This window comes from Numenius arquata, chromosome 6, assembly GCF_964106895.1.
Source record: "Numenius arquata chromosome 6, bNumArq3.hap1.1, whole genome shotgun sequence".
NCBI classification, from domain to species: Eukaryota; Metazoa; Chordata; class Aves; order Charadriiformes; family Scolopacidae; genus Numenius; species Numenius arquata.
Genome location: NC_133581.1, coordinates 52,983,725 through 53,272,082, shown reverse-complemented (window position 1 = coordinate 53,272,082; position 288,358 = coordinate 52,983,725). Strand labels below are relative to the sequence as shown.

The 288,358-nt window shown below is 37.1% G+C and overlaps 1 protein-coding gene across 2 annotated transcripts; it reads left to right on the top strand.

Annotated features, from left to right (window-relative positions):
• Positions 1-116,529: 116,529 nt before the first annotated feature.
• On the top strand, positions 116,530-247,677 carry PRKD1 (protein kinase D1). 2 transcript variants are annotated; one of them, XM_074148529.1, is made up of 18 exons: positions 116,530-116,718; positions 185,477-185,615; positions 202,976-203,107; positions 203,793-203,953; positions 217,067-217,277; positions 218,896-218,973; positions 222,438-222,624; positions 225,133-225,256; positions 226,060-226,137; positions 227,021-227,300; positions 229,568-229,620; positions 231,007-231,079; positions 232,053-232,159; positions 232,597-232,758; positions 234,128-234,226; positions 235,380-235,647; positions 244,473-244,558; positions 246,719-247,677. In XM_074148529.1, exons 1-18 carry the CDS (start codon positions 116,530-116,532, stop codon positions 246,935-246,937), a joined length of 2,646 nt encoding a protein of 881 aa, XP_074004630.1. In that variant the 3' UTR covers positions 246,938-247,677. The 2 variants fall into 2 exon arrangements, with proteins under 2 accessions (XP_074004630.1, XP_074004629.1); XM_074148528.1 differs by having other exon boundaries at positions 222,420-222,624.
• The last annotated feature ends 40,681 nt before the right edge of the window (positions 247,678-288,358 follow it).

Below are 288,358 nucleotides of genomic sequence, written 5' to 3'. Positions count from 1 at the left end.
GTTTTCTTCTGATATCTCCTTAAGTGATTTAAATAACTGGGCTATTTTCTAACAAAGTGTTTGAAGTGGCTAAAGCTCTATGACAGGTCATACTTTTTCTTTTCAGGATGTTTTGCTTTCATCTCTGTTTCATGAGGGTTTTTTTGTAGTCTTACACTGGCAATTTGAACACATTCAGATAGTTCTTGGGTAACTTGTGTCGATTCATGGGTGGGGAGTAAACCAGAAAATGTCAAGTGATAATTCTGGCTTAACAGTTATAGAAATTTATCTTTATTTTTTGACTTTTTATAGATTATACTAACTATAAAATAATAATATGTATTTTATAGCATGTATTAATTTTTCTTGAGTATGTGTCAAGCTGAAACTGTAGGATCTGTTTTCATATTCTTAAGCAGAAAGAATCTAAATCTAATTTTGTTCATCTTGTAATAGGGGCAACCCTTTTCTGTCTTCTATTTCAACTAATGCCTAAGCATTTTTTATGATTATATAAAACCTGAACTTCTCTTTTTAAGTCATGCACATAATTTTTAATCACTCACTGTAGCTCATGCAAAAAAAAGTAACAGCTTGATACTTGTATGAGTCAGAATCTAAACAGAGCTATTTAAAAATCATTTGGAAGATGTGTTATTAGCTAATTAGCATAATGTAGAGAAGATATACAATCTAACGTGTTTCACTGAATCAGTTCATAAACAAAAACTGTAATTAGCTACTATTTCCTATGCATTATTATTTTCCTTGAGATTCTATAATACAGCCAAGCCAACCTAAGAATGCTCTCAAATGGATTTCAGATCTGAAATGCTATGCTGCAATTGGGGCACACCTTTCATTTTTCATGTATTACATTCCAACACTGTTTGCTTAAACATTTGCACCAAATTTAAGTTGCGTGTCTTAGTAACTTTATAATTTCTTGGATGTATAAGAAAAGATAACTTATTCTAGCTTATTCTTACTCCTTCCACTTTAAATAAATTGTCTGAGCTTAAAATCTGAAGTAGTAAAACTGAGCAAGACAGAGCCATTTCATTTTCCCAGACTCAATGTTTGTATTGAATTAAAAAAAAATTAAACAGGAACATCAACTTACTTTTTATGGATACTTTAATTAGTCATAAGAATCTTGTTCCAAATTAGGTTAACTGCAACCAGTTGATCATCACTGGATTGCATGTGAATTAATAGCAGACAATGGTCCATAACTCAGGCCTGACTAATTTCAGAATTTTACATTCATATATTAGCATATCTTACAGTGCTTGGCCATATCCTTCTCGAAGTTAGTGGAGATTGCAATATATTTCCTTTCCTCTAGAATCCCTAAGCTCAACAGTAAAGCAGTAAGGCCTGAGAGATTTCAGGGATTCATAGACTATCTCTACATCATAGTTACATTAAGTTTTCCAGGATTATGGAGAAAAAGGATGAAAGGCCTTTAGCCATCTTCTAAACTTTCCTGATCTAAGCAGAGTTCTGAAAGAGTCACAGAAGAACCAGCACAGAAACCAGCATAGGGGAAAAAGAAAGAAAAGATAGTTACATTATAAATGTAAAATCATTTTGGATTTTGAAAATAAAGTTCATTATATTGTACAAAAGTGATACCATCTGCAATCAAGCTGAATATCACATTTATTTCCAAGAAAAAGGACAAATTATATTTAAAAATCTCAAGGGGACACTAACTGATGTGCCTGTGATACTCAATATGCTACTGATGAAGCCAAAGTCAAACTGATTTTAGACTACAGAAGCATCAGGAACATCGAACAACATTTGACTGAACTTCTGTAAAGCAAAAAACAGTATTTGTCAAAAAACGTAGTATAATTGGAAAGCTATTTTAGATCAGAATACTACCTGTCACTGGGCATCTGTGGATATTAAACTGTTCCCAACATGTCATCTTTTCTGACTATGGCTTAGGAAGATGGAAAATAATTAGTTTTTTATCAGAGTTCCTAAGTATTTCATCTTGCAAATATCTGGATTTCCTGGTCTTGTGCCTTGTGTTCAGTGACAGTGCTGCAGATGGTCTTGGTAACCTCACAGACAAAATTCTAACTGAGATCTTCCTCTGATTCTTCAGATTCCTTCCCAAGATACATGATAATTGTTTTTTATAAGTGCCTTTCAGTATCTCCCGGATGAAAGACAGCATCAGGTTGATTGCAATAAAAGTAAAATTGGAGATACATATTTTTTTAGATAATGTTTTAAGATGACATTTTGCAATCTTAGGTATTAGTAGAAATGGACATTACTGACAAGAAGAAAAATGCTGAATCTACATCCAATTAAAATAAAAAATGCATCTATTAAAAAAATCTTATGAAATTACTTACAACCAACACAGAAAATAGGCAAAGGAAATTTCCAACAGCTGTTGAGGAGGACTCATAACTGTAAACTGAACTGAGAGGAAAGTATTGAGAGAATATTAATGTAAACTCAAAGATTAGTGTTTAATGTTCATCATCACTAGGAATTTCTTCCTTGTGCAATACTGAAAGAAATGAGGTTCATTGTGAAGAAGGAAGATGTCATTTGTCAGTGACAGAAACGGGTATTTTAAGCTTGGCAGTACCTGGCCTTCAAATTTGGTCTGCATGATCATGCATTAGCTTAGAGTGTTGCACAGGATTTTTCGTTCCTGATATGAAAAACCAATAGAAAGTTCCTCAGTAAAGTCACTTTTTTTTTAAAGCTACAGTTCAGGAGAGCTGAAGTTGTAAAAAGAAAATTGATCAGAAGTGTGATTAAGCAATCAGGAATATATTCTAAACTGCTGTCATTTCTAGTTATATATTTAAATAACATGGCTTTGAGCTATTCTGGCCAAAGCTGTTTCAGCATATTCATGTTAGAGGAACTGGTTCATCAGTTCCAAGAAGAATCTCAAAATCTTATCCTGTTTTTGTCCACTCCCTTGATATTTTTTACATGCTCCCCTGAGAGCGCTCCCTCAAGGAGTCCTCTAGTATCCAGCCACAGAACTCTCACTGACAAGGTAGCAGGACTATCAAAACCATCCTCAAACTTACTGTCATCCAAAAAGCCATCTTCCTCCAAGACAAAAAAGACTGAGAATGCCACTATGTAAATCACCTCATTAGTAATATATGAGTTACAAGGATCATCCCCAAACTACATACAAGTAGTTCATACTAAAATGTAACCATAGTTTTTCTTGGATACTTGAGTTTCATCTTGGACAAGCTGTCAGTCTTACACCTGTCATCACACAGCAACTTTATCTCCAACAATGAACACCTTTTAGGTTTTGTCTGCCAACCTAGCCCCACAATGTAACTTTTTCACAGCCTCTTTTTCAGGAACAGATTTTAAATAATTTTATTAGTGAGCCTATCTTGTATAGATGACTGGGAACATAGATTCCCTCAGCAATTTCCATCAAAACTCAAAGAATTGTTGCTTTTCCTCCCACATTCCCACACCCATATTGCTTCCTTTGGCATTGTAATTATTATCATAGTAATTAAAAACCTATAATTTGTATGAAGACCACAGATCAATGCACCTACTACCATAAAATTACCAACAACCCAAATGAAACAAACTAGACGAACTAGTTTCTCAGGTAAAAGCGCATTTGTTTTGAAGAATCTCATGATACCACAGCAATCTAAAGTACATTCCCCAAGGGAAACAAATAGCCCTTTTTAAAGAGCCATTTGAATACAATGTAAGAACTTATATGAAAGAACCCCCAAACTATGCTGTCATATATCCTGGAAAAGCACTAAAAGTATTAAATCTACCCTGGAAGATGACTAGAAGGCCACACTTTGTACCTGGAGTCATCTAAATCAGGAAGCCAGTCTCCAGCAATCTCCTTGCATAGTCAATGGAGAGAGAATGGCCCCTCTGAGAATTCCTAACAGTCCTCTGAGTTATCACAGAATCACAGGATGGTAGGGGTTGGAAGGGACCTTTGGAGATCATCTGGTCCAACCCCTCTGCCAAAGCAGGTTCACCTAGAGCAGACTGGACAGGAACACACCCAGGTGGGTTTTGAATATCTTGAGAAGTAGACCCCACAGCCTCTCTGGGCAGCCAGTTCCAGTGCTCTGCACCCTTAAACTGAAGAAGTTTTTCCTCATGTGAAATTCCATGAGATAGAATTTCCTGTGTTCCAGTTTGTGCCCGTTGCCCCTTGACCTGTCGCTGGGCACCACTGAAAAGAGTCTGTCCCCATCCTCTTGACACCTGCCCTTTAGATATTTATAAGCATTGATGAGATCCCCTCCAGCCTTCTCTTCTCCAGGCTAAAAAGACCCAGGTCTGTCAGTCCTCCCTCATAAGAGAGGTTCTCTGTTCCCTGGATCATCTTTGTAGCCCTCTACTGGACTCTTTCCAGTAGTTCCTTGTCTTTTTTGCATTGGGGAGCCCAGAACTGGACAAAGGACTCCAGATGTGGCCTCACCAGGGCAGAGTAGCGGGGGCAGATGACCTCCCTTGACCTGCTGGCCATGCTCTTTTTAATGTACGCCAGGAGACCATTGGCCTTCTCGGCCACAAGGGCACATTGCTGGCTCATTGCTATCCTCTGAAAGACTCTACATTCATTATGCACAGAACATATGGAAACAGTTCTCCTAAAGCAGGAACTCTAAGTAGTAATTTTATCATCAGATAGTATAGCCCACTTGCCCTCTTCCAGATAAGTAAATCCCTTAGCAGTATGTTGTGAAGAAATCTTGGGCAGTGATGATTTCTAATAATTGGCTTGCTTTACTCTTATCTGCAACCACGTCTTGGAAGAGAGTGTTTGTCTCACAATTATATTTCACTGAGAGGGCATAGATGGGACACTACTACTACTATAACTGCTTTTCAAGGGCTCATTACCTCTGAGTGCAAGGAAAACCAATCTCAAGCCTAATTTGTGATCGGTGGCAGATTAGTATTATCTAGATCTAGGGCTGTGAGTCTGATTCAGAAAAAGGTTAATTTCAATGTGATCCCTGTAACCTTTCAGAACCTGTGTTCACTGGACTGGAGAATTAGGACTTTTATATCAAAGTGAATCTGTATTTGAAGAGGGAAAACTTTTTCAAGATCTTTCAAGGTAAGAACTCTTCATTCTTTGTTAATGTTTAAAAAAATAATTCAATATGACCTAAATTACTGTCTGTGTCAAGTTATTTTGCACAGAAGCTCTCTAGCTGTACATGGCTAATGCTTTTCAAATACAGCTGCTTTTGAAGCTATTGAATCATGTTCCTTTTCCAAGTTACACATTTCTAATGCTTCCTTTTTATTTAGAAAAGGAAATTGGAGACAATTATAGCAATAAAAGGAATTAATGGAAATTTTGACTAAAAATATCTATAACCTGGAAGAGATGCAGCCATTTTGAAATTAAGGCAAGCAGGAGACCTGACAAGATAATGGAGACAGATGATTCTCACCACCTACACAACAGGAGACAAGGATGGAGAGGCTGATAACAGTAATACCGAAGTATGTTTTGTAGCATGTTTGCTTTCCTTTCTAAGGTTGTAAAATCACCACAGAAATAGCAGAGTACTTAATTAATGAGTGGGCAAGTAAGACAGAAGGATAACAATGCTACAAAACAATAACCCGGTTCAGGCTGCCCTTTACGGGTCAGAAGTAGCACTTGGCAACTAAGTGGTTAGGAGTTTGTTTCTTCAGCCTGTATTTATACACTGTGGTAGGTGATTATTATATTAACTTTTCAGATTACTTTGAAGGGCTGTAAAGGAGAAGGAAAAAGTAAAAAAAATTGGTAGTTCCTTGGAAGATGTTTGTTGAGGGGGTGCTATGCAGAGATGCACATTCAGGAAGAAAGTTACACTTTGGAAGAAGTGGCTTAATTAGCTTGTAGTTTGAGTCATCTGAGAACCTTCTACCTAACTCATGAAATGCATATTGTCTTGCTGACCTATCTACAAACACTCCTTCTTACATTTAGTACACTAATACTTCTCTTAAGGACTGGGAAGAGGGTTTTTTTTTCAATTAACTAACATGAGGGGTCCCAAGTCTGTAATCCAGGTTTTTCAGGTGGAAAAGCCTCCCTGTGTTCCTCTGCCAGCATTGCTGATGAACCAGCTCATATACACTAACCAGGCCTGAGCGGGCCACGGGGAGAACTGTGTGTACTCTTTCCTCAATTATTCAAGAACCAACAGCACATCTTAGTTTCACTTCTGGCAGCTTCATAGAGGGTAACTCCTTCACACTCCCAGCCTGCAGCATTAGCAAGTGAAAAGGAAGAAGGAAGCTTAAAGGAGCTTTTTTTATTTTGGTGGAAGAGCACCAAGCCCTGACAGTTCTGAGAAGGTGGTGTTAGCTTTTCCCTGTGCTTGCAGATCTGTAGTGTTTGGGACTGTACCCAATGCTCTGGAATGAACAACTCGACCCCAGCCCACCCCTTCTATTCTCCCACGGTGATCCACGTGCATCAGAAGAGGTAATGAAGGACTTATCTGCAGGATATCGATATCAAAATAGGGTGAAATAAGGTATTCCCAAATACATAATGTCCCTGGCTAATAGTAAAGTCTCAGAAATACTATTCCATACATCTGAAAAAAAAAATATTGCAGAAAATCCTCCAAACATGGAAAACTGTGGGAATCATCACTTAAGTTTAGGTAAGACTTTTATGGCAAGGATTACACAGACACCAGTAAAGCCTCTATTGACCACACATTTCTGTCTGGAAAATGAATCTTAGTTTTCTTTTTACAATAGCACACATTCATTTTCTTTTCCTCTTTGCTCTTTCATATCTAGAGTTTGTTCTTGGATTTTTTTTCAAATTAAATGAATATTTTCCAAAATAAATTCCTGGTTCCTTAAGGATTCTTATTTCTAGATGAAGTCAGTTACACTGGACATGTTACATTATAAACAGCAGTGCTTTGACAAGAAGACGAAATCAGGGTCAAATAGTTATGTCTAAATTCACGCATGCACATATATGTATATATTAATAATATTTATTTAAATATATAAAAAAATGTACTTAGACACATTGAATCTGAACCTGCAACTGCAATGCAAACAATAGATCAAAACTCCCTATGAAAATATACAATGGAGGGTAAAAAAATAAGCACCACCTAAAAAAAATCCTGCTACTTTAATTATTATATAAAACATACACTGGGATTTAGATTATGCTCTACACATTGATGCAAGATAGCCTGAACCTAAAGTTTGTAAGATTTTAATTTTCTGTTGTTATTAATGAATATTACAACAGCAGCTGCCCCCTGTGGCTTGGTATAAAAAGCAGTGTATATACCTAGCACAACATTTGCAGACCTCCTCAGTTTTGTGTTTTTAATGTGATGAAAAATTGTACGAGTAACAAAGGAAAAATGTCATGGTAACTAAAACATTTCCTATACATGTATTTTAGAGGGAAGCTAAATCAAAGGTCTTCAAAGAATTACTAGGGTTCTTTCTAGGAGGTTATTGACAAATATGTAGTTTGTCTTCTGAGTTTGTGCCTCTTTCACAGATTGGTGTATTTGTGATCCCACAGGCAGGAATAAGTGTCTGTAATTCATTTCTCCTTGTTAACTAGTGTGCTTTTGTGTGTAGGATGATTGACAGCAAACTCGGCTTAGTCCCAACGGATGAGCTTGTTAGCAAAACCCTAGCATCCTATCTCTAATAAAGCATATCAGCAGTACATTTTGTCCTATCTATTAGCCTCTCTGTTTCTTTTTTGTGAAAAGCTGAGTGTCCCTTTGAAGCAATGACAAATAAACCCCTGAACTGAAGTGCTAGGCTGCCTTATGGACAGCTGGATAGTAAATGTCACACCGTGTATAGAATGCCTATTATCAGAGTGAGCCATTTGTTCCATTCCTTTCAGTATCTTAATGTAATACAAAATTGCTAAATCAAGCCCCATGTCTGTGACAGAACATAATTAATGAGAAAGCAGGAGCCAATTCAACACTCTTTATTGGGACCTAATTGGCTCAGGCAACAGAGTTGTCACTCAACAAGAGACTTCCTTTAAAGCAATTTTGTTCTTGGTTGTATTACAGAGCCTATTAAATTGTCCCCTCCTTGATCACACAAAGAAGTATCTGCATGCAATAATTAGCTTTTCCAAGGGGATTTTTTTTAACTCTTTCAATAATAGCACATTTTCAAGCACTGCTGGAGGAAACAGACAGCACAGGGAGATGTGCAGCCTCGGACTGAATAATTGTTAACACGTGTTTTGGGAAAGCCTATGAAGAGGGTATCAAAGCTACTGCTAGTATGTGTGTGGTGGTCTGACTTCAGAGAAGGTTGCAGGTCAAGCTGGGCATCTATTATTTGTACTCTGTGCAAACTGCTCAACTACAGGAGCAAGTGAAGGTGTAGAGGTACAGATTGTTTAACTGAGTGCTTCCTTTCTGATATAATATTAAGCCACCATGAGGAACAAGAGGTCCTATTTCCTAGTGCCAGTATCTGGAACTTCCGATACCAGGATAAGCAGCCATTCACTTTAAGTAGAAAACAAAATCGAGGAATCTTTTTCCTGTAAATGTCCATCAGTTTCATGTACTGTGTGTTTCTCTTAATCAGTAGATTTTTATGGCAGAATAAACTGGTGAGGGAACTCTGTAAGCATTAACAAATAATTTGTTTTGCCATCCAAAGAACAAACTTCACACTTCGGAGTTAAGCAGTACTTAAATCACAAGTAAGTAAGAAGGAAGTCTAGAACCTGCTTCTGTAGCCCCTGAAAGCATAAATCTCTACAACTAGGTAAAAGACAATTTATTCAAAACTAAGATACATCACTTCTTGAAGTCCAGTGATTCAACTACTGTCAAAAAGGTCCAGATGTGTTCACGTATATCTGTAGCTTGCAATATTTAACTTATTTTCCAGCACATATCAGTTGTAGCTATTGTGTCATGAGAACTTATATGAAAGCCAGAGAATCACAATGAGAGGATCCTGAACCAGTTGAATATCTCTGTGTTTAGAAAGGCTCATCGTAAGTTGAACTTTACTTTTTGTGATCAGTCTAGAATTAAAGCTAGTATTGCAACGGAGGACTTGGCCCATGTTTTTCTCAAAATTGTGACATATCATCCTCTCCGTTAGCATTTTCTAACAGAGAAAATGTCAGCAGATTTTAGTACTTTCCTCCTGTATCTCCCAAAGACTAGAAGGATGTGACTAATCATATGGATAATAGTGTGTTATCACTTATATTGTTATTTTTTTCAGGGTAAAAATTCCAGGGATTTCAAAGGGAATGATGAAAACAGAACTAAAATAATGCAGACCATTGGGGTTTTTTTTCAAAGAAAAACTTGTTTAATGGGTCTTGGCACATGCTATATCTGCAGTTATATTAAGTGGCTGTGATGAACACATTTTGATTTGCACATTTTATGTAGCTTTTTTAGTGGTACAAGTTCATTGACATTTGCTCTAATATGCATGCAAACTACGGCATTTCTAATATCCACTCCTTTGAAGGCTGAGCTAGAGCAGAATATATAAATATATTACAAAACCATTTTTTTTCAGATTTAAGTGCAAGACAAAATCCTAAATGAAAATGTCTTTTCCCAGGTGACACACGAAGACTATGAAAGCATATATTCTGAGCACAGTTCTATTAGCTTGTTCTAGTAACAAGTGAAAATGATTACAAAAACTGACATAATCTAATTTTTTTAATTATTTGCAATCAATATTATAAAACTAAAATTGTATGTTATGATCAACCCTGTATGGTCTAGAATACTAAAGGACACTGAAGAATTCTAAAGAATACATCATAGGCATCTACTGATATTTTTGACAAGTCAAATTAGAATGTAAAAAAATAAACATTTAAACTGAAGTATTGCACAGACTTTTACCAAACAAATACTACGTGGGAAAATAGCCGTGGAAAATATATGTGGGGAATATATTCAAAACAGTACTGATTTAAATGTTTTATCAAATAAAATAGTTCTCTGATATTCAAATTTCATCCAAAATGTACTTGAGTTCCTACGTGAATTGCCAGGCTTCTGTAGTTTTGGCCATCGTAACTGTATAACATGAGTTAGATGCCACGCTGTCTGAATCTAATACAAGACCAAAAGGCTGTTTCTCTTGTTTCAGAAAACCTCAGGCTCTAGATATTAGTAACATCCTCCTGACAACACATAGCCAGAAGTTACACATCCCTGCATGTCTATGCTTGAAAGGTCACTGTCACTAATGACATAAAAGTGAGGTCTAATCGAGAAAGAAATATGACATCATTTGGTTGTCACTGCAAACAGAACTAGGATGTGTGATACCAGGACTTGTGGTTATTAATATTTCAGTAACTGTAAAAAAGACAATCCATATTAGTTATGGATGGTGTCTCTATATTTAATGCATAAGGACAACACCTTGCATCTACATTAGCTGACAGTGGCTAGCAATAAGACAGGAAATAGACACCTGTTTTTATGTATTATACAAAGTTATTATGCTTCATAAAGAATGTTCTTTATGAAGCAGGTCTGCAAGTTTTTCCTTCTTACGTATGCAGGGACATCACAACAGATGTCTCAGTAAGGACTGGTTTACCTAATGGCTTTGAACTGTTTCCTTGTTTTGATAAACAAAGCCTTGTTATTATTAGTAAATCTGGCAAAAAAGTCTGAGTGAAGACAGAAAACCTTCCATCATTTTTTGTCTAGTATTAGCCGTAATACTCCACAATTTACCCTATGAAATTGATGACAAATTCTTCAGCATATAATTTTCCAGAATATCATGAAAATGTCATCTTTTTCATGTAAATACTGCCTGCTTTCTTCATCTCATAGACAAATGTAATAATATGTGCCCTAGTAGCTTGGTCCCCAGTGGCATAATTTTACACAGGTCATTATATTTCAGAAACAAAAATATTGAATACCCTAAGCAGTCTTGGATTTCTAGGCACTAACTCCGAGGGAGTCTGCAACCTCTGAATCTGTCATGTAACCAGACTTTTCTTCAGCACAAAGTATGATTAAAAGTAATAACACATGTCATACCACTGTGGCAATGCCAACACAGAGGATGCGTTTCTACAGAACAGATGGTACTTGCAATGCTAAGAAGTCTATTCTCTTCATTTTACCTCATTGTTGCTTGGCTTCTGTGCCTTCTCACACACGTCACACATTTGAAAGTGTGCACAATGTCCTCTTTCTAAAGGGCATGAGCATATGAACTCATATAAACAAGATCAGAATGCAGATTAATTTATCTAGAGCATAATTCAAAATAGATTTAAAAACGAATAATAATATCTTAGCAGAAGAACCCCATAGCTTTTATTTTAGAAACTAAGGAACTTATAATTTTGAAAAGCTGGGAAAGGTAGTATTCATATAAAAGACAACAAGGATCAGTTCACCTGCTACATTACAGATACTAGTGTGAAATATAGCAGTTTCAAGAAGTTCTGAGTAAACTACATGGTATTGTAAGACTGAACATTATGAAGAATAATTTAAAGTACAAAAGAAGTGTGAGATAGGCAAAATTCCAGCTGACCTTCATCCAAAATCGATGCTCTTGCAAAAAAAATCATGGGACACTTAATGACTGCAGGAGTTTTCTAAATACAATTTACAAGGTGGCATGTCTAGTATTTCAGTAACTGACAGCAGAACAAGGCAAGAAGTTAAACCTGTAAGGAACCAGAGGAAAGAGTACTATGTATTACATAAAAAAACCCATACATCAAAAAGTCTTGAATTTTCTTTACAGATCTGTAAAACCTCTAAATTCATGTTTACGCAGATTTTGCAGATCACAAACTGAGGGAGAAAGGCTTCAATGGGTACAGAAGGAAGAAACTTGTGACTGATACTGTTCTGGACTACAACAGGTCCCTGCCCTGCTCCAACAGATACTGTGCTGCATGTTTATTTCTCAGCTGCACAAGAAGTGAGGTTCAGTTCATGAGCGTAATACTCTCAGATACGGTACAACAAACAGGGAGAGTTACAAATATTTCAGTGAGCAAGAAGGAATGACCTGCTGTGAACACACCAAAACTAGCCTGTTAAGGAATGAGTCTATATATACTGTAATAATAAAATGTGATTTCATAGAATCATAGATTAATAGGATAGTTTAGGTTGGAAAAGACCTATAAGATCACTGAGTCCAACTGTAAACCCAACACTGCCAAGTCCACCACTAAACCATGTCCCTAAGTGCCACATCTACACATCTTTTAAGTACCTCTAGGCATGGTGACTCAACCACTTCTCTGGGCAGCCTGTTCCAATGCTTGACAACCCTTTCTGTGAAGAAATTTTTCCTAATACCCATCCTAAACCTCCTCTGGTCCAACTTGAGGCCATTTCCTCTTCTCTTATCACTTAGTACTTGGGAGAAGAGACCAACTCCCGCCTCACTACAACCTCCTTTCAGGTAGTTGTAGAGTGATAAGGTCTCCCCTCAGCCTCCTTTTCTCCAGGATAAACAACTGCTCAGCTGCTTCTCACAGGACTTGTTCTCTAGACCCTTCACCAGCTTTGTTGCCTTTCTTTGGGCATCCTCCAGCACCTCAATGTCTTTCTTGTAGTGAGGTGTCCAAAACTGGACACAGTACTCGAGGTGGGGCCTCACCAGCGCCGAGTACAGGGGGACAATCACTTCCCTAGTCCTGCTGGCCACATTATTTCTGACACAAGTCAGGATGCTGTTGGCCACCTTGGCCACCTGGGCACATTGTTGGCTCACATTCAGCCAGCTGTCGACCAACAACCCCAGGTCTTTTTCCACCAGCCAGCTTTCAAGCCACTCTTCCCCAAGGCTGTAACTCTGCATGGGGTTGCTGTGATAGAAGTGCAGTACCCTTGCTTCTTTCTTGATCAGCAAGCGGATAAATAATGGCACTTCAAGCCAGTATACACTTGCCCTTCAGCCCGAAAATGACATAAATGCCCCGAAATTTGGGCAAAATTAATTGCCATGGTCTACCCATGTGTTACCTGAAAAATCCTAACAGCCTGCTCAGTCCTCTTCTATGGCTGCCTGTCAGTCCCCTAGACTGAGAGATATGTAATATTCCACATGAATAAAGACTTGGAAAAATGCCAGCATATGTAGCATCTGTGTTTTAATGTCATCTGCAACATTCTCCATATTTTTTTCTGCAATCAGTCTTTTCCGCTATTACTATAGTCTAAAAAGACCTGTTATAATAAATTAGTTAAATTTGGTTTCAATAAAATCGCCTGTTACATGTCTGCCTATCTTGGTGGCTAGACAGAGAAAATTGGTAATTGTACGGTATGTGATATGGTTTCCACAATGGCTGGTACAGCATAGTGACTCACAAATTATACAAATAATTTCCTTCTTCTTTATTTCTGCTAATTAACTTTGTTTTCTTTCTCTCTGATTCATATTCTCAGGAAGAAAACTTCTTGTAAATCACTGGTCTTCACTGGATTATGTCTGAAATTTAGTTAAGATACAAAGAGTGAATGAAAAATAAATTATTCTGCCCTCTGTTACCTACTCAGTTATGAGATCTTCTTAACAGTTGTGAACTTCACTGCTCTAGATAAAAGATGGTAACAGAATACGTAGGAATTTGTATGAATATTTCAGGGAAAGAGAATAACTTTTCCTTGCTCATCAATGATTAATTGTTCAAAGCTAGAGATCTCAAGCCCTTGGAATCATTCAAAGTTTTTGTTAAAGCATCAGAAATTCTTCAGGCTTACTGCAGTCTATCTCAATGTTGAAACTGTGTATTATAGGTTATGATCCCTGTAAATAGCAGAGACGTTACGGCCACTCTCCATTGTCTTTCTTACTGTGACATTCTAAACAGACTCTGCTGGGATTTGTTGGCAAATACAATGTATTATTGGTGGTCCTTTTCTTTTAGACCCTTCCTGTCAGCCCAGGGAACATGAATAAAACTCCTTCAAAAGCTGACTAATAAGCCTTGACTATGGGTTAAAATTCTTCACACAGCTCATCAGTGGAGAAACAAAACAACTTAAGCACCGTACTTCTTTAAGAACTTTGGGTACACACTTAATTTTGGCTAGGAATTCTGTGAAATGTATTTTATTGTCTCAACAGTTTTTAAAATAACTATGTCTAGAGTTCATCCCCAGACAACACATAAGGCTTCATCTGGGGGAGAGAATTATTACGATAAATCTGACAGTCACTCTTTATTCAGGATAGATGTAGCAGGCTGTTACTACTTCTTTTTTGAACAAGAAACAGTTTAAGTTTCTTTGGTGCTAGTACATGGATGTGGATATATCTAATCACAAGATACAAATCACCCAGGAAAAGACAAATAAAGTCAGAGAAACAGTCAAAATGCCATAGAGACATAAAAGTAAAATGCCTCTGAAGCAAAAGAAAGAGCGGAAATGTCTCTGAGGAGAGGAATCCTGGGAAAATGCTGAGAAATGTGAGAAGACAAATTGTCTCCAGCTACTTGATTCCTGCTGTGTTCATAGAAAGAAGATTTTGTAAATTCTTTGTAAATGAACAAGCTCTATCAAATAATTTCTCTCCTCTAATGGAAATAGTTCAAAGCATTCTGACTGCTTATGACTTAATATTAAAATGAGGCAATTGCTATTAGATTCTGCATTGCTATTCCAGAAAAGCCATGTATGAAACTGTTTAGTGAAAACAGCTTGAGGACAGAGCCTCAGCTTATCTCACTTCTTTAAATATTTAAAAAAGAATTTATATGATAAGACTCTGAAATTTCAAGGCTCAGTATATGATATTTGTGCATACAGATTTAATAAAGCGTATGTAAAAGCCCAGGCCAAACTCCCAAATAGTTACTAGGCTTTGTGGATTTAGAATCCATTGTGAGAATGATTCGCACGCTGCAAAGGAAGGTGATAGAAAATAATATTTCCCATACTTTCTGATTAATAATTACAAAAAAGCTCTGATGATAGAGGTTTCAGCTGCCTTAGAATTTCCACGAAGTTTTCTCACTTCTTGAGTAAAGAGGAAGTCTACGAAATAAATACATTTGTAGAAACCAAATAAAAAAACTCTCCAGTCACACCAGTAATCTGATTTATATGGAAATGTGGTGCCTACAAAGCCACCATGCGATATACAGATATGCATTTCATTATTCTGAATATGTGAGATTATACTGAATACCACTGAGATTTATTGAGTGGTGGATCACCACCACCACTGAGAGGTGACATATTTTTATGTTACATTTGTTTTAATAAATGATGTTTTTTGATTAAAATTAACTAGATCTACTGTGCTATTAAACATGAAACACCGCTAATATCACAAAGCGGGAGTATTTTAGATTTATCTGCTGCAGATGGCAAGTAATATAGCCTGTGGCACTTAAAAAATAGAAAAACTGAACTGTACGTTTGTAACAGGGTCCTGTCCAACAACCTTTAGTCCCAATGTCTATTTTAGCTGTCAGAGAAAGAAAAATATGTTCAACATTTTGCCAATTCAGGCTTTATATTAAAACCTATTACGCTTATGTTTGAGTTCCCTTGCTTTTGAATACTATAAATCCTTAAAATCAAGGGACTTCAGCTGCAGGGGAAAACTGTAGAACTTTAGTCTAGAACTTGACACTGCTGTAATAACAGTATGAAGTATCCCAAAGACTGTTCTGTTCATTAGAGAGGGACTGAGAGATGTTTGTAGTTTAGATAAGATAGGATCATATAATTCATAGACCACTGAATCTAACGTAGATGTGATACTTGTATTTTCAATGTCAACGACATATAGTCTTACAAATATTTAAGTCATTTTAGTACTACATTTTGCTGATGCAAGGCTAAAACTTCCAAGTTCATTCAAGTAGCAGCCAAAAAAATTAATTTTTTTAAAAATTGTGTCCTCCCCATTTTTTCTACAGTAGCATTCATGACAAGTGGAATAGAAACATGCAGATTTCTTAGTATTTCGGAGTATCAGTACCAAAGAGAACATGACTGCATCATGATTAAGAAAAATTACTGATTGCTCAGGCAAACAGTAAAAGGATATAAAGGAATAGAAACATGCTTCAAAATTTTGTAATGATACTGGATAGGCTATTCGCAAATTTCTCAATATAAATCAGGTTGTTACAAATATTTATATAGTTTTGATATGCAGTTATACAATTATTATTTAAACAGGCATTAGAAAAAAAAGAATTCAGAAAATAAACAAAGAATGATAAGTATGTCCATATAAAATTGCTGCCCAAGGAATCCACAAAGCAACAGACTTAAGTTTCTCATTAATTTCTCACTCTGTTACCCTCAAATACTGTCTTTCTCATTTTATGCTGGCCACTTTTATATAGCACAATTTGTCTTTATCTTAATCTAAACTAAGTTTAGGAGTTTACAAATCTCACAGATGTGTAAAATTGTTACAAAGATGTACTTCCAAATACCATTTAGGGACCCTGACAGCAAACACTTTGGCCCAAATAACTATCGTTATGGCGATACAGTATTTGACATTCCAAACTGAATCAAGGCATGTAAGGAGTTTCCCATCTTTCTTAATATGCCACTAGAAAGAATTAAGGTTTGCTATAGTGTCTTCGTATATATTTCTAGACCTTAAATTAGAATTTTCAAAGTATTAAATTTTGCGTACTTTATCACTTGACTGCATTGCTTTCACAGGCATTTGAAAAAGGACAGCAGCCCTTTTCAATAACTGATGCCAAAGCCAGAGTATGGTCGCATAACTTTCAAACAAACCTTAGGAAAGACTCATTTGTCAAGGGCAACTCCTGAGACATTAGTCTTCCTCACACCGCTAATTTACACAGCCAATTTGACTTGAGACATGCAAATTAGCAGTGAAGAAAGAATGGAGATTAACTGCTGAGATCACAAATAATATCCTCTTAGAATTTATTAATATTTTGGCTTAACTTTGTTTTTAGGCCCAAAAAAGCCAAGATACAATTTTTTAATGGCTTTTTTCAAATGAAGGTTGATACTTATTATAATAGGCCAAATTTTCGGAAAATTCTGGTTTCCTCTGGAAATCCTCCTTTCCCTTTATTGTACTGCACCATAATCAGGTGCAGATTGAATGAGATGAACAGATAGAAGAACTAACAGAGCTGTAATCCATCTCCTGCTCAGTCACAGTACACTGAGATTAGTGCATTCTTTCACAAGCCATGAATTCTCTTACCTCGTCCTTTTTCCATTCACATTGTTGCTGCTTCTTCCTCTATTGGGAACCAGTATCTATTGTCTTATTGTTCCTACCAGTATTTATTGTCTTACTTATTACATTTCTAGGTATTTCCTACTACAGAACATTGTGGCATTTCAAAATTTTTTTTTCTAGAATAAGTATGAAATAGTAAGGACCACCTTTCAGTTTTTTAAATCATCAGCTAAATAGGCAAAATATAATGCAAAAATGCTTCAAACTTGTACCTGAAAAATCCAATTTTAAGTCCTCATTTCTAAAAATCTTTCAAATGTATCTATTAAAAATGTACAGTTTATGACCATCAATACGTAAACATTGAACAATTTTCTCAAACAAAGATATAAAGAACATTTTGAAGTGAACATGTGAGCCTTTAGGCTGCAATAATGCTCATCAGTTAACTATTATAATGACACAATAAGGTAAGTGATTTCATTACTATTTTCACAGTGCAAGACAGAGTATCCTTGAAACACTATCCTTTCTTCCAGACAGCTCTTTATGGGAAAACAGACTCAAAAGTGCAATATCCATGCTGCCTGAACTTTGAGAAAAGTATTTAATGCATTTCTGCCAGTCCATAATAGCAATATCACTTTCTAGAAAGCCTGCTGGGCTGAGTTGCTGGGCTGAAAATGTGCTGTTTCTTAGTCGGTTCTAGTCACCAGTACAGTCTTACATACATAATCACCTTTACCTGAAGATCTTTACTTCCAAGGATGTTTTTTATAGTTTAACTAATTTCTGAAGTCCCAAGCATTTCCTGAACCTATTTCATCTTTGAATCAGTCATGTTGCTTATTTACATCTATTTCAGACTTTGCAAAACTGTCCATTGAGGGCTACAATATCTGTTTACTTTTTAAAGATATTTATTATACAGTGTTTTAAATAAGTGGCCTTTACTTTTTGGTGGGAAATGTGAAAGCAAAAGCTATAATAAACAGTTTTATCTCAATGATTTTTTAACTTAATGTAAAAAGAAACAGCATAGATACTGAACTGGAATAATTATGTCAGGATCTTGCTCCTACAGTATTAGTACTCTGTTTTGTAACCAGACCTTACCGCTGGATCTGCAGGAATTACTGCAGTTCAGTAATTAGGAAACAGTAATGTAACTGCCTAAGCAGCTGTTAACACTTAGATCCTTACATAATTTTCATTTATCTGAGAACAATGCTGTGTAAACATGGGTAAAATGACATCAATAAAGTCTTCTGTGATGTACTTTGTGTTTAAAGAATGAACAGAAAAATAGCTAATGATAGTGGAAGAAGAAATCAGTGAAGAATCACAAAGTATTCAGAATAAAACTAGTAGTGTTATAGTCTGTTAAGTATTTAATTTATAGATTTATGTATTATGAAATATATTTGAATGACTGTGAGGTATAACACATTAGGTCAGCCTTTGAATAAGAAACATCCTTATAGTAGAGAGTAAGTGGAGGTAATAGAGTTTACCTTGTTTGTTCTTACTGACTGTCCTGGAATGGGTGACTTCAACCATCTTTTACTTATCACAATGATGTTGCTGAAAAATCGTGCCATCGATTGCATGGCATCACTGTGGAGAACAGAAAAATTATCATACAGATGAGTCAAAAAATAAAAAGCATGTGTAAAAATACTTTAATAAAATAACGATATTTTAATAACATATTCACTGTGTGTTATTCAGAAATGACTGATGAAAAAAATCCCATGAAGTAAACTGGTCACCAGTTGGCAAAAGCATTTTCTCCTTCTGATGGTGGAGGGGAATCAAAATTGCAGGAATGAACTGCCATAACATAACATAAACATATGATAAACAATTATTTTGTAATATGAAAAAATGGTAACTCATACTGATTTTCTAAGCACAACTCTCCAGTATTAACCGGTTAGAATTACTGAATGCTCCCAGAACTAGACGCCAACTTTCATGGAAAAAGTTTCAAATTGATTGATCTTTATTCCTTTTTTCCTTTACATGGTACTTTTATGCACCATGAAATTATTTATTGAAAGTTTCTTTCAATACATGATTAAATGCTCTTTTCTCTCTTCAGAGAAAGAAGCATTACCAGCATTATCAATGAATTCTGGAACAGTCCTGTAACAAATTTACTGAATCTACATGATGAAGAATAATAATATACTACAGAAAATGTCAGACTTTTTACAGACTTCCACTAAGTGGACAAAAACATTAAAATTACAGTAGCTTTCATATACTCAACTATTTCAGCAAATAAGACTGAAAAAAAGGAGTCTAGCTGTTTCCTAAAGACATTCCTACCACAACCCCACCTGAAAGATGCTGCACTGAAATAGACAGGCAAAAATTAAATTAAATCAGAAGATTATTTACTACAATACATAGTGGAAGAGGTCTTGCCACTGTTCCCATTCCTGCGACTATCAGGTTCTGAGACCTGTCATGCTTTATAATATGTCACTTTGGTTTAAAAAGAAACAAATACAAAACAAATTTTGTCCTTTCTGAAAGCTGATTGGTAGAAAACACTGACACACTGAGTTGAAAAGCTCTTTCAATAACATAGACTGAAGATTGCTCTATTAAGCGAGCTATATTTTCAAAGCATGTAATTTGTTGAAAAAGTTCATACTATTAAGATAGAGAAGAAGGTTAAATTCAAAATATTTCAAATTACAAAGAGGTTATTATGGAGCAGAAGACGACAGATCTTTCTCTGCCAAGAAAAATGTGCAGTTATCTCTGCATCAGCTGTCATAGACCTTCCATCCTCATAAGAAAAGTTTTACAGATTTCAAAGTAAATTTTGAGGGAACTGTATTGGACTCCACCATGGAGTACTTCTAGATTTCTAACTGTTTCGAAGAACAATACATGGCCACTGTGTACAGTATACAAATAGACTCTAGTTTCTCAGAAGTAGGAGGAGTGCTTCAGGAGAAACACCAAAGTGGCCTTTCAGACCACAACTGTGTTCCAGTAATGCTATATATTGTATATGTAATTTGAATGAGAAACTGTAATAAAATATATTTAAAATGTCTGCCTTAGCACTTGATATTCTGCAGCATCTCTCCACAAGCACTTTATAGAAAATATAGAATATTTTAAAATCACATTGTGCTAGTATTGTCAGTGATGTAAATTATCTTTGGCTTCAATTTAAAAGACTGTGATGGACTCCGAGTCATTTCTGTATCATCAGCGGAGGTAAAATTGAGGGGAATGAAGCACAGTCATGAACGTAAAATTTAGCACAAACTATAAAGAAATAGGAACTACTCTTAGATAGAATGCTATATTAGAATTTAAAATATCCTATTATGGCACAGGTAATTGAGTTAGATGAAATTGTAAGTTTATATCTATGGTCAAAACTTAGAATCAGGTGGAAATAATTCAAAGACTGGATCTGTGGTTACCATTAGAGTCCAAAGGAGTAACACAGTCCAATATATTTCAGATTATAATTTGTAAAATAGAAAATTATTAAAAAGCAAGCTGAAATTAACGTATTAGAGGAAAAGAAGATTCTTACTAACAAAAATTTCCAATAGAAAGCCATGAACAAAATTTTCCTCTAAATATCAATATTGGAAATACACAGACAAGATTAATCCAAAGCAGGTCTAACACATGAAGAAAACTATAAGCCTCCAACACATCTCTATAAACTTGCTCTAAAGTGGTCAAAGTCTTTAAAGATGATGTAATGGGTTTGCTTGGCAAGGTTTTGGTAGGGGAGAGGCTACAGGGGTGGCTTCTCTGAAGAGCTGCTAGAAGCTTCCCCTGTATCTGACAAGCCAATGCCAGCTGGCTCCAAGATGGACCCGCCACTGGCCAAGGCCGAGCCCATCAGCGATGGTGGTAGCACCTCTATGATAACATATTTATGAAGGCAAAAAAGACCCTACACGACAGCAATAAGGAGAGAGGAGTGAGAGCAGCAACTCTGCAGACACCAAGGTCAGTGAAGAAGGAGGGGGGGGAGGTGCTCCAGGCACAGGAGCAGAGGTCTTCCTTGCAGCCTGTGGTGAAGACCATGGTAAGGCAGGCTGTCCCCCTGCAGCCCATGATGGTTAACGGTGGAGCAGATACCCACCTGCAGATCATGGAGGACCCCACACCTGAGCAAGTAGATGCCTGAAGGAGGCTGTGACCCCATGGGAAGCCCATGCTGGAGCAGGTTCCTGGCAGGACCTGTGGCCCCGTGGAGAGAGGAGCCCACACTAGAGCAGGTTTGCTGGCAGGATTTGTGACAGGGGACCCACGCTGGAGCAGTCTGTTCCTGAAGGATTGTACCCTGCAGAAGAATTCACGCTGGAGAAGTTCATGGAGAATTGTCTCTTGGGGGAGGGACCCCATGCTGGAGCAGGGGAAGAGTGTAAGGAGTCCTCCTCTGAGGCAGAAGGAACAGCAGAGCCAACCTGTGATGAACTGACCACAACTGCTATCCCCTGTCTCCCTGTGTCACTGGCAGGGAGGAGCTAGAGAATTCAGGAGTGAAGTTGGGCTCAGGAAGAAGGGAGGGGTAAGAGGAAGGTGTTTTAAGATTTATTTTATATTTGTCATTACCCTACTCTGGATTGGTAATAAATTAAATTAATTTTCCCCAAGCTGAGTCTGTTTTGCCTGTGACTGTAATTGGTGAGTGATCTCTGCCTGTCCTTACCTCAACCCACGAGCCTTTCGCTGTATTTTCTCTCCCCTGTTCAGCTGAGGAAGGGGAGTGATAGAGTGGCTTTAGTGGGCACCTGGCATCCGGGCAGGATCAGCCCACCACAGATAAAGAAAAATTAGGATGATCATCAAACAGCGGCTGGAAACCCAACAGTGTTCTAACTTTTATTTTCAATATATGCTTGTAAAGCGCCAGTAAATTTTAGAGAAAAAGACAAAATGTGATTCTTGGTTAAATTAATTCATTGACTAAATACCCTATTCACATGTCAACATGATCACATTCATTGCTATAAGGTCAGGATTTAAAAATTACAAAAATATATTTTCACTACTTCAAAAGAATAGAGGTGAAAAACGCCTAGATTTTTGGTGGCAATGTCAGTAATCCTGTTCTTATTTTTCCCTGCAAATGAGAGGCTAAAAAAACCAAGTATTTTGTATTCACTTAAGGATTCTGTAGTATTTGAAAATTAACAGACTACAACTCACCCTGAATTGTGGTGATTCGGAATCAGGGCAATATACTGCTGTATTGGTTAAGTCAATATACCCAGGGACAGAATTACAGGAATTTAGCTTCTTCAGATTCTATTAACCATTGCTAGACAGTAGCTGAGTACAGTGCCTGCACAGCACTATACTAAAGACAGGGACTGGCTATATTTTACATAAGCCAAGAACTGGAAAGAAAGTATTAAAGGGAATCTGGCTACCAAAATGATTCCATCTGGTAACTATGAGGAAGGCATAACTCAAAAAGGGTGTGCTGAAGAGAAGCCATCTTCAGAGGGAAAAGACTAAGCATGATTAAGAACACAAAATGGTGGAGAAACTGAAACTAATTCATTAACAGAAGAGCTTCAGTGCTCATGTTTGTCATGATCTGGTGAAGGATATTACTACATTAGAAAGAGTAGGATGTTAAATGGGTTGGACTGAAAGGCCAAGTTCCAAATGCCTGGCTTTCCAGAGCAATGCCAGGAAAATGCATTTTCTAGAACAATTACCAGGCTTGTCCTAGAACAGTGAGTTTATTAGAGAATCATGCCTGAATGTGTGATCACAACGGAGATTTTGCAAGGATGCATGGGTGGTAATTCCAAAATGAGTAACATTACCAAAGAAATAATAGTAGCTGTTCTTTCTCCTGAAGAGTATCAGGATTAAGAAATGCAATTGGGCTTCAATAATGATGCCAGTTCAACAATGTAATCCAATTCATTGGATCAAGAAATGCAACTGGGCTTCAGTAACGTCCTTGCTTCTAATTTCAGACCACAGGATATCTACCAAGATATTTTCTCTCATCTGCAATGCTCCTAAAACATTTCTGGCAAAGTCAATAATTTGTCTTATCTTTCATGACTCTGAGATTAACATGCTTATAATGATCTTATTCTTGTGCTAACAAAAATAGAGTGCCACATGATACTGGGAATAATGAAGGTTATGGTAGAAGACCCTGACATTATTTCACAAAAGGGAAACGAGACAATGATGTAAGTACCAGCTTTTCACTTTTGAAACTAGATTCAAACTCTTTCTAGGGTGAAAATGATCTTATACTCATTTCCAACTGTTCTTATCATAAAACCACTACTCAGCTGGCATGATTTCTTGTTGACAAACCCAGGACTGACTAAAAGGGATAGCACAACTAGGACTGAGAAGTACTGGCAGGATTGAGGGAGCCTGCCTGCAACTGGCTTGAGACACTGCTTTTCTTCATTTTAATATCACAAAACCTAGTGTGATTATCTAACCTAAAGGAAATTCCATATAACTTTGTATTAGTACAACACAAATGAATGAAACTGAAAATATGCCAATCTACTATTAATAACTGCCAGACTTGGATAATAACCATTGTTAATAGTTTCTCAGATTGTTTTGGGAAGGAGACAGCATGTCACCAAACTTCTAGGTAAGGCTAGTTTACAAGCTAAGCTAAATGGGAGGTTTATTCTGTGGAAGCAATACACAATACTGTCATAACAAAAGCTTCGTGTTTGGCAGAACAATCATTCTCCCCCTTGATCCTTCATTCTGGGATCTATAAGACCCTGCAATTTTCAGATAGCAATGGCACAAGATCAAGGTTATTACTATTTTTTTAAGATAGCACTTTTTAACAAAAGGAGAGAAGCACAGAAACAGCCAGGCAGCAGTTGCACATGTGGCATTCATGTTTTGTAATAATTTCAGTCTGAATCCTGCCAATATCACTTCATCTCAAGCCACTTGCTGGGACGCTGAGCACATCCATCCTCTCCTGTAGGCTTTATTTCTGCTCAACAAAGAGACTATGCTTGGCTCCAGACACTGTTAGTCTTCAGTTTCATGGGCACAAAAACAACTCAAAATCTACTATGAATAGTGAATAGGAAAAAAACAACCCCTTAGCAGTCAGTAGCAGGCACAGCATCATGGAGGGGTTCTCCATTAGCAGAGAGCTGCTGTGTAAAAATAATCCTTGGCAGAAACAGGACTTGCAGCATGTTTGAGAAAGGCAACTTTCTAGAAAGATTTCATTATTTTCCATAGTTTATTCCAAGATTTTTTGACTAATCTATCTTTTTTATGCACTGACCACACTCTCAGGTATCACTTGCATCTTACAAAATTCCATAGGATGTCCACCAGCAGCTTTGGCAGTACAATAGTTACTGTCATTAAACATTTATAAAATGCAAGATATTATTGCTGAATGGGAAAGCACACTGCTTCAGATAAAGAGTGCTACTGTTCCTAAAAAAGCCAGTATATATATAAAGAAATACCAAGTTGTAAAAATTATTCTGTGACCAAAGTGCAGTTACTGTGAATAAAAGTATGAAAATAAAATATTTTGGAAGACATCATAAATATACTTTTTACTTTACACTTTGTATAGCACAGAGTTCATGCCTAATACTGCTGTGACTGGTATTCCTGTAATACTATTGCTGGGGTGGCAAGACATTATGTGACATGGAAGACGTGGGGTTTCATATACATAGGCCATTCAAATGTTCGATCTTACCCTGAGTGCACCACATTTCCTTTTTTCTACTGAGATCATGCATAATTTGAAGGTTGTTTTTAGCCTATCCTAAAGACAACAGTCTGAATTCCTACTGCACATAGGGACCAACTTATGACACAATACCCTTCTGAATGCTCACACAGCGCAGACAAGAGGAGAAGCCTCTGTCAGGGCCCTAAGCACGCTCTAACAGGCCTTAATGGCCCTGAATGGACTCACCTGTCAACTCCACCCGCACCCTCTGCCCGTGGGCTCCGTTTAAACACAGGCCTGTGCTTCCACTCCTCACCTGAGCTGGGTTGTAGGGCTGCTGGAGGCCAGGGCCTGCCCCGGCGACACTAGGCCGTGCCTCACCCAAGTCACCCTCACCAGCCCTGATCCTGACCTGTGGGTTGGCTTCCCAGCTTGACCTTGGGCCTGCCTGGTCAGCACACATTTCACATTTACCTCATGATCTGGACTCCAGCTGCCCTCTATGGTTTGGCCCCACTCTGGTGCTGAGGAGCTGGGCCCTGGCCTGTGAGGCACCAGCCCTGCCTGCCGTCTGACTGACTCCCACAGGGAGCAGCAGCCCCTCCATCATGGCCTCCGGTGTGGTGCTACCTTAGAGACACCTCTGAAAACATAGAAAACAACAACAAAGAAGGCCTGGTTTTCAATCAAAGCGCTTATAAAGTGCAGCTTCAGCAGTCTGGGGATTCTTTGATCTTTAGGAACCCCCACATACCACCTGCTCCTCTAATAAGTGTAATGAACTGGAGCAGCTGGTTGATCTTCCCAGAGACAAAAACTTCATTTGTCTGAAGCTTTAATATAAATTCTCAAGAATGATTGCTGTTTCTCCAAAGAGCAGGAGGAAGCAACATTCTTCAATTTTAACAGAAGCTTGTTTTCAGTTTAATTACACTTAAAGTTCCACTGTATTCCCAGGAAAAACACCTTAAAATATAAGAGTCACGTTGTGGCCTGTGGTAGGCTATGTCTACAGAACTTGTCTATCATTTTAAGGTCAGGCAGTGCTTTGAGACATAAAAAAAAAAAAAAAAAAAAATCACTTCAGGACTTAACATTGCACTCTTGCCTGTACTCAACATTTTGCAAGTTAAGAGTGGCAACCTGGACACTCTATGAACTACTGCAGCAACAGATATCCCAAGAATGGCAGCACTCTCACTACTGTCTGGATGCAAAGGACTAAAATAACTTCCAACACTGTAGAAATGAAAAGGTTACACGCTTGTTTAAATTTATTCTCAGGTTCCCAAACAATATATTGTCAGTATATGCTTCATCCTTCAATATACATATCCTTCTATAGAGGAAATCCTTGCAGGGACATTTTTACAACACGCCTCTTGCTGAAGGATTTCTCAGGCAAAAACCCAGTGCAGTATGCTCAATACAATCATGGACCATTATTTCTTGTTTTCTAAGATCCTTTGAACTGCAGATAGAAACTTACAACTCATTACAGCACTTGCTACATTATATATAAAAAAACCAGAACAGTGCCTCTGCTGGAAGGTGGATTTTTCATTTTAGGTTTGTGCACTTCTTAAAGCACTCTTAAAAGCCAAACCTCTTTCTTTTAAAGTAACTTTAGTGACATGGCTGACAGATTATGGTTAAGCTTCTACCAATGAAAGTGTGCATATCTTATATGCAAATACAACACACTTGAGTCCCAGTTACATTACATTTACTCCTAGATTTTAAGTTTCTTCCCATGCCTCTCATTATTCAAGTTATTGAGTAGTTAAAAGTGAACTGAACTGTTTTAGCAATAATGGAGCATTATAAGTCTAGTTCAAGATACAACTTGTGGAGAGGGCTTATTATAAAACAAGAGGATCTTTGAATGAAGAGGTTAATGAGGAATATCTGTCAAATACAAAATCACTCAGCCAATAATCCTGTGAAGTACAGTTTGTTTTGGGTATTTATTCTATGCTGTTTAGTCAGTTCCTTTAGTATGCAAAACAAGAAATCAAAATTACATGCATTCTTACAGTATCAGGGTGTAATTCATGAAGATCTGGCTTTCTACAGCATGTAGGAAGTGAGCTTTCTTCTCTTGCAGGTATAATCATTAAGAGGCATTCTTACTCCATTTTTGTTAGAAATTAGAAGGTGTAGTTATCAGGTAAGATTTACATAAAAAACCCATTAATACGTTAGTCCGTCTTTTAAATTGGCATATACCACTGCTGTGGCTTAAGATGCCATACTGATGCATAAATTATAAGGAAGAAGACTTATATATAGCCAATCCTCTCTGTAAGTACTGAATTTGATTCCTCTGTTTAGAATTTCTGAGAATTTTAGAAATAAGTAGACATATTTGATAGGAATGTGATATAATTGTTTTACTGCTAAACCTGAAACAGTTGCTATTAGGAGCAAATTAGCAAGAGACCTTTGGATAATTCTACCACTCAAATCAAAGTCTCAGTCAATTAGCCATCTTAATAAATAACAGTTCCCTAAAAAGAGACAGGAAAAAGAGACTAAACAAATATGCAAAAAAAACCCCTGTAAGATGAAAAATTTAACAATTTCCCAAAGGTCAGGAAGGAAGCCAGGATCTAAATTAGATTAAAGGTTTGATTTTTCTACTATTTTGTCTTTATTCAGGCATATTAAAACCAAAATAAAATCAGGTTAACATACTGATTTTTTCATTGTGGTCACACACCGTATCTGTGTAAAGAATTCAGTTCAGCTGCATGTAATGAGAGTCTGGAGGGTACCTTAGAGCAAACAGTTTGGTCAGAAGCAATCACCAAGTAACCAGAAGCTTTTGGCTTTTTGTGTCCCTTTAGCTGTCTTGACTATGTCATGGAAGGGAGAATGGATGTCCTGTACAGGGATGGTTGAATTCTTCATGGCATTAGTGCTTCCCTACACAGAGCACACACATTACTCCATGCATTTATAGTTGATCTGTCTGTCCCCTGCTTTTATTTTGCCTAAGTTGGTCCAGCCACTTACTTCATGTATTTTGCTGTAGGTCTTGAATTTAGCCCAACTAACAGGTTGGTAATGGAGCAAACTGACTGTACATTCCATTGCTCTAGAGCATGTCTGTATTCTAAGCATGACTTTTGGGAGACACGATGCTGTATGTACATTTACTTCTACTGTTTTTGTAGAGAAAGATATGTAGAATGAATAACTTGAAATAACACACCAACCTGTAAAAAACCCCAAGAAATTAGAGGTAAGGAAAAATACACCTTGCAATCATGCAACAGTGATGGAGTTGATGGTACAGGTTCTTATGATTTGGAATTCAATCCATAAGAAGCTCCCTCATATGCAGAGAAGAAACAACCCCTAGCCCAGCGTTCCTAAACTGTGTTGTTGCTGAATACTGTATTTTATACTTGCATTTTAAAAATCTACATTTAAAATACTGACTTGGCTGACAAAAATTGCCCAGCACAGAGTGGCTATCTTTCAGCAAAAAAGAGCTTTGTAAGTAACACTAAAGAGGGAAATAATGTCATAAATCACTGCACATATGGTTAATGGAAGTGGTAATATATAGGGAATTAACTCACCTGATAACCTAATTCCGCTTCTGTTAAAGACAACAGCAAACTCGTACTGTCTAACATAGAACCGAACTCTTTAATATGCTAAGGAATTGATAGCACTGTGGTCTACAGATTATAATGCTGTACCCATTTCTTCTTTCTACCCATTTCTTCTGATAATAATTCATACTTTAACACTGTGATTAAATAAATTCAAATAAATCCAAATATTTTTAACAAAATAGTCTCTGACTTAAGAGTGGTCTTTGCATCTGAATGTATTATTGTTTACCCTCATTTATCACACATAAGTGCCCAGTCTTTGGTCATAACAGTTTTTCTACATATGTAGGATATTATTCATAATGTAAGTTTCATTCACACTACAATATAAACAAGATATATCAAAATATTTTAAATTAATTTAAAGTTTCAGTTTTATATACCTTTATTACAGCTGTTTTAAATCTATAGAGCTACTTATTAGTCTTGAATAGATTCTATGAAAAGAAGTTAAATTTATGATGTTTAGTATTACACATTATACAGTTTCTCTATTTTTTTGCTCACTTGATCATGCTGTGAAAAATTCATGAATATTTAGCTATTAAATGAAATGCAAAATTTTCATTACCATTTTATTGAAAACTTGACATCTTAAAATACCATACATACCATTAGTATTCTAGTGCATTGTCACCTTATTGAAAAATGCTGCTAAAAAACAATACCACCATTCAGAGAAAAAAAAATTGTCCGCCCAAGGCTATTAACTATAGTTCTACACATACATTAGTGACAAATAAGTGAAGCAGCCAATGCTCACAAAAGATGTCACTAAAATGCTAGGAAACAACTGTAACCATAGAAACCATCTCACACTGCAATCTGAACATCTTTTGTCAGTGTTTGACTAGAAATGAGATGCTTAAAATCATTAGGCTATCAAAAAATCTGAAGTCTCTTCATTGAAATTTACATATTTAAATATTTTGAAACCTGCAAAAACTTCAACATGATACTTTCATAAAATATTGTTTCAGCTCCTAGCCCTCAACTATCACTTTACATATAATAACAAGGATTATACAGATGATTACTCCCTCCCCCAAAGTCTCCCCGACCAGACCCTGTCTTTAGTATACATACACTAGAAGAAGAACCTGGGCATTAAAAAAAAACCACCACAATAAAACTGGGGCTGAAAAGTAAGGAAAATTTACCAAACTCTCCTTAATCCAAAATATTCACAGACATGGCACTCACTATCTTTACTTACTGCTTTGGGTTTTTTAAAACTCTAGCAGCATCCACCCTACTGACAGGATTAGTGATATTGAATAACCTTCATGACATTAGGTACAAAATTGTCTACAAAACTGACAACGAAATACCTGAATGAGAAAATTTCTCAACTGACTTTAAAAAGTTTGAGAACTTTTGAAGATTAAGTATCTCTCCATTAGGCTAATGGCTTATTATTAACAGTACCTAATAAAAATGGCCTATACAAATTCTGGCCTGTAGAATACTAGTACATCCCAGCCTTTTTGTACAGTGACTGATCCTGTTTGGTAGGGCTGGAGGAACATGTAGGAAGGCAGCCTTACTTCTTTTTGCAGTAGGACTCTGTGTTACAGTAAATCTGTGTTAGTCTGAAAATCTACTGTAGAAAGGCAAACCAGGGTAATTAATTCTTTAATACAACAAATTTCAATGGTAGAAAGGACAGGTAAAGACAGACGTGCTGTTGTTTGCAGGAAAGGCTTGCTGATATTTAATAGAAAAAACATTTCCAATTCTGTATGAGCTCTAATTTACCAATAACAAACTGAAATTTTTGAGGTACAAATTAAAGACATTTTTAATGGAAAAGCCAAGGATTGAAATAACCTGTACAGTTTCTTTCCATTATCTTTTCCACAGGTCCTGAACTTTCAGGCACATATAGGCAGTACTACCAAGACTCTGTTATGCAATACAGTGCTCGATTTCTCTATTTCATTTTTCGTGGCTTTAAGTAAAATTCAACAGTCTTGTAAAGAACGGATTGCCAAGAATCAAAGGCTGTAAGCTTGTCCTTGAAAGCACTGTTTGCCAATGCACTGTGCTTTAACATTTGTAAGAGAATGTCGAGAATTTCAAATTCCCCCTCTTCTCACCACCCCCATCCTTTGGTGGTGGAAAAGGTCAGATTTCAAGGCCATCAATCTGATGCTTTCACAAATAGTGATACATTAGAACTGGTAAGAATGTCTTTCTTATGATTGGCAAACAAGCTATTACAATTTACAAACTTGGAATCTGCTATTTTTATCAGCAAACTAGATTGCAAAGGCAAAAGAGGAAGAAACGAATAAATATGTCAACAATTACAAAATGTTTCTAGAATGTGTGTTTTACCAATGAGCTTCAGAAAATTAAACAGAAGAGAACTGATATATTTTAAATACCATCAAACTCATTCTGTAATTAGTAATTGACTGATTTAATATAGACTTCAGGGAGGTTTTGTCTATGTAGAGATTGTGCTGCAGAAGTTAAAAGAAATTACAGGAACAGAAAATGCAAGACTGTAAGACTATTGTTTCAGAGGGAGTAAAATAAACATAAGCACAAAGGTTAAAAGAGTAATTTTTTTTCTTAATTCATTCTCTGAAAATGAATGGCTCACAGTATTTTAAAGATGATGAAGCAATACTTTTCAAGTAATGGGATGAAATATTCTATGCAAGCACCCAATCGTTTTTGTCTAAAGTCATAATGAGTGTTAATTTCCGAATCCATCCTTGTCCTACATCATATCCACACCTATGTTTGAAGTGTATGTTACTACTAATTTGTTGCCTGTAGTTCATTGTCTTCTTATTGCATAAAGCTGTTGTGAGTAAGATTAATCTCTTACAGAAGGCAAAGAAATGGAAAAAAATTATGAACTAGGATCACAAGTTTTCTTATCATTTGGTGTTCTTATAGTTTTTACTGTGTTTGGTATTCTGATGGTGAAATAGCAAGTCTCTCAGTTTCACCAAATCACTTATACAAAATCGCTCCCGTGGACACCTGATGCATTCGTTGAACGTGCTTTTCTACTTCACATGTTTTACAGAAAGATCATAGAAGTAGGAACCATTTTCCTTATCCTCATTAGTAAGTCTCATTTTGGTATTATCTTATACAAATATATAGTACACACTGTAATAAAATAACACATATAATTATATAAATAGTTAGATATATCTAATATTAATAAAGACATCAACTTAAGCAATGTTGACAAAAACATGACAACTTCCCACCTTCAAAACCTTTAGCATTACAGGCATACCAACACCCCCAAAATTGGAATTTAGCTAGTCCTACATCTACGTGATTCTGCTGATGGCAGAATCTACATTAATTCTGCTATTTTGACCTAATACAACAGTTTTCCTTTCCTGAAAATAGTTGATACAAAATTATGGAGAGCAGGTCTGTTCCAACAGCAGAAAAGGATCTTAGTCTCATTCACACGCATATGATCTTGCTAAAAGTCATATCTGATAGGTATCCCAGGGAAAATAAAAACATATTCTGAAAACTCTACATTCATGAGCACTTTCCTACAGCTAACTGGAAGGTATTTATTGATTATATCAGTTTGTTTTACTAAGCAGCAGAATTTTCAAAACTGAAACTGTGAGATGTGTAATAAATTGGGCTTCTTGCTCTTTTGACCTACCTTGAATCATACTTTGTTGTCTGTACTAATATTTTTCATCAAACTGAATTCCACATTCAGTAAGTTCACTCAAGAAGGAGATAATAGTTGGTTTGGTGGGGTTTTTTTTTGCTTTTTTTTGTTGTTGTTGTTTTTTATTAATTTATGTGCATCAGCACATAGGTATTTTTCTGTGAGTATTTAGTATAAGGTTGTATATAATCCTCAGTGTCTGGATGTTCCTACAACTTCTTTTGGCGACTGCCAAGTGCAACAGTATAGCATCCTCTGACAGTTCTGGATCATTATATAACTTTTTACCTAGTAATGTAGTAACACACACCTTTGCTGATGGGTTAAGTGCACTGGTTTTCTATTTGGTTTTGGGTACAGTCTAATAACTTATTTTCTAAGTTACTCAATAATTGGTCTTGGCTATGTTGGGAGACTGCTTTTCTCTTTGTTCTTTCTACTGGCAGAAATTAATAACAGATGAGCAACTTAGTATAAACCTGAAGTGGCTCAATGAGGATAACGGATCTTTCCTAAGTACAAAAGTCTAATCCAAAAAAGAATTAAGTAAATTGACAGACAAAGGTCCATAAACAAATACTAATGAAAACAGGCAGGGATGTACCTTCTAGCACCCCCTGAAAAAGCTGTGGATGCTGAGGAGCAGGAAGAGAACGGATTGCAGGAAGTGGCCACTTTCTTTCAGTAAATATCATCTCCTATTGCTGTTGCTGGAGACAGCATACTGCTCCGGATCACCAAGCTTATGTGTCCGACCCCAGCTGGGCATGTCTTGGGTGTGTGTCTTAATGAACTGGAGGCCTCCTGTCTTGGCTTATAAGGCCCAATTCAAAGTCCATTTATGTATTTATTTACTCAAGTTTGGCTAAGACAGATTGAACATTAGCAAGAATGTAATAGGCTTATTGGATTCAGTTATACATTTGTAATGCATTATTTACTTCGTTTATACACTTGAATATTCAGTAATCTAAATGATAATTTAGTTCTTTCAGCAAACTGATAAATGGCGTCATCTCATAGTGGCAAATTCTACATATCTGTAACTGTCAAACAATATGTGGATTTCTATTCATATAAATATTTCATGTTTCAAAAATCTTCAGCAAAATGTAACAATAGTTTTTTCAGTAAAATTGTTGTTACTGTACCTAATATTTTAACATAAGGGAGTACTATTCAGAGGTCAGCTTCTTAAATTTCTTGTTTCTTTTGTAATTTTGATTTGTAGAAAAATCTTTAGATCATAAATTTGCACTATCTCAATGCTTTAATGTTTATATTTGCAAGAAATTGATATTTCACATATTTCTTTCCATATGAATTATGTAATGAAACACTTTACGTAAAGATTAATGCCATCTTGAGAGTTAGATTATGTATACAGTAGCATGTCAGATCTTTTGTGTATACTCATAACGCTTTGATGTTTTGGACTTCAAACTTCATATGCTCTTGTATCATTAAATGACAACATTATGATATATCTGACAACTACATCGACTTGAAGCAATGTTTTGCAACCTTTGTTAGTGGGCGTGTCTTCACATTCCCAATCACGAGCCACACTTGTAGACACAGTTGTTAGGAAACCAGAAGAACACATACACCCCTCATTTTCTGTGATAGGAAACTTGTAGGAATGCTCCCTGATGTATGATAAAGGTTGCTGCAATTTCTCCGCATGTCAATCTTTTTAATTGCTGTTACTGTTCCACTCTATTCTACCACAGTCACACTTCAAAAAAAATTTTTGCTTGATTAGGATAGAATGTCATTATCCAGACACCAAAAATTTCAGACATGTACTGTTATCTCCAAAGTAGAGAGAGAAGATTTTGGGTAAAATTCCAATCCAATTGAGATTATTATAAAAATGCCATATTTGCCTTCAGCGGATATACATCTGACCATATTGAGCAGTGTGTTTCATCTATGTTTCTTGTATTCTGTTAAGCAGGCTCCTGATATTTGAGTCATTAACTGTATTTCCACCTCATCCTTTGCTTTGGTCATCATAAATGCAGAAAAAATAGTTACGGGATGTGACTAGCCAATGTAATGTTTTATCTATAACCAAACTTTATGAGGATGCAATTGACTAAGATATAAAATGGCTATATAGTAATGTATTTGCAACATACATTCATTTAGAATTTTATCATCAGCCTAATTTATTACGCAATATGTTTTGTTCAGCAAGTTAAGACAAAAAAAAACAACAACAAACAAAACCAAGGAAAATAAATGATTTTGTTCCCATAATTAGTGAGTAAGTGATGCTCCTTTTTACGCAGAACAACAACAGTGTTACTGCCAAGTCAGTCCTGAAGATGTGTAGGGCTCTGATTTTGCATCCATAACTGTGAAGTACTACACCTAAATGAAGTATTATCATTAGACACAGTTTAGCATAATGTCTCTGCAAAGACAAAACTGATCTTTAGAAAATGAAAACCAACAGAAGTGAAAGCACATCTTCTTCTGAACTTTAATGACACATGATGAACTAATGCAATTAAAGATATGCATAAGCATATCATATCATTCACATAGCTAGACATTACTCTGTGTAGAAATAACATATTTTACAAGTAAACAAACTCAACACAGTGCATGGAATAAGAAAATTACCATTTTTACCAAGCAGCTCCTGAAACATACAGAAATTGCAGAAAAGGGACTGATAGTAGATATGAACTAGGCAGCTTGGCTACACTGAATATCCAGCTTTCATGCCTTCTTGCTTTCAGTATTTTTTATTTAGACACCCAACTTCCCACAGCTGAGTTAAGCAAACGCCAAAATCATACTCTTACTTTTCATTTACAAAATTGATCTAGTAATTATGGTGATGGAAAATGTAAGATTTACAATTTGTCCAAGCTTTCATATGCCACCGTTAGTGCAGTAACTCCCCTAGCATGGAATTAAAAAAAAAAAAAAAAAGGCCTTGCTTAATGATTTCATGTAACCAAAGGTGTATCCTGACTATCTTAATAGCAGCAATTTCTGATTTGAAGGCCAGAGTGTTTTAAATATCCATTATTTATGTTTTCACAGTCTATCAAATAACTTTACACGCAGCATTTGTACTCCTTGAGTACAAATACTAGTGCTAATGCTAAATAGGTTAAAATATTTATATAATACTTCATTATTAAAAATCCTTTGTCAAGCCAATTATATCAGCAGAATTCTGATACTCATGCTTGTAAAGAGACCGAACTTCCACAGTGGATCACCAGACTGCCTGCCAGGTCACCCCAGCTGCTAACAACAGTACAATCAAACTAGAGCACATGAAGATGGCATTCCACAGCTCAGCAATCCCATTTATTCCTTACAAATGGAAAATATTCATCATTTTATTCTTAATGACATAGGATTGCTTGCTGATATTGAAATTACATTCAGTATACCACTGGGTAGGCAAAGATATTTTATAGCATTTATAAATATTAATCTTTTTATTTCAGTCTCAGCTGTTGTTTATTGTCAAGCTCACAATAATGGAGTCAAAGCTTGACTACAAATATAAGCAAAAGTACTGAAAAACAGGGGTTTTATCTCATTTTTTCACTGAAAATTATTGTCACTGAATTTTTTTGATCACATACAGAGATCAAAAGATTCAATCTGGAATGAGTTTGATGTTGCAGCAGCTGATTGCAATCTCTTCCAAACATCATAAAAAGCAACCTGTTCCACATTAGGTATCAATATGCTTTCGTTTCTGTAGTAAATCAGGAGCAGCCCTATCTATAATCTCTTACGTAAGTGATGGCTAAATCTATACTAATTAACTAAACCATTCAGGGCTTGAGTTCTGGCACTCTCATGTGACCATCCACATCACTGAGCTGTTGGGCGTATTTTTGGCCTGGATCTGCTGGCGTTCTCCTTGCCAAGAGCAGGCACAGTGCACGGCGTGGGGCGGGCGGGGAACTGTTCTCAAGAGACCTCTGTAGGGGCAGCAGAAGGAATCGGCCCTTGCTGTGCAGCGGGAGAAGGAGGGCTTCCCTAGCTCTGCGGGCATTAGCCACACTTGCATCCCGCCACTAACGATGATGAAGAATCACTACCAGCAGATATGGTCAAACTGAACCAGACCGTCAAGAAGAGAGGCATTTCTAACTGAACCTTTTTACTGTTTCATACAATTACTTCATCTAGAACATAAGAAATAAAGTGCCGCTAGGCTTCTTCCCTCAGACTTGATCTGTGCTCTTCCAGTACTGCATGCTATGCACCTACAGATAATGCACTACGATGTAGCAATTCTCTCTGCTGTTATTTTATGTGTAAACAGCCCGACCACCTCAGAATCCCTTCCCCATCAGTTCTAATTTCCTCCAGGTGCCTGAGAATAGTTTTTCCATTAGGATATGCCAACCTTTGAGATTGCCATCAGTCTTAGGAAAGTGGCAAGTGGAAAGTGACAGTCCCACAACCCCGGAGTTAATAGCTTCATGAAAATTCTGGAGAAGGGAGGGAAGGACAGAGGACAGAAAGAAAATGGTATTATTCCCTAAGGCTGCAATACCTTCTAGATCTATCATTTCCATCATTTCCAAGAGTTCCTAGCGGACAAATTCATACATAAATGACCCTTCTCACTGGCAAACGTGTAGTCATTCATTTTTACTTCAGCCTTACAGTCTTATAAATAGATAAACCAGAGGGGTTTATAAAATAAAGATCAGAATCTTTTTAATTTGAGTCTTTCACCAACTTTAGGGATTTATGGACCGTTTCTTAAACCACTTCATAAATGGATCTACTTCAAAGCTGCTCATTTACTGCCATGCAGCTGCCTTCTTCTATGAGCCATTCTCTCTTTTTTTATTATATTAAGAATGGTTCCATAGAAGGTAGATCTGTGTTGAAATTGTCTCCTAAACAGGGAGAACTGAAATTAGATTCTCAATTTCTCATACATTTGGTGAAGCCTGTAACCAGTAACCTGCTAGAAAAAAATAATGCTCTTTTCTGCTGTCTTTGGTGTGGTGTGCTCTAAGTAGCTAAAAAAAGGTCCATAACAAAAGAAAAATGCCCGACTGATTAATCTATTGGCAAAGCTTTAGGTGTTAAACTAATTGGGGACCTCAAGATTTAAGTGATCTTATGTATGCTCGGCAGAATTTATGAAATTTAGATTATTCAAGGAGAATGAAGCAATGAGTAGGGTTTCCGAAGCTTTCAGTGGTGCTTAAATGTTGTACCTGCTGTTTAAATACATTTGGGAAATCTCATCCTAAATGTTTTTAGTATAAGTGTAATTCAAAGGACCTAGTGACTGGATGCCAGGAAGTTCTCAGAATGGCATTTTCAAAACCTGTAAGGCATAATGACAAATGGAGCCCTGCAAATGTAGTTTCAGAATCTGAGACCCTCAAATTGCAACACAAAGTGTTTTTAGAATGTGCTTAATTCATTATTTTGTTATCGATGCTCTGAATAAGACCCTCCTGCCACCGGTTTAAAAAGCAGTTTCTCAAAGTGAAATCTAATTCCATCATTAGGGGACAGATTGTTCTAAGAAGCTGATTAGAGCAGCATCAGCATGAATTTCAAAAACTTGCATGGAGCTATAAATATAATATGCAATATTTTGCAATATCTAATGTGTTTTGGTCTAATGTTGAACATGCCCCATTGTTAAAACCAGCTGTGTTCTTTCACTTTTCATTTCTATAAAGCTATGATAAAGGCTGTCAAAGCAAACCCCGCAGCACCAGCCTTTCTTGATAAAAGTTCTGTGTACACAGTACATAGTAATCTCAAGATGGAACTTTGTTTCAAACCAGAACAAAATCTTCAGCTAATTATAAGTGAACTATATTAAGCACAAAAGGCAATTTCAATTTATACTGAACAAAGTTGCATTTTACTCTTTTCTTTCAAACTGCATTTGTCGTGGTTTCTGAAACTAATTGAAAATTCATTTTGCTTAATTTTCTAAGGTTATTTCTTTTATTGCTTTGAAGTAGTCTGTGTAATACTGTAACATCTAAATCCCCCCAAAAGAAGATTAGTGGGGCTTTTTTTTTTTTGGTGTTAATTTGTATTTAAAGCTTTAGAATAAGAAATGAATCATTCTTTTCATTCCTTACATCACATTAGTGCAGCAATCACTAAACTAACACTCTTATTATGAACACATTCAAAGCACTTGGAGGAAAATTGCCAACAGAAGTACTACATAAAAATAGGTCTGCTGTTTAAACAGAAGAGAATTAAAAATAAAATTGTAGTTTATAGGTGACAGGTTAAAGGAAAAAAAAATTGCACACTTTTATTTGTTTTGACTTTTCTGTATATGATATAAAGAAAACCTGAGGAACATTAATTTTTTCTTTTTTATTCTCCTAGCTATTTTTTCCGCTATGTTTTATGGAAAAACTATGGAACTGTCTCTTCTCCTTTTCCTGAAAGCTTTATGACCAATGGACAATTCTCACCTCCTTTTATAGTTAGTTACAGGATTTGGCTGGATCCAGGCAAAGACATAAAGGTTAAAATGTCCTAGATGTATTACCTTGGCTCTACCTCCTTGAGAACCTTTGAGAGGCCATTTTCTGTTTCAAAGAAGGCAACAGTAAAGTTTATGAGCCAGAATTCAGTCCAGATTTAGATCTGGTAAGAGTGATCACGTCAACAAGAAGACAGGTATTAAGGTATGTAACTAACCACATGGGAAGGGTACTCGGCTGACTCAGCGCAGCAGCTGGCTCGGAGCAGGACCCCACTACGGATTCTGGGACTGGATCAGATGACGTGCTGAAAGAGCAAGTTAAGTCCTTCTAGAAGCTGCTGGGCTGGCATGTGGCTTTCTCCTGGGATGCAGGAACTCACTTGCTGGTAACCCAGCATTGCATGATGTGGCACCAACCCAGGATGTGAGTAGAGTTTTCTACTAGTCCCTTGAGACTAGGATTGAGTTCCGTATATTCCCTGGTTTGTTTACTGTGGGTAGGAGCAGCTGTAATCCAGCAGCAACCTTCCCGCAGCCCAGGTACTGGTGGCAGTGCTGATGAGCAATTCAAAGTTCCAGGCATTTCCCCTTGCCTCTCAGATCAAAGGAAAAATTGGGAAGAAACAGTTTGAACCCAAGTTAAGAAAGAAGCAAAAAGACTGGAGGAGCAAAAGAAGTTTATTTTAAATGCATCACATCATCATTGCAGTTTCATCTTCCTACTCTGGGGTCTGTAATGCTTCTAAAAAAATAGGCTTACTGTCAGTGGGGACTTGCTGAACAGAATTCAGAGAGGTTGGCAGAAGTGACTCAGAGTCAGCTCAAGACTTCTCAGTGGTGTTAAATGATTTTGGTTCCCTAAAGCTAAAGATAAAACTATACATCTGAGGCTATGAGAGAGGATGAGAGATAGAGAGAGCAGTGATTTCTTTTTCTACTATTAAAGGACTAGAAGAGATGTTTGTTTTTGATGATTACTTCAGCTTCAAGGGCTGAGGAACAGCCATATTGATATTATCTGAATGTGCAGGTAGGAGGCAGAGATTAATAGGCTGTTTTGCTACTTTTATCAAAGCAGCAGAGTCTGAAACCTGTTATTTGAGCCAACCTGATGTTCTAGGAAAATCTTAAATACCTAAACCTGGCTCCGGTTTGACATCCCCAGGACATTGTTAAAAGGAGAGGAATCAATTGTGTGAGAGAAGAAAGGAAAGGAGTAAGAATCAAACAGAACCCAGGGCACGTAGGGACCAGCTGTCCCTCAAAAAATGGTTATCAGTCTTCTTTATCAGTTGTTTAGTGCTTATTTGCCTTTATTTAATTCATATGATGTATTTAGTTAGAAACCAGATGTAATCTTTATCAAGATATATTGAGAGAAAACTCTAGGTCTGCTATGCATGGAATTTGGAACCAGAATGCAAAACAAACACATGAACCTGTGGTTAACCTTATTACAGTCTACTGTGCACCTGTAATAGGTGGCTGTTTGTGTGTCCAGCAGGTTGTGTAGGAAGTGATGTCCTACCAGACAGGACCTTCAATACATATTATAAAGCCATAAGGTGCTAGGATCCCTAAGCTACTCTCCCCTGTTCTAGAAGATTAGGACCACAAGAAGGTTCTTGGTGTGTTCGAAGTTACCAGCCCAAGATGCGTAAGTCCTCTCTATCGGTTTGATGGTTAAAAAGAGTCAGCTGAATGTATGCTGATTTATCATTTTTGTTCCCCCAGTAATTTACTATTTGGTAAATGACAGAAGTGGTGCACAGCTGTGGTACATTATTAATTTGATTTGGTCATGACCAAGATCTGGGACGTGTCTTACAAAGTGTCACATTTAGTCCTGTTCCTGCCAGCTCATTCCTTCAATTTCAATGTGTTAACTTACAGGTTTATGGGTCAATGCTTTTCTGATCAGGTTATCCTTTTCCATTTTCATTTAAATGCTGAAAGAGGCTGAGTCTGGCAAGCTGCGAGTCACAGGTAATTCATGATCTTGACAGCTAACTGTTTGCAGGCAAGCTTGAGACTAGCAAATAGGATAGTTTTCAGCTGTATTTCTGCCTATCAAAGGTGCACTAGGAAAAGGAGGGGTTTTCGTCTTCTTCCAGAAGAAGGAAAAAAGTAAAAGCCTGGTACCTGTTTGTGTATTTGAAATCAGAGACTAGCTTGGGTGAATCCTGTCTCTGATAGAATAAGATATAATCTTAGAGCCATGACCTTGGGAGCAGAATTGTATAGAAAAATATTAATTGGGTGTTTAAAGGTTCTTCTGTAACCGTGTACCTGGCAATGGTACTGCTAGGGCATTTTGTGACAGATTATTGGTGACCATTGCTTTTGAAAGATGTCTTTACTGTGTCAGAATGATGAAGGTGATGAGTTGAAGTGATGAGCCTGAAGAGTAGCTCTCCTTCCTGTGTTAATTTAATGGGATTTTACTTTGGCATTTAGGCTTAAGCAAGCAGGAAAACCAGAAAGTGCTCTCAGATACATCAGAAAGGGCATTTTTCATTTCTATAAGCATTTCCCAGTAGAGCAGTGTGTCCAGACACGCCCAAGACAATACCAAGCGTGAATGTTACTGAGAAGGAAAGTTTGCTAAGAACCAGATTCCATCTTCTATGTGAGAACAGTCAGACAACCTTGTTGGTCCTTCAGTCAGCTAGAGCTTTTGTGGTTCACTGTCTAATCTTACACATTCTTTTCTCGGGTGGCATGACAGCGCAGGAGGGACTCTGTGCCACTTAGAGGATGACAGATTCAGTAAATTCTTGCACAGGCAGTGAAGACCCCATCTAGGGAGGTAAAAGTTAATGAAGGGGCATCAGCATTTGTGCCAAAGATGTTGAAGGTATGGAAGTCTGACCTTTGGGTGTTCCAGAATGTGGTACAGGTATATCTCTCCCATCTTAGGGACAGCATGCCATGTCACACACCTCAGGGGAACGGCTTCATTCATCTTGTTGAGCGGGTTAGCTCCCCTAAGCTTTGGTTGGGATGAACAGGAATCTAGGACAGGTACCAGGACAATAATGCAAAAATTTTTAGTTGAAGTTGTCAAACTGAGTACAGGAATGTAGCAGTAGACTTTTTAAAGACCCTTACTATTTAGTTCAACTTTGTTAGCATTTATCATAAATATCTAACAAATAGTTGAAAGAAAAACCTTTATTTGTTGCATTCTTCACATTCTCTGATCCTGAAGGAAGGGATGATACTTTGGTTCTATTGAGAGAATGCTATAGTGTCTTCCTTATTCAGCACAACAATTTAAACAAAAAACTGTTATCAATGTTACTACTTACATACTCAGTTTCATGCAGGTGTAAGTGCAGATTGGGTTAGAATTTGCAGCAGCAACTGTTGGTATTTAAAACACAACTCTGGTACCTCCATCGCCCTATAAGTAATATAATCCAGAAAAAGAAACTTAATATTAATCAACTGAACAAGCAAGGATAGTTTTAAAAAACAAAACATGCATGCTAAATGTTTCAGGCCTTAAATTTTTTGCTTTTTACTCTTGGCAAATTCCTGGCATAGTACACTGATAGAAGACATGGTTCTGTGCCTTTGTATTTTGAAGACACTTTCTGGAGTTTGCCCTCAGTGAAGGCAGCTAAGATCTGCATTTTATTTCTGGTTGATTTCTTAGAGAGTAGGACACTGTAATGTGTCTAATCGAAGTTTGTATGTGTTCTCTCAATGACTGTGTGCAACACTTGAGACAGACAAGAATGGTCTTGTGCACCAATCCGATACCATTTATCTGTATAGTCCTTGTGTATTTGTTAACTGTATACTACTTTGTGATTGACTTATTTTATATCTTTCAAGTAATTTATTTTGTTTACTTACTTTTAAAAATAATTCAACTAAGTAAGATGTTCCTGCCGTATTATTTTGAAAGGAAAAACATACAGATACTTTAACAAAATATTGTGTAAGATTTGTGAAATCTTTGAATGCCATTTCTCTTTCCTTAGCTACTGAGAAGAAAGGCTCTCTCCCTGCAGCTGTGCAGAAAAGGACAAACCAAAAAATTGTAATGCCATAGGAGAACCCTAACAAAAATGAGAGAGGAGACGCACATATAGACACACACAGAGGAAATTACTGTTGTGATGCTCTTAACAGTGAAATTGTTATTGCTACAAATTTATTGTTGTTTTAAAGTACACATTAACATCAACAATATTGCTTCTTAATATAGTACTGGTGTATTTTCCTGTCTCCTAAATCAAAAAGAATACTGAATTGCCTGTGGCCATAGATGCTATTGAAAGTGAACTTAAAAAGAGCATCAGAATGGATACCCTTCTATGGACGCTGCATTTTTTAAATGTTTGGAGATACATTTGATTATAGGTCAAGACGCATGACTCATTGGTATATGCTTAATTTTAAACACATGAATAGTTTAACTGATTATAATGGGATTATTCAGATGTTTATAACAGTTTTGCTGGATTGGAAAAATTAATAGATTGAACTATACATGTGAAATAAAAGCCCCTTTGCAAATTTCCTTTTCTACCTTGTTCAGTTCTGACTCTAGTCTCAAAATGTTCCAAACCCAAAATATTACTGTGTTTCTTGTGGTTCTTAAGTCTACTGAAAATGGGATATTATATTCCAAGTTCTTTACATGCTTTTTGAAAATTTAAATCTGAGTAATATTTCCACATCTTTCTAAGGAAGTTCTATCTATGAGGATGAAAATATATTCCTTTCTCCCAGGAAAGAAGCTTCATGTTTACCTCTGGAGGCACTAATATTGGTGTGTGATAGATGGACAGATAGATAAATGGAAACCTCTTATATATTCCTTCACTTGAGAGAAAATACACATTTCATTTTCCTCTCCAGCTGTTTCACTTCTGTTCATGTCTTCTTTGGATATATAAGGAAAATATCATAACTGTAGCTTCCCATTATACGTAATCTAATTTGAGCCTCATGACACATTTTATTAAGACTCCTAAATGATTGCTTAGATCTTAAAAGACATTTAGATTTTTATTTAATCTGTGGAAGTCAGAAATGCTAATCGTCAATTCATATACCTAGTCTTTAGCCTTCCTATGTAAAAACCATCTTCTTTATATAAAACTTACTTCGTCAAATATTCCATTGCATCTTTCCAAATAGTTATAAAAGGGATGGTATGCTTAGCAGTAAAACCAACAAATATTATTGAAAATATATTTAAAACACCTGGGTCATTTGTACGACTTTTAAATATAGAAAGTATCGCTTTGCTATGGGAGACATAACAAGACAAATAACTACTAGTAAAATTATGTTTCATGATTCAGTAAGATGCATCTTAAAGCTGGAGATGCAGTCATCCATCCAGGTGAGAGAGCTCAAGTTAAGAGTCACTTCACGGAACTAATATGCACAGATGAATCTTTGACAAGAGAAGAAGCATGCAAAACCAATTGGGTCCATGAAGAGTAAATATAAAAGAAGGTAAAAAATCTGCCAGTCATACCAATTTTGGCAACAGACTTCTGCTTTTAACCTTTCTGTTTACCCATTTAGATGGTGATCTACTGGGTTTACAAGTATATAATGAATGGCCAGTGCATATATGCATAAAGACCATACTGTTTCCACAGTGAGTTGAATATATCGTGAATAGATCAGATCTACAGCACATACACAGTAAACTCATCTATGTTTGTGCCAAATTTTTCCCAGGATGCCTCAAACAGGCTGTGCAATTACACAGCAAGTTCACATGTGTGCATATATATGCCTCCAGAGCTAATAACCCACCAATTTTGGAGAACAGACAAATAGTTTGAGCAGTCTGGTACAACGGCCCCAAGTAGGAACACAGCATTGTCACCCAGTAGTAACCCAGGTATACTCTGTCTCTTCAGCATCTTCTCTGGGGCACCACTGAATTCCTGCACAGAAGAACGGAGGTTTCCTCTGTCCTTTCTTCACTTTGATCTCTGTCAACGCTAACACTTGGCACGACAAGAGTCACACCTTCGGCCTGTGGCCTCCATGAGTGATGCAGGGACACAAACACAAGCAGATTCATCATAGCTCGAGGCCCTATATGCCTGATGGAGCCCTCCTCAAACATTACATTCATAACCTAGAAACTTGGAGAGAGGTTGTGGCAGCAGAGGCTGTGGCACAGCAGCAGAACCGAGTATGTGGAAACCAGTGTTCTCCCCAGTTTCACCCCAGACCCTTCAGACAGTTTTCTGTATCGCAGGTGGGGCAGGTGCTCTTTCTCCAGATACAGAGTATGGCACCTTACTACCGAGAAACACAAAATTTAAGAAGTTTGTCCTTCTCAAAAGTTCTAACTTCTGGAAGGAGAAGATACAAAGGGTTTTCCCGACTCTGATCCTTCTTATGAGCTGACAGTTGCATGGTGTCTAGTCAAGAGAAATATATTAACTTGAACAACCATAGTATATAGGCCACAATACTGCCAGCTGAGTGATAAAATCCATGGAAAGTTAGGTAAAGCTCATCAGCCAAAGGAAGAGAGAAAATATTTAGGTTGATCATAAGGGGAGCTCCCTGACAAAATGATACACCACCCAGTGGAGTGATTTCCTGAGGGAAATGATGGAAATGCCATCAAATGAGAATTTTTAAACTGAACTTGACAAAAACAAATGTGCTTCAGGAAAAATCCTGTATGTATCCTATGCCAAAGAAATGTGCTGAGGACATTCTATTTCTTAGATTTCTCTGATTCTGCATCAGTTTATGCTATGTGTTAGAAAAACAAATGCTTTAAATATATAAGCTGACTATGCAAACCCAAGCAAAATTATTTTCATCATTCTTAGATAACCTTTCTAGATCGTCCCTGATGGCAAGAAAGAATCAGAGAATGTGTTCAAATTACTGACAAGTATTTTCTAGAGGTTTTATCTTAATTATATAGATTTAGTATACATACTTGACCCTTAAATTAATCTGGTTTTCTATTCTCTTCCAAATTAGAGTTCATTATTCCTGGCTTTCCTGATTTAACTTTTTCCAAATAGCAAAAAAACTTCATTCCACATGCATCATTATTACATGATTCCAATACTCTGAAATCTATCATAATGAATAACAGCAACTTGGTGTAAAGTTCATTTTCTCAGACAATATTCAGAGCCAAATTACTGGTGACCCATCACTACTGAGAGCAAATTTTCTGTGGTTTCAGATTGCGTTGAAAGTTCTCACCACAGAGAAGCAGAACCAGAATTCTTCTTGAGTGATTGTATTGCTCCTCTCCTCTCTCTGCTGTTTTCCATATATTTTCTTGTTCATTTGTGATTTAAAAATTATCTGTGCTCTAATGGAATTAAAGTTTCTGTGTGATTAGATTGTCAAATTATTGGAAGATTTCTGAGACTCTGCTTAAGACTCCACAACTCATAACTATTCTGTGAATTGGAATCACATTTCACGGGTTTTGGTGATGAAAGTAATTTGGGTTTTAAGAAAATTCCCATGGTTTCCAAATGGTAGACACTGGAAAAGATTAATACAAACCTAAACTATTTTTCAGGCATGTTATTCATCTCTGCTCAACCAGTTCCGCTGCAGTCTCAACAGAATGTCTGTCACAGAAAAATATCTGTTACAGAACTGTTCATGAAAATTAAAACCTTTTCATTTTGCAATGCATTATTACAGAAGCAAAATGGTATTTTCTTCATATTTAACAGACACTGTTTTACAAGTATGCTGAATAACAAACAAATCTCCAGAGAACCAAGTACAAAACTCAGGAATACATTAGAGAGGAGGCTGAGATATGTATTTTTAGAAAATTGCTTTGTAGGTAACCGGCTACAATAGTTTTTACAGACATGGTGATGCCTGACACTAACGGGCTTTCTTTTGTTAAGCAAAGGAAAAGCTTATGTGTTCATGTTCCTCTGAGCCTGCTCTGCATTACAGTAGCTTGTGTGTTTTAAAGAGATGTTCTCCAAGGAATCAGCTTACTGTGTTAAGAGTGGAGAGAGGGTGAAAGGAAAATGGAGCAAAATAAAGGCTCTTCCCCACATGTATAATCTTCTTAGTGTGAGGTGGAATTGTGTTTACCTTGTTGGATTTTAAAAGCATTTTCATTTTACATCTTGTGCTGGGGGGCGTGTAACAAAGTATGGGGCCCAAAGCCAGAGTCATAGGTTATGGACAAAGTATTAAACGCAGCTGAACTAGCTTGGGCTGCTGGTTAAAAATGCAAATGACTTAAATCTGATTTAAGTAATTTAGATTGCAATTTGATTTTAAATTTATTGATAGAGTTAGACCTAAACAATGTTTATATAAAGCAAAAGAGATTTATGTAAATAACCTATAAAAATAATTATTTATTGACAAAATAGAACAGTAACAATGTTTTATTTCTAAGGATTATTTTTAGAGATAGTATTAAGCAGAGAAAACAGGGGAAGTGACACAGAAAAGAAACATCTTAAATAAGGGGTGAGTGACCATCTATCCATTAAACCTGGCCTAAATAACCTTTTAGTTATTTTTCTGTGATGACACCTGAGATCTCAAGGATAACAAGTATAAACTTCATCCACTCACACATCTGCTTAAGATATAGATTTGGTAGAATGCATGTAAAACCTTTTTTATTTTAAAGAAAAATATACCAAATGTCGATTTTGGGTGTTCACAGCTTCATCATTTTGGAAGCCAAGGCTACGATTACTTAAACCGGTGAGCATTGCGATTTCCAGCTCCCACTAGATGTCACTACAGGACATCAGTTCAACTCTGCGTCGCCGCAGGCCCCTGGAATTTTGACAGCTAGAAATGACACCTGTGGGTTTGTGTACAAAACTACTACAACTGTTTGCACATTTAAAAAAAAAAAAAAGTAACAATAAGTTAAACTTAGAGAATTAGGTTCTTAACAAATAGTGTCAGGCTGCTTTTTGAATACCACATGAGAAGAGTGTGCACTAACTAGAAGTAACTTGTTCATCTTTCAGAGCTTCAGGCCAAGCACCACAATATTTATTATAGCATAGGCATCTAGATGCCTTTTAATTTAGAGCTACTTTGCAAATATTAAACATGACAAAAGTTCACACAAATTGTTATTGAAATATCGGCAGGTGTGTGGGTAACCAGTGGTAGTGGAAATATGAATTTTTTGCTCTGTGAAGCAGTCTCACTTTTAAAGATTAATTTAATCAGGAATTAATAAATGGAGGACTATGAATATTCAAAAGTACTTTATTTTGTATGTGGTATTCAAGCTTCCAAACTGGACATTCAAATGGCATAATTTGTCTCAGTGGTCTGCAAATATGATCAAAATAGTTTTGTATTCATATGTTGTTCATGAATATATGAATTCATTATTTAACCAGCTGTAATGTTCTTTCAGAACTTATTTAAATAATTATTTGGGTAGCACTCTGCACTTTTACTACAAATACAACATTTATTGAATAGTGTTTCCATAAAAACAGTCAAATTTAGAATTTTTCCTGTTCACACAATTATCTCTGTTGTACTCTTTCACCAAGTGATGGTGCATTTGTGGAATGTGTGTATGTGCGGGAAGGGGCAGCACAAGGGGTAAACAACCACAAGCACTCCCTATATGTACAGAAAGGAACCAAATAGAAGCCACCGGTATGGCATGGGATAGAAAGAAAAATTGAAGATTTTTCCTTCTGAATATCTTGGGAACACTTAATCCCTACTTACACATTTCTGTGCCCAAAACCACCGCTGGAGTAAAAGTAACCAGAAATTCTACAGGGCACGTGTACCCATTAGGAGAGAGAGGGATACATAAAATGTATTGGCAGCGTGACAGCAAATGTCTATGAAGGAAGGATGCAGTGGAGTAAGGGAAAGAGCAGGCTATTTAATATTATTGTATATGTACCTGAAAAAGACTGAGATAAGTATATCTTGGAAGAATCATGGAATCATTTAGGTTGGAAAAGACCTTTGAGATCACTGAGTCCAACCGTTGACCTAGTACTGCCAAGTTCACCAAAAAACAATGTCCTTAAGAACCATGTCTACCTGTCTTTTAAATACCGCCAAAGATGGTGACTCAGCCACTTCCAGTGGCTCAGTCACCCACTCAGCCTGTTCCAGTGTTTGATAACCCTTTCAGTGAAGAAATTTTTCCTAATATCCATCCTAAACCTCCCCTGGAGCACCTTGAGGCTGTTTCCTCTTGTCCTATCACTTATTACTTGGGAGAAGAGACCAACTCGCCCCTCATTACAACCTCATTTTAGGTAGTTGTGGAGAGTGGTAAGGTCTCCCCTCAGCCTCTTTTTCTCCAGGCTAAACAACCCCAGCTCCCTCAGCTGCTCATCAGACCTGTGCTCCAGACCTCTCACCAGCTTCATTGCCTGTCTCTGGACACGCTCCAGCACCTCAATGTCCTTCCTGCAGTGAGGGGCCCAAACTGGACACAGTATTCAAGGTACAGCCTTTCCAGTGCTGAGTACAGGGGGACGATCACTTCCCTAGTCCTACTCACCACACTCTTCCTGATACAGACCAGGATGCTGTTGGCCTTCTTGGCCACCTGGGCACACTGCTGGCTCATGTTCAGCCAACTGTCGACCAACACTCCCAGGTCCTTTTCTGCCGGGCAGCTCTCCAGCCACTCTTCCCCAAGGCTGTGGCGCTGGATGGGGTTGTTGTGACCCAAGTGCAGGAGCCGGCACTTGGCCTTGTTGAACCTCATACTGTTAGCCTCGGCCCATCCATCCAGCCTGTCCAGATCCCTCTGTAGAGCCTTCCTACCCTTGAGCAGATCAACACTCCTGCACAACTTGGTGTCATCTGCAAACTTACTGAAGGTGCAAACCTAACAGACTGGTCAAATTTAGTTCTTTTTAGGATGCAGCCACACAGACAAATTAGAGTTCACAATGTGTGTGAGACGTTCAAGAATTAATTGTAGAGTATAAAAAAATCAGGTTCCTACTAAATGTTTATGCGTGCGGAAAAGACAGAGGGATCTTTGAGGTAATGAAGGCCTCTTACAGAGGTTAAATTATGTAGAAATTCAGGTGATAATTTGCTAGAAATTAATTTTCTTCTGTAGGGAAACCAGGCAAAGACTCAAAATACTTCTGATTGCTCCTGGCACTGTTCTGCTGTATCAGCCAGTACAAGACTTTTTGTGTACCTCAGCTTTTCTTGGCCAAAACGTGTGGCTTGAATTCTTTTGACTAAAACCAGCATTTGAGATCTAGTATGATGGACAGATTTCTGTGTCAGAACTTTATTGAAATTGTAGTAAGTGGATTTCCTATTGCTATGCAAAATGATTTAAAAAACAATATTGATTCCAATTACTACTGTGTCAGTGTGGTCATGTGCTTGGGGTTACATCATAGGAATACAAAGCTTTCAATCAACAGAGTGCAATTTCTTTAATAGAACTTTTCCTAGTTATTTATTTTAATGGAAATGCCTAAGATTTAATAAAATTTAAGTATTATCAAGTTGGACTTGTTTTGGAGATAAGTAGCAGGGATTTGGTGATATGCCATATCACATGTCATTCACTGGTAATTGCCATTACTTTGTCCCCTCCTCTGTTATATTACTTTGTACCAGAAATCATTTTAGAGACAACGCTAGCCTAAATAACATTAAAATGATTGCCTACAAGAATCCAAGATTGTGTGCCCATGCATATAAACGTAAGCAAATAGTAGTGAGGCAGTGTTAGAGGTGGTGTTAAACAATATTAGTTGTCTAATATTCTACCCATGATAACTGCACATAGCACCCATTACAGTTAATAAACAAAATAACTATTATTTAAAGTATTTAAATTAGCTTCTTACAGGAATCTCCTAAATAGAGAGAAGAACGTATGTCTAAATAGAAGAACATATGAACACCGTGGGTCTAGCAGATTATGTTATCAGTGGAGGGTGACTAGACTACATTTTAGATTTAAAATAACATCTAATTAGCTACCCAAAACTAAAGCAGTAATTTCAGTTGTCTTTACTAAGGTTTTCCAGCAGCTGGGACAGTGTATCTTGGATGAATGTGGAGTCATGCTAAAGGTAATGTGTTGAAAAAAGTTTGTAAGAGTGAGCCCTAGAGGAGACATGGACATGTTTTCAGTACCTTCAAAAAGTGCCTGCTGTTTACATTTAGCAGCAGCAAAATGCTATGTGAGGCAACGTCTCAGTGGAATGGGACCTCCCACAATGGGAGATGTTCTCCATCTAAAGGATTGTGGACAACAGTTTGGAAGGTGAGATGGGTCATGGGTGTATGGATGAGCCAATTGGCTACTTGGCATCCAAGGTTTCACTTTTAACAAGTCTTCAGGCCAAACAGTTGTGAAGGAAACTGAGAAAGTGTCCTCAGTATAAATCACAGAATGATGCCTTTCTGAGTGAGCAGAGAGGTAAAGCAATAGCTGTGAGATGTGAACTGCCCGTTTCTATTTAGTAAAGAAAATAAACTCTGGAATTACGATAAATGACACTGACTCTCAGAGACGAGCTGCTATTGTTCAGATTCCTGCAGCTGTACCAGCTGATAGTTTCCAATTAAAATGAAAACATTTTTAACCAAAATGTAGGCCGAAGTAAACTGAAATCCCCAAGTTCCAAAATAATGTGAAAAGAGACTAGAAGAAACAGAAATACATTTAAAAAAACCCACCAACCATAAAAACCAAATCACCTCATCTCAAAAAACAAGGCAATCCATCTATCCTGCAAAGAAGGCTGAGTTTCAGTATGGCATTCTCTCTTGCACTCAGTATAACTATTTCTGCTTCTACATGTTGGCCATACACAGTCAATGTAGGAAGCATTAGACTGTTAGCATTCATTCACTATTTCAGCTGTTTCTTAATACCTCAGAATCAAAGGTAGCAGTCAGACACAGTCATTCTGTAGGCTACATTCAAGGAGCTGTTCCTCACTTCTGTTACAAGACAGAAAATGAAGACTACGACCACGTATGACCGGAGAATTCATATGGCAATTTATGTCATTCCTTTTTTTTTTTATTACTAGCATTTACAACTACAAATTTCTAGGTGAATGAACCACAGCATTCTGCAGACAGAAGCAGAGCCTTCTTGAATCTATGAATGTGGAACACTGGTAGAATAATGTGGTTGCTTCAGGCAGTACTGCTGAACAGATGGCTCTCCTCTATCAACATTACATGCTGGAATATTGAAATTCCCAACAAAACCAGAGAAAAATATGAGGTATGAGAACCTGTGGACAGCTCTTTTCTTGTTCTCTGGTTTTTGCAGTCACAAGGAGTGGGACTTAATATCCTAGTTTGCTGTGTGTTACTTCATTATAGAAGCAGAAAGCAAAAGTTGGAGTGGGTCAGTGGAGTTAGAGCTGAGAGGCCTTGAAATACAGGACATAGGTAGAGTCTCTCAGGGAGGCTTTAGGAAGCTTGAGAGAGAAACTATACCAAGGTGTTGTTTTGCTTATATTCGTAATTATTCCATGCTTCCTAACAGCTGAGCATATATGCAAGACTTATATTTTTCATTTTATGTGTCATTTACCTTTAAAATGACGCTTTGCAATATTACAAGAAATAATATTTAATATAATATCTGATTTCTAGCACTGTGTTAGAGAGGCTAGAATTAGAGATATCTCTGGAGTCTGTTGAATTCCACCCAGCTTGACAAGCACAAGTGTTCCCAACGTTAGGTCCGGTTAAAAACAGTGTGAGTAACGTTCCCTGGGAAACTTGTCCAATATGTAATTACCATAATCGAGGGCTTAAATCAATGAGAAAGTGACTACATTACTATTCTGTATGGGTATGCCAGAATTTTTCCCTCCTTTAGACAGGTTCTAATTAACAATGTTAGAATTTGTAAGTAATACAAATTGCTGTGAGTTAAAATTTTATTTTTCCCCTCGGATATCAAAACAACCTAATAAAAAGCATATTTACCCTTTCTTAGTCAAAAGGATAGAGGCATCTTCAAAAACAGAGAAAATGGTACAGATCTCGCTTAGGAAAAAAGTACTTAAACACAAGGAAAACTTGCTGCAGCATTGTACTTGCTCTCTAAAATATACCCTCTGGCAGCTACTCAATTTAATAACACTCGATATCAGAGACCTGATATTCTTTGTGGGGAGGAATCCATGATGGCTGTATGCTCTACTTTTTGCAGCGCAGGTACAGCACCTTTGCCAGCAAAGCCTAACAAGAGAGAAAACACAGGTAGTCCATAAGTACTAAGTAGAGAAGAGAAATTCCCAAAAGTAAAAAAATATGCTTGGGCAAAGGACATGGGCTGTCCTTTTTATTGTGCTTTGCCTTCTTTCTGCCTGAGAAAAAGAGGGGAGGTGGGAGTCTACTAAAATTATTTGAGTCAATAGATCTGAGCAGTCGAGTTTTTGAAAAACAAAATGTATATATGCTATATTGATTTAAGCAGTAATTCATCATCTGTTCTCCTGGCTTTACTATAGCAAGATGTTATTTACATTGGGGATGTTGTTCTAACAAAAGCCTCCCAGGAGGCAAGTGTAATGTAAACCATAATAATAAGGAACCAAGCAAAACATTATCAAACTTACCAGTAACTAAATAAAGCACATTTGTTTTTCCTGTGATGAAAAGAGCCTCATCTAGTAAGCTGATTGACTGATTTTCTCCATCAACACTTCTTCCGTGGTATGGCTGCTGTATACAACATCCAAGTTTCAACTGAACCTACATATTAAAGAGTCTATAAGTTTATACATGACATTACACTACATTATATTAAAAAAAGCTATAATTCTTATTTTCTTTGGCAGCAGTATAAGCTCAGAATAAGTTTATTTCATCACTGACAGGACACTGTGTCCATGTTACAGTATTATCTATCTTTTATCACGTGTTGGTGCCCTGAGGTTTATTAACATCCAGTAGAGATGGGTTTGCTCACAAACAACACAGATACTTCAGATTATAGTCTAACATGAGCTACACTTAAGCTAATTTGAAAAACATATTGTTCTATTGGCTCAATCATGTAATTGTTAAAGTAAGTATAAATCTGCTTTCTTATAAAACCTTGGTTAGCATAAGAATGTTTAGAGAAACTTCAGTAAAATACCAGGAGAAAAACCGTGGGAGTGTGCTATCATCCATTTTGCAGAGTGATTATTTCTCGTCTAACACCAGTTGCCGTTTGCTGACTTTTAGAGAAATCAGCAAACATCCACGTCAGCCATCTGCAGCCAGCGCTCACTCAGTGTCTGCTGATAATTCTACTTCCTTGAGAAACCAACTTTTATGCTCAAATAATACTCATATAACGCTCAAATAACACAGTCTGCACTCTCTGCTGACTGGGCCTGCGCCCTTTAAGCGAAAGCGCCGCATCACGCGCTACAAAACACGGTATCGGAAGGAAACCTTACACGCAGAGACATTCTCCTTCCGTGGTTTTTTATTGTTATAGGCTGTGGGGCTCTAAAATGGGAACTTTACCCCAAACTCCACTTGGACTCTTGTTTGCCCGGCAACTGTCTGCCAGGGACATGTGGGGCGGGGTGTGTGTGTGTGTGTGTGTGTGGAGCGCGGAGACGGCGCTGCTGCTGGGGGGAGGCCCGACCTCCCCGCTGTTGCTGAGGAGGTGGGGGTGGTCCGGCGCTGACCTCCCCGCTGTTGCTGAGGAGGTGGGGGTGGTCCGGTGCTGACCTCCCCGCTGTTGCTGGGGGGGTGGGGGTGGCGGGAGGGGGGCTGTGCTGACCTCCCCGCTGTTGCTGGGGGGTGTGTGTCTGTGCTCCCCGCTGTCGCTGGGGCGCGGCTGGAGGGCTCGGTGAGGGACACTCCCAGGCGGGCGTCGAATGACTCCGGCGCGAGCCCCCGGCCCTCGCCGCGCACGTGCCAAGCCCACCACAGCCTGGAACCGCCCCCCTACGCCTCGCATGCGAATGAGGGACACACCACACCCCCCCCGCCTCATATGCAAATAACCAGCTTCGAGACCCGCCCCGCCCCCGTCGCATGTAAATGAGGGGACACCGAGAGCATAAGAGCCGGGCAAGGGGGCGGAGGGAGGCCCGTAGCTGCCGCCGGCCGTGGCGGCCTGAGGAGCGGGAAGCGCGAGGCGCCGCTGGATCCTCGGCGGGTGACTATGCTTTCTGTTTCCTTCGCCAGTACTCAAATTGCTGTTAAATAAATAGTTCTGGTGAGGTTTCAACACCTGGCCCCCCTTGTGCCTTAACTCCAACGGGGAGATTGAAACTTTACATGGATGTCCATTAACTCCGTTAAACCCTTTCGGAGGGGTGTGGGTGGCCGCCAGGCACGGCGGCATGGCTGGGAGAACGGCCTGGGAAGTATTAATTTGCTGAGGTTATTAACTTTGGGTGGTAGGTACGTGTTAAGCTGCCCCCGCCATCCCTGACAGCGCTGCCGGCGCCGCGGCTCCTGTTGCCACAGCCCGTGTTCCAGCTGCAGATGCCAGTGCCCCGCAGGGACCAGCACGACGCGGCCCCTCTCTTCGCCTCCGCTCCCGACGCAGCCCTTCTCCTCTGCTCCTGACGCCACGGACACCTAACCCAGCCCTTCTCGCCGCATCCCAGCGCTTCGGTCCTCGTCTCGCGGCTGCCATCTTGGTGGCGTCATGCGGAGCCCCAGAGGAAGAGGAGGCTCCTCCCGCCGGAGGCGCGGCCCTGCCCCACGGAGGTGGGCGCCACCCGCACTGCCCGGGCAGGCTGGAGCTGGCGCTGCGGGACTGGGGTGGGGTGGGGACCCGGCTCTGGGGAGGCTCGGGTTGCCGGGAGCTTGGCTCGCTCTCTCCACCCACCCCTGCAAGGCGATGGCCTGGGAGAAGACCTTCTAGGCTGCTTGTCCCAGGACTGCTGAAATAGAGCATCCCTGTCCGGGGGAACACGTCCCGGGGGAGCCCAAGACACCCCGGGCTCGTGCCAGAGGCATGCTTGCTGGGAGAAGCTGGGTCTTGCCCAGAGCCTGAGCTGGTGCCTCCTCTGCCTCTTTCCAGGCTGGAGCCATGAATGCTGAGCCCTGCTGATGGAGCAGAGCAGAGCAGAGCCGAAAGGTCTCCTGCGCAGAGTTAAGGGGCTTCTGTGTGCCAAGGCAGGCATGGGGCCGGGCACTGCCTGGTGCCCCGTGGGGCCGGGAGCTGGGCTGCTCACCCCTGCCCTCTCTGTTCCAGCAGACTCTTACCACTTTGCTGCTCCCCAAGCTGCTGAAGCACAAGAAGCGCAGGATCCTTCAGCTGTAGGTGCTGGCCTGTCAGTGCCAGTGGGTGCTGTTGGTGGAGGAGCTACCCAGACTCCAGCTACCTCCTGCTGGGTACATGCCTCAGGGCCCCATCACCCCATGGTTCTCCCCAGCTGGTGAGAGGGGGCAGGGGTGCCCATGGGTCCACTTGGGCAGGACCAATGCACTTTTCTGCTTGGCTTTGAGCTTAGGACATGCCACCTTGTGCTGGAGGCTGCAGAGGTGGCTGCCAGCAGCATGGATGTGGGAATGGACATGGAGATGGAGGTGGATGATAAGGTGGAGGTGGAAATGCTGGTGCCACGAGTAGTAGCAGGACAAGCACATGCTCACCATCCGCTCCCCACAGTGAGGGTTGGTTGCCTGCTGCTGGGCTGGGGCTGGAACTTGAGCTGGCGTGGCTGGTCCCTGTTGCAGGGACGTGGCACTTGGTCCCCTTTTCCTGGCAGCACAACCACCACCTCTGCACTGCCCTGAGCACGCTTTGCAAAGGGAGCGATTTCTTGGGGCTAGACAACCCCAGTCTAACCGGAAGCCCAGCTGGGGCTTAGCGCTGGTGGCAGAGTCCTGCTTTTCCCAGCATGTCCCAGGGCTGTGGCAAGTCTAATGCCCATCAGGGTGCACCCCAACCCGAAGCAGCTGCTCCCATGGTGCTAGCTGGGGAACCTCCAGCTCTGCTCAGCGAGCACTGCTCGTTAGCCAAAGGGCCATGCCATTTGCTTTTCTTCCAGGCCAACAGATATGTGGAAGCTCCTCTCCAGCTTCTGCCATTCCCCACAAGGTAGATTTGTAGTTACTTCTACTGAGTCATTTAAATGTATTGTTTCATTTGTCTTTGTAAATAAAGAGATTCATTTATGTTTTTCAGACCCAAGCTCTCTGTCGCAGCATTGCATTTGCTTTGGGCACACGTGGCGTTTCAGAGATGCGGTTTCCATTTGCTCTGGGTTCCTGGGACTGAGGGTGCTGGCATGGCCACCCTGGGAGCAGGGGTTCCCTATGCATAGAAGGGGTCCCACTTGCAGAGGTGATGGCACTGGACACCAGCGGGGTTCACGAGCTCCTGCAGAGTTGTGTCCCCATCAGCAAAGCTGCCACCAGCATAGAGTGACCTCTGAGGTGACTGACCCCTGCCGTGATGCTGTCAGAGCAGCCGGGAAACCTTCTGCTCCCCTTTTCCCTTGGGGAAAAGAAAAGGGACTCGCGGGGCTCGAGCCAGGATCAGGCCACAGAGATGCAAAATCTTTCAGGCGAGTGCAGGGTCCCTGGATGTGGGGTGCAGGGTGTGGGGAGCCGTGGGTGGTGGCAGAGAGCCCCAGTGGGATCCGATCCTGTGAGGTCCAGGGGTGCAGGGGCTGGGGTGCGAGCACAGGGGACATGCTGTTCCCGGGCACTCGTTAGCCCCCTCATTAATTAGCTGTGGCCAGAGCCGCTCATTAGCGGGTGCCTACCCCACAGAGGTGGACGGGGAGTGCTGCCAGCCGTGTGGATGCGGGCAGCGGTACCGGCAGCACTGGGGGGCCTGGAGCCTGAGCGGAGTCAGCGGCAGTGGGGCACGTGCTGCTCCTCACCGTGGGTAAGCCTGCCCGAGCAGGGGTCTGGGGTGCCTGGGCTGGGGAGGAGCCGCTTCCCCAGTGGCATCTGCGGTGTCCAAGTGGGGGACGATGTGGGGTCCCCCCCTTTTCCCTGCGTTGGTGCTCTTGTGTCTCTCCCTGGTGGGTCCTGGCAGCTGGTGCTGAGCTGGCCGTGACCCCCCCGGGCCTGTCCCTGCCCTCCGCCCTGGGCTGGGGGTGCTGGTGCTGGGTGCCCCGACTGCCCCTGCGTCAGCTCCCTGCCCTGGCAGAGCGGTGCTTTCAGGCTGGCCACGGGCGAGGGGCGGTGTGAGGTTCGTGTGTGTCCCGTGTGGAAGTGGTAGCTCGCTGTGCCTGGGTGGCACCAGCTGCGCCAACATTTACCAAGGCTTCTCAGATTGTGTCCTCAAGCTGGGGCAAAACATGGCCATGTATGAGGAGGCAGATGGCATCCCGAGCTGCAGGGGTCGCACCGAGTCTGTGGGTGAGTTTGGCCCACAAGAGGACCCCCTGCAAGTCCCACCCTGTGGGGTCAGTCTCCGGAGGAGGGTCTACTAGGTTCACTAGGTACTTTCAGCATCCTAGTCTATCTTTTAACTGGACCAAAACTCTCTCAGCACATGAAGGACAAGAAGATCATAGAAAAGGGACATTTCCTACTGACTGCAAAAGGCTTTCCCATTGTCATTTTTCACCTGCAACAGTGCTTGGCAAGTGTTACGAGAGAACAGGCCCTGCTAGGTGAGTAAATCAAAACATTTGATATGGTGCTTCAGAACTAATTGTAAAGTGTATGTTATGACGGGACCCAGAGTTCTGTTTGGAAAATGGTACACCCTTCTGACCTAGCTACACTGTCAAATTCTTTTCATTCTCCCATCTACTCTTCAAAGGGAAATGCTTTAGGTAAAAGAAATTCCACCTGGAAAAATTAAGATCCTTCCTGTTTCTGGGTGTTTATGCAAAATCATATGAGAAAACCACCTGTGAGGGAAAGCCTCTAAGCAGTGCTGATGCATAACCGTCAGAGAAAAAATAATTCCACAGGATGTCCACATTCTGTCATGTCTTGCTGTTGTCTGGTAATCCACTAAATTTATGTTATTTATGATTTCCTATGTTCTTATGCCCAATAATAGTCTTAAAAACACAACATATGAGAGAAGAATAGTTCCATGGGAACAGACCTGTAATGATCATCTAGTCCAACTGCAACATGGCACAACCTTGTTGATCTAGATAATTGTGTGAATCGTACCAAAAGAGTTGTGAGTTTATTGAACTATTTGCATCTGAAAAGCATACTAGTAACATCAAAAACATACTCATAATATGACGTTCACATCTGATTACTCTTTGTGGTACCTTAATTTGCATAGCAGAAAGGTGAGTAACATGCCATAAAATCATGCACCGTGTATATAGAATTTTCTCACATCACCCCAAACTGTAATGTACCATTTTCACTCTAGTGCAAAGAAGACTTCATGCTGCATCTACTTTACCTTTCCAGCACATCAGATGAACAATATATTTCATTACAGATTTACATCTATCCTACCCTAGTGATTTCAGGTGTGAGTGTGATCAGGAAAAAACGTATTCTACAGCAACAACACACTACAGCCTCAATTAAAGCTACCTCTGACTTTATTTTCATACTGCAGTTGCAAAATCCTGCTCAAGAAAAAGGGTAACTACAGGTGGGTTTGGTGTCCTGACAATTAACTCTTGCTGCTTCTCCTATTTGTCACATTTGGAACTTTTTTTCTGCTCTCAGGAAATAAGAATTTTTATCACATTTCATGCTTGCAGTCCCTGGTGGAATTGTTACCTATAAATTTGCACAGCATACACAAAATATTGTGCCATCAGCATTTTATATGACATACATGAGAAGAGTATAACACAACAGTGGAGAACTGTTGTTCATAGATCAGTGAGGCAGATGATAAAATATTAATTTCCCTAAAATTTAAAACACAGCATTGCTGATCTGGCATACTGAATTATTGTTACTACATAAATAACGATTAATTGAATCTGAACAATGCCACTTTTTCCACCGTTACCATATTAGCAGCAGGGATTTTTCTCCAGTGTATATAGGATTTAAAAAAGACAGAAATCAGACCAGGCAGTACGTGTGCATATGTGCAAGCAACGTAAAGGACAACACAAATCATTCCCTGAAACTGAAGACCAAAGTTGCCTAATATGTCTAATATATTACTTGTTCTTTTTTTTTCTTTCTTTTTCAAGGGCTTCTCTGAATGCAAAACAAATTCCTACACTTTCACACAGGTGACTACACATTTTTCCTTCCACTTCAGATTACTTCAGAAACAATACTCCAAGCTAAATTAATTAGTACCAATACTCATATGATACATATTTCTACTGTGCCTTACTAAAATACTCATTCTAAACCTGAAATTGTTCTTTCTAGCTACTTCATAGTCTCACAGCCACAGAAATAGTGATAATTTTTTCAATAATTTCTACAGTAAGGTGACTAGTTTTTTAAATAAACCAGCAAGCACTGCACCCAGGAGGCACATCCAGTGTATAAGGCTACATAATAAGATCCATGGTTGAAGCCGGATCGTGTGACAGACCTGCCCATCCTTTTGACGAGTCACAAGACTGAATGGAGGACCTGTCTTCTCGGCCAGGATCCATCTCTCCTGCTGAGGCTCTGAAATTAAGTAAATGACAGTGCTAATCCTTAGGAAAGGTGGCAGGGACGCACAGATCTGAATTTTTGCAGAGGTAATACACCTCTCTGAAAATCTGAATTAAATTAAATTGATCTCACTTGTGTATCTTTTGCACTCCACTTTGCACAAATTCCTATATATTTTTGATGGATATTTTAAAAGTTGCTTGTGCTTATGTCTTAAAGTTTTTTAATGCTCATGTTTGTTGCTAAGACAGTTGGCTCCTACCACTTAGATGTTGCTGCATTTCAATGTTTTTGCTCCGGTACAGCTTGCAAACATTTTGAGGAAAGCAATCCTGATGAGAGAAGCTATGCACTAGTAAATGTCAAGTATTTATAAAAAACAGCTCAGTATCTTTGCTCTCTGACTTTAATTATGTTTCAGAATTAGGTGCTAGTTTATAAGCACTCTGAAAAAAGCAGAATGTGCCAGTCTCAGTGTCTGACAGAATGCTACTATTCTCACTTATAGTGGCAAAATCCATTATCCTTTGGGCTGTGTATTTTAAAGGACCTCTGCTTTTTGTTCATTATGGTGTTTAAAGAGATCTTCAGTATTCCTGGTTTGACATTAAAGGCATCTCTTATTTGATTGTTGTCACCTTGATAAACACTTTTTAGGATCTCATTTGAAGTCTAGTTAGCAAGGACAGTTGTCAGTCCCTTATGGACAACTGACTGTTGGTCAACAGCTTTAGTATTGTGATGTTCAATGGTGAGCACTCTTCAGCAAATAAATTAATTATGTATCGGGAAACACATTTTTAAAAAAGCCTTGAAAATCTGCAGTCCACCCTGCCATTTTACAATTGAACACTTACCTAGCAACTTACACTGACCAAATGTGAAGATAACAGCTCATGGAGCGTTCTTCCCACAGACTGAAAAAAAACATCATTAACAGAAATTAATACTAAAGGGATGTCTCAGAAAGACAGGAGTCCATAAACATATCCTATACTTGTTTTTTTCGCTGGCATATTTTGGGATGTTTGTGGGGTTTTTTTGTTGGGTTTTTTTTGCCACAGAAGGTGGTTTGAAGAGTAGCCCCCACAGTCTTGTTACTTTTTGCAGGTCACAGAGCTTGAGAAGATCTAAATTTCATTTTTCAAGTTTGGTCAGTCAGATGTGGAGGGTAGTCCCAATTTATATAATTCCTTATCCCATTAGTTAGTTATTTTAAAGTACAAATATCCTACCAAGGTGAAAAACTAATTATTTCTATCTAGACTATTCAGTCCTGTCAGGAGTAAAATATCCCATCAGGACTAAAAATGTCGATAGTGAATTTGCTGCTTCTATAAAATCTCTGTAGCTGCCAAAGTATGGTACATAACACACAAGCCATTTTTGCCAATACAGAAGTAAGGTCTGGTCACGGCCAGGGATATGAGTGACTACAACTACTGATGGTGGCTATTGTACACAAAAAAGGTTATAAAGCTCTGCTCTTTAATTTTAAGGAAATATTTATTGTTATAGAGTGAATTGTAGAAAATATTTGTTTATTACGAAATGTTTAGAAATATCACAGGCTTCTTTTCATAAATTTACTTGAAAATAATTTATACCAAGTAGAGTCTTCATTTAGTAATCTGAAAGATTCATTACTAGATAACTAGAAAAGATTGTACTTTAAATATAACAAGACCAGTTACTTATGTGTCTAAAATGCCATATTAGTAGTAAATCATTATATTAATTGAGAAACTATCTGGTAATCTCGTATACCTCAGTGATCTCTTTACAAATTTGGTAAATGCAAAGGAAGTTTTCCAACGTTTCCAAAGGAGATTCCATAGAAGACCATCTTAACAGAAAGATTTTCTTTCTTGTCTTTGGGTCTTGGGGAGGTCGTGGGACCAACTCTGTACTGTAGCTGCTAGAACTAGAAGAGAGCATGTCACTGAATGATACACATACACAGGCAAAAATAATGGGCTGAATTTTTTCTAGAACACTCATAAGGTTTCATATTAGTTAACTTCAGAAAACATACAAATAGTTCATGTTGGCCCCATACCGTTAACGTCCCTGAAGATCTCTGCGAAATGACGAATGGATTCAATGGCACTCATAGTATTCCATGCCTGAAATGCGTTAGAGGAAAAAAGACCACATAAATTTGATCCAAATGACTAAGTTTAGCTACTGCATGAGCAAATCAAGATGACAAGGTAATGTCATTTCATTAAAAAAAGTCATTGTTTTGACATGTTTAATTCAACCTACAGTAATCTGATCAGCCTTCGGAGTGTAGAAAACCTGAAGCTGACTTGGCTTCATCTGTTTTGGCACTTAAACTATGTATTTATTAATGATGTGAACTTTGAACATATAAGGCAGTTTTCATCATATGCTAACAAGCAGTCTCATAGTGTCTCCTCATCAACACTAGATTCATGTTCTACTTTCACAACCTTTCCAAGCATTTTGAAATTACACCCTCGGTTCTTAATCCCCCAACTGAGCTTTTTTCTCCCACTGGGACCTGTAATGAAAACAAGAACGAATAATTAGCAGTTTTTGTCACTGTTAACAAATTCTTAGAGCTTATAATTGTAGAGGCTCCAGCAGTAGCGTAAATCCATTCCATTTCCGAAGCAATACCATTTGTAGGAACTAAGAAGTCACATAAATGCATTGTCTCAAAATCCTCATGTACTAAGTTTATAATGGACTTACATTGTGGTTCACATTTTTTTCCGATTTACCCATTGCCTTGTAACTGCAAAGCTCCTGCTAGTTCTTTAACTCTGCACAGAAACACAACCGTGAGGATGTAACTGCTTTCTAACAGGGTTCTTATTGCTGCGGCATATTGATGTGTTTAGATGATTGCATCCATGTAGACAGGCTATCCTACCTTTCATAATTTCACAGTTGTGTAAGCAGCCACATGGGAAGCTTTCAGAGTGTGTGTCTTCAGACTGAAAATACAAAAATATTCATAATTTTTTCACAAAAAACCTAAGGTTTTTCTCAAGTGACCAATAGAGAATTCAGAATGGTATGGGAAATGAAGGTCTGTTGAACCAAGGTTTGTTCAGGTTATGCCCAAGAAATCTTACAGTGTTTACTCTTATGACAGCAGCACTCCATAGTGCTACCAGTCACTGTGTTGACAGTTTTGCCTTGACAGTAAGAAGATTTTGGTAACAGATTTGCAACTCAGACTATTTTTGAAAAATAAATCAGAATAGCATCTCCTTTAAAGTCTTTCAGCCAAATGCAAAACGCATTCCTCTGACATCACTTTTCTGTGTTTGAAAAACATCACTGTATGTGGTTACAGTCTCCCTGAATGTTGTTGCACGGACAGTCACCAAGTTGCTGATCCAGTCTGCCGGGTCCCTTGTGCTTCTAAGATTAGTGAGTCTGAGCAGCACTCAAAGACACTAAATTTGTGTCTGTCCTATCAAATACTGCCAGAGCTACAAAACCTATACTGGTAGAGGAAACAGGGTAAACCCCAGACTGTCTAGGAGCTTAAATGTGCTCCCTCACAGAATCTCTACATTGCAGAACTCTAGGTTATATTATTTTCTGATTGGTGAAGTAATTAGCACCAGGCGTATAACAAATGAGTAATATAAAGCTTTGGAAAGACAAAAAAATCCCAATTTTTTTCCAGTCCTTCAGTTTTTTCTCTGATACTGTGTATTAACAAGACCTTGCCTCGTGGTATCTAACAGTAGTGGGGCAATGCTATTGTGTTATATATAGTTCCTAGTGCCTATTCAGCACAGGGATGGGAACCCAGCAGATGCATCCTCTCACCTTAATAACAAGAAGGATGATCCAAGGACACAGTGAAATATACTTAAAGATATACTCATTCAGATGCTTTTAAAAAGGAAAATGAAATTTAATTTCCAAACTTAGCCTATGGTTCACTGGCTGAAAAGAATATGGTTGAATTAATCACAGTTTAGCAAAACAAACCAATGATTCTTTGGCTATAGCTACCTTAAAATCTTATTTAAGGAATAGTGACATTATATTATTTCCTAGAGTTAGATAATTGAATGAGCTTAATTTGTATAAATCATTTTCAGAGCCGACTGGGCAATCATTGATTTTTGGAGAAAAACTGAAAGCAAAAAGGATTTAATTTCTAAGTTACTTTTAGGTACTTGTACTCTCTTCTAAGCCATTCCATACTCCAAAATGAAGCAATGTCTAGCTCAGTGGATCCAACTCAGATTCATCTGGTTAATCTATATCACAAATAAAAATGGAGGCATGAGACAAGGTATTGGAGCTTTTGCTGAATATGGAAGAAGCATACAGAATCAACATACAATTTTTCCACATTTCCAGTGTTTTGGGTATCAGGCATTTTCATTGAAAATCTTGTGAACGAAGTAATTTCCAGGTGTAAAATTTCATTTAGGTCAAACTGTGCTTTCTTTCTAAAAGTTCGTGAGGAAGATTTTCAACCAAACATTTCTGACAGCTTTACTAATTAACCCCTTAATTCTGCTTTTTGATCATTAAGTCCCAGAAAACACCTTGCTGTGAAGTTGTCATATTTTTACATCAATGGTATTTGTAAAGTAAGCTGACTGACTGCATTGTATTTATTATGTTATCTTTGAAAACTGACTCAAACCCTTTTGGAAGACAATTAGAACCTTTCAGAAATGCCAAGACTTAAACAACAGGGTGCTGTCTGTATTCCCTTGACCTGAGCCACATTGATTATTTTACTCAAGAGAAGGAACTAGAAAGATCAGACAGGGCACTACTTTAAATAAAAATAATACACACACTCCTGAAATCCAACATCCTTTCTTCTGATTTCTTATTTGCTCCTTACACAAAGAACTTAATTTAGGAAAATATCAGTTCTTTATTTTCAAATACTAAAAAGTTTCTTAAGTTCTACTTTCTGTTCCATTTTTCAGATAAGACTAGGAACCAAGGTTCCACCAGAACAATTTTTTTTTTTCCAGCCAAGATATAACTATCCCTTTTAAGAACTGACTGAAGTGTTTCCATCTGCATTGAGTGCTGCACCTGAAGCCTGGGTTGGAGGTTTTATCCTGCCAACATTTATATGCTGATTACTCCTATAAAACTTGAGAGTCATTTCCCCAGCAGCACCTGGAATAATTGCAGAGTGGCTGGCAAATGAATCATGAAGGTACTGTTAAGTGTGCCAGTCACTGTGCAGCTAATAATTCTCCAGAATCAACATGAAACGTCAGCGTATGACCTTTTGCTTTCCTGGAGCCCTGTTTTCGTATCCCTCTTCCCTTCATTTGTTTGTTGCTGCATGTAACAATGATAACAAGAGGAAGGACCATCCACACTGGATTCTTTTCCATTAAAATGAACTATGTTCATTAAAATGGAGAATGAGTGTAAAGGCTGCTAAATCCAAAGGGCCTTTTATCAAAATAGATGACTACTTACTGGCTGAAGATATCCTTCACATTGACATGCACCATGACAAGCACATTGACATGTGCTTTCCTTTTTCTGCAGAACAGCAGTTAGTTACAGGTGTGGCGTATTTTTAAAAAACAGGTCAAAACTCATTGCATAAATTGTGGATCCTAAGTTCTCAAAGATATTTACATAATACATTCACCACAGTCGCTTTTCTGATTAATTTTTTAAAAAAGATGTCAATGTGACTACTACATTGCATCTGGCTTTTTTCATCTGAGAAGGATAAATTATTTCAAAGCTATCTTTACATCCCTTCATGCCAACAACTCCCTCTTAAAAGAAAAATCGAGCTACTTGGTTTAAAATGCCAGCAGCTTATGATAGTTTACTTTTCCATTGGGCTTGTGTGGCAAGGTTTTGGTAGGGGGGAGTCTACAGGAGTGGCTTCTGTGAGGAGCTGATAGAAGCTTCCCCTATGTCCGACAGAGCCAATGCCAGCCGGCTCCAAGACGGATCCACCGCTGGCCAAGGCTGAGCCCATCAGCAACAGTGGTAGCACCTCTGGAATAATGCATTTAAGAAGAGGAAAAAACCCACGCAGCAGCAACTGCAGCCAGAGAGAGGAGTGAGAATATGTGAGAGAAACAACTCTGCAGACACCAAGGTCAATGAAGAAGGAGGGGGAGGACACACTCCAGGCACAGGAGCAGAGATTCCCCTGCAGCCTGTGGAGGTTAACGGTGGAGCAGACACCCATCTGCAGCCCATGGAGGAGCCCATGCCAGAGCAGGTGCATGCGCCTAAGGAGGCTGTGACCCCTTGGGAAGCCCACGCCAGAGCAGGTTCCTGGCAGGACCTGTGGCCCCATGGAGAGAGGAGCCCACACTGGCGCAGGTTTGCTGGCAGGATTTGTGACCCCATGGGGGAGCCACGCTGGAGCAGTCTGTTCCTGAAGGACTGCACCCTGTGGAAGGATTCATGCTGGAGAAGTTCATGGACAACTGCCTCCTGTGGGAGAGATCCCAAATGACCTTTCTGTACTTATCTCAACCCAGGAGGTTTTTTGTTATATTTTGTCTCCCCTGTTCAGCTGAGGAGGGGAGTGATGGAGCGGCTTTGGTTGGCACCTGGCATGCAGCCAGCGTCAACCTGCCACATTAGGGATAATAAAATCTAACAAGTCCAGGACAATCACCTGGTGTGAAGAAGTCCTAACCAGAGTTGTTTCAGAATATTTTGACAAGTTTATAATCAGAAAACTGTGTTTCACTGAAAACAAAGCTTTAAATATAAAATATAATCTTCAGTATAAAGTACATCATTTCATAAATACATAATTTCTTCAGGAGAGTTAAGTATGAGATTTTCCATAAGGACTCCCATACCCAGACAGGTTGCCCTAAATTCTGGGTTTCTGTTTCATTTGCGTTACACCTCTTCCCTCTCAAATTACATTTTTCATGCTGTTTCTGGAAGGGTTTGCTTTCATTCTAATGCAGGATGAATACAGTTTTACAAGCCTCAAAATTATCTGAAAGATAAAAGTTTGATTTTCTGACAGGTCCTGATTTAAAATAGCATTACAGAAACTGCCAAGAAAATGATGTGGATAATCACTTATGATCACCACAGAAAGAAATGATGGCAGCTGTTGATCCCCAGTCTATAAGTCTTGCTCTATTTTAATGGGAATAAGAGCAGAGGGCTTGGGGATTAGGGTAAAATAACCAAAGTTAGACCTAGGATATACTTGAATGCCACCCAAGACAATGGTTTCCTCCTATTCTCTATTTGTAACAGGACTCTTTGGCTTCAGAATATGTATAGCATATAATTCTATTGCAGGTGCAGGATAATCATTTTAAGAAAATATAAATTATGTAGAATGTTTTTTTCACTCTGTTAATCCTCAATTAAAATGGTGCCTGAGAATAGTGTAGTTACCACATCCCTAATTAAATTACCTTCCTTTGGTTTACTTGGCTGATAACTGCCAAAATGTAAAGAGGAGAATGAATATAAGAATAAATATAAGAATAAATATAAATTGGGAATCCTGGAAACCTCAGTAGTTTGAGTATTTCCATCACTATATTTCAAAATACTTTCTTCCTCTGTCCTTTTCCAAATGGACCACTTCCTGATGCTCTTCTCCTGTGTCCTCTTCACTCACCATAAGGTCTTTTGGAAGAATCCTTTCTCCTGCTGCACCTGAAGCATTCCTGATGCCTTACAGCCCCTGCTGAGGAGCAGCCCCAGGATGGCAGCAGCCACTGCCAGGCGGTCCCTGCTTTCCAAGTAGGGAAAGGTGCCATCATGCACTATAAAGGCACCTGAGGGAAGCAGACCACAATAATCCTGGAGCTGATTTTGAAAATCGTAACTGTAATTATCCGGTTACTCACGGTAGTCTCTGCTTTACTGTGTTAATGCTCCTGGCCTCCTGAGCCCAGCAGTATTAAGACCAGAAGGAAGAACCAAGAGACATTTGTGTACCAATTGAGTTGAATTAATGGTGCTTGTGTTGTTTGAAGTTGTATAGAGCAATTCTTACATATTAAAGGACAGATACTTTCACAACTTCATATGTTCTACTATCACGTTATTTAAATCGTCAAGTTTACAAAGTTCACAAAATATGCTGTAGTTAAGGAATTGCTTCTCTGTTGCATGCCTTTTCCACTTCCTGAGACACAAGCCATATCTTTAAGATCAATATTGATTTCCTCTTTGAATGCTTTCTCTCTCAGCAACATCAGAAAGTGCCCCATGTAAAAAATGGTTCTAATTATGTATTGTGGCAAAACTCTGCTGAACTGGACAGGCATTAAAAAGAAGAAAGTCTGAACTTCATTGATAAAAAATAGGGAGAGCAAATGGGTGGCCTTTCGACCAACATAAGCAGACTTAGTATAAATTCTGCATCAAGGAATTTCAGAATTTTTAAAATGTAAGCAAGCGGGAAAACAGAGGAAGATGTCCCCAAACCAACAGGGCACAGGTGTTTATAGCTTAGTGTATGTATGAGACTGGAAATAAGAAAAGGGAAGCTCATATCCCCTACCTGTCCCTCTGAGTGTGAAGCACAGTTCCCTGTCTGAAAATTCATCTGCAGGACATACAGGCTGTATTTGGCACACAGCTTATTGCTTTAAAAATCTTGCTGTAGAAGGTGCCAGTGGGAATACAACACTGTTTGCATTTCCTCTTTTACTAATACAGTATATATACTACTAACAGCTCTTATATGACTAATTTATCACACTGCCTACCAAAGCTTCCCCTTCATAATTAAATGTTCAAATCTAGTACCTAACTAAAGTTTACTATTAGAAGAACTGAGGATGAAGAGCAAGGTGTGCATTTTCTTTCTTAGTTCGTTAAGCATGATATTTATGTATTCATGTAGTTGCCTGGTTTAAGAGGTTGTCATAAATAGGCTGAAGATACTTATGGCAGCCAGTCATTCATAGAAGTTTTAGAAGCTCCTCCATCTTCCAAGAACAATCTCCCAATTAACTGCTTCAACATGAAATAGTGAAATTCCTAACATGATAATACCAAGAAGCACAACATTTGGTGAAGATATTTTGATATGAACAGAGCTGGTAGCAGTAACACAGCAATAATTGCTGGCTCATTTATGGGCTATTTAGCTCGTGCAGTGAACCAGATGAGAACAGCTAATGAGCACAGCTTCTTACTGCAATTAGTAGAACAGTAGTGGCTCACAGATGATTTACAGTTTGCAAAAGTCATTGTATTTACTGAAAAGCTTGTGTTCTCTGTGAAGTTGTGCCCATATGATGACCTGAGGATATCATACTTTACTTTCTAATAAGCCTTAAGACTGATTTATAATAATGTCAGAATTCATGTAAATCTAACAGAAACACAACACTGAAGATTTGTGTGTGCTGTCTCAGCCTGCATCCTAGACTATCAGAACCTATTTTGCTAGTTGATGTGTTTTCTTTCATTTCTGTTGTTGCAGAAAAAAATTAATAAACAAATGGTATCATTCTTGCCCTACTGGCAAAGTAAAGACCATTTTCTGTTGAGGTAAATCACAGAAATATATGCCCTGCATAGCTAGAATTCAAACTGTGATATGTGCTAAAGAAGGAACAGCAAAATAGGGAAGTAAAATGTGTCCAAAAGAGCACTTGATCAAAATTTACATCAGTGCAATACTGATATTTATAGACCCCTGAATGAACAAATGGATATCTTTGAGAGGTTTAATTCTCTTCCTTTCCTTGGCTATACTTCTGTATGGATTGCTTAGAGCCAAGAATCCAAATAGAAATGTCAGACAACTATACCACAATGATATTTACTAAAACTATGCAGAAATATTAAATGTTCTTATGAAATGTCTAGCTCAGTGTTGCAGATCCACAGAACTTAAGCAGAACTAAGACCGATATCAAGTTTGCAGAATTTTATCTCCACAATTATTTTTACCACCACAAGTGATGCTGTTATTCTTGAAGCATAACAACTGAAACTCTAAAACTACTCAGGCCTTGCAAAAGCACACCAGAGGCTTTTCTTTAGCTTACCTTTGTACACTTGAAATCATACCTGCAAGAGAAAACAAAAAATCATGCAGCTGGGAAATAACAATGAATTACAATTGTAAAAACAGTGCATAATTTAAAAATTACATTAATAAACTTTTTCATTAGAGAAGAACATGGCTTCTGAGTAAAATATACTTCTGCTTCAAAACACAATCAGGGCAATGAAGTTATTCAGCAAATTCAATTCAAATTTATTGGTCAAGCTCAGAGGAAACAGAAGTGACAGCACAAATTTGAAACACAAGCAAAAGAACTAAACATTTAATTTTCAGAGTGTAATAAATACTACATGATAGGTCTATTTTACTGATGGTAGTTTGACATTTATTTAACTGTCCAATGATTAGATCTCTTAAATGCAGCATGGAAAACCCCAGGTCCTTCATGAGGGTTTCCAAGTCTTCATCAATATGTTCTGTCCACTCCATTGTACTGAGGACAGGGTCATCTCATTTGCTCATGTTGACCTACTTGCTCTGTCTTCCACACACTACTTAATTATTTAAAGATTAGAGAAAGGCAATTCAAATGAAGACATTTGCCATACTAGGAATGTACCGGGTTCACTGCCTTATTCAATTATACTCAATGGCTCAACAAAATTTTAAGTGACGAAAAGATCACTCAGTCCATAAGAGACACTGGTACTACCCCTAAGTCAAATCTAGCTGCTTACAGTACTGTCCTAGTAAGTCAGTAAAATGGTTTTGAACATCTTTATGAGGGGGGAGCAGAATGTTCTTCTTCCAGATTTCTGCTTGAATGGGGGAGGTTGGACAATATGATCTCCAGAGGTGCCTTCCAGCCTCATCCGTTCTGTGATTCTCAGGTTATATATGGGTTTTTTTGAATTGTGTTGCAGATGAAAAACAAGTATTTATTTATAAAGTTCTGACATAATGTTTTATTTGTCAACTTGCTGGCTGGACAATTAAAAGTCAATTAGCTATATTAGACAATGCACAAAATTGACTAAGCAAAATTAAGTAGTGTAGAATCATCAACAGTAAAAGAAATTCAGTATATTCTGGTTTTGTTCTTTACACTTCCTACTCACACTTTTTTACTGCTTCTTTTGTGTTTTCATTGTATTGCATGCTGGAATTCTGAAACATGATAAAGTGTCATTAAAAAGCTTCAGCAGCAGCTCTTCAGCAAAATGATGAGTAGGAAGTAAAGATACCCACAAGGTTCACTTAGAGCAGGGAGGCATTATCAGTGCCCAAGTAAGCTCTTACAAATCTGCTCCAAATTATATTGCCCATTTCTAGTTGGAAAGAAATGACACCAAGCTGTGTGGTGTTGCCGATACACCAGAGGGACGGGATGTCATTCAGAGGGACCTGGACAGGCTGGAGAGGTGGGCCCAGTTGAACCTCTGAGGTTCAACAAAAGCAAGTGCAGGATTCTGCACCTGGGAAGAAACAATCCTCAGTATAAATACAGACCGGGGGATGAGGTATTAGAAAGCAGCCCTGAGGAAAGGGACTTGGGGGTGCTGATGGACAAGAAGCTGGACATGAGCAGGCAATGTGCTCTCGCAGCCCAGAAGGCCAATCACATCCTGGGCTGCATCAAAAGAAGTGTTGCCAGCAGATCCAGAGAGGTGATTCTGCCACTTTACTCTGCTCTGGTGAGACCTCACCTGGAGTACTGTGTGCAGGTCTGGAGCCCTCAATATAGAAAGGACATGGACCTGATGGAGCGGGTCCAGAGGAGGGCCACCAAAATGATCAGGGGGCTGGAGCACCTCTCCTATGAGGACAGACTGAGGGAGCTGGGGTTGTTCAGCTTGGAGAAAAGGAGGCTCCGGGGAGACCTCATAGCGGCCTTCCAGTACCTGAGAGGGGGCTACAGGAAGGCAGGGGAGGGTCTGTTTACAAAGGCCTGCAGTGACAGGACGAGGGGCAATGGCTTTAAGTTGGAGAAGGGGAGATTTAGATTGGATATTAGGAAAAAGTTCTTTACCATGAGGGTGGTGGAACACTGGAACAGGTTGCCCAGGGAGGTGGTTGAGGCCCCTTCCCTTGAGATATTCAAGGTGAAGCTCGACGAGGCCCTGGGCAACCTGGTCTAGTTGGGGGTGTCCCTGCTGACTGTGGGGAGGTCGGACTAGATGACCTTTGGAGGTCCGTTCCGGCCTGGACCAATCTATGAATCTATGAATCTATGAAATTCAGGAAACTTAGCAAGTATTTAATGTGGAGAAGTTGAATACTTTGGCTAGTGAAATAGCTATCCATAGGATCACAGAGACTCTTCCCACTTTTAAATATTTCTTGATCTTGCACCGGTTTTATTTTCTTGCCTATAGCCCCCCATCACCATGATTTCTTTCTCATTTTTCTGTCTTTTCAAATGAGGAACAGCATATTGGTCTTTCTCTGCACAATTATTTCCTATTCCTATTTGGAAACTTGGGTGCCTTTCTGACTGTTTGTATAATGAAAAAGGCTGTCACAGTCAAAACTCAGAAATCTCACTTCTAGCTGCTGGAAACAACCATCTCAGTCCCAAACACTGCTGAAAATTTTGGCTACAGAGCGTGACTAGTCTCTCATGTCTGACCCAGTGTACCCAGATGCATTGATTATATGCTTAAAGTTAAACAAGGGAGAACAGTAATTTTGTATGAAAGCTGCACAAAGGCAGCTTCCTGTTTACCAGCAAAACCCCTAGATCTTTTCTGGGTTTGTTTTGTCAATTTTTCTTTCCCTGTCATGCCTTTAAATTTATCTTCAGGAGTGTCATGAAACTGTCCATTTAGAAAGTGAATACAAAGTTCTCCTTGTACAGACAGACTTTGAGAACTTTTCTCTGCTGAATTTCTTCTATGACTGAGATTTTTCACAGATTTAGCCACAAGCTGGATGTGAGTATATTAATATATGGATGGTGAAATCATGTCTTTTACCACACTGACTGTGAGCACAAAACTGCAAGTACATATAGCAAAACTGTAAGGAGCTAGAATTTCTGAGAAAATGATGTTTAAAAGATGAACAAAAACATCTTCTATAAACATTGTTTTTTCAAACCTTAACCAGGGTCACTCTTTGGCAAATTTAGAAAAAAAAATTGAAATGTGGCATTTCATTGGCAAGGTAAATACTATCATCTGTACATCCTATACTACTACCGTATGCTCATTATTTTCAAATACAAAATTATTAAAAAGAAAAAGGCTTTAAGTTGATGCTGATAAACTAAATTACTACAAATCTGACACATATATAGTAGGTGAACCTTTAAACTTAGTTCTACTCAGAGGAGAATCTAAATTACATTGCATAATACCACATTTAAGGAATATATATTATATTTTATTAAGTTAGTCCAAACCTACAGGAACAGAATGACTTCAAAACATTCAAAACTTACATTACAAATGAAGTGTTTTTCCCTGGAACTTCCAGTTTTAAAAACGTAAAGATAAGTTTCTTCTTTATGCCTTGGTCTCTGTTTTGCAGGGTTCTTTGATCCATTTACACTGTCACAGACATCTCTACAAACTTTCTGTTATCGGTGAGTTCGCACTTCTGTAAATGATAAACCACACCACAGCAACAAACTGCATAATGTTCAGGAAATCCCCTAAGCTGAAAGGATTTGCAGCCTGGGAAAGTATCAGCAGGGAATTATGACTATACATGTTTGCCCTGTTCTTATTTTTTCCCAGACATCCATTTATAGCCAGGCCTTTTTTGCCCTTCAGTGAGCCTCTACCCACACAGGACAGGTGACCCTGGGTCTAGAGACCCCTACCCTGCTCCTGGAGGAGCACCCCACCAGTTCAGTCTTTTACTAATGGTTGATATTGACTAGTCTCAGCTTTTCCGAAGAAGTGACTGAAATCTCTCAGCCTGGCCTGGCCTCGGCAGTAGGATGGCTCTGCCTGAAGCCCCAGCTGCTGTGCAGGTCCAGGCAGAAGCAGGGAAACAAGAATAGATAAAACTTTGATCTGAATCCATGTGACCAGATTTTCAATATTGTTTTGAACTGCGTCAATTAGTTCTGTGCAAGGAATCCAGGACTTTAAAAAAAAAAAAATTTACCTTTTGTCTCAAAAGTATATGGGGAACAAAAAACAATCACCTAATATACCTGAGTGTATATCTCAAATGGGAGGAAATCTGATTAGTAAGAAGATTTGCATTTCACATGCAATCTGTAAATGATAAACCACACCACAGCAAGGTTTCATTCATATTAGGAGGTCATTTTTAAAGGTATACTTTAGAATATTAAAGAGTAACAATCTTTCAAATAATGTAGGTTTTTTTTCCAATTCTCCTCTGAAATCTAAGTATATTGCCAAAAAAAATTTAACTTACTGTCATAAAAATATCAGCTAATTTTGATACCTCTTCAAAGTGTGAATTCTTTCTGAACAGTTAAGTGATATGTGTAGTATCTTTGTTATTACTATTATATATAATTAAAAGTAAGTTTATATATTAATTTATTATATATTATATATATATAATTATATATAATAAAAACTAAGGCTATTATTTAATGTAATACTATCTCTGTTTCACTACATAGATGAGATCACCAGTATGTCTGCGCTAAAGTAAATTAAAGTAAATGATAAATAAAAAGATTTGTGTAATCTATAGTTGGAGTTGTACAATGAGAATTTAACTACAAAAAACAACACAAAATTTTAAAGAATTAAACATTTAAAACTTTGATATAGTTGCTGAATATTAAATGAAAACCAAATGAACGTAACACTTCTGCATGTTTGCAACACTATGTCTTTTCTTTAAATTACAAATTCATTATAAAGAAATTTTTGCAAGGAAAAAACAGGAACTAAGAGCCAAAAAATATTTTCTTCAGACTTTGGAGCCTTAATACAATTTGAGTATGAGAGGAATTATATTTTTCAGATATTCTTTAAGCAAGTATTGTTAGTGCTGTTACAAGACAATTAAAAAGGTGTATTACTACCCACTCTTCAAAATCAGACATTATTGATTTAATAAAAGTAGGCAAGAAGAGCCCCTGCATTTTAAAAAAATGTACTTTTTGAGAGAGGGAAGGGCCTATCGCACATGAGTTCCCATAAACTCCTTGGTCTTCCTATCACATATCAGTGAAAGTATATCTTGGACCTAGGTATGTATACCTTCTCCTACAGACAATCTATTTGACCCATTTTTTGAAAGAAAAAAAAAGTTGTAGGATTCAAAGTCAAGTATAACTTTAAAGAAAAGAATACAAGCTAAGAGACAGTATGGTGTGCTGCTACTGAAGGACAATAGTTCTCTAGTGATAAGATAACAAGGCAGATACGTCTGCTACCAGAGCACTGTTACTGCTTTGCTATATATTTAGTATATAATATAATGTTTATAATACAGTATATTGTGAAAGATAACTTCTATAACCTTAGAATAAAGGTTAAATATATTATATGACTGTGAAACAGTCATAATCAAGGAATTTTCTACTATCCTTTTTGTATGTCCTTTTTGAACTTTCTTAGTTCACTATTTTATCATTCAGACAATAGTGCTGTTAAGATCTTGCATTTGGGTCCTTTTCAGCAAAGAAATATAGGGATGAATGAGTTAGGTCTTAAAAAAGAAATGTTCAAAAGGTGCACTTGTTCAGATGGAGGTATTTTCCTCCAGAGATGTGCTTGCTGACACCTGGATTTCAAATCTAAACAGAGATATCCAAACCCTAAAATGGGTGGCTTTGGTATTTCTTACTTGTGTTGGAAACAAAAGCTAAGAAAGAAGCTGGCAGAACTTTAAGAAGCAGCTTTCATGCCTGGAGTTGCAGAATAATGTGCATAATGATTTCACAAAGTGTTGCACAGTGTGCATCTTGGAGTATACATGAGTACATTCCACTTAAAGTCACATAGGCACAACAAAACAAATAATGAATAATGAGATGCTGAAACTGAACTGTCACTGAGGTAGCAATTCCCTGTGTCTCATTTTTGCTTCAGTGACTCTTTCCTTTTAGCCTGAGACACAAAGAGAACAAACAATTAGTGTATAATTGATGATCTGTGCCTTCAATGCTTGTGGTGACCATGGTCATGTTTTATAAGTCTAATAATGCAAACACCTCTTCCTTGGGATTAGCATGTTGCCTGTTGTTCACTGAAAGTGCTTGGGAGGTACACCTGCAGCAGACAAAAGACTTTTATCCGCGTTTTTTGGTCCTTGCTCGTTTTAGATTCCAATTACACTTGTTTCTAGAACGGGTGAAATGATTACACATGTAGTTCATTTTCTAGAACCCAGCCTTGCCTTCTGATGGGGCTGAGTTGTAGTTGATTGTGGTATGTAAAATAATTCTTCAGGTATTAGAAAAACTCTCTAATTTTATATATCTGCTTTTGCTTTCCTTGAGTTACTCAAACATTGATGTTTCTTGAGTCAGATTTTATCCATACTAGTCTAGTAAACTTTTATTTATGATAGAAGAGGGCCTAGCTTAGTCTGAAAAAAGTTTTTTGATGGTCTGAAACCATTCTACAATTAAATAGAAACGTAACTGATTGCACGCAGAGGACTATTCACCAGTCCTTTCAAGCCTCTCTAGCACATATGCCCTTGCTTGCCAATACTTCCTATATTTACTCACTTTTGTATTTCATCTAATAGATAAAATAAACCCACAGGTAAAATATAGTCTACATTGCCAAATGCAAAAATGGGGCTGCCCTCATAATCATATTATAGCTTTCTAGAACCTATAAGATAAAATAATAGTGATATTCACATGAACCCCTTTCACATGGATCAGTTTTGACCTTTTGTGTATGATTAATCTAAACCAAAAAAAAACAAGAAAAAAATATCTGCCCTTTCGCAATAATAGGGGAATCTCCTCACCGAACCCAAGTAAATGCTTAAAAAATGCTTTATTTATTTGCAGGCATCTAATTTTTCATTCTTTTGTAGATTTAGAAAGACAGCAGGAAGCCCAAAAGACAAAAAGCTGATATTCTGTAGTATCCCATTTTCAATTCTGCAAGATTTCATTCTGATAGAAAGTGTCACAGCTTTAAAATATCCTATGTTAACAGTGCTAACACAGGCAATTCAGATATTTGGAGCTCTCTTAGCATTTGTGACAAAACACAACACACAATGTTAACAGAGCACTCTGCAGTTACTGGGTAGCAAACACTGAGTAAAATTATCCACTGCAGGTACAGTGACTTCAGATCTCTGACTTCTGGATACCAAAGGATCCTTACTGGGTGTTCATTTTCTTCCCTTCATCTTCTACAGTTGAGAACTTCATCATCCTTTATCTACATGCACACCATAAATTCCAGTTCTTACCACATTTGGTGTCCTCAGCATCACTTCAAAGATTGTTCTAAACGTATGTCCCTGTGCATTCAAAGGAGCTAAAAGCTCCTCCTAAAAATCACCAGATTACCAATCTGTGAAATGACAGATAAAATAAGATTGATAGTCATGTAAAGCCATCTCTGCCAAGAAATCCACCCACACAAATGCCTATGTGTCATGAGCAGGAAACAGTATATAAAAAAGAATTGTTTAGCATTACATATACCATGATTATTCCAGTCTTCCTGGTGATAGGTAAAATCTTATGCAGTATTATCTTAAAATAAAGGGAGAAGCTGATGTGAAGTTTGGGAGACAGAAAATTAGATGTCTGTCCATAAGACTAAGTCTGAACTTACCTTTAAAATGTTTCTAGCATTTTTCTTTTTTTGACCATTTATACATGAAACAAGAACATTATACAACAAAAGATTTTCTGCAATGTCTGTCATGATACCCAAGCTTTTCCTGAGTGCTTACAGTTGCTTCAGAACTCAGTTAAGCACTTGAACTTTTATTTCTTTTATTCTTTTCAACGCTGTTTCTTTGCAGCAAATTAATCTATTACCAACTTTGCAACATTTCGTGTAGTTTTGTTGTTGTCACATAACTAAATATCTTCCTACATAAATAGATGCAGAAAAATTCCCATTGCTCAGTTTACACAAAAAAGCAGATTATTTATGCTCTGACGCATTTCCATTTCAAGCCCTGTTGCTCTCATTTTTATCTGCTTTACAGCCCTACTAAAAAGAAGTCTTTGTGATTCAGAACTGTAAATTAAGTTTAAATAGATTGAATCCAGCCAGAAAATCTCTAAAGATGTTTAGCTATAGATGGTCAGTCAAACAATTCTCATACTCATACTCTGAAAACACAAAGACAAACAATATTTAATCTATTAAAGATTCAAAAAAAGTCTGTGCAGGATTCAAATGCAAATATGCCATATTACTGCACACAGCTATGCATGATCATGCTGGGTTCATATTGGCTGTGATACGGAGGACAGTTGGTAAAACAATGGCTTAACAAATGTGTCAGCTTAATGCAATGGTCAGAGGTCCTGTTGTTATCCATGACTCATGACAGTAGCAAAAATGAAACACCTCGTCTATACAGCTTCAGAGAACTCACAGCGGTTATTCATAACATTATTCATAACATATACTCATTACCAAGCTTGCAATGTGTTTAGTTTGGTCTCAAAGCTTTTGTTTCGATGGATGCACTCTGCTCTCATAATTTTGAAATCCTAGCTCATTTTCTGATGGTCAAACTATTCTTCCCATTGTGTATGCCTTGCAGAGGAGAAAAAGTTGGTGACACAAAAGGAAAATGAACTGATGTCAAGATGTGACATTTTGAATGCAAAGAACTTTATTAAGCACAAAAGTTTGAACAAAAACTTCCTAATGCTATTTCAAGGCCAAAGACAGATTCATACTTTTCCACTGACAAGCTGAAAGTATCCTTGAAACCCATCAAAGCTAAAGCTTCTTACACTGATTGAATTTGAACCTACTCTATTAACCTTTGACAGGAGGGAATATTCAATTGAATAGAGGTAGTTTTATTGTGCTTGGTGCATGGTTACAGAAGAGCACTCAAAAAGAAAAATAAAAAAAATTACCACCAGAAAACTCTAACTGCAGTATAAAAACTTTTTGCTACAAAAATTCTAATGTCCTAAGATTTTCTCATTTTTCTTAAATTCAAGAATACAATGCACAAGAATTATATTTTTTACTGCTTTGAGGAGATTTTTACTCAAAAAATCTTTTAGATAAAGCAAGCACAAAATAAAAACCTGTAGAGGTTGATTGCAGAGTGAACATGATTTACTAGATCTTGAATCTTCTTATTCACAGACACATCGGATACTTTCAGCATAAATCAGATCATTCAAATTATGTAGCAAGACTTTGTACCACTCTTTGTACCCTTTTCTGAAGATCTACTCTTCTGTATGCATGTAATTACTATTCTGTAATGCATATGAAACACTAAAAGACAACATAACAGGCAGATAGTGAGTTGTCATCTGTTTTGCCTAATGGCCAAAAGTTACAAAGACCTATTATACTGCTTCCTTGTATCCTTTCAAATGACTTCCTGGGCCAGCACCCAGCATTTTGTGTTCCCATCCAGGGTCAAGCTTGTGGGATGAAGGGATTGAGAGCAGCCCTGCTGAGGACTTGGGGGTACTGGTGGATGAAAAACTGGACAAGAGTCAACAATGTGAGCCTGCAGCCCAGAAAGCCAATCGTATCCTGGGCTGCATCACAAAGAAATGTGGCCAGCAGGTCGAGGGAGGTGATTCTGCCCCTCTGCTCCGCTCTGGTGAGACCCCACCTGGAGTACTGTATCCATTTCTGGAGCCCTCAGCACAGGAAAGACATGGACCTGTTGAAGCAGGTCAAGAGAGGGCCACAAGAATGATCAGAGGGCTGGAGCACCTCTCCTATGAAGACAGGCTGAGAGATTTGGGGTTGTTCAGCCTGGAGAAGAGAAGGCTCTGAGGAGACCATATTGTGGCTTTTCAGTACTTAAAAGGGGCCTACAGGAAAGATGGCGACAAACTTTTTGGCAGGGCCTGTAGCAATAGGACAAGGTGTAATGGTTTTAAACTAAAAGATGGTTGATTTAGACTAGATACAAGGAAGAAAGTATTTACAATGAGGGTGGTGAAATACTGGCACAGGTTGTCCAGAGAGGTGGTAGATGGCCCATCCCTGGAAACATTCAAGACCAGGTTGGAGTGGGCTTTGAGCAACCTGATCTAGTTGAAGATGTCCCTGCTCAATGCAGGAGAGGTTGGACTAGATGACCTTTAAAGGTCCCTTCCAACCCAAACTATTCTATGATTCTATGATTTTATGATCTGTTAGGTGAGTGGAATTCCAAGATGTGGCAGGTCTGTGCAGATATGCAGGATAAAAATATTTGATAAATACATCTGCTGCATCTTTCAGCATAGAAGCAATTAATAGTATTAGTATCTAAGTAATCATAGAATCATAGAATCATAGAATGGTTAGAGTTGGAAGGGATCTTAAAGATCATCGAGTTCCAACCCCCCTGCCATGGGCAGGGACACCTCCACTAGACCACTGGCCTTAAACACTTCCAGGGATGGGGCATCCACAACTTCCCTGGGCAACCTGTTCCAGTGCTTCACTACCCTCACAGTAAAGAATTTCCTCCTAATATCTAATCTAAATCTCCCCTCTTCCAATTTAAAACCATTACCCCTTGTTCTGTCACTACATCTCCTGACAAAGAGTCCCTCTCTGGCCCTCCTGTAGGCTCCCTTCAGATATTGGAAGGCTGCTATGAGGTCTCCCCAGAGCCTTCTCTTCTCCAGGCTGAACAACCGCAATCATTATCAGAGTTCACAGAACACCACATTAATTTGTACGGGGGAAACATAAGACTTCTTGCAGTGCTATTGTTTCAGATAGACTAGGACAAGAATGCTAAACTTTTTTTAAGAGGATAGTCAAGTTCCCTGTCAGCTGGGGATGAATTCAGGTTTGCTCTCAATTCCTAGTGAAATGTTTTCTGATAGCAGTGACAAGCCTAGAGATTAAAGGAAGGTATCAAACTTTGCATTTTTGTTATTACCTTCATTCAGTGCCTTTATGTCACATGCAAGATCCCTGTGAGAAAAGGGTTCCTTTTAAGAGTTACATTTTTTTCTCTATTTTTTCTTTTCTTGATATTATCTTTTCTCAAATCTTTCATGTTTCTTTCTGTCCTAATTCAGTCCTTCCCTCTATATTTTATTCAATGAAAAAGTCTAAATATCTCCCAACGATTTTACCTCCTTTCCTTCTGCGGTATTTAAGAATAAAATAATCCCTCCTAAGACAGTGAACATGGTTGTTCATCATCAGGCTTTAGAGCTAAATATCACAATGAGATTAATGACAGATGGGAAATGCTCATACATTGCAGTCATGGTTTCAGTCTGTCTGCAAACACAGTTTGCATTACTTTATGTTTTGTTTTGAAAGAACAACAGCTTGGATTTCTTTTTAAGGTTAAGGTTAAAACCTATGAAATCTGAATATACCATTGCATCAATATTGAAGCAAAGCAAAGATGCACATATATCCTGTAGGAAGGGTTTCTGATTTTTCTCAGCTGAAAGCTCAAGCCAGAAACATAGGGCGCGTTGCTTTTTTTTTCTGCATTCACTAATAGTCCAAAATCCTTGGTTTACCATATTCACGTCAGATATATAACACTCCCATTTTTCCAAAATACTGGCATTTTCTGTCAGAGGCAGGCCTGCACTCCACCAAGATACTTAACCTGGAACTTCTAGGGAGAGAGGCCAGGTGTGAGCCCACCTGCCTGGCAGGACGAAGGCAGGTCCTCAGGGCTGGCATTGGCACTTATATTCAAAGCCATCCACATTGCTTGGCCTGCTATGCTCTCCACAACTTTCCTCAAGAAAGCTTTCACACCATGTGTAGACGCATAATCACACTGCCTTCCAGGCCACCTTCACCTTTTTCTGCATCCTCTGAAGACATCTCTCCACATCTGTCTCAATGACCCCAGCCCTTCCTAGCCTGGGTGAGAAAGATTTCTCTTGCTTTTCCCTTGTTCTGTTATCGGGTCTTACAGTGGGCAGCCTACTAATGCAAAATCCTCCATTTTACTACTAAAGTTAGTCTTAAAACAGTCAGAGCTTAAGTCTGTCCACTATCACTAAATGGAGTTAAAATAAACAAGTACACCAGTTCTTCGTAATGTTTGGTGACACATGATGTGCCTGTTAACATGTGATGCACTGCACTGCTGTTCAGAAAGCAATATGTGCGACATGCAACAGATGCCACATACCCAACCCTGAGTACACTTTGCAAATGTCTAAGTGTCTGCTGAGGCCAAGATACATCTATTCCTTTGCAGCCTTCGAGAAAAATTGCTAAAGAGGTCCAAGATGACATAGCAGTTACTGGCAAGTGTGCATGGACTTAAGTTAGAAGGCAGAGCCTTGAGATAAGTGCTCATTTTTCTGCAGAGTTCTCCTGGACTGCAGGAAAAGAGAGTTCTAGCGAGTACTGATGAGATGAAGAGGGAAAGAAAAGGCCAACCTGTCTCCTTTAGTAAGCTCCTAAAAGTTGTTCCTTGCTGGGTCTGCAGGAGTTTTATTCTTGTAACATTATAAAGGGAATGGGCATATGGGACATACGGGTTTAATACTCTTAGAAAGATCATATGATCTGTCCAAAGTCATAAGAAGAGGTCCTTTCAGCACATCTTACACTCTTAGTTCATATGGCAGGGTTAAGAAACCAGCATACTCTATCCTTTATGGCTACAGAGATCACATGGGTAGGATTCCCCCTCAAGAGAAATATTTAGTTCATCCCAGAATGGAGCTTGTGTGCACATTAACATCTATGTAGCATGAACAATAGTGGATTAGGACCCTGGCATTAAACAGGGAGTGGGCCAATGTGACAGTATAAACATATCTTTTGAGTCTGCAACGTTCAGTAACATTCCACAATTCTTCCCTTCCATCTTGTCCAAATGAGCTTCTCTTGGCTTGAAGCCATTTCTCCATGATAATGTCAATGGCTTTAGCAATGCTAAACAGGCTGTGCCTGTTATCTTCACATCTTTTTTTTTTCCAGTTTTTCATTGTTACAGCTGCTCAGCCAAACCGTCAACAATTTACTTCCTACAAGCTAAATTGAGCCAATAACATTGTAATCCAGTATAAATAGAGAAGCAATTGATTCCAATTAGGCAAAAGTTTCAGTGTTTCCAGGCTTGCAGCCAGTTTGTGGTTTATGAAATTTAACCAAGTAACAGCTTAATCAGTTTGCCACTAAAAAACAAATTCTAGCCAACAACATCCTGATGATAAAGGTGGAGCATGAGGAATGGTTAAGAGGTCTTACTGATGATTTTTTACAACAGCCATACCCAGCCATTGACAGTTGGGAATCACAAAACTAAGAACTCTACCATTCTCTAGGTGAACAGAGCTTTGCATAACATCAACCAGCAGACACAAAAAGTCACAAAGAGGTCTGTCTTGCTGTTGATCCAGTTACCTCAAGTGTGGAAAAGAGAGCAGCAAGGCAGACAATGCTCATACCAGTATGGTCTAGGCCTTGCCCTGTGGTTAAAGGAATCCATTTAGCAAGCTATGGCAGATCAATCAAATTCTGAAAGACAAGAAGATAATATATTGGTGCTGGAAACCTAAGAAAAAGTGAGAGTCTAAGAATTTTAGAATCAACAGAGAGACAAATAGGTATATGAAAGTTTAATGTTAATGAAGTTAGGGAAAATTGAATGACTCCTGATGACACTCTTGAAGAGCCATGATGTATACTCTAATATTTACACTATTACAGAATACCAACAATGCTTTTCAGATTATAATATGGGCAACACTGTTGGCATAACAATAATTGCTGGATAGCAATTAGAAAGTATGGGAATTATGCTCACAGAAACTTAATCATGATAACTTTGCTAATAGAGAAAAATACAAATCAAAGTGCTCTTCCTTCATAGCTATTTTCCCACACACTGGTCTGGAAAATGATAAAACGATTTACAGGATAGGCTGTGTGAGGTTTAAAAGGGTTGCTCTAATAGCCAATACATTATAAAGAATTTGAAAGTCGTTTAGTCCAATCAACCCATCTCCTGAGTGTTTTGGTTTTTGTTTTGGGTTTGTTTTTTGTTTGTTTGGGGTTTTTTTGGTTTTTTTGTTTTGTTTTGTTTTGGTTTGGTTTGGTTTTGGTTTTTTTTTGGTAGTTGTGTTTTGTGTTGTCCAGTGCTTAATATTTCTCTCTTCCTGTTCCTGTTAATCTGAGAAAGACACCAAAGTGGAAGGATCCAAAGTGGAACTTGAAAGTTAAAGTGACAGTTAAGGACATTTGTAAAATGCAGACAGAAGAGGGAACCCTCAAGCCCAAAGAAAAGATTTGTGAAGGTAATGAGGTTGCCCTGCTTTTTTCAGTGTGTGGTTAGGACTTTCATTTAGCAGACAGAAGACCTGTGAGATCAGCCCTGCACCTAAGCAGCCCGCTCTCATTTCTGTCATTCTGTGCACATAGAGAACGTGCACAGAGATTTTAAGGCATTCTGGGTCAAACTTCCATTGTGGATCAATAGTTTTGAGATTGTTGGACCAAGAAGAGAAAATAGGAAAGTTAAATCTATTATCTAGTGATCAGAAGAATTTACAGTGCCATAGAAAGTCAGGTGTGAGCAAAAAAGAGAACAAGAGAATGATTGCGAGAGCTTCATCTAAGAGGGGCCAGGAGCCTCACAATTGTCTGTGTTCCAGAGACCTGTATTCAAAGTATTCATTGAAAGTGGGCAGAATGGAGATCTAAAAATAAGTTGCCTACCCCTGAATGCATCATTGGTAATAATAAAACATTGCAGTTCATCTTTTCTCATTTAAAAAATGATTGATCAAATCTAATCACCTCACAGCAGACCAGAACTCATATAGAGATAAATATCTAGATCCACTGTGGCTCATAGTGTCTCAAAGTAGCCAAGATGAAGCCCCTGTTGGCTTGCTGGCTCTTGGGAATCTGCTTCAGCTACGTATTGCATAGGTTGCTTGTATGCTGAACTCCATCGAGAGCTAAAGGCTGTGATTGCCTAGGTCTGTCCTTCACTAGTGTAACTGTAAGTCTCATTTTCACAGCCTACATCTCCAAAAAGAGTTCTAATGGGTTCTGAAGGTCTTCAGCACTGGTGAAAATTATAATTAAACTCAGCAGGAGAAATGAGAATAAGTAAATGTAATATAAAGACAAAGACATGTGAGGTTAAAAAACACCAAGAAAATAATTTCTGTCTATGAAATGAAATCAATAGCAGCCTCAGGCAGAATTTATAATACAGGTTGGTGAGCATTTGTAATAAAGGGCTCATCTGAAAAATATAATTAATCATAAATTCATTCATTCATTCATGTAATTCATCATAAAACTATTTATAAATTTATCAAACAGTTTATCCAAAATAAAATTTCACCTTAGATTCAGAAGACTGATGAGGAGTGATGATATATTTCAAAGGGACAAATTTCATTTGAGCAAGGAATTCATGTTCATCTTGGGGTCCTGGAGGTAAGAACGACACCATTTTCATTCTCCCCTCAACAACAATTTCTTCTTTAGAAGTGCGTGGTCCATGCTGAAAAGCACCACCACACTGGAGTAAGAGGATCGCATATTTGGACAGAAGCAGCATGATTGGCAACTCCTACATTCAGAGGCCAAGTTAACTCTGAAGGGATGACAAACCTTACTTAGATCTCTTAAAAGGTACAGAAAGTAAACTCAGTTCCTTGTTTAATAAGCCTACAATTAGAAATAGAAAGGAGAAACAATGTAGTTTTTAAGCAAGCTTAATTTTTCCTTTACTACTAGGGCACAAAGCTGTTGGTGTACATGACAACATCTTAGGAGTACCTCCAATTTGCTGGTCTTCCTGCTGGAAACCCTTTGACACCAAGAAATAACAATAAGCTAGGTTTTAATCATTCTGCCATGACATTTAACTCTTTTGTTTAGTACACAGTAACATATATTGTGGAGGATTCACAAGTTCTCTTCAATATGTTCTTGTTTTACCTGTATTGCAGTCTCATTATATTGAAGTAGTTATAGAAGGTTATCGTGCAACAGAGACTCAGACTTCTTTTACGTAAATTTCCTCTACCTAAATCTACAGATTCAATGGGAAAGGATAGGGAAGAAAATAGACTAAACTTATAGGCAATGAGGGTATGAATTATTATTGTTTCCATCCCATTCAGCGACCCTGTTGAGAAAGGTGCTGCAAAATTGCCATGCTCAGTGAGAAGCTGTACAGAAGTCCCTTTGTCAACCACTGTAATTTAATATCTTATTTATCTGACTCAAACACTGTGCTTGAGGTAAGGCTTGATTAAGGGCTTTCTGATTCTTCCCATAAAAGACACTATCAAAGTAAAATGGTACCAGAAGAAAGCTCGTATCTGTACTTTAATTTAAAGCTCGTGTCTGTGTAATGGCTTCAACTGTGCATCAGCAAATTTGTAAATGCAGTTTGAGTAAATGTTATAAACCTAAAAAGAGCAGCTGTTAAATCTCCCGACAACATCTGTAACACTTCTTTTAAACATTGGGAAACCTGCTCTATCTCATGATTAACTTCAGTTCTTGTTGGGTAATATTATATATGATGGATACACCAACTGTTGGGGACTTTTTCATTCTCAGTAGTTATTTCCTTTCCACTTTTGTTGAAAAGTTAGTTCTTCCTTTTGTGTGGCCACAGCCTTAGGAGGGGTAGCAGTAATATACACATTTTCTTTCCCAGAGAAGTTAAAACCATGCTTTAAATATATGATTAGCCCTATTTAACCTTATATGTAATTATAATTATTCTAAATATTCAAAAAAGAGCTGGGGAACCAGTGAATATATGGAAATAATAAACAGGATGATGCCAGTGCATGAATATTACTTTTAGTAATGCTTTAGATAAAATTACTGTTTATTTCCAAACAAAAAATTGTGTACTTTGAAAAACAGAAAAGCAGAGTCCTTTTTGGCACAGTAAGTCAACACCAGAGTCAATAGCTTTGTTCTTCATTTATCAAGATCTACCTCTCAACAGTGAATTATGAGACAATATAATAACTCTACATCAAACTGTCTTTACTTTTATACAAACTGAGTTTTACTGTGTCAGTCTTGTCAACACTGCTGAATATTAATGTGAATAAAGTTAATTGCTGGGTGGATAAAGGTCTGATGCAGTCAAAGTGAAAGAAAGCACCTAGCAGAAATCTGTCATTTATGACAAGCTGTAATTTATTTCTACTTCATGATATGTACTGACAGGTTTCAAACCTTACTCTTGTCTTTACCATAAATTGCAATTATTATAATTCACAGTGACATTTGACCCAGAGGTTGCAACCTAGTTCACCACATATCAAAGGCTTCACATCTCAGGGAATTAATTTGCAAACTCTAGCATGTATTTCTCATTGTGAATCCAATTGTTTGCACTCAACACTGAGCATGCACAGTAAATTTTGTGACTTGCAGTGCTTAAAAAAGAAATGGCACATTGCTTAGGCTGAAACATGAAGTGTTTATGACAAAATATTTACAGATATTTAAAGACTAAGATTAAATTTCAGTATGACTGCAATTATTAGTAAGTTTTACAATATGAGGCACTGGTGACATATTAGGTTGATGAATTTTGCTGACTATTTTTATAATCAATCGTCAATTGTTTTAATAAGTGTTGTTACTGGTACCATCAACAATGCAGCGGAAGCTAATTCAGTTCAGTCCCTGAAGTTTTGCTCATCTGTTACACAGTATAGTTTATAAGAAAACTGTTGACAAGTATTCAATTCTTGGACTTGAGCAAAATTCCCAGTCTGAGTTTATGGTGAATGTCTCTAGATCTACAAACCTAGTTTTGAAGTCTGAGTTTATTATGAGACTTGTCATTTCTTAAGCTTTATAAATGTAATCTACAAGTACAAAAATATCTTGTAAAAATTATATAAATTTAGAAAAGATCAAAGACTTTAAAGTTAATTGGATGATGCAGGTAGTAAGAAGAAATGTGCTACTTCTAAACCACCAGACTTTTCATGAGATTTAAAATTCTTCAGAAGACTCTGTAGTATATCATAGTAATTTTATTGCTATATGTAAGTTTATCTCATATTAAATTAGGGCCCTACCAAATTAAAATATTTTCTATTTTGTTTTTTAAAGCTATCAGTCTTCCACATAATTTTGAAAAATATAATGCAAAAATAAGTATGTTCTACAGGTATTTATCAGAAAGATGACCCTTCACTTAGCTTTTTTTTTTTTATGGGTAGCATATTTCCCTTTAGGAGAAACAACTGGACACTCATCTGCATGTGTTATATGCCCTTCACATTTAAAATACAGGAAGAGCAGTTGGCAGCCTTTTTGATGTCTGTCTCTCTGATTCATCCTTTTCCTTATATTTGATTTCTTATGCCTAATTCCTGATGCAAGCAGTAGCACCTGTGAAAGCAGGACTGTGATTTATGTTTTCTGAACACACTTTTAATTAACTATACAGCTTTATTTATCTTAGACTGTACCTTTACCTTCTCAGGTCCATAGTTTGTCACTAAGCAACTATCAATGTTCTTCCCTCCATATAGGAACCTTTTCTGCTAAACATAATAATCTGCATTTCCCCAAAACCTCCAAATTCCCATTGACTTCACTCAGATCAGAACTAGTGTCCTCTTCCTACTTCTACACAAAATTGAGTTAGCAGTCTAGAGACAACATTTAGAGAACATAAACAGAGAAAACTAAAAAAAAAAAAAAAAAAAAAAAAGCCCTGATAACATTGCTTAGAGTAGCAGAGAGATACAGAGAGATAACTGCTTCTCTCAGCAGAGCACATTTTCAGTTGCTTCTAAATGAACAACCTGCTTTGCTGAGAAACTGGTAGAGACATCTGCAGCATCACACTGGGGAAATCATACACGGAGCACTAGATTAAGCTGAGATGTTACACGGTTTTTGTTAGCAATGCTCTGGGCTTTCTGCAGATTCCTATCACAGTGGAGCACAGGCTTGCAAACTGAAACCATTACCAACAGGGTGCATAAATTGGTGCTGAATGACAAGGAGTGGTGTCTGAGGAGAGAGGAGTAGGAGTGCTGTTCTACCAACCACGTGGACAAAATACAGAGAAGTTGTTTAGGGTTAGCAGAGGGAGGGAGGAATACAGAACAGTTTACACTGTTTTAGATATAACGTACTGATATAATAAGAATTGTTCAATTAAAACTCTAAAAGGAAGGCTTATGAAGTTAGCATTGCCCCAGTCTTAAAAACAATTGTTAGTCAGCACCCCTTCTGTCATCCATTCCTTATGTAGCTATTAGTTCTTTACTGATAAAAGAAAACTGGAAAATAAATGCTTTAAATGTTTAAATGCTCTACAAGCACTTAAGTATATACAGAAAGAGGATCTTGATTTGTTTTGTCCAGTTGCATGATAAAGAATATTAGCTTTTCACAAAAATAAAATGGAATAACATTGTGGTGAAAGTATTTTGCCTTAGTGCCCACCTCTATTGTGCATTTCTCCATGAATTTTATTTGAAATACTGAAACTGTCTTACAACAAAATGCATTTAAATGCTTTTTTTCACATATTCTTTTTCTAAGTGGTGCTAGACCTATTAAGAATGAAAAATTGCATATTGAAGATGTTCAAGGTTTACACCATTATTTGTAGACATATAAGAGAACCATAAGAGGAAAGAAATACTGTAAGAAAGACAGCAGGAGAAAATCCATACCTGAAAACTGAGATTCATATATGACCTTTTATTCCAGGGAGGATTCTACATTTCATTTTAAACAGCTCTATTATTTGCTGAACTGCAATCCATCTACAAGTTTACCAAATGAACAAAAACTAGTGACTCGGATAGCAACATGAGAACAGTAATATCTAAAAATATTTTTGCTTTGGTCTTTACAGAATAAAAAGTAATCCACAAACCAGTCTCTGATTTCCAAAAAAATATTAAACCTGCAATTTAGAGCTGTAGCAAACCTTCAGTGGGAGATATATCATATCCTCTTTAACGTGTCATTTTGAGTATCCCTTGTCACAAACAAACATTTTACCACTTGATTAAGCCTATGTTTCCACAACCTTTACCAAAGATACCAGTAAAACAGTTCCCTATGGCAAACAAGCAAAAGCAGTACGTCACAGGATTAATACATTTCACATGCTCTCCCTTTCTGAATAACTTCACTTAAACGTGCATACACTTTCTGATATCCAGATTATGTATACTTAGAATATAAGTCCCTGAAGTACTGTTCTTCTTAGCTAAAACTATCTGGAAGAAGTGTTTATAGTTGATTCTGGTTTAATTACTATGACCTAAAAACATTTTGGCAGAGACTTGTTATAACTCCCTGCCTATAACAAAGCTAGTTATAAGAATTACATGCCTGGAATTCATTATCTTAGGCCGCTGCCTACTGAGTGCATGTCTGAATAAAAGATGATGATAAATTATATGTTCGCTAGAGCAATAACATGTCAAAGTTTGGACAGATGCAGTGTGTAACCCATCCTTTCCTCACTGGTTGGCCCTTCCAGCTGTGGTCGCGCAACTTGCTTGTTGTAACAAGGTAAAAGCACCACCTTCTTTGGTCCTGAATTGTCATTACAAAGAATTAAATCTTACTACCAAGAACTTCTTTTAATCAGAATTTCTAAACACTTAGGAAATTAAGCAAAGACTTCAGCACTTGTCTATGGGATTAAATCTACTATACATAAACACCTTATAAATCTGCCAAAAGACATAAATCTGAACAGCAAGACCTTTTTTTCCTAGACATATGCTATGCTTTTAATAAGGACCTGGCTCGTTTTCAGGCCTATCTTTTTGTTAAGGCAGAACTGAAAGCAAAAGCCTTGGAAGTAGTTAGAAAAACAGTGTAATCACTAAGATACCATTATCCTGTCTCTTGTAGCTTTTATATTTGAGCTTCTCAAAGCTACGGACAGCAAATTACTCATTTGATACCTGAGCTGCATAAAGAAGATTGAAATCTGGGCTGTTAATGATCTTTTCACTCTGTTTGGGAGATTCTCTGTAAGAGCTCATGTGTAGCACAGATGCTGGCTCTCTACATTATTCCTAGGCACCCAAGAAAATACAGAGGTGGAAAGTGTCATTTATCCTTGATACACTAACGCTGAAAGAAATCTTATTTCTGTATCAAAGCTGTTCTAAGGAAGGAAATGGTTTTCTAGGAGACCACATATGACTTGAAGAAAAACATTAGGTTCCTTTTCTACAATTTTTTTTGTAGTAACTGACCCACATTACTAGATATCTTAAATGAATAATCAACTCAAACGAAATAGAAATTTTGACTAGCAATTAAGTGGTGATGATTAATGGTGGTGGTGATTAATAAGAGTATAGACAAATAAATGATTTATTCAAAACAAGATTATCCAGGTGGTATTTTTATGCCTAATCTTTTAAAAATGCTTTAGACTGAAATGAAGTGTATATGATGAATGTGCACTACTTCTTATTTGGCTAACGCCACAGAGCAACTTTTAAATTTTGGTTTGTCGTTGCTAAGTAGAACTTCTTACCACAAAGTTCCCCCAGGAACTCTGGGGAGATACGAAAAATACCATCATCACTGATGATACAAAGCTGGAGCATATGAAAGATTAGCTGACATGCTTGAAGTCACACAAGTGTGGGAGATCTGGAAATTCAGTTTGGGTGTATAGGCTTCATGCTGTAATCAAAACATAACCATCTGCCTTCTTCCCACTTCCCTTCTTATGCTCTTTTATTAACCAGGTAAATGCAGCTGTTCCAGCATGCCATTGCGAGTTCCAAAAATCACTTAGCATGTCATTCATTTTCCTAGATCCTTTAGCACCCACTCAAGTGGGTGAAATGTGCACATGGAATTAATATGATTTTACCCTTTTTATCACCTTATAGATGGCACATACCAGAAAGAAGTACAGTCCTCAGAATCTGGTTGTGAATGGCCTCAACAAGGGAAACAGTACTATCTTTATCAAAGAAAATGCTGATCATATTCTACTGGGCACCTCAGGAAAAAATCTTTTCTCTAGAGTCAGTTCAGAATGGTTACCCTACAGGCATAACTAAAAGGCCAAAGTCTGATTTAAGATACTACAAATTCATTTAATCTGTTTCTCACTTCTGTTACATACAAGTTTCTCACCAATATATGACTTTTTGAATGCTTACCCAACTCTTTCGGGCATACTTTAAAAACAGCATTTCCAATTTTTTTTTTTTTAATTGACCAATCTTATTTTTAAGTATCTTTTTGTATTTTCTTAATTTTTAGAAAAGCCTTCAGTCAAGGATGAGAAAAAGAGTCATACAGTGCAGGTAGCAGAGATCTCAGTGCTCTTAAGGCTTCTTGACGCAGTCCAGTATATAAAAATAATGTTATCATACATTCCAGCAAATACAGAGCTCCTTCTAGTAGAAAACCTTGATGAATAGATTGAATTTAAATTTTTAACTTCCTCTATTAAAACGCACATTAATGAAATAATTTCCTCTCTTTCTATCCTGCAAAGACTTAATGCAGAAAATCTGTGGTAAAAAAAGGTGGATTTTCACTAATTGAAAAGGTTAAGGGAAAGTCCTGTTACACTGCTCCAAATTCTTTCTGCAAGAAAACAAGTTTAGCATTGAAAAACCTCTGTGCTGTGTTGATAGTTACATTAAGTAATCACAACATTGATTTAGTAAGTACTGCTAGACAACTATTCAAAATAAAAAGAAATCTAAAAAAAGTTTATCTATGATAAAAGCAACCTCAAGAAATCATACTTTTTTGTAAAGTCAGAGTAAAGTAACTTAGCAAACCCCATTGATAGAATTACAGTGTTGAAAGGAGGCAGCATAAAGACAAATCTGCATTTTCTTACCTTTTTTTTTTCCTAGAATCCAAATCCAAAGTAACTGAAGAAGAGAACCTGGGATGCTGAAAGGAAAGAAAGAAACCACTCACTTAATGAAAAAAGGCTTATACAGTTTAACTTTAGTTTAGTTTAGTTTCGATCAGAAGAAATAAATATTTGCATGTATTAAGTTAATGGAAGCATTTTGTTTTGCTTCTCTTCTGATTTTAATAAATAACTTCAGAGATTTATAGGACAAAGAGATCATAGAAATTTAAATTAACATTTGGGGGGAATCCACGGGTAAAGAGTGGTGAGATTTTTTCTATCAGGTGGCAGCAGATGAACATCTGTGAGGAAGTCAATAGCAACAGAAAAGAGGCAGAAGTTTGCCTAACATAAAGTAAAAGAGCAATTCTGATGGGGAAATATAGAATGAGCATATGTCTGCTCCACATGGATATTAAACTTTGGATGACATTTTCCTTAAAAAAGAAAAACATCTTTTAATATTTCCTCTTCTGCTGTGGACTATCTGCTACAGTTTGTAATAATTTGCGAATCATCCTTCAGGCACCACTTAACCTATCTAAATGCAGAAACATGAATCTGGAATACTATCAAAGCATATATTGAATAAAAAGAGCCTTTCTTCTTCTGCAGCAACACAAGAGACCTGTTTTTTGTTATGCATGTGAAGTGTTTAATTCAAACTGTTAATAGTTAACCATGTCTGGCCTAGAGCTCTGCAGATCTGGGAAAAAAAAATTCCATAAACAAAACCCCCTCTGCCTCCCTTCAATTCTTCTCTAAACTCAAAGAGAGGGGGAAAAAATAATTTTGGAAAATATGAAGATTGCTTATGTGAAATATCTTTTTCCCAGAATGTGCCAAGAACGAAGGCAAAAAGTTTCTAGCTCACACTGAAAAGCCCACCAGCCTTAGGGTTACCTGTATTCAAATGTCTGGAAAACAGGAATACCTTACTATAGAGTTTGAAGTTGAGCTAGAAGTTGTCAGGGGAGCACACATAAAGCATTTAAGAAAAAGGTATCCTAAATGTCTGTGGTTTTCAGATGTTCAGATGTATGTGGGCAGCTTTGCACAGTGGAATCCCAGCCTCGGCATGGAGTCTAACTCCATCTCTCAGATTAAGTGAATTCGCCATTATTCAAAAATGCATTTACATATTTTATTAATAAATGACAGTAATAAAATATATTTATCATTCATGATGAATAAGTTTATTTTAATAAGCAAACAACTATTCCTATATATAAAGTTTTCAAAAAAATTCCATTTTGGAATTGGAAAACCAAATTATCTCTTTTTTTTAATCCTGCTTTCAAAAGATTCCAGAAATTTTAGGAGTTTAGACTTGACATTTAATTAGCTAGAAATATTGGAAAATGCCAACATAATATATATACCATAGTAAGTAAATTTTAAATTAAATATTATAGAATCCAGACACGGTGTACTCTTCCATAATTAAACTAGCATATATACAGTTCAAACAGAAGGCAAAAGTTCAAGATCTTTGCCTAAAGCATTTATATTTTCCACTGAAAGTAACTATTGTCCAAGGTTGTCTTTTTTTTGGCATAGAGATTTCAAATGATTCCTAGCCCAGTACAAGAAGAAGAAATTCAATTTTAAAGAGAGTGAAAATGAATTTAACTGCCTAATCATTCTTTCTCTAGTAAAAGGATAAAATATGTACTAACGGATGTTAATAAACTAAAAGAAAACTGAGTAGAATAAATATATAATTTCTTGCTTAGCAACAGTTCTAGAAAAGGATAACAATTTTAGTCTTAAATTGCTCAGACTGTAACACTTTGAAAGTGTCTAATAATGGACAATAAAAATGATGCTGAATAGTACCAGAAATTAAATGGATCTAGTCTTATAGTCTTGTAAAAGAATCTTCCCAGGGCTGAAATGGTTTATTTCCACAATAATGTCTTAGGAATTCGGCAATACTTCCTTGAGAAGTGAGATGAGATGAGATGAGATGAGATGAGATGAGATGAGATGAGATGAGATGAGATGAGATGAGAACCGGTGACTTACTTTGTTTTCCTTTTAGGCCTGTCTTGGTTTGGTTAACAATAGATTTTTAAAAGGTAAATACACAATTATTTCTCTTCCTTTTCACAGTTTGATCTGATGGAAACCTTGCTCACCAAAGATTCTAGCCTTTGCTGTTAATATACAGACAAAATCCTGTTTCTCATATCAAAGTGGATTCTATTGGATTGCGTGCAACCTTGGGAATTCCTATCTCATGACAGCCATAACTAATCATTATTTTTTTTTCTTCTGTTGCCAAGTACTTTTGGATTACTAAACCAAATCAAATTATATTTAAGCTAAACTGTCCCAAATCCAGTGACAACATAAGACTAATGGACTTCTTCATTTTTATATGACTTTTTCTGATTTTTAATCAGTCCAAATGACCATGCTGCAATGAAATTACTGTGCTTTTTGGGACTAGAACTAAGGGTCAAGAAGAGATGAAAATGAACTTACAGTTTACCAGTCCCTTAAAAATGTGCCCCACATTAAAAAGAAAAAATCTTTAACAACAACAAAACCACTCGGACATGTTAGGTGTCATTTCAAAACATTGTAGCTATTCTTTTCGAAAGAAATGAGTATCTGAAAACTTATTTGTCCATCTACAGTTCGCCTCTACTCCCAACTGCAAGTTGTCCAGGTCCATAAAAATGAAAGATCATGTAGAACAGGGCAGAAGAACATGGAAAATGTATTTCTTACACTTGATTCTTAACGCTTGTTTAGATTTTACTGTGGGTTGATTAAAAACCTGTGAACGTTGAGGAAAACTTGAATTAGATTTTAAGACTGCCATTTTAAAATAAAGTAATAGAAGAAATAATGGAGGTTAAAGTTAATTCAATTTTTTTAACCAGAAAACATTAGATAATAAACTAGTAAGATGATAAATGTTATTGGTTGAGCAGTTAACATAATACAACTTAAATGCATCGTCCTCGTACTTCCAGTAGATGGCAGGTATAGTACTTCGAACTTTTAAAAACTCAACAAAACTCTTTTCTTAATTTTTTGAAAGGACAAGATGCTATTATCTGGGAAATTTTGCTTCTAATACAGCAGTCTTTCCATATACATGTATTTTTACATTTAGTATTCTTATGGAGGATATACCAAGAAGAATAGGAATGTTTAGTACAAACACATTAAATACTAAATATACCACAAACATATTAAATACTTTTAGTGAAGCAAATTATAAAGTAATAAAAATAGAAAGAACACACTGAACAACACTCACAGAGACTAGAATCCTCAGAATAATATTCACAATAAAATAAAAGCCAAAAGTGACAGTCTTAAAATAAGAATTTGAAAAAAGATATTTCGTATTTATTTCTTTTTCAGAAATCTGCCTCTTTATAAAGCAATGAATATATTTTTTTCCATAAAGGAACTTTACATTTTCTGTTATGTGTCACTGAAAAATTAAGAACCATGAAACGACAGTGAAGCATTTACAAATCCAGAGATTTCAGCAGCAAGGCTTTCAGCTAAACCGAGATCAACATATATAAGAAATGATGACTTTTTTTTTTTTACAGAGAGGCTGAGTAATAAAATCCGACTTGCAGCAGAGGAGCCCACCCTCTCTCAGAACACAGGATAGCTAATATTCAGTTACAATTAAGGACAAAACCTATAATTTTCTTTCCACTGTTCAGTATGTGACCCCATGCCTTGTTCACTGCACACCTCTACAACTTCAAAGTACTCTGAGGCCCACCTTATTAATTTCTGTGAGTGCTTTTTTGTGTGCTCATCAGGTTCATAGCGTCATGAATGCCACTTTATCTTGACCAAGGTTTGGTGAGCTGGCTTTCTGATATCACCTCTGTTTTAGAAAGGGGAAAACAGAGATTCCTTGAGATTAAGGTCAAAAGTATTTGCAAATGTTCATTGAATTGTCTGACACTTTTGGCAGTGGTGGTGCATGTTAATTGTTTTAGCATTAAAAACGTTAAAACCAATTTTTTAAAATTTTCATTTCAGTCATGAGTGGAACTCGAATGCAAAAAAAGACCATTGCACACCTACTGACAATTTCTGAGATCGATGGTTTAAAGGAAAAGACTAACATCACATACAGACTGCCATTAAAATCACTGTATAACCCATCTTCATCATGAAAGCATATCTTGTGTTCTTTCCATTCCACGTCTTATTCCAGCTTCTGCAAAAAACGGAGTAGCACCTACTTTCTGGCTGGTGTCCCTAGACATCCGCTGTTTGTTCAGACAGCGTTGAAAGAGTGGGTGGAGTTATCCCATGAACGTGCTTACTGTTCTTGGTTTCTCTGCTCAAACTCACTATATGAATATTAATTATTCTGCTTATTTCCTGTCTTGCAGCTCACAGCCCCCAATCACCTCTCATTAAATTCCAGATGGTTTTTCCTTGTTCTTAGTTAACCTTCTGTCCTCTAACCTATTCAGTATTGGTATTCATTGCTTTTCCTTTTTGTTTTCTTTCCATCCAGCCTTCTCCCTGGCTTCTCATGTCCACATATCTGCCAGACTATTTCACCTCATCCTCCACATTCCGAGTCAGGTAAAATCTTCCTCTGTAGTTCCTATCCCTCCTCCAACTTTCCCTGAAGACGATACTCTGGCATCTTGTTTCAATCTTCCTACACAATCACTTTTAGTTTTGGTTTAATGGGAATTCATTGCCCACCTTCAGTGTTTCACAGTTTAGACACCTGACACGCCTCCTTCTGCCTTCATTATTTCTGCTACACTCAGGTGCCATGAGTCCCTTCACCCCAGTTCTAAGACACCAGCTTTGAATGAGATACTTTCCTCTTTTCTGTTGTCTGGAAATCACAAAACAAGGTATTATGTCATATCATTAAAAAAAACAGTAACAGATGATCAGGAACACATCAATATCTATTGTGCTCTTAAGTCCAGTGCCTGATATTGACTTTCTCCTGAAAGGGAGACGCTTGTGCAAGGAAGCCTGGCTTTTGTCACGTACTCTAAAGTTTTCCTGCTCAGTCCCACTGTGAACATGGCAGAAGTCCAACCTTGTCAGTAGTAAGAGGCGAGAGAGACGCAACCGATGATGGGATCAACCCTGAACATTGTGAAGCATCTACCGCGCATGTACAAACTGAAGTTTCCTAAAGGCCTGTTACCTGAACAAATTTTGGTGTTTTAAAGAAATGGGAAGACTTCCATACGAATAGAAAAGTTGCCAACTCTCCTTTTCTGCTTACAAATACGTGAATTGTAGCGTTTTTCAAGGAAAAGAGCAAGAAAGTGTTTTACATGCTAATTTATTTCCCTCGGCTTCATTCTTGGAAACCACGCAATTAGTTTTGGCTGAATTAAAAAATAAAATAAAAAAAATTCTCCTGCAGGTGCCAAACATGAAAGACTTCAGCAAAATGAATAAATTAAATTGTCTGCAACAGATAATAGAAAAGTAACCTTAATAAAAAGTAGGAAACTTTAACAACAGCTGATGATACCAGCTCTACATTTAATATGTGTTCATACAAAGCAGATGTGGTAGCAATAGCCTTACAGAAAAAAGCACTTCCAATAACTTTCCCAATGTTTCATCTCCACTCTGCCTATTTCCCGCTTTGGTCATTGCACTGAGGTCATAGTTTGGATCAGAAGAGTTGGTTTGGTTTGAGTAGAAGAGGAATTTCTAGTGAAGCCAACTATGTCTTTAATGTAATCTTATTTATTTATCAAAAAAGTACAAAAATCTCTTTTTTGTACACAGAAGGAATAAAACAGGAGATATTATCTTTGCTAACTGAAGCATGGCAACGTACACAATCAGAACAAAAAGCTGCTCCCAGCTTTTGAGGATTAGGCTCCCAGCATTTCTTTGGAATTCTGTAGCATTTCATTCTTTGTGGTACTTTTTGCTGCTCCTTTCTCACACACATAGACATAACATGCAACACAATCCCTTCATTCATCCGCCTTCAGATACATTTTTAAAACACACTGAGAGGTTTCCTCTAATTATATTAAAAAATATAGACGCTAATTATAGATCAGCCTGAACTGTGTAAGTCTTCAGCCAGTAGCCACTTTTACAAGAGATGTATTACTAAAAGTAACTAAAAAGTCCCTAAAAAAAGGTTTTTAAAAGTGGAACTTCTTTAGATTAAAAAATTGAGTTTGCACAAATCATTAAAAATTCTAGCTAATAAATTTTCATTTAAAAGGCTTACTGCATATACATGTTACATACATACATGCTATGCAAGATAAAAAAATGACACCATACAAATGTGAAAAGGACAATTATCTTTTTGGATAATGAAAATGCTTAATGTTCATGAAAAGACATGGTTTTTCATTAGAACTGAGTGGCACTATTAACCTCAGCCATTATCATATTTTTAGTCGCTCCTTTTCATGTGGGAAAAATAATCTTTCCCTGACAATATAGAAAAAAGGTAAAGAATAAAAGAACAAAAGACCTTCTGGAACAGGCTAAAATAAACAACGTTCACTACTTCATAATATTGCAAGACTTTGTCAGCCTGATTCAGTCCAGAGTCTTGAATCTATTCCCTGTGAACATATTACTGTTAAAAAAAGACAAGGAAGAGAGAATGGAGTTTTAACATGGCACTCTAGTCAGTTTATTTCACAAGTGTTGAAGGCTAGTTGAGAAAGTGGAGAATTTTTGAAGATCCTGTCACATGCTCCAAATATGTCAAACAGATCTAGAACTAAAGCTTCAAATGTGTATTTAGGGATAACACGATACAATAATAACTTTTTTTACACTTCTCTTGCAGCATGGTAGCAGCGAGTGCATTGTGAACGCTCTTCCTTTGTTTGCCACAATCAACTGCTGAGTATTCCTGAGGAATTAATTTCCATTGCATGTTTTTATTCTTTCTCACATTACCACCCAGCAGGACCACAACACAGAAAATTACAGGAGGATTTTCCAAGAACGCAAATCTTCAATATGCCACTGGTATATAAAGCAGCAAGCACCCAAAAAGATACATAGTAATACAAGACAAACACAAAAGAGAAGAACAGGGATATCTGAATTCAAATTAATTTGTGGAATACCCTGTGTGCTTTAAATTCAATGTAGATATCCTGCTATGTGGAATTATCACTAAATATTATCAAATGAAATTATTTAAATATTGTTCTAGTAATACAAAGTTCCTGAAAAGTGGAAAAAAACCAACCCAAAACCAAACAACAACAAAACCCTAAAAAGCAGATCCAAAAGGCAAACCCAATATCCGCCACAAATGATGGTTGTCAGTATTTTGAGCCATTTCACTGAAAAGCTGCACAAACAGTTGTACTACCTTCTTTCCCCTGGCACCTTCAGTTCGTTCTTTTGTCACCTGTTCTGTCAGCAGAGGAAAATTTTTTTTTCCCTCCAAACAAGATCTGCTTTAACTGAAATGCTCCAAGCTGCCATACACGTGTAATGGAAACAAGGCCTGGCCTAATCAGTTTTCCTCCTTGCTCAGTGATAAACACAGCAGAGAGTATCACCACCTCTGGAGGCTCTGCCCAGCCAGAGCTCTAAAGCAGCCCAGGGCTTCTTGTTTACTTGTAGATGTCAAAAGCAAGTTTCCTGTTCTCTAGAGGCTTAGGCCAAAAACGTAATCACGAACACATGCATGGAAGTGGGAACCATTAGTCTTAGGAAATTAAGTCATTGAACTATGAGGAAAAAAAGTTTGAAGTAGATATTTACTGGAATTTTCAGAATCATTATTTGAAATACAGCAGCTAGCTCTCTCTGAAATTGAGAGTGTGACTGGACTAACAAGACCATTTTGAAAGCACTATCAAAACCTTTAAAAGCATGAATGCTGGCACAAATTCCCCAAATAGTGATAGCAGAATATAGGACTGGAGAACGTTTACTTCAGCGTCCCTGTGTAGACAATGGAGAGAGAGAAGCAGCTGCAGAGGGTGAGTCAGTTCATAAAACACGCAGAGGTGTGCATCTGTCACCACTGACTATCTAAGGAACTTAAAATTCGTAGGAGTCTCTGCTAAGTGCTTTAAGAAACACGGGGTTCATCTGAACTAACAGACAAGAGGATCTCTAGTTTCATGAGTTCAAAAAGTTCAGGGGGCAGGATATAAAGTCATTCAGGATTAGTGTGGACCAGAGACAGATTTTGGGTGACTTTTCAATTGCACTGGAACAGAGAAGGAACACTGCTGCAAAAAATTAAAGACAACCTAGCTTAATGTGCACAGATGTCTAGAATCTTATAATCCAATTGTTCTTGAAGTCAGTGTCAATCTTTTTCAGAACAGAAATTTAGAAACAGAATTTTAAGAAACAATTTTAAAATGGAGAAAAGAAAAATAATGATTTTCTTCATATTACAAAGACTGGGATTTTAAATGTGAACATCAAATGAGAACAAATATTCTTAGTCCTGTTGAAAGGTTCCAATGTTTTTTTCATATGAAAGGAAGATAACAGAATGAAGAAAGAAGTGTACATTTGAAGTGATGATGTTATAATCACCAAAGATGATCCTGGCCACGCATTTATTCTTTTAAGAATAGAAAGCCTACTTGCCTTAATCATCACATCACCATGGATCCATTACCGTTGTAGAACATACATTGGCTTAACTTTCCCTTCAGTACTGAGTAAAACTACTCTGACTGGGGAGGTGATCCTGGTAAGAAAGCATGGTGCAGAAGAAAGAGAAAACAATAGTTTCAATTTTGAATTAATTGCTTGTAAAATAAAGTAAATGAAACTATTTATCTTCTTACATTACAGTCCAATAAGTTGTCTGTAAGTCATAGTACTCTGACATAAATCTGGAATCTGCAGGTTTCGCACATAAACTAACCTATTTAATTTGTCTTCACCTCAGCATGGCTAATTTCATTCCCAATTTTTCCAGGATAGTTATAGCCAGCTGCCATGCCTTGTCTTACATTAAGGTAATTCTTGGAGAGAAGCATGCTGACAAATCCTCCTGTGTCTAATATAGAGCCTCAGGTGTCAGAGACTGGGGTGTGACAGTTGAATATTTCTAATACAATGATTTATCAGTCGATATGTTTTAATGCTGAATTTTTTATTATGTTTCAAAACTGGGCCAGATCATGATTTGTATCTTCTTTTTTGGTCAGGTTGTAGTCAGAAAGAATAAAATAGTCCTTGGTCTGTTAATTAAGAACTGCATGTATTAAAGAGCTGAGTGTGATGACTGATTTGCCTTCATTATCATGTCTTCCTTTTCCTAACCACCATTTTCCCCAAGGCAGAACTACACAAGTATTATGAAGATTTTTGATGCAAAGCAAGCCATGTATCAAACTTTGATCAGGAAACATGGTGAATCTTCCTTTTATTCTGTATCTCTGATGTTTAAATCACTGCAAATTTAGCAGTGAATTTAAAGGAGGACAAATTGCCAGACACATGCTACCCTGAGTAGGCTGTTCTTTGCACTATGTATATTTGAATTAGAAAAAAAGGTTAAGCTTTTTAATATCAAAAGTGAAACTGTACAATGTTCACAAACACCAGAAACTTATTAGAGAAGAATCATGTCAGTATAAAAGCTGCTGTTTTCAAATACAGAGTATGTACAAGATCTCAAAGAATTATCAATTTTTTTTTTTCTTTTGTAGAAAGCTTTCTATCAGTGGAAATTTCCTTAAAAAGATTACAGTTAAGTCCAATCATTTCTTCAGCCAAGATCACTAAGAATTCTTTTCAAACTACTTTTTAAACTTCTGTTTATCAAGAACAAACATTAAAATTTGCTATCCAAACTTATTGTTTTAAGTGTGAGACCTAACTGGATGAATTTATTGTAATTTATATTACATGCACATTTGACTATGATTGTTGAAGTTTACTGACTTTCTGTGAACATTTTTGTCAATAAAAATACATAGTACTGTGGAAAAAGAACAGAATATGCATGCATATGAATGAAAATTTCTTTATTTAAAGTTTAAAATATATTTAAGAAATATTTTGGAAATCCCTGTCAAATATTTATGTAGAGCTTTCAAAGTTTTAATAAAATGAAGAGAGAATTAAAAACAGAGTCACTGAATGCAAAAAGAAAAGCTAATTCTATAGACTCAGCTAATAAATTGAAAATACATTTTCAAAACGTTCATAAAACCCTGTCTACAAAGAGCACTCTCTGGGATAATGTTCATGAACATCACGGGATTCCTACCCCTCCAAATATTGTTATTGTATTCCTGAAAGGAATAAGGGAAGCGGGCTCAGACCTTTGCCATGAAACTCTTCAGTTACAACAGCTGGACTTTATCCCAGGCAGAATAAACTTTTGACGAAGAGTTCTGGCGGAAATGTTGAACATCTATCTTCATGAACAGTATACAGGATAAATGATCCAAGTGATCTTATTTCAAGAAGCACTTTGTGAGTGTTAACTAGAGAATTCAGAGCTTAATCCAGCTTCTTACCATATATTCAACATAAAGATTTAATTTAATCTAGTGTTATAGATGAAAATTTAAATATGCCAGACTCAGGAAATTCAAAATGCAGGTTCTTACAGCCACTGGCTTTGAGCCCCTTTGCAGAGATGTAAAATTTTATTAGAACAATGCTGGGAGTATATGCTGCTGTGGCTACGATACAGTTAAGTGACAGTTGATGTGAAAAACATAAAATTCAATTTCTCAACTTCTGCACACTGTTCACATCCTCTTGAATTAACATAAATATTTGTAATGAATATAATATTTGGCATTCTCCACTGAATTGTTTTGGCTTTTCGAAATACAGATGATTTTTCATTGGAAAGCACATATGTAATCTACCAACTACTGACTTGGTTTAATGAAGTGTTGTATTTTAAATATACTTCAAATCTTTAAATATATTAACAGCTGATATTTTCAGTTCATGGTTTGTGCTTTGTCTATTGCAAAATGTCTAAAAAAGTAACCTATTTGAAACTTTAACTGAAACTGCTGGGGGCGGGAGGATTGATTGAAAGGAGAAAAAAATATTTTCTGATCATTTGCTCCTCTCTTTTCCCTCCACAGTCCCTAAAGAGTTTCCAGTACAACTTTGTACCAGTACAATCTGTATTTGCTTCCTTTGAGATACTGTGTTGCTGGCTGAAGACTCACATAATCTATAAAACTTTACTGAATGTATTTGACTGTTCTGGTGAATACAGAGAAGGAAGCTTATGATGAGGAACAGCTGCAAGGGTCTACAAAGCATAAAGATCAATCACCCTAATATTAAAGATGTGAGTCACTGGAGTGCTGATAAATATAATTAACTATTTCCTAGACCACATCACCTGAGATTAGGTCAAAGTAATATAGACCGGCTGTTCTATGATCCCCTGACCCCAACTGTCACTGCTGCAATTAATATGGACCAGCCAAACAGGACCACCTAGGATTTTAATGAATCAAGCTTTAGACAAATGCCTGCTCTTTGCTACATCTATGAGGACTTTCACATCTCAGTGTCTTAAAGAAAAAAGATATAGAGTTACCTAAAACTATTATTTCATTAATTTATGAAAAAAACCCAAACTTGTAAGACATTTATCTAGACATGTATAAAGAGCTTTCCGCAATGCTGTGTGCTCAAGCCTGAACTGAAGCAGCAGTTGAAGGTTTGCACCAACACACATGTGTGCACAGTCTCCCCCTCAGAGGAGACCACATTCCGTCTTTCTTGGCAGGAGGCAGGTGTGGGGCAAGTGCTCATTGAGCCAATTTGATAGTGGTGACACCTGAATTCAATTCCCTGTGCTATCACAAAACAATGTGGTCCATAACTTATGAGACATTGTCTCAGCTGTAAAGCAGAGTGCACTGGTATGAAATTAAGCCTTAAATAAATTAATTTGTGTCCTGTAGCTGGCTAACTGCAAAGTATAAAGCTTATGTCTATACTAGTTTAAAGCAAGACTGCATATCTTTGTTTTCACAAAGTATCATGAATTACAAATGTGCTCCATTCCATGACTCTCAACATGGGAATAATAGTTCTGCTCTGCTTTGCAAAAACTGCTGTAAAAATTTACTTCAAACAGATAGCATAGGATGAATACTTAAAAAAAATATCCAATACATTCCTACTGTAATACCTGCAAGGTAGCCAGCGGAAGTCCACGGATTTATGTCCTTAGCAAAGATTTTTCTTCAAAGTAGGTCTGAAAAACGTGAAGTAAAAGGATATTTTTTCTTACTTTTAGAAATGCTAAAAATGAATCTTTACCCTCATCCATAACTACAATATGAAAATAATGTGGGGGCAAAGGGACAAACAGTATTTAAAAAAATGTATTGCCCATAGTCTGATTAAATCACTGTGTTATCTGCCCACAACACAGAAAAGCTCAAATCCCTATATTCAGATTGTCCCACTTACAGTCCTTCTGAAAGCAAAAATCCTTCTCCAGCTGTACAATTCAAATAATTCAACAGTTGCTGAATTAAACCAAAATAGGAAGTGGTTTTTCTTTAGAAGTTTTGGAGCAGCTTCCTGAAGCTGTGTGTTGCTTTTGTAACGCATAAAAACTAACCCTAACATCACAAAGGTTATCGAAGACTCTTGTTAGTCATGATCAGTAATACAGGAAAAAGCTAAATCCTTCTTTGTGCTGTTTGCTGCAAAGCGGGCTATAGTTTGCTCATTGAAACAAATAATCTTTAACTAATAAATAATACTTTCTTGTGTCAGTGCAACTGACCCCTATGCACCATAGCATCATTTATCTGCAAGTGCAGCATTCCATCATTATGTTTTTGGCATTAGGGACATATATTTATAGATATATACTTGTTGATTCAGGTGCATTACAAGTTTTCAACTGGTTCTGTGTTTTTTTTTTTCCATTTTAAGTGACTAAGAATTTTTTTAAACAAAAGTTATTCAGAATCAGGTTAAAAATTGAACAGAAAGAAAAGATCCTAAGGTGAAATATTTAGCAACCTTTTCTTCACCTCTAATGTCTTACTACACAGCTGTGCTGAAACTATCAAGGTATAGTGACATTGGTGGTACCCTGAAGACCAGATTTACTGATTGTCCGTAGACATGCACAAACCAAGTTCCAGCTCCTACAACCTATAGAAAGGAAACTGCCTGATTCAGGGGGATACCTACTACGCGAGGGTGTAGAGCTGCCTGTATCAGGAGTTAAGTCTTTGTTGTTGTTCTTTCTGTACATACATGTCCTGGTATCCTGCAGAACATCACCAAAGAAGGCCTCTTTGCCTTATCGGCTGAGCCTCCAGGTTAAGGTTGGAGTTGCTCCAGTAACTGTTGTGCAGAGAATGACATAGAGCAAACTTCCCCTTGAGGATAAACACCATACTCAAAATGGTACTTTTGACTTCATTCATTCCGGGCAGAAGGAACAGATTCCATGTAAGTTTATATTTAAGGCCAAGTACCTATCTCAAAATGAAATAGGCACATAGCCGTTGGTGCAGGAAATGGCATCTCTGTAGCTCAGAACATATTTTATATATAGTAATGGCCAGTCTTACTCTGCTTTTCTGTTGCTGTGGTGCAGAGCTGCAGACAGTCCTATTGCCCATTCAAAAATGGTAGAGATATTGGGGAACAAATGAAGGAATGGAATGTAGGGGAGTGGATCCAGTGCACAGCCTGGGTGGTCACTGTCGAACACCAGAGGTCTGAGGGACGTGCTGGTCAATGTCACCTCAGGATCTGATGATACTGATTGCTATTCCAGCACTACCTCTGTCTGGAAAAGGTGTAGCATCGTAAAATACTTCTTGAAACATAGTTTGTTCTTGCTTTAGGTGACAACTAAAAAGCACCTCACAGAATCTAAAATTCAGATTAAGTTCTTTACTCTGTCTCAGTTAAAAACTGCACGGAAAATTCTCTGGGCTCTAGAGACTCCTTTTTATGCTTCCCTCTCTAGGAGATGTGATCCTCAAAGCATTTTCAAATCTACAATTGGATCTTTGTGCTCACAAACAATCCAGTGATGCGCTTTGCTAGTCTTGCTACCTATGCAAAATCAATTAGAGGACTGGGCTCTGTACTTGGAATATAAAAATAATTATTTTTTGTATTTAAAAGACAAAATAGGTTATAGGTGGTTAGAAAGCTATACACATCCAAGAGCTTGATACTCACAAAGAAGACCCTGTTAAGTTGTCCATTTTTCTCCCCTAGTTCTGGAGTTAGAAAATTGTTGATAACAAGTTCTTGAGAAATGAGAAACAAGTTTGCCTTACAGACCCCTAGAAGAGAGATTTCAGAGACAAATATATTATCATGTCTTTACAACATAGACCCAGAATGTTAGCCTGATACTTTCTTTTGGAACCTAATAATGTGTAACACAAACTGTACAACTTTTAGAAAATGATCCACTTGTGTCTGTAAGATATTCACATGAATTTCTCCATTTTCTTTGAGAGACTCCAAAGGGAAAGATGAAAAAATGTGCCTTATTTCTATAAGTTTGATTTCAACTTTCAGGTTTTTTTTTTAAATGTCATCTTTTTTCCTAAAATATCCTTTACTCTTGGTAATATTTAGCATGATCAAGATCATATTCCTTATTTTTACATTCTCCTGTTTGTCCATCTGTATTTTTATCTAATTTCATGTTGTTATATTCTCTTATATCCCTGAAAGACATTACTCTATTCAAGTTTTATTTTTAAGACTCTCTTCACATGCTTCATTGTGTCAAGATCCATTAAATTTAAGCATAATCAAACACAGTTAATCTGTTTGAATTGTCTTCCTACTCTGTCCTATGATTTCCTTGTTTATGTAGCCCAGGATGACAATGCTGCAGTGTTCTGTAGGGCTTCATGTTGAGATGTTTGTCTACTATGACAAGGAAAAGATTAATTTTTTTTCCACCTGTGATCAAGCCTAAATTTTGGTTTAAATGATGGGGCATTTTCTTTTATTACTTAAGGAAGTCTTCAGCAAAGAAGTCTTTTTTGTGTGTAGTTATTTTTCCTATCTTGGAGTAAGGCACAGGAACAGAGGTTTTGTTTCCTGTGTGTATTTAGTTCTATGAGGTTATACTAAATAGATATATGATGCAATTGGAGTGAGAATGAACTTTCATTAAGTTATTTACCAGGCTTGTATGGAACAACTTTTAGTGTTGTTTACCAGTCTTGTATTTGTTGCATATGAAAATGAAATGAAATGTTTCTTAATTTGAATTCCAAACTGAAAGGTACGATAAGATGAAGCTAAGATTGCAAGACGGTGACTGTAAATGAAAGGAAAATATAGTTCTAATTATCTTAAAACCCGGCCTGCTGAACTGTTAAGGTTTAATTTTTAAATCCAAGCATCTTCAAGTAAGACACTGTGATGCACAATTGTGGTACTCCTTGCAATAAATTCCTTTCCTGTGAATCTTCCCTCTTTCCAATTTAACCTTCCTCCCTCCTGCAGGTTCTTTGGAATCCCCTGTACCACTGCATTCCTTCATCCTCTCCCCTCCTGTGTAAAATGCTAGGTTTCCCCATAATGTCATTCTTAGCTCTGGCTTTTCAGTTTCATGCAGTGAAACCAAAGCAATCAACTTCAATAAACATTAGAAGATCAATGACAATTTAGGTAAGAAATCTATTGATTCCCTGTTCCCATGGGCAGTCTCTCTTAATTCATTAAATCGTTACAAGTAAGGAAACTTGCACAAAAGAATAGAGGAGCCGTGTTTATTGACTATCTTATATCTATTGTCTCAATAGTCCCACCTAAGTATTACCTGGGTCTGTATGTGGTCTTAGTATTCATGCAACAATCACTAAATAATTTAGGTTAACCATAATTTAATTTATTTACATTATACTGTACACCAAATTCTGCGGATAAAAATATCAAGCCACATAAAAGTATGGTAAAATTAGTTGTAGGGGGACTACACATACATATCCGACTCTGCAGGGGCAGTACTCTCATACCCAGGACCTGGAGTATTTTTTTCAACTGCCAAAGAATTTCAGTGGAAATGACATGGAGGCCTGGACAGCAGCCACAAAAATATTAGTATGAAATAGCAATGTAACAGGTTCATGATGTGTAAAAGAACAAAGTCTGTAAGTCGGTTATGCTTGTATGTATTAATAACTTAACAGTACTTCAAGAACTTTGCTATAATAAAAACCATATTTAACTGAAATTCAGTATAACTGTTTTTCAATAGCATACCTATTTTACTAACTGAATTATCAATCTACTTTCAAGAAAATTACCAAAATGTAGCAAACACATAGCTGCTTGTTGAAAATTATCCCAGCTAAATGATGAAAATCATGTAATCATTTCCAAAGAGGAATCAGCTCTTATATACTATTACAAAGTCTGACTCTCAGACCCAGAAATTTCAGAATTTGCAGCCCAGAATTCTGTAGAATTGTATGACAGTGACATTGAGGAGACTGTTTAGTGAAATGCTGCTATGTAAGTGATTAAAAAAGTTTCCTTCACACAGAATACACTAGTCAGAAATCATCTAAGAAGTACCATTAAGAGATTTCTGAATAAAACCTGTGCCGTGTTTTCTTCTAAGGTACAATGACTACCTCATTTCCAGTATCCTCAGGATCAGAAACATGTTCCTCAGACGGCAGTTTTAAGCAGCAATGACCGCCTTGTTCCAGATGTATCATGCTCCTAAGAACCAGAGAGCTAGTGAGGACAATTTGCACAAATATGCACAAAGAATGCCAAGATACTCATGCTTATCTGAATGCATCAGTTATTCTATCGTCAAGCCATAACAAACATCCTCAAAGCATACTTTGGGATAAATGGAGCCTGTCCTATCCCAGAATTTTTCAAGTATAGTGAGGTCAGTTTGGAGCATAAAGAAAATAAAATAATCAAAAAAACTCTTCCGTTCCAAACCAGAACACTTTTTGCTTGGAGAAAAGCAGCAGTATGCAGACGTTTGACATAAGAAAGCTTTATCCTGCAATCTTTCAGATTCTATTTTAATGTCAATCTGCTTTGTATGCTCATGGTCAGTTTTCCCAGAGATAGGCTTACATAGGCAGAAAAAAGTTTTGCCAGCCTAAATCAGATTTTAAGTTAAATTCCCAAGATATTAAAAAATAAAAAAAAAATTTTTTTTTTTGTGATCCACTTATAAAAAATACTACATTGAGTTGTCTCAGATTTTTAAACTTGAGGTTTGAATTTTTAAGCTTAATGTTTTAAAATGTTTTGTTGTAATTATCTAAAACATTTAGCAGAAAGTCATGGAAGATAATACTCAAAACCTTTCCTTTTAGAAATGCTGACGCAATTTCAACAATTGGAAACATCAAAAAAAAAAAAAAAAACCCAAACCAAAACAACAAACAAAACAATTTGAGAGATTTACTGACAGTGTTCACATCAACCATTTAGATCTTAAAATGTTATAATTTTCTCATGGAAATAAGTAGCTCATCAGAAAATCCCTAAGCAGTTCTACAGCTAACATCTGGTTCCTCTCCCCAAATAAATACCCAGGAGCTTATCTGTAAAACTGTTTTGCCAGTATTTCAGATGTCAGCTCCATTTAACTTACCAGTTCAGCCCCTAACAGAATACCGATTCCAGATCCAGTGACATTTGCATTTCCAACCCTAGTGTGCTTTTACTTTTCATCACAGTCTCTACATTTCTTTCCAAATTTAATTGCAATGTATTTACCAGTCTGATTTTTTTCAGAGCTCTGCTTTTGAACTGAAGAACTTCCTCCCCAACAGCGTCTGCTTCAGGAGAGAAGTTACAGGAGCATGCAGCCCACTTTAAACATCATTTCAGCATCTGAAAACAGTAGAAAGAAAAAATGGTTTCACTTTTGCAGATCTGTCTTTAATAAAGCATGTTTTGCTGCTTAGTAAGAATGCAAATACCACAGTCTGCATTCAACTGCAGAAACAGGAAAAGTTCACATATTCTTAACGTAAAGGGATTTGGCTGAAAGTTCAGTGTTAAAATCTAGGTCTATATAAAGAATATGTAAACCACATCTAGATGCAAGAGCTACTCTTTGTAAAATTTGAAGTTTCTGCTCAAGTTTGTTAGGTGCAGTAGACAATACATTATCTGCATTTCGCAGATCATAATATAATGAAAAGTAACTTCTGGAAATATTGATCCACTGCCAACAGAAAAGATATATTGGATAATGCTGTCATCCATAATGCCTTTTTTGCAAGCAGGTGGCTTGCACAGTAACATTGTTAACAATGAAAAAAATAAACCTACTTAGGGGGCAAAAGCAATTATAGAGTATTTAGATAATTTCTCAAATAGTGTCTGATAAACTGAGGGGTTTATTTAAATATCTCACTGAAGCGATCACAAAATTATAAATAATTGCCTTTGAAGATTAGTAGATGAGTGAGATACTGGAAGATTCAGAGTAGGAAAAAAAAAGTATTTAGAGCATTACTGATGTGTGAACGTAGTCTAGAACATCACAAAAAATGTAAATACTGGAAGACAAGAGTGAGATCAGTATCAGGCCAGCACTAATTTGCTGTAAAAGACAAATCATGCCAAACTAATCAAATTTCCTCCTATTACAGAGCATAAGCAATAGGTGTGATGTATTCAGACTGATGTGGATTTTCACAGTCTCACAAGCCATTCTTCTGAGCAAACAGAGCAATTCAGGGAAGAAAAAATAGGGAAAATCTCAGGGAACAAAATATTATAAAGTGGACAAAAAACTAGTTGGGTTATAACACTCAAAGAATATGGGTGTGATGGAATTCCGTGGGAGTCCTATTTTATTCAGTCCTTTACTAATTATTTGAATAATGACCATGCCTTTTAAACAAAAAGGAGACAGACTGCAAATGACATGCAAGCAGTTGTGATTAGAATTCAAATGATCTTGACAAATTAGTGTAATGGCCTGGAAAAATAGGATGGGTTTCTATACAGATATGTGCAATGTAGGATGCTTGTGCAGAAATAATCAACTGCAGATATAAAGAAACAGGAACAAAATAATCATTTAGCAGGAAGAGATCTGGAGCTTACAGTGGACTGTGCTCTGGATGTAAGTCAATATGCCAAGAAACTGGACTGTTTGAAAAAATGGCATTGGGATGCCTGACCAAAGCAGTAAGCCTAGAGGTGTCTTTGTGGTTCAGGAATCTGTGATACAAGGGAAGCAGTGGTTCTACCACGCAAAAATGGGTATTGGCCTGATTCAGCAACAAAACCTGTCTTTGCCTACTTTAACACTTAAACTGTTGTTGTCAGTTGAAGGTCTAAATTTTCAAGGATGAAAAGCTGTTGCTGTCTTCATCAGTGGCTTGGAAAAGTCCCTCTTCCACAGGCCCCTGCTCTACGTGGAACAGCCTATGGAGTCCAGCAGATGTGAACAAGTGGAAGTGACCTATGGAACAAAGGGCTTATGCCAACTCACTTTCTTCCTGCACAGATGATGCCTTCCTTCTGAGGTAGAAAAGATACATTTCTTTGAAGGGAGAAAGAAAGATGACTATCTTCACATCTTCGAATTCACGTGTGCTGTCACAGATGATAAAATCTGCCGGTCTTTTTTGGATCCCATTAAGAACATAAACAGCTAAAGGCAATTATCTTCCACTCTGACCTTGGGAAACAAAGAAGTCACCACTGCCGAAAAACTTATGTTTGAGTAAACTCTTAACCTTTTTTAAAGTTTTCAGATTTAGACTATCTGTCACTTTCTTTGCTTATTCATTCTAAAGATTAACCATTTTCATGGTTAAAACTTGAGCTTTATTTCCAGTCTCACTTTCTATCCGGCTTCCAGAGACTGCTGCTTCTTACTGCTTTAGCCCTATTCTTTTCTCCTTGCAAAGATACACTATACTATTGAGTACACTGCCAAGCAACCTATTTTTCAAAATACTGACCCTAGAACTAGACATGATATTCCACTATGCACCTCACAAAACCAGTAATAATAATCTCATCGTAATCACCTGTGTTCTACTCTCTACATAAACGTATCAGAACTAAATTTTAGGTCAACAACTTTGACCTAAAAACTAACACCATCTACGTCAAAGAAACTGCCATATAGAATATCTCCGTTGTTCAGGGATATCCTGCATTATTCTTTGCCAGGTGTTTGATTTTTTTTTTAATTAAAACAGATGTACCATATAATCTCTTGTGTTAAAGAGCAGAAAGACAAATGGATAACTGGCTGTTCAAAAAGGACCAGTGACATCACAGATAGAGAAAAGCAGAAAGCAACAAAAACTTCATGAAGGGGATGTTTCTTATTCCCAGAATTCTGTCTATACAATGTAGTAAGCTGAAAGAAAAGAAGAAAGATAACTGTTTCAGAAAGGCATCCAAGCAGGGAGTCAAGTACACAATCCACGAGGACATACAGAGAGCACTAGTCACCCTTCATGCTGTAGTAATACAGAGTAATTAGAAGTAACATTACAGCAACCGTACCTTGGGGGCAGCTGGGAGAGGTTTTCATAATGTGATGTTACAGTGACATCCTGGGCTGACTGCCCTCTTCCTGTACGTAGTTAGATGCATAAAGTGTGCAGCCATGCGTGGCAAACTCATTTTTTCCCTCTTCAAGTTCATGTGGCAGTTCACATACTGCTTAATTGAGCTGTACAGGTGCAGTGAAACCTAAACTTCCAGCGCTTTTTCCAACTGTGCAAGTACAGATTGGCTCAAGCAGACACGCACACTTTATCAGGTCACAGGGAAGAGAACAGGCTGCTGTGGATGGTCTTTTCCCCTTCCTGGCATCAGCACAATAATTCTCCCATCTGGAAGGATCATGAAATAGATGACATTTCAGTCAGTACAACAGGCCAGGTTGTAATCAGGATCACATCATGTGACTTCACTGAATCCTTTTATAAATAGCATTTGTATATGACTGGCTTACACAGCATTGAAAAAGTCCTGCCCTCATCTATTCCAATTACAAAGGTGTATTCAACATGGCCAGTACGCTACTCAAACAACTCAGGAACCTACAACTTGTTAAAAACATGGCAATCTTTCTGTTTGAAAAAAAACTTGTGCCTGTGTCTGCACAGAGGATGTGGATCTGTGGATGAGTCACAACCTATGAACTCTATCACTAGATTTCACATAGGTGAAAAAAACAAGAATATATAATTCTGAGCATTGCTACTGCTACCTCCCCTCTTTGGTTATTTTAAAAGTTGCAAAAGAGCTGTAACACAGTGTATAGTAACTAAGGTCATATACAGCTGTAATTTTTCCACTCTTTCCCTTGAAAGCAAATGTCACCACGTAACTCATGTTGTGAACTGCTCTTATGTGACCCAATAATTAAATATGGAAAGAGCAGGAGAGAGGGGGACAACTCATCACCCCTAATGCCATCAGAGCCACATCTGCTTTTGCCACAGTGAGCTGTAAGGAAGAAGCACTCAGAGTAGTTGATGACATTTATAACAATTTACTGCATTCAAGGATCACCTGAACAACAAAGCAAGGCTGCAGGATCTTCTAGTACACTTCTTTCAACAGGGGAGAAGTAGGAACGACAGGGAACCCACCACTGGCTCTGGCCCTGCATTCGCATTTGAACTTATGACAGGCATTCAGGGATGGCACCTGGACCTCACATGCCCTTTCTGCTACAGATTCACACCGGACCTCACAGCTCTCCTGTGCTGACTCCTGTATAGAGAAGCTGGCTGGGCTGTGGCATGACGGGAAGCTGGAAGTAGTTGTAACGTCTCAGCAGGCTTTGACCTGGGAGCTCCAAAATATCCAAGCACCAAAATGTTTAGTATATGTTAGGGAAGACCCCATCACAACACTAACTAGCACAGCCAGGGTGCACTACCAGACTGAAACATTCATTCCTAAGGAAATACTACAGACAACAGCAAAATTAAGTTTGGTTTTCAACAGCAAAGCCAAAGAAGATGGTTGAAGAGGATTAATACACCTCATGTAATAAGAAAAACTCTACTAAGTGGGACTAGTAATCATCTCATTCTAGAGACTGACACTTTCAGCAGATTTGGTAGTCTGCAGAAGGTGGAGATTAAAATGCAACAATTTCCAAAGAAATTCATCAAAGAATAAAGGCATTCAAAAATTATATAGACAGTAAGGTGCTGTGTGTGTGCAAATCCCAGGTGGGAAACAAGCTGACAATAGTAAAATGGGTCCTAATAAGACAGCTGATCAAAATGAAACAACACTGCAGCTGTACGTTTGGTCAAAAAAGAAGAAGTTTGTAAATAAACAGGTTGTAAATTCGATCAACCACCACACTACAAACGTACGCTTAGTACCGCCATCCTTACAGCTGCCATATGAATAGCTTACGACTTTCTCTGCTCACGTTTCTGTTGCCTTCACAGATTTCCAAGTGGATATGAGGGATGGACTTTTCAGACTGCCCGCCATCGGTGCTGCTTGCGCCAACTGACGAGGCTCGCACCCATCCCAGGCACAGACACTCATCCCGGTTTTCAGTGGCAGCGAGCTCCTCCTCAGCACAGACCGTACCTGACGCTGGAAGCTGCTTTCGGGAAGAGATGGGTGCGAGATACCCCTTGTTCTTTCCCCAAAACCTTGGCGGGCTGCCGGAGGAGGCGGCACGGTGCCGGCCGAGGCCAGGCCGCAGCTCCCGCTCCCCGGGCACTTCTTGCTGCCCTGCCCGGGAGAGGCCACCGTGCTGCCCGCCAGCGAGGGAAAACCCCGGCTCTTCTCAGGCGCTGCCTCCACCTGCGGCCCAGGAGGGCGCAGAGGACGGTGCAAGGCAGAGGTGAAGGCGGCTCTGAGGTACTACCCGGCGGGGGTGGCCAGGCAAGGGGAGGCTCTTCCCTCCCCAGCACCCCAGCCCGCTGACTGGGAAGGGTGGGGAGACCAGAGGCGGCTGAGGCGAAGCCCCGCCGCGGGCGGAGGGAACCAGTGGGCGCTGACTGGGCTGGGCGGCCCCGGGCGGCCTCTGCCGCCTGTCGGGACGCGGCCGCCGTTTGGTGGCGGAGCGGCGCGGCAAAGCCCGGCCCGGCCCAGCTGGGCGGCGGGCCCGTCCCGGCGGAGGGCGCGGCCCGTCCCGCCCCCGCACAGCGCCAACAGCCGGAGCGGCGGCACCACCTCGGCGGCGCTGGGCCGGGCTCCCCCCCTCGCCCTGCGCGTCTCTCTCGCCGCCTTTTCCTGTCTGCATCCTCCCCGGTCCTCCGCCCCCCCTCCTCCCTCAACACCCCCCCCCTCGCCATTTTCAACCCGGGAGGAGCTCGGCGGGGACTTCCCTGAAACTTCGCGGGGGAACTCGCCCGGCGCCTCCGGGGCGGCCGCAAACTTTTCGCCGCGGCGCCCGTCTCTCCCCGTCCCTGACCCCTCGGCTCCGGCGGGAAGTTTTCGATGAGCGCCCCTCCGCTGATCCGGTCGCCCAGCCCGCTGCCGCCGCTGGGGGCTGCTGCCGGCGGCGGCGTCGCCTTCCACCTCCAGATCGGGCTGAGCCGGGAGCCGGTCCTGCTGCTGCAGGACTCCTCGGGGGACTTCAGCCTCGCACACGTCCGGGAAATGGCTTGCTCCATCGTCGACCAGAAGGTAAGAAGAAAACCCTCCACCGTCCCCCCTTCCACCGCCCCCCCCCCGGACCCCGCGGCCCGCTGGCGCTGATGGTGGCTGTAAACTTTCCTCTCCCCGGCTCCGGGGCTAATGAGACCGATCGCAACTTTACTGCGCCTCTCCTCCTCTGCCGCCGGCCCCGCTTCCCTCACCCCGGCCCCCCGCTCTTCCTCTGCCGCCATCCCCCCGCCCCCCCTGCCCCGGTGCCGAGGAGGCTCCGTGCGGGATGCTCGCATGCGAGTTTGACTTTTATTTTGTTGGCAGTAGATGCAATTAGCTGTACTAATAGCTGTTATTAAAAACAACCCCCAGCCGGATCTGTCTGCCTGCTTTTTAATGCTGCGGAAGGAGGGGCGGGGGGGGGGGAGCAGAAACCTGTCAGCTGTGATGGCAGCGCGGCGCCCTGGGGCAGTTTGCGCGTTGTCCCGGCCTCCGCTGGGAGAGGAAACTTTCCACTGAAAAAAAAAAAAAAAAAAAAAAGGCAAACAGCAACAAGGAAAAAACCAACCTCGAGAGCCCCAGGATTCAAAGCGGCGCCCAGCGCTTCGCACGCCTTCCCGGTGCCGGGCAGCGCGGCGGGGCCGGGGCGGGGGGCGAGGGGTCCGCGGTGCGGGCCGGCGCTGGGTGCCAGCCCCGGGAGCTGGCAGGTGGCCGCGGGACCGGAGCGGGGGCTGAGCCAGCCCCGGCTGGCAGCCGCTGGGCTGCGGGCGGCGGTGGGTCACTCGGCGGGAGGGCGGGGAGCGGCTGCCGCGCTGGCCCCGGCGACAACGGTGGTGGCGCCGCCTGCGGGGGTGGCACTCGCCGCTGCTCCTCGGACACGGTAGCATCGCCGGGCGCAGTTCGCCAGGAGTCCGCTAAAATTGGCGCAACACGCCGAAATTCATCTCGCTTGCGTCTGGACCTTTATCTGTGTTTTGACAATGGTGGTGTTATGCTAAAATAAAGTTTTACTGTATCAGTGTTTACTGTGTGAAAGACCCACAGAAAAGTATCATAATGATTAAAAAAGACAAAAAACCAAATGTAAACTAAATATTCAGGATGGTCGTAATGGAAAAAGTTGGGCTTTCCCCCCCTTGTTTTTACTGAGGAAAAATAATTTCAGGCAGAGATTTATTTATTTATTCAAGTTGATAGCTTATAGCCTTGGTTTATGTCTGGACATCCCATCAATCTGAACTTAACTAAATAGTGGCATTTCCGGTTTTTTGAAGAGCAACTGATGAAATGTTTGCAAAAGAAGTATGAAATAGGCATCTTCATTTCTAAATTTTGTGGTTTTCTGAGTTTAAGAAATGGTTACCTCCTTTACTAAACTTAATTCTGAAGAAAGTCATACCCTTTTGTTTAGGCATATTTGCTTTCAAAGCTAGGCCAAAACTTGTTACTTGGTCACATATGTCAGACACAAATACTTTTAACATTTCACCATTTGAAAGTTATTCTGCCAGCAATAATGAAACTGTTAAGAATGTTACATGTATTTCTAATGTGTGCTTGAGTAGTTTATTAATTTAATGGGTTTGCTATAAACTTGAGTGTAATCTTAATTTCCTAACAATGTACCGTTGTCTAAAGAAAACTAAATGCGTTGGCTTGTGCTCAGTCAGATCTATTTGAATAAGTACTGACATAAAAATTTTGAATGCTTTAATTTGTTGTAGTTTCCTAATTACAAGAGAGCATCGTTTAGCTTCTTTTCTGCAGAACACACTTAAGTGAGGAACTCTCTTCTAGTCACGGTTTCTCAGAACCCAGATATCTGCTTTTCCAAGGGTGTTGAGAAGGAAGTGGCTCAAAGAAAGGGAAAATTGGAAGAGTGATAGACTTTGGATTTGTTTTCTCTTTCTTTTTAGGTGGTGGCCTCTACCTCCACTGCTCTACAGATAAATTTGTATGTTTAGTCTTCAGAATCTTTGTTTTAAGCTTAAACCTGCCACTATGTCTGTATACATGACTTCGCTAAGGCTTGTCCTTTCCCTGAACTTGACGGGATGGTAACAAAGTAACTCGGCATACTGGCAGAGACCCTCTCTTCAAAAAAATTACCTGGTATCTAGAATTGTTGTGAGGTAACTTTGTGTGTGGTACAGATTTTCTCTTCTATTGAAATGATTTGAAACGTTGCTCACTCTTGATTTTATGAGGAAGACGTATTTGCTTATCACCATCAAGCAGGAGACTATAATGTAGAGAATATTTATTGAAATCTCACACTGTTTTCAAGTTTCTTTGGGTCTGTAAAGTAGCAGCCTACCAGGTAACAGTTTTGTCCCAAAGTCTCTGGTCTGGGTTGTTTGTTTAAGCAGTATATAAGCATGAGAAAACGTGATTTTGTTTTTCTCTTTGGCTATTGTGTTAGACTGCTAAAATCAACTCTGTGGTGTGCTATTAAATATTTAAGCAGTCCTCTTGTGCATAACTTTATTTTTAGGATTGTGCCAAATTCTCTTCAGTATCAGTCAGATGATCTGTTTATAGAGAGCCTCTTCCATGGTAATGTGGGTATACCTGAGTCAAGATATTTATGACCCTTATTCTGCCCAGATTTATACACCGACTTAATTTAGTACTGCTCAAAATTTATGTTAAATTGAACTAAGCTTGTCAAAGTTCATAGAGTAGAGCATATTTAGGCCTGAGTATGTTGTTAATATAGGGGATGTGTGTGTGTATAGATGTATTTGTGTATGTATGTGTGTTTATGTATAAACCCATCATATTTCCGTGTCTTTATATGGTGGATTTATATATAAATAATACACATGTGCATCCACATATGTAAAACTGTTATTTCTATGTATAATTAGAAGTTTATATTTAGATATAAACATGTATTTGCATATATTTATGCAAATGCTAGTGGACTTTAAACAGCATCTGAAGTGCAAAAGTTAGGTTTTTAATTTTGGTAGAGAGTATAATTTCATTAATAATCTAATGCATATGATGTGCAAAATAGAATGAGGAAAGTGTGTTTTTTCTCTGTCGTCCATGAGAGGCCTTCTTTTAGGAATTTCATCCTGACATAACTGTATGGAAACTTTCTTAACAAATCTTTAATTAAATGGTATGTACTGGTTTCAGGCATAAATTCAAACACATTTAAATCTGTTAAGAACTGCTCTGAAGACAAAAAAAATGTGATTCCTTTGAGTTTGTGTATTTTGTTTGTCTTTTTAGAACCAGGGACATGAAAACCTTGAGACCTGTTCATGTGGGGCTATTTTTTCTTCAGTTGAAAAGGAATTTTAGTGTTTAAATGATGATGTGGTTGACAAGAAATGAGGATCAACTGCAAAATATGTGTCAGTGTTTGACTTCTAGGCTAACTCCCCCACAAGAACATTGGGAGGATATTGTAAAATACAATTTTTGTTTTCTGAAGATAAATAGTTTGAATTACTGCCCTTTTTGGGTTAGCTGCACACAATAGAACCACTTCTCCAGGGCAAAAGTATAACGCAAAGCTCACTAAGTAAGGACGTGGCATATTTTTAATTGTCTGGAAAGACTTTCTTTTTACTAGTGAAAGATAAAGGAAGGAATCTTTATAAAAAAATTTTATAGAAATGCCTACATTTTAATTCAAGGGGGAAAATAGTTATTATTTATATTTTATATTTGTTGAAATTCTTTGTCATCCTTATACCTCGCATGCGATGTGTTGGACTACTGCGGTGGCATTGCCAAGGTTTGAAAACTTTTGAGTTCTCAAGTAAATACATGATGGAATGTTATTTGATTGGAGAATGTGGGTTTTATAAAATAGCCCTTAGGCCAGCCACTAAGATCAGATGTTGGCTATGCCTTCGGCATTTGAAGGCAGAGGAGTTACAAGGAATAGGAAACACAGACAACAAATACAAGAAACAAAATTTGATCTGAAACAGAGGAAGCAAAAATTGATCTGCGTAGGCCATGTGTAGTACAGACTGATTTATAAAAGTAGTGTTGTGGATGGTTCACTGGTTTGGATAATTCTGAAATTTCACAGTAGGAAAAAAAGAAGTAATAAACAAAAAGTAGACCATTTCGGGAAGGGGAAGGGCAAAAAGAAAAGTAATGAAAAGGTGGTTCAAAAGGCATACTGCAGCTGGAATACTGTGCCCAGATTCATCTTTATGGAAGGTATTCAGTGTTAAATTAGGAGAATTGTCACAAATCAAGCCTTTAAAAAACATTCCTGAGAATCAAACTGAATGCATTCAGGAACAGGTGGGCATCCACTTACGCTTCTGGTTGTCCTTGGTAAAAGAAATCTAACTTATTCTTAAATAAATAAAATAGGAAAACCAAAATAACCTTAGTTTTGTTTTCTCAGGCCAAAATCTCCAAACTGGTGGTCTGAGTGGAGAAAGGAGCTTTTCTAAAGGTTGACATGAAAATATGCTTAACCTTTCCTGCAAGAGTTTTCAAGCAGCCATGGAAAACATATGGGTTTGTTTATATGGATCAGGTATTTTTATTTTTTTTCCTCCTCCCCTTCTTACCCTCCATCTCCCAATCTACTAACTCTCTTAAAATAAACAAGAGCCTGGTGGTAATGAAATCATTTCCTTTGGAGTGGGATAGGGACTCAGGGTAAATAGTATACTAGAAAGAAGGATTTTTAGCCTCGGGATAAACAGAGAAACTGTGACAGGCTTCCACTATGCTGACCCAAACTCATATACCTTCAATCAAACACACGGTTGTAGGCATTTCATATATTCACTACATTTTTGGCTGTAGCCACAGACTTCATATGTTCTGGAAAAGTTAGTACAGATGTGCTGTTTGTCTCTTAAAGTTACATTCTTATGGAGTCTTTACCTGCTGTACACTGGTAACAAAATGTTAAACTTTTTTCCCCAAAGTAAGTCTGTCCCTGCATGGAATGCTTTCTTCTGCCTGTGTTGTGAAAACACCAGGTTGTTAAATTTCATTTGAGGAATGCGAGGTGCCTTGTCATTATGCATATAAACATATTCCAAAAGTGAAAGTACTTTTCTAATAATCTCACTCTTATAAACTGAAGTGAGACTTTTGATATTTACTGTTTAATCTTTTATTGACTTTACATTTATTATTCTCCACCCTGGAAACTGTAAGTCAATGTATGTAACAGTAGTTTGTAGATTAGTTAAAATTACTTTTGGAGCATGTGTGAGAAAACACTAGGCAAAGCATAATTTAGATGAAAGGGAGTAAGTCTGAATTTGTTTAAAGAAACTGTGGGGTTTTTAAGAAATGGTAACTGTTATCTATCCTGTTCATGAGCCAGGTAACGAAAATGTGTCTATTGCCACAAACTTATCTAAAGCATTTGAGATATTCTTTGTCAGAGATTAAAGGCTATCAAATGAATTCTTACAGAATAAAAAATAAGATGCAGCTTTGGATCAGGGACAGGCTTGTAACCAAAGCAGTTGACATTTTAATTTTTAAAGGAATTATAATAGCCTTGTGTTGATCTTGTGTTAGTCCTACTGATGGTTCCTCCAGGAAATACATAATTTCCATAATGATTTTAAAAAAGTAAAAGGTAAATCAGCATATGAGATGCTTCTCATTATCGATGAGATGAAGCTCTATTGACAGAGAAAGGATGGAATTTATTAGTGAAGTTCCCAGATAGAAGTATATATGTGGACGTTGTATGACACGTGAGTCAAACTCAGTGAGTTTGAAATACCCGAGGTCTATCTGTCCAATACAAGGCTTCCTGGCCGTAACCACACAGATGACCTGAGAACGCACAGTAAGCCCAGTGCATCCTGAAGGTGTGTTGGATTTACTGCTTGTACTCAAGTGATCTGTGCTGTGGATTATTTGTGAAATCCCTGCACAGACTTGCGCAGACTTTGTCCACACGTATTTTCCCATGATTTCTGGAAATCCCTCACAAACATCCAAACCTGTTTGCTCTTGCTATCTAGATTTATTTTTTTTTTAATGTATTTGGAGAAATCTGGCAATATGGTTACCATGTGTGTTACACTGTGGTTACCTGCAAGAAAACAAGCACACTTCTTTAAGTCTGTATATTGTTACAGTAAAAATAAGAAACCAAATGTATTTTGTATATGAAATTATTTTGATTAAAAAGTTTTGCCAAATGTATGTTTGTGGGGTTTTTTTTAGTGACTCTATGCTAGCAGTTATTTTAAGGACATCTGTGGAATTTTTAAGATATGGCTATGTGAAATTAAAAATTACAGCTGATAAAGACAAATTAGGTGCAGTGAGACTGAGAGTTATCTATCTCCAGCAACTTGTGATAAGCACATGCATTGTTTGTTTTGTTTTGGTTTTTTTTTTTTTTTGAAATCACTTCTGTACAATGCTACAGGCCATCACTAACTTCTTGACTTTGCCCTCTGGTTGAGTTCAGACAGGTTTATGTTGATAATATGTAATACGGCTGCAGTTATACAGATGCAATTAAGTATATAAATAAAACCTCTCTCCCAGGTGTGTATCCAAAGCTTAGGTGAATTCATTTGAGCTTCCCAGTGCAGATTTCTGAATGCTCTGCAGCTGCTGGGAAATGTTTTGTTTCTGCCTCTATATACAGAAACAAGTGCTACAGGTCCATCTGTTCTCTAGAAATATTTGATTAGTCCTTGCAGTACAACAGTGTCGCTCTGTACCTGTCTTCAGTCAGTGCTAGCAATTGACTTACGTTTGACTCTTGCAGCTTAGAGGAGGATTTCTCTTTCCAGTTGTCTTCTGGAGCTACCATATACTTCTTGCATAAGGTCAGATTGTCAGTTTTGGAATGTATTTGAAATATGCTTTAGTGTGTGTTTCAGTAAAATAATTGTTTCATTTTCCAATGTCAGATTTCAGCGTTTCTTACACAGGGTTGATGGTAGAGGTTCTACTAGAAAGGCTACCTGCATTTTGTTATCATGTCTCATTAACTCCAAAAGAATGTGGGTTGTATGAGAGTAAAAATAAAAAAATAATAAAAAAAAATATTCCCCATTTCATTGAGATATCTTTTACTCCATCTTTGACAGGGATTTTCTTTCCATACCTGTTTATGTTCATTGTGCTTTCCACTTTGTTAGAGGTGACTTTTGATGCAATGCCTTTCTATGCTTGGCTGGTGGGACACTCACTGGGGTAAGCTTGGATGCTCAGCGTGAACTTAGTGCTCTGCCCAGACGTCACCTTGTTTACATTTTCCCAGCTTGTGGTATCCCTGTGAATGCTCAGGATTTTGCAGAGCAAACCAGATTTCTTTGACAGACTTTCAGCTTTCTTCTTCCTCATACAAGACTTTTAGTACTGCTAAATGATCTCTTGCTTTTGGGGACTTTTCTTTGCTTTTGAATATTTCTATCCATGTGACAGTCTAAGATGATGACAGACTTGATGTCACTCAAAAACTGTGTATAAGATTAAAATAACTTGTACATATCTGTGTTGAACTTTTAAAGTGCACTTGAAGTCAGCAGATTTTTGTTTTTTAAATCCTCTTCTAGTTTTCTCTGCTGGAATAACATGTGAAGGTTTGAAAGGTAGTGTAGTGTCCACACTGTTACCTCTACATTATAATGTGGTACGTATTACAGTGATATAGGCATAGTCATAAAGTTAGACATAAATTTCAGTGCATATGGCTGTATCTTACTTTCTCTTCCTCCGTGTATTTGTGGGTTCCTTTTGCTTGTTCCTTGTAATTCTGTTTTCTTCTTCAGCTGTGGAAAACTTGGTCAAAACATATGCTTTCACTTCTCCCACCATGCTAAATGTATAATGGTATTGTGATTGTCTCTCTTAGATGGCCACAGTCTGCCGTGTGTGCCTCTTCTGTAGTCAGAATCAGTTCAGAAACAGAGTTATGATATAGCTGGTTATTTTGATCAAAATTAAGTAAATAACAAATTTTATTCTGTTTTTGAAAAGTAAGAGACATGAACCTACTTCATCTAATCTGGATTTTGGCTGTTTTCTAAGAGAAGAAAAGAGGCATTTAGAGGCTTTTATTAGTGGTTGGCATAAAAAGGTCTTTCCAATGTAATTATAAGCACAAGGAATACAAAACTATACGAAGAGAAGCTGCAAATCATGACCACAGTTGCCAGCTCTAAACCTTTATCTTGTGCACTTTAAAAGAACCATGTATCTGACCATGTTCTGTGCAGCCTAAAAGCATGTTCTGTTTCTTCTCTCTTCAAGTTATAAAAAAAAGTCAACCTTGAGAAATGTGTTTTTTTTTTCTTAAGTGTTAGAAATAGTTTTTGTTAGCATCTTGTCAGTTGCAAAAGCACAGACAAGACACAGCTGGGACTGGGAGCAACATTCTGGCTGGAAGGCAGTTTGCCTATGATGCTTATTCTTAAAAACAGCATCTTTCATACTGCCATATCTTCTTCCTACCACCTGAGAAATCCTTTTACATAAAAATTGAAATTACTAATGTATGTGGGCCATAATGGTAAAGTATACCATGGTCGCCTTCTTTGCAGCACCATATGCATATGCAGGAAAGCTGGGGAGGGACTCTTTACCAGGGAGTGTAGTGATAGGACAAGGGGAGGCGTCCCTGCCCATGGCAGGGGTTTTGGAACAAGATAATCTTTAAGGTCCCTTCCAACCCAAACCATTCTATGATTCTAGTGTATGTCCTTATGTAATGTATAGATTATGTATGTAAATTATGTACGTAATAGATTATGTATGTAATGTATAGGCTAGGGTCTGTATATAGACTGAAACAGTCCCGAATGCCCCATAGATCCTTGGACCACAAAGGGTTGTTTATGCGATTTAAACTTTTTAAATTGTGGTTTAGATCCACAGGATAAGGGTCACCCCACTGATAAGGAGAACAGTATGAGTTATTGACACCGTTTTCAGTCTAGCTGTAATAATATTCACATTTTGCTCTGGAGTTCGGTCCCCCTCTGCATCTGCTTTAAAGGGTTGCATTGCAGGTTTGCTTGCTGTCTGTTTACATGATGTGACTCTAGATGTGCTGACCATGCTATCTAATGTTGTACATGCTGATGTTACCTGTCTGAGGATTTCATACTGTCACCCAAAATCAACTGCATCTAGGAAAATGTGAAAATTGTACACCGAAATAATAAAATGCCACCTTTGAGATATTTGCAGTATGTGTGGACTTATGCATTTGTTCTGGTACATTTATTATGACCACCACTAAAAAGAAGAGATGCAGCAAAATATGTAGAATATGAGTAGGAGTCTGGCCAGTTCCAAACCCACGTAGTTTTCACTGCATTTTTTTCTGAAAGAGTTGTCTGTCCTACACAAAGAATATGGGGGGAGGCGAGGGGGAAAGTGGAGTGAAAATTGAAAGAATCCGGTAAGAGTCTGTGTGTGTGCTTGTGTGTGTATGTGGATTAGATGAAGGGAGGAGACCTCTTGATTCTAGACTATGTTTTTTTCTTCTTTCCCAAGGAAAATTAAGCTTTGCTGTCTGTGTGTTATCTTTCTAATGTGACTATGTTTGCTGGCCTGTTTGTCATAAGAAGCTTGATAAGTCATTGTAGCAGAAAGAGTTCAGGTAACCAGCTATCCGATTGTTAGGCACAAAATGTGGTAAAATCAAATTGGAAAATAAATATTTGTGCTTTACATCTAGAAACATATCTCTAGTCTATCTTCAATCTGTGTTTACGATCATACTTTTTGTTGTTATGCCATCTGTACTTGACCCAGAGAATAACACATGTATTCAAACCTACAAACAGATGCCAGTGTTTTGACTTTCAGTTCTTAATCTGGGTTAAATGATCATCCAATGTAAACCTTCTCTTTCTTCCTTCCATTTGATTTCTTTTATTTGGCAACTGTCACAGAACTGAGGAGGTTCTGAGCTGTATTCTGGGGCTGAATTAGTTCTTGATGTGAACTAAGTTCTTTAAGGGGAGTTACAAAGGTGATGGAAGTAAACTCTTGTAGCTAGTGACAGAGGGTGAAATAAAGAGCAATGACTGCAAATTATGGTTTGAAAGAGATTCAGATTAGACATCAGGAAAAAAACTCCCTTGCTAGGAGAGTAGTGCAGTACTGGAGCAGATACCCAGAAAGGCTGTGGAAACTTCATCCTTCATTTTTGGACTTGGGTAAACAAAACCTTGTGTTGGAGATAGTCCTGCTGTAAGTGAGAAGTCAGAGTGGATAACTTCCAGAGCTTCCACTATTTCTGTGATTCTCAGAGTATGCGGTTCATCGTGGTCAATAACTAAACTAATATTCAAGTTAAAGTAGCAGCATTCTCCTGTCAGACACAGTTAAATTTGTTCAGCAGTTGAAACAGCCTATATATAGTTTTAACCAATCTATGTTTTTTTTTCTTCATGCTCTGTGTTGTTTCTATAGTCTCTGAGTTGAATATTTTAAAATTAAAAGTTGTATCTGATAAAAATTAAAAGTTATATCTGACAGTTAAATATACCTAATAAAGAGGAGGTACAAAAGAGCTGGAAAAAATATTTCTTACAGCTTTTGAATCTGTGTTTATGTGTGTACATTTGTTGCATTAATACCTAATAGATATTAAGCAGCCTGTGTAGATAGATGGAGCGTTATTATATGCTATATTGTGTACAAGGAAGAAGTCCTTCCCTTCAGTACTTTGCAGTCAAGGTGTACTGGACAGCTGGTTGTTACACCACATCTTAAACCACATGAAATGATATCTCAGCATTAAAACCAGCAGTTTATCAGCAGTATCTTTGAAGAAAACCCTACGAGAAATTCATCTTGCGTTGTAGGCAAAAGCACAGAAGTTCCTCATGGAAACTTGTGGTTAGCAAAAATGGTTAGTAAAAGCCACTAGCTCTTTTGATATGAAATAATGACTTCAAATCTTATGGATTAGAAATAAAAAAAATGTTACATAGGGAAGAGGCCTGCTGAGTTACCTATCCTGCTGGAACGGTGGAGGGTCGGTCTGTACAGAGATGAAAGGAAGAAATGATAAAATGAAGTAATACACCCATCTGCTGCAAAGATTGCTTTAAGTGGAACAATGTGTAATTTTTCAAGGAAGGAAGACCATATATATATATATATACACATATACTGCTTGAGAAGTGAACTGATGAGGACATGCTTGATTTATCTGTCTTTGCAGAGAGGATGTGTTCATGTTAGGGATGTTCCAGAGGAAAAAAGATGCATTATTTAGACCCCACCTTGCTGTTAGGGCTTAGAGGGAAGGCCAGGGTGATGGCACAGCTGAAGTTAGTGTTTGTTGTATTACTACTTGTTTCCCCCCTCTTTGCTCATTTTTCCTATGCTTCTTACCAGGCTATTATCACATGGTCACACTGTGTAACTTAGGGATGTAAAGTTAATATCCTGTACTGATAGACGGCCATTGAGTAAACTTAGGGCATACAGTCTAAGCTAAAATTTGGCTGCCAGTTATTCAGCATACCTTAATGTACTGTGCATTCACAGACGGCACATAATTGTATGTTCAATTTATATGTTTAAATTTAAGAAAGTTAACAGCATTTTGGTAACATTCAAAGTTGGTATAGTTTGTGTATTGTTTCATGCGGTCACATAATTTTGTTAAATATCTTGGTTTACCCAGAAGTAAGTGCTTCATGTTGTTACAAAAAGAAAAACAAATTTGTGGCAGTTTTACTGATGGTTTGGCAAGCTTAGCTTTTTTGGGTATAACATAGATAAAAGAATAAGGATGAAATCCCTTTTGAAGACTGAAGTGCAAAACAAGAAGTTCTAAACTTCTGAATCTACTGGAAATCAGACCTGTTTGTTCAAAGATGGCCTAAGAACAGAAAGCTTCACTTGGTCAGTTGAAAAGGTTGGCAAATGAACGCTTCCTTATTTGAGAGGTAAATAATCAATATGTAAAAACTTGCTAGAATGTCTTTGGAGATACCTCAAGAAAAGATCTGAAGGAAAAACGCCTTCATGGATCTCCCTAAAATACTGTGTATATCTCATCCATTGCTGATGAGTGAAGCTGCATTGTTTACCTTTAATTTAGGAAGCATATTTTTTCTGTTAAGAAATCAATTTTTGAGTAATAACGTCACCATTTTTTCCCCTCTGTTTAGCAGTACAAGAGGGAGGTTCTCAAAACAACAAAAATCATTATATAGCAAGAGAGATGCTTCACAAAGGGCAAGTTAAAGCTTAATTTCTGTCTTTTGAATAGGAGTGCATAAAAATCTCTGTGTGGCTTGATTGTTACCTCCTCCTTTTCCCAAAGTGTTTCAGTCAAAAATGAATGTTGAATGTCACTTGCCATATTTAAACCATGCTTATTTGAGTATAGGAATAGGACAAGAGTTTAAAAAAAAATTGAGACTGAACCCCGGATAATTACAAATACATTTATAAAATTTAATAAATATTCCATTTCTTCTAATCCAAGATAGATGCAGACTCCAAAGATTGCATTAGATCGTCATGAATTAGGTACTCAACCAGCTCTGCAACAATATGAAAACACATGAACCTTTAGATTGGAATAATCTGTATTTTCATTCTTTCTCTAGACAAAAAGAATTGCTTATATACGTGAATATAGCATTATGAGTGAACTTTTGCTTTCTCTACACACACAATATTTTGTCTGAATGGAGGAAATAATCCTTTGCTTTAGAATTATAAACATAAGCACTAGTATGAATGTTTTGAAGTTTACATCTTCAGGTGTATAGAAACACATTGCTGTGCTGGCTTTATAAACTTTGGTATTAAGAGATACATGTTTCCCAGATTCAGTATTTTCTGTATTTGATCATTTCTCTGACTCTTGCTGGCCGTGGATAACACTGAACAAGTCACTTTCTTCCCTCACATATTAGTTTCCATTTCTGAATGGCATATTGATACTGAGGAGGACTAAACATGAATAAAGAAGGATTTTGACTGTGAGTAATCTTAACAGATCTTTTTACTCTGTAAAATATCTAAGAATTTCATATATAGAAGTTTATAAGTGATTTTTGATGAATCTTAGAATTTACACTACAAAGATTTGTCTATACAACCAGAAATATTGATGAATATTTATGTAATATATTCTCAGAATGTTTCTAAAATATTAGGCTATGATGCTTGTTAGTATATAGATACTTGCTGGTTGGAAATAACAAATAAAAAGGACTACAATGAATTATAGTAGTAATAATTACAATGTTTATTAAGAATTGGTTTTAAATTGTATTAGAAACTTATATGGAGTGTAAAATATGCTTCTAGGTATCTTTCTGACTGTGAAAATCTTGTTAGAGTTCTGTGAATGAATTCTTGCTTTGAATACTCACATTTTGTGTGCAAATTCTATAGTTGGGCCTGTATTTATTAAAGTTTCTTGTAGTACAAGGAAGTTGCCCTTCGTTCCAGTATATTGTTAAATTTTTCTGATTTGTAATTTCTTGGCATTATTCTTCAGTAATTTCCACAAATATTATGTATGTAGCACTTAAGCGTGCATTTAACTTTTCCTCTGTCAATTACCTGATTCAGTTTACTGCTCAGGTGCTCTGAAAGGTCAGTGGGAGAATGAGGACAAATGACAGGCGGGTGGAGTGGACACTACAAAGAAACTAGATCTTGGTTTTCTAGGCCTAAGAGTTTATGGGTTCGTTGTTCTGTCATCTCTGACCTTGCACCCACCTGCCCCCTCCCCTCCCTTTTTTTTCCTGTAGGCTGGATTCAGTTACATTTGATGGAAGACTAGAGATATCAAAGAGAATTTAGTTCTTCTGTCTTTTCAAAGAGACCAACATCTGGGTAGAACAAGGAGCCAAGTAATCTGACTGAAGAGAGGCTGCCCTGGAGCTCGGGCTTATTAGGTTGCAGAGAATTCATATGGGAGACAGACATTTCAACTGGCTTAGGCATAGAAAATTTTACATCAGAATTTACAAACAATTGTGAGACAAATGCATTGGAAATCAAGCTTTATTATTACTAGGTTAAATGAATGCAAATCATTGTGCATCCTTAGATTCTCTTTTGCCTTCTAATTTGCCTCAGCAGACAAAATTAAAGGAGCTGTTTGTAGGTTCTCTAGTTATATGTAAATTCTTAAATATTGTTAGAATATTAATGAGCGTTCCTAAATTAGTTATTTATTTGAAATGTCTTTTATCACACTGTCTCTCCTAGCAGCTAAGGATCTGGGCTATGACTCTTATGGGCCAGGCAGATCCTAACTAGCGTTTCTCTTATATGAGCAAGACTCCTTTTCTTAACCCTTCTCAGAGCAGATCGATGTGTTGACATCTTTCTGTATGTTCCAATATGCAATTTTAGACAGAATGCAATTTGTATGATTTTTTCTTAATTTTTTTTTTAGAAAAGCCCCCCAAACCAAAAAAAAACAACCCTGCAAAAGAACAGACGCCATTAAAACTCTTCTACAAAGTGTTTTTATCTTTGAGATTCAGAATGGCAAATTTAAATGAGGATATCATATAAAGGATAGATGTGTATCTAAACAAGTTTTAAAAAAATAAAAATATCTATGACGTTTTAAAGGTGCTTTATAATTCTTTCTTCCTACATATACATACAACCTCACCTGCTCCAGAAAACCATGGTTAGATTGGATTACAACTCGCTTTAAAGTATGTCAGACAGGGACAGTGGGAGAGAGTGCACCCTCAGATGCATCTTTAAGGTTCCTTCTAACCCAAACCATTCTATGATTCTGTGTCTTCACAGTTTTCTGATAGGGGCTTTTATTAGGATTATTTTGTTAAATTAGAATGGTAATTAAAACTTTGCTAATTTTAGAATATATTGTGTATAGCTTAGTTACACAAGAAGAGAGTACTCCTGCTTCTCATTTCTAATTGTGTAGTAAAGTGATAGTTTATTTTGTGCAGTGCAATTTATATATGAGGACAACTCTGTACAAATATTTATGTGGTTGGATTATATATTTGGACTACCATGGATATTGTGCAAAAAACCTCCCGTAAGCATACTGAAATGCACAGGACAACTGTCAAATTTATGAAAAATTTACTAGGTGGGTTCTTCAATTTTACTTCCAAGAAATTAATGGAACTGCTTTTTAAATGAATTTTTTAAACTAAGATTTTTTTTTTTTTTTTTCCAAGTTCAATTCTGGAATTAATTTTCACTTATTGCTTGGAAAATGGGAGTTTTAGTAATGGGGCCGTAGGCAGATGCAGGGCTATCGTACAAAAAATGGAAGCATACAATATTTTATAGAATATTTCTTCAGGCCAAAGAGTATTCATAACGAAAGTTCTGATTTCTGTTCTTGCAGTTTCATGTCAAGACACAATGACAACTTATGCTTTTTAAAAAATCGCACAAAAATGAATAGGTGAAGGAAAAAATCTGCAAGTAAATGTTTCTCTAGAAAGTAAGTCTGAAGACTTTCCTGCAGTGACTTGGGCTGTGAAAGCGGGAGGAAAAAATGAAGGGCATCTAATGAAAAACAGCTATCAGTTATCTGTGTACATATATTTTTGTTTGGAATCCATATAATAACAAAAACATGGCCTGAAGCATATGCTAGACATATTCTTTTACCTGAACAGCAATCAATATAAAATAATATAAACCATTTATATAGGTAATGAGACATGAAAATTTGGGTTCTTAAAGATGACTTTTACATATTTAAGTTATTGTGACTTTTCAGAGAAATCTAGCAAAAAGACTAATGACAATACTCTCTACAACATCTTGAATGAGGTAAAAAATACTGCATAAATAAAGATGAGCAAATACGTTGTATTAATACATGATTGCTAAAAGAAATTGTCAGTGACTTTCTACTATTCTCTTAAATTCTCATTGCATAATTTTTCTTTATGCAGACTGGCTGAAAGGTTGTTTGAAAGAGAACAAGGGACAGAATATGGTTAAAATGCGTGTGGAAAATCTTTTGGAATATTTTGAAAGTGCATAACTTACCACTGATGTTATTTGTGCATTCTAAAAGCTACATTAACGTAGGTTTCTTCTATGCTAGACTGGGAACCATTCCCAGCTTCATGGGCAGGTGAGTGCTACGGCTGCGTTCTTGGAGGCCTGGGGATATGGGCTGTGCTCTAAAAGGTCCCTTGTGCACCTTGGAGCACACCTGCCCAAGAAAATATATATTAAGCATGATGTCTGTTACATAGACTAATGCAGCTCAATGAAAAAGTGACTGATTCTGCTGAGACAGTAAATTTGGGATATCTCATCTTTTGATATAAGATTCTTGCGATTGCTAGTTGAAGACACTTAACAAATGGATTATATCTGCTCTTTCTTGAGATAACAGATGATAAGCTAGATGCCAAGACAAATGTCTTGCAAGACAATTAATTAATTGCTTAAACAATTGATAGAATACATGAAAAAAAAATTTTCAGGGGGGCCTCTGTTTTATTTTGGTGGGGTTTTTTTTTTGTTTGTTTGTTTGTTTTAATACCTAGCACTTGACCTCTATGAATAATTTGTTACTAATACTTGGACATTCACAAGGAAATAGATATGTCCGTGATAAGAAGAGGGTTTGGTTACTGTTGTGCTATACTTGAGCCCACAAAAATACCATTTTAAAAAACATGAATGTACTTTTGACTACCCAGTATATACCTGTGAGATGGAGGTGTACTTTTAGGGTGAGAGATAGAGAGGGAGAGATTTACAGTGCTGTATGAAATGGAAATTTTTTTACATGATGGAATAGTTTTGATTGTACAAAATCTAACTAGGTTTAATTGGCCTATATATTAAATAAATCAAGTATTTTTACAGAGTTGGTGATACCCTCCCTGTCCCAATCCATGAACTAAGTAAGTAACTCTGTGTACTTGGCAAGTAAATGAAACAAAGGCCAAAACTGAGATAAAATCAATGACTTTTATAATGCTCTCAGCTGCTAAGAAGTAGTTAATAGATTCTAGAGGTACCTGTTTCCATGTAAAATTTTCATCTGTGTAATTTGGCTTTGCCAGTCTGCTGTTTAACAAAGATCTTAATCTGTACTCAACAAGCCTATGTGAATAAGTTTCACATAGTGATTTGCTACCGTTTTGCTAAGAATTTTTTTCTGACCCATCATCCAGATAGTCAATGAAATCATTGTAAAGAACTGAACCAAGACCAAGTTCCACTTTGGGACTTGCCCTTCCTGGCCTTCTTCAGCATGTCCTTGCTTTCTGACAGTGCCAAGTACTCCATTTGGGTCTAGTTATCCAATAAGTTTTGTCTCTGTTTTAAGACAGTTTCAGATAAATAATGTCAAATTTGCTTCTAAGAAATGTCATGTCAAACAATATTTGAAGATGTGTTGAAGTTAAAATACATGGCTTTAGCTGCTTCTCCTTTAACTCTGGAGCTTACATTATCCTATCAGAAAAGTTAGACTTGGTTTGCAATAACTTGTTCTTAGCATATTTAGATAGTTTGCCATCTCACTCCTTTCTGTCTTCCAGGTTCATATAAATAATCTGATAATTAAGAGCCAGTACTTCTAGGAAAAGTTTAGCTGATCAGCCTGTAATTCCCCAATTCATCTTTTTTCCCCAAATTTTTATATCTAATGGTCTTTCATTAAGTCCTACCTTACTGCATTCATCCATGAGTTTTCAAATGCAAATGGTATTAAAATTGTCAATGGTATTAAAATTGCTTTGAATTGTTTTATAAAATGTTAGATGCAGTTCTTCAGAGTTGTCCTTTTTTGAAAACACCTACTTTGCATTTGTACTCTGATTTCTTTTTCTTTGGCCTGGGTTAGTCATCTTTGTTCTGCTGATGTTTATAATGAAGCTTGATGAAGAAAAACATATGAAAATGTTTTTGATATCTTTTTGATATCACCGATCTCTCCGCAGAGTAGCAGATAAACTTTGGTTATATGTCTAAGGTTATACAACTGTAGTCAAATTATTACTTGCTGTTGCTAATACTTTTTACTAATGCAGTCTCTTGTGCCTTTTTTTTTTTTTTTTTTGTCTGGCCTTAAATGTTTATAGTGTTGTTTTGTACTCAACCTTCTTAATCATATGAAGTTTCCACTTTCTGAATGTTGTCTTTTTATGTTTGAGGTCAATCAAAGCCACATGATTTGCTTAGTTCGGTCTTTTAGTTTAAAAAACACTGTTTTTATTTCAGCCTGTTTAATTTTTAATGGAACTGCAGGTTTGGGTTCCTCCTTAGACTTTTCTCAACTGTGAGATTACTGAGGACTGCAAGACCATAGCTTTAATTTTATTCTTCTCATTCCTATCTTCTCTGAGGAATGTGAACGCTCATGCTCGAGCTGCTCTTTGCCAAAGAGCTTTTCACTTTCTCATTCTCAGTCATTTCCTTTGTATTGGTTGTATTCAGAATTTGAAGAGCCTTTTACTACTTTCTTCACCTTTTAATAATATTTACCAGTGCATTCCAAGAACTTGAGGGACAGTCTGGTGCCTTAGTGACTAGTAAAATGCAAAGAGAAAGGAACCAGGATTTGATTTGTGCAGTCTGTTGCACACCTAGAAGCATATGTTCACATGGCATATTTATCACCTGTGGGAAATTTGCACCAGGTGTTGGTCCTAGGTGCGTACCACACGTCTGTGAGTGATGCAAAGCAGACTTCTTCACAGATCTGTATGTGTGCACAGGGAGCATACTGCTTGGGGAGCTTTGAGAAGATACACTTTCTCTTTGGTATAGTAAGTGCCTTTTGTCGGCCTTGCATGTGCAGTGTTCCAGTGCACAGCTTCCCCACACCGGAGGGGAAGCTGTGCTGAATGCCCCAGAGGTGTGTTTCACTGTGTGCTGTGTAGCTCTCAGAATGGATGGAAGGTGCATTTGCATCTGAAAGAATCCCATCAGGAGACCAAGCCACTAACCTAGATGCGTCTCTGTGTCCTGCTGTGTTTTTCTCAAATCCCTAAGAAATTTAAGTTCTGTGCTTTGAATTAGTCTGCTGGCTCTTTAGAACACTGATGCAGCTCATTTTTAAGAGTCATATAAGCCATTTCACCAGCTAATTATGTCTTAATTATGCATTTGAACATCCATGTCCTCTGTGGATTAAGCTGTTTTGTGTGAGGTCTTCAAGATGTTTTCCTCCTGTCATGTTCCTATGAGTAGCCATCTCTTTATCCTATTTCATGCAAAGCATGTTTTGTACGTTTCTGTGTTTAATCTTGACCGTGGAGTTTAGTCACTACTTCCTGATTTTTTTTAAAAACAGAAATGAACACTTGGAGTGGCACTTGCTTGTCTGCTTGTACTGTGCTTTACAACTTTTTACTAACCTTTTAATGACGTTTTTCTAAATCCTGTCAAAGAGAATTGGCCAAAAAAGAATTCTGGACCATGCTACTGAGGGACCATGTTGCTACTGTACCTGGCATTGCATATTTAGTCAGCTTGTAGACTGGCTCGGTGAATAGTACACTGATACATAGATGAAAAATAACTTCTTGCAGCTTTTAGTAGAGTTTTTGAGCTTTCTTGTGGTACATGCAATAGTTGAAAGTACAATTCTGAAACTAATTTATACCGATTGGAGGTATAGAAAGAATAGTTTATCAAATTAATAGACCATCTAAAAATAAACTAATACATTAATATTCAGCATGTAGTTTTTACCCTAAATAATTTTATCAGTTCACCAAAAGAAATGTAGCTGAAGGCAATGCTTTTTCTTCTACCTGTGGTTGCACTTTAGTAGACATTTGTAACTGTTTTTAATAGTTATATCTGGAAAGCTCTGCTTTCTATCAGAAAATAGATTTTACTTAAGTTTGCAGAAACAATTTTGAATTTTATTAACCATGTTTCCAGATACGTACCCAGGGAAATGATTTACGAAAGACATAATTTAGTGGTTCATGATCTAAATATGCAAGGAAGAGTCACAGAGAGGCATAAAACTCATTAAATGTCACAGAAGTATAAACGATCTACTTGTGCATTTTGAATGCATTAAGGAAAACTTGCTGTTCTACAGTTAAAGTTGCATCATTTTTTTGAATTTAGTCTAAGTTGAAGTCACAGAAACATAGGTGTCCATTTCATGAAAAAAAAAAAGTTTTCTTCCTCACTTAACATTCCTTCTCTGGTCTCTTGTCTTTGTGTAAATATTCTAGGCAACATTGTTAGTACAGTCTTACTTTTAGACTTTTTTTCTTCTACTGGTGTATTTGATATATGTGGTCTGATGTTCACTAAGTTTTGATTATTTGGGGTTATATCAAGGATTCCTGAGTGGTTGTCGAGTACTAGCCAGGTCCAAGGCTTCCAAGTGCAAATGAGGTCTGGTGCATTCAGCCCAGGAAGGCTGTGGGCAGCGATTGCATGGAGGAAGATAAATGGTTGTTGAAGACTTCCCTGACTGGCTGTGTTAATAAAAGTGAACAGCGTTTGGCAACCATTTTTAGGTAATGATCAACTAATAATGTTTGGTTAAATACAAGAAGGAAAGAAAAAGCCATGTATGTAAGCAAATCTTAAATGGTTTTTGGATTTCTTGGTTGAATTTTCGTTTAAAAATAAAGTGCGACACGTTTGTTCTTCATTGAATGTATATATTTGCTGAATGACTTCAATTATGTGCCAGTTTGTGGTACAGCCAGGTAAGTGAGCCACTATTGCCACAAAGATTACTTTCAGCTAGAAGCTGTAGAAATGAGAAAATTATTTGGAAGGGGTTATCTGTCTTTTTGGATATTTTTTCTCTTCTGCCAGGGAAAAAAGTGAAAAAGTAAATATCTCTTTCCACTACTTTACCTGTATTTATTGTCACGTTTCTGTTTCCTTGTGTGCAGACTCGCTTATGTACCAGAGTTTCAGACTCTGTTTATCTTCCACCCACTGCTTTCTGAAACTACATTAATGTGCTTCAGCTGTCTTTGCTTCTGTCAAATCCATAACTAATGACAAAATGGTTCTTTAAAAATTAATCAGACCGTTTCTGGGGGAATGAAAGAGTGATCTGCATGTAATCACTTTATCCAGAGAGGAGAAAAATATTCAAACATGTAAATTCATAGTATGTAAAAAAACATAAGGATTAGAAATGTGTACACTGTTATATTTTGTTGAACGTCCCTACAGCTCCTCAACTCATTCTCCAACCCATTTTTAAAATGGATTGCTATAAGTGAATCAAAAGTGACTCATAAATCTGAAGGCATCTTGGGTGTAGTTATGTTAGAGTATTCAAAAATGTCTTTAAATTCAAGTAATGAATTTCAAAGTGTCTATAAAGTTATGTGGCATCATGACTCAAAATGAAATTTTCTCATTTTGCACTTTTCTTGGTCCCACTTAAAGATTTGAAAATTACGTACTTATTTTCCTTTCTTCCCAGCAAGCACCAGCTTGCTGCTGCTAGGAAATAAATGAGTAATTTATCTTGCATTATTTTTACTACTGAATAGATGTTACAATTTTTTAAACTGTCACAATGGCCTTGCTAAGGCCCTTTTTGCAAGAAAAAAAGCTGTATTCAACCCTAGCTGACCAAGAGTCTAAAAAAAAAAAAACTAAGAAAAGATGAAGATAATGATTTTTATATTTATCCACATGAGTTTCCACTACTTGGTTTTATATTATGGATTTGAGTGAAGTTATGGATCATCTGAAACAGTAGATTGTGTTGTCTGGATTATGTGGTAATCATTTTTAACTTTCCTGAAGGATGTCTGTACCTTACAGAGTTTTTTCATCAAGCTCTGGCAGAATTTTTTCTATATTAACCAGACATGAAAATGTGCTAATTTTGACAATTTTTGCAATGGTAATTTGTACAAACTCTATAAAGAGGTCTTTTTCTAATAGATGAATGTAATTAGGATTTTTAAACAGAAATCCGTACACGTATATAAAAGTTAAAAGGTGATCCTTCCTCACCAAAATCAAAAAGTGTAAATCAGTTTTACGAACCTGTGAATTTCAGGACTACATGAAGACGTTTGAGTGACAATTTTTAATCCATCAATAATATTCTCTGCAGGAACTATGAAGTAAACAGGATGGTTGTGGAACAATGCCTACTCAGGCAGCTTGACATCTGCATCCTAAAATTGTCAAATGTGTCTCTTGGTGATTCTAAGTGGTCTCCTTTTTCCTATCGGACAAGATTCAGAAAAGTGCAGCCATGATTTTTGCTTAACTATTTATGAAGTCTCCAAGATGAATAAGGCTTGTTGGATAAGTTTTAGCAGTAAAGCAGCAGGTGCAGAGATACTGCACATTGGAAGAAATACTGTATTTCAGTTGAAAACTTATAATTAAATTTTCAGTATTTGTGAAGTTGCTTGTTCAAAGGTTGGAAAATCCTTCTGGTTGAAAGCAACAAGCTGGAGTGGTTTTCTAGTATTTTCTGATCTAAATTGATTGGCATGTCTGAAAACATGACAATTTTGTGCACATTTTAATAGGATAAATTGGCCCATGTTTCTGTATATTGGACATCTTACGATATAGCAGTAGCAGTAGAATGTAAATTTAATGCTCTTTGTCATGTTATTTTTGGTTATAATGGTAAATCTTTTGGACAAAAAACAGATACTCTGAAGTTGCCTTCAAGTCTAGCATTTTGTTTTTATGATATTAGTATGCATGAATGCCTGTGAAAAAGAGCTGCAGCTGAAGGGGTGTGCTTTTGCTCATCATACACTAAACCTAATTTGGTCTTTCTTTGTCTCGTGAAATGTGGAGGGAATCTGAACTAGGGTTCTAATCATTTCTGATTGCACCCATTTTTTTTCCTCTCTCCAATTAAAAAAAGAATTACAATTTGCGTGACCTTCTTGGGGTACTAGTGAAGCAGAAGCTGTATTGCCATGAAAGGAGAAATCAGTCAGTTGAGTAAGCGGTGTCCGATACAACTGAAATAGGTAACTTAGGGAACTGGATGAGGAAAAAATAGCTGGGGATGTATTGTGTTTTGGGAATATTTATTTTTACAATGGAGAACAAGGGCAATTTTTTAAACTACAGAAATAGCAGTCTAGTTTAGATATAGAGTTTTGAAGATGTAGAGTTTTGTCTACATTGTAGTCTTTATGAAGAAGGGACTGCAGAAGAAAAATTCTGCAACAAAATTAAAGATTCAACTAATTAAATCAGTTTAAGGTCAAGAATCATTTCAAACTCGAGGAGGAGACTAACAGAAGGATTACATTTTTATTTACAACTCTTTTGTTAATAGAATGTAATTTACTCCCATAGGGAAGTGTAAATATTAAGCTTCATAGAATGTATAAGATAAAATTAAGCTCAGAGGTAGTATGTTTAAAAATGCTGCACCGTTTTAGTTCAGACTGTACGTAACGTATGTTGTGTTTTAATCTTGACTGCATTTTTCCGCAGAGAACAAATTTGGTTTAAGCTGATTTAGAAAATGCTACACTTCTACCTTGGTTAGAGTTTGAAGCTAAAAATGTTGTCTGTGATTTGACTGCAAGTCTTAAGAATATCAGTATTTTTAGAACAATTCTTTTAGTGATTATAAACAAGCTAACTAACTTCCTTAGTGCTCTCTGTAACTGGCACAGACTTTCTATGTTTCTGTCAGGATAAGGAGAGTCTCCTGCATTCCTTAAAATAAGTTAAGCAACAATAAAATAAATGCTTGAGGCCGGATGGAACTGGTCAGTTAGATCTGATCTCCAAGCCTGGAGAAATAGTTGTCTGTGAACTTTTTAATTTGCCACACACTTCCAATGTTAGGCTTTTCTGTGTTTGTTTTTCCATTAACTGTATTCTGTGTTTGCACATGCATGCTTCTTGCATAGCTCCCTGACCTTCAGCCAGCACTTGAGAGCACTTCACATTGTGTATCCACAAAAGGAATCTGTTTCCTGGGGAACCTGGTGGTTTTGCTTCTTTTACCTTTAGGATTCTTTCCAAGGAAACCCAGCAGTTCTTTCAGAGCTGTAGAAATACTTGGACAATCAGTTTTAGGAGGCACAAGTTAACATGAGAGTAAATTTTTACCAGTCAGTGCATGTGCTAGTGTAGCTGCAAGAGACAAATTTTCAGAGAGCTTGGTTCCATTGCTAATGAAACCTCACCTCTCCTTGGCATTTGATGAGTGATTAGGATTTTTTTGAGGGGAACCTGGGGAACAAGAACGTAGTGGAATTTACTGACTGAAATCAAGCATGAAGAAGTGTAGGCAACTGTTGCATTTTTTTAAAATAAAAATATCTTTTTTTTTAATCTGAGGATAATATGTTCTATAAAATGTACAAACTGAGATTGACCTTTACAAAAGTAGAAAACACAATTAGGGTGGAGCTGTAAAACTGTTGACATCTGGTTCTCTATGCAACCTCTGTATCTGGAACCACTTATATACTGTGTCCTAATTTATTTGCAATATTAGAGCAGGAAATCACATTTGTACAGCTCACTGCAAAAATACCTTGAAGTAGTGAAGATCTAGTAGATCTAAAGTAATAGGTCCATGCCAGCTGTTCCTCTGGTAAAGAAAGCATTTCCCATTTCTTTTTCTCTCATGAACAGAAGATGAGCAGAAATGTCTTCAGAAGAGGAGGAATATAACATACCTCCATACTAAACTAAACCAAAACTCAGAATGCACCAGGAGGAATACTTATGTGTTTGAACTTTGGGGTTATAGCTCTGGGGGTGAACTGAGACCAAATACTGACGGAGGCTGTTGCCAACATGGAATCGTCTTCGTTGGTTGCAAATTTTAAAGTGTATGTGGTGAATGAGGCAGGAAAAAAAGTGGAAAAAGAGAATGGATAATGGCATAGTTCATAAAGTCGGATGCCATTTTGGGGGGATTGTATTCATCCCCTTACCTGCTACTAAATGCCTTTGTGGAGCAGGTCAAGTAACTTTTCAGTAATACTGCACCATCACTAGTGTAACAACTATCAGTATTGCAGCCCTGCAAAGCAGATGAAGTTTTCATTGGCAGCCTTAATTTTCGCACTTTTGAAGTTTAAAGTATCTGGCTTTGCAAATTTAAAAATCTTTTTGTATGTGTTCAGAACTATAATGTGCTAGTTCAAAAACATACGAAGGGAATGGAAATTATTTGTACTGATGTCTGTGTGCTTTATCATTAGGGTTGGAAAGCTTAAACCCTTCTTAACCTTTTGCCAATTCACCTAATAATCTAGACAAATATGTCTAATATTTCTGTTTTCATCCTGCAGCTTGTCATGTCATCACATTTAGTGATGAAATATTGTATGTTTAGAAAATATCTGTAAACAGTTCTCATTTAAAAAAATACTGACATAGTGCTGTAATTAAATATTTTTACCAAAGTGGTTTTGGTTCAGGTGATCAAAGTTTCTGTTTCTATTAAATCATATAGCAGAAGAAAATCACAGCCAAGACAAAGATTTTGTGATTAAGTCATATGGTTCATATGGTCATATTATAATCTTTTTACATTAATCAGATTCATATTCAGAAATGGTTCTAATTTGTACTCACATCCTCTAATTTAAAAATATATTGTATGCATTAGGTTTAAGAACACTAATATCTTAAGTGAATGCATTTTATGTATGGGAGCAAATTACATATGGTAACTAATGCTAACGAGCAGCCTAGTAAATTGAATTCAACCCCATAATCTCACATCAAGTCCATTCATCGCTCTTCCAATCCAATGATCTGGAACTTCATGGTGCAATTAACTTTACTACTTCTAGGCACCTAAATGTGTTGTCCCTTCTTCAAATATGTACAGCACTTGGAAGTTTCTTTTATTTGGATCCCCTGAGGCAAGTACTCTCTGTACGGGGCAGAAAGTTTGAAAAATCACCAGCCTCATGAAGGACATAAAATGTGCATGCCATTACTGATGATGTTCTACTTAAAATTTCTACCTGCAGTAGAAATTCTGTTTCCTTTCTCCTCAGTTCCCGTCAATTGTTTCTGCTTAAGGGGAAATGGATTGAAAGGGCCATAGTGATTTTAGCCCTGGTGGTGAACAGTTAAAAGGTTTGGTGGTGGGTTTTTTTTTTTAATTTTTATAAAATGATACTTGCTTTTTCTTCCTATCTCCATACTGCACCAATCTGTCTCTTGGACATAAGGACTTCAGCACATCAAAAATCTCATGAACCAGACCAGTTGTTTGTCTAGCCAAGTACTCCTACATCCAGCAGTAGTAGTTAGGAGAAGCTCTTTAAGGAGGCAACTCAAGCCTGGCCCCTCTTAGGAGCTTATTTCCCATGCTGCCCCCCAATTCCGTATCATTGATTAGGGTTTTTAGAGGGTACATACATTCTTATTTTAGGATCTGTTTTAGACCTGTGGTCCATTTATTTGTCTAATGCCTTTTTGATCCTGTTGATGTGTCTGGTTCCACATTATACTGCCATGAATTGCAGAAGATCCCTATGTATCCCCTGTATAAAAAAGAGCATACAAATTTTCTGTGAGTCTGTGTACTTGATGCATAAGGAACCTGAGGCATTTCTTGCTAGAGTGGTACTTCCAGTTACAGGGGAAGGGTTGCCTGTACTTGGCAGCTGGAACATGGTAAGAGCTCTGTGTGTGTGAATCTTATTCTGTCATCAGGGATAGTTTTCATATATCTTATAGTCATCCTGAGTCTTTTATACCGTGTTCTGAGAATACACTGTTTTGTAACTGGGGGCCTGAATAAAGTGAGTGGTGAATGCAGCCAAATCAGTGGTTCTAATACAATGTAAGTCTGCCTTGCGCCCTCTTTGATGAGATCCTTGCAGCTATTCAACAGTTGCATGTACAGTTTTCATGAGGGGAAAAAAGCAGTCATCCTCTGCCTCATGATGGACACTACTGGTGTAGGATGAGACGATGCACATAAGTATCTGAGATAGCAGATTTAAAGTAAGCACTTACTTGATGTAGTATGAGCTAGCTGGAGCGTGGACAGAAAATGAAGCTTGAAAAACTCAGTGCTTGGGATGCCTCACTGTGATAATGTATATAAAAGCTTCCTGTATATTTACTGTAATTGTTGCTTCTGAACAGAATATGAAAAGTCTCCTTATGTTTTTGGCTAGCTGGAAGTATCTGTCATACAGAAAAACAACAGTTTCCATCAGTATGTGTAATGACTTTTTTCTGAGATTATTTTAATATATCGAACTCAGTAATACATTCTTTCTTTCACTTTGTATTTCCTCTGGCTGATTAACAGAAAATGAAACTTTTCTCTAAATGTTGGTGTTTTATTTATGCGTCCTAATTCAGAAGAAGAGGAAGAAATAGGTACTCCTGAACATAAACAATAGCAAACATCCTTGCTTAAAAATTATGTTTATTAGTATATGTAAAGAATAGAGACTGAATGGCTCAGGAAGAAAAGTTTTAGGATGCAACAACAATTTGCAACCTTTTTTATATCCTACTATATTTCAAGTTTGCATAATTTTTCCAACTCAGCTGATCAGCTATCAAAAAAAAGAGAGTGACCTAGACAATTGCAGCTGTTTCAGAGGAGGAAATAGAGAAAGGTATGTCTACTCTGCAGAAAGGTAGGGATTTGCCTTCTGACGGTCAGCAAGGATATTTTGTGCTCACGAGGTGGTAGGATGACAGTCACGGTGGAGTATTTCACTCAAAATGGCACTGGGCAGGCTGTCAGGAAGAGGATTTTTATACATTTCTCTTTGTCCCCACCCCCCAAAAAGACCACCGATAATCATTGCATCTGTCTTATCAGACTGAATACTCAGTGACATGTGCTTTACAAATATGGATCCACAGCTGAAAAAGACAATCTTGCAGGTTTTTTTGGTTTTCAGCTGTTTAACTAATTGCTATGTGTGTGAAAACCACTAAATGGAAATAGAAATAGACCATATGAATTTTCATTATCATAAAATACAAACTCTACTCAAAGCCTGTTCTGAAAGAAATATAAAAAAAATAATGGCTTTATCTACAGATAGAGAGTAGTATTTGTTTTTCATTGTGTGGATTACATTTTCACTTAGTATATTTAATGTAGAATTAGTGTCCTGTGATGACCTTTCAACTTTTGAATCACTGTTTGCTTGAAAAATAATTTATTAAGAACTTTGGCTACGTAGCAGTAAGGCATTATAATATGAAGTTTTTGTATTCTTTGTTATCTCTTTTGGCTGTTGCATATTACTAGAATGAAAACATACACTATTTTATATTGGGTCCTTAAAAATTTTTTGATTGCTGATCTTCTTTTATTACCCCCCACTTTGGTAAAAAATACTTATTTTATATACTGTCTTAGGAAACTGCTTAGGAAACTTCCTCAAACTGTTTCCTAAAGATTTCATTTTAATGCAGAAGGGAATATACACAGACTTTTTATGTGTGTGTGGATAATATGTTTAAAAGTGTGTCTAAAACATGTAAAAATTTTAAAACATAAGCCATTCTCCCCTAAGTCTTTGATCTTTGTGTTTTGACATATGGCTGTAGATAGAACTGACCTTAATGTGGTGTGAAATGTGATATGAAAGTGCTGACATTAATTTACTATTACTTCCAATATTTTGTCTCTGTTGTGGAAGTTTTACTCCTTGACAGTTTCATATAAGTAATTTAGTCATTACCTCACTCTGTGCCTTTATTTTTTCACTTTTAAAAAGAACAAATGTATTTCACTCTTTCTGCAGTTGTGTGCTTCAAGATCAGTGGGCAATGCTTACAGAAGTGTTACTGGTAACAGTAGTAGTATATAACTATTCTAAAACTTTATTCAGAATAAAAATAGGTGGTTAATAAAGTATCTAGGAAAAACTAGTGCTATGAGGGCAAAGCTTATTTGTGGGAAATGCATGTTTTAAAGATGTATTTAATCATTGTTATAGGAACAAAATTAATTTCTTTTATAATGGTGCTTATCAGGAAAAGAAAATTATTTTGAATTTTAGTTCATATCAGTTCCCAAATCATAAAAGGGAAGGACTGCTACTTTAAGCATTTCTATACTATAAAGAAATGACATTTTTGTGTGTGTTAGTGTGTCTCTATTGTCATTATAGGTTATATACCTGACACTTTGTATTCACACCTCTTTCATTGACGCACATTTAGTGTTTATGTAAATTCAACCGGGGCCAATGTCACTGTTTCTGCTAGTTTCATATGGTGTATTGCTAAGCAACATGTGTACGAACGACAGTGTTTGCTTTCATTTTATCTCTTTCCTGTCCCCCTTCAGCCCCCCCTTCCCTAAAAAGTGACACAAGTTTGAAAGGTGAGTATTAGCTTGTCAGGCAAAACAGTATTTTTAGTTCATACCCTATGAATGATGGAAGATGCAGGAGGTAGTGAGGATTTTGGATGTTCTTCAGTTTCATTACTTAAATATTGATGATGTTCTCAGCAATATTTTTTTCTTGCAAATGCTATTTTTTTGTTTTGCAAGCAATGATTCATTAGTACTTTTTTACACCTCCTGGGCTACATTCACCTTGGAAAATAGTTTTGGAATACTGTTTTTCTCATGTACACACTTATTATATTGTACCTATACAAGGTATGGGTAAATTATATATCTGAGTACCCATTTCAGGTATTGCTGAAGACCTGTCATTGCGCTATCTAGATTAATGAAGTGTAAAAGTACAATGATAGAACATTACACAAATGTGTGTGTGTATGTATGTATGTATACACACACATATATATATATATATGTACATACATAGAGAGGGAAAGACAGGATTCCTGGTGTTCTAGTCTCTTAATGAATTTAAACAAAGGAATTACTGTGTCAATACAAGTTGTTGTTTATTGACTTCCTTAAGCTTAAATACACAAAATAAATATGCAAGGTCATTTTTATATCCAGTCCACATAGATCTTCTTAGTTCAATGAAGGTATAGGAGTAGCAGATCTATTTTTGGGAGGTACATTCATGGGCACACCAAAACTTGAGAACCTCAACCACACAAGTTTGTGTGGAAAAATGGAAGTAAAATGCACTTTTTCCAGCCTGAACTGCCACTAATGCCACAACTCAGGAAGGAGGTATGTATGTATTCAGGTATATTTTATCAATTTCAGTTCTATTTTTCAGACAATAGACTTTGTTTTTCAATATTAATTTTACTTGTACAGTGCAAACTTTCCTGTCTATGAAGAGATTTTCCAGGATGTTTCACTGTTGGTTTTTTTTTTTGTGCTATGGAAACTTCCCAAATCTGGCTTACGTTTTGCTAGGTTTTTATATGGTGGTGTGTTCTGCATATCTTATCTTGTCTTTCTACTTTTCTAGAAGGAATAGTTTGAGAAATTCAGGATATGAGTCGTCACTGCTTGTCCTGTTAGATTTGGACTGGGACCAGTTGAATATACTGTTTACTGATAGGTTACTTTGTAAATATCCTGCATTTTAAATCTCAACTGCTTTCTCAGATTTTACCATGAACATTAAAGGTATTTCACAGAAATCAAATTTTGTACATGTTTGATACTATGATATCATACTATCACGTGTACCCTGGGGTTTTTTTTGGCAAAAAACATATAGCTAAAAGTGACCAGTAGTGAATTTATTTAATTTTCTTTTTTTTTTTCTAATTTACTTTGGCAGACTGATGGTAGCCTTTTTCCTATGTTGCCTTTCCTTTTTTTTTTTTTTCTTTTTTACATTTTTGAGGAGAAAAAGAATGTCTTTCGCAGAATGTTTGATTACACAAAGGTGAACTCCATTATTTTTCTCATTTGATATTCATCAATTTGCATATTAATGTTTTCAATGGAAACTAAATATGCTAATTTCACAGCTTCTTAGCAGATACCTTAATCATGAGAATATTTGTATGTTTAAAAAGAAGTGAGATAAACTGCAGCATTGGTTCATAAAATTGTACTACAGGTCAACCTGAAAATCACGTCTGTTTCAGGGGCCTTATCTCCATAGGGAATAAAACCAGCTGCCATTGAAGTTAACCCATAAATTAAGAGATTTGTGTTCTGGGTTGGTTGATCCTCTGCCTTTTACCCCAGTTTATGTAAACAGTCAAGCAAACATTCAATCAGGGAGTCAGTCAGCAGCTCTTCCAATCTTTTTGTAAACATTCTTTAAAATTGCGTTTGTACACATATTAAATATAGGTAGCCTCTTTACCCTCAATTATGACCAGATGGATAAGGACTTCAATGCTTTTGTCTATTGTAACATGGAATTAGTGTGATGAAAGCCAAGAACCACTGTTTCATAATCAAAATACATAGGAAAAACTAAAAAGGAGTTCCTGAGACTTTCTAAATGATAGCTGCTCTTCTGAGGCTAATTTAATTTTTTTCTTAGTGTGAAGTTAATTCCTTCCATGTCTGAAGAGATCATATTGTGATATCAAGTTGAAACAAGCTAAAATACATATGTGACAGTACAATTAACAGGTTTTCTACCCCAGTGGAGTAGAAATGTAGCACTATAAGGAGGTCAGCTGTAGGGTTGGGGGGATATCCAAGACAGATGTTTATACCCACCCAGGCTCTTCTGTATAACAATGGGAAGGAAGCTTAAGAGCAATGCAATTTAGAGCACCTAAATTAGGGCTTGCCCCGATGGCCTGTACCACCTCTAAGTAATCACCTACTGACTGGTGGTTGTGGTGGGGCTGAGCTGCATCAAACAACTAGGAACTCTTAAATATGTTGAGAAATTTTTCAATAAATGTTAGTTCATAGAGCACTTCAGTTTGTACTGTTCACAGAATATTATTTATATCACTTGCTGGATGTCGTTTGTACCACACTGTCATTGTATTTAAACTTGATTAATATATCTTCTCACTTGGTTTTCTTATACTGTATGGTAGGTGCTGAATAATTATGTTTGTAAGTTCATGCAGTTTAGAGCTTAGTCATTACATTTCATAGTCAAATTTTACAATTGTCATCCAAATGTCCTCATTTAAATGATATGCATCTCATGAGGCTGTCCCAGTGAGCAAAATTTAAATAAAATGCATGTCATCTTGTCATTATGAACTCTCTGAAGAGACCTTTTGCTTCAGCTGTATTTCAGTATTAACCTAATTCTTCATAGTAATTTTGGTAACTTTGTCACTTAAAATGAATAAAACATTACATTATACATTTTTTTCTTAAAAAACCCCCCAGCAACCTTAAAACAATCTACCCGTAATGTGTTGTTATTATTACAATAATAACAGTACTTAAAACTAGTTGAACCTTAACTATAGGTTAATGTCTGGAAATTAATATTTTGGTGCCCCTCAGATGGCATCCAATTCAAATGTTGCACAAAGACATTACCAAGACAGACTAATACCATATGATGGGAACTAAATTAATATTTAAGAAGTAAATTTCCTAAATAGTTTCTTAACAGGAATAATTTAAATTTTCAGAAAGTTAATTTGATGAGGTAAATGTCCTTCTCCCGACCAGATTTTAATTAAGCCTAAGTAAAATCAATACTTTTAAAAAAACATATTCAGCAGAAATAAGACAGTTTGTGGTATATACTGTTTCAAGCCATTTTTATGAAGAGATCTAAGATTTTTATTCTCTAATCATATGTTTAGGGGATTGGCTATTTAGTAGACTTTTAGCTTTCCAGATGCTCAGACAATGCACTTTAAGTACAGTATCCATAGATTATCCACAGAATGCTGTAGATTAGCTATTTTAAGATGTGAATTGTGAATAAAAGCTGGAGAAAAAGCAGTAGCAGTTGCAAATGTGTTGTCTCAATTAGCTCATTTGAAATGTATTTACAAGTGAAAGAGACAAAGTAGGCAATGCCTGCATATAACACTGTTACTTCATTAATATTTTATATACATATGTGTGTGTCTATAAATAAAAGCTTTATGTGAATTCTGTCAACAACAAAGAGTATCCGAATCAGAGGCCTTTTTTGTTTGTTTATTTCACGAGGAGGGCAGTACAAGTTGTTATCACCAGGACTGATTAGCAAATTTTGGACAATAATGAACGTAGTTAAATTTTAAGTAGAACTTCTTTCTGTTTAGATATTCAGAATTTTACAGTTTTGGCAGAAAGGTTGCTTCATTGCCAGTTGGAACAGTATTTTTAATTTGCTTTAATTTAGTAATTGTAACTCTTACAAATATATCCTTTTATTGAATAATTTGTAACATGTAATTGATAGTCTTTAAAAATAAGGATAATATATATTCATTTTAATTTCAAATAATTGCCTTAAAATGCTTTTATTATTAACAAACAGTACTTGTTGGATCTCTGTCTTATTACGTTACCTGTTTTAGCTAACTTAAAGCAAACCAAGTTCAAAGCTGTGTGCTTTTCTTATTCAAATATTTGGGTTGAAGAAATACTTAAGTTTATTAAATGGCATTTCTGATGAAAGGCATTTATCTCCAATCAAATAAGTAATTTGCACATATACTTCAATGAGAAATCAATAAAGAGTTCTAATAAGTACTATACACAGGTTAAAGCTAACCCAAATGAGGTTTTTTTGTGGCTTATGTCTGAGTTGCTAACAGTGCGAAGTGATACAGACCTTACTTTCATTGTAGGAACTATCTGTACTGCAGTTGAGATTGTTACAAAATATTTTTTAAAATCAAGAATGACAGGCCATTTGGTAATGGTTTAATTTTCTGACTTAGTTTAGTTAAATAAAAATTGTATGTCAGTGAACCTCTCCTCCATCATACATGGTCAAAAGAGCCTGCCTATGTCATTACATTATTACAGCCTTTCTGAATAGAAGTAGAGTTTGAGTGGGTTCCTGCAGAAACATGATGATTGCAGTGTGTTTCAAATTGATAGAGGAGAGCTACAGAGTAGACTTGCAGTCATAAAAGAACCAGTGTAACATACCCAAAAGCGTAGTCAAGTAACACTGTTATATTAAAATTTTATCCTACTCTACTGACAAAGAAAGTAAGAAAAATTGCTTTATTTGTTAATTAGATTTAACTGATCACATGGTTTAAAAATCATTACTGGTTGGTTGTAAGCAGTACTGATGATTTTGTTTATATTCTTTTTTTTTTTTTTTTTTTTTCTGATGGCCACATTTTTATATCATGGAATCATAGAACAGCCCACATTGGAAGGGACCTTGAGAGATCATCTGATCCAGCCTTTCATGGGAAAGGGAGCCCAAATGCCATTATCTAGCACCCTGTTCACTCGCATCCCAAAAAACCTCCAGTGATGGGATCTCTACCGTGTCCCTACCAAGGTTGTTCCATTGAACGATTGCTCTCACTGTACAGAATTTCTTTCTTATGTTGAGGTGGAACATCTCCTGGTGCAACTTGTACCTGTTTCCACTTGTCTTTTCCACGTGGCTCATTTGTGAAGAGGGAGCCCCTGTGCTCTTTGTAACCACACTTTAAGTAATGGAACACCCTTTAAGTACGGGAGAGTAATTATATATTAGTATAAAATTGTTAGTACTGTTAACATTTTTGCCTGTATTGGTTTCTTAGAAGAAGTGTCACCTAGGTATCTGGAATACTGCAAAATATTTTTTAAAACATTGAAATTCCTGAACAACAACAAAAAAAGGTGAATTTTTCACATTGCTTCCAACTTATCTTACGTAATGTCAGCATCCTGAAAACTAAGCTTTTCTGTTTGTTGAGCACTCCAGTATTTTCATGGCTGCAGTAATTGGAACTGATGATACAGATATATCAGATTTGTGTAGTCAACCTATAAACCGGGTGTCTTACTAACTTGTAGTCGTTGCAGGCTTCTGATGGCTAAAACTTCACATCCAGCACAGACCATAAGTTAAATGCACAGAGGTGTTCCAGGCAATGAAGTATCAGTGGACAACTGATACCAACCTAAAGAATAAATACATAAAAAAAATATTAGTGTTATTTATTTCCATACCTCACATTTCCCTACTATGAAAACATTTTTTTGCTCTCTGTTGTTTGCTTAGAGTAACTCTGTAACCACTGCTGGGAATATACCACCACTCTCCTCGCAGACAACTCACTTAAAATGCACATGGATTGATTAAACTGCTGAAGTGCCTTGAGCGCTGACTTCCAACTGTGCGTGCTCTGATTGCTGCCTGCAGTGTACGCTGGGAAGTTTGCTCCTGGAGAACAGGCAGACATTTGGTACCGCACGGCTCAATACTAATTGTGTAACAAAAATAGTAATAGAGAAAAATGTGCTTAATGTTCTCAGGTGTGAAAAGGCTTTTGAAGAAAAAGCAAAAACCTAGTATTAATGCGTAGCTAATAGTGCAAATGTTCAATTTTGGTATGCTTTCTGTATAAGCACTAGCTATGTAACTGATAACAAAACCTTGATAGTTCACTGAATCCTGTTGTCATGGCTAAATTTTCCCTTGGTTTTGCCTACTGAGGGTAACTTTTTTGTACGATCCCGTAAGATTTTTTTTTTTTTTTTTTTTTTTTTTTTTACTGGAATGGTCTTATTCACAGTCTTATCTGTTTACTGAAGTTTTATCAACATGACAGCGGTGTCTAAAGGAGTAGCATTAGTTATTTTTAAAATTAATTATTACAATGAAATTAGAAATTACAGAAGGAATCCTGTTATCGATTATAATTTTTTCCTAATAAGGTGCAAGCTACGTGGCTGGTATTTAATTAGGAGAGATGACTGTCAATAAATGATACCAGATCACTTTCTTAAACTTATAGGGGTAAAAAGATGGTGTTAATGAAGACACTCTGTTAGTTGTTGAAGTTACTAAATTTGATCTGCTGCTGACTGAGCTCTTCATCTTGAGTGTAATGAATACTTTGTGTTAAGCAACTCTGCATTATTTATTCAAATCTTTCATCCAGAAAACTAGATCATTTTCTGTGCTGATGGGAGAAAAGTGACTGTGAGTATAATCCGTGAGCTAGATGCTGCTAGATGTAGAGCCAAGGAATTACCAATCCATAAATGTACAAAGAATTGGATTCACTGAGTTGGTTTGCAGCACTGGTTCACAATTACTGACTACAAGTATGGACATTTTGTATAAATATAGATTATGACACTAAATTGGTGTGAGTTGTAGGTGGAGAAAATTAAAAGTAGTTCTTTATTCTACAGTATATTTCTTTACGTTTATAGATGTGGCTTCCTTCCAGATCAGAATTTTCTGACTTCTTATTTTTTATAATACATACTTCAGATTTTACACTGCAAAGAGAGAAAATCTATGTGAACTGAATAGGCTTTTTTTTCTTTAAGAAAATCGGGTTATTGGCTAGAGTCACTGTTTTGAAAAGTGAAAGATTTCTCACCAACATTGGGTTTGATTTTTCATTTAAATAAGGTTCTCAATGTTATTACTGAATGAATAGTAAACTTACGATCTAAAATCTTATAACTATTCCATTTTTACTTACACATGTATTTAATGTTGAAATTAAAATAATTAAAATTGGTGTTTATGTTTCATTCAAGAACTGTTTTGCCAACCCTTTTGCTAGCAAATGGCTGGCAGTATAGTTCAGCTTTCTTTATTAGCTCTTAAGGAAATTAGACTGCAAATGAAGTTACTCATGAGAACAAAACCCCAAACCTCTCCTTTCATAATTACAATGGCTTAAAATTCTTGTACCTAAAAATGAGTTCGAGACTAGCAGAACTTCAGTAAAATTTCTTGTAGTTTCCTGATTAGTAGATGAACTTACTGGAGGAGATCAGCACTTACTATTGTTTCTAGTAGGCCTAAAACTGCAGAATGAAAGATGGCTCTGATTTCACTAAAGCTTTGCTATCATACCTTTCAACTTTCGAGCCTGCCAGTGTGTGTGATAGAAGCCATCAAAATGTGTGAAAAATGACCCAAAAGCAGAACTGTTATTTGCAGTTATCAATACAAACTGTTATTGTGCCATAATTGACAGATGGTTTTTCACTCTAATATCTGTTTTTAAGGATATTTTTACACTGATTTAGACAGAGTTGTGTTGTGGGTTGTGGGGTTTTTTTGGTGTGGGTATGTTTTTTTTTTTTTTTTTTTTTTTTAATGTGAAAACAGAAAGCCAGGAATTAATGGTGCTCACCAAGGAGGAATTGCACTGTAGAAAAAGTGTGGAAATATAGTAACAAATTTCAATTTGTTATTTGAGTTGGGGAGCCCTAGGGCCAAAGCATGGACTCTCAAACCCCTGAAAGTGTGCTGATCAGTAGCTGTTGGCTGTTTTGGTGTGATATGTATTTTTTTTTTTTTTCTGTAAAAACTCTCAGATCTGAGGTTTATTGTGCTGCAGAGGGAGGGAATATTTGAGAATTCATAAAGCTGTATGAATTTTTTTTATTTCGAGCTTCATTGGAGAACTTATTTGGCTAGAGCAATGACAAAATCTGCTGTTAAAGTGACTTTACCCAGTTCTTCCCTCCAGTCCAGTTGTTTGCTTGGAGTGAATTAATGTTGATGGTAATTGTAGCTCTGCCTGAACACTGGCATTAAAATTAATGTGTTCTTAGAAAATTCTTGTTTTCATACAGGTCACATCTGGTTTTCCATAGGTGTGCAACTTCAAGACTAGTGTCTGGACCAAACATAGATTTATCTCTAATTTGATCTAATTCCCACCTGATGTTTCTCAGAACATTAAACTGTATATTTTTAAAATAAATTAGATTTTCTTGATTGAAAATCAACAGGTTACAGTTCCATGCTTGAGAACATCTGTAGCCAGATGTTTGCAATATAGAAAAGATCTGCAGTTAATAGGAAGGTGGATGGTAAGGTAGGCTGGCCCTGTTATGAAAACTGTTGTGTTTCAGCGTAGTTTCTTATTATCTGGGGAACCGTATAAAACTTGCACTAGTTGCAATTATGTTATGTTACAGAAAGTTTTGTGACTTTCATTGTGCTCTTTGGATAGACTAATAGATGTCTCCCTTGTGACTCATGCCTTAACTGTTGCTGGACAAGAGGATAACATAAGAAGCAGAAGAGCATTTCTGCAATATAATAATATTTCTGTAGCTGCTTTTCTTGTGTTAAATACAGCAGGATTCTCCTATGAGAAGAATTTGTGTGTCTGACTTGAAGCATCTTCGATCTAACTGATCGAAGGTCTTGCTGATGCAAGGCTTCCTTCTAATGATTAGTTCTGCAAAGTGGAAATGCAGGAAGCTACCTTGGCCGTGGAAGCTGTGGTGGTGCTGCAGATCTCTGGTGAAATGGTGATGGGATTAAAGAGCCTAGTGATAGTATGAGGACCAGCCTGCATCTGGAGCTTGGCGGTTCCATCTGCCATAGTCTTTTCATGGAGAACAGAAGAAAATTGATCTCAAGAGACACTAAGTGAGGTAAAATGATAGGAACTGGGTCAGGGAGGGCAACTGTTTAAAAGAAATCTGAGAAGTGAAGTAGAAGCAGAAAGGAAAAGAGTTGTGTAAGATGAGAATAAGATGGTAAGGAATGTAAAGCTAGTGTACAACTACATGAAGTATAAACAAATGAACAGCTCTGAAAATAAATGTTTGATTTTTGTCTGGGAAACAAGCCATATTAGGTGTTGAGGCAGGGGGACAGGAACAGAAGCAGAGGGAGATAAGAGGCAGGAAGGCAAACCATTTGGAAATGCTGACTTCTCCCCCTTTGCTTCTATACTCCACATACTCACAACTCTTTTTTTTCCTAATGTGGTCTGCTTGGATAATTGCTGGTCTAAAGTTGTTTGTATGTAGATCTCTCCTCAGACAGGCACTGCTGTGTACCAGTACAACCGTCTCTGGAATTAGCGTAGGAAACTAATTTCTGAATACATTCATCCATATGTCCATATTTTAAGTCTGGAGAGTTGCTTACTCCCGGGGGGTTTTAGGGAATTTCCTCAGCATTTGCTGAAGGTAAATATTAGAGTGTATCGGTGGTGAGTGCATGGAACACGTTCATAGCATCCACCTTTAAGCATCAACTTGAAGTTGTTACATACGACTTTGCCTGAAATTAAATAGAAACTGTCACCAGAGTTGTTTAGTGTTTTTATATAAACACACACACATATATAATTCTTCTCTTTGTATTTTTATTGCCTTTAACCCATTGAAGAGTTAATACTTGGCACTGTCATGGGAGGTTGCGTTGTCTCCTTTCTGTTGCTATAAATATTTCTGTCACAATGACAATCTGAAGTGATACAAAATTTGCCAGTTTGCAAGACTGTTCTCAGAGCTTCAGCTAAGGGCTAACACCGAGTTTGGTATTAAAATAAAGAAGAACAACCCGCAGAAATAGCTTGCTTATGATCCTTGTGTGCACGGATGTTTTTATGCTGTGGGCTGGGGTTTTTTTTCTTCTCTGTTTTATATACCTGTTGGGGAACTACTGAAGCCTTTCTACAGGGATTAAAAAAGTAATAAAAGCAGAAGTCAAATACGTCACTGCTTTATGTAAACCAGAGTTTTAATATGATGAGCAGCAGCACCTAGCCTTTAGCTGCTGAGGGCTTCAGCATCAAGTACCACTGTGGGCATTCATCCCCAATGCCCTTTCCTATAGTGATTCCATGTAATTTATTTACTTTATTAAAGACACCGACTCTAATCTGACAGCATTTGCAATCTGCCAAAGTGTAAAACTGCCACCAGATACATTTATAGCAGTATCTGCATAGCTGTACAGGAGGTGAAAAAAAGTCAATATAAACCTATGTCAGTGAAGATGGGATTTTGCATACAAAATCTGGCAGAACAGTTTATCAAATTTTGGGCTGTCCTTGGTGCTGGATGAGAACTGGAAAATTTTATGAGGAAACAAATGACAAAATTTTGAGTCAGTTTATTATAGGACAAAGTACAGGCAGCAAGCTACAGTAGATTGTTATTAAACACAGCCTAGAACATGTTGCTAAATTGTCATTCTCATTCAGAGGCTTGCTATATTTTTTTCATGGGTGGACCTTACTTTTCTTCCCAGCTTTGACTTTATTTTAAAGTTTTACTGTCTTGATATAATTGTTGGGACACTTGAAGAGGAAAAAACCCAAACAACTGAAAAATCCCAAACAGTTTTATGAAATATAAAGATCAGATTTGTGGTTTAGGTGTTTTGTGTTTTTTTTTTTTGTTTGTTTGTTTTTTTGTTTTGTTTTGTTTTGTGGGGTTTTTTTGTTTTGTTTTGTTTGGTTTGGGTTTTTTTTTTAATTTTTGGGTATGTTTATTTTTGTGGTTTTTTTTCCTTTTTCTGATACCTTTACTAAAGATGAAACCTGGATTTTTATCACATGCATTAATAAATGAGTTAAATAATTTGTAATACTTGTACATCAAAATAAAGATTAATGCAATAAGCTCCTTATATTTAAAAGTATTTTGTAAAATAAGGTCTTGGGACACAGAAGTTGAGGTCATCTGAAATGTGCAGTGTTGTGCTCCCTTTGGCAATATAGAAGTCAAAGTAAGGGCAACATCCATGATATGCCAAATCTCAGGCAGGTTATTCTATTTCCAACTGCTATTATTTGCTCCATGTGGACTCTTGTTGCCCATGGATCAGCAAAGATGGAATAGCTGTGCTCTGGGTTTTAGTGCTGTTTCTCTATGCTTGTGTTTGGAGAGATGCTACCCTTCAATATTAGTTTATGTCCTCCTGAAATATTCCAGTGATATTCATAATATGGATTGGTATCATGAAGATAACTGAAATTTAAACCTCTGGGAAGTAAGAAATAAAGTGTAATGGTATATATTGCATGGCTGTATATAGTTTTTGGGATGTAGTGCAGAAACTGCTTGGTAAAACATTGCGTTGGTCGAGGCACATAGGAGCAGTAGTCCTGGGGGGATCCTGGCAGGGTGGAAGATGTGGACATGACTCAATGATACAAGCTATGGGATGTATAACAAGATGAGGGCTGTTCTGGTAAACTGTATTACCAGAATGCAGAATATGATGCTAAATCAGCATGGAGCAGCTCTGCCTAATTGTTAATGAAACAGTAATGGACTAATAAGAAGGAAAATGTTGGGGAAAGTGGAAGTAGTGGTCTGTTTGTTGCAGGCCAGAAAATGGAGGATGAGACACAGATTTCCTCTCCCACACAAAATTATTGTGAATGCTCTGCAACAAATTGTTTCAGATTCTAGAATACAGAGCATGTCTGTGAATCCTCCATCTGGTAACATTAGCAAGTATAAACTGAATGTTGCGCTGTGGGGACATAAATCCAAATCCATTGTGGTAAATTACCCTGAATGAGGGAGTAATGTGGGAATTACATAGCATCACGGCAGCTCTTTATATGCAAACTTTGTGAAAATTGCAACTAACAAAGTCATGATTAGTTGCTAATATTAATGTTTCTATTAAAAGATGTTTAATTCAGTGGCAATTTTTTTTAATGTATAGCTGGTTTTGCTAGATAGGATTGTGAGGCTTTGCAGAAGGTACAGTGTCAGGAAACTGAAACTTTGGAAAACAGGAGATAAAGCATAAACCACCATGCTGACACACCCTTAATTTACCCACAGTTAGTTTTACTTAGAAGGTTGAAATAAATGTGCTTTATATTGTAATGAGAATTTATGTAAATTTGTTCCAGGCTCACTAATTAAGTACCACTTGAAATTAATGATTGTTTTATGCTGAAAGCATATTTATGTTTTTTTTTTCTTCTTGTTGTGGCAGGGGATAGTCCAACATGAATATTTATTAAAACTTTTCAAGTTACTTAACATTTTACACAGTGTTTCTTTATTAGTGTCTTTTAGTAATTTGTTTTTCTCTTATTGGTTTTAGAGCAGGAATGCAAGATAAGATTTTTGGTACGACACTTAGAATGTTTGATCAAAAACTTTAAACTGTAGGCCCCTGAGAAAACTGTGGTGTTGGTTTGGGTTCTTTTTTTTTTTTTTTTTTAAAGATTTATAGATTACCTGTGTAATTTTTTGGAGTAGATTTTTGGTTGGTTTTTTTTTTTCTGGTTGTGTTTTGGTTTTTTTGGGTTTTTTTTCTCCCCTTGGAAGCCTCTGATGTCAGACCATGGGCATTAAAAACATCTGTGTTTTTTGATGTATGTCTAGATAATATGTCATTTATTAACATTTTTGAATTAGCAGTATTTAACCTCTCAATTTGCAATCCTTTTTATTGTAAGAGACATTTAATGATATCTGCGTTGCACAGTTGGAATGGATTCTTAATAAAAACAGTTTGTAGGTACATTTTTTTAATGTGGAAAAAAGTTTGTATATCACTTGCAGTTGTCCTCATTGGAATAGCAAATGTAATTTCTTCTTCACATTACTGCACATTTCAGGTGCAGTAATGAATTAACATTTTTTATAAAAGGTGGTTTACCAAAGGAAAATATTAGTCCTGTGATACTCTAATTCATCCCTCACTCTGCTTACAAATATTAAGCATTGGTTTATTTTTATTGTGTGCATACATACATTTTAAAGAAATATGTTATACATATAACCACACATCTGCCTTTTTTCAGTCACAAGAGAGGGCTGCAGGGAGTGAAATTAAAATTTATTGCAAACTGCTGGGAATGTTTGCTGGTGACTAAAGTCAAGACTGTGCGGTACACCTACTGCGTGTTTAGCTTTGTGAGGCAAAAGCATGTAGTCACTGTGCTAAAGTTCAGAATAAATTGTTTTTACTTTTCCTAAAACTCTTTGTGTCTGCTGATGTTTAAATTACTAGATAGAGTGTCGTCGGACTCCACTCTGCAATGGCGTGCATCGATCGATTAACTGCTGCGTGGACGTTCACTTGTTGCTGTGGTTCTGAGGAGCAGGACACAAGAACAGGGAGGACTTTGTAGAGCAATGGTTTCTTGGTGATGCCGGCTATCTACCAATACTGACGCAAAATGAATATTCCTTAAACTGCACCACTGATGTGCTAGACATCATATTCATTTAAAAGATAAATGGGAAATTTTGACTTTCTAGAAATTCAAGCTCCAGATTTTGGTATTTAATTTCTTAGACTTAAATGCAACACTGCTTTGCCTTTTGCTTGCATAAGGGTTGAAGTTCCCATGGTGAGGAATTTTTCGCAACAAGTGATGAGGTATTGTATCAGGTAGATTTAGCAGGCAAATACACTGTTCAATCAGAAGGCAATCAAAAACTGGAGTTACTGCAACTACTTTAGTTTAAGGTGCTTAGAAAACAAAGTATTAAATGACTTTCCAAAAATAAACTTAAAAACAGAAAAAAGACTGTTACCCCTTACTGTTGCTGCTCAAGTTGTGACAAAATGCTACTTGCTTTCTAGGGTTTGGTATTGCTAAACACTTCTATTTGCATTCATTGTGGTGTAAATGCAGGATGTGTTAGTGCTATTGTAACCTGTTCCTGTGAGTTTGGTTTGACTGTTTTTGAAGGCAAGGACTAAGATAATATAAATTCAGAAAGTGCCTTTTGTAAATGAACACTAGATCATTCTTCAGCAACATGTGCATTTTTTCAAGTATAAAGTTAAGACCTGATTCTGCAAATACATATTTAAATGTGGTGATGCATCTCTGTCAACCCTCAGTCCCAATGACATTGCTTTGTATTGCTTTACTTTGATTCTTTTTGAAGTTGATAAGCTTATGGGAGGAGGTGTCAGAGGACTTGCTGGAGATGCAAGATACGCAGTTATGAAAACACTTATCTAGAAATAAATTATTTTTTAAAATAATAAGTAAATGTAAATGATAAATTATTAAAAATTGAAATAAAATAAACTATTAAAATAAGTTTTATAAGCAGATGGAATAACTCACATGAAAAATGTGAAAGAATGAAAAGAGCATTAATCATGGAGTCTTGTAGCAATAGGCATGGGAAATGGCAATATCCAGCCCATTGAAAGACCTGTAAGACTAAAGTACTGACAAACTAGAAGAGTATAAAACTTAAAGCAGAAGATAATGACAATTTGAATGGTGTATGAAACATCACAGAAGGTGTGTATGTCAGTAGTACCAATGAAGCTTGATTGGAAAGAAATACTGAGGCCTGGTGAGGGTGGCCTCTGCTGTAGGGGTGGCTGAAGGCAGAATGTGCAACATTTAATGGAAAGAATTCCAAAGCATGAGGAAAGATTTATGTTCAGTTTCATTACAAAATTCAAAAACAAGACAGAAAACGTTTATAACTCTAGTCTTTGACTCCTGAGGTAGGAAGAGGTAACATTTTTTTCTGTTAACTGATGTGTTTGGGAAAGTCATGCCAGCCTTTCTTTAGGGCTAAAGTAGAAGTGGCGGCTTTTCAACTAAGTGCAGTTGAGAACATTTCTGAGCTTTTCATAGTTGTGTTAATTCATGTTACAGTTTCAGTGAAAAGGAAGTTGGAACCTGTGTGGCAGGGAGAAATATTAGCAAAGGGAGTGGTGATAAGTTTGTTAGCCTCCATAAGAAAGACAGGTAGTTATTGCTTGTGCAACACTGAGGATTGTTTGTATTCCTACATCATCCCAGCAGCAGCGGTACTTTATTTTTGCCAGTAGCTCATTTATTCTTTTTAATCTTTTTGCCAGTAGCTCATGCCAGCAGGTAGGTCAGTCTAGATTGTGATTCCAGTATCCCTGTGAGACAGCACCTCAGAAATAAATCTTCTGTGTACAAAAAAACCTCAGTTGGACATTTAACATCAACAGAAGTGGCTTGTAAAAATATCTAAACTAAATTTTCATAGTGTATATAGATACTAGAACAACAGAGAGCCTTTGATAGGTGTATTATCTAGGAAAAGGTTACAAAAAATTCTTAAGTCAATAGGAAAAAAACTTCTGGGCTGAGGAAAATAGAATTAATGGGTTTGGTTTCATACTTCTATTAATCTTAATGAATTTTCTGGAGAAAAACTTGCATTATTTGAATTATTTTTCATATGTATTAAATTATATGTGCACGTTATTAAGAGTTAATGCATTCTACACTGCTTCTTTACTACAAGATAGTAAAAAACACTGAAAAATTATCTGTGGGAGATTTCTGCACATTTCAGCTTTAATATAGACTTGGTTCAAAAGATTTTGCATTGCCTCAGCAGCTTATTCATTATGCCTACTTCTAAGAGGATAAAACTGATTAACAGATTAGTAATAATTTAGTATTTTGCTAAGATTAGTAGCAACATGGACAGTTTTTTTCCTTTACATTCAAATAGGATTCTAGGGCTGAAAAGGATCTCCTGTGTTATTGTTGGCTGTTGCAGACAATCATATCATTTAACTTGTGTCATGAAATTGTTAAACTTGACTTTTAAGAAGATTTGGCTTTCTGGCCCTGGGGCTTTAGTTAGAAAAGCTATCCAAAAGATACATTTCTTTGAAGATAAGGAATCTTCTTTAAATATGCAGCCTGACTCTCTTCCTAGTGACCTAATATTCACTTCTGTTAGGCTGTATCTTGCTTTTGCTTATTCTTTTCCTTCTGTTCTACATCTTGATATATGTGTAGGCTACTATTATTTTCTCTTTCAGGTTCATTGAGACAGATTAACCAAAAAAAGCTTAGTCTCATCCCATAAGATACACTATCCATTTTCTTCAGCATATTAGTTTTATCTTCTTTCCACCTAATAAATTTGATTATTTATTTATTTATTGATTGATTGATTGACAGCGGAGTGTAGGGATTATGCATCATACTCACCCTGAAGTCGTACCAGTGCTTTGTACTATGGCATGAAGAGACCCCTCTCTATTGAATATGCCTAAAACCTAAGGTATAGATTCTTTTAGGGACATACCTCCATTTTCATGCTTAGGTTCTATACTTGGTTAAGATTAAATGCAACATTGTACTTGATAAAAGTTTGTACAGTTAGAATATCAAAGTGAATATCAGACCTTGTATGCTCTTACGACATGTCTTGAAAAAGGTGTTACTGTCTGGGCTCTGTTTTGCTATAAATTAGCACAAATATTTTGATTTCCATACAAATAATCTTTGTTAATTGACTTCTAAAATCTAGTTCAAAATGTTCTTTTATGATCCAGTTTCTGTTGAATGTGAGGTCAACTGGCCGTTGTTAAACAATGTAACAGCATGTTTCCACTGGATATGATGAGGCAGAGTGTTGATGTCTAATTCAGTACGTAATTGTGAATGCAGGAGTTGTTTCTGAAGGAGTTTATGGTGAACTCAAAAGAGGGTAAAAGAGGTTGCTTGACATGATATGTTCCTCTCTTCTGAGTTGCCAGTCTAAACGTTTTTGCCAGCAGTATTTTACAACTTCTCTTTGACCTGATAGAGGGGGCAGGAGTGTCTCTGGATTGTACTGGTAATGCATGTGAAGTATATGAGATGACAGCAAGAATCTCATGAAACCTAGTTTTCCAGTGCGTTTTATAAAAAAAATAGTTACAGAATTAAAAATATCATAGTGGTAGAAATAAAATTTGTAGATGGCTTGTAGCCTTGTATCAGACATCAGGGTGCAGGTTCTGGTAAGTGCCTGTCCTGTTTTCTAGTCTATAACAGCACTAGATTGTCTTGCATTTTTCTGTCTCATCCATTCCTGGGATACTTGTAGAAACTTGTAGTTGCTAAAAGCCATGTAAAAGATACCATTGCCTAGCCAGGCCTGGTGTGACAGGATTTTATCATTAAATTAAAAGACAAAAAAAATAAAATTTGTTTTTTGGTGCTAAAGGGATATATTATCTGTTATACTAGGTAGCAATGCATAAAGGAAGTAACTGGTATTTGGCAAAAGCATGACACGTACAAAACAGGCAAATATAAGTAACAACCTAAGAAGTATTTGAACTGCTACCAGTAGCCTTTGATTACACTATAACTGTGGGTATAAATGTGAAGTATGCTTGCTTTCTTTTTCACTCGCAGGCCTCGCAAAGAATGCTGGTTGGACAACATAGTCCAAAAGGCTCCTTTCTGCTCTCGTTTAGGGGTAGGAGAGACTGAAGGAGTTGTTGGGTATGGGACCCAGATCCTCTTTCACTGTAGTACTGGAATCAGTGTTCAAGGAATTTTGTGCCTTTCTCATCATGCTCAATTCACTGGCCTTGGCCTGTTCTTGTTTTTTAAATTTGTCCTTCATATTCACTCATTCTTTTCCCTCTAATCATAATTGTGAAGGTTAAACAATTAGAATCAATTAGTAAAAATAATCTATGTAGCAAGTTTGCTGGTTTTGCCATTAGGAAAAAAGCCCTCTGACCTGGTGACCTACTCAAGCCACTGTAAAGAGATGTATTGTATGCTAGCATAAAGACATAAGCTCATCTTTTTCAGTAAAGAAAAAAAAAATGTTAAAGGTATAGATTTTAAAGTGTTCTCATTTAATTTCAGTCATCACTTTGCTATATACATTTTTATTTATTTCCAAATCTCAAGGGAAGGCATTCATGTAAAATGACACTGATATATGGCGAGTTATTTAGCCATTGTGGTTGGCAGGCGTGGGACTCTGTGGTTTAGTGGCTTCTTATATCTTTGTGCAGGCACAGACTTTGGAGGAAAGAGAAGGGGGGTAGGGAGAGGTGCATGGGTTTCCTGATGGTTATGTTTTTATTCAAAATGCAGTTGATAAGTTTTTTTCCACTAATTTGCTTCTTACTATTTTGAAATTTTCTTAAAGACCCTGTTTCAGAGATGACTGCTGCATTTGAAATACAGGATTGGATGTCTCTTTGAAATGCCATTCTGTTTAGAAAGAACACCTACCATTTAAGTAAAATTATAGTGCTCCAAAAGCAAAAAAAATAGTCTTTTGTCACTCCTGTATATTTATGCATATTTCATTTTAACCAGGAGGACTTTTTTCCAGTTTGGCAGAAGTAATCATTGGCAGAATGATTTTTTAGTTTTTTAAATACTGGTGTGAAGAGTTCTCTTTCTGTTTAAAAATTCCTCTTCACAGCATAGTTGAGGCGGGGAGGGGAGAGGGAGGAGTTTGTTTGTTTTTTCTTTCAGCTCTTTCATAAATACAACTATTCAGGATCAGGTGATTCCATTGTTCTGGTTGTTGGGCTTTTGGGTGAAATCAAGCGCTTTTCTCTCAAAGCCAGCTGTAGTTCAGGGGGAAGGGAGGAGGAGGCTACTGTGGTGAGGGGAAGTTGGCATGGACTCTTAGGTTCTTAAACCCAGCAGGCAGCCAAGGCTCCTGGTGATTTGTCCTTGCCCAGACTTTTTTTCTGAGACAACCACTGCAGAGTGGTCATTTTCCTCCACTTTTGTGGTTGTAAAAACTTTAGAGCAAAAAAGGAACTGGCCTGTATTTAAGACAAGAGATTTAAAAAAATATAGTCAAGTTTGCAACTTGGAATGATTTTGAGTGATGTTGAGGAACAATAGATTTATTATCATAGAATCATAGAATGGTTAGAGTTGGAAGGAACCTTAAAGATCATTGAATTCCAACCCCCCTGCCATGGGCAGGGATACCTCCCTCTAGACCAGGTTGCTCAAAGCCCCATCCAGCCTGGACTTGAACACCTCCAGGGATGGGGCAGCCACAGCTCCTCTGGGCAGCCTGTTCCGGTGTCTCATCGCTTCCTAGTACCTAATCTAAGTCTCCCCTCTTTCAGTTTAAAGTTTAAAATTATCATTGCACTAAAGAGCATTAAAACATTTTATCTTCTTCCCTTCACAAGAAAATAAAAACAAATAGTTGCAATGAAGATTTCTAGACTAGTCATTTAATTATCTTTTAAGTGGTTGAAATTGGAAGCCCTACCTTGTATATCTGTAGTTTGTGCTGTATCATGAAAAATAATAAGTTATTACAACTTCTGAAATGTAATTTTTTCAGAGTAGTGAATTTTTTTGCTTTCTGAAGATTATCTGCACAGACTTCCGTAGGCTGTAAACAGAGGTTCTTGCTACAGCCAGGTTTGTGGTTGTGGGTTAAGACGTTCTGCAGTCTGTAATCAGATCGGTCCAAAGAAGGACCAGTGGGCAGGAAGGAGGGAATGGTCAGAAACCAATATGCACAGTGTAAAGTTGCACGTAATTTGAATGTGCACCTGTCTGTGGATATGAAATCCGCTTATGTGCCTGCAGAACTTTTTCAGACCCCAGTAATTTGGTTTATATTCAGATTTGATTCTCCATAATAATACAAACATTTAGTTTCTACATTATTATGCTTTCTTTTTGCTAATTGTTGATTTTCTTGTTCTCATTTTACTGGATTTCAAGTTTATTTGTGAATAATAGAAACCCCCTTTCTCTTCTGTGCATAGGTGAGACAATGGTGGAAATGATGTTGCTGGTGAATCATTTGGTGAGGAAAATACAGAACAAAACTTCTGCTTGCATGCATCCTCTTAACAGACAGTTATATATTTCATTCTTTCCATTTGACTTTTTAAGCTTTTTTATTAACATTGTAGGTTTTACTGTGGTGTACATGTTACAAATGGTCAGCACAACAAGAAGAAATGAATCTGAACCAAGAGAATCTTGTTCCTAAAAGTCAATTTTAACTTGCCATGCATAAGAACAATTACCAGATGCTTTTAAAAATCATGGCCTTGGTCATTTTAGCCTGTTGAAAATTCCCAAAAGTCAGCTTGATCTGCATTGTATCCAGTTTCAAGTGCCTATTTACCTTTTCGGAGCATAGCAATTAATAATCAATGCATGCTTCTAATGGTGCACTGTGTAAAGTGAATCAAAGGTGACATAACCCATGAAACATTCTTTGGTGATTGCTGTAGGCTTCTGAAATGTCATTTGTTATTGTTGAAGCCATCCATGTTGGCAGTTCAAGATAGCATGCTGGATCACTGTACTCAGATCAGTGCTTATTTGAAATGTTTATAGCTTTGTTCTCACACAGTTGTGCACTCACCGGTTTTAGAGGCAAGAAATAATTGAGGTGAAATTACCTGCTGCTAATACATAATTAGTTGAGTAAAATTATTCGTTGCTGTGAGGAAAAAAGAGAATCTGTTCAAGAAGCACAAATATTATCTCTAAAGTACTTTCATAAACACTGCAAGGAAAAAACTCCTAAAATTTAGCTTTGCAGTTGCAGAGGATCTGATACAATGAGAGGGATGTGTTTGTCATAATCTTAATAACACATTATTTCATCACTTAGTGATGTGTAGTAAGAACACTGCCACTTGTAGAGAATCAAAACTGTTGAATGTATCATGGGAAAATACTTAGATTTATGTTTCTAAATGATCATTAAATATTTTTATGATCACAGTGACCCCTTCAGTGCTTGAGGAGTGAGTAAGAATGTTTGGAGCTGGGCAGAGCGAAGGCTGTTAGATTGCATGTGGGTAGTGAGTATGTGGCAGGAGATGTTTGTGTCTGGAGCACCTTGAGTGTTCAATACTGGGCATGGGAAATGCTGGGTAAGTATCACATGTAAAGGATACAGAGCAGAAGCACCCACTGCAGCTGGCCTGTCTTGGTTTGGACTCTGGCATATTCTCTGAATCCTGAACTAGCCAGGAGTCTGTTCCTCGTGGTGCACACTGAGAATTTGTGGTTCCCTGCAGCACTCAGGAAAAATGAACGCGGTCAGAGCTAAATGGATTGACCACCACTGGTTTTGAATGCAAAAACGGAATTACTCCTTTTTAGTTACACGTCACTTTACTTGCCTCTTTCTTTTGCTGTGTAAGAAAAGAGGGGGGCAGAGTGGGGAGAGGATTTGAAAATCAACCCAACAAAACTGAAAAGATTTTTTTGTCTTGCTAGAAAAGATGACTGTCTTGGCAATGAGCAGAAAATTCAAACAGCTTAACTGAGTTACTGAGTTTTAAAATGGTGATGTATAAGGCTGACCGTGTCATTCCCTCTATTTTCCTTTCATCACAAGTTAGTCTCCTAACATTTTTTACTCCGCATTTGTAGGGTCATGCAGTTTACGTGATATAAAGGTTTTTGCCCCCTTTGGTTAGGAACCTTATTGCGAGCCTTCCTACTTCTGATCTATTGCAAAAGACTAAGAAGGTCCCAAAAACTAAATTCTGTGTGTTCCTCTGTAATATCTGAGGTCTTGTTCACTCAGCTGCTGGTAATACAATCTCCTGCTCCCTGCGGACTTCTAGTTGCTAGGAACTTCGGGTATTAAGTGTCTGGCTCTTCACCCCCGGCTGGCTGGGTGCCAAATGGCTGAGACTTCAAGCAAATGAGATTATTTTACAATGACTCGTTTGTTATTAGAACTTAGAAGGGTTTCTTTACATGTTAGATGAAGGTCTGAAAAGTTTTCTTAGTTTAATGTGACAGCTGCCTTTCCCGTGGCAGGAATAGAATTTTTACTTTGCTTGAAGCGCTCTTCAAAATATTGTGGTTTGTGCCAAAGTTTCTTTATAAAAGGCAGTTTTCAGTTTCTTTATAAAAGGCAGGAAGCCATAATTTCTTTGCTGTAAGCAATATATTTTTAATATGGTATTCTATATGAAGTTATACTGTGAACCAGTAGCTTCAAGGAGCTCACTTACCTTTTTGTTCTTGGTATAAATTTCTTTTCTGCAGCATTTATAATTTAACAGTTCTGACTTTAAATAAGAAAAAAAAATCATAATCTTATATATTTATTTTATGGCCTTATTTAAGCCATTGTTAAGAAGATGACTCTAAAAGAAAACCAACCCCACCATGTTTTCTTAAAATTCCAGCATCAGTTGTGCAACTGAAAATTGTAGCACTGTACAGTGAATAAAAAGTACATTAAAAAAGATTTTTTTTTAAAAAAAAAAAGCATTGAGTGATGCTGTTTTTGCAAGAATGCAGGAGCCGGCACTTGAAATTAGATTTTCAGAGGCATGATTAAATCAATATGTATTCACGAAAGCATTTGTAATTTGTTTAGCACCAGGAGAACTTCAATACCATAAAAAACAATAGAGGACCTATGTAAAGTCCAGCATCAGAGGGACAAGAGCCATGAAAATAGTTTCAGTCACTTTTTGACCCTGAGAACAATACTGTTGAATATTGATCCCATTGTATGAGAAGAGATGAGATTTAGTGAGTGTTAAATTCTGTACTGGAAAAATTAAACACTGAAGTATTGGAAGATGAGAGTGGAGAGTTGAAGATGGGCAAACCCATGCAGGAGTTTAGGATTGATAGTGTGTTCATTTCATCTGTTAGAGAGATGATTTCTAATATGCACATCCCCGATATATTAAACTAAAGCAACTTTTGTCTTGATTTTTAAAAATATTCTTGAGGCAGATAGGTCTGACTGAAATTAAGCTGTCAAATAAACTGTCAGTACTAGTTGGATGGGGGTGGACATGTATTCACCCACACCGAGATGCAAAAACTTCCCTTGCGAAATGTGGCAGCTTTGTAACGTTGCAGAGGAGCTCTACACAACAGTTCAGGATAAAAAAAAAGGGGAAGTATTTCTCCGGTTGAACTTACAATGAGAATTTTAGATAATCAGAAAGGAAAGTCACAGGATTGTGACTTACAGACAGGAATGCAACACTGTAGGAGTGTGCCTTATATAGTGTATTTTTCTTACTCTAAACCACAAGTAATTTTTTTCTTGTGTCTTTCAGAAGATGCAAGTCGTAGATATGGAGATAGAAAGATCCCAAAAGGCTTTCTTCCTCTCCAAGTCCAGATCAGATCTATCTGTAACCTTCTTCTCTGTCTAACCTGTTCTGAGAACCTCCAAAAAGTCATTGGCAGTTTTTAAACTATTCTTAATTAATATTTAAGTTAAATCCCCTTTGTATAAACTCCTTGCTGCCTGACTAACAGAACTTATGACTGTCAAAGACTTTGATCTATCTTCTTTCCATCATTTCTTAGGTCTTTAAATCTTTCCTTTTATATCACATTTTACAGAACTCTTTTTTGGGCTCTCTGTGGGCACCCAGAACTAAACAGAGTGTTACATCAGAGGTCTTGTCAATGCCAAAACTGAGTGGCAGGATACTGTCGGATAACTCGGGTATTAGATACCTGTTTTGTCATCCTGCAACTAAACAAAAAAGATGCTCAGAAGAGAGTCCCAAGAAAGCTGTTAGGTTTCTGTGGTTAGCCTGGCTGTGGGTGTTGCTGCTGATTAAGAGAGTATGGCATTATGGTAATTTGTTCTAATATTTTTGGGGGTAAGAAAGGCCATAGGAACTGTCTGAATGAATTCCTTTCAAACAGAGCATCTCTTTTAGAAACAAAAATCCGATAATGTGGAAATAACACTACCATATTTGTTTTTCAGTGAGCACTTGTTTTAGCTACTTCAAATAAGCAAAAAAAAAAAAAAGAAATTGGACCAGCAAAATAATTATTGTGTAGTCTAATTCTTCATAGCCTCAGCTGTCAGAAATTGGAACTTGCTGTTTCTTTGCCTGCAAGGCAGATGAATCAATAGATAATCAGATTTCACTTTCTCGTACTGATGCTTATCAAAAATGATCAAATCACATCCTGACCTTCCTTTAGAAATTAAACAGTTTAATCCCCTGCTGTCACTTACAGGAGAGCATGTCTTTCAGTTCTTTCGTTATTCTATCATTCTTCCATGAATCCTTTCTCTGGTGTCCTACTTTTTTGAATTTTAAATGCTAGGTGTGAGTAGAGACTTCCAGTTGCAGTTGCATCAGTGCCAAAAGCAGAGGTAATAAATCCATATGCTTCTTTGGTATTCCCCAGTTTATGGCAAATGCAATTCACTAAGAGTGCATTCTCATCTAATTACCCACTACATTAGCTAAATTTCATCACTGCTTTTGAGAATAGAGTCCCTGTTACATCAGAGCACCTTGCATTCCATGTTTCCTGAGGCCTGACATGTATTGCAGAGTCTGACTTTCTGTTGCTGTTAAGTTATGCTTTTGCAGTCTCCTCCTTACATTACCGAGTTATCTAGTTTTTCCATAAGCCAAGGTGGTAGTGCAACAGTTGTACTGTCCTTCATGTTTTCATTTGTTGAACTGTGTATCTTTTGTTCCCTTATTTTGAGAAGTCTACAGTGAGGCAGGTAGCTCTGTTTCCTGTTTTAAAAAGACGCACATTAGTTTTCCTCCTCTCAATTGCTCCAGAACCCAACCATTGACTTCACAGCTCTTTCAGTTTTGCTTCAAAGTTTTTTGGATGTGCCAGTATAAGTGTGCAGCTTCAGTGAGTTCTCTTAAACATCCATATCAACAGGTGTTAGACGAGAAAATATTTCATTTTTAATACCTAATATTGCCTCTTCCCAAAATGAAGGGGGTGCGTGTGTGTGGAAGGAAAGTGATCAATAAATATTTATCGTGGTAGAATTGTCATAGTTCTCTTTGTCCCTAAATGGTAGCAAAACTTCTAATGTGCGTTATGTACGCTGGCAGCGTACTTCCACGTATCATCTGGCTTTCCTTTGTGGTTTTATACAACTCTTAAGTTTCTATTTATATCTGTTGCTATCAACTTTATGTTTTGAACATTATTTTTCTGTATGTGTGAGATATGTACTTTAAAGCTCCTTTTGCAACCCAGCAATTTCTGTGCTTAGTGCATTTATTTTTTGAAATAAATTAAAAAAAAATAATTAAACTTAAGGTTTATTCATGTACTTCTCTATAAATGATTTTCCTAGTTCTGTGAAAGTGTTCCTAGATTCACAGAAGACTTAAACATATGTTTCATCTTTATGCCTGAGTGTGCTGAGAGATTTTCCTTCAGTGCTTATGTGTTACTAAAGAACGTACTGGATGCAAATGGGAACACAGCAGCTACAAGCACTTTTGTTAAGAAACAATATTGCTGACAAGGTGTTTGGGGAGGGGAGTCTTAGTTTAGGCATTTACTCTCAGGAGGATTTTTTATTTTTAATCTCTTAACTGCTCAGTTTCTGTTGAGTGCCCGATACAGAGACAGAAAATTTGTTGTGATCTGTTTGTCATCCCATACATCCTTCAGTGGTTTCTGTTTCTTTGGTGATCTTGTCCTAGCCTAATGATTAGGACTGTGTTTGAAAAGTTGTACAGTCCAGCTTTGAAACTTTCAGGTAGGAAGGCCTGGAAACCCAAATGGCCGCTTCCTGAGTGGCTCGCTATCTAGAAGTCTATATATATCTCTAGTACTATTATATAAAAGCTGCTTTTTTTTCTGTTATGTTAAAAAAAAAAAATAAGTCGTGCTGTTCTCCTATCCCCAAGCAGGTGTTTGGCAAGGAAAATCCTTTTGGGTGTCGTGGATAATGCATCCCAAACCTTCCATCACATCCCTTACTCAGATCTGCAGAGATGCTAAATTTGCATAAAACAATTGTTTACAGACATTTCTGTCCTAATGTTCTTTACTGGCTGTTCTGGACAGTTTCCTCTTAGTATTTTGGCTTTTCTAAGTTACATTTTGAAAGGGGAATTAATGAGTATAACATGATATTATGAGTTCTTATTGATAAGTTAGTCCTCTGACTCCCTGTGCAGGCCTGGTTCTAGGTATGTGTGCTCCTGCTGAACTGATGTCCAACATAAGTGCCTTCAGTCTTTTCTCCTGCTATAGTCTCCTCTTGATTATATTCATTAAAGGATTATGGAACCCCATAATCCTGTTATTTGGTGTTGTCTCTTTATCCTTTATTAATGAGGATCTTAGTTATTAATAAATAGAAGTAAAATACATAACTGACTAAGGAAGACACTAGTTGTTGGTACTAAAGGTTGAACCAACATGCTGCTTATACTTAAAAAAAATTCACATTTCTATCAAATTCAGTAGAAGAGAGCCCTTTACAAGTATTTTTCAAATGGCTCTTACTGTATTTCCTGGAATGTAGAATTAATGTTGTGAGTGAATAAAAGAATAAGTAATTTTCAAAATCTCTCAAACTTTTTCAGGAGAAAACCACGTATTTGGGAATGCTTTAATTAAAACAGTCTCGATCAGAGCTGTTTTGGTTTCTGTTTCTTTGCAAAAAAAAAAAAAAAGTTTTAAATCTGTCTTTAAGCAATTACCTAAACTGACACCTATCTTAAGGAAATGAAGTATATTTTGGAAGCAGAGTAGAGGTATAAACAAGTGAGAATGATCTCTAGGTCTCTCACCTTTATTAGATCTGTCTAGATCTCTTAACTCACACACAGAAACTTTGACTGTAAGTAGTTTACATGTTGTGCAATCTGTAAAGAGAGGAAAGACACTGGTTCTATGTCTGTGTAGTCTCTTGAGTTATGTACCTGGCTGAGTCTCCTGAATTAATGTAATGCTTGCTTAGAGATAGCAAGAACATATCTGGTGGTAGACTGTCACAGAAATAGGAGGGGGGGTTGGGGGTTGTTTGTTTGTTTGTTTGTTTTTTAAATACTGTGTAGAATTGGCTCTTGAATTGGTTTCTTTTCATCTTTCTTGAATTAGGAGTTTATTTTCCCGCATGTAGTATAGGGCATAAAATTAGTCAGACTTCAGCTTCAGAAACAGTGAATATTTGTGAGCAAGGGACTCTTTGGTCACGGTCTTAAATTTTTTTTTTTTATTAAAGGAACTAGGAAAAATACTTGATTTTGTTAGGGATTCATCATCCTTTTTCTGCCTGTTCCCTGAAGGGCATGAAAATTTCTGCCCCAGTTCTCAACCTCCTTGGTGAGAACTGCAATCTGTTCATGAAGCATCTACATAAATGGATGCCTGTCAACAATCTGACACTGTTGTCACGTTCTTCTCCTAAACGTTTCACAGGAAGCTCCATAATTCTGTACTGGGCTGGACAGTGTTGGGCTGCACAGAGAATGTATACAGGAACTATGGGAGCCTTTCTGCTGAGGTCCCTGTGTTGCCTTGGAAAGAGAAACGTGGCATTAATGGATCGGTGGTAGCAGACAGTGGTCCCAAACTCGCAGTATGAAGTAATGGAGAAGACACAAACTGTTAGTGCTTTCCCTCAGGGCTGCTTCTGGTGAAAATTTTCAGGGAGATTATGCAGTGTGTGCAGATGTGGTGCATGTAATGATACTTTTGCCTGCAACAGGATACAGAAGGCAGTTTCTCTTTTGAGGTTCATTGTTTGTTTATTATGATTGCTTTTCTAAATATTTCTATTGAATTAACCTCTTAATCTACATGATAGAGAAGTCAGCTACACAAGTGTGTTTTGATTTGCATGGCACATGAACTTTTGGGATTTTTATGTGATAAAATTGAGTGTTTTCTCAATGTCTGAGTTATTTGACTTACTCTTCCTTTACATCTGCTTGACTGTATCATCTTCATTGCATTGAAAGCTATAATAGAATATTCACAAAATACCGAGGAGGTAAGAGTAAGAAAGCTAACTCCTGGAGAAGATAAATTATATCTAAGAATCGGAGGTTATTTTAAATTAAGGTTGTCTTTGCATCATTTTAGAGAAAATCAATTTCCAAGACATAATCAACATATATTTTTGGTAACCCATTACATGCAGTAATTCAGAATGAAATACTTCCACAGAAGTCTCAATGAAAAATAAATCTAATCTTTTTAAGATAAAGTTATATATCCCAAGAAAGTGTCTTGTGGTAGTACAAATAGAGTTAGATTAATTATGCTAAAGATCTCTTTGTTTTAGAAATAGGTGTTACTATTTAATATTTTTCATGTTTAATTGCATTGAGCTGTTGTGGGTTGCCCCCAGGCCGGTAGCCATTTGCCAGACTTGGTTCAGGAATAATGAGAGAAAACCATATTATTTTTTTTTTTCTTCTGCCCCTAGTCTTCAGATTTCTTAAAATCACTAAAGCAACATTACCAGGAATCAGAATCTACAAAGTCACCATGATTTTACTGAAGTTTTCAATTACAACCACACAAGTAAAATTTAACAACCTTTTTGAGCTATGTTTCTGATGTGTCAACTTTGCTTTCTGTTTGCTGTTGGGTAAAAGAGTCTGTATTTGAAAAAAATGTCATGTAGTATTGTTAATATGCCTTTGTTTTGATTCTCTGCCTATATCTCCTGCTGCCTGCCCTGAACTGGGAGTTTTTAAAGTCTGCGTACAAGTAGGTTGAGCAAAGTGGTGTATAGTCAATATTTTTGGCAGTGAGCAATTTGAGTGACAGAAGGCAAGCTGACATGCAGTGGCAGGAGGCACAGGTAGCAAGAGAACATATTTGTTTAAAGATATTATGCAAAGGAAGCAATTCAGTACAAAGCAAATTTCAGTACAGGGAACAACCTGTACTGAAAGAGGCTGAGGAAAAGGTTGCTCAGAGGTCAGGCCAAAATAGCCATGTTCCTATGTTTCACCATGGCCACGTTTCATCTGTTTCATGGATATTTCTGTGAGGGAGCTCAGCTGTATTTTTCCTCTCTGGACATTATTGTTCCATAGACGGCAGCTGCAGAAAAAGTTGTAGTTTGGTGCCAGTCCAAGTCAGTGTGTGTGGGCAAAGTACTCTGTTCCTGATCTGAGAGAGGTGAAGGAATCTGATTTCTGGAGCAAGTCACTGCCGCAAACAGAATTAGCGAAATACTTGTATGTGCATATTTGTTATCTAAAATATTGTTTACATCATGAACAATAAGAAACTTGCTTCTTTCTGACGGCCCACTTGGAAACAGCTTATTAACTTCTATGCTGCAGGTATCACATTGTGCTTTATAGAACATGTAATTGATCAGGGATTATAGTAAAAAAGAATAATAAATACTGTAAATAGGGAATGACACCGCTCATTAAAGCATTAAGAAGATTAACTGATGTTAGGAATGTATCAAATTGTGATGGTTCTCTGAAGTTATATCTCAAAATATATCTATAAATAAAGCAAAATGAGAATACAGGCTCAAGCACTGGCTCAAAATCACATAAACTTTTTAGCTGTTTAATTGTGTGCTTCCTGTTACAGTTTGAACCGTGCCTAATCACACTCTTTCAGATGATGCCCAGAGGGTTTGGGTCTTAGCATGTGTAAGGGACTGTTTAAAATAAGCAGTGGGAATGTTGTCTGCCTGCTTCTGGGGAAAGAAGTCAGCTGTATGGCAGTGAGCCATCTCTGTGCCACTTAGCCTTGGATCCAGAGAATGGTTCCTGGCTGGTTTAGTGGGTATAACCTTATAAACTTCTCTGTTTTGCTTAGCTATTATATCAGAAGCAAACCTTCCAATACTTTTTTGGGAATGCAAAGGCAAAAAGGAAGCAAGGACCTAGCTGTTCCCATTCACTGCTTTAACTCTTGTAATCCTGGCTCTTTGCTGCTACCCTCAAGGCTCACAAGACATGAAGATCTTTCCTATGCTTCTGTTCTAAGTGTGTTTTCGTTGCTCTAGTAATTTCTCTTCCTAGCCTTTCAAGATTTCTTTGGTTGCTTCTTATCTTTCCAATACAAGATCTTCTTTCATCAATCATTTATCTTCTTTTCTGTACCTGTGACAAATGGGCTTGACCTAAACCTGTCTTGACAGTACTGCAATGTTGGCAGTATCGGGATGGTCAGTACTACTATTTATGTTTTTTGATGCTTTTCTTTCCTGTACAGCTGAAAGCTGATTGCCTGGGGAAAATAAAATTAAAAAAGAAAAAAAGAAGGAAAGGAATTAGGCATTTATTGCCTATCCTTGCTGTTTGACTGCCTGGCAAGTGCAAATGCAATCACTGGAAAGGTCTAGAGAGAGTCACCATTACTCGGATGTCCTGAGCACAGCATGAAACATCCTGGAATGAGGTGGAGATACCTCGCAGGCACCAGCTCCTCTTCTTACTCAGATGATACTACATATATTCTGTATACCCATGGTGTGAACTTCTGTTTAATCTCAGTTTGCTTTAGTTTATAGTAACTGTAGTGGTGTATGTGAAGAAAGTCTTTGAATGCTAACTGTTGGGTTTTTACAACAAAATCGTGAAGTCTTGGGGTATTTTCTTTATGCATAAAGGAAAGACTAATATGTTCATGATAGCTTTGTGCTTGGTAAACACAGCTTTTAAAAATCTCTTGAGTTTTGCAAGTGAGTTAATAATGACTGCCACAACTGAGAATTTAGGCAGTCCTCTTAGCCTAAAATTCTCTGCTTCTCAGTATCATGAATTTGCTGTGTTATAACCTCTGTAGAGAAATGAAATCCTGACTTCTAAAAATAAAATGCAGTGTTATTTATTTTGAAACAATTGTTTCAATGTAAGACTATTTATTTATTTATTTTTAACACGTTAGGGTTAGGTCAACAACTTTGTTTAGGTTAGGTCAACCTAACCTGTGTTTTAGCACTTAGGTTAAGTCAACAAACATTGAGTGTGAGTCAACTTCTCCCCATAGTGTGAAGACATTGTTTAGCCCACGGTCCTATGTGTGGTGGAGCATTATCTTTGTGCTGTGAAATACTTTCAAGTTTTCTCAGGATTCTTGTTGCTGTTACAGTAATCGCCAAGACTTCTCTAAGAGGAAGGCTTGAAAAAATCTAACTAGTTTAGAAGGAAAAAACGGTTATCACTAAAAGAGGCGTAGTTCAATTTATTATTAAGAAAAAGGTCAATGAGGACTGAAACATTAAAAAGACAACTCTCATTACTTACTAGAGTAAAGCAACAGAAACTATCCCTTATAGGAAATGTGCAAAATTGTAGTAACATACAAGAAGACCAAAACAAGAAGAGGACTTTTTTTTCCTTTTGCACTGTTAGCACTGGGAATCTCCCTAGCTGTTCTGTTACAAAAATGTGACAATTTTAGTATGTTGAAAGAAATATTTTTGCAAAATGATAACAACAACACACTTTTTCAACTATTGGATTACATTAGTAATTGCACTGAAATCAGCATCAGTGTTTAGAATATGTGTTTTCCAGCTCTTTGCGATAAAGTTCTTCATGTGGAAGAAATTTATTTCTCATCAGTTTTTCATTTGAGGTATCTACTGTGCTAATCTTCCAAATAATATATAATACTTATTAAACCAAACTAGTGAGAGAGTTGTCTCACCTTAGGCAGTCTCACCTTTCCTCTTAGTTAATTTCTATTAGAAATTGTGCTTTACTATAGCAAAGAGGAAGGCCAAACACTTTTCTCTATTCAAATAATGATAATTAATAATATACATAGTTAATTATTGAAAGCTTCCCAATTCATATTGGAAATACATTATAATTTAGATATATCAGGTCTTTGAAAATTCCATTTCTTTAATAGTTAAGCCATTTGATTGTCACAGTAATTGGACAGGTTTTAAATATCACCAATTTTTTTTTCAACAGTTTGTCTTTGATCCTTATGTTGAGAACAGTCATTAATAAGACAGCACAGTTATGGACGTACGTAGTTCAGCTTGTGTCTGCATGTGAATGGACACATGCCAATGAAGTTATTGACTGATACAATGGATAATGGATTAAATAAATTACTGAATACTTATAATTAGATGTTCTAGTTACTGAAATTTAAAATGAGTCTGCAGGTTTTTTTCCAGTATCACTTGAAGTCTTTTTAAATGAAAACCCAGAATTTTCATAATTTGCTTCTATACATTTGGCTTCTATACAGTTATTAGTGAAATATTTTGGTGGATTTTCTTGAGATGTTTACAGTTGCTAAGGATAAAAACACTTCAATGGTTGCTTCCGCTTTGATATCTGCTGAGGAAGGGTTAGTGCCGAGCCTACTTTTGCCCTGTGTTTTATAATCTGCTGCCATAGTACCCACAAGCTCGGCAGTACCAAATTATTACTTGAGAGATCCCAACCGGCAGTTTTTTCACCTGAAAAAGCAATTCTTTTTTTATATATATTTTTTTTTCAATATGTATATATATTTTTTTTTTAAGTTTTACAGGTAGATAACGGTTATGTGATATTTTCAGGAAATGAAAGCATCGCACAACTTCAGTCTGCTTATGGGTGACTTCAAATGCTAGTAGTGTTTCCTGTTTTTTACCATAAAAGCTGCTACAGTATCATATAAAACATGTTCTATATGAATGTTCAGACAGCAGGCTTTAAGGCTCAGTGTTTGGAATAAAGGTCTGTTATGCTTTTCCCAAATATTACACTTTTATTGCAGTAACATTACAGTACATGTAAGGAGAAACTATTGGCATGATATGAGATGCATCATTGAAAAGTCAGGAGCGGGAATGCTGAAAACTGACATTTGGGTCTTTGTTGTTGAAATTTTTAAAAGTAAACCTTGGGGTAGTCACACTTCTTGAGAAGTGTGTATATACATTTTATTTCTTGTGGAGAGGTAGTTGATTAAAGTAGTACTAAAGCAGCATTCACAGTCTGTGAATGATTACTCCACATACATTCAGTAAATATTAATAGTTTAAAAGCTAATAAACTAACAAATTTAAATCATTTATATCCAACAATAAAAGCATATTTAGAATTGTAATGCATTTGTAATCACTACAAACAACAGTAATGAACACTGTCTTCTTAATAGAATATTTCATTTTCCTTTTTAAGGTGGAAAAGTAAGAAACAACATGCAGATTGATCCAGAAACATCATCTTGCTAAAACTTCAAACAGTCCCCTTCTGCCATCTCTGAAAGTTGATTTTTAAAGGGAGATGATCTCTAAATTACAAGTTTTCCTAATCAAGCTGTCTGAAATGAATTTGACTGTACTGTGACATAATTGTTTGTCTATGTGAATACTATTTTACAGGAATGATTGAAACCTTTTGTCCTGCAAACTTATATGTATGTGCTTTATAAATAGTTACACTGATCAGTAGTAGTCAAATAAGTCAATTCAGTGCAGCCCTGTAAATGGCACAGAATCCAGATCTTCCTTGAAATGTTAAGCCTGGTAAACAGTTAGTTTATTTACTGCCAGAATTTTGTTTTTTCACGGGAGTGCTTAATTTTTTCAAAATGTCATTGTCATTATGATGAAAAACAGTTTTTTGTATTTCCTTTCTTGCAGAAGAGCATGTTAGAGATTATATAAAAGTTTGCTTTGAGAGTAGTAGTTGTTTATATGCAATACAACCTTTACAATAGTTTTCCCATAATGTACTGCAATATCCGTCTGGTACATTACAGGCTGCTAACCAGTAATATAGAATAAGGGAATGATACAGAGCTATTGCACTGATAGAAACATAGTAATGAATGGCATCTACATAGCAAGGCTGGACAATATTAACTGCTCTAATAGCAAAGCTAGTACTTGTACATCATCTTGGGATAGTTCATATTTAATTTTTCAAAAAGTTTTCTTGTACTAAATTACCTTTTATTTAGTAAATTAATGAACAAAACTTGTGGATGTAGAATGCAGAGTTCCTCTGTATGATAGTGACAGTTTTATGGAGAACAGTCATGCTAACTTATGCATTTTTTTGACCAAATATGGCTGTGGATAGGCACATGCAAGATTTAACTTTGCTTGTGGACAGAGAGACTTGTACTTAATAAATAAGTAAATAAATAGTATAAAAATTAGTAATACGCTATTAGACTATTAGTAATATAAAAATTAGCCATACCTTGATCAAAACTGTCCCCATTTGTACTAGACAGTAAAGTTTTCAGCATCATGATTGTTAGGTCGTATGGGATTATCTACTTCATCCTTCTATCCCAACATAGAAAGATCAGCTGTTGGATTCCAGACTGTCCTGGGTTGAGAGACACAGGACTAACTTTTCTTCTAATGCTGGGGAATATTGCACTTTTAGAAGACTCTAGTGTCTGAATTCACATGAAAATATTTACTTTATAGCCAGCCAGGCTCTGTGGGATTCAAGGTTAGTGTTTTCGAGCCTTGCCACGGGCAGGGACAAGGAGGAGCAAGGCCTGGGCATTTGACCCAGGCTGGCCAACAGGATTATTTCATACCATGAACGTCACATTCAATATAAATTAGAAAAGTTTGCTGCATGGCTCTCTCCCTGATGGCGGCGGTCCAGACAACTCCTTGCCCCAGTGCTGGAACCCTGAGGCCTTCCCTTCCTCCTGAAGCCATTGCGCTCCCAGTGTCCGATACTTGCTGTCCACTGCTGGGAGCGCACAGCTTCCTACTGATATAGAAGGCTGAGTATAATTCCTGTATATCTTATATCAGTATCGGGATTAATACTGGTTCTTTAGTATTATTGTTAATTATTTAGTCTTAGTCTATTAAATCTATTTATATTTCAACCCTTGTGTTTCTTTGTGTTCCCCGATTCCCCTTTCCGGGTGGGGAGGGGTCATTGGGTGATAGAATAATTGTCTAACGACAATAGATTGTTATGGGTTCTCTCAAACCATAACACAGACATTGATTGAAATTGTTCTCTTCAGTAATAGAGATTCACTTTCTTTGGCAAACAATAAGATCTTTTTTAAATTCTTAACCTTGCAAAGCTTTCCTTGTCTCCAGTCTAATTCTCTGTATTATATCCCTTCCCGTGTGTTAGATTTGCTCCTCCTTAATTTTCCGTGCAGAGGAGAAACAGATTGTTCCCTTTCTATCAGCACCAGTCTTTTATGTATTTGAAGACTGTAATCATTTACGTCCGGATCCCAGACAGGGACTGCGTGTGTCTAGGCTGAAGAACCTTCCTTTTTATGGGGGATTTATCTAACGATATATCTTCCTAATGGTCTTGTATATCCCTCATAATTGACCTTAAGTAGCAAAGTTGAAAGTACAAATTTGGAAAATTTATTAAAAAATACTCTCAGCTTTTCTAGAACTTCAGTGTCTATGGCCAACTGAATTGTCAACTGGTCTTCAGATGCGCTGAACCTTTCATTCTTAGACTGATACATTTTGTAGTTTTAAGTGTTTTAGAGACATGCTTCTTTTTACACTGGAAATTATCTAATAAATAACAACATCAAGACTTATAATAATACAGAAATTTTGCTAAATTGCTGATCTGGAACCCAGAATTGTTTGTAAGTGATGTAAATTGTGTTAGAGAGCTGATCTTTCTCTCTATTGGGCTGGGGCGGGGGGGGACGGCAGCACTTGAAATATACAACTAAACTGTGGCAGTTTAACAAGTTATTATGCTGTAAAGGTCACTTGTCCTGTTTAAGTTGTAAACTAATGCACCTTCGATTAAACCACACTGAAAACAGTTTAAGACTATGCGTTTTATTCCACACTTGGAGTAGGCAACCAATGTGTTCGTTGGACAGTTGTGATGTCTTAATGACTACTGATGCCTTCTTAAGCATCTAGAAATAGATCTTTTTTCTGAACCCCATGAAAAAAAATTTCCATTCTTCTGATTCTTACAGAAATATTATATTTCCTCATTATAGAAATTACGATGACAATTTTACTCCTGGTAGTTCCACTTTAAGTAGCTATTGTACCGAAACAAGGGCTTTTATTAGTGTTGGGAATTTAGATCCAATACCATTCTTGTAAGGTTTTAGTTAGCTTTTAGGTAGCTTGACATATATGCATTTCCTGTTTTGCCCTGTATTTGGCAAAAATAAATGCTATTTATAGTATTGCAGTACCAAGAAATGTGGCTGCTTTCTGTTTACTTTTGTTTGTGCATATCAACATTATTGTTGGCAGGAATATGCTTAGCTGAGGGAATATTTTTGTCACTGTTGCAACAGTTGGTCTTTACACAATGTTGTATTTGGAGAATCACACCATCAAAATGGCTTTCTTGGCATGAGAGTAGTTTATCTGAGGAAAACTAACTCGAACCCAGAAGATAATTCTTGTATATACCTTACCAAAAAATGTTGTGATTGGATTTATTTTTCTCTACAGAATATAATAAACGATTCCTCCAAATACCCATATTTATACACATATTTACATGTGTAATACAGCAAACACTGCAGGAGCTACTCCGATGCCTGTGCTGTGGTGCACCATGGCTGGAGAAGCTCTTCTCCCCTCACTCCAGCCCTAGGGCTGCCAGCAGGAAAATTCACTCTTCTCAAAATTTTTTAAATTTAGAACATGTATGAGAAAGTAATCCCAATGGGATTATAATTTTAATTAAACAGATTCCTACCTTGGTACAGTATACAAGCCTGATGGCATGTCATAAGAGTGAGAATTTTATTTTACAGAAGCAGTGAAAAATTTAAAATATCTTTCAAAATGGGCACTCCTGACCTTTTTCAAACTGAAAGAATTTTCTCATTTCACTGGATTTCAGAGCTAGTACAGGCATTTCCCTCTAAACTGATTATGACTTTAATTGTTTGTTCTCTCTTTATATTCCCGTTCCATTTGCTGTTTTCAAATTAGCCCTATTTTTTTTTTACATTTAAAAGTATTTGCTATATTACACATATATATGTGTGTATAAATATATGATCTGTGACACAGGCATTATTTGGCTTATTCTTAACAGTTTTAATGCATAATATTTACTGCATCTTAAATATGTGACTCTTGAAGTATTTACCTTCACGTTTGGGACTGTAGGAGAAAACGTCTTCTAAGTTATCTTGTCTTTGTGGAAGATTAAGACTATTCCATGTAAGAGAACTTTTTTCAGGATTTTCACCGTTTCTCAGAATTTCTTCCCTTAAGTGAAAATTTCTGTCGTTACTGTACTGAGTTAATTTCAATTATACTGAAACTTCAAGTCTCTTCTGCCCCTTCTCCTTTAGTTAAGGTGATAGAGGATGTTACTTTAGCATTAAAATATAGCCATAGTGTAACAGGAAGACACAAAGACACACGGATCTGTTGTCTTGCGTAAGGAAGATTGGTTTTGTCTAAATTCTCTTTCCAAAATGCTGCCGTTTTACCTTCTTGGTAAACTTTTAAAATAACTTAAAGTTAATATGGTTCCTTAATATTACATATCTTCTGGTAATTGAATAAAAATTGAATGTTTTTGATATGTAGGCAGCAATAATAATGCCAGTGTATGGTCAAGAAAGGTTCCTTGCTTCATAGGAAAAGGCACTTTTCTTGGGAGAGTATGAAGTGAGTAGAAGTTGCCTGCACAGTGAAATTGTCCAAATATGGCAGCATTTCATTACTTCACTCATTATTTCATGACAAAATGTGACTTTTGGCAGGCTAACAACCCTGTTAGAAGTGTGGCCTATACGACAGTTTTATTTTAAATAAACAAAAATTCGGTATCCATCTTTAATAATTTTATTCCACCTGGTGTTGCTTCTGTAAGTTTTGAATGTGGTAATACATATCTTCTAACAGAACTAGGTTATTCAGTATTCATTATTTCACAGAAGAATATGAAAATAGAAAATACCATTTTTGCTCCTTTTAACAAGAATAAAACCATGCATAACATTTTTAGAAGGCAACAGACCACACTTTCAGAGGCAAGTTTTTGGTCCACGTAGAGTTGGTAATCATCAGTGAGAAACATTCTGGAAATGTGAATTGAACATGACATAGTAAGCCATTTTCAGCGTTATGAACGTGGTAATGTACACCTTGCTGTTACTGTTCATTTGACTGAGCGTGAATGTGAATGGTTAACTGATTACTAGGAAAGTTTTACAAATGCATATCTCCTAATGCATAATCCTAATGCCCGTACAAGTGTTGATGCTGGTGCCAGCCTTCTCCCAGTTTGACAATAGATTGCCAGCTCTTTTGGTTCATAATTAGTACATGATGGCCTTCAAATAGTATCTCATATCATATAGATAAGTACCTATCTAGGATTTTTAATGTGGTCCACACTGCACATGAGCAAACATTCTGCATCTTTAAACACATGCACTATAGCAGAATTTTTCAGATATTCTGTGAGAATGTTTTATGTTTCAGGGACTGGAGATTGTTTCTGTTCAGTATAAAACCTGCATGAATAAATACATACAGCAACTATTTTTTTTTCAGGCAGGTAATCTGCCCAAGCAGGAATTAGAAGTTGGTCAATATTTACGGTATAGTTTGGAATAAGACAGACAAAACTTCAGAGATGTAGATGCATTTCGTTCACACCAGGGATCTGACCATTTTATCTCTCTTTTCAGTGCATGCTTTAAAACTTAAAAAAAACCAAAAAAAAAAAACAAAAAAAAAAACCCCAACAAAACCGTAACTTTCTTGGGTAGGTTCCAAAGCTGCTAGTAATCAGTAATGAATATACTGTTTTAAAGTACTTTTTGTTGGGTTCCTTCCATTCTGTATTCTTTTCATAGTAACTATAACCTCAAAACCTGCCAGTTTATCTCTTGAGCTATGCTTATCATTGTGTTTCTTTCACTGCATATTGATAAAGCTCCCAAATAATACATGAAGTAGTTCAGTGCTGTAAAATTGAATTGAATCTTTTGTATCAGAAAAAGTGTTTCTTGGCTATGTTTTCAAAACAAAATCCTAAGTCTTTAAGCTGGGAGCATGAAAAACATTAACTCCCATTTTTGTGCTGCAGAAAAAAAGACAGAAAAAAATGTTGGTTAGATAAGTTTAATTTATAACCTCTGAGGTTTTTTTAAAATTTTTTTTAGTTTAAACAGAACTTAATCTGCTTTCAAAGCTCCATCACCTTTGCATTGAAATAGGTGATTATTAAGTTTGGAAATACTGTTTTATGGGTGTAGTAACTTACTAGACACATACTCCCTTAACTTTATTCTCAAGTAATAGGTATTTTCTAATGAGCTGTCGTTTAGGCATTGCATTTTAGGCAGAGCTGAAAAATATTTCTTCCAGCCTCAAGGTCTCTTTTTGGCACTAATCTGGGGAGAGATCATAGAATCATGGAATAATACAGACTGGAAGGGACATCCATGGATCATCTAGTCTGAATACCTGCTCCGGGAGGGTCTGATTAGATCACCTTGCTTGGGAACTTGTCTTTGAAAAGTTATCAGCAGTGGCTAAGGGGTGCACTTCTTTCTCATTTCCTAGTGGATACCACATTGCTCACAGAGGAAGAGGAAGGCAAATGGTCTTGCTTGGGGGAAAAGCCATTTTCAGAGTATAGAGATATATATTGTCATATATGAAAAAATATATATCTTGTTTGGTACTAGTCTGAGTAATGGACCGCTCTGCCCTCAGAAATAATTATATTAATTGTATTTTACAGTGTAGTAAATTCTCATGCATTTGTATTTGCAGTTTCCTGAATGTGGTTTCTACGGAATGTACGACAAAATTCTGCTCTTCCGCCATGACCCTACCTCTGAAAACATTCTCCAGTTGGTGAAATCAGCTGCAGATATTCAAGAAGGAGACCTAGTTGAAGTTGTCTTGTCAGGTAACTAAAAACCTGTGAAAATTGCGGTCAAGCTTTTGCAACTGAAAAAGTCCATAGCCTTTTTGTCCCAGTTAGGATTCAAGAAAAAGGAAATTTCAAGAGCAGCACTTTATGCAGTACTTGCAAGGGATAAAGGAGAACTATATTGTTTAAGAGCATTAGGGGATTTATGGTTTTATTATTTAGGTGAAGCATCTCTCCACAAAAGTGGTGAAGCATAAGCAACTCTGCAGTATTTAGGGGAAGGCTATTAAATCAGCACTGGGTGAAACTGTGGGTGGTACCTACAGTTGCCCAGAATCTGTATATTTTTTTCTCTCGTGCTTCAGCTTAGAGTATATGTTGCTGACTGAAGGCCTGAATTTTTTGATATCATGAAGTATTGTCGTACTGTGTTCTGGTAACCAATTTTTAAACTGAAGTTAAATCCCTAAAGTGCACGATTCAGACAGAATAGACTAAAGCAGTCAGGAAACAATATTTAAATTATTTAATTTTCTTGCCCCAAAACTATTTTGATATTTTAGTATCAGATTAAAGAAGTATTTTATAGTAGATCTATCAATCTAAGAGAAAATGTTTTAATTTAAAATATATGCACCTTAAATACTGATAAGGGGTGTAAGAAATTATTGCAATAGTATGTGCAATTAGAAGATTTTGTTTTCTCTTACTTTCTGATCCTCAAGAAAAGCATAGTGCATTTTTGAACACTATTCTGTAAATCTAAATAGATGTTTACTGTCTTTTCTGGCAGGTAAGATTGTAAGTTTCTCATATAATACAAATAAAACACCGGAGAAAATTGTAGTTTTATGATTTTGTTATTTCAAGCAACGAATGCACGAAAAGATTATCCAAATTTGAGCTTTGAAGGCAAACAGTTCTTTTGCTTATCATTTTACTAAGGTACTGGGAAAGAAAATGTGAGATGTCACCACTCCTCTTATAGACTAATAAACTTAATTTACAAATCTTCGTCCCTCTTTTCTCTAAAAATGACAATTATTTTCTTCTGCTACTACTCTGATAATCCAAAAATTACATGGGGCTTCATGGAGTACCGCTGCTTATGCATCTCGTTCATGTAGTTCTGAAGTTGAGGTCTTTTTTTCTCCTCCTCAATTACAATGATAAGAGTTCAGCAAGAAATATAATTTCATTCCTCACACCTCATCCTCAATGTATCTTTGTAGATTACAAACACATAAATGCCTTTCTGATAGTGCAGTTGCACATATGAAGTTTTAAAGTGATATAGTTAACTGATGCAAGTTGCTTCTTAGACCAACTGTGGTGATTTTTTAATAAAACACTGAAATAATTTAAAAAAACCCAAACCAACAACAACAAAAAAAGCACGAACAAAACCAGTTTTTACCCACCCAGCCGTGTAAAGAGATCTTATTATGAAACCTTGACAACAACATGAGGTTTGCCAGATGAGGAGGAGTGGAGACCCCTCAGTCATCAGTTGGTGATACCTCAAGGAGTTTAAGAACTTAAACCTGAGAAAAGGGGTGGGTCAGTTGTTTGCACGTTTTTAGTTGCACTGTCAGACCAGATTCCTCAGTGTGATTTCCTGAAGCTGGAATCCCAGTTTTCATCAACTTGCATCTGCGTTCAGTCTTCCTCCTGTCCTACTGCAGGAGTTTCCTGTGAAGTGCAATTGCTAAGGTATGTTTTCTATATTGACATGCTGTAACACCAGCTCCTAAACACAACAGCAAGAGTAAGGAAAAGATCAGCCACACAGTATCTATTCTAACATTATAGAATTGGGAATGGTTTCCTTCCCCAATTGCACAGGAACTTTAACATTGCAGAAATTGGTGAATTTAGTTCAACTCATCTGTTTTTCACTGGACAACACTCTGCTCAGAAGACTTTCTTTCTAAGTGCAAAGGACAGCAAGTGAAAGTTGTAATACCTCATGGCCTGACTGATGATTACACTGTTACAAATGAAAGCCTTCTGTCAGATGTCTCAAGTTACACAAGAAATTAAAATACATTTCCTCCGTAAGCACTCAAGAGCGTCAGTGTCCTCCTACAGATAAGCCTTAACTAAATGCAGCAGTTCATTTCCGCAGTGTAAAAATTTCTGTGTCATCAAGGGGAGGAAAGTATGACCAGTTCTGCAACTCTGGAGAAAAAACTGTATAAAACAGTCTGTAATATTCAGGGAAGTATCCAAACTAATGCAGGCAGTTTTTTATTGAAATATATTCAGATATAGTTTCAAATTATTGTACATTTTGGCAATAGTGCATCACAAATTAGCTGAAGATAGGTTATCTCTCCTTTTTAATTAAAAAAAAAAAAGGCTACCTAGATACAGAGCCATAAGATTATTTTTTTTTCATGATACTTAATAATTTGGAAATGCCTTGAAAATTGATTTTAAAGGGAGGAAAAACCCCTCTGAAAACAGGAGAGGTTGGCCTTGCGCACTATAGTTGAAGATACTAAGCACTTCAGTGGTTGGAAGGACAAAAGAAATGCAATATATGTTCAGATGCTTACATTGAACTGGTTGAAGTGTTTTATTTTTAGCTTACATTACAAATATTTGAACAGAATATACATTCTAAAAGTCTGTAAATTCAAGGTATATTATGGCAATTGTTTTTGAATGGCATGTCTGAAAGAGGCAGTAGAACAAAGTGTTACTGCTACAGCTTTGCTGCTGAAAACTCTGAGTGCTGTGGGTAAACATCCCCCGAGGCACTGATATCTGATGTCAAAAGCTATACTGATCCACTGCATTCATTTTTTATTGCACATGTCAATACTAGTCAGGGTAGAGAAAGCTGAACTGTCAGCCCTAGTACTGTGGGGTTATACAATCAGTTCCTATCCTAATAGTGTGCATTTTCTAATTTTCGTTGTAGTTTACTTAATTACAAGGTCTTTTATAAAGGCTGGACATCCTGTGATTAATTTTTTTTCTTATTGTACTTATGTTCTTGACAGTTTAAGGAATAACAAATATGATAATCTTCTGGCTTACAGCTTATATTACAGGTCCTTGAAAGACAGGAAAATTTATCTAGAAAAATTTATAGTTGAGAGGAGTTGCTCATTGTAGCTGAAGCACTTAAGTCCATTTTAGGGAAGAAAATTGTACCTGTGGATATCATACAATATAAGTGAAACAGTCTGTGGTAGAGCTAGAGGTTTCTGGTGAAACACAAGAAATTTAATCAGCTCAGAATAGAGCACCTGCTGTGCTTTTATATTCATAATGAACATTATTACTTCTATTTTGCATTGGTGTGTAATGCAGTAGGATTTTAATGGAGTGTAAGAATCGCAGAGCTCGCTGAACAAATGTTGTGTGTCTGTCTGCTGACTGCTCCAGAGGAGATAAACACCAGCAATTGCAGTCAGCCAGAGGAATCGCCGTTCGATGCCAATATAGATTATGCCATTTTGGAACAGAAAGGTCGGATGTTATTATGAGAGTGGAAGCAAAAGGGTATGCTGAGTTACAGATTCAGTCAACTGCACTTAAAAGAGGAAAGGGAACTTTCATTATGAGCATTAGTAGCCCTCATAAGTACAGTTTTATTTTCACCTCTTGCATGGTTTCTTCCTTTTATGTAGTCTTTTAAATATTACCTGTTTCAATACTTTATTTCAGTTCACTGCATGGGATTGTGATAGTGCTTGTATAGGAGATATGGGGATATGTCAGAAATGTATTACATAAACCCACAAATTTGTACGTTGAACCCAGTTGGTTTATTAGGTTGCGCTCCTGGGTGTTCATTGAACAGTAACTAATACCGTTTGGTCAGTAGCGTATCGCTTGCCATGTTGCTGTTATTTTAGCTGTGCATTTTCTATTTCATTTCTTCTTCTAAATGTTAGAAAAGTGTGTCTGGTCTCCTGATGCACAGAAGAGGAGTCATTTACTAGTGCTGTGGAAATCTCCACTAACGAGTTTATTGAACCTGACATTTACTGTTGAATTGCATTTCAGGCTGGAAAAAGAGCTGAATCTTTGGAGAAAGGATTTTATCAAGTTCTATTTGTAGGAAGGGTTCCTTTTGATTAGAATACTCTCAAAAATTAGCAGGCTGCCCAAACCAGGAAGCAAGGTACAGAAGCTACAGTCGAAGCTATAACCAAAGATGGCTTTAAATGAGCAGCCAGTCAGTTGTAAACACTGAAAGGAAGAGAAACCAAAAATTTCATCTTTGTAGGTCTCTCTCTCTAAAATGCAGTCTTACTGTTTGCTCAAGAAAAGGAAGTAAATTTTATGTAAGGTAAGCTTAAGTTGAAAAGTGTTCTTCAGTCTTAGTGACTAAGTAGTATTTGCTACAAGCTTCAACTGGATCTATGCAAAGGTAACTTGCATGTTCCGCTCATGAAATAAAGGATGCAAATGCGAATCACCAAAATAACATAATATAAATTTCACAATAGATTTGAACATAATGGAATATGCTTGCTCTGATAAACTAGCTTCTTAAGCCAGCTTAACTTCTAGTTTTTGAAGCTGTGCGGTGTTCTTTTAACTAGCCTTTAAATAAGATTTTTTTTGCACTGCCATTTGTTAACACCAATAAAGAGTTATTCATGATCGAGAGGTACAGTCCTTCATACACTGACTCTGTAGAACAAGCTGACAAATCAGAGTTGCTGTGGCTCTATACTTCTCTATTCTGACTTTTTGAGTTCTGTTTTTGAGGCCTTGAAGGAAACGGTTACTTTAGATACCTCCAGACTTTTGTTCTTGCCAGCATAGTTCATGTCCTATGCTATACTCTGTTCATGAAAGTTTATTAAAAACTTCTGTGTAAATTTGTTAAGTCTTTTCATGTTATATAGAGCAAAGACCAATTTTATATTTACAGTTTTAATATGAGTTTGCTTATAAAAATTCCATCTATTTTGGGCAAAATTAGATTGGGATGTAAGAGATCTTTGCCAGCCACTGGAAGGCAGACGATGAAACTTTAGCATCTTGTGCAAATTAGTGGAATGTACTTCATCTGCTTGCTGTGAGCAGTTGTGCTCAGCTTGGCAGGATTCCTGAAGCAAGAAAGTCAAATAGCAGCTATTTTGCATTCCCTTGCTGAGCTGATGAGGGTGGGAATTGATCCACTGCTTTTGTTAAGAAGCTGTTTCTGTTTTAATATCACATAGATGGTACACCATCTGATCATTAGATGCTGACATTTTATTTGGATTCAGTGCAGTTTATACTGTCTTGTATATGATAAAATATATTGAACTGAATAAATGCTTTGGATAACTATGCAATTATAGTAAATGCCATGTATCAACATATAACAGGATTGTAACATTAGCTTGACTGCCAGCTCCTTATGATATTATATCTGAACATCATTTTATAGTACTTATGTAGTTGTTCATAGTTTATGACTTTGCTTTGGTGTAATTGAAAAACACCATTCTCTTGGTGTCTTCATGGCTATGTTAACACCCTCTTTTTCTGGTGCCTTTGAGAAATACTCCTATCTTTTCTCTACCCTGTCTAAGATGATACCAATTAAAATTATACTTCTTCTATGTTCTTTCAATTGTTTCTAGCTGTCACCTTTTTTCTTATTTCTGTAGAAGTAAGGCTCACTGCTGATTAGGTTAGTGGATTGATTTTGTATCTCCTACCGTTCATTTGCCTACATCGTTCTTGAATCATGGATTTCAGATAGATGATTTTGTTGGTTTGGTTCTTAAGATTAAAAGATTCTTTCCTTTGTTTCTATTTTGCCTGATTGTCTTTTCTTCAGCTCATAAGTGTTATAATTGTTACCTTCTGGATACAGATTTCAAGATTTGTATTTGTATTTGTATTTGTTCTGCATCAGCAGAGTCTTTCTGAGCTCCCTGTCTTGCCTTACCATTCCTTTCTTTCTGCTACGGGAGGGAGTGGGTAAAACTAGAATGAAAAAAAATAGATATCCTACCACCATCATCACTTCCTTATATTCTCTGGCTGCATCATCAACAGTACACACTGAGTAAAATGATATGAGACAGGAAAATGTTAGTAGGGAAGCGGTTAATGTGCCAACCTTGCTTCTAGGGCTCTTACAGAAATGCAGGCCATGCTAGTTATTTTTCCTTGGGTCTTTCTTTATGTTTTTTGTATTTAATGATTATTTCAGCAGCTGAAAATCTGAAATAATTGCAAGATTTTGTGAATATGGATTTGTGAGAAAGCAAGCAGTGTATTTCTTCATAGGAATAAAATTACCTTTATGTTTTTAAGTAAGCTTTTTGAACGTGAATAATTTGTCACTCATGTCAAGATTTTAGATGTCATTTTAAAGCTTGATTAGTTAGTAATCATAAACAATGTCATCTTGTCTTTATAAAAAATTAAATTAAATTTTGGAAAGAATTCTATTGGTAAGGAAGATGAGTTTTCCTTGAGAGAATCTACAAATACACACACATCCTTCTCTTAGGACAGGACCTGTCTATGAGATCTCACTGTTCCACCTCTAGCTAATAGATCAGACATCCTACATTGTGCACCTTTAATTGTCCAATTTTCAGAGATACATTTTTAGTTATTGGTGTGCTGTTTAATAAAAATATCAAATTTTCTGTTCAGTTGAGAGGGTGTACTTGGTTTTCCAGAAGTCATACAAACACTTTATTTTCCAAAGGCTCCTAAAGAAACTATGCTTTCATGAAAGAAAAGGATAGATGCTCAAATGGATAAATAACTATATGTGACTTGGGAAACAAAAGGTGGAAATAGATGCTGTTTTCACAGTGGAAGCAGGTCACTAGCAGAAGTTCCTAGGTCTGTGCTGTTAAATACATTCATAAATGACCTGGAAAGCAGGATTATTAAAGTGTCAGTGTCACTCCAGATGAAATTGAGTATATATTAATATAAAGTGCCAGGGAAATTTCTTGATCTTTATCTATGTAACAAGTGGCTTGGAGTTAGCTGATACTACCAAAAATTGAGATGTCATCTTAGTGGTCAGTACCAGTCAACAAAAGCAAGTACAAGTCGTGGAATTCTTAGGAAAGGAATACAGACAAAACAGAAAATGCTTGTAATGTCACTGCCCTTGTGTCATCTGTCTTGGTCACCTCCTCTCTGCTTCAGAGGACGCTTGATCTGCAAAGCGTGGGCATCTGACGTGGTGGTCTGGGGAAATGCCACCAGATGCTGATGCTGCATTAGGAACTCCTCTTTGAAAGGCAGGATTCCAGGCTTTGTAGATTATGCCTATCAGCTTCTAAGGTAAATCTGATTAATTCTTGATTTTCATTTTATGTTATATGGTAGGTATGTATGATAAAATGTCTGAACTCTAAACCCCCTAATTTTCCTTAAAATGTCCTATTTTCACTTGGGTGAGGCATTTTTTTCCTTTCTTGTTCATTTTTACTCAGTTTTTTATCATATTACATACACATCACATTTATCCTTCTTTAAAAGGTTTTAGATATTATAATTTTGATTGAGTCTAACACAACCCACTTAGTAACAGTAGCTCAATAGATTATTTAAGTGTTATACTTCAGCAACCCCCAGTTCAGCTGACCATTTCTTATAACACTTGAGGTGGTGAATGAAACTTGGAGTCTGTGGTACATTGTCCTATGTTTTAATGGATATTTCTATGCTCATTTGAACTTCTAATGTGATGGCTTAATCTGATTAGCATTCTGAATCAATATGAAATGCTTATAATTAAAAAGGCATTGACGGAGAAAACAAAAGTGCATATTAATACAAAACATATTTCCATCAAACGATGAATCACCTCTGTTTACTGTTTTACAAACCAATTTAATCTATTTAGTCCTTTCTTATTCTATGGTGTGTGAAACTTGGACATGGCTATGAATTGTTTCACAGGATGTGTCTTTAATAGCACTTGAGCTTTTCTTAAAGGTAGAGTGGCAAAGTCCTATAGATCAGCGGTCTCCAGCTTTTTATTGTGCACCCCATCACTAAACATTTTTAAGCATACACCCCCAATTTATGTATCTTTACTTATTTACAACTTACATTTGTTGCTGAAGTTCCAATATTTTCTTCCTACACCCTAATAGATTGTCTTGTGCACACTCAGGAGTGTGTGTACCCTACTTTGGAGACCACTGCTATAGATTCACCTAAAGTTGTATTTTAGAAAAATAATTTTTCATCTTTTTCAAAAAATTTAAATCTTATTTCTTGATTATGTGAATATGGAAACTTCAATTGAATTTTCTTTCTCCTTTTCTCAGTTCTTCATATTCTCTCAGTTGTTTCTACTACTAACACGGATTCTAATCATAAAACTGCCAAAACTTGAAGATTTCTCTTTTCCTCAGACTCCATTCTCTTCCCTCAAATAACTACGTCTCCCACTTCATTTTCACTAACAACAACATGTAATGAGGAACAAGGCTTGCTTAGGCTAAACAGAAAACTCTTTGATTTGTCTTATAGGTTTTTATTTGTTATGTTTGACAGTTTCTTTGACCAATACGTGCTTGACCAAACCTTTGTATTGTGGTATTTGTTAATCGATAGTAGTGAGTCTTGAATGCAGAGTAGCTGTAAATGATTCAGAGAGGAGCATAATTGAAAAATAAAAGGTAGCCCACTTGGAATGACTTGCCAATTAGACAAGTTTTGTTGTTAACCTGTCAACAGTGTATTCTACACTGCTTGGATATACGTCAAGAAAAAACCTACTGTTTGGTGAATCTTTCTGCTTTTTCAGTCTCTGAATTCATGGTCTCAATAACTCATTGCTCCAGCAAGTTTCAAATTAAATATGGCTTACGTAAAAAAATGTCTTTCAATATCACTGTTAAACTCATCAAATTTACTTTCATTGGCTGACAGCTGGCTTTGGTGTTTAGAAACAACAGTGTCTCATGTTTATTTCCAATAAATGAAGTTTGCAACCCTTTATGGTAAGATACACATCTTCTTTTAGGAAGTGCTTGAGGCTTGTAGCTAAAGCAGGTCTGAGCACAAACAAGCAAACCTCCTTCCCTTGGGGAATATAACAATTTGAAATGGAAAATAAGGAGGAAGAGAGTCAGGAACTGCCACAGGTTGCAGTCTGCTGTTTTTTATATCTGGATGGTGGTGTGACTCAGGCCTGGAGACAATGTCATTCTGACTGAAATCTGGCTCATTCTGGCTCTTAAAGAGGCCCCAAGAATGTTTCTGTTAACCTAGTTAAGGTGTAACTTGTTTCCTAAAAGGAACTTCGGGGAGCTTGCGTTCTTCTTAGGACATGAAGACTCCTATCACTGTAGTTTGTTGGTGCAGAAGGTTATGGGGGTTATGTTTGTTTCCTGGTTTGGTTTTTTGGCTTCCTCCTCTTCTTGAATCCAGCAAACTCTTACTCATTTCCTCTTCAAATGAAACAATTCCAGTCTTTTAATGTCTCCTTATATGGAGGTGTCTTCCATTCCTCCGGTGTTTATTCTCTGTTACCATACTTTTTTTGGGGTTGGTCTCACAGAAACTGAACACAGAATGTCAAGTGAGGAATATTAGTACCACCGTTTCCCAATGTTCATTTCAATCCCATTTATTTATGTGCATGGGTAAAATCCTGAGTAAACTTATTAAGTCAGTATAACACTTCTGTTATCTTCAGTGAAGCAGTGATATATTCTCTAAACATTATGCTTATCTTTTTGACCTTCAGATCTACTTGGCCAGGCACTGGAGATGTTTCCCTGATGAGTCATTCTTGAATTGTTGTAATCCATTTTAAAAAATCAACCACAATTCAGAGCAATAATTCATTTCTTTCTTCCAGGTTAAGTCGTCTTGGGCATTTCATGTGCAAATTTTGCATTTACGTAGCATTTTTACGTTCCCTTCTCCCTTTTCTAGTGTTATCCTAGAAAGATTGGAGTGGGGCTGAGAAAATGCAGTGGTTGTATACAGTCATGCTTCTGTTAATTGTCTCTGGTGTTCCCAGATAAAAGAACTGAGACCTGAAGAAAGCATTATCAGTCAGGCAGCCACTAAAGCATATTCCAGAAGTAGTCATATATTTCCAGGATTATACCTATAAATACTTAAAGAGTGGGTGTCAAGAGGATGGGGCCAGTGTTTTTTCAGTGGTGCCCAGTGACAGGACAAGAGGAAATGGGCACAAACTTGAACATAAGAAATTCCGTCTAAACATGAGGAGGAACTTCTTTACTTTGAGGGTTACAGAGCACTGGAACAGGCTGCCCAGAGAGGTGGTAGAGTCTCCTTCTCTGGAGACATTCAAAACCCACCTGGACACGTTCCTGTGCAACCTGCTCTAGGTGGACCTGCTTTGGCAGGGGGTTGCACTAGATGATCTCCAGAGGTCCCTTCCAACCCTACATCATTCTGTGATTCCGTGATTCTGTGATTACTTGTTTTGTCACCTTCCCAGGAATTGAGGTGAAGCTGACTGGTCTGTAGTTCCCCGAGTCCTCCTTCTTGCCCTTCTTGAAGGTCGAAGTGACATTTGCGTTCCTCCAGTCTTTGGGCACTTCTCCCAATCACCATGATTGTTCAAAGATTGTGGAAAGTGGCCTTGCAATGACATCAGCAGGATCCCTCATCACTTCTGGGTGTATCTCATCAGGGCCCATGGACATCTGATGATGCCATGCAAACACCACCCCCAACCTGTGTATATTCTGTATATAAGGATATATATTTATGAATTCTTAGCATAATTTTAAGAGATATCTAAACTTGTGCAGATTGTTCACGTTAAAGAGTGTTAAAAATAGTTTAATGTACACAAAGGTTCCTTAGTGAATTCAGCATGACGTTGTATTTTTACTTCCATTATATTTTTAGCCATCAGCATTTATTCACCCTATAACAAACAATTTTCATAGCCTTTTTTGAAAGAAAATTGAAGGAATTGGATAAGTTTTACAAGTGCTACTAATTCTTTTTGAACACCTATAGTTTTTGAGGTGTATAATTCTGACACTGACCATATAATCCATCACTTGATTATTTTTTTCTAGGAAGCCTCAGGGAAAAGCTGTGAAGAACTTACAAAACAAAGTCAGAGGAAATAAAGATGTAAAAGACATGTAGTGTTTACCTTATTATAATAATTTAGATCAGTGTGAGCCCAGAAAAGGAGCAGGAGGCTTTATTTTTAATTTGGAGCTGCCTCTTATTGCCAGTAGTCAGAGTTGATTTTGAACACAGCATCAATAGCTACAGTAAACTTGTGGAGTAGTTAATTTTGTTTTCCTATACTAAATTAATACCTCTGCAGTGTAATTTTATGATTAACAGGGCCTGAATCCATGAATAAAGATATTGCTGGTTTTCCCACTTGGGTGAAAAATGGTAAATTCATAAAGAAAGAATTCTGTGCTGGGATTCCAAATGAATAGAAAACCTACTGTGCTGTATAGTTTGTAGGTTTGAAATTGTGGAATCATTGTCAAATGAATAGAAGTACATTAAAATTGAACTTTAAAAATTCAGAATGTACAGATGAATCAAACATGTTGACTCATAAATGTTAATCTTTTAATAAAACTCTCCATAAAAGTCTGAGCTAGCACTGGACAAATAATTGCAAATGGTTTATTATCTCCTACAGTTTGTTGCTTAAATCTCATGCCCTGGGTGAGACAATGTAAGCAGCAACCTATAGTGAATCTGGATACTGGGGTTTATTTAAGAACCAAGGAGATCAGAGCTTTTACCTTACTTGAATGCTCCCCAAGCTGCCTCATCTGCTCCCTTCCCAGCCTTACATTTGTTAGCTCCCCACTGTCCCTCCCAGTAAGGAGGTATCTGCTGGCCAGGGAATCATAGAGTTGTAGAATGGTTTAGGTTGAACGGGATCTTAAAGATCATCTTGTTCCAACCCCCCTGCCATGGGCAGAGACACTTCCCACTAGACTGGGTTGCTCAAAACCCCATCCAGCCTGGACTTGAACACCTCCAGGACGGGGCATCCTCAACTTCCCTGGGAAACCTGTTCCAGTGTCTCACCACCCTCATAGTGAAAAATTTCTTCCTAAATCTACCCTCTTCCAGCTTGAAGCCATTACCCCCATGTGATGAATGCCAGCAGTTGTTGTAGGGAAGGACTCTGTTATGAGTGCCTGCGGGAAGTCAACAGGATACATTACTCTTAAAGGCATTCCAAATTGGAGAGGGTAGCCGGAGAATGTCTGCTTTCCATAGCTGCAAGGTACTGCTGATCATGTGGTTGGTGGTTTCTTATGCTATGAGAGGCGTGGCCGCTCGATGACAGCTCCCATTATGTGAAGCTCTGTTGCTCATAATAGCAGGATCTCACCTCTGCTAATAGTTCAAAGCCCTTTTGGACTTGGAACTCAAAACGATCAGTAAATCATTTGCCTCTTTCTGAAAGCAAGACCTTACCTCTGTGAGTTGTAATGGCTTCTTGTTCTCATTTCCAGCTGTGCTGAATGATAGATCTGCTCCTGAGCCCAGAATAAGGAGTACTAGCCATTAACAGCCAAGTCATTAACAGACTTGATGAAATAGTCTTGTCAAAACTGTTGTAGTTTCAATGTCTGTGTTTTGGTGATACTAGGAATGCTTAAATAGATGATGACAAGTTAGCCTGAGAGTTAACAGTGTAACAGTATCATATTAAGAACATAATATTGCAGACTTTTTGCAGAATAGTAAGTTTTTCAGGATATGGTTGTAGGCATATTTGGAACCCCTTCTTTTTTTACTGCACAATTTTACATGTGGCCAGAAAGTTGCCTTCACAGCATCAGTGCTCCATCAAAGCAAAAGGATAGCCTGACATGACATAAGTTGTTTAGTTAATAATAAAGGTCTCCATTTAATTAAAAAAAAAAAAAATCTTTCTCTTCATCAGCAGGGCTTTTTTTATTTTTCAGTGAATATTCTGCAAGTTAAAACTTTGATTGTTAGTGACTATAGGAAAGCCTTTCTAGATGTGTAATTTAAAAAAGTTATGAACTACAAGATGATGGAGGAAGTTTAAAAGAAGAACCTTATTCATATATGACTGCTTCTGGAATTACATGGCCTGAAAATTTAAGCTGTGCTAGGTTTAGCCATAGAAAGTCAACTATGCCATGCAGGTGGCAGAATAAAAAATATGAATTGTCCATGTTTATACAGATTAAAGATTTGTGTAATTTTGCTGGTTAACATGGTTCTTCCGGATCAAGTTCTAACAACACACTAGTTTCAGTGAATAGTGTTCTGAAATAACATCATTTCATGAGACAAGAAAACAGAATGCTGTCTGCAGAGTGTGATGAGAACACGTAAATCTGAAGCCTAGAAAAACACTCTTTTTACCTTAAAAATTAAAACCTAAAACACTTCCATGCCTTTCGACAGAGTGGAACATTGCCAAAACAGTTTCAAAAGATGGAGAAAGAATGATGCTTTGTATTCTTCTTACTTCTGTATTCTGCAGTAGTTGCCAGATTTAAAGCTTTCTTAAGACAAAATGTGTTTTTCCTCCCTGCCTTTTATTTTTGAATATTTATCATGTCAGTATAAAATGATATGGCTTTTTAAATATACCATTATTTAAAATGATATGATAAGTTCCAGTTATTCAGCCAGGAGGGCTGAAATGTAGAATAAGAATGGTATTTATCACTGCTTATCTTTACCATTGGTATGGATTTTTTGATAATGGTGGAAGCATCCTAGAACTTTGCCTCAGTTACCTTTTCAACCAACAGATTGGTGTTCTTAGCTTGTAGTTTGTTGTTGAGTTCAGTTTGTTGCTGGCCTTCTCTATGGGTGGTGCCTAAGAGTGTCTTTAAGCTGTGGAGTAAATCCTCTAGTTGTGATTTGTTGGGATGCTGGTCTACGCTATCTTGTATTCAAGCCCCAAAACCCTGTACAAAGATTGGATCTGTCAGTCCTTAGCTGTTCCCTGAAATTGTTTCCTGCCATTCCATGCTTTGTCTTTGGTTTCTGCAGCTTCTAACCATAACTTTCAGGACCCTTCAGGTCAGGTGGACGCTTATTCTCACAGTTCATGGTAGGTGAACAGTTTTGCAGTCAGCTCATCCCTGCTGAGTTTTAACTCCAATGCATATCTGCTGTTGTAGCAGATACAGCAGATACAGGAGAGTGAGTTCACCATGAAAACGACAGCCTGACCCGCTGCAGAGCTATTTAAATCCAGCTGTAATTCAGCTCAGCCAATTTAATTTTCTGTAAAGGAAAAAAACCCCAACGTTAATTTAGTAATCAATTAAATGCTTAGGCAAATTTAAGCTTCCATTGAAAGGCAATTTCTTTAAAATTTGATCATCTCTATTTTGCAATGTGTACTGTACAAGAAATTTTAGGACATTTAAACTGAAGGACATTTAAATAAAAAAAAGTAAGTATGTAATACTGCATGTGTGTCTATAATAAGTGGTAAAACTTCAAGTGTCGTACTTTGGGAGGTTTCTTTGTGTTTGATTTCTGCCTCCCTAAAATTGCATTAATTTTATTACTGGTAAGTGTAGTATTTATTTAATATCACATAGATTTGTAACATGAACTAAACAAAAGATATAATAACAGCACTTTTTTTTTTTTCCTTGAGAGTAGAAACATTTTTTATTACAAGATCATGAGCCATGATAACCCATTAATTAATTTGCAGGGAGACTGGAAGGTTCAGTTACGGCTGTAATGGAAAGGATATCAATTATTTCTTCAACATTTGTGAAGGGGCGGTGGGGGGCAGGCAGAGACCAGTACAACAAAAATGGAGTTGAGAGTGTGACACTCAACAACAAAATATTTTCCATCCACTTAACAGCTTCAGATGAAACTGAATTCAGGACACAGGAAGAGAGCCAAATGATCAAATCCCAAGGCAAAACTGCTTGTGGGAGGTTTTACTTTTAGATTTGCCTCTACAGAGATATATTGCTATTTACTTTTCACAAAAACTAGTCTTTTAATATAAATCTATATTAAAATATTTTAATCTATTATGTAAATCAAGCTAGACTAAATTGTTACAGCTTTTTCTAAGATTAGTTGTGTTTTTACTGCACTGTTCATACTATTTGAACACTCCCACACCCTAGCAAATTCATGTAAAATTCCTCTGCAGTCTTCCAATTTGCCAAATGTCATTTACTCAAAATAGTTTAAATACATGCATAACTTTATACCTATTTATTTGAATACCTACCTAAGCTTATATATATACTTAAATCCTTTGCTACATTGAGACTTACACTATTTTTGTGTTACACATCACTCGTATCTTAATAGTGCTTTGATTATAACTTGTATACTTTTAGAAATGACCTCAGGAAAGTCTTTTTTTTATAAACAGAAAGTTTGCATTTCTAAAATTCACGTGTTATCAAAATTCATGGCTATCATGTCTGAGGGTCTTATGGTAGTGTATTTCCTTGTCTTCTTCCTTGGGGAGAAATGAATGCTCACTGAGTATCCTGTTTTAGTAAGCTTTTTGGTTTTATATTTCTTATGTGCAAATTTAAAGTAAACACAATAGCAAAGAAGCATATATTGCAGTTCTGTTGGAAGCTGATAAGTCCTATCCAAAGTAAAATCACAAGAATTCTGTTCAACATCTAAAATGTGTTCTGATGAGTTGTGTTTTCTAGTATACCAAGAACAGCATTGCCATTGCAGAGTGAGCATTGCCTTAACAGTAGTGCACTTGACCGTGGTAGACTGGAAAAAAAATAGAAAAATAATGTACTTGAACAACTATCCTCATGTGTTTGGAAGCCCTTTGGGCTGAAAAAAATGGCTGGCCTAACATTGTTTTGTTTCAGATTCAGGATGTTATAACTGTTTTATGAAGTCCTAATTTTATGAATTAAGTAGGCCTTTTAACATGGTTTATTATGAAAACTAGGAACAGAATAATTCTGGGAAAAGAAAATGGAATCCTGAAGTAAACAAACTCTTAAGTGATTTGGATTGTTTTAATAAACATTAAAAAAAGGAGGTTTGATATCATGGGAGTCATTGGATCCTACTTTTATTATGGTATTCCAAATACCTCTGTTAAAAGTTCCTAGATTGGAAGTTGGTTGAGACTAGAAACATGTTTTTCTGTGGACGTTGTTGGAAAAGTTTTTCCTAAGAGTAGCAGTTTTGTGCACAGAAGGAACTAAGTCCAGGGCATAGGTCTTTATTGCTATCCTGTTCTAATTAGTTAAAAATTTTTTCTTGATTGGTTGCAAATTTTTGGTCCTCTTTTCATTAATACACAAGGAACAAGCCAGGGACTAAGGGTATTTGGATTTTTTAGGAATTCATTTGAACTGAGCCATTAAAAAAAAATGTTTTCTTTCCTCTCAATTGCAAATCAGGAATGTATTTCTGTTGAGAGACAAAGTGTTTCTATTAAGTGGCTACAGACCTGGTTTATTCATATTGATATCTGTGAAGAGCAAGCACAAACTTAAATCACCTGTTTAAATGGCAGCCTGAGCAAGATCAAATGTTTGCATACATGCTTAATGTTCAATAACATTTGACAGATTATTTTTCATGATACTGTCTGATATGTTTAGCACATTTAATAAGAAAAAGAATAATTATTATTAAAGTAGATTTTAAAAACTATTGTTGTACTGGCTGCATCTGTGTACTAAATAGTTCTTAAAACACTTTCCTTGTTTATTTTTATAGTTTACATTAGTGCCTTTAACTAGCCCCTGTAACTTTTGCAACTGTTAACTCTAGTTGGAAGCTCACAACCCTTTGAAAGCGTTTATACTTCAGGAAATGTGCAGCAGTCTTCCAGACTGCTCTGCAAGGTTTTTGACTGGGTGTATAATTACATGTTTTCTTTTTAAACTCTACTTGAGCGATCAGTTCACCGATACCAACACAGGCTCCTGAATACAATATACCAAATGGTCAGCTGAAATGACCCATTTTTGATACATTTTTCTTTACTTATCTGAAAAAGCCTGTGTTTCTTTACTGTGTGTATTCAGTTTATCTTTTGTATGTAGACCTTTACAGTCTGTAAAAGAGTATGTTGAAGAATTTCCAACATTTGATTGAACTCTGCCCATTTCTGATAAATATTTGATATGCTATTATTCTCCTGTGTTTTATTGGAAAAATATTATCAGAGAAATTATTGCTGCAAGTTTGTAAAAGCAGCTTTATTCTTTTCCCAATGGTCATTATATATATACTATTATATATACTATTGTTTGATGGTATATCCTCAATCTTTTTATCTTCAAAATATAGTATAACAACCAATAGAAAATTCAAAGTTCATCATCATAGTGACCAAAGAGGTGTTTTTCCTTTGTTCTGTGATGAAGTACCACGTAAATGAAGCATATTACTTATGTCACTAATTTTTGCTCGTTTCCTGGATGATCTTATTGTTGCAGCTTCTGCTACATTTGAAGACTTTCAGATCCGACCCCATGCTCTTTTTGTTCATTCGTATCGAGCGCCAGCCTTCTGTGACCATTGTGGAGAAATGCTGTGGGGGCTGGTACGTCAGGGACTCAAATGTGAAGGTAAGCTGCAGTGAGATGTGATTTTTCAGTCTCCGGAAGAGACTGGTCCATTCCACTTAACACGTGTTGTCTCTGATGCTGCTTCTAAATTAGTTAGGCATTAGAAAAAAAAAAATTACAGTAGGTAGAGACAGTAAGAACTATCAAAATAATTAATTGATTAAGGAACTAATCCTTTTGACTGCTCTGAGACCTCCTAAATATGGCTCTGTAACCCGAAGTGCAAAAAATTGGTCTTATATGTATTTTGTATATGTATCTAGTTCTATATCACGTTAATTCAGATCACTTAATTGAAATTACTGTCAGTCCATATGAGGTTGTAGTAGCTATCTTTTCCCATTTTGCCACAACGATTTGACTCCTGGCAGACTGTATCCAATGGAATGTACCATGTCCAATGAAAGACTTCCTTACCTCCCAAATGTGGATCACAGAAATTTCTTGCACTTGGAGACCGTAGATTTTTGAAGTACCAAAGAAAAAACACTGGTTATAGATACAACTATTCAGAGATCATAAGAATTTCTCTCTAAAAAATTGTAGAGTATAAGAACTAAACCTGCAGAGTTAGAGGAAAAAAGTTTAATCAAAAATAAGGGTGGTGTTTTAAAAAAACCTCACAAGTTCTTTGTTTTTTCCAGTAATAAACTGTAATCAGATGGTTTTAAATTTCTCTTTTCAGGATGCGGTCTAAATTACCATAAAAGATGTGCATTTAAAATCCCTAACAACTGCAGTGGTGTACGGAAAAGGCGCCTGTCGAACGTTTCCCTAACAGGACTCAGCACTGTTCGGACAGTTTCTGCAGAGCCCTCTCCCAGCGTGCCGGATGAAGCCCTTCTGGTATGGGGTTCCCTAGCTCTAGAGGCCAGGGCATTGCTGATAAGAAACAATGACATTTAGTGCTATAGGATCTGGCTTTGCCTGTTATAGATTACAGAGGAGGGGGTGATATGTGAATCATAAAGCGTTGCTGTGAGAAGAGGCATCTTGATGTAAAAGGGAGGTCACCAGCCTAAGGTATGTGGGTTTAAGGTATGTGTCATTTCTGACACTCCCAGGAGTCTCCTCCCTTTGTCAAGAATTAGGTTATTTCAAAGGTCTGAAACTGCCACCCACACTAATGTGAGTAGTTGCATCTTGGAGGGTGTCTTCTCTAGAACTAGAAGTTGAATTTCTTCTCTATCGGACCATTATATCCATTGGTTTATGATATAGGAAAGATTTATCCTCAGGAGAACACTGTGACCCAAACACCACGGTATCATACTGAGTATGTCACAGTCAAGGCTATAGTTAATTAGTTGGAGCCTGGGTATTTAGCATATTTCTAAGTGTTCAGAAGAAAATGAGAGAAATCTCCATTATTTCCTTCAACCGATCTTTGTGGTGAATGTATGTGTGTATCTGTATAGATGTGTGTAGATGTGGATGTAGATGTACAGTTTACACAGAGGCACATGTAAATATACTTGTATATGCATTAATATAGTAGTTTTTCATCATGAAAACAACTATTCTGAGAACAAAATGTAATGACTAGGGTAAATTAGAGTGATACGTATTTTTTTATCTTTGGCATATTTTTTCCTTTTAACACTCATGGTCATAATATACTTGAATAGTTAAGAATTTACACTGTGTGTAAATTAATCCACTCCTAAGTGAAAGTTTTGAAAACCTTAAGGTTTAAAAGAGAGGAAAGAATTTATAAGTACACACAACAATTATCATGTTTTCCTCTCAATTAGAATATTAAACTTAATAAACTTGACATACTAAAAGGACACTATTGCAAATGATGTAGACCTGGTGTCATATGCAGTACCGTCTATGAACCATAATTATGTACTTATGCTACTGATTATCATTAGCCAAGCTACTTGGAAATTAAGGTTAACATTATGAATCTGTATTTTTAATTGAAAAGCTGCATAAATGAGTAAGGTGCTTAAGTTCTGCAAAAACTGCAGCAACAAATCTTGGTAGATTATTCTTAATTCTTAGTCGTTTTTTTCAGAAAGGCTGACTTATTCAGACCAAGACAGAAAATTTTGAGGAAGGCTGGCCCTATTTCTGAATTGTTTCTGGAATTTTGGTTAGAAAAATTGTGTGAGTGAGCATCCTGGTCTACTCTCTATAAATATTCAATGCACTGTACAGTTACAAGATAGCAAAAAAATTCAGTTTGAAAACATTTTTAGCTATATGACTTTCTGGTTTGCTGACACATTCTTGTATGAAATACCTGTTTTGCAAAGCTACATATTTTGAAACTGTTGAAAATAGTAAAATTGCCATTAAAGAAATGCAATAAAATTCAGATACTGCAGGCTATACTTCTCTAAGAACTTGTAATCATCAGTGTACCCACGCTGATGATTCAGAACATCACACATGCGCACAGACATGTGCACGCACAAAGAAAATATGTTTACAGTAGGTGCAGGGATGGGCATTAGCCTAGAGAAATGAAATAGCTTTCCGATTTCACTTTTATTTCGGGAAATCACAGTATCATTTACCAGATTTTTATAAGTGCTGTCACATATGGCTTCTGTATGTCTTTTGTTTTGGGTTTTTTTGCACAGAATGTATTTCAGTTTTTTTCCTCTTTTGTTTTTTAAGTGTGCATAAGCTTTGTCAGTTCTCTTGTATCATATCTGTCCTTTGGACTCCACTCTTCCGCAGTACTTGTGAGATAAGTTTTATAGCAGTTTATGCTGTGGTACCAATCAAAGCATGCACTTTGGAATGTGTTTCATTTTTCTACAGTCTATGTAAATATACTAAAAAACATCATCCTTCTTCACAAAATCGTATCATTTGTTATTCGTATTGGCATAGCGCTTAAATCACTGGTAACAAAATACGAACTCTGTTTGGGACCACTGAATTCAATCAGATATCTGTCAATTCTTTAAATAGGACTAAAATAAATGTTATTTTTACCCCTATTTGCTACTTAGAGTTAGAGCAGTTGAGAGAGGAGTTCCTGGAGATCTTTCACAGATGGAATTATTAACTAAGTTACAATTTCAGAACCTTTTTCTACATATTGTGTGGACCAGAAAGAAGCCAACTTTAGCTCACAGGGTTAAATTTAGCTTGTAAGTCTGGTTTCTGGAAAAATGCCACTTATGAAGCGAAGAAGTTATGCCCTAACTTATGAAATTAAGGCATTCGAAAAATCAATTAGACAGAATAATGTGGAATCCTGCAAAGGGTACTTTAATTATTGTTTCATAGCGAACCACCACACCCGGACAGTTTCAGTTTGGGTATAAATGTTTTCATTTGCCAATAAAGCATTTCATTTGAGCTGGAAATTGACTGGAGGCTACATTTAAGTGCAGCTTTAAAAATCTACCTCCAAAGAATAAAATTTGGGCAATATTCATTCTTTTGATTCTTAATTTAGTAGTGTAAAACTCATCAAACAGAAATGCTGAAAACATGTAGAACTAGGAGGATGCTGTGTAACCCAGATTTTCACCTGCCATAGCTCAAATGCAATTCTTTTGCATTCTATTCTAAAACATAGAATGAAAGTATAAAATAATCACATATTCATGCTTGCTTCTAAAGTATCATTATTTTCTGTCTTCCCCCCTGCCTCCCCCCACCCCGCCCTTATTTCTTGATTCTGTTTTTTCTTCTTTTCAACTTCCTTTCTCAGTCTCCTGTCAGCCCTGGCTATGAGGTATGTACTGTATTTGCTGTATTCCCTATGCTACTATCAGGAACATCGCTTTTATGATTATCAGTGTCAATGGGAAGAAATGCAGGAATTTAATCAGATTAGATTTTATGATTTTTAGAACTCAAGAACATTTATTTTTCTTTTAGAAAGAGTATATCCAGTGCAAACTCCAAAGTCTGGATTCCAAAGTGAAGGTCATAATTCTTACATGAAACAGTAAAATTAGCTAACATTAAAGTATTTAATACAAAAGTGGTTTTTTCCATCTCTTAGGCATGATAGAAGTTATTGGTTGGACCAAAGCCCTTTTTTACTGGTAGTAACACATGGGAAGAAAATTTTAACTTCACTTTCAGAACATTGGGAATTTGGTGGAGTAATGTAGAAAGTAAACATTTTATTTTAAGCTGAACGAACCTGACCTTTAAGTGCTCACCAGCAATAAACTTCTAATACCATAATGCAGTGTTGTAGCTTTTTTCCCAGAATATGGTTTCATTAAAAAAGCAGTCAAGGATTCTGTATTTCTGTGGAAATAGACATGAACAGTGTACAACTAAGTTACAGATATATAAAAAGAGTATAAAGTCTAAATGAGAAAAATTATTTTTATTTTAATGTGTATATCATGTCAAAGGTTCTTCTCTTTGCCTTTCGATATGGATTTTTCCAAATAGGTTTGTTTCTTGTTTAAAGTTTCAAAAGTTTTTGAAACTATGAAATGTTGGCATCTGTTCCTTGCAGCATATATTTGAGATGGAGCCAGAGAAGAACAGGCTTTGCAAATGTTTTCCTTTTTAGAAGTACTGCATAGTTAATCTGAGGAATATTTTGTTATACTGACATGAAGATTATCATGGCCAAACAACTATATTTTCAAAAGAAATAACTTTATTTCTTCCTAAACCACATATATTCTTAGTGTCCCTAAGAATCATAATGTGCCCCAGGATTACAACTCCACAGAATACCCATAAAACAATACAAACAAGCATATATAAATTAGGGTTTTTGTAATGTCTAAGATAGTACATACTTAGAATAAAACTATCGGAAAAATGATGAATCCATCAATCTTGACGATGATGGGTTACCCTAAATGAACAGTAATTAAAAGTAGTAATGAAAAAATAAAAGTGCTTGGAGAAAAACCAAAATTGTTTCTTTTGTAAAAAAAAAAAAAAAAAATGTTAACCATCTGTTTTTACTTTAAAATGCATTTATATGACACATTAGAATTTTATTTCTATTTATTTTTATATATGTTTTCATTATTTTGGTAAGTTTTACTCATTCTTCTGGAAGCAATGAATGTTGATGTGTTAAGGTAATTTTATAGACACGTTGGAAGTGATTTCTCAGAAAAAGCCTAACTGAGCTTTGCATTTAAAATAGGAATGCTGTGTCTTATGGGGCATGGGAAAGTGGAGTATTACAGAGTTATTATATTATCCTTGCTTTTTGATGAAGAATCGGGAATTATATTTTACGAAATAATTTTAAATAACTTTTTAAAATTTTAGTTAAAAAAAAAAATTATGTATAACTGACAGAATGCAAAGCACCAGGTGTTGCCTGCCTCTGTAGATTTACTGTAAGCAGAGGTGGCTTGAGGCTTCTCAGCTATATATAGAAGAATGATTTTGCAGGACTAGGACAGTAGAGTCTCTGGGTGGGAATTTTCTTCACTTTCTTCACTTACACCCAGCTCTTAATACAGCTGTTCTTTTCTCTTATTCCACTGAGATAAGGAGTCCTTGTTTCCAGTGACTCAAAAATTCCCACTCTACGAAGCCTTTGTTTTCCACACTTAGAAGACACATTTCCTTTTCCCAGTCCCAGTTCCTATAGAGCCTCATATTCCTCCCCAACTCACTGGACTGGAAAAAAGGACCCCTTGAGGAAAGGGTTAAAGAAGAGCTAGGGTATTACAGCTGAGTGCAGCTTTATGCCTTGAGCCAGTTGTAATTAGTAGGAGTCCTTTTTTCAATGGCTAGAGTAGTGTTCATTAGACCAAAGTTTCTTGGAGGCAAAAGTAATATTTACTCTTGAAGAAAGACACTCAAGTTAACTCTGAATTAATGCCACTCATAGTTATGTTGTATTCGTGTCACCCTCAAGTTATCCTTCCATACTCCAGTGCTGTACATTGTACATTTGTGTCTGTCCTATGGGAACTTACTTCCAGTGTGCTCATTTCTTTAATAAAAAACCCTATGCTATTTTGGGGAGCGCCCCTGGAAATTTTGTGAGGTCCAAAATCTAGATGATATTTAGAATTAATAAAAGCGTAAAATATAAGCTGTAAACAAAACCGATCCTAAGTAATGTTTACATTGATTTATTGCCAGATTCACCAGGTGAGTCTAGGTTCATGCGCTGAACAGAACTGAGAATCAAGAACTCAGTGAATCTGTCACTGAAAATTAAATACTTAAATAGAAATCTAAGTTAATTCCACAATTTTTTAGGTGTCATTTTTTAAGCTTTCTTGCTTTTTTACAATTATTTGAAATATTAAAACATTAAAGGTAAAAACCAACTCAATAAAAACAATTAGAAAATGTTATAGAAAATGTAATTCCCTTTTTTGTTAAAGCATCACATGTCTATGCATTCAAAGTCCAACTGAACCCTGAATTAAAACACTGTAGGATACAGAAAATAAATTTGGAATGGCTTACTTTTTATACTGCTGTGCCATAAAATAATAGTAGTTCATGCACTAGCTGCCATGCATTAAATACGGTAGGACTGAATTTCTTGTGACTGACTCAAACTGTATTAGAGCTTTTCTGGTCCAATTTGCCCAAATATGACTGTTTTGGAAGTTCATCACAGCTAGATGAGATCTAAAAGATGCTCAAGCTGCTTATTTTAAGTTAAAAGATGTATATTTAGGAAAGTGTTAAATATTGCATCAGTTTTGCACCTAATATTTTCCAAATATCTAGGAAGATAGATAGAAGAGAAAGTGGTAAGCATCTTAAGATATACATGTTCTGAAATTTCATATGTGCCATGTCTGCTGATGTTTTTGAATGAAACTTGGTTTTGATCCCTTGGAGAGGTTTTATGGATATTTAATTCTTCAGCTTAGAAGAGGAGAGAGGTTCAGGTTCTTCTTCTCCGGTAATTGCCACCTGCTGTTAAGATCCCCTATTTTGTTTTTAGGAAAGACGTACAATAATAACACTGGTCCGCTTATGATCTTTTGTAGAAGTCACTGCTGCTTTAACTGAGGACTTGTAGGTGCTCTGCAACTGTGGCAGTAGGAATTCTTAAGGAGTGTATGGTACATCTAAACAAAGGTACACAGTTTTTTGTAGTTTCTAAGTACTAACACATGGGTTTGCACATACTGAAAATACAAGAAGTGGCAAACCCTGCAGAACAAATTTTGCTTCTCTATAGCATCTCTGGAACATCATTCATGTTAGTGCTGGGTCTTCTGAAATGGTACAAGATCCCGAAGTGTGATTTGTATTTTGAGGAATAGAGGCAATAAGTGCAAGCTTTTATCTCCGCTTGCCTGGCCCAAACATGTTCAATGGTGCTTTACTTTCTAATATATAAGCTTGGTTTTGTGCATTGGTAACATCCTGCTGCCCCCAGACTCTCTTCCCTTTAGACAAATCTTGCTAAGCTGGTTTGTCTAGACCTCCTCTGTCCAGTGCCATTTTTTTTTCCAAAACAGTGGCTGTGGTTAAGCCCAAAGGTCTACTGGTTATCCCTGATTTGGTACGGGTTGTATGGAGGCAGTGTCAAATGGGATGTATTTACACAGACATTTAAAAGAAAAAAGAAAAGCTGTATTAATATGTGATAGTGTGAACCAGAATTATACAAAGATTCCCTGAAGGGTTTTGTCTTGAACTATAACTTGACTATGCCACCTTCGTATCATGGTACATGCCTTTTTTTTTCTTTTTTATTAGTTCTATGCAGTAGGAAGAACTGAGCTGCTGAGACTGGCTTATGATGTGGGCATTCTAGTAGTGCAAGAAAATAATTTATTACTTAAAATTATTATACTTAAAATTATGAAGCACATAATAGAAGATCAAACTAAACCTAATTTTTTTGAAGGGACTTGTGTCTGTAAGATGCAGGAAAAAAAGCTTTGTGCTATACAAGCCCTACTATGCCTGCTGTCACTAGCAAATCCTTTGCCAGCAAAGAGCTTTTGTTTTGGGAAATCCCTGACTCTGAGAAGTTAGTGTAGTCAGGCAATGACTGCTGAAACCCAGTAATCTTCTCTTGTTACTTTACAAAACAAGGCAGGTTACAGACAGAGCATTCAAACCAGTGTTTGCTGGTATTGATGTCTGAGTGGAGGAACAGGGTACATAATAATTTCCATCTGTGGATAGTTTAATATTAACATCTTGTACTGAAGTCAGTTCTTTGATGTGTTTACACATGTAACACTCAAGTGTTTTTCAGACCATAGCTATCTAACTATGGTGCTTGTAGGATTAATTCATACACTTGACTTAAAGAGAAGAGTGCAAGAAGCCTCGAAAGACAACACAGTTGATTGCATTCTAAGTGTGGTATTTCAGTACATTTAACTGAAGATTTGTTTCCTTGAATTCACTTAATTACAGTCACATAGTTTAATTTGTAAAAGAAAGTCAACATTTGCATTGCATTAAACACATAGTAGTTCCTGTGGTTACATAGATATCTAGCACCTCATTTGACAGTAGCTTCCTGTGAAGAAATTGTAGATGAACATATTAAGGCTTTATCCTCTGCTTTCAATATGGGAAGGAAATGCATGTTTCAACAAGTATGCTTCAACATTGAAAATGAAACTTCTTGTGGACAGTTATTGCTGCTTGGTTTTTTAAAATATACATCAATTTTCTCAGTTGTCCAAGTAAATAAAAAAATAATTATCTCGTGACAGTTTGTTTCTTTCGTTAAGGCGAGCATTTCAAAATTGTAGGAGTACCTGTGTTGTTTTAAATTGAGTATCTCAGCGTAAAGCACAGGAGTAATGTCACAATAGTTTTTAGATATTGAGCCTGCAAACAGTAAGCACTTATTTGTGAACAATTTTGAAAAATTATATATTTAGGAGAGTATAGGATGTGTAGCCTGTTCTCTTCTGAGTGAAGTTTATTGACTTGAATGTGTTTCTGCAAGCATGATTTAAAGTAAGATGATCAAATGTCAAAACTGAGGTATTTCTTTTCTGACTCTTCTAGAACATGAAGCTGTTCGGTACAGTTTTGTCAGAATCCCTGGGAAATTTTTAGTAGGACTGTTGAAACCTTTTAAAAGAAGTCAGACAAAGAGCAGTCTGTTTTATGTTTTAGGCGAGCCTGTGCAGTTGGATTGCAGGGCTAGTCCTTGTCTTTGTTCCCAAGAGGCCAACTCTGCATCCAGTCAGTCAGCTTTTATTGCTTCCTGTTAGTCCCTTCAGCATCTCCCAAAAAGTCCCTTTGATTTCTGTGCCTGGGAGGTATAGATGTGGTGCTAGAACAGAGCCATGCTCACCCAGGTAATAAGAACAGCTGAATCCATTGGCAGGGAATCAGTATTTACTTCAGTTTCTTAACTGTATTTGGACAAAGTAAAAATGCAGACGGAGAGATCTGCTGAGGGATTTTACCTTTGGGTAGCAGTTATATGGAGGACTGTCTCCTTCCTGCCATGACAGCGTTCTGCAGAAAGACTGTGCTTCTGGCTACTGTAGACAAACTTCTTGTGCCCTTGAATAGCTTTTAGCAAAGCTCAACAGATAAACCATGAGTAGCTTCAATATAATCCAAGAATTCAAAGAAATTGAATAAGGAGGAAGAGCACGGCATCAGCTAGTAAGTCATGCAGAATGCCCCACCTTGGGGAAAAGGTTGGCACCTCTTCCTTCTTGGAATAAAAAAAACCCCAACTTTTTTTCAAAATGAAAGAGTAACCAAATACTGGATTCTATTGGATGTTTTCATAATTTAAGGCATAATTGAATTGAAGTCTCTGGATGCGATCAGCGTCACTGGTTTGGTTGCACATCGACACAGTTAAATCTCTGCATGTTTCTTTATGTTTGTTGTCAATTGGAAAATCATATTTTGAGCTGTTAAAGTATAGATTACCTTGCTGAGATGATTGTTCTAAAGGGCTGGTTAGTGTTTGGAGCCACGCAGGCTGTTAGTTTCCATGGTGTAATCCAGTTAAGCAATCATTTCCTGGGAAGTTTCCAGATTTGCTGAGTCAGTAGTCTGGCTGACTACCAGGAAAAACTAATTTATCTTTCTAACAAACCAGGCACACCGGCTAAAGAAGAAGGTGCTTTGTGGAAGAGATTCTTGCTTTTGCAGTGAAAATAGCATAGTTCCTGGTTTCCTTTTCTTTCAGGGACTTTAAATTGTGGCATTTCTCTGATGCTGGGAGTGCTGGAAGTTAAAGTTGAGGGATATTGACAGGAGTTTTGAAAGTTACTAGGAGGAGAAGCTCATCATTGACAAGAGGGAGGAGGTATTCCTCCGACTAATCAGTCAGTCATCAGAGGGAGGAGGTATTCCTCCGACTAATCAGTCAGTCATCAGAGGGGTGTGGGGTGATGCTCTGGTTGCTGCTGCCATGAGTTCTCTGTTACGAGCTTCCCTTCACTTTGCTACCTCTGAGCAGGAGCTGAGGGTCACCCGTCTCTGGCTGGAACAGGGAAGGGACTATGAGTCCATTATATCAGGCCTGGGCACGCACAGATCGGATCCAGGACTGCTGATGTCTTTTCTAGTATATGGCAGAAGGTGAAACTCAACTTTACCTCTTACTTGACCTGAAGCCACTGTAAATTAAGAATTGCTGGTGTGTTAGACAGTGTGCTACGCTGCTATTGCATAGCAGCCCGGTACTTGCAGAATGGCAAAGAAAAGTAGAAATACTTCTTATGTAACTAGAAGAAGCTGGCAGATATTTTCTACAAACAATTTTTTTGAGTGAGTTTAGGCCTACCTATTTCCTTTCACTCGTCTTGAGGTAAGCGTGGTGAAATTGTGTTTGTTTGTTGTTGAGCTTGTTATTAATAATCAGTATATTATTTTTAATATAAGCAGCAGTTTGAATATTAATATCACGTTAAAAAAGTAAAGTAGGGACCAGTCTTGAAGACTGACATTCAGCAGTAGGTCTTCCAAAAACGTAAATATTTTGTTTAGTATCCATTACCCCTTGAACTGTAGAGAACGCTTCTAAATTGCTAGAAAAAACATAGTCGATCATAAAAATGTGAAGTGAGACTGGAAGTAAATCCTTCAAAAAATTGTAACTGTGCATTGACTGATAGAAATTTTGAGAAACAAATTTAATAAACAACAGTACCAAAGCTTTATTAATGGTATCTCGATATTTGATCAAAGCTGATGGTATGATGAGTTATAACTGTTGCTGAGTTATCTTTCAGAAATGATTGAGTCAAAGTAGAGCACACAGAATTCCCTTTTTCTCAGAAGCATATACTGGCACACTAAAACTGGAAAAACTTGCCATCAAACTGAAAAAGCAAAAAATGTAGCAAATAATTTGTCCCACACTTGTACTGTACCACACCTGAGACTTGATCAAACATGATCTAGGCAGTGCATCTCAGTGGTCAGAGCAGTAGCAAAGCCTGTCTCTCTCTGTTAATCATGTAGGTGCCTGAGATTAGTCTCAGTACATTTCACCAATGTTACTGATGTTTCTAAGACCCGCAAAGCATTTGGTGAGGAAAACTGGGCCACACCAGCCTTCTAAAATGCTTTGAGCATGAGGTTAACTAGGTATAAGTAATTTGAACCTTTTAAAATCTTTTAGCAGTATTCAGTTGCCAAAATAATTTTTGATTTGGCAATAATTCGGAAAACGAAAGCAAAGAATGACGATACAAAGTAGATTTAGTTTAGATGGTATTACAGAGGGTCCTAAGAGAGATCATACTGTTAGGAGGTATTTGGGTCACTTGTACTTCAGACGAGTAAGATTGTCAAGAAATAGGTCTAGTGGTAAGAACAGTAAACTGAAATACTAATTTGTTGCAGTGACATAATGAAAGCAAACAATAGAATTCTTTCCCCTTAGAAAATCTTACTCCTCAATTAAAGTAAATTTTAAGAGAATAGTGTCACTACATGTGAAAAGTCCACCAAATGTCCATATTCAAGACAAAGACAGCGAAGTGTTGTGACTAATGTCTTGCGGGTAGTGGTTAGAATTAAGGCAAACCGTTAAAGAATTGCTTTCTTCAAAAAGAAAATGCTTATATTAAAATTTAGTATGTCACATATATAACTGTTCTTTTTGTGAACACTGAAGAGCAAATCCAGAGCTAAGTACCTGACCACAGCATAGGGCTGAGGGTGCAACTTGTAAGGCGCTGCACAAAGACTGAAGTAGCATCATTCTGGGCCAAAATTGTCTCTGTCCTACACGTACGACTGAGAGGACTGCATTGCTATTTCTGGCTCCTCGTGTGAGCTTTGTGCTGTCCACGCACAGTGCGGGCTGCCATTTGCAGGTAGTTTGCAGGAGCTGAGCAATGCAGTTTGTGCCATACGTGTGGGCTTGCTCTTCCTTCCTGCTGGGCTTCCTCCCTCCCTTCCAAAGCCCTGCTTGTGTTGACTTCATAAGACTTAATGCAGTCTGCCTTGGAAACGTTAGGCAAGCAGTATTGCTAACTAACAAATATTAAGTAAATTGAGACTGGTTTGAGGTTTTTTCATTCGCATAAGTACTTTACAGAGCATGAAGATCTAAAACTCAGGAAGTAAACACATAATATCAAAGTATGTACTCATACTTTTTCCACTATTATTTGTGATGAAGAAAAGACAGATGCTTTCTTATATTTGTTTCAATCTAGTTTGTTTATGGTGACCACGTGTACCTGGCTCATACAATGTATTTTGCCTATTTCTCCTTAATTTGACCAGACTGCATTTATACAGTGGATAAGCATGTGATGTTGGCATTGTTGTCAATTAGCAGGGTAGCTCTGATGTTCAACAAATCTATTGTGTGTGCGTCTTTGCAAAGACAGATAGTTATGCAGTATAATCAAAAGAAAAATGTTGGTCTTCACAGTAAGAAACCTATCTGACCTTTAGAAGGAAGAAACTTTTTTTTTTTTTTTTTAACTACACTATGAAGGCAAAGCCTGGACCTCCTTAGCTTCTTCTGCCATCAAAATGACTTTCAAATTCCTCTTTACTCCAAATTCTTAGACAGAAGCATACAGAAATGTATTTTTATATTTTGGTGGCCAGGAAATTATAATCAATCAGCCTTCTCAAATGCAGACTTTCCTATAACATTATCAGTTTGAAACAATAGTTTTTCAAGTTAGTCTAATCTGAAGTTTCAGCTACTACAGCTTTTTGAACAGTGCAGACTCACTGGGGAATGACTCATTTTCTAGCCTTCAGTTATCAGATTATTTGCAGATGATGGCAAGAAGAAGCTGAGTTTTAAATCTTGTCACTGCATCTTGTCACTTTTTTCTCCTTTCCATGTTAGCTATGGATATACTTTGGTTGTTTCTCAGGGGCAATTCTTAGGAGAAGGCAGTTTTCTGGGTCATTTGTTTTCTGGGGTAATTAGCATATTTGCATCTAACTGAATTTAATAGAGAAAATAAGGTAACTTGTTTCTTTCAGGAATTCTTTTGATTCGGTACGTTAGACTGTGTGTCTTCATACATATTTTTGTATATGCACTTAAATACCTATTGTGATCTATTGTGCATAATCTAAATGTGGTAAATTTAGTGATAGCAAAAATTATAAATGAAGGGGATGGAAAATACTAATCTGTTTTCAATCAAAAACCTGCACGCACATAGAATAAGGTAATAATTTTCTTAATGTTTATACAAAAAATACAGCCTTTCAAAGTTACCTTTGATATAAAACAGAAAATAAGAGAGGTAAAAATGGCTTATGATTTTATCAGAACCCAAAATACTTTTCTGAGAAATCTTTAGTGAATATTTTAATTTTGATTAATTTTTTTTTTTAAATGAAAACCTGTTTCAGCCACAATGTGAAATATATGATAGTAGTGTTGGCAAAGATATTGTTTGATACCATTCCAATTTTTCAAAAGCAGTCTGAGAAGAGGGTATGTTGCATGTTCTGTTAATTACTTTTTATGGCATATGACACTGTTCTCGAGGTGAGTATATGTGAATATGAAAATATTTTAAAAATGAATGTAAAAATACATCATGACTATGTTATCAAATGTTATTTTTGTGTATTTCACAGCAAAAGACACCATCAGAATCATTCACTGGTCGAGAGAAGAGATCAAATTCACAGTCCTACATTGGACGACCTATTCAGCTAGACAAGATCTTAATGTCCAAGGTTAAAGTGCCTCACACTTTTGTCATCCACTCTTACACACGGCCAACAGTTTGCCAGTACTGTAAGAAGCTTCTCAAAGGGCTTTTTAGACAGGGTTTGCAGTGCAAAGGTAAGTGAACGCCCTTTAGGAACATAAAAGCTAAGCATAATAAAATTGGTAAATTAGCATTTGAGTAGTTACTATGTAGCCTTACTCATGATTTCTTCACCGAACTGCCTAGGTGTAGGCACACGTACAATTACATTGTATTAAGCTGGAATCAAAATTGCAGTAATTGCTGTTCTGCAGGAGCTGGCTGTGTTCATTCTTGCCCTGTGGTATACCTGCAGTAGCTCGCATCTTTTTCATTGAGGTGTAAAATATCTTGTATTTGGCACTAGGTGAGCGTGTGCTCACAAGCAGTTACAGCAGAGTAGCTAACACAAAGGACTGTATTCTTATCTTCATTGTTTTCAATCTGGAAAGTCTTATGCTTGAATTGATGCATGTGCCTGAGTCTCAGCAGTTCAGGGTTTTGGGAGAGTTATAATGGAAATAAAATAATATGAACTTATATGAGAATGTAAACCAACTTTTTTTCAGTGTGACTAATGTGCTGTCAGGTCTCACCGTGGTGTACCTCAGCAGGTGCCAAAGTGAGTCAAGCCGCTTGGACTGTAGCCTAGACTAGTGGCTCACCATAGCCAGCCGGAGTGCCCATAAATACAAAGCATTGTGCATGCTATGGTGTTAGATAACATCAGCTAACAGATCCTTAAAATCGCATTAAAACAAACATAACTATCATAGACTTAATCAGCATACTTTGTGTTGCTTCTTTGAACTAACATCCTGCAAAAATTCAAAGTTGCATTCATTTAAATTAAGATGCGATTCTGATGTGAATTTAACTAGAGCAAAATCTCAGTGAAGGCATCACCTGTTTCAGGTCATTTTGAATCCCAGTGACATAAGTAAATATTAACCTGATTAAAAAAAATATATTTACCTACAGTTTAGCACTGCTGTATCTCAGTTGGTTTTTGGATTAATCTGAAGTTAAATAATTATAAGGATATAGACATCCTTAGTATATTTCTTCCTTCCTTAGTCTTTGCTTTTCCAGGTGTGTTAATAAGTTATGGCTCCTAGTTTATGTAAAATGTGTTCTGTAAGCCAAAAGAAAACAGTTAAGATGACATCTAATAAAGTGCTAGTTACAGGTAGGAAAAAAAGTAAAGGTAGGGTGAAATAAAAATATCTAGAAAATAAGGAAAGTATTGAAGGAACCCTCCACTGAAAGATGTCTGAAAGAAGTTGCTTTGCGATGAAAAGAGCAAATATTTTCTCGCTTACAGTTGTTGGCTCGGGTTCTGCTGTTTCGATTTTCAATCTTCACCATTTGATTTGCAGTCAGTCACATAAGCTGCAGTGGGGTATACTGCAGCCCAGTCTGCTGCTTTCACTGGAAAAACAGCTCTGGTTTTGCAGCCAAGCAGACGGGTCTCCCAGTCGCTCCCCTAGATGGGTTGAGCATGTGCTTCAGCTGCATCTTCCAGCATTTTCATCCTGTCCCACCCACAGGGAGGTGGCATGCAGCCAGGCTAAGGAATGCTCTGTGGACATGCTAAATTTGTACTAGTGAAATGATAAGGCTCAACATTTATGGTCTCGATAGCAGGAAAAAATATAATTGTGTCACAGAAAAAGAGAAATAATTTTACTGTATCCCTTTTTTTCTTAACAGACTGTAGGTTCAACTGTCATAAACGCTGTGCTCCTAAAGTGCCAAATAACTGCCTGGGGGAAGTTGCCATTAATGGAGGTAAGTTGCCTTAGTGTTTCTGTCACTGTTTAAACCATTGGTTAAATAAAAAGGTAAAACTGTGATGTGTACAAAGACACAGTTTTCCATTGCTTGGGAGTGGCCTTTCCTCTGCGATATTTCTGTTGTACATCAAAGACAAAGTGTGGGAGGAACCCTACAAGTGGTTCATATGCCACCAGCTCTAAGCGTGTGCCTTCAAAATAGGTGGCACTGACAGACAGGCTCAGCTGTGCCACAGGGGTGGTGGCAGCAGCAAAAGAGCCAGGTGATCATGGCCTGTTGAATGCAGAATACCGGAGTAAAGCAAAAAGCTGCATGCACGAGAAGTTGGCATTCACCTGTCAGATACAAGCAAAAAATTAATTTTTTTAATCTAGGGGGGAAAAAAGTGGTGTTTTCCTACAATAATCTTCCTGAGGAGGGAAAGTATACCTGGAAGAATTGGGAAGGCCCTCCAGGAAAAAATTCCACCTCTTACTGTTGGTATAAAATTAATCGTATCAGTTGCCAGAAATAAAGGCTTGAATATCTGCCGATTTTCCCGTACGTGTGCTGACGGTTTTATGTCAAGCATAGGAATGTATGGGTAGGTTTGACAGACGGTACTGGAGAAAAAAAGGGTGGTTGTAGATGAGTTGTTGATTGCCTTGGAAATGTCACTTTTCTATGTGATAAAGGAATGAGAAGCGTGGTAAAGTGTTCAGTTTCTAATGCATATTACCACGTTAAGTTGTCAGCCTAAACTGTTTCTGAGGTTAATAAAGTATTACCTTATTAGATATCCTTATTCAGACCTTAAATTGGTGATCTACTTTATTGAAGAGTTATCAAGAATTTCCAAAATTAGGAATGTTAACTAATATTTTTCATGGTGTTTCTCATAGTAGTGCGACTGTGTTACTACAAGGTTTTTCTGTTTATTGGCAATTAGTGTGGACAAAAATATTTCAGATGCAGAGTATCCAACTTGAAATGTGATAAGTTGCATGATTTTCTGGAAGGTTGATGTTGTATTCCTACTGCATGTTCCTCTCTAATGCACCCCAGACTGGACTCTTGGAGTCATTACTATTATTAAATCTTTACACCATTTATAGCTCACTTAACCATTAACCGTCCCATAAGTATTTCTTCAGGAGTGCAGGTAACAATCCTTATGGGAGTTTATAGCTTGATTTTCAAATCCAAGAGCTAAACATACACCATTATGCATTAGTTCCATTGATAAAACACGGAGTTTTCCCTGAGATTTGCAGTCAGAGAAAGTAACTAAATCCGCTTATAAATGATAAATTTTTTCCTGCATAGGTGCAGTTTTAGAGAGGAGTGCAAGACAGAATTGATCAAATGTGCTAAGAGAAGACAGGAAGGCAAACCCTGTTTCCGGACAGCTGGACCAAATGAACAAAATTTACATTTGTTTGTGAATTACTCCTTGAAGTTCTCTCTTTACCTCTGAGGCAGCTGTATTTCATCCCTCCAACACACCCTCTGTGCCCTCTCCCTGCCTTTGCCCCACAAGCAACTTTTGTTGACTTGCCTCCTACGCATGAATCTGATGCCAGCCTGGTGGGAAGCGATGGTTTGTCTGAGGAAGAGCTGAGTGAGGAAAGCTTGTGCAAAGCCACTTGGGGTGAGAACACATACTCCAGGCTTACTCCAAGTGTACTCCTTGGAGCTCTCCATCTTAAAATTTATAGAATTTGGCTTTTCCCCACCAAATAATATCCACAGTACAGTATCCATAGCATCACAGTAGAACTCTGTCCTAAATGACTGATATAGTGTCTGTAGCATTGTAAAAGGCAATTTCATCCTGGTATCTCATTTCTGTTTTAACAGTAATTTGTTTCACATTATTTTCAAACTTACTAAATAAATACAGTATCTGTCACTCTGTCCATCTGCTGTGTGATGCATCTTCCCCAAAATAGTAACTGAAGGAAGAGCTGAAGCAATAAAATTCCAAATATGGTCTCATTAATAAACACATTAAACACTAAATGTGGGAGGTTATTTTTAACTGATTGGGTTTATTAAAAATAGAGATTAAAAAAGTGTTGCAGGAATAGCAAAGAGAGAGCCTTGCACTGTAAAGTGGTATTCATGACTGAATGACTGTTTCTGCTAGAGATGAAGTATAATGTGTCTCTTAATCACATCAGTAACTTATATCCAAACATTTTAAGGCTACTGTACATGGAAACAAACCTTTCAGCCCTGCACTTCCAATTTGAGTGAAATGCTACCGATTCATAACATTTTACTGTCAGCCAGTTCAGTCTGCTTTTTCTTTTGGGGCATCCTCTACATTGGCTGTCAAGAAACGTTCCTGCACACAAGTTTCTTGATGAGAATATTTGGTGTATTCTGTGTGATTTTACCTTACTTCCTGAAACACTGCAAACATCCCAGAAAAACTCTTGCTCTCTTTCCTATCTGACAGGACTGATGGTTTTGACATGTTAGATCACAGCCTGTAGAGCAGCAGACTGAGTTTCAACAAATTGCCTTTTCTTTTTTGGTGGTGGTTTGTTTGTTTTTTTTTTAATTTTGGTTTTGTTTTGTTTGGTTGGTTGGTTTTTTTGTAAAGTAAGTCCTCAGTTAAATAAGTTTAAAGGTTTCTCTTCCTTTCTGTCTTCCAGATAAATCCATTCACAAGCAGCAATACAATAAAAAGTTATTTCTTACTTGATCTTGCTTAGGCATATCTAATCTTGAAATTGGAAAGTTTACCATAGTTTAAATATAAGAGGGAAGATACTATTAATACTATACCATAGTCAAATAAGTTAAACCTTAAGTCTTTGTATTTTTTTCTGTTCTATCTTACATTAGACTTTTTGATATTTATTCAATATTCCTTTTCTTAAGGCAGGGAATGTTTTTTCAATAGTATGAATTACTCTGCCATATTGTGCAGCCTTCACAGAGAACACTGGTGCAAAGGAAATATCTTTTTTCCCCCAAAATATAGTTCACATTATAAGTAATTGTCTTGGGAGTTATTTCAATAGTTCACTGTCATGTCATCATCATATTACAAAATTCCTAGTTTTGAACTTACTGCTCTTCTAGCATCAGTTTGCAGCTGTAGCCTGCCAACAGCCATCAAGTCAGTACACAACATTCAAGCTGTATATAAAATTTGCCAGATCTCAGAAATAAAGCTCATTATTGTAGAATGTTTGATAGAAGTCCATGGATAAGAAGTTCTGCCTTGACTTTTGCATTTTTTAATAGAAAGTATTTCTGAAAGTATTTTGGTTGGATGCATTTACAGTTTTCTGCAGTGATTTTCTGAATGGCTGGTTACAGATCACACTTCACCAGTACACACTGAGGAAGAAAACCCGTGTTTTCCTGAAGCTCAAAATGCGTGAGGATGTTGTGATCGGAGTGTCGTATGTTTTCAGATAATAACTTCTGAAATTATATTCCAGATCTCCTTAGTCCTGGAGCTGAGTCTGATGTGGTCATGGAAGAAGGAAGTGATGACAATGACAGTGAAAGAAACAGTGGTTTTATAGATGACATGGAAGAATCTATAGCTCATGATTCTGAGATGTCAATGACAGGATGCCACAGTGACAATGGGGACATGCAGGATGCTGATCCAGATCATGATGAGTCTAACAGGATGATCAGGTGAGCTGGGGATGTACCTTCCATCTTCTTTTGTTTTATTTGGAAGTATCATGCCTGGGGCTCAAAGGGGAATCTACATGGACCCTATTCTCACTCCTTGAGAATGGTGACAGCTAGTGATATGTGGTGGCTCTGAAATTTCAGTGAGATTGCTTCACTGAATAGATGCATTAGGAACTTAAGAGAAACTTAGAAATCATTGTCAAGTTGAAGTAGCAACTGAAAACTGATGCAAAAGTAATTGTTACAAGTCTACCCTCTTATGAAAATTACGTTATAAAAATTTATTTGTGCATGAGCAATAAAGAACAATTTTTAAAATTTATTTTCCCAAGCTTTTTTTCCCTGACTAGAAGTGCAATACCTGGTCATTCAAAAAAAAAGAAAAAAAAAAAAGAAAACATATAAGTGGTTGTGGTATAATTGGCTCTAGATTAATTGTTTGCGTTTTTTGATACCTTTAGAAAGAAGGAAAGTTTGACAAATTTGAAGTAGTAGTTTCAAGTAAGTTACAAAATATATTGGTAGTTTGAAATGACTAATCTAATCAGGAAGGAAAATGGGAATTGGGTTGTGCAACTTACCTTAGAAATGTCTGAAGAGAAGAAAGCATTATTCACCTATTGGAAATGAACAGACTAGTAGGGAAAAAAGTAGGGATTATTCAATTATTCATTGTCAGGGAAAGTAAAATGAATTAAGGTCCTTTCAGCTGTAATTTTCTTGATGCAACGATGCATACCTTGAAGAACTATAGAATATTTTTCTTTCACAGGTCCTAGTTTGACCTGCAGTTTCCTCTTTTATTTTGCTTACTAGGAGTCGGTTTTGGTAATGCGTTTCCCCTTAGCTCTCTGTTACTAACATACACCTGCTGGGCCGATAGAAAGCAATACATTTCAACAATATGCAGTTTTACCTCCTACAGCAATTAACTGTTTTTCCTACTGTCATATTCATCTGCATAGACACTATATCTAGACACCTTGTATCATTTGAATATAGGCCTGTGCTTATATCATGAAGTTAGTGCCAAATAACATTTTGAATGCCCAAGTTACATTAGATAGACAGTTTTGCAGGTTTTCAAAATACAAATACCCAATTACAACTAATAAAAACATCGATAACCAAGGTACATGTTTTACTTGTTGAGTTGAGGGGCACCCCTGTATTTCCGGTAATACCTTTGTAATGAATGCAATAATACATTTGTAAGGGTAGTCTCCATGTCCATGGATTATTTTTAAGTGATCTATTAAAAGCAAATAAAAAAGTGAATATCTTGTCAGTACAGACAAGAATAATTATATAGGAACTGTAGCTCACTTGATCATTTTTAGGTGAAAAAGAAATGTTAACTGTATGTTATAGTCTTAATGAAACTTTAAGACAGCACACATTTTGCATTTTGATTGGAAATTGCTAATTCACAAAATGTTTTATTTCCAGGATGCATTACAGTGAAGCAGGACCATCTGCAGACATCCACAGTCAGAACAACTGTGGAAATTTAAGATACTATTCTTTTCTTGGGCTGCTCCTGCCCTTTTTTGTTGGAGTTGTTGCACCAATAGCTTTGCTCGCAGGGCAGAATGCATGAGCTCTCTGTGCTGTGTTTTCATGTACAATGCAGCATCTTCAAGTAAGGTTCTGCCAGAAATAACTAAGCATTTAGGTTTAGGATTGAGCAGATTCTGAGTTCATATTCCATTTTGCAGAATCTGCTCTAGGAATGGTTAACTCCAACAGCAAGGAAAGTGGGAAGATGGGCTTGGCTTCTTAAACCTCACCAACTAGATATTCCAGGTTTTATCTGATGGTGCTATCACGCATACTGTCAAGTTCCCATGCGCTCCCAATTTACTGTGTGTCAGGCGAGTTGTGGAAAGTTTCAGTACGCATATCCCCAGAGTGCAGGGCAATGGGATATTGCTGTAGGTCTTTGATGATAAAATGTGTTAGCATAAACCTCTTTCTCTGAGAGGTCCCAGCAGACTCTCTGCTATGCCCTGCCAGCGTACACACAGCTGGGCAGCTGACACATTTTTTACTCTGTAAACCTTTATAGCTCCACTGTGTGTTTGAACCCAAGAAAGACCACAGGACAGTAATCTGATGGGCAGTGTTTACTTAGGTTATGAGAGATTCAAGATCAAGTACTGATCTGAATCATGCGTAGCACCAGCTTGAGCTATGGCTTCCACACCCTAGTTGAGGCCTTAGTCATTTGCCCATCTTCTTAGCTCATCCTTAGGAATATTTTTGGGAGTGTGTGTGTGTGTGTGTGTAAGCCTTCAGAAGGTTTCTGACATTCTCTTGGTGTAGCATTACAATTTTCTGTCTTTGTAACCTCGAGATACTTGGAATGACAAAACAAAATAGTGTCCAGGTCTGATGATAAATACAAATGTGGATATTGGATATATATTCTGATTTAAAAGATTTTTTTTTCTTTTTGTCCAAAGTTATCTTCTTTTTAAAAGCCTTTATTGATTTATTCTTAAGCCCTTCAACCAGCAACAATATTCCATTAATGAGAGTGGTACAATCGGTGAAGCACACAAAAAGGAGAAGTAGCACAGTAATGAAGGAGGGTTGGATGGTTCACTATACAAGCAAGGACACACTGGTAAGAAATGTAAAGGAAGACGTCTTACTGTACATACTATATGATAGTACAGAATCAAATCCTAACAATACTTTGAGAATTTACAGTCACTCATGTAAGGCATTTTTTGCAGTACCTGTGGTTCCTGAAGTCCTGACTCATGTCATAACTGAGGGCTGGCACTGCTTGTAAGAAACAGGAGACAATTGAAACACACAAATAATACCTGAATGTGTCAGTTGCATTATCATAGGCAGCCAAATGTGAAGACATGCTGAAGGAAGTGAAAAATAATATTAGCACCTTAGGGGTTCTGGAGAGTAGCTTTACTTTCCAGCTGTGGTCTCCTAGATGTCTTACTGATAGGATGAATTGAGAGTTTTGTGAAATAGATTTAGCGTAGAAAAAAGTTATTTTCATTCCGAGCTGCTAGAACAGGAGTAACGACTTCAGTATGTGACCTTCTAAAGTGAGCTGGAGTGTTATAACTGATACAAAAGGAAAGTTTTATTGGTTTAGCAGCACACCTGTAGCAAATTGTGCTGAATGTAATGCATCAAAGGGATCAAAGGGACATTTTAAATTTTTAAAATGTGAATGATTTGAACAGAGCTACCGAAACAACAGAGGATGGCCCTATAAATCCTAAATTTAAATATAAAGTCCTCATAAAAATAACGTAATAGCAAATGAATCCTTACCATTCACAATTCATCTTTTCAAACTTAATGAAACATTTTGGAAGTGATGCTTTTGATAAACGAACATTTCATTAATTTACTTGAAAAATGCAAGAAGGATTTTCCCCTTGTTTTTCATTGCAGAGGAAACGACACTACTGGAGACTGGACAGCAAATGCATCACACTTTTTCAAAATGATACTGGAAGCAAATATTACAAAGTAAGGAATATTTTTCAATCTCCTTTTGTACCTGCAGAATATGGTGACTGAATTGCTGGATTAATAGATAATTGCTAAAAGTACACTAGTAGTATAACTTTAGATGATCTATGTTTGTTTTCATTATTTAAGCTGCATATTTGTGTTTTGTCTTTCACAAACAAGTCTCAGATCAGAAAGGTGTCAGCTAACAAGGACTGGTAAAATACATGTTGTGGAAATTGAAGGTTTTTATACAGGGGCAATTCTGTACCAGTGACAAATTCTGGCAGGAAACTCTTCTGACATTGTTATTCATAATACAGAGTCTTTCCAAACAATTAGGTATTGTATATATTATTTTAATTCTGTCCTTTGGACCTTATCTTGTGATTTTGATTGTAAAATATTATTTTAATGCTCATATCCATTCACCTGAGGCAGTTAAACTTCTTAGGCATTACTGCAATAAGTTTTAATAATGGAAAGTATTTTGTTCACGTAGCTTCCTCTCAGGGAAACATGTTAGTGTAATGTGCCGTAAGTGTTACTCAAGATGAAACACCTATGTGTTTACACCTCAAGTTTACACCTATGTGAAAGGTGGATTTGGAATCTTCATGTTGAATAGATTTATTCTGCAAATAATTTATTTCAAATAAATTTTATTAAATGAGGAGTCAACAGGGTTTAATTTTCTAGTGAATTTCTGTTGAATTTAGTATTTTACAGTCAACAAACTTTGTGTCTTGGAGTTTCAGGTTGCAAGACCCTTCTTGTTTGTACAAGAAGCGTGTGATCAAAGGCAACAGCTAATATCATAAATTAGTTAAATAAAATTCTTGCTTTAGTTTTCTGTGTAAAGATTATCAAACTATAAAATGATACATTTTTTTCATTTTAGGAGATCCCATTGTCTGAAATTTTGTCTCTGGAACCTGCAAAAACTTTCACTTTACTGCCTCAAGGAGCCAATCCTCATTGTTTTGAAATAAGCACAGCAAATATAGTCTATTATGTTGGAGAAAACATAGAAATCCTCTCAAGCGTTCCACTAAATAACAATGTTATCACCAGTGGTACTGGCATCGACGTGGCACGAATGTGGGAGATGGCAATACAGCACGCCCTGATGCCCGTCATCCCTAAAGGGGCATCGACTGGGTCAGGACCCAGCCTACACAGTAAGTTTATTCATTTCCTCCATTTCAGATAAGTAGAGTCATATCACAAATGATATTGCTCAGTCTTCTGCACACGTTGAAAGGAAGTATTGCACAGCTAGTAAAGGCTGTTCTGTTATGGCTTATCATCTGTCTGCATATTATTTTAAATGCCACGGTTTCTGATCGATGTGTTTCCAGTTTACACTAGGAAATCTGTATTAATATACAAGATGCAGATTTGTTAGTGAGCAAATAGTTCTTCTATTTGTAAGGCATCTCATCCACATTTGTGTTGCTGACATGAGTAATAGCCTCCTTGTGCAGAGGCATGAAGTTTTCTGAGCTCCAGTTGGGAATTGATAGATTTTTCCCGTCGCGACTGTAATTTACATTTCTAGCTATCTGCAGGAGGGGCTCTTCACTCTTTAGGTCACTGCAGCATAAATGATATGCTCCCTTTCATTACATTTGGCTGTACAACTGCTGCAAACATTGTCCCATGCTGAGATGAAGTGAGCTCAAGTGTGAAGAACAGTTGTCCTAAGCACAACAAGACATGGATGTTACCCAGGACCAAAAGGACTGAATATATCTTTGCCTCCAATTTACATACCTTTGGGTAATTCTCTAGCAAAGATGACAGTTTATGTAAACCAAACATGAAATTCATTTAAACCTAGCTCAGGTACTGATAACAAAGCACAGAGCAAACAATCTCCCACTACTAGGCATGTGGTGCTGTGATTGCTCCGCTACTTATACTCAACCTAATTAGCGTAAAGCAAATTTGTGTGTGTCTACACGATTTGGATTAGACCTTTTGTTGTAATATACACCCGCTTTAGCGCTTGACATCTGGATGCTATTAATGCAGCACAAAATGCTAGTAAGACCACAAGCCCTTCAGAAAACAAGTGATACAACAGGCTCTGGCATTGCATCTCCGGGCACGACAGCCCACATATCAGATTAGATCAGCTCTGTCCTTTGCTTTCTCGACTGGGTTCCTGCATAAAATATTCTCAAATTCTGGATGTCATTTCAATCAGGCTAGTTGCCTAGTGCCTGTGGTTTGAGCCCAGCATAGCTAAACAAATCACCTAAAATGCTGGACTCGGAACGACAGCTGTCCTCTCTTGGGAAGTTTGAAAATTTTCTTTACAATTTAGTAGTTATCTCTGGGGTTTTATGCGAAAATTAAGGTCATCTGAGACCTTTAGAAAAAACTCCTGTGGGGACTAAGGATGACAGCAACCTTCTGTCTTCTGCTCAAAGTCTTTGCCCATGCCTTTTTTCACATAAACACAAAGCAACACATACATTTGAAAACAAATTGGCGATGATAAAAAGCCTCTATGTAACTAAAACATTCCATTCCAAAACTAGTCTATTCCTAAGGAAAGGACAAGGGAGTAAGTCACACGGGGCAGAAGTTACTCGTGCTACTTAAGCAACTAGGAAAGGTGCTGATGGGCAGTAATGAGTGTCTTCAAAGTGTAATACAGGCTTTATAGTAGAGAACACTGGTTCTGATGAGGCTGAAATCCATATTAAGAAATCCTAGGCAGAGGTAGGAGACAGAAGTGGCGGTGCTCCAAATAGCCATTCTTTCCTCCTGAAAATGACGTCTTTGTGTGATACACTTAGCAGTAGGCATATTTGCAAGTTTTATTGAACCTCTCAATAGATTTACAGTTCAAAATGCTTATGGTAACATCCTAAGCTCTGAATTTGCAGAGGTTGTTGATATTTGTTGTATTAAAGCACCACAAGTGCCAGTTTTTATTTCCATTATGTGTTTTAATAATGTCTCTTAAGCCAGTTGAAATGTGTATTACTTTTAACAGTACACATATGAACTTTAATGTGTATTGATGTGAATAGCATCAAATACACTGTAGATAACACTATAAAAAAAAAATATTAAATCCACTGAATAAAAACAGTTTACCCTAGTTGCAGTTATTTGCGTGAGCCGTAAAGCCCTAAAAAAGAATGCACAAAAAGCAATAATAAATTTAAAAATGGGAATTATGAGATTCCTCTATTAAAAATTAAAATGAAATCTATAATTGTTCTTTACTATACTCTGCAAAACTTGTTCAAGTCACATATTTGTGGCCTGGTGTAATTTTAATTTGGCTGTTAGATGAACAAACTGACCTAATTGGTTCAATTTCTAGAGCTGTCAGTAGATATTGATGTAATGTAAATGTCATTTCCTATTACCACATGTTTGAACTAAAAGCACAGCAATCTAAAGTATATTTTACTTTCTTCCCCAGGGGATATATCCATCAGTATTTCTGTGTCAAACTGCCAAGTTCAAGAAAATGTGGTGAGTGTTCTCTGGATGCTGGTGCTAGACATGCTATGATTAAGCTTGCGAAGTCATTGATCTATTTTGCAAAGAGGAATGTTTGAGAGGAGTTCCCATCAGCCATTTTTCACTTACTTTGTAGAAATTAACAAACAATTAGTTTTTCTAACTTCTGAGAAAAATCATCTTCATGGCACCTTGTCTTGAGACTCAAGAATTACATATGGGTAATTTCTTTTAACACAGAATCTAACTATGTATCCTTGCAGGCTGTTAATTACCAAAAGGAAAAGCGAGCTGTAGGAGTTATTAGTTCATGGGATTTCTGTCAGCTGAATTTTGTAAAGCTAATCACAATTCTTGGTAAATATACTGTTTCCTGTCGTCACTGAGAGATCAGGTATTCTCTCTTGTACAAAGATGAAGCTCTATCCGAAGGAAGAGTTACACGTGTTGTTGCACATACCTAAACAATTCTGGGTTTCTTTCACCTAGGACTGTTAGACACAGGACATGCGGTCAAGGTGAACAGTCACATTGCTGATTTTTTTTGTCTCGGGGCAGAGGAAATAAACAGGGCTGCCTGCAGCCCTGTACAGCTTTGGGGCAGCTCTGGTATTTGCCAGAAAAATACTAGGGAAGGATGTGTCCATTTGTTTCCTAAGAAAAAGCAAGACAGCCTTTATTATCAACTCCTTGGCATTCTTTTACTCTTCATTGTATTTGCTGCTGGTTAAATATCAGGAAAATGAAACAGAGCTCCAAGATTTGAGGTTTGTTTGAGTCTCCCAAATGAATCTGCTAACAGCTTGTGCTTTAGCCTGTCTTTAGGCACTAAGAAATAGTGAGATGTGATACTCCCTCTCTGGCACGGATGGAATATTTTACTACTTTCAGTGGACAAACACAAATAGCCAAAGCCCAGAACTGCTGATTTTCACAAAGCTTTCTATAAACTAAGAAACCACTTGCATTTCCGTGGCTGACGTGAGCTGACATAGGAACTTTTGCAAGAATATTTTAAATTTGTAATTTCTCCCTTTTCATTAAAACTGGCAGCAATTCCTAGATCTGGGATCCTGGGGTCTGGGTAGGACGTTGCTAACAGGACCCTCTTTATTTCCATACCTACTTTCATTTTCAAATTTCACAGTGTAATGTTGTGCGCGGGGGGGTCCTTGCCTGGAAAGTGGCAGCAGCTGAAACCTATTGAAGATGCAGCAGCTTTTAGAGCAACTGCCGTTAACGTGGCTTTTAAGAAAACTTGCATGAATGTTTTGGGCAATAATATATTTTGAAATGTACTATAGTAAATGTGTGCTACTTCCCATTAGAAAAAGCAAATGAAATAAACATTTTGTTTCCAATCTCAAGGCTTAATATTTGTTATGTTTATGTAAACAGGATATTAGCACTGTATACCAAATCTTCCCAGATGAGGTGTTGGGATCAGGACAGTTTGGAATTGTTTATGGAGGTAAGGCTTTGGTGTGCTGTACACTTATGCTTTAGATGGAAAATGTCTTGAATTGTAAAGGTATTTGGACTCTGAAATGTTTCGTTACAGAAATTAGCTGCCCATTGGTTTATATAAGCAGTATTCATTAAACAATATAACTGCATTTTGTTGACAAAGTCACTTTTTAATTTGAAGTTTTCTATCCAGTAGTGGGTCAGTGTATATTAATAGCTTCATATTCTCTGTAAGTTCTGGTAAAGAAAGCCCTGAAGTGCAGAAAACTGTTCTTTTTGACAACTATAATTAAAGAAGAAAAAACTGTATACGTTCTTCTTCCTGCTGTTTTTCTTAGCATGTTTTTGTGAGCTTTTTTCCTTTGTTTTTCAGAAGTTTGTTATAATTGTTTCTTTGGGTTTTATTTTCTTAATATTTTTTCCTCTTTTCCCTCCTTTTTTCAGCAGTTTTTGGGGGTGTATTTGGGTACAGCTGTTGTTTGAGACAGTGTGAAGTGAGAACTAACTACAAATTTCTCACTGAAGTATCTCTGTGAGTCTGATAAACCTAGGACATGCACTCACATGCCTAAAGGCAATCACCTATTTTGTTATTTGCTAGTCTGGAACTGCTATCGAAGGACTAAGCCTACAACCTGCCAATTGCAGACAATACAGCTTAAGTATATGAGCAAACACACACACACACTTATATATATATACTTGCATCCATATTCTTGAAATGCAGAGATGAGTTTCTCATGTGTTTCTTACATATTTACAGAGCTTTGTCAGATGATAATGAGAAAAGTTCTCTTGTCAAAGAGTAGGAAGAAGGGAAACAACAGAAAACTTTTAATGACTTACGTGACTTAATTTGCTGCAGACCTGCTCTGAGAATTACTTGGTTGTGGTCATTTGTACAATCCAGTAAAAGTGGAACATTTTTCAGAATTATTCATGTTAATTGATAGAAGTCTTTTCATTTATTAATGCAGGAAAACATCGTAAAACAGGAAGAGATGTTGCCATTAAAATAATTGACAAGCTAAGGTTTCCAACTAAACAGGAAAGTCAACTTCGTAACGAAGTTGCAATTTTACAGGTATTTTTCTATTCCTTTTGCTATATTAACTCCATTTATACATTACTATAAATACCAGGTAATAGGATAATTATTTTAATTGATAATCACTAATATTTTGCAAAAAAATACTAGTATTTTTGCTGCTGAATCTGCATAAACAGCCAAGACCAAATGTGTTTGGATTGTAATGTTAGGAGTTACAGTTTCTGCAGTTTTGACCACCAGGCACAATAAGAAAAATGTGTGCTTATTAAAATCATTTGAAGTTCATCCATTCTCCTATACTGTCCATAGAAATTTCATGCCTGTTGTCTACAGATTAAGCACACAGCTTAAATTATGAAAGAGTGAAATGTCTGGTTTAGGACGGGGTGAAGATTGGCTATATAATGACAAAACCTACTAATCATGTTGGGAAATCAACGTTATTCAAGTGCTGTATTTATCTTTAATAGAATCTTCATCATCCTGGAGTTGTAAATCTGGAGTGCATGTTTGAGACACCGGAAAGAGTGTTTGTTGTTATGGAAAAACTCCATGGAGACATGCTGGAGATGATCTTATCAAGTGAAAAGGGCAGGTTGCCAGAGAGAATAACAAAGTTTTTAATTACTCAGGTAAGATATTAATTATAGACCTAGAAGGAGATTTGAGGTCAATTATTATCACTGTTTCTTATGTTTTGCTTTTGGCATAATTTGTCTGTTTTATGAAAGCCTGAATTGTAATATCAGGGAGGGTACAGACAGCTTTGTCAACATTATCTGATAGGCAGTAAACCATTAAGATGACCTAGAACTAGACACATGTACAGCTGTCTGGCTGCTGGATGGAAGGGCCATCAAGCTGCAGTTTCTCGTAGGAGAGTTAAGCACAGGAAAGGGATGCAAAGCACTGACAGCAAACTGTTGAAGACCTACACGAGGAAATTTGAGCCTCTTGAACTGCCCCATACCTAACCATTGCAGTTCGTACTATGCACTTTTGTGCATATTTTCTGTGCTGAGATTGGATCTTAGCACTGCCTCTGATTAAATTAGTTTGGTTTCCTGTATGAATTCTGTTAACAATGTGATCTGGGTTGGGGTTTTTTTTGTTCTTCCTGTTGTCGTATTATCATATTGCTTCTGTGGCCGCCCATAATACTGATTTAAATTTAGATACACAATTGAGTAGTGAGCTGCCTCAGAGTCAGAGTAGTCTGTGTTTCAGCAGTCAGAAAAAAGAAAGGAGCAAGAACAACTGTGTTAGGGTGGAAGTTTATTATTCAGGGTAGACTGTAGTAGGTTCCCTAGTTTTCAGGCTTTCATGGGTGAAAGTGCCACCAGCTCCAGAATTTGGTTTCTTGCCTTCTCAGATTCATTCAGCCTCCTCGACACTCCCTGCTCTAGCGCTCGGTGGGAAATTCTGCCAGCCCCTCACCAGACACAAGGAAAGGAGTTAAAGCCATAGGAATAGGATAAAAAGTTCTGTTACACTCCGTTGCCATGTTCTTGGGTGTGGAATGGAATAAAAATACATGCAAGGCTCCTTATTCTTTCTCTCCTCAAGGAAATGTTTAAAATGGGTCACTAATATTTCTGTGATATTTTTTTTTTGAGTGAATTTAAATCTAGAAGGTCATTTTGGAAATGTTCCTGCATCCAAAGTTTTCACCAAAAAAAAAACCCCCCAAAACCCCAGGTACTTAGGACCCAGTTTTTGAAAAAATGTTCAGAATATGAAGTCTTTGGAGAGGGAAAAATCATATTTCATACAGTAAAACACCAAGAAGACTTGAGGCACAGCAAATAATAGCTGACATTTTTGCCCCCCACCCCAGCCCAGCGTTGTAGACATTGTTGTAAAAAGTTCATTCTTGTTGGATTGTTTCGCTCTACACCGGTCCTTGATTCTCTGATCACTGATACTGTCTGAACAATATAAAACCAAAAAAAAAATTACAACATTCAAAACTTAATTTCTTTCTGATTTCTTTCTTCACAGATCCTTGTTGCTTTAAGACATCTTCATTTCAAAAATATTGTTCATTGTGACCTCAAACCAGAAAATGTGTTACTGGCATCAGCTGATCCTTTCCCACAGGCAAGTAGAAAATGCCCTTTCTTAAGATAAATTGTTCAAATTAATAAATGTTAGCAGTCATTATTTTATGAACAAACAAAAAAGTGACTAGCGACCTCTCTGTATCTCCTCCAGGAACTACACAGAAATTTTAGATATGAAAAAATGGATCACTTAATCAAAAACTTTTGAAAGAAAACATGTTTGAAAATCCTTGCCTAAAATATTCAACTAGAGTTTTAAGTGTGACATAACTGCTTGTGTGCTTATTCCTTATTTGCTCACTGGTAAAGCACAAATTACTTATCTGATTGATTTGATCCAGATAAATGACAATTTGCAAGCAATCACCGGAAATACAGTTATTTTTCTGAAAGTTAGGGTAGAGATCGTTCAAGATCCTCTTTAATTTTATGCATTTAAATGCCAGGTAGATTGCAGTTTGTTTAAATATACTTTATGGGTCATTGTTGTATTTCTCATTAAAAGGCATTTTGTATCAGCTCCTGTTACCTTCGGTCTGTTGAGTTCAACTATAATCTCCTTCAACTGCCCATATTCAAAAAGAGCACTATTGGTAATTTCTAAATAATACCAGTTATAAGTAATTGAATGGAAGGATCTATACTCAAGTTTCAAGTGAGAATTTTTAAGCAGCTAAATCTGTCCCTCTGACGAAATCAGACAAGGAAGTTTGCGGAGAGGCGGAGTGTAACTAGGTCCACAATAAAATGAAAGTGGAAGTTCAAGAACTAAATTTTGTCAACTTGCTTAATTTAGGAAAAAGCTAGAGGTAAAAGATTTTTTCTGTTTGCCGTGTCTTTATACTATGAATGAATTAGTATTACTTTGTATTACTACTTTCACCAGGAGCCTGAGCTGTTAAGGCCCATCCAAAACTGCATTTCTTGTATTCTAAAGTGTCCTGTGTTATTGGTTTTACCATGGTTTATTCATGCACTGAAGGAATAGAGGAGATGCAATGGACTGGTAGTCTGGTCTAACGTCTCGGTAGAATAAGGGTATTTATTCCTCTCAAAGAGGAGTTTAGCAAAAAGTATCCTTGAAGAAACAGTAGGAGATGTATCTTGCAACTAAACCATGCTAAAAGTTCCTCAAGTATGCGTTTGATAATAAAAATGTCTGTCTTACAATAGCACTTTTCTTCAAACAGGTAAAACTTTGTGATTTTGGTTTTGCCCGAATCATTGGAGAGAAATCATTTAGGCGTTCAGTTGTAGGAACACCAGCCTACCTTGCTCCAGAAGTGCTGAGAAACAAAGGCTACAACAGGTCTCTGGATATGTGGTCTGTGGGTGTCATCATTTATGTGAGCCTCAGTGGTACCTTTCCATTCAATGAAGATGAAGACATACATGACCAAATCCAGAATGCTGCTTTCATGTATCCACCTAATCCTTGGAAAGAAATTTCTCATGAAGGTAATATCTGTTTGTGGCTGCTATTATATAAATGCCAAAAAAAAGAGTAGTTGTATTTTGCTCTTTTTTTTTTCCCTGTATATACCAGTGGAAAAAAAAAATAAATCTGAAATTTCAAGGTACCATAATGTAAAGTCTCTGTTTTGTGCTATCAGCTGGTTTAGACATTTCCTGCAGAGCACGTATAGTCTGCATATGGCGTAATCCTGTAGCGTGGGATCTCTCCAGAAGGTGTTGAAGGAGGCACGTAGCCACCTACAGATTGGGTTGCTGTCAAATCTGTGGGGAACCTCAGGTGCTGAAACTGGTGTGGCTTATATTTACTTCTGTACCTCTTCATTCAGCTCTAATATGTCTACAGTCTTTTTCTCATTCTACTTGTGCCAATACTTTAGTTTCATTCAGTAGGATGCTGTACCCTGATAGTCTTTCTGTGGAGAAGATAAAAAAGATACTGAACAATTCCAAGCAGATGAGGTTTCAAGAACAGTGTGAGAAAGTGTCATAGAATAGGGTTTCCACAGGTGGGGGAAGGCTTGGAGATAACCAATGAGACTTTTGAAACTAGGATTTTGGTCGACGATGTCAAAGATTTTTTTGATAGTAAAAGAATAATGTAAATAGTTCACTATGAACATCTTTAAAGAAGGTAAATCAATTCTATTAAAGATGTCTCTGAAAACAACTAGGTAGGTCGTTTAACAAAAATGTCAGTTCTGGTTTCACCAACATTTCTTGTACATAACAAAGATTTTTCAGGCAGCTTGATTTTCTCTGTTTTTTTTTTTTTTTTTTTAAATCATTATGTCCTTAACCTTTTGCAAGATTGCTTCATAAGTCTTAAAGGAAACAACGTAAACATCAGATTCTTATCTTTTTTCTGAACCTTGGTATATACCAAATTTAATTAAAATATTGGCATTTACAGTTTCCATTATTTCACTGAATTTCACTGAATTTTTTTTAGAGTTGGAAGGGACCATATAGATCATCTAGTCCAACTCCCCTGCTGAAGCAGGATTGCTTAGAGAATGCTATTCAGGACTGCATCCAGGCGGGTCTTGAAAATCTCCAAAGAAGGGGACTCCACAACCTCCCTGGGCAGCCTGTTCCAGGGCTCTGTCACCCTCACCGTGAAGAAATTCTTCCTCATATTCGAGTGGAACCTCCTATGTTCCAACTTGTGCCCGAAGTTTTTTTATTTACTGTGCAGTTTTTTAGATTTCAGGTAACATGTTTAACTTACGTGTTAATGGTGCCTTAGAGAAGTGAGCCTACTGCTCATTATAATATATATGATAGCCATGAGAGATTCTCAGCTGAAAAATGCTTTGAGAGCATTGTCTGTTGTTTTATCTCAGTGGCAGATGAAGTTTGATGAGATCTGTTGGGGGGAAAAAAAAAAAGCAGCTATAAATCTGCACAATTACACACTGAAGTCCTCCTGAACCTCCACACACTTCTGATATGTAAGCTGACAGAATCTGTTGGCAGCAATGCTTTATCTGGCGCTAGAGATAAGCAAACAGTAATCAACACAGAAGAGGCTGCAAGAAATTGTCTCCCACAAGTTTCTACTGTGGTAGACAGAAGATCAATTTCTACATTCAGAGGTGAAGATTCAGTAGAGCACCTACAGAAAACTCACCTGCTGGGGTGTTATCTCTCCTTTTATAGAATCACAGCCTTCATTAAGAGTTGATGGATATCAGGCTGCAAGCATGCAGAATGGTGGGAAAGAACACACTTAAACAAACTACTAAATTTAAATCTGCTTATATGTTCTGATTTTATTATATATGTTTAATTCCTAGCTGATGACCCACTCTATTGTGCTAAACAAAAACCTGAAAACATCTGAACAGATCCGTTGTCTTTAACACAGGGAGTTGGAGTCTGGATATCTGTCCAAGTATTACTTGATAATGCTGACTTTTAGAGCTCAAAATTGAACTCAAACTCCGGATTAGCTAGGGGAGATAAAGGAACGGTTTTCTCATGCCAGCTACTCTTGGTCCACACTCCTGCGCAGGTCAAAAAGAGGGCAGGTGCAGGGGCCCTGTAAACCTACTGGCCCCGTCCAGTTCGTTTTACCAATGACCATATAGCATGGTGTTGCGGTTTTGGCTGAATTTACCAAAACCGGACCGGCAGATGGCCCTTCCCCCCCCTCCCCCCCCCCTAAAAGAGGAGAGAGGAGGAGAAAGAGATAAGGAGATTCAGAAGTTTAGAATGAACTAAACTACTTTAATGAAGAATTAATATTAAAATAAAAATAAAGACGAAAATAATGAAATAGATACAATATATACAAAACCGTATCAAGCTCCCAGGATGACAGTCACGTCACCGGCAGGCACTGGGGAAGTCCCAGACTGGACTCAGTGACGAATGGGAACTGGATTACAGCTCTGGAGTCAGGAACACACGGATCGGGATCAAAGGCAGATGAACAGACAGAGTCCTCTCTGGATGTCGGCCATCGCAGGAAGGGGGCTGACCCTTTGATCCCTCAGCTTTTATACTGAGCATGGGGCAGATGGGATGGAATACCCCAGTTGGTCAGGTTTGGGTCACCTGTCCTGTCCACTCCTCCCCACCGATGTGACCCCTCTACATTTTTTCCGTTTCCGACCCTCTAAGGGGGCAAATAACGAAATTGGCTGACCTTGGTTGTTATAGCAATAAGTATAAGCAAGGGCCTCCCTGCATATCATTCCTTGGCATGGAGCACAAACATTGGTCTTATCACTCTGAGAACGAGCAGTTTTCTCCACAATATGCCGTTAATTTCAGAGAGTTAGAGGAGGCCTAGCTAGGATGTAAAGTTACAGAACAGAAAATTGGTTCGGTTTTACTTCGAACCGGGACACATGGTTAAAATGCACATCTGTACCCAGTGTCCTAACACATCTAATCTGGATCACAGTTCTGAACAGTGCCATGATAATTGATGCTATCAATCACTGAAGCATTTGTGGGGGAAACACAGATTATTTAAAGACTGTATGAAGTTGTTTACTCAACATTGCAAATAAAAATTATTTCATAGAATCGTAGAATGGTTTGGGTTGGAAGGGACCTTAAACATCATCTAGTTCCACCCCCCCTGCTACGGGCAGGGACATCTCCCGCTAGACAAGATTGCTTAAAGCAATTCACTGAATTCCTGTATGACAATTTGACCTTGATTCAGACTTCATTGGGGAATTTTGCTAGACAGTCATACACAGGCATCTGCTTGCAGAATTATTTCCTATTTTATAGCTTTAAATTTCACATCTGTCAAACATGGAGCCCATTTACAACAGCATTACTGTTCATTTCCAACTTTGACCTTCCAGTCCACCAAATCTGCATCATCTCAGAAGATTTATTTTGACTTGGCTACAGGTTACAAAAAATAAATACTGCAAAATAGAAAGACAGAACTCCCTGAAAGACTTTTTCCTTCTGCCTGTTAGTGTATTTTACCTAGTGTGGCTTCACTGTGGTGGCTGTGCTTTTGAACTGCGTGGTCGTAAAATGTGCTGTATCAAACTTTAGATTATTCATGGTTTTGTTGTAGAATTTTCATAAATCATTGTATTCACTTTTTTTTTCCTGTTTTGTTCTGTTGTAGAATTTTCATAAATCATTGTATTCACTTTTTTTTTTTCCATCAGCTACCAACAGAGCTATTACTACTAGCCTGGTGAGCTATGTGATGTGCACACATAGGTGCATCACATTACTTTGTATTATTAAGTAATTTGGGAACAAACAATGCAATTTCTTCTATGCATTAAATTTGATCATGGTGTGCCTGTTACACTGCTTTTGAGTCAGAAATAAATAGCACAGCTGCCTTCAAGTCAGTGTTAATATAGACTTGTTTCAGCATAATGTGAGTAGAAACTCTGTTTCACATATTAATGACCAAGTCACATGAATGAGCATTAAGCAGGAGGAGGCCAAATGCATGTTACAGCTCAAAGATGCTCTCTACCTCAGTAAATGTTTAACTGGCTGTTTAAACTGAGGTCTTAGCTCTACTTACACGTTTGCTAGGATAGATTAGTATTAGAAAACCTCTCTTGTAGAGGTGCAGCTTATAATTGCCAAGGATTTTTTGAATCCATGTCCCTGAAAATAATAAACTCTGCCAGCTGAAGATTATTTTTTGCCACCCCCCCCCCGCATTTATACTACAGCATTTGTCAACAAAAGTGTATTGACCAGCAATAGGGAAAGGGTTTGTGTGGATGAAAAAATTATACCACTAATCAACAGAACTTTACTCAGAAGAGTCCAGGGCCTAGGAAGTCCTTAGTTTTACATTAATGTCTGCAGCTTAAATTTTTAAAAGTGATGGCTGTAAGAGTAGCTAATATTATGGGTGTACTTTAAAAATTCTGGACCAAGTATAAATTTATTGTTAACTTAGGACTGCTTTTCTTGATATTCTTAAGGTGATTTATTTTTTATAACTTCTGTGAAAAGCTAAAGTCTACATGGTGGGACTAAATGAATGGTAGGTTCCTAATAGGGTTTTCAGAAATTTGATAAGCTTTTGCATTAATGTATGGGTCACATCCTAATTGAGTTAAAGCAGTCATTCCTATATTGTTAATTTGATACTTAGAGTGAAAATTGTTGGTGTCTTTACTACAATTTATTATTTGCCATACTAATAAACTGCCATAAGCAGTTTAGAAACATGAACCTCCTGACTTCAGAGGTTCTTTCCAGTAAAATACAACTAAAGAGCAATCTTTCCTAAAGTCAAGGGGACATACAGCTTTTTAAAGTTGCATTTGAATCCTTCCATTGGGGATTCTGCTGAATGATCACCTGTCTAGATGACCAGCAGTCATGCTACTAGCGTAGCTGGCTAGTTTATCACCTTTAACAAAGTCTCCAGCTCCTGGAATTTGATAATCCCTCAGCTGGCTACTTATGTTATCCTTAAATCACGGGAAGTAAACAGGGCCCCACAGAAGTGTTAAAAAAAGCAGTACCATAACCCTCTCAGAACTTTCATTCAGGTTGCTTCCTTGGTGAAAACCTGTTGGATTCCCATGGATAATGTGCAGGCCATAGGTCTTTCTTAACATTCTACATTTATTGAATTATTGATTTTACAGAGGAATATTGTCAAACTTTATAAATGTCTGACAAGGATTACTTTAAAACCTAGTTTTAAAACAATAATCAGTCTCTAGTGAAAATTCATAAAATTTACTTTAAAATACAGTGTAGTTGCTACCCTTTTCTCAAAACTGCTCTATCTTCCTAGACAGAAAATTTAATTTCCTGATAGTTCATGCCCCAGTTTCATTCCATGAATCACACTGAAGTTTTATGTCTAAACTAAATGTTAATACCTTCCAAATTTTTATTTCCAGTGTTCTTAAACAGTACGACTCAAAATGTAATCATCAAACTATTAACTATATGGGTGTTGTTTTTTTTTAATTCAGAAATTGAGTCAACATGAATGTTACTGGTTTTACATCTTATATGAACTGTAGCCAGACCAAACTGTGTTAGATAGTGGCTCTCAGGACACTGTCAGGACACTATCAGGACAGGACAGTTTTTTTCCTAAGCTGAAACAGAGAATAACCAGGATCTTTCCTCATGTCCTTTAAATAGTCCCACAGAACCTATCAGTGTGTGAACCTCTACAGTTTATTTAACACCAGTTAAATTCAGAATTTTCTCATTAACAGGCTATTCCAGATCCCTAAGGAAATCCTTTAATCCTTCAGTTCCAGCACTCAGCCTGTCTGTACTGAGCTCCCTAGCTTCTGCTTTCCTTTACTGTCCTTTTCTTGCCTTGCCAGCATGCCAGCACTTACATCTTGACTTCTGATACTCAGAACTCCTATGCTTGAGAAGTGGCTTTTCTTGGATTACATGATTTCCTGGTAAAAAATAGCAAATGCTTTTTGCTGTTGAAACTCATGTTTGATCTCTTTCTTCACCTACGTTTGAAAACTTTGTATATTAAAGCAAATGGAATTGAATCAGATAGTTTGGGCCCTAAGTCTTCATAATAGTCATGTTGCATTTGTGCTTATTTATTACTAGGAGGCAAGTGATACTCAAAACTTTCCTGGCAAAAAAACCCCTAGATAAAGAACTAAAAACAAACACAAAAAATTGTTACAGAGACAGCAATATTCTAGTGGTGAAACAAGCAGACTGTGTAAACTGTTGTGAAGAACAAATGTTTCCTTAACACTGACAATCTGAACCATCCCGTAAAGCTGCTTTTTCACTTTTGTCTTAGTTTCCTTCTCTGTCTTTCTCTATGTACCTTCTGTTGTGATAATTTCTAGACCAATGCCTTTCTGGTCTGTTCAACAAGCCATTGGCAATTTCCCCCAAGAATACAAAGAAATGCGTTATTACATGTAGTATGTCATTGTCCTGAAGAAAAAAAAGGGGCAAAGGGGTATTCATCCTGTTGTAACTTGGGAGGCTGCATAGCTATGGGTGATTTCATCACTTGTAAGGCTCACAGTCATATTTGCTTCCAGCGAGTTGGACAGAAGATGCATAAATGTCATCAATACTCCATGGCAGGAGTAATATTCAGTAGGTACTTGGCAGTTAGAGGCATATCTAGGGAAACATGCACTTATATCTCAACAGTTGGCTGACTGGAATCAGTTCCCCAGGCCATCAATTCTTTCATCAAGTTCTTGACCTATTTGCCGAACTGAGATTCGTAGTAAATGATGAAAAATTAACTCTGAAGATCATATGCACCTGAATACCAGTGAAGATAAACAAATGGGAACCCTATTAAATTCACATTCAGCACTGGCCTATTTAGCAAAAGATAGACTGAAGTCTTACTGTAATTCTGCTGAATTTAAGGGTAAGGTGACAGTGTTGAAGAGGATGCTGATGTTTGCTGATACCCAGTCTTACTGCAGTGGCTAAGAACTATGTTCTCCTCTTCCAAGCATCAGATAAAAACTATGGCCGCTACGTTTTTCCCAGGTTATATCAGAAGTCACTCTATAACTGAACCACGGCATATGACTGGCTTTCTTGTTTCTTCCTCATAACTTGGAATTTGATAACTTTTCTTACCAATATAGAGGAAAAAGATTAACCCCACCATTTTGGAAAAAAACAAATGAGTTTTCAGACCACCTGTCAGTAGTGGTCCTATTGGCTATCCACTTTCTTTCTGATTCCACATCCACTTCACAGACATTTTGAGAAAATAAATATGAGTTAGAGAATTTATCATGAGCTATACTTTACACTGAAAGATACAGTAGCTAAAAATCTGTCTGTCCACAATGGAAAAAGTAAGATTATGACCATCTGCTTCAGGAAAAGCATGTCTCCGAGCCTCTGGCAGTGCCTTCTTTGTCAGAAGTCCTAAGATTTTTTTTTTTATCTCATTCCCACAATCGGTTTGATTTCCAAGATAATATTCGGCACCAGGAAGTCAGGGCTACTTTAGTGATAGTCTGCTATCGCTAAGAATAGGTTTGTCTGTTGGACTGACTGCATACATCCAGATAGGCTGCCATATACTTTCCCATTTTCCTGGACATTGTGCTCTGCTCCATGGCGGAAACACGCAGAAAGATCTAGTTGGCAAATTTAGCCCGGGGAAAGGAAGGCTCTGTTGAAAAAGAAAAGCTTTTCCATATTGCTGCACAAAATACAACCTCAGAGACGTACCAGTTTAAAGAATTCTATCCCATCTCCTGCATTTAAAACAGACAAGATAAATACTCAGGTCCTTCAACACCCACCTGGCAACAATGTCCATCTGACATGTTTCAGACCCAATTCCCCTCAGTGCTGTGTTTCTGTGTTACTTTCAAGACCATCTTTCCCTATCACCATGATATAAACAAAGAAATAAAGATGTAAACCAGCATACTTTGGACAAGCCAACAGATATTGTGATGAAATGGGAATGTTGCAATGATACTATAATTCCTTGTGGCCAGTGAATTATTCTATAATAAGCTTCCCCCGGAACACATATCAAACATTTAGCATCACCTAGAGTATAATTTAACCTTTCATGGTACCCTCATTTTTTATTTTTAAATTTTTAAAAATGATTTCAGTAGATATATTCAAAATTCAGCAATAACATCTCATCTCAGAGATTTTTCCAAATGGGTCACTCGGTGAAGTTCCATGCAGTGGTCACTGAGTCACGGGCCTTTTCCCTTTAGGCCCCGGAGCACACGTGTATAACCTCAGTGAATCATGGATTCCTTCAAAACCACAGAAATTAAAGAATCTGTGAAGAATCTTGCCTTTATGAAATACCAGACTGCTGAGTAGCAGGTAGAAGCTATACTCAGTTCAAAAGAATAGTATTGCATGACTTAGTGACCTACAAAACCTGATTCTTCCACTGAGTGCCTGGGAAGGTGCTGCTGTCAGTCATCTAGAAGTGATACTGAGAGTCTCAGAGAAATATATACATATATATATGTTTACTGTGGTACCTGAGGAACACTGTAGTCTTCACTTATGTGAGATTTTTTTTCATTTGAGCAGGGACTGAGTCAGAATTATCTTCAGTCTTTGCTGTGTGCCTACAAATGAACACAGAGAGATAGATGATATACTAGCTAGCAGGCAATTGTTTAGTAAAACAGTTGTAATCCCATTAGGAAGGGTTGCGTGGGTACCTTCAGGGACATCAGCATTGGCTGAAGTTTGTAAAAAGCTGGAGTAAGAAGGGGTAACTGTCCTCTTCACAACTGTAATGTCTGTCTCTCTGTTTGCATGTCCTAGTTTAAACAAATATATTTAAACTGACATTTTCCAATATTATTTCTTTTCAGCTATTGATCTCATAAATAATTTGTTGCAAGTGAAAATGAGAAAGCGCTACAGTGTGGACAAAACTTTAAGCCACCCGTGGTTACAGGTATTGGTACAAATTCCATGTTTTTTCCTATGCATTTAGGCTCTCAGTAGATAACAAATTTTCATCTTTAAGCACAGCGGAATCTAAGCAAATCTACAAACCTGAAGATGTTTTCAGATGCTGAGAACCTCATGCTCTGTCACCAATTTATCTATAGTTTCTCATTAATTTTTGAAGTACTAGATTCCAATACTAAACTCTCTCTTGTTTGCAAAATGCATTACAAAAATATTATCTTTTTTGTCCACTGAGAACATTATATATATATATATATATATATGTGTATATATATGTATGTATGTGAAAACCCTTAGAGTCATTTGACTTACATTATCTTGTTGCCTGGACTCTACCTGATTCACTTATTAAAACTAATGAATCGGCTTTCACTTTACAGTCATCAGAAGAACTGGTGAAGTTGTATGCTTTCCAAGAAAGTACATTAACAACCTTCAATTGAAAACTTCAGCTAAAAACTGAAATGTTAGGAATGTTTGAGATGCTAGTAGCCACTGTCCTCTGCTTCTCATACGGTAATATTTTTTATCCTGGCAGCAGCCAAATCACTGCAAGCCAAAGACCTAAAAAAAGCATCAGAGCAGTGAGCAGCCAGGGCTGGTCCCGCCACCCCCAGTCAGGGAGCAGGGCAGGCTGGGGGCAGCCCCAGGCCAGGGCATTCAGCCCCTCCCTGGGGACAGGAACAGGCTGAGGCCAGGCTGGGACATCAGCCCTCGGGATCTCCCAAGGGATCCACATTTGCATCTAGGAAAGTGATCATGGCATAGACATGGCACAGATCAGATGCATAATCCACAATCCCGAAGAAATCTTTATCCAATCTGAAAGCTGGCTCCTACTCCAGTACCTTACAGTTGCAGCTGTTTCTCAAAGTAGAGGGTATAGGAAGAAAAGGGCTGCAACCTCCCACCCTGCACCCCACTTTCCCCAGGGACATTTCTCCTGGCCTTGATTTCTTCCTCCCAGATTTCCTGCTCTTCTCCCTGGCAACCACTGCAGAATGCATTTGTCTGAGCGTTTGGGGACCAGAGGTGGTCTGGGCTAAGGTCTGCAGCAAGGATGCTGGCTGTCTCACATGATGGGGCAGAGTCCTTCACCTCTCTATATCCACTTTTATTGCTTGTGCAATAGTGAGCGGAGGTGAACTAAGGTGAGGCAGTACATCAGCAGCTCTAGCACCATGGAAGAGATGAGTCCTCTTTCCGGAAGAGCCCAGCCTTGTGGGCTAAGGAAAGGTAACAGTGGTGCAGGGCGGTGAGATGTAGAGGTAGTTTCTGAGAGGATGCCTGTGTAAGAAGTGGGCCAGGATGTGAGATACTAAGGATGTATTTACAGTGTGTGGGTTTCTGGTGCTGTGGCTAGGTGACCAGGGTTGTGTCTTAGGTTGAGACAAGATGAAGGAGAAAAAGAACACTGGATACAAGATTATGAGCTGAGGTTAGTCTGGATGGGGCTAGGGTTGGCTTTATTACTGCAGTTTCACGTATGCTTTGGGTGGGAATAAGCAAAATTATTAAACTTGAGATGTATTTTAGGCAAATCAGGGGCTGCAGAGCATGGTCTAAACAGCATGAGAACCAAACCAGTTTCCAGCCTTACTGTTGATAGTCAACAAGGAGTCCAAAATACCTTGATGTTTAGTCTCTTTGAGCACACCAGTAACTGCCTAAGTCTGCAAAAACAGATATTTTTTTTCTAGCCCAAGCTGAATTCATGTACTGCACCATTATCCTGAGATGGAGCAACTGCCTTGACTGTCTGATACAGATCACTAGGATGTACATATATGATTTAAAGGTGCTTCTTCTAGTGCGAGGAATTGTTTTACCTCCCATGCTTCATTTAGATATTATGGAAATGTGTAGATTATCCATACATTCTGCAAAACAACCCATAACATCTCAGTTCTATACTTATGTCAGAGTTTAATAAAATTAATTTATCAAACAGTCCTCTGGAGATGAAACTTATTTCTACAGGCAGATTTCGTATTTATTAATTGTAAGATTTTTCCATTTCAGAGCAATAGGGATGCGTGACCTTTAGATTGCCGAGTTAATAGCACTTTGCATATTATTGGTAGTAGAAGGGAATGTCATTTATTTTAGGAAATTTAAAACTAATACTGTTATTCTGTTTCAGGACTATCAAACCTGGTTAGATTTAAGGGAACTTGAATGTAAAATGGGGGAACGTTACATCACCCATGAAAGTGACGACTCCCGATGGGAACAGTATTCAGGAGAACATGGATTGCAGTATCCAGCACACCTTATCAGTCCAAGTGCTAACCATAATGAAAACACCAAGCTAGAAGAAACAGAAATGAAAGCCCTCAGTGAGCGTGTCAGCATCCTTTAAGTTGCATCCCCTATAATCTGTCAAAACACTGTGGAATTAATAAATACATACGGTCAGGTTTAACGTTTGCCTTGCAGAACTGCCATTATTTTCTGTCAGATGGGAACAAAGCTGTTACGCTGTTACACTGTTGATGTATCTGAGTTGCCAAGACAAATCAACAGAAACATTTTTGTGTGACCAACTGTGTTGTATTTACAAAAGTTCCCAGAAACACTAAACTCGTTATTGTGAATGATTCATGTTGTATTTAATGTATTAAAACCTGTCTCCACGGTGCCTTTGCAAACTAGTGTTTTTCTTACTTGAGCCTCATTTTGGTAAGAGAGAACTTTCCCATGAACATCTGGGGTTTTTTTTGTGCATCGTTAGTATTGTAATTGTAAGCAAACTCTTGAAGAGTAGATTATAACTGCTGTTCTGTGAACAACTTCTACCATTTGGATAAAAGCTTTATTTAGTGTCAAAAAATAGAAAAAGCAAAAAATAATGAATTGCATAGCACTGTACAGTTTCAAGTCAGATAACCTGTGTGTATGTTTGTGTATATAGATACACACAGACACACACACACTATAACTTGCTCTTAAGCCTAAATGCCTTAGTAATGTAAACTGCATGTCAGTTGTATTTCCCCTTTTCTTAAGATATTCTTCTCTAATATGAATATTCTCTAATATGTACATTCAGAAGCTAAATAACTTGTTGACTTTGTGTATGTTTTCAATAAAAGTCTTGTTAAAATAGGTTCATTTGATTAATCTTTTTGTTTAAAATATCACTAGAATGGCATCAGAAGTAGGTAGAGTAGATTAGTTAATCATTATGAAGCCCGTGTAGAGGTAGGTAGGAAAATGCCAGCTAACCTGTGTACCTAGAAAACACACTTTTTAAGACCCTACTCGGATGATTTTATATCAGAAGTTCAGTTAGTTTTGAAATGTACTGGGGAGCAGAGAGTTCAGTACACTGATTTTGCACTAGTGAAATTATTGGGAATTTATTTTTTAGAGAAATGTGCTGCTTCTCCTTTTCCACCAAGTTCTGTTGAACTGACAAGGTTCCTGCCCTCCTTCCCCCAAAAACTTAAAAGATACTAATTTTCATTTCTAACCATTACTTAATGTTCCAACCTGACCCATTTAGCTTTAACTGTGAGAGGTTCAGGCTGCACTGTAAAACACATGCCAGAGTAACTCAGTGACAAGCTGAAAATTATTCTATGCCACAGGCCATCTCTGAAAAAAACAGTTGATGTACAGGTATTGAAGTGTGAGGTTAAAAAAGAAGAGATACATGGGGTGAGAGGCAGAAATGTGCAATGATTAGAGCCACATATGATAAACTTCTACTGATCTTCTACTTGGCTTTATGTTACAATCTTGAGCTTTTCATCAGATAGATCTATTCTTTCCTCAAAGAAGAGCTTTGTCCAGAGAAAGTTTATGCAACATACATACCAAGACCAGAGCCAGCAGAATTTTACTTACTTTGCACCTCTACTGGAGGGATAGTGTGTACTGTAGAAGAAATGAAGCAAAGGCACCTTTATTCAAACAGAAATATTATAGAAAACTAAAAAGTATTGTGAAAAATTACTTTGTAATCTCTTCTTCCTCCTCCCCACCTCTTTTCCCCTTCTCCCACTGCCAGAAAAGAAAGACACCAGTTCAAGAAATCCTTTTCCCCTTCAGCTGACCCTGAAGAAAGCTCTCTGATAACACTAGCCTTGTAATGTTCTGAAACAGCTCCGATTAAGCAGAGTTTGGATGTGTTGACTTTTCTGCCATGCTGTAATGTCTATATTTTCAGTCAGGACTTTCCTACAAGGCTTAATTTGGCTAATCATTGGCCATTGTTTCTTTTTCATTGAGCCTCATTCTTAATCTTAAATCAGATGTAAAATAAACATAAAAATAGACTCAGGCTGATTATAAAATTTCCATCAGTGAAAATGCATACTTGTTTAAAGGCAAGTCTACTTCAGGTGCAGTGGTGGACTCACTGAATATAAAGATTATATTCTGTTCTTTAACAACTTCAGGAGTCAGGACAAATTAACTGACTTTACTAAAAGGAAATTGAGGAAAATTATCAGAATCACATAGACTTTGTTCAGACGTTGATACCAAGTATTCATAAGGAGCCATGACCTCACAGGAGTGCCTTAATTTTGTTGTCCCGTTCATCTGTGTTAACCAGTAACAGAGATTTAGAGCTCTGCTTTCAAACTGATCAGTTTAGGTGAGTCAGGCTTTTATTAGTGGCTTGTTTTTATTTACAGTTAGTGTACCAGCCCTTGAGCAAAGGTAATTTTGAATGACACAAATTCTTAAAAATGTCAAATAGCATACTGGCACTCTGTTCTCAACCATACACCCTAGTCAGAAGACTAAAAGAGAAAGCAAACTACTTTGCAGCTTGTAATGGCATCTCTAAGAAGCTGGGTGACAAAACTAAAACCAGCACATCTTTTGATGAAGGAAGAACATCGAGTAGTTATGCTAAACCCCATCATCTGCTGATTTCTGCCATAACAATGCTTAGCATGCAGAAGGGTTTGCTAAACACAGACTGATGTTGATAAACTTACTTAATGTCATGGAGCACTTCTGATAAACTGTTTGCCAACAGAGCAGAGACAGAAGTATAAATAAATTGCTACTCTGAAATACTTTCTGACTGGCTACTAAACATGATTTCAAAAGAACTTTTGTTTTATTACTGGGGGCATATTATACTTTTTTTCTCCCCATGCCTGTTATTTTTAGCACTGAAGCTTGCTTCATCACTTTAAGGAACTTGTGCAAATATTCACTGGCTTTCAAAAAAAGAATCTGCCATTAGCCAATATAATAAATTAAAATTTTCCCTGCTGCCGTTCAAAAATGTTGCACTGTGAAATTTGAACTGTTTGCAGTTCAGCCAGACAGATGAATTCACTGATTCCTAACTCAAAGCCTAAATGGAAACTTGCTCTTCCAGATAAATCAGCATCAAAGTGTACTGAAGCAAATCTGGGATTGTGTCATCCTACATGATTTTCCTTTGCCTGTTTTACTCAGGGAAAGGGAACGGTAGGCTGCTCTGTAGTAATGTTTCCATGTACTTTAGATTTTCCATTAGGCCAACAGTTCCTGTGCATGCATCATGGAAGCAAAATGCAACAATGGTTATGCTGCACATAAATATTGACCTGAGGATCTCTTGATGGTATTTCCTTTTCAGTTGTGCTACTGCATGTCATGCCTATCAAGCACATGTGTACACATAAACTGTCACACAGCTGCTCAGCCACGTGTGACCATCCATCCACACCTTCACGCTGTAGGACAGAAGGGAATTCCTGTCAGTGAGCCTTGCCTCCTTATCATCTCAGATACTACACCAAATCTTCTTATTCTCAGCTTAGCAAGATCTCTTCAAAACTAGTTGGATATTCTGCCTTCTCCTTTTCTTCCTCCGTCCTCCTCTTTCCCCTCTGCACCTCGCTACTGAAAAGCCTTCCTAGAATCTCACTTCTCCAGTGATTAGAAAGTTGTAAAACCTGACCTCATGGCAAGGCAAGAACCATCTGCTTCTTGTGTCAACAATAGTCTTTTTGGTTTTTGTTTGAGAGGTTAAACAAAACAGGTTATTTCTTTTCTGTTATTGGATAAAGCAACACCTCTTCCACACACCTGGATTTAACCCAGGCAATGAAGTCAGAGAGGTGACATGGAAAATGCTAAGAAACTGGAAAAAAAAGGCCAAAACCTTACTGGACTAATGGGAACAGATACTTGCCATTGTGTGAAATTGGGAAGAAAGGAAAAAAGGAAAACTCCGAGGGAAATTTTAAGAGTGAATCACTAGGCAAGTTAACCCCCATGTACTATTCTCTTTACTTCAGTACATAAGACATAGGGAGAAAGCTCAGAGTCGAATCATTATGGATTATGGTGCAGATTATGGTGCAGTATTATTCAGATAGATCTACCAAAATACTGACATCCTGGAAAAGCTCTGCTTCATGCAGATAAATCAGAGCCCTCTCCTTGTTCAGCTGTTCAGGACCCAAACTTTGCTTAATTTACCACTTTGCCGGAGATACTAATTCTTTTTCTTCTTTTTTTTTTGTTCCAGAAAGATAGGCTATAATTTATTCCAACAACAAAGGAAGCCAGCCACATACTGCACTGGCCACCTTCTGTGGCCACTCTCATATTCCTGGGGTTTGCTCTGCACGTGCCAGATGGTAAAGAGCTCAACCAAATCAAATGTAAACCAGAGGAACTGACTTGGTAGGTCATGTACTTTTCAGTGGTGACAAATTTGACACCTGAATGGCATGCAGAGTTTCAATTTGCTTTTTGCTTAGCTCGTTCCTAGCAACTGGAGCAAGTGAATATTGAAATCAGGGTCTACTGGGTGAGCTGGTATTTGTCTGTGCTTCTCACTGAATCTTTGCTTTACTTAGGTGAAAAACAGGGAGCACGCGTTATAAGAAGTATAAACTGTTTTGCTGCCTTACTACTAGAGCACATCTACTTACTTGAACATCAGCTGTTCACAAATAAGAATTTTAGAAAAGTCTACTTTCATTTCAGTCTGAAAAGTTGCTATTTTGAAATGTCCCATGAATTTAAATATTTTGCTTGGGCATCCAAGCACTAAGGTCCTACACCCTAGGGCAGCTCTGCTGTGAGCCTGGAGGGCCTGAGGCCTCATGCTGCAGAAGTCTGCCAGGCAGGGTGCCAACCAGGGGAGCTACAAGGAAAACAGGCATGATGAAAACGTGCCTTTAAGGCAAATACCGAAATCTGCAAGCACATGTGTGCTGCCAAAGCTTGACAAAAATTGGCAGATTCCGTTGAAGCATTTCTATCCAGACAAACTATATTCCAATATGAATTTATGTTGCATTTGCCAATTATAACTTAAATAATTTCTGATATAACTTCCAAAATGAATAGTGACTTACTGGTGATGACCTCTTACACATTTAATGGGGACTGATTTTTCTGAAAGTCTTAATAACTACCCTTTGAAGAGCAAGTAGTTCATTTTGGTTCCACTGTTAACTTAGGCATACAGAAGTATGAGTTGATTTTTAAGCAGTTAGGTCACTAAATTTAATAAGTGGAAAGAGTACTGACATATTCTTAAGAAAAAATAAAAATTGACTTGAGGGACCTGGCTCACATTTACCAAGTAAACAGCTGCAGCAGTTTAAGATGTTATTGTCTCTGCCCCCAGCTGTCTGTTACTGGCTTTAAACAGAGCAAAAATAGAACATTTCAACTTTTCTAGTTGACACTCAAAAGCCTCTGAGCACAATTTTTATCTTTAAGTTAATTTTCTGGATTGTGAGTTGGAGCTGCGTTGCTCCATTCTGCCAGCTCTGTCACAGGGAGACATTTGGAAAAGGCACAGGGGCGAGAGTGCAGGTATGAAACTACTGTAGCCAGATTTGCCAGAAATCATGGGCCGGAGTCCTCCATTGCATTATGCTAAAATGAGTTAGGAGCTCACAAGCCTGAACCTCTGAGGGTTTCTAGGTGTCTCAGGCTTCCTGATTTCTTCTGAAACAGGATTTAAGATCCTCAGTGAGTAATTAAGGACTGCTGAGGTTTCTAACCCTGCCACTCTTGCTTGTGGCATTGGATGTTTACATGTGCTCACCGCAGATGATCACTACAGGTTTTAAGAATAGGAATCTTAAGAAAAACAATAATTAAGGTGATGTTAAAAACTCATGTTCATGTAAAATGTATATATCCACAGGCCTTATTCTGTCAAAAGGAAGTATGTTCAAAAGCTTGTACAGTCAGGAATATGCATGGCAGAAAGTGGTGAGTAGGCATTTGGCTCACAGCCCCAGGCTGGAAAACCTCTAATAGGCAAAATAAGATCTACTAGTAGAAACATAATGACTGTAGTCTTTCATAGGGAAATAACGAGCTCTTAATAAGAAGCACTTTATGCGTTCCTGGGCTAAACTCAACTTTACCTTTGTCCTAATGGGAACTTTTGTACATCAAAGCTCCTTCTGGAAAATGGGCCAGTTCAAGATTAACTGCTTTGAGTCTGATAAAGGCTTTTTCATATTCATTGTGGCCTGAAAACAGCCTCCCTTGCCTAAAAAATGCATATGTATGTATATGCATATACATTAATGGAAAGTTGGAAGAGTTCCTATTAAACCAGCAAAGCATCATCAGGTAGTATTATATATTTGAAATTGGAATACAGCTTCTCATTCTCAGTAAAATATCAAGGAAAAATGTCACAGACTGTTGGTTTTCAAGGTCACAACATTTCAGGAAATTCAAAGAATTTATAGGATTTGTAGGATTTGTAGGATTGGGATGATGAATCCATACTTAGAAATTGGAAAGAGCACAAAGCAAAACTGCTAGATACCCAGAATCCTCTTCCCCTTTTTGCAACCATTGAGATCTGCAGTACTTTGACCTTTTTCTAAAGATTTATGACTATTAGCCACTTGTCTGTGAGAAAGGAGGCAAATACCACTGTTTGTGCTTCACAGCCAGAGTAACATACATTTAAATGAATAAACTGGCTTGCTCAAAACAAGCTCACATTAAAAAAATATCAGCCTCAAAAGCAGTCTCAAAACAAGAGTACCTTCACAGCCAGACATTATCCCAACTCATGTTAGTTTCCTTATGGAATTAACGACACTTGGAAAACACAACATTCAAAAATATGCAGGAATGTACAATATTCCCAGTCAGCCCCTCATTACCTTTCTATATTTAACTCCATTTGTAGATGGCAAACTGACAAAGAAAGTAAATGAATGACTTGGGAGCAGAGAGCAGTAATCTGGAACTCAAAGCCCAGAAAAGGTAGGCATACTGGGTGATGTATTCTCACCTTTTCAGGTCACCTTGGATGCATCCAAAGAACATGCATCCTTAGATGAGATATTCTGTAGGAGGCAAAGGCTATACTGTGTGCATGAAGTGGGAATTATAATCCATTTACAAAGAAGTCTTTTTGTCACGTATTTACTGATAAATGTACCTGCAGCTACAACCATAGTTGCCTCAGAGATCACAGTGTCCACATACTAGCTCCTGAGTAAAGGCATAGCCCTTGAAGTCCTCATACACAAGCCACAGTCCTCATAACTGCCACAGCAAACCGTGGCAGATCCATGGGTTTCCGACATTGTTCACTACAAACCTCTTAGCACATGACTGACAAAGTACTATGACAAAGTAGGATATAGTTTCACGGGACATTAGATCGAACTGCACCTGTGCATCTCCTAACCTTATGCAAAATGTGGAACACCTCTCAATGAATATTGAGAAACTAATCTTGCCGTTCAATGTAATACAGAATGCACGCACAAATAGACTAACGTGTCATTTCTTTCATGGCCCTATATGAAAACAAGTGTGATCGCATGACATAATTTATTCTTTTGATCAAGGGGTGTCAGTGACTGCACTAGGACTATAATTTCTTCTGCTCTTGTTCCTCAGCCTTCCAGCCAAATCTGACCTTGCCTGTCCCTGGAAGCACCCTATGGCTGAGGCTCCAGGATGCTCCCCTGGGGCAGGGGGCAATTCCTGTCCATCCTTTAAAAGCCTCAGGGCCCTTTGCCCTTTCACAGCCCCTTGCACCCACTCAGTTGCTTTTGCATCTCACAGACTTCCACTGTTTCTAGATTTACTTTAGATCTGCTAGATGTTTTTGCTTGAAAGGAGACTCGGGCAGCTTTTGGGCAGAAGTGCTACCAACTCTCCCACTGTTGTAGCAGACAGCCTATAAAGAAAACACCTCCTTGGCTCTGGGGAAGGAGACAACAGAGTGGAAAAGCTAGGTAATGTAGAGGATGCAGGACTAGTATTATAAATACTGCAGTATTTTTCATGCTTAATAACTCTGCTATCACAGATATTTAAAATCATGGTCCACATACTCCATTTCTAATTTGTTTTGCAGACTTATTCATGTATTCATAGCCTTAAGGGTGAAAAAATTGTTAATTTATTACTCTAATCCTCTCTCAATATTTGTACTCTTTTGTTGGTTAAGCTGGGCCTTTTTACCAGTAAAATGATATTGGCACAGCTTCTAGATAATACATATTTATATGGGCACAAGAGTCTCTTACAGCTATAGAGGTTAAATCCCTACTCACACAGAAATACATATGTAAGTATGACTAGATCTAGACAATAATATCACTTTAACTAAATCCACATAAGTAACAAAACTTTGGTGTTCAGACATAGCCTTAACCTCCCTTTTCAAATCGCTTTGCCAAGTAGCTGTCATCATTTTATGACGTGGACAATCGTGCATTAGCCTGAAACCACCAAAGCGATCTCTTTTGAGCCAAGTGGGTAACTATTACCATCCTAGATTGAACTCAAACCAGTGATCAAAGACAAAAATGCCAGGGTATTGCCAATTTTCAGAGCCACCCAGAAACCAGACCTTGTGTTGTCTGATTGGCACGATAACTGTGAAATAAAAGACTGTGTGATATTACTCCTTTCCCAATTATCTTTTCATACTTTTGTTTTTTGTAGTAGACATGTATTAACAACTCCTTAATTTCCAACTCAGTGCGGACTTTATTATTAAACTTTAATATTCAATAAGGAATCACACTTAGGGAAAACTGAAAATGCTGAAATTCTATCGAATATCTCTCAGTAGAGGGAAGACTTTTGCTTTACAGTCCTTTCAGGGTTGCTGCTAAGTAGTTCTCATACGATTTGCAGTCTTTCAGTCATAAAAGCTGCTTTGTGTATTTGTGTACCTTGCCACCTACTGGCCATCCCGGATATCTGCACAAATGAGTTAATTCGGAGATGCATAACAAGTCCTGAGGGTTTTCTCAAATTAATCAGTGATCGCTCTGTTTTTACAAAACCTTAGGCATATATCAAGTGTATAATATGCCAGTTTCCTATACCACTTTTAACGTGAAAATACAATAATTCATGATAGGAGAGGTAACTAAGTCTCCTCCTGTCTGATGTCAGTGTTTCAGTTTCCACCGCTGCTGCTAATTACTCTGTGTTTTAGAACAATAAGGTTCTCCTCTGCCTTCAATTTCCATAACAAAGCAATAACTTCTTTTTAAATATAGAAGCTGATACCCAACAGCTAGGAATCAATATAGTACTTCTGGCAGCTTCTAGTCAGCAGAGTTCACAGTGCAGTGCTGCCAAGCTACTGACAGGCAGCCAGTTCCAGCTAAATTTTAAAATAAGACTGCATAGAAAGAGTGCTGAATGTCCCACTTTCAGTTCAAAAGCAGTAGTCAATGAGACAATAGTAAGAAATATGTCAAATACACTCATTGAAATTATTAGCCCTTTAATTTATAATTAACATTGTGCAACGAGTCTCTATGAAGTAAAAAGGTTAGTTTGCATAAAAAAATCTTTAAATGATTTCAATATAAATAAGATCCTGAAAGTTCTTTAGAAGAGTTAGTCAAATAAAAGATGTACTCAAGAGTAAAAATTAATCTGCTTTACTTATGTCCACAGAAGCCAAATGCAATGTTTTTATCTTTAGAGCTAAGAATTTTGTCTCTGAAATGCAGCAGCACAGTGGAAAAACAAGTTAAAAACCACAGCCAAACAGAAATGAGATACACTTGGGGATACAAAAAGAAAGGCAAGATACAAAATCTACCTAAAAATTGATGTGAGCTGATTATTGCTCTCAGGCATTTTTCCCTTCTTACTTTATACTTCTTGATATTCTTCCTCTTCAGTCCCACCACTCTTTTGCTTTCAAACTGTTCAGTATCTGGCCTCTAGTATGTTTTGAAAACTTTGACAGTTTGCTTTGTTATTCACCATTTTGATTGTAATCTCCTCCTAACTCTGTGTTTTTAAAGTCTATCTTCAGCTAAATTTTTTGCACAAACAACTATATAGCCATCTCTATTTAGCAATTTAGCGTGTAGCTCACATCTATCCACCAGTAGAGCTCTCCAAGTAAATAATTGGCCATTTCATAATTTGACCATTCCCGGTAGATCTGCGATTCAGACCTCCATTCCCTTGAAAATTCTTGTGTTGTAGTCCACACACTACATGTGGTAATATATTCCCTATTTCCCTTGCTACCACTTCAGCTTGTCTGCCTATCAGGCATCATATGTGAATAGAAATGGTCTCTTCCTCTGGAATATCTTCCTGTGTGAGTCTTGTGTGAGCTTTCCCAAAACTGGCCATGGTTGGTTTCCTTTATGTACTTATTAAATAAAACCTATTTCCAACAAAGCCTTTCTGCTAGAGGGTCTTTGCGTTTGTCAGGGCAAACCAGCTGTGGTTCTGAAGTAGCCAGTTTGGTACTGGATTACCTTTGCATCTCCTTCTCTTTAGCTGGGAAGATTGAGAAGTTGCTACATGACAACAGGATGTGCATGGAAAAATAAAGGCAAACAGGTGGCAAATGAAAATATAAGACTGCTTTCCTCCAGTCAAAGAGGCATACTTGGGGAAAGACAGAGGTATTGGCTGATTAAACTTTGGGGTATGAAAACATTGTTCAGATACAGAGCAGAATAAGTTTGGTGCTGGTTTTCAAGCATAGCAATGTGAAGAAACCCAAATATTGCATCAAAATGGAATCCACAGCAACGAAGTCCTTACACAGAATCCATGTCCATTCCTGTTTGTACGCGAAGCTTATTCATACATTCAGATTATGTGTTTTTCTGAAAAGGTAGCTGTCCTGTTATCCTACAGAATTAGGATCAAATCTAAGTACAGTAAAAGCCAAATTCAGCATCACTAAGAATTTACCTATTCACAGGAACTGTATTATGTTAGGTTAGATACTGTGTTGTTCTGAACTTTCTAATATACGATAAAAAGCATTGAGATGTAAACAGTTTTTTTCCTAGTAACAGCAAAGTCTGTGGCAAAACCAGAACAGAAACAGACTAGAGCTCAAGAAAAAGAGTTTACAGTAATTTACCACAATACAAAGGTATTAATCCTTCGGTATTAGTGAAAGAAATTATTGGATAAGTTCAGGAAAACATTTTTCCTTTTAGTGTAATATCACATAACTAGATCCATTGCTTGGATATTTTACTTGTGCCACTGGGATGTCTTAGTATTTCCAAATCCAACAGCACTTTGTTTCCAAGGCTCTGAACATGGCATTCAAACATTAATAGTCCCATTCAAAATTTGAAGGCAGATTTCTTACTGACTTAGACATACATCAGTCTCTTCCTTTGTTCATTTGTCAAACATTCTCGAACCCACTCTGAACTGCACCATTGCTTTCCTCAAAATGTGCGTATTTAGGATCTGCACTGGTATGCAAATCCACTGCCCTCTATAAGTATCATCCACCTTTACTCGGTTTTATGATATTTGATACTTATGAAAGCAAGAAGTGAAAACAACCTGAGTAGGAAAAAAATATTTTCAAAGAACACTGGGTCTATATCCTGCAAATTGTTTTCTAAAATGCACTACTGTTTAATAAGAGCTTGCTTTCTATTTGAAAATGCCTTGTTAAAAAATAAAAACAAAATCAACAAAGCAATCTATGTTATTTTGTTTACCTCTCTTCAGTGTTATGGTATTAAAATAGAAAGTGTAAGTATTTAACAAGTTTGTGGGGGCAAAGATTAGCAAATTGCTACCAGGAGATGGCACCATTAACAAAATAATTTGAGTGCCACATACAAGTTCCTCTCAACCATCTGTATGTCTGAAGGCTTTGACAATTCCAGGTGTTGTCTGAGCCCCATCCTGCAAATCATTTATCCAGGCAATCCTCGCGTATAAGTGATCCGAGGCATGGTGAAAAGATCCTGCCCGTTGCATGACTGGTGACTTATTTGCTTGGGTTGGCAGTACAGGACTTGTGCTGACTTATCAAATACAAGAGACTAATAGTTACTGGCCAGTATTTTCCTCCCTGAGACATATAGAATGATTTGGAAAAGGCATTGAAGCTATATGTCCATATATATATACATAGTTTTATTAATTTTTTTTTTTTTTTAATCATAGTCTGCCATACATAGGCTGCAATTTAAGAATGCAAATTCTCAGAGAAGGACTGATGTTAAGTGGACTGGCTCTGATTACAGTTGCAAGAGCCAAATGTGAGTACTCAAACACTCCTTCCAGGAGACTGAAAGTATGATGTTCTTTGTCATTCTTCCAGCACCTCCAGAGAATAGCATTATATTTACAAGCCTGTAGGGAATCCAACTTAAAATGTCAAGAACTTAAAGACTCTGAAACCTTACCCTACCCTGCTCAGAGAACATCCCTGTGGTCAAAGCAGTTCTGTGAAAGGTGAAGGAAAGATTTTGGTTGATTACAATAATGTCAGAATTTCACCTGTTGACTGCAGACAAACTGGAGCTTTGCACTCACGCAGCTTGCAGGATTGGATCCCTTGTGTGACAGGAAGCAAAATATTTGCCATGTGTTTCATTTCAGTTTCAAGCACTTCAGGTTTTGAATCCTCTCGGTTAAGTAATTGATGTTTGAATGCCCTGTCCCCTGCTTGGTATTTTAAAATAAACCTTGCTATAGCACAGATTATGAATCAAAACAGCTGCTGTAGCTGAAAGTGTACTTAAACAGCAAGATGGCTCTTTGTGAATCATAGTAACTAGTCTCGTATATATTGCTTCAGCACCCAGGGAGCTAAATTTCATGTATTTTGCTTTAACGGACTCATTATATAGATCTGGTGTTTACAGATTTTTCCCTTTTTTCATGTCTCCCTCATCACTTCCTGCCAAAAACCCAATTGAACAAAAAAATCCCTTGTTACCAATATCTGTTGTCAAACTTGCATTTCTCATATGCCATAGCATATGAGATTATGAATAAATCTTTTGTCTTCGCAAATGCAACCAGAAACAGTAGTACAATAGGTTTTTACAAGCAGCTGCTTGCAAGACAGTCAAACTCTGGCACAGAAGCCCCTCTAGGCATGGTTAAAACATCTAGATTAAGATTTTTCATTTGCTCATTGGTTTCATGATGAACTTTTAGAGGGCCAAATAAAGAAAACAAATACTGAGCTCAAATTTTGACTTCCTGGTGGGGTTAGGACAGGCGTTATATATGTGTATTATTGTAAACAAGCCAGGGTGTGAAAACGTGCAGGGGATATTCAATTAGACTGCACTAAAAACTGTGATGAAAATGCTGTTGTAAGAAAGATTGCATATAATTTTCTTGAAGCATGCTAATGCTAAGATCTAGGTATGAAGCCTTCATTCCTCTGCTAAAACAAACAGCAGAAATATAGAAGCCATTGCTCAAAACATACAAAACCAGTCAGAAGGTAAAATATATGTGCACAGTGATTGAAAACAAACAGAAGGGACTGAAAGCAAACTAGTGATCACCAGGAGACCAGGAGGCAAGACTGCAATACAGTGCTATTTTATTCATCATAAAAACAGCCTAAACAAATGAACAGTAGTGTAATGCTGTCAAAAAGGAAAGGACTGGGGGAAAAGCAACAATTGGAAAAACACATGGAATTGTGAACAAAGATGCTCTCTGTTTTTGTTAGCTACAATGAAAAGGGAAATAAAAAATTGTGCATGATCTTTGTAACAAACCGGAACTCAGAATACCTTTCTCATCCTAACAACAGCAACACACAGGACTGTATATATTGCCTAGCTACTTGGGGTCATTAATAAATGTTATAATATTAATCATTCTTTCTACTGTGGAATGATTGTTGCAACAGCTCTCCTCATCTTTCCTAAGTTCCAATCTTATTGCTGTAATTTATTAAAGGTTGTGCTCTGAACTTCACTAAGCCCTCTAAGCTATATCCTCTAAGAAGCTCTAGTAAACTAGGTCCTCTAAAAAAACTATATTTAGTGCAAAATATACCATACTACACACAGACATGCCAAAAGATACAATAGAGTTGGAGGTCTCTGAACATGCACTGGTTTTATGTACATTTCTGCTTGCAGTTTGAAATACAGGGAATTAGGCTTAAAGACATTTGAGAAACTATGTTTTTCTCTTTAATTCCTCTTGCCTATGACTTGTAGTAGGATTATTCTTCTGTTATTACCTCCATTTAAATGAATGAGGGTGGATGACAAGTTACACTGAGGTGAAAGCAGGATCAGTTTTAGTTCCATGTCCCTACTGGCCATACTTCTGATTGTCATGAGGGAATCCAGCCTCTGAATGCTTGCATGCTTGGAGTCTCTGGAGCTGATAGAAAGCCTGAGTGCTGCCCTTTAACCTCCTGGCCTCTTGGCTTACTCTTAGATTCCCTCATAAGAACTGAACCTTGCCATCCAACTTCCTATCCCAGTAGTAAGTCCAAACTCCTATTGTCACTTAAACTCCTAGAATCTCCCTGAAAAGTGAGCTCTCTGGTTAAAATTTAACCCTGCAAGAGCCAAATCAGTGATGTCAAACTTCATAGTAGCAAAAGTTTTGTCCTCTCTTTGTTAAGCTAGGGTTGTTTTTTACTTAATAAAATAGAGGAGATTAAAAATCACAGGGAAAAGAACAGATATCATAAATGTAATGTTTTCTTTTTAGCTCCTCCTTTTGTGAAACTCTTGAAAGTTCATCTGTCTTCAGGAAATGGGGAAAGGATGTGCCTTCCTTCGGCAAGGTGCCTCATCAGCTGCAAGCTTCTCATTTCAGCTCCTATGATTTGCAGGCAAACTTTGCTACCAAGATGACTCTCCACTGCTTAAAGCAATTATAGCCTACAGTTATAGGTCTTGTGCCAGCAGTCTCTAGAAATGAAAGCTGAAGGGCGAAAGTAGGAAAACATAGGTTAGACTTGAAATCAAGGTGGATTTTGCAATCTGATATGAATAAATATAAAGTTCACACTCAGTAAAATATGTGATAGATTCACACATTGATTGTTTTTTCCAAGGAGAATATGGGCTGAATTCAATACACACATACAAAGTAGCAAATATTTATAACTAGACAAATCAAATTAAATATTTTGTAGCACAGTAGAAAAACCCGAAGGATTGTGAAACAACTAGGATGAACTTGCTGTGAAGAGACTTCAAGGAAAGCACTGTATTCGCCTGAGTTAAGATGGAACAGAAAGGAAATAGTATCCAGGAAGTGCAAAGGCAGAGTGGTAGATTCTCTTTGATACAATTGTCACAAATCTGGAAAATAACAGGACCAAAGGACAAGGTTGAGGCTTATGGAGGCAATTGGTTTTTTAATCAAAGAGAAGTCACATGTATAGCCACTAATTTCTTCCACAGGATAGACTAGAATCTCGTCCTAGTCATCTTCCCTATCAAGACCTAGAACTTTTAATTGAATATTGAAGAAAAAGCTCAAATTTTTAATTAAATGCTTCAAACAGTAAAGGGTCCACCTCGTTACCTAGCAAATTTTCCTTAGTGATTGAGAGCTGTCAGTATTTGAAATGTGTACCTTATTTCTAGGAAAAGATGCCTAACTTCTGTTTCCAGCCAGGAAATCTTGCTAAAGAATGGCCTTCTGTCAGAAACTCATACCCTTGGAGACTGAGCAGAGTACACAGTCAAATCACCAGTCACAGAATTTTTTCCTAGTAAGCCAGTCAGGGGCTAGGAAGCTGTTTTGTGTAAGACCTATAGAACAACTCTGTTCCATAAACTTCAGGTATTAACTTCCTTCTGATATACTTTTTCTGTCCTTTTGTTCCTGTTTTGGAGTTGATTAGAGAAGGAAATGAAAAAGTGAAACATTCCACATAGTGGAGTAATGCTCTGACTCTTCTGACTCTGATCCTCAGTTCCTATGAAGAAATGCAGCTATACCCCAAACATCTGACAGCGCTTGCATCCAACAGCTTAAGTGCTGTAAAAAACCCAGCCAGCCAATCAACCAACAAACAAATTATTTATTTGTTAATATTGGACTATTTTTCAATTAGGTATTAGTCTTTGTAGTCCTGTCCAAAATATGATTTAGTGACCAACATAACCACCGGGAAAGGTTCACTGACAGTACACCAAGTTGGAGTTGAAAGCCATTGAGGTACTTCAGTGATCCCAAACTTAATAGAAGCACACTTTGGGACACATTTCGCTGTACTCCAGATGTTTAGCAACAGATCTAGTTAGCTCAGTCTCTCCCTACTAACTTTTAGTAAGTTGTCGCATATATCAGTGCTCCTCCTTGCATACGTTTTCATATAAATTTTAGTCTGGATTGCAAGGGTTTAGGTCCATCTAGCTGTACAAGATTGCAAAACCCCTATGGCTTTAAATAGAGCCACCTGGAAATAACAGAACTAGGGTAATGTTGGAAGGCTTTCCTCTCTCTCTCCTGCATGATTCATGGATAGAATTTTATGAGTACACTAAAAAGCAGCAGATCAGCAATATCTAAACTCTGGGTTCACAGGCCAAATCTCAGCGGGATTTGCTCAACTCTTTAGCCTTCCAAAGTACCTAACTGAAGTAAGCATTGAACATCAGGATGAAACCTTGAAAGATGAGAACCTGGAAGAACTAAGTTAAAATATCTCCTAAAAGTTCAGCCATAAGTAAGTACTATGCTGATGATCTTGGGCAAAATTTCCTTTCCAAATTTCACAGTCTTAATAATTGCTCTTTCTCCTCTTAGGAGATTCTGTTTGAATGTAGCTCTTGCAAGCTGTAAATAAAACTGATCAAATATTTTCCATCCAAACACTTGTGTGTGGAGAATTATATTTTCAAGTATCAAGTGTCGCTTCCAGAAAAAAAATCGGAGGTTACCACACTAGGTATAAAAAAAATAAGTATACTTTTGCATGAAAAAGAAGTTGAGGCCTAAAACCCTACAATTTCCAAGAAGCAGTGCCGCACTCTGGTTTTAGGTTTTTGTATGATTGTTTTAATCATAGAGGTCGAGCCAGTTTATTCAAACTGACAAGATTGAGAAAGATATACTCTTTCATAGCTATTTGAAATAGAGATGACGGGATATACCTTTCTAGTCAGTGTCTTAATGGGACGATGAAATGTCTGATTTTCCAAAAGTTTATTCATAGGATAAAATTAGATATGAGAAAAATAAAAATCCGTGATGCCATCAAGTCCAAGTTACGAGAACTGTTGACCTCCCATAGACAGTTCAGATATACTGAGATCTGAACAGCTTTCAGAGAAGTAATGCATTCTTGTTTTCACAAGGTTCCACAGCTGTGATTTCTTTTTTTTTTCAAAGTACAAAGACAAGTACAGAAAACAGAATTCAAGCCACTGGTAAAAATGTTCTTCTAAAACTGGATTGAAATCACTAGGACTGTGAAATAAATTGTAATTGAATTATTGTTTACAAATGGTTTTACTATGTTGTACTGTGCATTTAATTTCTACCCATGAACTACAGAATATTGGTGATTTCTCTTTCTTTTTCCCTACCTTTTGTCCATACCCAATATTCCTTGCTTCTTCAGGCTTTTTAACCACAGTTGGAGCCCTTAAAGTTCCTTCTAAACTGCAAGAGAACATATACATTAGCTCTATGTCATTTAATTGACAAAACAGATATACAGAATTTAGTCATTAAGCGATACCTATGATGTACCTACAAGGTACCTCAGTGATTGAGGGTCCTGGGATGGGAAGGGAAGGCAAGGCAAGGCAATTGCCTTCACAAGTTGCTTCACAACTTCGAGGTCTGAATGTCCACTTTTTCATCTTAAAAAATGTGTTATTATTCATTATTGACCTTCTAGGCTACTAATTAAGGATTAAAACACATAAATAATATGCTAGGTTCAGGGCAGCTGATAAACAAAAAGGATGTCCCTTTCTGGAACAGCTGGGAAGCCACTAATTAAGGGATTATTTTAAGTTTCCTCTGTACATTTTCTTTATGTTCAAAACGTCTTGCTTGCAGGTATATTATGCAAGACATTATAATCTAATTCTTACATGCTAGTTTATGATAGTCCCATTACTTCAGAGGTTTTATAGAAACTGGAGAAATTCATGCAATGCATTACAAGCAACCAACTTTCTCATTCTTCTATTGGCACAATTTGGTTTTACCACTTTATCCTAAGAACTAAAAGTGAAATAAGCGAATAAAACTCATTACAGGGAGAATTTTGGTAACTACAGTCATTAGCATATCTGAAGTTTGTTCTGTGTATTAGCACTGCCAATGTTAGGCTGATGTGTAGCAAAGAGCACCTGTCAAAACAAAAGAGCTTCACGCCTCACAAGTTTAAGCCCCAGGTAAGAAACTCAGCTTTGTGGATAGGCTGAAAAGAAGATGTTGCAACCTGAAACGAAAAAGACTTGTAAGAGAGAAAATGAGATCCCTCTGGGTGCCAATAGGCTTCTGTTTGCCACGATTAAATCCTCTCTGTTTCATTACATACATCAGTGCAAAAACAAACGTCAGAGCAAGATAAAGAGCTTGCAACGCATCTTTCCCTATTTTTCCCTCCCCATCACAATTGCCACCTTTTTCTCCTGGACAAGCTTAAAAGAACTGGCTTTGCTCAGATAAAATTGATGAGACCTCTGAGCAGGTGTACAAGACAGCTTTTGGCTTTAAAAAAGTGTGAAGCACTTATGTCAATGACCTGATCAAATGATAAGCATGCTGGCTTCCTTTGCTCTCTAATTAATTTTCTCTCTTGAAGAGGGTATCTAGAATTGCATGATGCCTAGGATAAGTCTTATAGTATTAACACCAATGGAAATTCAATGAAATAATGCTTCTCCTGGAAAAAAACCCCATTGTTACAGTACATAAGCCTCACCAGAATTAAAAGACTCTTGTAACCCTCCACTTTGGACCAAACATTTATTTCAGCCGTTGTTTTCGATGTTATTGTTAATACAACATAGAGTTTCTTTGTCTCAACAAAATAAAGATACTGGAAGCATGGTGGCTACATAAAGCTGGCAGGAATTGGGGTCAGAGGGACATACATTTTAATTATCTCTTTGAATCAGGAACTTCATTCAGAGACATTTATTACCATCTACTGTATCATAAAGTAATTACAAATGACTGTATAACTTCTTCACAAACACTGATTTCTCCCTGTAGAAGTATAGTCCAATGAGTGACCAGATCAAGTAATGATATAGTCTACATCAAAATAATAAGCAACTCTGTTTTTTTTATTTTTATTGAAATGCAGGAGTTAACAGTGCTGCTGTTCAATGGCAATATGCTTCATATAACTCTGAGGTGCAAAGATGAATCATAAAAATGAGTGCTTCTTTAGCAGAGGTTGATTATGAAAGAATAGAGAGTTAACAAGCAATTTGTGTTTAGGGCAATTATCTTTGTGTTTCATAAAGTTAAAGGAGTTTGCAAAGCTTCCTCCTCCCTATCCTGTTTATATTCTACAAATGACATGGATGTACTACCTCTAGTTAGTAAAAATATGTACAGTACAAACATCATTGCTGAATTAGTATAGAACTAATTGCAGTAACAGTTTGTGTTATTGAAGTTAAACTGATACTCAGCTTAGGTATCCTCGATGAGGTGAGATAAAGGTTCACTCAGGTGCAGACACACAATACAGTTGGAAAAAGAGAAGCTAAGCTAGTCTGATAATTACACTTTCTTGTTGATGACTTCCTCTCAGTGAAAGAATAGGATTCCGCAAATGAAGTATTCCTTACTGTGTTTATTTACACACACACACAGACACACACCGCCCCACACCTGGGTGTAAACAGTTCTTGCTTTTTGGCTTTGGAGCATTTGCTGTAAGCACTGCTAGCTCACTGACCTCAGCCTGTGTTGGATATTGTTAGTGTTTGCTAAAAAATTCCTAAGGACTAGTGATGGATCTGGCTTAGTTCTTAAAACACAAAACCATGTAGAATTAAAAAAAAAACAAAAAAACAAAAAAAAAAAACCCCAAAAAACAAACAAAAAAAACCAACAAAAAAAAAGAGACAAAAGGGAAAAGAATGGAAGGGGGAAGATAAAAGATAATTGAGAATGAATAAGAAGAAAAACCTCAGCAGACTAAGCTGAGCAAATTTAGTCTTGCATTACTGTCAATGTTCAAAGACACATAGATCTTTTTAATCAAGATTTTCTCATACTCTGAATACTGTATAACAACCTTAAACTTCTAAAACCATCTATAGATATGTGTTTTAAAGTAAAGTAGCATAGAGGACAAGATTGTCATGATCTTCCTTATGCTGTGTATTTGTAATTTTGCTGGATCACATAGAGCTACGTCTGAAATGAGAATTTCACTGTCAGTAAAAGTACTGCAGTCATGCTGAATCCATTCAGATGTGGCACTCTCTCTTCCTTGGTATGTTTTGCAAGAGACTCAAGATTCAATGATTTGTGGCATGAAATGTTTGGAATTTCAGTTCCAGGTTTCAGTTCCCACAAAACTCTGGACTGACCGAGTCTTAGACAGCTCAAGTTTTACCCCTGCAGTGACTTGGGTAGCAGAAAACCACATACAACGAAGTCATCTGACTGTACCACTGCTATGTTGAGATGTAAAGATAAGAGTACTGAAGAAAATGCCGCACAGTTGCTTTTTTTTTCATTATTACAGTATTTTCTTTTACTTTCAAGGGGAAATAATAGTTGTTATAAATTTTTAAACTGGAAATACTAATCTCACACATACAGCTTTTATTCCGCTGTTGCCATATTGACTCACACTCAGAAATCACGGTCAATTTCTTTGTAAAAGCAGAGAATACGAAACTTCTAGGCAATCCCTTCTTACAGCATGCACTTGAGACATAATGCTGTCCTGCCACAGGCACTTCTAAACTGGGAGATATTAGGTAAAAAATATAAAATACTCCAGTGGCCATAAACCAGTTGTAACTTTTGCAGTTAGGGAAACTGTTTTTAGTATGGCAGACAGCACCAAGCAACTCCGGGGAAGGTCTGATAAAATTTTTTGTCCCCAGGGGATGACCCAGTGGTGTGGTGTATCCATTTCTTTTGCATGATCCCGAATGGCCAAGGAAGATATATGGTTCATTTACAATTCCTGCTTGTTTCACTGGACCTAGTGAAGGAATAAACCATTTATAGAAGTGAGCACTTTTTATTTTCCCTGTAACGTTGTTGGTATTAATATGTTCTAGAGAAAAGGAAGCTTATGTAAAACACAGCATGAGAAAGAAAGATACTGAAACATGGTTTTAAAAATGATAAGAATGTCAATAATTTTAAAGTAGAAAAAATGCAACTCAATATTTGTATTTATAACAAGAAAAAGTTTTTTTTCTTTTTGGAGAGGAAAGATGCAGAAAAGGGCACTGTATCAGCTAAATATTGTACCTTGCAACATCAGTCATTTCCTACTCAATAATACCGAAAGGGTCTAATTTATAAGTTTTTCCATTTCCCTGTTATGCTGGTTTGTAAGTTCTGACATTGCTACTGGTATGTTAATGAGAAGCTAGTGTTCCATTAAGAGTAAACCATATGCTCTACCGCATACTGTGAAAGAGAAAGCATATAATGTGACTGTTGCCTTAGTAACACATTAATTCATTTTGTCAGTGTTGGCACAGATCATTTCATTTATAAGAAAACAAGTATAATAGTTTACCACATCTATAATATTTACAGTGTTTCTGTTACAAAACAGTGACAAAATGAGTTTAAAAAATAGAGTTGGGATAGTATTATTAAAATATGGAATTTGTGGTAAAAATGTTCGCATACAAATTAAAAATAAGATTGGTGTAAAATTTCTTTTCACATTATAACAGCAAACGGTTTGCTTTTTTGCATATTTGTATTCCACTAATAATATGCATAAAAATATAGTCCATGAAAAACCACAAGTGCATTAGCAGTTTTTAACGAATGCTAAACAAAATATTTCATACAACAGTTTTGTTAAGTTACAATCATTACAACCTAATCGTATGTTAGTGTGTTACTCATAACAAAGCTAAACATTTATCTCTTTTTATCTGTTCTTCCAGATGTTTCTTAGTATTTTAACACTGCTGAAATACTGAAATTAAAGTATTCCATTCTCTTAAGCGATCATATCTTACACTTTGTTCATTGAAGAAGTAGGTGTATATATATATATACACAAAGTGCATTATATGCTTTAGACAGAAATGATACTTAATACGAATTGAGATACTGCAAAGATTTGATACAGAAAAGAAGTGGAGAAGAAGGAAAAGTAATTCCTCTTATAATAGCCTGCACCTGCAGAATGGTCTCAGCCTCTCTTGTTCTTAGGACATTGTGCACCTGTAAAAGCATGTTTTTAACAACAAATGTTTTACATCTGTAATGCATAGCAATCACTTTATACTAAAATAAACAACATTGCATTTTAGAAATCACTGTCATGAAAAAAACATTCTTCTAGTACAACTACTCTCTTTTGCACACATCCCAAACAAGAACTTAATAAGTTGTTAACAGTGTTTACTGCTCTTTAGTTATTGGGACTAATGCACATACCCTGTAAAGGTTCAGTACTATTCAATTTCTTGTCACAGTATGGATAGTGGGCCAATTTACTCTCTCAAAAATAAAGAAGAAATCTTTCTAAAATTGTTCTGAGACCATGCTTAACAAATCTGTAATGCTGTGGGGCTTATATAAAGAGGATTTATGGAACTTTCTAATGTAACTCAGGAATCATTTCCATTAAATCTTATTCAGTCTTGTGAACTATTTCTGCAAAGTAAGATTAAAAGAAAAAACTATAGTAAGATAGTTCATAGTAAGTTGTCTCTAGAATATAGTCACAGAACACAATGGGTCACAGAAAATAACACTGAAACATTTAATCTATTTTTTGTAGCTGCTTAATTTTTTAATTTTGTTAATTTTATTTGTTGAAGAATAAAAACAGATCTGTAAAGTTTGAAAAAAGCCCTCTTCTAAGTGTAGGCACTTTAGCCTTTAAAATATATTTGACACCTGTAAAACTAAATTCCATTTCTAGACTGAGATGCTAATATTTTTTAGCTTAATATTGCATAATTCAAAGATTAATGAGTACAATACTCATATTGGATGGTCCTCAAGCAATGTAGGTAGAACATTTAATAATCTCATTACAGCTAACAAAGCAGCTATAAATAGGAATAGCTAATAGAATACCTAAAATCTCGTTAGCTGCAATACTACAAGCACAGTTCTGCATTATTGGTAAATTTTAAAATTTATAGATTTCTACTAACATCCAATATTCGGTTAACTCAAATTCAAAGACATTTGGCTGAGGAAATTAAAGTTTATATTTTCTTAGCTTGTAAAATGAAATTCCATGCTGGAAGCTGGATGTCATACTGATATAAGATCACATGGGAACACTGAACACTTGATATTGTTAAAGACCATATTCATAAGGAAAAAGCAAGAAGGAGAAAAGCTTGTGAACCCAAGGGTTACAGAACTTTTATGGGAGCTGTATAGCTACATTTGATCTAAAGATTGTGTAGAGTCTTCAAATTTTATTTCACATCATAATCAGTCATATCACATCACCAGTATAAGTGACAGGAGGATCAGATCCATAATCTCTTCATGTATATACAGAAAAGATCAAATAAGAAAAAAGAGAGGAGTGGTGACTTACAGAATAAACAAGGAGTTCTCTACCTACTATATAGTGCAATCTCAGTTACTTTCTGATGTCATCAGGACTCTGAACTTTTGGAAAACTTTGGGTCTGATAGTTCTGTATTGATTTCTGACAGACTGCTGAAGTTAATAAAAAATTGAAAAAAATAATTCATTGTTGAATTTATACTGCCTTTCTTTTGACTTAAGTATTCAAAACAATTTCATGATCATATATAATGTTGTGTCTTCTCTTTAGGTGTCTGCATATTTCACAACTGTTATGGAGAAGTTAGATGATTAAGTATGATTTAAAACAAATTATATAATATTAAACAAATAACAAGGCTTTTGTGCAAAAGTCATTACGTGCAGGTAGAGGCAGATGGTAGCTTAAATCACATGAATGAAAATTTACTAGCTACACCATATCACTACTAATAAAGTTTTGACTATTGGCTACTGTTTCATACAAAACCATAGTTATGGGTGGGGTTTTGCACAGTTATTACTGTGATTCACTTTGTACAAGCTACAGCTACTAACTTGAAAGATTTCGTAGAATCATAGAATGGGTTGGGTTGGAAGGGACCTTAAAGATCATATAGTTCCAAGGCCCCTGCCATGGGAATGGACACGTTCCACTAGACCAGCCAGCTCAAAGCTTCATCCGACCTTGTCTTCAACACTTCCAGGGATGGGGCATCCACAGCTTCTCCAGGAAACTTGTTCCAGTGTTTCACCACCCTCAGAGTAAAGAATTTCTCCTGAGATCTAATCTAAATCTCCCCTCTTTCAGTTTAAAACCGTTACCCCTTATCCTATCACTACACTCCCTGTTAAAGAGTCCCTCCCCATCTCTCCTGCTAGCGCCCTTTGGGTACTGGAAGGACGCTATAACGTCTCCCCAGAGCCTTCTCTTCTCCAGGCTGAACAACCCCAACTCTCTCAGCCTGTCCTCATAGGAGAGGTGCTCCAGCCCTCTGATCATCTTCTTGGCCCTCCTCTGGGGCTGTTCCAACAGGTCCTGGTGTTTCCTGCGCTGAGGGCCCCAGAGCTGGATGTAGTATTTCAGGTGGTGTCTCACCTGAGTGGAGTACAGGGGAAGAATCACCTCCCTCAACGTGCTGGCCACGCTTCTTTTGATATGGTTGGCTTTTGGGTTGAGAGGGCGCATTGCTGAGTCACGTTGAGCTTCTCATCAACCAACACCCCCAAGTCCTTCTTCTCAGGGCTGCTATCAATCTGTCCTTCGCCCAGCCTGTATTTGTGCTTACATAAAGTTTCTGAAGATGAGGACTATTTTTCAAAAGTGTCTACTAAAGTTTAGAACATGAGCTTAGGTATCTATACTAACACATTGTTAACACATATTAACAACCTTTCTCCAGAAATCTGTTTTTTTGAGCATGCGCTTTTAACAAGCAAAGAAATCTCAGTATGGCTGTATCAAATCAAATGGTAGACTCTCAGCTGAACCCAGACCTGGGCTACAATTTTGCCCTTATCTCTTCAAGAGCGTGGACATAAAAGGCCTCCTGTGTTTCTGGTGGACATCCCATATTTCCTACCAGTCCTTGCCAGTCCAGTCCAGGACAGTTTTAGTGTCCTACTGCTCTGAAGGCAGCATGGGTGTCTTCCCAGGCAGCACCCACCGCACCTGGCTGGGTGAGTAGTTGGAGCAATGTCTTCCGCTGAGCTGCTGATGGCAAAATTATCCAGTGTGCCTCCATTAAAAAATAATGGACTAGCCCTGCCTGGACACTTCTGAAAGTGTGTGTCAGAGAATTTTAATTTTATATTTCTCATTTAGACAGTAGCAAGAAAAATTTTGACCAAGTATGGAGTACAGTGCAAGTTCAAATCGATGCAATTAGGTTTATATACAGGTGTACATTTAACTGGATTCACCAAGGTGGTGTTCTTCTCTCCGTTTCACAATGACAGGCTGCCTCTTAAATGCATTCACTGCTGCACAATACATCCACTTACTTAAGACTACATGTTCCCTGCTAATCTTTTTTTAAACACTCTGGATCTGACACCATATTATACACTTTATGTGCGTATAAAAGACCTGGGCTAATGTTTCATCATTCCTAAAGGGGGAGGATGAACAAAGAAGAACCAAGCTTTGTATCGGATTCACAGGGGAAACATTCAAAACCTCGTCCTTCTCTAGTAATTGACCCGAGCACTGACAGATAACAATCAATAGCTGAAATTCAGACAAATTATTTAAAATTCTTGAAAACTAAGGTACAAGCTACTATACTATCCAATACTTATTCTCTTCATTGTTGGATGCATGTCAAGCCACATTCATAGTTGCAAAACTTAGGTGGCTTGCTCTGGTGTTGGCCTTACTATAATATGCCACTTCACTTATGAAGCGCCAGCATAGAGGTGTTTTGCTGTCTTGACACTGTCCCTGCACGTTTGGGCTGGACAGAAGCACCAACTATAGAGGCTACAGCAAGAAGAGGCCCTGTCTCTGCCTTAAAGGCAAGTATTTTTTTTTTTTAACCTGCCTCTACCACTGCTTTTGTTCAGAGCTCATTTGCAATGAACACAGTTTATGAAAAACAATAAATAAAGCAACAGGAAATTGTTAAAAAGGGGTGAAGAATCTGAAGTACAGTGTATGATGTTAGAATGTTGAAAAGCTATTGTCCTCTAGTCAGTGGCAAAATGTTTAGCCTGTGACAAGACTTGCAATATGTCCATGATAGCATGTAAACACAGTACAGCTAGTCGTATCTGGCACATAAGCATTCTAACTTGTTTCTGACAGCCAGCTAACCAGAAGCTTATTTAGATTTAGGGGGTGGTGGTGATGAGTCTTTGGCAGTTGTAGAAATAGTAGCCTAACAACTTGTAATACATATAATTACTCTCCATATCCCCTGGTCAGCATATCTTCTGATATGTAAATTAGATGGAGCAAGCAGATGTATAACCTAGGAAGCATTCCAGATTCATCTTGATAAAAGTATGGTATTCATACTGGGCAGGGTTCCTTTGTCTTTAACAATGCCACCAGCAACACCAAAAATACATTGAATGTAAAAATAAAGCTATTGACCATTTCCAGGGGCTACAGTCTACATGGAACACTTTCATTCCACCTGCTATATCTAATAAGCAGTATTATTTATCAGCATCAGCACCACACTAAGGTAGATATGTGATAAAAACATAGGAAATGATAGAAACTGCAAACATCTTAAAAAGAAATCAATAAAACTTCTGTATTTAGCTAAAAAGTAATAAACTAGGGGAAGATGAAGAAGATGACAGTGGTAAAACTCATGGCTACAGAATCTGCTTTTACGTGTATTGGCAAGATTTAGAGACCTCTCTACCTACTTGTCTATTGCAATTGTCTCCCTCACAAACGCTGAACTTAACCCAACATCCCAAGTCCCTGACACTAGATAACACAGAAACTCCTAAAGCAAATAAATTTTATTTCTTAGTCCAAGAAACAGTCTTGGAGCACTTAAACTACCAATTTTATGGGTTTTTTTAATCAATACTTGCGTTTATTGAGTCCTTCTGCTAATTTAGCTAATTTCTAAAATAGTGAAAGTTAACATAAACCATCTATGTTACCACTTTTACTTACAGTAGTATAGACACAGGGTTTGTTTTTTTTTTGGTTGGTTGGGGGTTTTTTGGTGGGGTTTTTTTGGAGTGCTGTTGTGTGAAACAATGGTTCCCTTTTGTGCTCTCTCATGACAGTGCTTACATCTGGTGAAGTAAATTAGTTTTCTGGACATATTTAGTTTTATGGACACTGAGTATTGTAAATCTGCTTATAATTTAGGAAACCTCATGATTTGGCATATTGTCACACACAGCACAAATCAGACTCTTTTTTCTTAAGATTAAGTTGTTTACACAGCTAGTATGTCTTTATTAAGACATGATTTTCACTGTTTAACGATGTATTTGAGTTAATGTAGCAAATCAAAACAGTACTCACTATGAATCTTGTGTGTTGTTATTCTCTAGGTATATTATCAGAGCATTGTAAAAGATGAGCATTTCTTTGTTAAATCACAGGAAAACAATACTTTAGTCTTGGCCAGTTTCCCCAAATAGAACTGAAATGCAAGGTGTGATTTTTTGTTTGTTTATGTATTTATTCTATCAATCACAGTAGCTCGTGTTATTGTAGTGAATCTAAGACTATTATAAATTTGAGATTATCTTTCAAAACAGAAGTCAACTGTTACAAAATCATTCCCCAAACTCATCATTGGAATGTTTCTGGATGCACTCGGACTTTATTTTTATCTTATTTTAGTTTCAGTAAATGTAAAGCCTTTTATATTTCCCAGGGAAAACATTCAATGAGGACAGAGTAACCTGAATTTTTTTATTTTGTATTAGGGCATGCAGTGTTTGGTTAGAATGTTTTTAATGTGAGCATGAAACATGTATATATTTATTGGCCTGATACGTTCTACTGAATGTCCTGTTGACTTGTGGGAACTGAGACAGTAAATTACGTTTTTTGTTACTAGGCCACCAGGTTCTTTTCAGTGGGTAATGACTTGTTTTGTTATCCTTACCTTTCCACATTCTAAAATTCTTAGTTTTCTTAACTACTGTCAGTTCTGGGCCTTTGTATTCACTCTGTGCATCTTCAGACTTTTTAAACTTGGAAAGCTTCTCTTGACCTTCTCTAAGAAATTTTGCTAGAACAGACTTGAACAAGATATCAACTAGAGGAACCATTCTGAGACAAATTTCCAATTGTGTGAGTAAATCAAATGGAATGCAGTGCATACTTATAATCTAGGGAGATTTCTATTGATTTTACAGTTTTACAAATGAAATTTTCAATTCTTTATTTATATTAGATGGATAAAATCCAGGAGATGAAGTCTGAACACTGCCGCACGAACAAACTATAACTTAACTGTTCACTGGGCACAGGTGATGAAATGGCAGCAAATTCAGTAATTTTGTCTCATCCTAAAGAACAATTATTTATAATATATACTGAAATTTACTAGTTAGGGAAAGAAATAATAGGCTCTAATCTGTGCAAATAATTTTTAGTTGACCTAAGATTTTAGGGAAATCAGTTTCAGCTCAATTTACCAGTCTGATCTTTATATAAGCCTTTTTATAGTTCCAAAGTTCTTTAATGTTCGTTTTAGGGACAATTTTTCTGATTTCTAAATTCTCAGCATTGCTTTCCCTTTGATCTGTTGGCCTCATCTCTATTTTTTTAAGTTGTTCTTTAAATAAACTAAAGTTATCTATCATGTATGTCTTAGAATCTAAGACCATGGGAACTAAATGTTGGATGAGGTTAGTTTTGCCATTGCGTCCCTTAAAACCTCAGGCTTGAGAAACAAAATGGAACTTAAAGAAAGCCTGCTCAGCATAGGAGATTGATCTCTGAAATTGCTGTTTGCTTATTTTCTGCTATGTTTTCAACATTAGTTGGCTGAACTACTGTACTGGGTATTGAAAAAAGAAATATCAAAGGAAAAATTCCTTGCATTTTTGGAGATAGTCACCAGAGGGCATTTATGGACTGACTCAAGACACGTTTCTGCATTCACTGTGGGAATGCTGAGAAGTATTCTGAATTATGCTATATTGATATGAAAACTAAATCACTACTTTAAAAAATTGAAAGTTTTGATTTAAAATGAGATTTTATTTAAAAAGAGGGAAGACAGATAGATGACCAATATAATTTTTGACATCTCTAAAATTAATTGACTGTATTAGATATGTCAGATAGCCTGAATCTTCACACAGCCTCAGAAAAAGATGTAATGGGGAAAGAAAAAACAAAAAAGAAGTAAACATTATTTTCTATCTCTCAGCATTTTACGAATATATATCTAATACACAGTTGGAGGAAGCAGCTAGTTCTTTTTAAGACAACTGCAACTGAATAAAAGTAGGGTGTTGCTTTTTTTTAAAAAAAATGGTTTAATCTTTTGTGCTGGAAGACATGTTAATTGATATTATTAAATAGCTGCCTTTCAATGCAGATAATAATAAATATTCTAATAAAATAATTAAGACTTTGAAGAAATGGTTAGGGATCAGGTAGTAAAAGCTGATGTGGTATTCCAAATGCAGGGGTAGGTCCAGAATATAAACTTACTTAAATACTTCTAAAATAAAAATTAATTTTGATTATTAACTTCTGTGAATAACCAAAATTCTGTATTTCATGTATGGCTATAATTCAGAATGAAGTAACATCTTTAGAAGTGACTTCTTTATCAATAAGAACTTATTTTTAGCCTAGTTCACCCCAAAACAGAGATCTTGTCGGCATGAACTGCATAAAATACAACAGAAATCCTGAAAAGACACACGTTAGACAGGAAGCCTTACAAAGTAAATCCTAGCTTTGATAGTAATAACCAAATCCTGTGGTAGCTTGATTATAAACTAGACAATTATAAGTATTAATTTTCAGTAAAGAAGTTAAATGGAAAGAAAATGCAGGGTGAAAAATATTAGCAAAATTAAGAGAAATTACCTAAAGATCAGTTAAAGTACAAATATTCTCCTTGAGTGCGCTCACCTGAGTCTGAGTTAGTAGAACTCAATATCATTTAGAAAACGTGGGTTTTACATTTCATATTGGTGTTTTAGTTTAATATACAACTTTTATTCCACAGAGAACATAGACACTGGTAATACAGGCTGGAAAGTTTTGCCCTATATTTAGTAAGAAAAAAATCATGCTTTTTTGATTGTGTGCTCTTTCTTTTCCACTTTTTTTTTTTTTTTTTTTTTTTGGAAGAGGTTATATTTTGTTTATTTGCAAAGCAGAATTTTCATATGTATGTGTAAGCCAAGATTTTCAGATTGTAGTTCAGTGGAAGTCCAAAATGTTTCTGTACCTTCCATTTGTTTTACATTTCTATGGTACAATCACACTATAGAAGTCCAGTGCCATTGTTCAATGTTTTCAGTCTCCTCCTTCATCCCTTGTGAGTGAATGCAGATATTCCTCCAAATATTCTTCACTGGCTAAAATGATTTGAACTTCTATAGTGTCAATCAGATGTTTTCAGTTTAAAAGAAATGACAATAAATGTGCTGACCATGTAATAGAAAGACAAAATTATCAAAAACATATACATGAAATCTTCTAATTACAGCAGCAGCCTTCATCTGTATGTCTCTGAGAAGTTTAAAGTTAACAGATTTAATGCCTTGAAGTTCAGGAGAATCCTTTTCAGAGCATAGCATGAAATATGTTTCACAATAAGGGGTTACCACTGACAATGCCCAGCTTTTATATTTAACCCTCAAGGGTCAGGTGTTTTCAACCGTTGTTTCAGCAACAACAGGAGAGGGAAGTGGCTACCTTGGAGGTTTCCTCCAAGATAACTACAGACCAGATCATCTAGAGTGTTGTATTTAAAGTAGAATCCTGAATTACATAGTAAAATAGTACCTCCTGTATTGCATAAAACAACTCAATGCACTGACTGTTGCAACTACGTTTCTGGTAGCAGAAGACAGACACAATTTCTGAAGTGTCTTCTTTATGACCCTACATCTCACTGATAGAGATTTTACTTGAACTATATTTAATGTACTCTTATTTAAAGTATCCTTACAGAGGCCAGCTCTTTACCACTGCAACTATATTCTATATATAAATAAATTAAATTTAAAAAGACATGATAGAGCTGGTCTTTTCTTTCTTTGGCCACGTGATCTTCCAGAGCTGTGAATTATATAGTAGTCTCTTGTCTAGTTCTCTGAATGCTGTGTGACACCTCATGGGAATGTGCATTATACATACTAACTGTTTCAGAGTAACTACTTTAGGATTATCATAGATTTATATACATAAATGTGTATGTATATGTATGTGCATATATACATATGCCTATACATGTAAGCATTACTTCTCTCTATATATATATGCAGACAATCATCAATTGGCATCTTTTTCTTCTTCACTGTGTAAATCTGAGGCCAAAGATTCATGAATTTAAGAAATTGCAAGAAAAATATCTTTTTTCAGAATTTTTAAAACATTTATGATTCTTTAAAAGTGACCTAAAATTGATAAAGTTATTATAGTCCTAGAATATTGGTGCCACAAAGATCTAATCACACTCTTATACGACCCTGAATACTGGCAGTCTTCAGGTATATTGCCTCATAAACAAAATTCAGGTATCACCAATGTCAGAAAAGGAACTTGGTGAAAAATTTGTTTCTCTGTAACATAAACGTCTGTGACATAAATCACCTTTTTTTTTTTCACTTCAATATTTTTCCTTCATATCTACTTATATTCATTATTTCTGCTCTGCTATCTTCCTTTCTACTCACAACTGTCAGTGGTGAGAAGCTGTGGAAAGAACAGAACTACACCAAGAGAATTGTTCAAAGAGGGGCAGACTACGTGGTTCAGAAAAAAAAGGCAAAGTCTAGAGTTCTGCTTGGAAGAGAAATGTGAATAGGATCTGGAAGAAGGGACTGAGAAGACAGAATTTAGCACTCTGGAACAGCAAAAGAGGTCAAATGAGAGTGAGACAGAAGAGGAAGGAAAAAGAGAAAAATGAAGGACCAGGGGCTTCTAGGACTACAAAACAGTTAAGGTTAGCAGGACACAAATACAAGCTTTCTTCAAGCCACTGTATTTCTACATAGCAATCATCAAACTAATTTTCATGTAGAAATGTAGCAGATTACATAAGCCATCTGAGGTTATCTTAGCTAGTGATTAACTTAACTGGAGAGACATGATAACAGGAAAATGTATAAAAGAGATGTAGGATTCCTAAAGGAGAGATAAGAATGAACTGAACTGAAAAAGTAGCAGATTACCAGTTTTCCCTGGGACTAGTGTGGGATCTGATGCTACTTAGCATTTTCATTAACAATACTAACAAAAAATAATAATTTGGTTTTGAAATTTGTCAGTGACACAAAACAAAGTCATAATCAAAATGTTCCACAGAAAGAAATCAAGATACTAAGGAGTGAAATTATAGAAATGCAATGAAACATATATGAGAAATCATTATCTGGAAAAATCAAAGGAAAGAAGGACTTGTGAGATTTAATTGATTCATGTTGTTTGCTGAGAGACAGAGAAAAAAACAAATACAATCCTCTACTTTACTAATTTTGAATTAATCAAGCTATTTCCAGAAGACCCACGTACCTGTTAATGCCGTTGCATAAGAAACCGGTAATGTATATAGTTCTGGTCATCAATACTCACTGAAAATAAACTTGTCCTGGAACCAGTGAAGGGAACTACTGAGATGATTGAGGTGGATCATACAGGAAGAGATTAATAGAGATTGCCCTGATTAGTGTAGACAGATAAAGATGAAGTTCAGACAGATGTCCCAACCAATTCAGGAACATGTGTGAATGTCAAGAACGCCCTGCCTGCAGTGCAGGCAAGCTACTTAGCTGGTTTTAAGGTCTTGATAGATGTACACATATATAATGCTTGTCTGTGTGGTGGCAGTGTATTGGACTCAGCGATCTTGAAGATTCTTTCCAGGAAAGAGAGCAGTAACAGAATATGAAATAGGCACTAACGGAAACAGTGCCTCTATAGGCCTGCAGGTTAACATTGCTTGTTCTTTTTGTGTTTATTAGATGTACAACTGCATGGAGTTACAGATCATGACTAAAACACTTTCAAAGATACAAAAGAACCTTTTCTCTCATCTTAAACTCTTCACTTAGAGGAAACTGTAAACTGTAAGATATATGTTTCTGGTAATATGTGCTCTAATCCCCACGGTTATGCCATTCCGTCACCACCATTAGAGATTTATGGTGGAATAAAAGGAATTACACTGTAAGAAGTATCAAATTCAAATTTTTATTTATAATGATTGAAATAAATATTTTAAAAATATTTTTTAAAATAATAGTGAAAAAGTATGAACAGAAAGAATTTTTGGATGCTGTAATTTATGACTTCATAGCTGACAGATTGGCTGACAAAGATTGGTGATGCTATGGATAATAGATCTGCTCCCATCTGTGGGGAGAGAAACACTTTGAATGGCAGTTTTGGAACCTCTCTGCTAGACAAAGGTAGTGACAGAATGTTAGATATATCTGAGGTTGAAGTGGGGAGATGAGCAAGTGAAAGCCTTGAGAAGAGTTATTGTCCTGCTGGTGAGGAAACTAACAACATTCTTTTTTCTTTTTTTTCTGAAGTGTAGAAACTGTCGATGAAAAAGAAATATAGATTGAATGTAAAGAAATTTGATTAGGCTGATTTGTTTCACAGGGACTCTCACCCAGTGGGTCAAAATGAGACTAATATATTCATGAATCAACCCAAACTTTTTCACCAAAACACTAAAAAACTGTGACTAATTGCATGAATTAAAAGGTATTACTGAATGATTAAACCACTGTTTATGAGTATCGGAGCTCTGAAGACGGGCAATGAGCACCCTGGATTTTGCTCTGGATTCTCTCGTAGCAAGTTGCAGCGATGGTGGCGAAGACATACCAGTCATTCTGGTATCATTGCTGCTAGGTAATCCTCTCATATAAATGGACACTTGAGGACAGTAATTTCTTAAACAAGCACCCAGGTTGCTGGAACTTCTCTGCAGACACCCTGAGTGTGGTGTTCACCTCGCCTAACATCCGGTCTGTAAACAGTTGTCCAGGCGAGCCCTGTGCTGTCATCTATATGCCTTTTTTATAGCAATGGAGAAAGAAAGAAACCACTAAGGGCCATTTCATCCTACCCTGAGGTGAAAGGGATCAGTCCGTCTGTAAAGGCATCTGCCATTCAGGTGATGACAGAGGGAACCTAAACAATTACCTTAAACCAGATGTTTAATTTTCACATGACTAAAGTTAGCTGAGAGGGATCCCAGGGCTCTTCCAGAAAAGCTCTGATAAATCATGGTGAGACAATGCAAAAAATTATTATCTCTCGTTATCTGCTCTGCTAGAGATTTCAACCCAACAGGGAAGCTGGTCAGCAAAATGGAGCCTTGCATTTCACATCCTAATAGGTGTATTTAAATAGCCATCAATGAATTAATGCAGCACGTTGTGGTTTGGAGAGCACAAATTGAGGAGTGGGCATACATATTAACTTTTCTTTTGTCTCTTCTACATTGGAAACAATCGGCAAAGAAACAAGACAGTCAGCTGTGGACTGCAACAACACAAAACATCAGAGCGTGTTTGGAAGTGTTCAGACTTGTGATATACAGAGCACATGCCTTCGCTTATCTGAGCATCAGTTTCCCAGTACGTAAAGAATGGTTAAAAATATTTATCTGACAAGAACAGCTCTAATGTGCAAAAGCTTCCTAGTTCCCACTGTCCATATAGTTAATTAAGTTTTTTTAAAAATTCACAAGTGAAAACATGGGTACGAAAGGACATGTTTCTCAAGTTTCTGTAAATAACTGCAGCATGAATAATGAAATTTCACTACTTTGAAAATGTCATTATGTTCTTCTAAATCAATTGCAGATTAGAAAATAGATTTTGTTGTTGTTGTTGAAAACAAATAAATAGTGCCTTCCTCATTAATATTTTGCCCAGTTCTACTGTTTTAGAAGCAGCATTGGATGCTTGAAACATTTGTGTTATAAAATAACATTGCTTCAGCTTTCAAGGCTGCAATGATAATAATTAATACTTTCTATCAGTACTTGATATTCATTGCAAGTACCAGTAACATTAGTGACATTGTTAAAAGTTCCTAATCTGAATGCTGCTGAGATAGACAAGATGCATGATTTTGGATCAGAATGCAGTACCATTTAAACCTGGATTTACTTGCCACCATTTTTCCTGGCTTCTCCATCAAATGGTGCTTTGTAGAGATTATTTTGGGATCCAAAATGTTAACTATTCATTGGAATGTGCTGTACAAACTTAGAAACATGATGAATGGTATTTTAAGCATAAGCATTTAAAACATATCTGTTCTGTGTTTAAATGTCAGAACAAAGCATATTACAGGAAAAACACCTACAAATGCAAAAACGCAATAAACCCTCAAAATATGGGTTAAAAATTTCCATATTTGATCTGGGTAGCAAATTATAGAGAGAGCAAAAACCCCCTACGCATAACCATAGCTGCCAATTCTGGATCTTCCAAAAAGCAAGGGCAGGATACCAAGTACATGATTCTGCCTTGTGCCAAGCAAGCATCTATGAAAATGTCACCTTTATGCAAGTGAAACACAAAACGAGTAGAATTTGCCCTTAAATGTGAGGGGGAAAATGTTCTGAAAATAAACAAAATGCTTTTTACTGCTAATTAAAACATGAATCAATAAATATTTTCAAAGTTAAATAATACTGTTCCTCTCAAGCTGAGCACCAATCTGCTGGGCTCCAGCCAGGAGAGAATCTTTTCTAGCATAGTTACAAACAACTGGTGAGCGGAGTGGAAAACAGAAACATGAACACAACTTTCACAGTAATTCAAACAAAACTGCATGATTTTTAACATATCAGTTAAAGGTTCTTTACCCTTTCCACCTCTTTGTATAGTGGTCAGTATGCTGCTGGTGAGATAATGACCTACAATGAGCAGTCAGATTACTGGAATTAAGATGTCAGTTTCAAAATAAACACCAGTTGGTTCAACAAAGCCTGCAGCTAGGATTATGTCAGAACTAGGAAGATATTTAAAACCCAATTGAAGCAGAGTTGCTGTTTCTGAACAGAAAACATGCTATAGCATCCTAATTTACCGTAGATTTACTGAACTGCTGTTGCTGATTGCCTGAAACTGGTTGCTAAAAATAGGCTAGGAATATTGTCAGGGTACAGTCCTTGCTTTGGATGCAGAATCTGATCAGATCCTCACTTCTTATCCTCTTGGACTCAATATCTTTGTTTTTCCCACAAACATTTTTTCACAAGTCTGTCTATGATTAGAGAAACAGATCCCCAATTGCTATTCTTGTTGCTTTGTATATTTATTATGGGATAAGATTCCCAGCAGAGAAGATGTAGCAGGGACAGTTAGGGTCACTTGAATTATAGAAAAGTATTTACCAAGATTTCAGAGTTGAACCCATGATTCTTACTGACCACTCAGGAGTTAAACCAAGTCACATTTTGTTAGTTACATAAGGATTTAGCATAATCTGAGACTGCTGAAAATTCTGTGAAAAAGTTTATGCTGAATGTGCTCAGGCAAATATAAAATAAGTTTCTTTGTTCTCTCTCTTGTGCTTATTCTGAGCATAACAAACAGATTAAAACCCCACGACCCTCCTACTCCCAATCAATTATTTAAAAGAATGGAAAGGGTCTCTATACCTGAGTTGTAGGAACATTTAAGGAACACTATGTTCCACAATAAACTAAATTTGGATCTGTTTCTCTCATATATCATTTTAAAAAACAGTTTATGTAATCCTTCAAACAGCACTGTAATATTAAGAAGGCAAAGATTAATTTTTTTATTATTTTCTTTTTTTTCTGGGATATGTGTGCTAAGATCCTAATCAAATCCATGCATGTCACCTGTGAAACAGAGTGATATAATGTCCCTAGAAAACGCCAGTTGCCGTAGATCTTATAGCCGAATACCTGACAAAGCAGTTTTAATTTAAATACAGATTCTGTGATTTGCAGGTCCTGCTCTTTAATGTGTAGGCCTTTGTGGTAGGTCTAAAGTATTAGGTCTTATATACATGTACACACTTGACCCACTTGTGCCTCTACACCCCAAAAGGTGCTTGTATACCAGCTATTGTAGACAAATTTATCACATTATATTTTATGTCCATTAGGGCTTAGAGTAAGCAAGCTCAAGTAGTGGTGCCCAGCCCATGACTACGTCTGATCTCTGCTTTTGAAAAGACTATTCTGAACTCTTAACCCTGCATCCCAGCCTTTCATGTCTGTTTCAGTTTTGCTTGCCTACAGCTCTGCTACTCCTTTGTGGGTAGTGTGGGAGTATATATATGTATATGATTTATATTTTTTGAAGCACTTGGATGGTGGGATTTATAGCACTTGGATGATGAGTGCTGAAAAGTACTGTGCAGTATGGGAAGTCTGGTGGTATGGAAGTACCAGGAAAAATGAGTGGCAATGCTAGTAGTGTCATTGGTGGTGTGGTGATAGCACAGAACAGACTGGGAAGCCCTGAGAAAACTCATGATTCTGAGTATGTTTCTGGAGGTAGCACAATGTTTCCTTTGGTGTGGTTAAAAACACAGCAGAGGGGACAGTCATACAGGAGCACTCTGGGAGGTATTATAGATGGGAGAGCACGTGTCCTGCCAAAATATTTGAAAGTCCTATTTATTACTTGACTCTATTGTAATCTAAATGTGTTTAAGGAATGTTGAGATCTAAATAATCTCTTGGTTAGCGAACTAAAAGATGATGCTTGCTTTCACACTGCAATCATTTACATTTCCTTTGTGGAAAATTGTGGTAGGAAGCAAAAGAGGTTGCATTATATAAGCATAAAATAAAGAACAGTAGAATTTGTAGTAGATAAGTTTGCTAAATGCTGCATTAATGAAAACTTCAAAGAGCCGCTGTAGCTGCTGCGTGGCAATATAATTGTAGGAATACAGATATATTATTAGAAAGAGCACTACTCTGCTTCCAGCTGCATCACTTCAAACATACTTAATGGTACACGTTACCATCTTTTGTGTTTAGGCGTAGGGCACAGGCAAACAGATAAATAAGCCTAATGCTCACTCTCCATTTTTCTTTGCTGTTATATGCACTACATGCATGCATGAACATGGACTAGAACACAGTACATTGCATCACTTTCTATGTAATGTGCAGGGAATACTTTACAATTCCCATATGGCTGTTCCTTACTTAGTATTAGTACTTTACCTCTCAACGATTATTTTCTTTTAGACATTACTTCCTTTCACTCCTTTGAAATAGGGACAAACAGAGAATGAGGTGTGATCTGATGGATAAAATAAAAGCTGGAAATGGGAGACCAGACTAATTTTTGTGCTTATAGAATATTCATATTCAACTTTAAATAAGGAAAATCAGAGAAAGAGTCCTTTTCAGACTCAAGGGAATATGTTGTGAACGTAAGTAAAAGGAAGATTTCAAAACATTTACTCTACTATAGTGGGTCATATGTTTTTCATACAGAGACAGAGCTACAGGATAATAACCTGGGTGTTATAAAAAGAGACTATACAGATGACATCAAACTCTTCTAATGTTAAAACTTATACAGTTTGAACAACGTTAATTCAGCCCCTTTATGCATGTATCATGATGTTTTTTCCTTACTTGAGCCTATCTATTTTTGTACAGTCTCTGCCTCTTTTAATGAATGATTAGTTATTCAATATTTGACTAGTTATTCAAAGTGTGATCTCTCTTTTTTTTTTAGTATTCACCGCAGTATTACAGATTTCTTCTTCAGTATTTTGGTATGCTTACTACAGCATCTGAGTGCTATAAAAAGTTAATAAATTTGTCTTCACAAAGTTCTGTGAAGATGGATGGTGGTGTTATCTGGCTCTGCAGGTGAGAACCTGGGGCACAGAGAAATTATTGGTTCAACTGAAAAAGATGTGACTACTCTGGAATAAATAGAAGGGGATCATCTAGTGAAGGACTGTATCGCAAGGCATCTATACTAAAGTATTCATTGCAGTGGTTCAGGAAATACAGTATCTTTAGTTATTTTGACTCATTACCTGTGAAAACAAACACCTCACGTTTAGAACAGTTTCTAATTAAAAAAAAAAAAAAAAAAAAGGACTCTCATGTCTAGAAGACTTCCAGAACTATGGAGTTTCTGGTATCATAATTCAACACAGTAACTTCTCTTTATGTGGGCCAACCCTGGCCCATATAGGAAATGAATAACTTCATACCTACTTGTTAACTGCAGAAGAGCAAGACTCACTGGACTCCTGTTTTCAATCCTAATTCTAGAACATAAAGATAAGACTACTCTGCCTTTGTGTCTCATTCTTCTCTTTCTCCTTGTTTTTTCCTGGTCACCCACAAAATCCCACTTCTCCCTTCAGCCCTCCCTTTGCAATTATCCAGTATCTTCAAATTGATCCTTTTCCCCTCTATAAAAGTGTTGCTCAAGCTTCTGCTACCATCTCCTGCTTCTTGGCTACTTTTCTGTATATTCTGTGCAAATTCTTACTTGAGTCAGGGCATACCCATTTCTGTCCATATTGCCTGGGAGCCAAAAGGGGGCCAATGCTCAGAGATCTAGAAGGTCAGGTTCTGTCCTCAGTTTCCTCAGCTGCAGCAGCAAAGACCATTGCTTGCAAAGGTAGCTTTCCTTATTGGAGATGGACTACCCAGATACAAGAACTCTGATTGCACATGAACTCAGACTTTTTTCACAGTCTTGTAAATATGTTAATTTTAGCCAAATTTCAATGTGTACATTAAATGTTCTTTACCTCTTACTCTTGATAGGACCAAGAGCTGCTCTGTACAAGAGCATTTGAACAAATGAACTACAGTAATTTTTTGAACATGAACCAAACAGGTGTGGTTTTTTTCTTCCTCCTACTAATTTTAGAAACAACAGCTCTATTTTACAAGATTTTTACTTTTTAAAAAATATACACATGCATGTATGCACACACAAATAATTAAATAAAATTAGCTTGAAGCAAAACATGGAAATGTCACATTAGAGGTAGAAATTTGGGTAGAGTTCAGGTAAGGTTGTTAAATTTTGGCGAAGCCAGAATGTATTGAAAAAAAAAAATTGTTCTCATAATGGAAGAAATTGAACAACTTATTGAACAATTTTGATTAGATATAAAGAAGAAATTCTTCACTAAGAGGGTGGTGAGGCCCTGGAACAGGTTGTACCACAGAAGTTGTGGATGTCCTATCCTTGGAGGTGTTCAAGGCCCGGTTGGATGGGGCCCTGGGTAACCTGGTCTAGTGGGAGGTGTCTCTGCCCATGGCAGGAAGGTTGGAAGCATATGATCTTTAAGGTCCCTTCCAACCCAAACCATTCTATGATTTTATGATTCTATAGTTCTATGATTCTATAATTTTAGTTCTGGGGGTACTACCTGGGACTATGAATCATGTGATTTGAGCCACTACATGGAATCACTGAGGAGTAAAATCCTCAGGCAGTTCCCAGTCTTCTTGTTTATGCTTAAGTAGAATTTCTCCTTGCAGAAAATAACACTGGACCTGTAGGTTAACAATTCCAATGTTATTATAAAGGCACGGCTTTTTTATAACATTAGAAACTTTACTGTCTTGCATCACAAGTTATCAATCTATTGATATCTCATCTTCCATGCCAACATTGATAAAAATGTTTTTTTCTTTTGTAATCATAAACATATTTTAATTAACATTTCCTGCCCATGAACTTATTTTGTTATAGATTTTTAAAAAATATTTTAAGTAGTTTTCTATCTTCATTGTTATTTCTTTAATGACAATTACACATTTATTATTTATCTGTCAAGCTAAACACATTCCTGTCTATTGACTTGATAGACATCTTTTATTGTTGCTAAAATTTAAACCTTTCAGGGATGAAGAAATATTTAAGAAACTTAAATGATTAATGTGTTCACCAAGAAATGTTCATGTTACGTTTTTCTGAGAAAAGTTAGCATGCTACTGGGCAACTAGAAATCATCTGCCTAAAAAAAAAAAGTAAAATTATACTAAATGAAAAGTTTTCTTTATGGGTGATTTTCTATTCAGTTGTTCCCAGCTATAAAAGAGTTTTCAAAGAAAGCAACCCATTAGTTTTTAATTTAAAATGACTTTTGAAATTAATCCCTTTACCTCTGTTGATATCGTTCTGACAACTTCCTAATCTCTTCAAACTGTTGGTTAAAAAGTGCACCACTAAATCAGCCTGTCATCAATTT

Excerpts from the sequence above, each read along its gene's own strand:
- PRKD1 (XM_074148528.1), top strand. The coding sequence starts at position 116,530 with ATGAGCGCCCCTCCGCTGATCCGGTCGCCCAGCCCGCTGCCGCCGCTG. Across the intron at positions 218,974-222,419 it reads GGAAGTTGCCATTAATGGAG|ATCTCCTTAGTCCTGGAGCT; the intron begins GTAAGTTGCCTT and ends ATTATATTCCAG. Across the intron at positions 234,227-235,379 it reads CAGCTGATCCTTTCCCACAG|GTAAAACTTTGTGATTTTGG; the intron begins GCAAGTAGAAAA and ends TTCTTCAAACAG.